The sequence below is a fragment of the Camelus bactrianus genome, chromosome 1, assembly GCF_048773025.1.
Source record: "Camelus bactrianus isolate YW-2024 breed Bactrian camel chromosome 1, ASM4877302v1, whole genome shotgun sequence".
NCBI classification, from domain to species: Eukaryota; Metazoa; Chordata; class Mammalia; order Artiodactyla; family Camelidae; genus Camelus; species Camelus bactrianus.
In genome coordinates, this window is record NC_133539.1 from 149,329,703 (window position 1) to 149,618,060 (window position 288,358).

The window sequence follows — 288,358 nt, forward strand, 5'->3', positions numbered from 1 at the left end:
CTTGGAGCGAGTTCTACCCAATAGACATTTAATTTACATAGATGTGCTCATCATGACATTTTGTGATCTGAACACATTTCATGTATCTCGGTTTCGACAAATATTCACTACACAGATGTTAGCATTTGGATTACCAATCTTACATCCACCATACAAGGCATATTTACACCTACAAGTATTTACTCTCATTTCAAAGTTTTGTCCAAACGTCAAATTCGAAAATCATGCAATTTGTTCAGAAAAATTCTATTCAAGCTAGTTCTACCCAATAGAATTTTAATTTACGTAGTTTCATTACCGTAAACTTCCATGTTTCAAACACGCTAAATAAGTCACGGATTCGAAAAGTATTCCCTTCATAGTTGGTTACGTGGATTACCAGACTTAAATTCCCCGTTCAAGGCATATTCACACTTAGAAGCATTTTCTCAGATTTCTCAGGCTTTTCCTAAAGCCAGTTTGGAAAATGAGGCTGATTTCACAGAAAATGTTCTTGGAGCCAGTTCTACCCAAAAGATATGTAATTTAACTAGTTCACTCACCGTGACATTCCGTGTTCTGAACATGTTACATGCATCAAGGATTCGACAATCATCCTTTAATGAGTGTGAGCATGTGGATTATCAAATTTTCATCCACCTTACAAGACATGTTTTCACCTAGAAACATTTACTCACATTTCGCAGAATTTTCCTAACGTCAGTTTCGAAAATCAGGCAGTTTTCGCAGAAAAATCCTCTTGTTGCATGTTCCATCCAATAGACATCTCATTTTCATAGATACCATCACCGTAACATTCCGTGTTCCTAAAAAACGGTTCATGCACCAAGGATTCAACAAATATTCACTGCTGAGTTGTTAGCATGTGAATTACCAATCTTTAATAAACCATTGAAGACATATTGTCACCTTAAAGCATTTACTCTGATTTCACAGCGTTTTCATAACACCAGTTTCGAAACTGAGGCAGATTTTTCAGTAAAACTCTCCTGGAGAGGGTTCTAACCAATAGATATGTAATTTGCATAGCTTCCCTCACCGAGAAAGACCGTGTTCCGAACAGGCTACATACATCAAGGATTTGAGAAACATTTTTAATGAGTTATGTACATGTGTATTACAGATCTTTCATCCACCATACAAGGCATATTGACACATAGAAACATTAACTCTGAGTTCGCAGCTTTTTCCTAATAGCAGTTTCGAAAATCAGGCAGTTTTCAAAGGAAAAAACTGTTGGAGCGTGTTCTACCCAATAGGTACGTAAATTACATAGATTCCCCCACTGTGAAATTACATGTTTCGAACACATTACATGCAAAAAAGATTGGACAAAAATAAACTATAGAGTTGTTTGCATGAGGATGACGACTTTCATCACAATACAAGGCATATTGATGCTTAGAAGCATTTTCTCTGATTTCACAGAGCTTTCCAAACGCCAGTTTCGAAAATGAGGCAGATTTCACGGCAAAAACCTCTTGGAGCAGGTTCTAACCTATAGACATGTAATTAACATGGATTCGCTCTCCGTGAAATTCCGTGTTCTGAACACGATACGTGCATCTCGGACTCGACAAATATTCACTACAATGTGGTTAGCATGTGGATTACAGCACTTTCATCCACCATACAAAGCTTACTGACACTTTGAAGAATTTTCTCAGATTTCACAGGTTAGTTTTAATGCCAGATAAGAAAATGAGGCAGATTTGGCAAAAAAAAAAAATGCTCTTGGAGCGAGTTATACACAAAAGATATGTAATTTACCTAGTTTTACTCACCGTGACTTTCCGTGTTCTGAACACGTTACATGCATCACGGATTCGACAAACATTCACTACAGAGTTGGTAGCATAAGGATTACCGAACATTCACCCACCATAAATGCCATATTGACATTTTGAAGCACTTTCCCATATTTCAAAATGTTTTCCTCATGTCAGGTTTGAAAATGAGGCAGATTAACAAAAAATTCTCTTGGAGCAAGTACTTCCCATAGAAATGTAATTTACATAGCTTCCCTCACAGTGACATTCCAATTTCCGAACACTCTACATACTTCACGGATTTGACAAACATTATTAATGTGTATGTACATGTGTATTACAGAACTTTCATCCACCATACAAGGCATATTTAAACCTAGAAACATTAACTCTGAATTTGCAGCCTTTTCCTAATGCCAGTTTCGAAAATCAGGCCGTTTTCTCCAGAAAAAATTTTTGGAGCGATTTCTTCCCAATAGACATGAAATTTACATAGATTCCATCTCCGGAAATTTCCGTCATAAGATCACGCTACATGCATAGGCTTTCTACAATTATTCACATCAGGTTTGTTTGCATGTGGCTTTATGAACTTCCATCACAATACAATGCATATTGACACTTTGAAGCATTTTCTCTGATTTTGAAGGAATTTCCAAATGCCAGTTTCGAAAATGAGGCAGATTTCGCAGAAAAAACTCTTGGAGTGAGTTCTACCCAAGAGACATGTATTTTACCGAGATACGCTCACCGTGATATTCTATGTTCTGAACACTCTCCATGTATCTCGGATTCGACAAATATTCTCTACAGAGTTGTTAGTATGCGGATTGCCGAACTTTCATCCACCATACAAGGCATATTTACACCTACAAATGATTAATCTGAGTTCGCAGCTTATTCCCAATGCCAGTTTCAAAAATCAGGCTGTTATCTCAGGAAAAAACTCTTGGAGCGATTTCTAACCTAGGGAAATGTAATTTACATAAATTGCCTCGCCGTGACATTCCGTGTTCCAAACGTTCTACATGCATAACGGATTCGAAAAATATTCACTACAGATTTGTTAGCATGTGGATTACCGAACTTTCATCACAAAACATTGAATATTGATACTTAGAAGTATTTCCTCAGATTTTGCAGCGTTTTCCAAGCGCCAGTTTCACAATTGAAGCAGTTTTCACAGAAAAATTCTATTGAAGTGAGTTCTACCAAATAGACAAGTAGTTTACATTGTTTCAATCACCGTGAAATTGCACGTTCCGAACATGGTACATGCATCACGGATTAGAAAAAAGATTCTTTAATATGTTGTTAAAAAAGTGGATTACCAAACTTTCTTCCTACATAAAGGCATCTTTACACCTACAAATATTTTCTCACATTTTGCAGCTTTATCCAAATATCACATTTGAGTATCAAGCAATTTTCGCCGAAAAATTCTATTCTAGCTAGTTGTACGCAATAGAATTCTAATTTACATGGTTTATTTACCGTGAAAATCTGTCTTCCGAACGCACTACAAGAATCACAGTTTGAAAAATATTACTACACACTTGTTAACATATGGATTACCGGACTTTCATCCACCAATCAAGTCATATTGGCACTTAGAAGCATTTTCTCATATTTTGAAGATTTTTCCTAACACCAGATTTGAAAATGAGGCAGATTTTGCAGAAAAATTCCCTTGGAGCGAGTTCTACCCAATAGACATTTAATTTACATAGATGTGCTCATCATGACATTTTGTGATCTGAACACATTTCATGTATCTCGGTTTTGACCAATATTCACTACAGAGATGTTAGCATTTGGATTACCAATCTTACATCCACCATACAAGGCATATTTACACCTACAAGTATTTACTCTCATTTCAAAGTTTTGTCCAAACGTCAAATTCGAAAATCATGCAATTTGTTCAGAAAAATTCTATTCAAGCTAGTTCTACCCAATAGAATTTTAATTTACGTAGTTTCATTACCGTAAACTTCCATGTTCCAAACACGCTAAATAAGTCACGGATTCGAAAAGTATTCCCTTCATAGTTGGTTACGTGGATTACCAGACTTAAATTCCCCGTTCAAGGCATATTCACACTTAGAAGCATTTTCTCAGATTTCTCGGGTTTTTCCTAAAGCCAGTTTGGAAAATGAGGCTGATTTCACAGAAAATGTTCTTGGAGCCAGTTCTACCCAAAAGATATGTAATTTAAGTAGTTCACTCAACGTGACATTCCGTGTTCTGAACATGTTACATGCATCAAGCATTCGACAATCATCCTTTAATGAGTGTGAGCATGTGGATTATCAAATTTTCATCCACCTTACCAGACATGTTTCACCTAGAAACATTTACTCACATTTCGCAGAATTTTTCCTAACGTCAGTTTCGAAAATCAGGCAGTTTTCGCAGAAAAATCCTCTTGTTGCATGTTCCATCAAATAGACATCTCATTTTCATAGATACCATCACCGTAACATTCCGTGTTCCTAAATAACGGTTCATGCACCTAGGATTCAACAAATATGCACTGCTGAGTTGTTAGCATGTGAATTACCAATCTTTAATAAACCATTGAAGACATATTGTCACCTTAAAGCATTTACTCTGATTTCACAGCGTTTTCATAACACCAGTTTCGAAACTGAGGCAGATTTTTCAGTAAAACTCTCCTGGAGAGGGTTCTAACCAATAGATATGTAATTTGCATAGCTTCCCTCACCGAGAAAGACCGTGTTCCGAAAAGGCTACATACATCAAGGATTTGAGAAACATTTTTAATGAGTTATGTACATGTGTATTACAGATCTTTCATCCACCATACAAGGCATATTGACACATAGAAACATTAACTCTGAGTTCGCAGCTTTTTCCTAATAGCAGTTTCGAAAATCAGGCAGTTTTCAAAGGAAAAAACTGTTGGAGCGTGTTCTACCCAATAGGTACGTAAATTACATAGATTCCCCCACTGTGAAATTACATGTTTCGAACACATTACATGCAAAAAAGATTGGACAAAAATAAACTATAGAGTTGTTTGCATGAGGATGACAGGACTTTCATCACAATACAAGGCATATTGATGCTTAGAAGCATTTTCTCTGATTTCACAGAGCTTTCCAAACGCCAGTTTCGAAAATGAGGCAGATTTCACGGCAAAAACCTCTTGGAGCAGGTTCTAACCTATAGACATGTAATTAACATGGATTCGCTCTCCGTGAAATTCCGTGTTCTGAACACGATACGTGCATCTCGGACTCGACAAATATTCACTACAATGTGGTTAGCATGTGGATTACAGCACTTTCATCCACCATACAAATCTTACTGGCACTTTGAAGAATTTTCTCAGATTTCACAGGTTAGTTTTAATGCCAGATAAGAAAATGAGGCATATTTGGCAAAAAAAAAAATGCTCTTGGAGCGAGTTATACACAAAAGATATGTAATTTACCTAGTTTTACTCACCGTGACATTCCGTGTTCTGAACACGTTACATGCATCACGGATTCGACAAACATTCACTACAGAGTTGGTAGCATAAGGATTACCGAACATTCACCCGCCGTAAATGCCATATTGACATTTTGAAGCACTTTCCCATATTTCAAAATGTTTTCCTAATGCCAGGTTTGAAAATGAGGCAGATTAACAAAAAATTCTCTTGGAGCAAGTACTTCCCATAGAAATGTAATTTACATAGCTTCCCTCACAGTGACATTCCAATTTTCGAACACTCTACATACTTCACGGATTTGACAAACATTATTAATGAGTTATGTACATGTGTATTACAGAACTTTCATCCACCATACAAGGCATATTTAAACCTAGAAACATTAACTCTGAATTTGCAGCCTTTTCCTAATGCCAGTTTCGAAAATCAGGCCGTTTTCTCCAGAAAAAATTTTTGGAGCGATTTCTTCCCAATAGACATGAAATTTACATAGATTCCATCTCCGGAAATTTCCGTCATAAGATCACGCTACATACATAGGCTTTCTACAATTATTCACATCAGGTTTGTTTGCATGTGGCTTTATGAACTTCCATCACAATACAATGCATATTGACACTTTGAAGCATTTTCTCTGATTTTGAAGGAATTTCCAAATGCCAGTTTCGAAAATGAGGCAGATTTTGCAGAAAAAACTCTTGGAGTGAGTTCTACCCAAGAGACATGTATTTTACCGAGATACGCTCACCGTGATATTCTATGTTCTGAACACTCTCCATGTATCTCGGATTCGACAAATATTCTCTACAGAGTTGTTAGTATGCGGATTGCCGAACTTTCATCCACCATACAAGGCATATTTACACCTACAATTGATTAATCTGAGTTTGCAGCTTATTCCTAAAGCCAGTTTCAAAAATCAGGCTGTTATCTCAGGAAAAAACTCTTGGAGCGATTTCTAACCAAGAGAAATGTAATTTACATAAATTGCCTTGCCATGACATTCCGTGTTCCAAACGTTCTACATGCATAACGGATTCGAAAAATATTCACTACAGATTTGTTAGCATGTGGATTACCGAACTTTCATCACAAAACTTTGAATATGGATACTTAGAAGTATTTCCTCAGATTTTGCAGCGTTTTCCAAAAGCGAGTTTCAATAATGAAACATTTATTGCAGAAAAATCCTCTTGGAGCGAGTTCTACCCAATAGAGAAGTAATTTACATTGTTTCAGTCACCGTGAAATTCCACGTTCCAAGCACGGTATATGCATCACGGATTAGAAAAAGATTCTTTAATATGTTGTGAAAATGTGGATTACCGAACATTCTTCCAACATAAAGGCATATATACACCTAGAAATATTTAATCTCATTTTGAAGCTTTCTATAAACTTCAGATTCGATAATCATGCAATTTTCGCAGAAAAATTCTATTCTAGCTAGTTCTACCCAATAGAATTGTAATTTAAATTGTTTCATTACTGTGAAATTCCATTTTCCAAAAGCGCTACATGAATCAAGGTTTGAAAAATACTTACTACACTGTTATTAACATGTGGATTACCGGACTTTCATTCACCATTCAAGGCATATTTACACTTAGAAGCATTTTCTCAGAATTCACAGGGTTCTCCATATGTCAGTTTTGAAAATGAGGCACATTTCGCAGAAAAATTCTCTTCAAGCGAGTTCTACCCAATAGACATGTAATTTACATTGTTTCCTTCAATATGACACTCTGTATTCCGTACACATTACATGCATCACGAATTCGACAAACATTCTCTAATGAGTGTGAGCATGTGGATTACTAAAATTTCATCCACCATACAAGGCATATTTACACCTACTTGTAGTTATTCTGATTTCGCAGGTTTTTCCTAACATCCAGTTTTGAAAATCATGAAATTTTCGCAGAAAAATTCAATTCGAGCGAGTTCTATCCAGTAGAATTGTTATTTTCCGAGTTTCACTCAACGAGACCTTCCGTGTTCCAAAAATGTTACAATAATCACGGCTTCGACAAACATTATTTGATGACCATGAGCATGTGGATTACCAATGTTTCAACCACAATACAAGGCATATTTACACCTAGGAACATTTACTTAGAATTCACAGATTTTTCCTAATGTCAGTTATGACAATAAGGCAGTTTTCGCAGAAAAATTCTCTTGCTGCATGTTCTATCCAATAGACATCCCATTTTCATAGATACCTTCACCGTAACATTCCGTGTTCCGAAAAAGTCACATGCACCATGGATTCATCAAATATTCACTCCTGAGTTGTTAGAATGTGAATTAAACATCTTTATTAAACAATTGAAGACATATTGTCACCTTAAAGCTTTTGCTCAGGTTTTGCAGTGTTTTCATAACACCAGTTTACAAACAGAGGTAGATTTTACAGTAAAATGCTCCTGGAGCGGGTTCTCACCAATAGATATGTAATTTACATAGTTTCCTTCAACGTGACATTCCGTGTGCCGAACCCACTACATATATCACGGATTTGAGAAACATTTTTAATGAGTTGTGTACATGTGTATTACAGAACTTTCATGCACCATAGAAGGCATATTTACACCTAGAAACATTAACTCTGATTTTGCAGCTTTTTCCTAATAGCAGTTTCGAAAATCAGGCAGTTTCCTAAGGAAAAAACTGTTGGAGCGTGTTCTACCCAATAGATATGTAAATTAAATAGATTCTCCTGCTGTGAAATTCCGTGTTTCGCACACGCTACATGCAGATAGGATTCGACAAAAATACACTACATAGTTGTTTGCATGTGGATTACAGGGCTTTCATCACAATACAAGGCATATTGATACTTAAAAGCATTTTCTCTGATTTCACTGAGATTTCCAAACGCCAGTTTCGATACTGAGGCAGATATCACGGCAAAATTCTCTTGGAGTGGGTTCAAAACAATAGACATGTAATTTACATGGATTCGCTCACCGTGAAATTCCGTGTTCCGAACACGCTACATGCATCTCGGATTCGACAAATATTCACTACAGAGTTGTTAGCAAGTGGATTACAGCAGTTTCATCCACCATAGATGGCTTACTGACACTTTGAAGACTTTCCTCAGATTTCACAGGTTAGTTTAAATGCCAGGTTTGAAAATGAGGCAGATTTGGCAGGAAAATGCTCTTGGAGCGAGTTCTAACCAAAAGATATGTAATTTGCTTAGTTTCACTCACCGTGATTTTCCGTGATCTGAACACGTAACATGCATCACGGATTCGACAAACATCCTTTAATGAGTTGTGATCAAGTGTAGTACCTAACTTTCATCCACTTTACAATGCATATTTATACCTAGAAATTTTTTTCTGATTTAGTAGATTTCTCGTAATGTCAGTTTTTTAATCATGCAGTTTTCGCAGAAAAATCCTCATGGAGCGAGTTCTACACAATAGACTTGCAATTTACATAGAATCTGTCATCGTGAAATTCCGTGTTCCGAAAAAGCTACATGCATCACGGATTCGACAAATATTCACTACAGAGTTGTTAGCATAAGGATTACCGGACTTTCATCCACCATAAAAGCCATATTGGCACTTTGAAGCATTTTCTCATATTTCGAAAGTTTTTCCTAATGCCAGTTTTGAAAATGAGGCAGAATTTGCAGAAAAAGCTCTTGGAGCGAGTTCTACCCAAGTGATATGTATTTTACATACATTCGCTCACCGTGAAATTCTGTGTTCCGAACACGCTTTATGTATCTCGGATTCGACAAATATTCACTACAGAGTTGATAGCATGCGGATAACCGAACTTTCATCCACCCTACAAGGCATATTTACACCGAGAATCTATTCATCTTAGTTCGCAATATTTTCGTAATACCAGTCTCAAAAATCAGGCAGATTTCTCTGGGAAAAACTCTTGGAGTGATTTCTAACCAAGAGAAATGTAATTTACATCAACTCCCTGGCCATGAAATTCCGTGTTCCGAACATGCTACATGCATAATGGATTCGACAAATATTTACTACAGATTTGTTAGCATGTGGATTACCGAACTTCGATCACAATAGATTGAATATTGATACTTAGAAGTATTTTCTCAGATTTTGCAGTGTTTTCCAAACGCCAGTTTCAATAGTGAAGCATTTATCGCAGAAAAATACTCTTGGAGCGAGTTCTACCCAGTAGAGAAATAATTTACATTGTTTCAGTCACCGTGAAATTCCAAATTCTGAACACGGTATATGCATCACGGATTAGAAAAAGATTCTTTAATATGTTGTGAAAATGTGGATTACCGAACATTCTTCCAACATAAAGGCATATATACACCTAGAAATATTTACTCTCATTTTGAAGCTTTGTCCAAACTTCAGATTCGATAATCATGCAATTTTCGCAGAAAAATTCTATTCTAGCTAGTTCTACCCAATAGAATTGTAATTTACATTGTTTCATTACTGTGAAATTCCATTTTCCAAAAGCGCTACATGAATCAAGGTTTGAAAAATAATTACTACACTGTTATTAACATGTGGATTACCGGACTTTCATTCACCATTCAAGGCATATTGACACTTAGAAGCATTTTCTCAGAATTCACAGGGTTCTCCAAATGTCAGTTTTGAAAATGAGGCACATTTCGCAGAAAAATTCTCTTCAAGCGAGTTCTACCCAATAGACATGTAATTTACATTGTTTCCTTCAATATGACACTCTGTATTCCGTACACATTACATGCATCACGAATTCGACAAACATTCTCTAATGAGTGTGAGCATGTGGATTACTAAAATTTCATCCACCATACAAGGCATATTTACACCTACTTGTAGTTATTCTGATTTCGCAGGTTTTTCCTAACATCCAGTTTTGAAAATCATGAAATTTTCGCAGAAAAATTCAATTCGAGCGAGTTCTATCCAGTAGAATTGTTATTTTCCGAGTTTCACTCACCGAGACATTCCGTGTTCCGAAAACGTTACAATAATCACGGCTTCGACAAACATTATTTGATGACCATGAGCATGTGGATTACCAATGTTTCAACCACAATACAAGGCATATTTACACCTAGGAATATTTACTTAGATTTCGCAGATTTTTCCTAACGTCAGTTATGACAATCAGGCAGTTTTCGCAGAAAAATTCTCTTGCTGCATGTTCGATCCAATAGACATCCCATTTTCATAGATACCTTCACCGTAACATTCCGTGTTCCGAAAAAGGCACATGCACCATGGATTCATCAAATATTCACTCCTGAGTTGTTAGAATGTGAATTACACATCTTTATTAAACAATTGAAGACATATTGTCACCTTAAAGCTTTTGTTCAGGTTTTGCAGTGTTTTCATAACACCAGTTTACAAACAGAGGTAGATTTTACAGTAAAATGCTCCTGGAGCGGGTTCTCACCAATAGATATGTAATTTACATAGTTTCCTTCAACGTGACATTCCGTGTGCCGAACACACTACATATATCACGGATTTGAGAAACATTTTTAATGAGTTGTGTACATGTGTATTACAGAACTTTCATGCACCATACAAGGCATATTTACACCTAGAAACATTAACTCTGAGTTTGCAGCTTTTTCCTAATAGCAGTTTCGAAAATCAGGCAGTTTCCTAAGGAAAAAACTGTTGGAGCGTGTTCTACCCAATAGATATGTAAATTATATAGATTCTCCCGCTGTGAAATTCCGTGTTTCGCACACGCTACATGCAGATAGGATTCGACAAAAATACACTACATAGTTGTTTGCATGTGGATTACAGGACTTTCATCACAATACAAGGCATATTGATACTTAAGAGCATTTTCTCTGATTTCACAGAGATTTCCAAACGCCAGTTTCGAAACTGAGGCAGATTTCACGGCAAAATTCTCTTGGAGCGTGTTCAATACAATAGACATGTAATTTACATGGATTCGCTCACCATGAAATTCCGTGTTCCGAACACGCTACATGCATCTCGGATTCGACAAATATTCACTACAGAGTTGTTAGCAAGTGGATTACAGCAGTTTCATCCACCATACATGGCTTACTGACACTTTGAAGACTTTCCTCAGATTTCACAGGTTAGTTTTTATGCCAGGTTTGAAAATGAGGCAGATTTGGCAGGAAAATGCTCTTGGAGCGAGTTCTAACCAAAAGATATGTAATTTACTTAGTTTCACTCACCGTGACCTTCCGTGATCTGAACACGTAACATGCATCACGGATTCGACAAACATCCTTTAATGAGTTGTGAACATGTGTATTACCGAACTTTCATCCACCTTACAATGCATAATTATACATAGAAAGTTTTTTCTGATTTAGTAGATATCTCCTAATGTCAGTTTTTAAATCATGCAGTTTTCGCAGAAAAATCCTCATGGAGCGAGTTCTACACAATAGACTTGCAATTTACATAGAACCTGTCATCGTGAAATTCCGTGTTCCAAAAAAGCTACATGCATCACGGATTCGACAAATATTCACTACAGAGTTGTTAGCATAAGGATTACCGGACTTTCATCCACCATAAAAGCCATATTGACACTTTGAAGCATTTTCTCATATTTCGAAAGTTTTTCCTAATGCCAGTTTTGAAAATGAGGCAGAATTTGCAGAAAAAGCTCTTGGAGCGAGTTCTACCCAAGTGATATATATTTTACATACATTCGCTCACCGTGATATTCTGTGTTCCGAACACGCTTCATGTATCTCGGATTCGACAAATATTCACTACAGAGTTGTTAGCATGCGGATTACCGAACTTTCATTCACCCTACAAGGCATATTTACACCGAGAATCTATTCATCTGAGTTCGCAATATTTTCCTAACGCCAGTCTCAAAAATCAGGCAGATTTCTCTGGGAAAAACTCTTGGAGTGATTTCTAACCAAGAGAAATGTAATTTACATCAACTCCCTGGCCATGAAATTCCGTGTTCCGAACATGCTACATGCATAATGGATTCGACAAATATTCACTACAGATTTGTTAGCATGTGGATTACCGAACTTCGATCACAATAGATTGAATATTGATACTTAGAAGTATTTTCTCAGATTTTGCAGTGTTTTCCAAATGCCAGTTTCAATAATGATGCATTTATCGCAAAAAATTCTCTTGGAGCGAGTTCTACCCAATAGAGAAGTAATTTACATTGTTTCAGTCACCGTGAAATTCCAAATTCTGAACACGGTATATGCATCACGGATTAGAAAAAGATTCTTTAATATGTTGTGAAAATGTGGATTACAGAACATTCTTCCAACATAAAGGCATATATACACCTAGAAATATTTACTCTCAATTTGAAGCTTTGTCCAAAATTCAGATTCGATAATCATGCAATTTTCGCAGAAAAATCCTATTCTAGCGAGTTCTACCCAATAGAATTGTAATTTACATTGTTTCATTACTGTGAAATTCCGTTTTCCAAAAGCGCTACATGAATCAAGGTTTGAAAAATAATTACTACACTGTTATTAACATGTGGATTACCGGACTTTCATTCACCATTCAAGGCATATTGACACTTAGAAGCATTTTCTCAGAATTCACAGGGTTCTCCAAATGTCAGTTTTGAAAATGAGGCACATTTCGCAGAAAAATTCTCTTCAAGCGAGTTCTACCCAATAGACATGTAATTTACATTGTTTCCTTCAATATGACACTCTGTATTCCGTACACATTACATGCATCACGAATTCGACAAACATTCTCTAATGAGTGTGAGCATGTGGATTACTAAAATTTCATCCACCATACAAGGCATATTTACACCTACTTGTAGTTATTCTGATTTCGCAGGTTTTTCCTAACATCCAGTTTTGAAAATCATGAAATTTTCGCAGAAAAATTCAATTCGAGCAAGTTCTATCCAGGAGAATTGTTATTTTCCGAGTTTCACTCACCGAGACATTCCGTGTTCCGAAAACGTTACAATAATCACGGCTTCGACAATCATTATTTAATGACCATGAGCATGTGTATTACCAATGTTTCAACCACAATACAAGGCATATTTACACCTAGGAATATTTACTTAGATTTCGCAGATTTTTCCTAACGTCAGTTATGACAATCAGGCAGTTTTCGCAGAAAAATTCTCTTGCTGCATGTTCGATCCAATAGACATCCCATTTTCATAGATACCTTCACCGTAACATTCCGTGTTCCGAAAAAGGCACATGCACCATGGATTCATCAAATATTCACTCCTGAGTTGTTAGAATGTGAATTACACATCTTTATTAAACAATTGAAGACATATTGTCACCTTAAAGCTTTTGTTCAGGTTTCGCAGTGTTTTCATAACACCAGTTTACAAACAGAGGTAGATTTTACAGTAAAATGCTCCTGGAGCGGGTTCTCACCAATAGATATGTAATTTACATAGTTTCCTTCAACGTGACATTCCGTGTGCCGAACACACTACATATATCACGGATTTGAGAAACATTTTTAATGAGTTGTGTACATGTGTATTACAGAACTTTCATGCACCATACAAGGCATATTTACACCTAGAAACATTAACTCTGAGTTTGCAGCTTTTTCCTAATAGCAGTTTCGAAAATCAGGCAGTTTCCTAAGGAAAAAACTGTTGGAGCGTGTTCTACCCAATAGATATGTAAATTATATAGATTCTCCCGCTGTGAAATTCCGTGTTTCGCACACGCTACATGCAGATAGGATTCGACAAAAATACACTACATAGTTGTTTGCATGTGGATTACAGGACTTTCATCACAATACAAGGTATTTCGATACTTAAAAGCATTTTCTCTGATTTCACAGAGATTTCCAAACGCCAGTTTCGAAACTGAGGCAGATTTCATGGCAAAAATCTCTTGGAGCGGGTTCAAAACAATAGACATGTAATTTACATGGATTCGCTCACCGTGAAATTCCGTGTTCCGAACACGCTACATGCATCTCGGATTCGACAAATATTCACTACAGAGTTGTTAGCAAGTGGATTACAGCAGTTTCATCCACCATACATGGCTTACTGACACTTTGAAGACTTTCCTCAGATTTCACAGGTTAGTTTTTATGCCAGGTTTGAAAATGAGGCAGATTTGGCAGGAAAATGCTCTTGGAGCGAGTTCTAACCAAAAGATATGTAATTTACTTAGTTTCACTCACCGTGACCTTCCGTGATCTGAACACGTAACATGCATCACGGATTCGACAAACATCCTTTAATGAGTTGTGAACATGTGTATTACCGAACTTTCATCCACCTTACAATGCATATTTATACATAGAAAGTTTTTTCTGATTTAGTAGATTTCTCGTAATGTCAGTTTTTAAATCATGCAGTTTTCGCAGGAAATCCTCATGGAGCGAGTAATACACAATAGACTTGCAATTTACATAGAACCTGTCATCGTGAAATTCCGTGTTCCAAAAAAGCTACATGCATCACGGATTCAACAAATATTCACTACAGAGTTGTTAGCATAAGGATTACCGGACTTTCATCCACCATAAAAGCCATATTGACACTTTGAAGCATTTTCTCATATTTCGAAAGTTTTTCCTAATGCCAGTTTTGAAAATGAGGCAGAATTTGCAGAAAAAGCTCTTGGAGCGAGTTCTACCCAAGTGATATATATTTTACATACATTCGCTCACCGTGATATTCTGTGTTCCGAACATGCTTCATGTATCTCAGATTCGACAAATATTCACTACAGAGTTGTTAGCATGCGGATTACCGAACTTTCATCCACCCTACAAGGCATATTTACACCGAGAATCTATTCATCTGAGTTCGCAATATTTTCCTAACGCCAGTCTCAAAAATCAGGCAGATTTCTCTGGGAAAAACTCTTGGAGTGATTTCTAACCAAGAGAAATGTAATTTACATCAACTCCCTGGCCATGAAATTCCGTGTTCCGAACATGCTACATGCATAATGGATTCGACAAATATTCACTACAGATTTGTTAGCATGTGGATTAACGAACTTTCATCACAATAGTTTGAATATTGATTCTTAGAAGTATTTTCTCAGATTTTGCAGTGTTTTCCAAACGCCAGTTTCAAAAATGAAGCATTTATTGCAGAAAAACCCTCTTGGAGCGAGTTCTACCCAATAGAGAAGTAATTTACATTGTTTCAGTCACCGTGAAATTCCACGTTCCAAGCACGGTGTATGCATCACGGATTAGAAAAAGATTCTTTAATATGTTGTGAAAATGTGGATTACCGAACATTCTTCCAACATAAAGGCATATATACACCTAGAAATATTTACTCTCATTTTGAAGATTTGTCCAAACTTCAGATTCGATAATCATGCAATTTTCGCAGAAAAATTCTATTCTAGCTAGTTCTACCCAATAGAATTGTAATTTACATTGTTTCATTACTGTGAAATTCCGTTTTCCAAAAGCGCTACATAAATCAAGGTTTGAAAAATAAATACTACACTGTTATTAACATGTGGAATACCGGACTTTCATTCACCATTCAAGGCATATTGACACTTAGAAGCATTTTCTCAGAATTCACAGGGTTCTCCAAATGTCAGTTTTGAAAATGAGGCACATTTCGCAGAAAAATTCTCTTCAAGCTAGTTCTACCCAATAGACATGTAATTTACATTGTTTCCTTCAATATGACACTCTGTATTCCTTACACATTACATGCATCACGAATTCGACAAACATTCTCTAATGAGTGTGAGCATGTGGATTACTAAAATTTCATCCACCATACAAGGCATATTTACACCTACTTGTAGTTATTCTGATTTCGCAGGTTTTTCCTAACATCCAGTTATGAAAATCATGAAATTTTCACAGAAAAATTCAATTCGAGCGAGTTCTATCCAGTAGAATTGTTATTTTCCGAGTTTCACTCACCGAGACATTCCGTGTTCCGAAAACGTTACAATAATCACGGCTTCTACAAACATTATTTGATGACCATGAGCATGTGGATTACCAATGTTTCAACCACAATACAAGGCATATTTACACCTAGGAATATTTACTTAGATTTCGCAGAATTTTCCTAACGTCAGTTATGACAATCAGGCAGTTTTCGCAGAAAAATTCTCTTGCTGCATGTTCGATCCAATAGACATCCCATTTTCATAGATACCTTCACCGTAACATTCCGTGTTCCGAAAAAGGCACATGCACCATGGATTCATCAAATATTCACTCCTGAGTTGTTAGAATGTGAATTACATATCTTTAATAAACCATTGAAGACATATTGTCACCTTAAAGCTTTTGCTCAGGTTTCGCAGTGTTTTCATAACACCAGTTTACAAACAGAGGTAGATTTTACAGTAAAATGCTCCTGGAGCGGGTTCTCACCAATAGATATGTAATTTACATAGTTTCCTTCAACGTGACATTCCGTGTGCCGAACACACTACATATATCACGGATTTGAGAAACATTTTTAATGAGTTGTGTACATGTGTATTACAGAACTTTCATGCACCATACAAGGCATATTTACACCTAGAAACATTAACTCTGAGTTTGCAGCTTTTTCCTAATAGCAGTTTCGAAAATCAGGCAGTTTCCTAAGGAAAAAACTGTTGGAGCGTGTTCTACCCAATAGATATGTAAATTACATAGATTCTCCCGCTGTGAAATTCCGTGTTTCGCACACGCTACATGCAGATAGGATTCGAAAAAATACACTACATAGGTGTTTGCATGTGGATTAAAGGACTTTCAACACAATAGAAGGCATATTGATACTTAAATGCATTTTCTCTGATTTCACAGAGATTTCCAAACGCCAGTTTCGAAACTGAGGCAGATTTCACGGCAAAATACTCTTGGAGCGGGTTCAAAACAATAGACATGTAATTTACATGGATTCGCTCACCGTGAATTTCCGTGTTCCGAACACGCTACATACATCTCGGATTCGACAAATATTCACTACAGAGTTGTTAGCAAGTGGATTACAGCAGTTTCATCCACCATACATGGCTTACTGACACTTTGAAGACTTTCCTCAGATTTCACAGGTTAGTTTTAATGCCAGGTTTGAAAATGAGGCAGATTTGGCAAGAAAATGCTCTTGGAGCGAGTTCTAACCAAAAGATATGTAATTTACTTAGTTTCACTCACCGTGACCTTCCGTGATCTGAACACGTAACATGCATCACGGATTCGACAAACATCCTTTAATGAGTTGTGAACATGTGTATTACCGAACTTTCATCCACCTTACAATGCATATTTATACATAGAATTTTTTTTCTGGTTTAGTAGATTTCTCCTAATGTCAGTTTTTAAATCATGCAGTTTTCGCAGAAAAATCCTCATGGAGCGAGTTCTACACAATTGACTTGCAATTTACATAGAACCTGTCATCGTGAAATTCCGTGTTCCGAAAAAGTTACATGCATCACGGATTCGACAAATATTCACTACAGAGTTGTTAGCATAAGGATTACCGGACTTTCATCCACCATAAAAGCCATATTGACACTTTGAAGCATTTTCTCATATTTCGAAAGTTTTTCCTAATGCCAGTTTTGAAAATGAGGCAGAATTTGCAGAAAAAGCTCTTGGAGCGAGTTCTACCCAAGTGACATGTATTTTACATACATTCGCTCACCGTGATATTCTGTGTTCCGTACACACTTCATGTATCTCGGATTCGACAAATATTCACTACAGAGTTGTTAGCATGCGGATTACCGAACTTTCATCCACCCTACAAGGCATATTTACACCGAGAATCTATTCATCTGAGTTCGCAATTTTTTCCTAACGCCAGTCTCAAAAATCAGGCAGATTTCTCAGGGAAAATCTCTTGGAGTGATTTCTAACCAAGAGAAATGTAATTTACATAAACTCCCCAGCCATGAAATTCCGTGTTCCGAACATGCTACATGCATAATGGATTCGACAAATATTCACTACAGATTTGTTAGCATGTGGATTACCGAACTTTCATCACAATAGTTTGAATATTGATTCTTAGAAGTATTTTCTCAGATTTTGCAGTGTTTTCCAAACGCCAGTTTCAAAAATGAAGCATTTATTGCAGAAAAACCCTCTTGGAGCGAGTTCTACCCAATAGAGAAGTAATTTACATTGTTTCAGTCACCGTGAAATTCCACGTTCCAAGCACGGTGTATGCATCACGGATTAGAAAAAGATTCTTTAATATGTTGTGAAAATGTGGATTACCGAACATTCTTCCAACATAAAGGCATATATACACCTAGAAATATTTACTCTCATTTTGAAGATTTGTCCAAACTTCAGATTCGATAATCATGCAATTTTCGCAGAAAAATTCTATTCTAGCTAGTTCTACCCAATAGAATTGTAATTTACATTGTTTCATTACTGTGAAATTCCGTTTTCCAAAAGTGCTACATGAATCAATGTTTGAAAAATAAATACTACACTGTTATTAACATGTGGAATACCGGACTTTCATTCACCATTCAAGGCATATTGACACTTAGAAGCATTTTCTCAGAATTCACAGGGTTCTCCAAATGTCAGTTTTGAAAATGAGGCACATTTCGCAGAAAAATTCTCTTCAAGCTAGTTCTACCCAATAGACATGTAATTTACATTGTTTCCTTCAATATGACACTCTGTATTCCTTACACATTACATGCATCACGAATTCGACAAACATTCTCTAATGAGTGTGAGCATGTGGATTACTAAAATTTCATCCACCATACAAGGCATATTTACACCTACTTGTAGTTATTCTGATTTCGCAGGTTTTTCCTAACATCCAGTTATGAAAATCATGAAATTTTCACAGAAAAATTCAATTCGAGCGAGTTCTATCCAGTAGAATTGTTATTTTCCGAGTTTCACTCACCGAGACATTCCGTGTTCCGAAAACGTTACAATAATCACGGCTTCGACAAACATTATTTGATGACCATGAGCATGTGGATTACCAATGTTTCAACCACAATACAAGGCATATTTACACCTAGGAATATTTACTTAGATTTCGCAGAATTTTCCTAACGTCAGTTATGACAATCAGGCAGTTTTCGCAGAAAAATTCTCTTGCTGCATGTTCGATCCAATAGACATCCCATTTTCATAGATACCTTCACCGTAACATTCCGTGTTCCGAAAAAGGCACATGCACCATGGATTCATCAAATATTCACTCCTGAGTTGTTAGAATGTGAATTACATATCTTTAATAAACCATTGAAGACATATTGTCACCTTAAAGCTTTTGCTCAGGTTTCGCAGTGTTTTCATAACACCAGTTTACAAACAGAGGTAGATTTTACAGTAAAATGCTCCTGGAGCGGGTTCTCACCAATAGATATGTAATTTACATAGTTTCCTTCAACGTGACATTCCGTGTGCCGAACACACTACATATATCACGGATTTGAGAAACATTTTTAATGAGTTGTGTACATGTGTATTACAGAACTTTCATGCACCATACAAGGCATATTTACACCTAGAAACATTAACTCTGAGTTTGCAGCTTTTTCCTAATAGCAGTTTCGAAAATCAGGCAGTTTCCTAATGAAAAAACTGTTGGAGCGTGTTCTACCCAATAGATATGTAAATTACATAGATTCTCCCGCTGTGAAATTCCGTGTTTCGCACACGCTACATGCAGATAGGATTCGACAAAAATACACTACATAGGTGTTTGCATGTGGATTAAAGGACTTTCAACACAATAGAAGGCATATTGATACTTAAATGCATTTTCTCTGATTTCACAGAGATTTCCAAACGCCAGTTTCGAAACTGAGGCAGATTTCACGGCAAAATACTCTTGGAGCGGGTTCAAAACAATAGACATGTAATTTACATGGATTCGCTCACCGTGAATTTCCGTGTTCCGAACACGCTACATACATCTCGGATTCGACAAATATTCACTACAGAGTTGTTAGCAAGTGGATTACAGCAGTTTCATCCACCATACATGGCTTACTGACACTTTGAAGACTTTCCTCAGATTTCACAGGTTAGTTTTAATGCCAGGTTTGAAAATGAGGCAGATTTGGCAGGAAAATGCTCTTGGAGCGAGTTCTAACCAAAAGATATGTAATTTACTTAGTTTCACTCACCGTGACCTTCCGTGATCTGAACACGTAACATGCATCACGGATTCGACAAACATCCTTTAATGAGTTGTGAACATGTGTATTACCGAACTTTCATCCACCTTACAATGCATATTTATACATAGAATTTTTTTTCTGGTTTAGTAGATTTCTCCTAATGTCAGTTTTTAAATCATGCAGTTTTCGCAGAAAAATCCTCATGGAGCGAGTTCTACACAATTGACTTGCAATTTACATAGAACCTGTCATCGTGAAATTCCGTGTTCCGAAAAAGTTACATGCATCACGGATTCGACAAATATTCACTACAGAGTTGTTAGCATAAGGATTACCGGACTTTCATCCACCATAAAAGCCATATTGACACTTTGAAGCATTTTCTCATATTTCGAAAGTTTTTCCTAATGCCAGTTTTGAAAATGAGGCAGAATTTGCAGAAAAAGCTCTTGGAGCGAGTTCTACCCAAGTGACATGTATTTTACATACATTCGCTCACCGTGATATTCTGTGTTCCGAACACACTTCATGTATCTCGGATTCGACAAATATTCACTACAGAGTTGTTAGCATGCGGATTACCGAACTTTCATCCACCCTACAAGGCATATTTACACCGAGAATCTATTCATCTGAGTTCGCAATTTTTTCCTAACGCCAGTCTCAAAAATCAGGCAGATTTCTCAGGGAAAATCTCTTGGAGTGATTTCTAACCAAGAGAAATGTAATTTACATAAACTCCCCAGCCATGAAATTCCGTGTTCCGAACATGCTACATGCATAATGGATTCGACAAATATTCACTACAGATTTGTTAGCATGTGGATTAACGAACTTTCATCACAATAGTTTGAATATTGATTCTTAGAAGTATTTTCTCAGATTTTGCAGTGTTTTCCAAACGCCAGTTTCAAAAATGAAGCATTTATTGCAGAAAAACCCTCTTGGAGCGAGTTCTACCCAATAGAGAAGTAATTTACATTGTTTCAGTCACCGTGAAATTCCACGTTCCAAGCACGGTGTATGCATCACGGATTAGAAAAAGATTCTTTAATATGTTGTGAAAATGTGGATTACCGAACATTCTTCCAACATAAAGGCATATATACACCTAGAAATATTTACTCTCATTTTGAAGATTTGTCCAAACTTCAGATTCGATAATCATGCAATTTTCGCAGAAAAATTCTATTCTAGCTAGTTCTACCCAATAGAATTGTAATTTACATTGTTTCATTACTGTGAAATTCCGTTTTCCAAAAGTGCTACATGAATCAATGTTTGAAAAATAAATACTACACTGTTATTAACATGTGGAATACCGGACTTTCATTCACCATTCAAGGCATATTGACACTTAGAAGCATTTTCTCAGAATTCACAGGGTTCTCCAAATGTCAGTTTTGAAAATGAGGCACATTTCGCAGAAAAATTCTCTTCAAGCTAGTTCTACCCAATAGACATGTAATTTACATTGTTTCCTTCAATATGACACTCTGTATTCCTTACACATTACATGCATCACGAATTCGACAAACATTCTCTAATGAGTGTGAGCATGTGGATTACTAAAATTTCATCCACCATACAAGGCATATTTACACCTACTTGTAGTTATTCTGATTTCGCAGGTTTTTCCTAACATCCAGTTATGAAAATCATGAAATTTTCACAGAAAAATTCAATTCGAGCGAGTTCTATCCAGTAGAATTGTTATTTTCCGAGTTTCACTCACCGAGACATTCCGTGTTCCGAAAACGTTACAATAATCACGGCTTCGACAAACATTATTTGATGACCATGAGCATGTGGATTACCAATGTTTCAACCACAATACAAGGCATATTTACACCTAGGAATATTTACTTAGATTTCGCAGAATTTTCCTAACGTCAGTTATGACAATCAGGCAGTTTTCGCAGAAAAATTCTCTTGCTGCATGTTCGATCCAATAGACATCCCATTTTCATAGATACCTTCACCGTAACATTCCGTGTTCCGAAAAAGGCACATGCACCATGGATTCATCAAATATTCACTCCTGAGTTGTTAGAATGTGAATTACATATCTTTAATAAACCATTGAAGACATATTGTCACCTTAAAGCTTTTGCTCAGGTTTCGCAGTGTTTTCATAACACCAGTTTACAAACAGAGGTAGATTTTACAGTAAAATGCTCCTGGAGCGGGTTCTCACCAATAGATATGTAATTTACATAGTTTCCTTCAACGTGACATTCCGTGTGCCGAACACACTACATATATCACGGATTTGAGAAACATTTTTAATGAGTTGTGTACATGTGTATTACAGAACTTTCATGCACCATACAAGGCATATTTACACCTAGAAACATTAACTCTGAGTTTGCAGCTTTTTCCTAATAGCAGTTTCGAAAATCAGGCAGTTTCCTAATGAAAAAACTGTTGGAGCGTGTTCTACCCAATAGATATGTAAATTACATATATTCTCCCGCTGTGAAATTCCGTGTTTCGCACACGCTACATGCAGATAGGATTCGACAAAAATACACTACATAGGTGTTTGCATGTGGATTAAAGGACTTTCAACACAATAGAAGGCATATTGATACTTAAAAGCATTTTCTCTGATTTCACAGAGATTTCCAAACGCCAGTTTCGAAACTGAGGCAGATTTCACGGCAAAATTCTCTTGGAGCGGGTTCAAAACAATAGACATGTAATTTACATGGATTCGCTCACCGTGAAATTCCGTGTTCCGAACACGCTACATGCATCTCGGATTCGACAAATATTCACTACAGAGTTGTTAGCAAGTGGATTACAGCAGTTTCATCCACCATACATGGCTTACTGACACTTTGAAGACTTTCCTCAGATTTCACAGGTTAGTTTTAATGCCAGGTTTGAAAATGAGGCAGATTTGGCAGGAAAATGCTCTTGGAGCGAGTTCTAACCAAAAGATATGTAATTTACTTAGTTTCACTCACCGTGACCTTCCGTGATCTGAACACGTAACATGCATCACGGATTCGACAAACATCCTTTAATGAGTTGTGAACATGTGTATTACCGAACTTTCATCCACCTTACAATGCATATTTATACATAGAAAGTTTTTTCTGGTTTAGTAGATTTCTCCTAATGTCAGTTTTTAAATCATGCAGTTTTCGCAGAAAAATCCTCATGGAGCGAGTTCTACACAATAGACTTGCAATTTACATAGAACCTGTCATCGTGAAATTCCGTGTTCCGAAAAAGCTACATGCATCACGGATTCGACAAATATTCACTACAGAGTTGTTAGCATAAGGATTACCGGACTTTCATCCACCATAAAAGCCATATTGACACTTTGAAGCATTTTCTCATATTTCGAAAGTTTTTCCTAATGCCAGTTTTGAAAATGAGGCAGAATTTGCAGAAAAAGCTCTTGGAGCGAGTTCTACCCAAGTGACATGTATTTTACATACATTCGCTCACCGTGATATTCTGTGTTCCGAACACACTTCATGTATCTCGGATTCGACAAATATTCACTACAGAGTTGTTAGCATGCGGATTACCGAACTTTCATCCACCCTACAAGGCATATTTACACCGAGAATCTATTCATCTTTGTTCGCAATTTTTTCCTAACGCCAGTCTCAAAAATCAGGCAGATTTCTCAGGGAAAAACTCTTGGAGTGATTTCTAACCAAGAGAAATGTAATTTACATCAACTCCCTGGCCATGAAATTCCGTGTTCCGAACATGCTACATGCATAATGGATTCGACAAATATTCACTACAGATTTGTTAGCATGTGGATTACCGAACTTCGATCACAATAGATTGAATATTGATACTTAGAAGTATTTTCTCAGATTTTGCAGTGTTTTCCAAACGCCAGTTTCAATAATGAAGCATTTATCGCAGAAAAATTCTCTTGGAGCGAGTTCTACCCAATAGAGAAGTAATTTACATTGTTTCAGTCACCGTGAAATTCCAAATTCTGAACACGGTATATGCATCACGGATTAGAAAAAGATTCTTTAATATGTTGTGAAAATGTGGATTACAGAACATTCTTCCAACATAAAGGCATATATACACCTAGAAATATTTACTCTCATTTTGAAGCTTTGTCCAAACTTCAGATTCGATAATCATGCAATTTTCGCAGAAAAATTCTATTCTAGCTAGTTCTACCCAATAGAATTGTAATTTACATTGTTTCATTACTGTGAAATTCCATTTTCCAAAAGCGCTACATGAATCAAGGTTTGAAAAATAATTACTACACTGTTATTAACATGTGGAATACCGGACTTTCATTCACCATTCAAGGCATATTGACACTTAGAAGCATTTTCTCAGAATTCACAGGGTTCTCCAAATGTCAGTTTTGAAAATGAGGCACATTTCGCAGAAAAATTCTCTTCAAGCGAGTTCTACCCAATAGACATGTAATTTACATTGTTTCCTTCAATATGACACTCTGTATTCCTTACACATTACATGCATCACGAATTCGACAAACATTCTCTAATGAGTGTGAGCATGTGGATTACTAAAATTTCATCCACCATACAAGGCATATTTACACCTACTTGTAGTTATTCTGATTTCGCAGGTTTTTCCTAACATCCAGTTATGAAAATCATGAAATTTTCACAGAAAAATTCAATTCGAGCGAGTTCTATCCAGTAGAATTGTTATTTTCCGAGTTTCACTCACCGAGACATTCCGTGTTCCGAAAACGTTACAATAATCACGGCTTCGACAAACATTATTTGATGACCATGAGCATGTGGATTACCAATGTTTCAACCACAATACAAGGCATATTTACACCTAGGAATATTTACTTAGATTTCGCAGAATTTTCCTAACGTCAGTTATGACAATCAGGCAGTTTTCGCAGAAAAATTCTCTTGCTGCATGTTCGATCCAATAGACATCCCATTTTCATAGATACCTTCACCGTAACATTCCGTGTTCCGAAAAAGGCACATGCACCATGGATTCATCAAATATTCACTCCTGAGTTGTTAGAATGTGAATTACATATCTTTAATAAACCATTGAAGACATATTGTCACCTTAAAGCTTTTGCTCAGGTTTCGCAGTGTTTTCATAACACCAGTTTACAAACAGAGGTAGATTTTACAGTAAAATGCTCCTGGAGCGGGTTCTCACCAATAGATATGTAATTTACATAGTTTCCTTCAACGTGACATTCCGTGTGCCGAACACACTACATATATCACGGATTTGAGAAACATTTTTAATGAGTTGTGTACATGTGTATTACAGAACTTTCATGCACCATACAAGGCATATTTACACCTAGAAACATTAACTCTGAGTTTGCAGCTTTTTCCTAATAGCAGTTTCGAAAATCAGGCAGTTTCCTAATGAAAAAACTGTTGGAGCGTGTTCTACCCAATAGATATGTAAATTACATATATTCTCCCGCTGTGAAATTCCGTGTTTCGCACACGCTACATGCAGATAGGATTCGACAAAAATACACTACATAGGTGTTTGCATGTGGATTAAAGGACTTTCAACACAATAGAAGGCATATTGATACTTAAAAGCATTTTCTCTGATTTCACAGAGATTTCCAAACGCCAGTTTCGAAACTGAGGCAGATTTCACGGCAAAATTCTCTTGGAGCGGGTTCAAAACAATAGACATGTAATTTACATGGATTCGCTCACCGTGAAATTCCGTGTTCCGAACACGCTACATGCATCTCGGATTCGACAAATATTCACTACAGAGTTGTTAGCAAGTGGATTACAGCAGTTTCATCCACCATACATGGCTTACTGACACTTTGAAGACTTTCCTCAGATTTCACAGGTTAGTTTTAATGCCAGGTTTGAAAATGAGGCAGATTTGGCAGGAAAATGCTCTTGGAGCGAGTTCTAACCAAAAGATATGTAATTTACTTAGTTTCACTCACCGTGACCTTCCGTGATCTGAACACGTAACATGCATCACGGATTCGACAAACATCCTTTAATGAGTTGTGAACATGTGTATTACCGAACTTTCATCCACCTTACAATGCATATTTATACATAGAATTTTTTTTCTGGTTTAGTAGATTTCTCCTAATGTCAGTTTTTAAATCATGCAGTTTTCGCAGAAAAATCCTCATGGAGCGAGTTCTTCACAATTGACTTGCAATTTACATAGAACCTGTCATCGTGAAATTCCGTGTTCCGAAAAAGTTACATGCATCACGGATTCGACAAATATTCACTACAGAGTTGTTAGCATAAGGATTACCGGACTTTCATCCACCATAAAAGCCATATTGACACTTTGAAGCATTTTCTCATATTTCGAAAGTTTTTCCTAATGCCAGTTTTGAAAATGAGGCAGAATTTGCAGAAAAAGCTCTTGGAGCGAGTTCTACCCAAGTGACATGTATTTTACATACATTCGCTCACCGTGATATTCTGTGTTCCGAACACACTTCATGTATCTCGGATTCGACAAATATTCACTACAGAGTTGTTAGCATGCGGATTACCGAACTTTCATCCACCCTACAAGGCATATTTACACCGAGAATCTATTCATCTGAGTTCGCAATTTTTTCCTAACGCCAGTCTCAAAAATCAGGCAGATTTCTCAGGGAAAATCTCTTGGAGTGATTTCTAACCAAGAGAAATGTAATTTACATAAACTCCCCAGCCATGAAATTCCGTGTTCCGAACATGCTACATGCATAATGGATTCGACAAATATTCACTACAGATTTGTTAGCATGTGGATTACCGAACTTTCATCACAATAGTTTGAATATTGATTCTTAGAAGTATTTTCTCAGATTTTGCAGTGTTTTCCAAACGCCAGTTTCAAAAATGAAGCATTTATTGCAGAAAAACCCTCTTGGAGCGAGTTCTACCCAATAGAGAAGTAATTTACATTGTTTCAGTCACCGTGAAATTCCACGTTCCAAGCACGGTGTATGCATCACGGATTAGAAAAAGATTCTTTAATATGTTGTGAAAATGTGGATTACCGAACATTCTTCCAACATAAAGGCATATATACACCTAGAAATATTTACTCTCATTTTGAAGATTTGTCCAAACTTCAGATTCGATAATCATGCAATTTTCGCAGAAAAATTCTATTCTAGCTAGTTCTACCCAATAGAATTGTAATTTACATTGTTTCATTACTGTGAAATTCCGTTTTCCAAAAGTGCTACATGAATCAATGTTTGAAAAATAAATACTACACTGTTATTAACATGTGGAATACCGGACTTTCATTCACCATTCAAGGCATATTGACACTTAGAAGCATTTTCTCAGAATTCACAGGGTTCTCCAAATGTCAGTTTTGAAAATGAGGCACATTTCGCAGAAAAATTCTCTTCAAGCTAGTTCTACCCAATAGACATGTAATTTACATTGTTTCCTTCAATATGACACTCTGTATTCCTTACACATTACATGCATCACGAATTCGACAAACATTCTCTAATGAGTGTGAGCATGTGGATTACTAAAATTTCATCCACCATACAAGGCATATTTACACCTACTTGTAGTTATTCTGATTTCGCAGGTTTTTCCTAACATCCAGTTATGAAAATCATGAAATTTTCACAGAAAAATTCAATTCGAGCGAGTTCTATCCAGTAGAATTGTTATTTTCCGAGTTTCACTCACCGAGACATTCCGTGTTCCGAAAACGTTACAATAATCACGGCTTCGACAAACATTATTTGATGACCATGAGCATGTGGATTACCAATGTTTCAACCACAATACAAGGCATATTTACACCTAGGAATATTTACTTAGATTTCGCAGAATTTTCCTAACGTCAGTTATGACAATCAGGCAGTTTTCGCAGAAAAATTCTCTTGCTGCATGTTCGATCCAATAGACATCCCATTTTCATAGATACCTTCACCGTAACATTCCGTGTTCCGAAAAAGGCACATGCACCATGGATTCATCAAATATTCACTCCTGAGTTGTTAGAATGTGAATTACATATCTTTAATAAACCATTGAAGACATATTGTCACCTTAAAGCTTTTGCTCAGGTTTCGCAGTGTTTTCATAACACCAGTTTACAAACAGAGGTAGATTTTACAGTAAAATGCTCCTGGAGCGGGTTCTCACCAATAGATATGTAATTTACATAGTTTCCTTCAACGTGACATTCCGTGTGCCGAACACACTACATATATCACGGATTTGAGAAACATTTTTAATGAGTTGTGTACATGTGTATTACAGAACTTTCATGCACCATACAAGGCATATTTACACCTAGAAACATTAACTCTGAGTTTGCAGCTTTTTCCTAATAGCAGTTTCGAAAATCAGGCAGTTTCCTAATGAAAAAACTGTTGGAGCGTGTTCTACCCAATAGATATGTAAATTACATAGATTCTCCCGCTGTGAAATTCCGTGTTTCGCACACGCTACATGCAGATAGGATTCGACAAAAATACACTACATAGGTGTTTGCATGTGGATTAAAGGACTTTCAACACAATAGAAGGCATATTGATACTTAAATGCATTTTCTCTGATTTCACAGAGATTTCCAAACGCCAGTTTCGAAACTGAGGCAGATTTCACGGCAAAATTCTCTTGGAGCGGGTTCAAAACAATAGACATGTAATTTACATGGATTCGCTCACCGTGAAATTCCGTGTTCCGAACACGCTACATGCATCTCGGATTCGACAAATATTCACTACAGAGTTGTTAGCAAGTGGATTACAGCAGTTTCATCCACCATACATGGCTTACTGACACTTTGAAGACTTTCCTCAGATTTCACAGGTTAGTTTTAATGCCAGGTTTGAAAATGAGGCAGATTTGGCAGGAAAATGCTCTTGGAGCGAGTTCTAACCAAAAGATATGTAATTTACTTAGTTTCACTCACCGTGACCTTCCGTGATCTGAACACGTAACATGCATCACGGATTCGACAAACATCCTTTAATGAGTTGTGAACATGTGTATTACCGAACTTTCATCCACCTTACAATGCATATTTATACATAGAATTTTTTTTCTGGTTTAGTAGATTTCTCCTAATGTCAGTTTTTAAATCATGCAGTTTTCGCAGAAAAATCCTCATGGAGCGAGTTCTACACAATTGACTTGCAATTTACATAGAACCTGTCATCGTGAAATTCCGTGTTCCGAAAAAGTTACATGCATCACGGATTCGACAAATATTCACTACAGAGTTGTTAGCATAAGGATTACCGGACTTTCATCCACCATAAAAGCCATATTGACACTTTGAAGCATTTTCTCATATTTCGAAAGTTTTTCCTAATGCCAGTTTTGAAAATGAGGCAGAATTTGCAGAAAAAGCTCTTGGAGCGAGTTCTACCCAAGTGACATGTATTTTACATACATTCGCTCACCGTGATATTCTGTGTTCCGAACACACTTCATGTATCTCGGATTCGACAAATATTCACTACAGAGTTGTTAGCATGCGGATTACCGAACTTTCATCCACCCTACAAGGCATATTTACACCGAGAATCTATTCATCTGAGTTCGCAATTTTTTCCTAACGCCAGTCTCAAAAATCAGGCAGATTTCTCAGGGAAAATCTCTTGGAGTGATTTCTAACCAAGAGAAATGTAATTTACATAAACTCCCCAGCCATGAAATTCCGTGTTCCGAACATGCTACATGCATAATGGATTCGACAAATATTCACTACAGATTTGTTAGCATGTGGATTACCGAACTTTCATCACAATAGTTTGAATATTGATTCTTAGAAGTATTTTCTCAGATTTTGCAGTGTTTTCCAAACGCCAGTTTCAAAAATGAAGCATTTATTGCAGAAAAACCCTCTTGGAGCGAGTTCTACCCAATAGAGAAGTAATTTACATTGTTTCAGTCACCGTGAAATTCCACGTTCCAAGCACGGTGTATGCATCACGGATTAGAAAAAGATTCTTTAATATGTTGTGAAAATGTGGATTACCGAACATTCTTCCAACATAAAGGCATATATACACCTAGAAATATTTACTCTCATTTTGAAGATTTGTCCAAACTTCAGATTCGATAATCATGCAATTTTCGCAGAAAAATTCTATTCTAGCTAGTTCTACCCAATAGAATTGTAATTTACATTGTTTCATTACTGTGAAATTCCGTTTTCCAAAAGTGCTACATGAATCAATGTTTGAAAAATAAATACTACACTGTTATTAACATGTGGAATACCGGACTTTCATTCACCATTCAAGGCATATTGACACTTAGAAGCATTTTCTCAGAATTCACAGGGTTCTCCAAATGTCAGTTTTGAAAATGAGGCACATTTCGCAGAAAAATTCTCTTCAAGCTAGTTCTACCCAATAGACATGTAATTTACATTGTTTCCTTCAATATGACACTCTGTATTCCTTACACATTACATGCATCACGAATTCGACAAACATTCTCTAATGAGTGTGAGCATGTGGATTACTAAAATTTCATCCACCATACAAGGCATATTTACACCTACTTGTAGTTATTCTGATTTCGCAGGTTTTTCCTAACATCCAGTTATGAAAATCATGAAATTTTCACAGAAAAATTCAATTCGAGCGAGTTCTATCCAGTAGAATTGTTATTTTCCGAGTTTCACTCACCGAGACATTCCGTGTTCCGAAAACGTTACAATAATCACGGCTTCGACAAACATTATTTGATGACCATGAGCATGTGGATTACCAATGTTTCAACCACAATACAAGGCATATTTACACCTAGGAATATTTACTTAGATTTCGCAGAATTTTCCTAACGTCAGTTATGACAATCAGGCAGTTTTCGCAGAAAAATTCTCTTGCTGCATGTTCGATCCAATAGACATCCCATTTTCATAGATACCTTCACCGTAACATTCCGTGTTCCGAAAAAGGCACATGCACCATGGATTCATCAAATATTCACTCCTGAGTTGTTAGAATGTGAATTACATATCTTTAATAAACCATTGAAGACATATTGTCACCTTAAAGCTTTTGCTCAGGTTTCGCAGTGTTTTCATAACACCAGTTTACAAACAGAGGTAGATTTTACAGTAAAATGCTCCTGGAGCGGGTTCTCACCAATAGATATGTAATTTACATAGTTTCCTTCAACGTGACATTCCGTGTGCCGAACACACTACATATATCACGGATTTGAGAAACATTTTTAATGAGTTGTGTACATGTGTATTACAGAACTTTCATGCACCATACAAGGCATATTTACACCTAGAAACATTAACTCTGAGTTTGCAGCTTTTTCCTAATAGCAGTTTCGAAAATCAGGCAGTTTCCTAATGAAAAAACTGTTGGAGCGTGTTCTACCCAATAGATATGTAAATTACATAGATTCTCCCGCTGTGAAATTCCGTGTTTCGCACACGCTACATGCAGATAGGATTCGACAAAAATACACTACATAGGTGTTTGCATGTGGATTAAAGGACTTTCAACACAATAGAAGGCATATTGATACTTAAAAGCATTTTCTCTGATTTCACAGAGATTTCCAAACGCCAGTTTCGAAACTGAGGCAGATTTCACGGCAAAATTCTCTTGGAGCGGGTTCAAAACAATAGACATGTAATTTACATGGATTCGCTCACCGTGAAATTCCGTGTTCCGAACACGCTACATGCATCTCGGATTCGACAAATATTCACTACAGAGTTGTTAGCAAGTGGATTACAGCAGTTTCATCCACCATACATGGCTTACTGACACTTTGAAGACTTTCCTCAGATTTCACAGGTTAGTTTTAATGCCAGGTTTGAAAATGAGGCAGATTTGGCAGGAAAATGCTCTTGGAGCGAGTTCTAACCAAAAGATATGTAATTTACTTAGTTTCACTCACCGTGACCTTCCGTGATCTGAACACGTAACATGCATCACGGATTCGACAAACATCCTTTAATGAGTTGTGAACATGTGTATTACCGAACTTTCATCCACCTTACAATGCATATTTATACATAGAAAGATTTTTCTGATTTAGTAGATTTCTCCTAATGTCAGTTTTTAAATCATGCAGTTTTCGCAGAAAAATCCTCATGGAGCGAGTTCTACACAATAGACTTGCAATTTACATAGAACCTGTCATCGTGAAATTCCGTGTTCCGAAAAAGTTACATGCATCACGGATTCGACAAATATTCACTACAGAGTTGTTAGCATAAGGATTACCGGACTTTCATCCACCATAAAAGCCATATTGACACTTTGAAGCATTTTCTCATATTTCGAAAGTTTTTCCTAATGCCAGTTTTGAAAATGAGGCAGAATTTGCAGAAAAAGCTCTTGGAGCGAGTTCTACCCAAGTGACATGTATTTTACATACATTCGCTCACCGTGATATTCTGTGTTCCGAACACACTTCATGTATCTCGGATTCGACAAATATTCACTACAGAGTTGTTAGCATGCGGATTACCGAACTTTCATCCACCCTACAAGGCATATTTACAGCGAGAATCTATTCATCTTTGTTCGCAATTTTTTCCTAATGCCAGTCTCAAAAATCAGGCAGATTTCTCTGGGAAAAACTCTTGGAGTGATTTCTAACCAAGAGAAATGTAATTTACATCAACTCCCTGGCCATGAAATTCCGTGTTCCGAACATGCTACATGCATAATGGATTCGACAAATATTCACTACAGATTTGTTAGCATGTGGATTACCGAACTTCGATCACAATAGATTGAATATTGATACTTAGAAGTATTTTCTCAGATTTTGCACTGTTTTCCAAACGCCAGTTTCAATAATGAAGCATTTATCGCAGAAAAATTCTCTTGGAGCGAGTTCTACCCAATAGAGAAGTAATTTACATTGTTTCAGTCACCGTGAAATTCCAAATTCTGAACACGGTATATGCATCACGGATTAGAAAAAGATTCTTTAATATGTTGTGAAAATGTGGATTACAGAACATTCTTCCAACATAAAGGCATATATACACCTAGAAATATTTACTCTCATTTTGAAGCTTTGTCCAAACTTCAGATTCGATAATCATGCAATTTTCGCAGAAAAATTCTATTCTAGCTAGTTCTACCCAATAGAATTGTAATTTACATTGTTTCATTACTGTGAAATTCCATTTTCCAAAAGCGCTACATGAATCAAGGTTTGAAAAATAATTACTACACTGTTATTAACATGTGGATTACCGGACTTTCATTCACCATTCAAGGCATATTGACACTTAGAAGCATTTTCTCAGAATTCACAGGGTTCTCCAAATGTCAGTTTTGAAAATGAGGCACATTTCGCAGAAAAATTCTCTTCAAGCGAGTTCTACCCAATAGACATGTAATTTACATTGTTTCCTTCAATATGACACTCTGTATTCCTTACACATTACATGCATCACGAATTCGACAAACATTCTCTAATGAGTGTGAGCATGTGGATTACTAAAATTTCATCCACCATACAAGGCATATTTACACCTACTTGTAGTTATTCTGATTTCGCAGGTTTTTCCTAACATCCAGTTATGAAAATCATGAAATTTTCACAGAAAAATTCAATTCGAGCGAGTTCTATCCAGTAGAATTGTTATTTTCCGAGTTTCACTCACCGAGACATTCCGTGTTCCGAAAACGTTACAATAATCACGGCTTCGACAAACATTATTTGATGACCATGAGCATGTGGATTACCAATGTTTCAACCACAATACAAGGCATATTTACACCTAGGAATATTTACTTAGATTTCGCAGAATTTTCCTAACGTCAGTTATGACAATCAGGCAGTTTTCGCAGAAAAATTCTCTTGCTGCATGTTCGATCCAATAGACATCCCATTTTCATAGATACCTTCACCGTAACATTCCGTGTTCCGAAAAAGGCACATGCACCATGGATTCATCAAATATTCACTCCTGAGTTGTTAGAATGTGAATTACACATCTTTAATAAACCATTGAAGACATATTGTCACCTTAAAGCTTTTGCTCAGGTTTCGCAGTGTTTTCATAACACCAGTTTACAAACAGAGGTAGATTTTACAGTAAAATGCTCCTGGAGCGGGTTCTCACCAATAGATATGTAATTTACATAGTTTCCTTCAACGTGACATTCCGTGTGCCGAACACACTACATATATCACGGATTTGAGAAACATTTTTAATGAGTTGTGTACATGTGTATTACAGAACTTTCATGCACCATACAAGGCATATTTACACCTAGAAACATTAACTCTGAGTTTGCAGCTTTTTCCTAATAGCAGTTTCGAAAATCAGGCAGTTTCCTAATGAAAAAACTGTTGGAGCGTGTTCTACCCAATAGATATGTAAATTACATAGATTCTCCCGCTGTGAAAATCCGTGTTTCGCACACGCTACATGCAGATAGGTTTCGACAAAAATACACTACATAGGTGTTTGCATGTGGATTAAAGGACTTTCAACACAATAGAAGGCATATTGATACTTAAAAGCATTTTCTCTGATTTCACAGAGATTTCCAAACGCCAGTTTCGAAACTGAGGCAGATTTCACGGCAAAATTCTCTTGGAGCGGGTTCAAAACAATAGACATGTAATTTACATGGATTCGCTCACCGTGAAATTCCGTGTTCCGAACACGCTACATGCATCTCGGATTCGACAAATATTCACTACAGAGTTGTTAGCAAGTGGATTACAGCAGTTTCATCCACCATACATGGCTTACTGACACTTTGAAGACTTTCCTCAGATTTCACAGGTTAGTTTTAATGCCAGGTTTGAAAATGAGGCAGATTTGGCAGGAAAATGCTCTTGGAGCGAGTTCTAACCAAAAGATATGTAATTTACTTAGTTTCACTCACCGTGACCTTCCGTGATCTGAACACGTAACATGCATCACGGATTCGACAAACATCCTTTAATGAGTTGTGAACATGTGTATTACCGAACTTTCATCCACCTTACAATGCATATTTATACATAGAAAGATTTTTCTGATTTAGTAGATTTCTCCTAATGTCAGTTTTTAAATCATGCAGTTTTCGCAGAAAAATCCTCATGGAGCGAGTTCTACACAATAGACTTGCAATTTACATAGAACCTGTCATCGTGAAATTCCGTGTTCCGAAAAAGTTACATGCATCACGGATTCGACAAATATTCACTACAGAGTTGTTAGCATAAGGATTACCGGACTTTCATCCACCATAAAAGCCATATTGACACTTTGAAGCATTTTCTCATATTTCGAAAGTTTTTCCTAATGCCAGTTTTGAAAATGAGGCAGAATTTGCAGAAAAAGCTCTTGGAGCGAGTTCTACCCAAGTGACATGTATTTTACATACATTCGCTCACCGTGATATTCTGTGTTCCGAACACACTTCATGTATCTCGGATTCGACAAATATTCACTACAGAGTTGTTAGCAAGTGGATTACAGCAGTTTCATCCACCATACATGGCTTACTGACACTTTGAAGACTTTCCTCAGATTTCACAGGTTAGTTTTAATGCCAGGTTTGAAAATGAGGCAGATTTGGCAGGAAAATGCTCTTGGAGCGAGTTCTAACCAAAAGATATGTAATTTACTTAGTTTCACTCACCGTGACCTTCCGTGATCTGAACACGTAACATGCATCACGGATTCGACAAACATCCTTTAATGAGTTGTGAACATGTGTATTACCGAACTTTCATCCACCTTACAATGCATATTTATACATAGAAAGATTTTTCTGATTTAGTAGATTTCTCCTAATGTCAGTTTTTAAATCATGCAGTTTTCGCAGAAAAATCCTCATGGAGCGAGTTCTACACAATAGACTTGCAATTTACATAGAACCTGTCATCGTGAAATTCCGTGTTCCGAAAAAGTTACATGCATCACGGATTCGACAAATATTCACTACAGAGTTGTTAGCATAAGGATTACCGGACTTTCATCCACCATAAAAGCCATATTGACACTTTGAAGCATTTTCTCATATTTCGAAAGTTTTTCCTAATGCCAGTTTTGAAAATGAGGCAGAATTTGCAGAAAAAGCTCTTGGAGCGAGTTCTACCCAAGTGACATGTATTTTACATACATTCGCTCACCGTGATATTCTGTGTTCCGAACACACTTCATGTATCTCGGATTCGACAAATATTCACTACAGAGTTGTTAGCATGCGGATTACCGAACTTTCATCCACCCTACAAGGCATATTTACACCGAGAATCTATTCATCTGAGTTCGCAATTTTTTCCTAACGCCAGTCTCAAAAATCAGGCAGATTTCTCAGGGAAAATCTCTTGGAGTGATTTCTAACCAAGAGAAATGTAATTTACATAAACTCCCCAGCCATGAAATTCCGTGTTCCGAACATGCTACATGCATAATGGATTCGACAAATATTCACTACAGATTTGTTAGCATGTGGATTACCGAACTTTCATCACAATAGTTTGAATATTGATTCTTAGAAGTATTTTCTCAGATTTTGCAGTGTTTTCCAAACGCCAGTTTCAAAAATGAAGCATTTATTGCAGAAAAACCCTCTTGGAGCGAGTTCTACCCAATAGAGAAGTAATTTACATTGTTTCAGTCACCGTGAAATTCCACGTTCCAAGCACGGTGTATGCATCACGGATTAGAAAAAGATTCTTTAATATGTTGTGAAAATGTGGATTACCGAACATTCTTCCAACATAAAGGCATATATACACCTAGAAATATTTACTCTCATTTTGAAGATTTGTCCAAACTTCAGATTCGATAATCATGCAATTTTCGCAGAAAAATTCTATTCTAGCTAGTTCTACCCAATAGAATTGTAATTTACATTGTTTCATTACTGTGAAATTCCGTTTTCCAAAAGTGCTACATGAATCAATGTTTGAAAAATAAATACTACACTGTTATTAACATGTGGAATACCGGACTTTCATTCACCATTCAAGGCATATTGACACTTAGAAGCATTTTCTCAGAATTCACAGGGTTCTCCAAATGTCAGTTTTGAAAATGAGGCACATTTCGCAGAAAAATTCTCTTCAAGCTAGTTCTACCCAATAGACATGTAATTTACATTGTTTCCTTCAATATGACACTCTGTATTCCTTACACATTACATGCATCACGAATTCGACAAACATTCTCTAATGAGTGTGAGCATGTGGATTACTAAAATTTCATCCACCATACAAGGCATATTTACACCTACTTGTAGTTATTCTGATTTCGCAGGTTTTTCCTAACATCCAGTTATGAAAATCATGAAATTTTCACAGAAAAATTCAATTCGAGCGAGTTCTATCCAGTAGAATTGTTATTTTCCGAGTTTCACTCACCGAGACATTCCGTGTTCCGAAAACGTTACAATAATCACGGCTTCGACAAACATTATTTGATGACCATGAGCATGTGGATTACCAATGTTTCAACCACAATACAAGGCATATTTACACCTAGGAATATTTACTTAGATTTCGCAGAATTTTCCTAACGTCAGTTATGACAATCAGGCAGTTTTCACAGAAAAATTCTCTTGCTGCATGTTCGATCCAATAGACATCCCATTTTCATAGATACCTTCACCGTAACATTCTGTGTTCCGAAAAAGGCACATGCACCATGGATTCATCAAATATTCACTCCTGAGTTGTTAGAATGTGAATTACATATCTTTAATAAACCATTGAAGACATATTGTCACCTTAAAGCTTTTGCTCAGGTTTCGCAGTGTTTTCATAACACCAGTTTACAAACAGAGGTAGATTTTACAGTAAAATGCTCCTGGAGCGGGTTCTCACCAATAGATATGTAATTTACATAGTTTCCTTCAACGTGACATTCCGTGTGCCGAACACACTACATATATCACGGATTTGAGAAACATTTTTAATGAGTTGTGTACATGTGTATTACAGAACTTTCATGCACCATACAAGGCATATTTACACCTAGAAACATTAACTCTGAGTTTGCAGCTTTTTCCTAATAGCAGTTTCGAAAATCAGGCAGTTTCCTAAGGAAAAAACTGTTGGAGCGTGTTCTACCCAATAGATATGTAAATTACATAGATTCTCCCGCTGTGAAATTCCGTGTTTCGCACACGCTACATGCAGATAGGATTCGACAAAAATACACTACATAGGTGTTTGCATGTGGATTAAAGGACTTTCAACACAATAGAAGGCATATTGATACTTAAAAGCATTTTCTCTGATTTCACAGAGATTTCCAAACGCCAGTTTCGAAACTGAGGCAGATTTCACGGCAAAATTCTCTTGGAGCGGGTTCAAAACAATAGACATGTAATTTACATGGATTCGCTCACCGTGAAATTCCGTGTTCCGAACACGCTACATGCATCTCGGATTCGACAAATATTCACTACAGAGTTGTTAGCAAGTGGATTACAGCAGTTTCATCCACCATACATGGCTTACTGACACTTTGAAGACTTTCCTCAGATTTCACAGGTTAGTTTTTATGCCAGGTTTGAAAATGAGGCAGATTTGGCAGGAAAATGCTCTTGGAGCGAGTTCTAACCAAAAGATATGTAATTTACTTAGTTTCACTCACCGTGACCTTCCGTGATCTGAACACGTAACATGCATCACGGATTCGACAAACATCCTTTAATGAGTTGTGAACATGTGTATTACCGAACTTTCATCCACCTTACAATGCATATTTATAAATAGAAAGTTTTTTCTGGTTTAGTAGATTTCTCCTAATGTCAGTTTTTTAATCATGCAGTTTTCGCAGAATAATCCTCATGGAGCGAGTTCTACACAATAGACTTGCAATTTACATAGAACCTGTCATCGTGAAATTCCGTGTTCCGAAAAAGCTACATGCATCACGGATTCGACAAATATTCACTACAGAGTTGTTAGCATAAGGATTACCGGACTTTCATCCACCATAAAAGCCATATTGACACTTTGAAGCATTTTCTCATATTTCGAAAGTTTTTCCTAATGCCAGTTTTGAAAATGAGGCAGAATTTGCAGAAAAAGCTCTTGGAGCGAGTTCTACCCAAGTGACATGTATTTTACATACATTCGCTCACCGTGATATTCTGTGTTCCGAACACACTTCATGTATCTCGGATTCGACAAATATTCACTACAGAGTTGTTAGCATGCGGATTACCGAACTTTCATCCACCCTACAAGGCATATTTACACCGAGAATCTATTCATTTTTGTTCGCAATTTTTTCCTAACGCCAGTCTCAAAAATCAGGCAGATTTCTCAGGGAAAAACTCTTGGAGTGATTTCTAACCAAGAGAAATGTAATTTACATCAACTCCCTGGCCATGAAATTCCGTGTTCCGAACATGCTACATGCATAATGGATTCGACAAATATTCACTACAGATTTGTTAGCATGTGGATTACCGAACTTCGATCACAATAGATTGAATATTGATACTTAGAAGTATTTTCTCAGATTTTGCAGTGTTTTCCAAACGCCAGTTTCAATAATGAAGCATTTATCGCAGAAAAATTCTCTTGGAGCGAGTTCTACCCAATAGAGAAGTAATTTACATTGTTTCAGTCACCGTGAAATTCCAAATTCTGAACACGGTATATGCATCACGGATTAGAAAAAGATTCTTTAATATGTTGTGAAAATGTGGATTACAGAACATTCTTCCAACATAAAGGCATATATACACCTAGAAATATTTACTCTCATTTTGAAGCTTTGTCCAAACTTCAGATTCGATAATCATGCAATTTTCGCAGAAAAATTCTATTCTAGCTAGTTCTACCCAATAGAATTGTAATTTACATTGTTTCATTACTGTGAAATTCCGTTTTCCAAAAGCGCTACATGAATCAAGGTTTGAAAAATAATTACTACACTGTTATTAACATGTGGATTACCGGACTTTCATTCACCATTCAAGGCATATTGACACTTAGAAGCATTTTCTCAGAATTCACAGGGTTCTCCAAATGTCAGTTTTGAAAATGAGGCACATTTCGCAGAAAAATTCTCTTCAAGCTAGTTCTACCCAATAGACATGTAATTTACATTGTTTCCTTCAATATGACACTCTGTATTCCTTACACATTACATGCATCACGAATTCGACAAACATTCTCTAATGAGTGTGAGCATGTGGATTACTAAAATTTCATCCACCATACAAGGCATATTTACACCTACTTGTAGTTATTCTGATTTCGCAGGTTTTTCCTAACATCCAGTTATGAAAATCATGAAATTTTCACAGAAAAATTCAATTCGAGCGAGTTCTATCCAGTAGAATTGTTATTTTCCGAGTTTCACTCACCGAGACATTCCGTGTTCCGAAAACGTTACAATAATCACGGCTTCGACAAACATTATTTGATGACCATGAGCATGTGGATTACCAATGTTTCAACCACAATACAAGGCATATTTACACCTAGGAATATTTACTTAGATTTCGCAGAATTTTCCTAACGTCAGTTATGACAATCAGGCAGTTTTCGCAGAAAAATTCTCTTGCTGCATGTTCGATCCAATAGACATCCCATTTTCATAGATACCTTCACCGTAACATTCCGTGTTCCGAAAAAGGCACATGCACCATGGATTCATCAAATATTCACTCCTGAGTTGTTAGAATGTGAATTACATATCTTTAATAAACCATTGAAGACATATTGTCACCTTAAAGCTTTTGCTCAGGTTTCGCAGTGTTTTCATAACACCAGTTTACAAACAGAGGTAGATTTTACAGTAAAATGCTCCTGGAGCGGGTTCTCACCAATAGATATGTAATTTACATAGTTTCCTTCAACGTGACATTCCGTGTGCCGAACACACTACATATATCACGGATTTGAGAAACATTTTTAATGAGTTGTGTACATGTGTATTACAGAACTTTCATGCACCATACAAGGCATATTTACACCTAGAAACATTAACTCTGAGTTTGCAGCTTTTTCCTAATAGCAGTTTCGAAAATCAGGCAGTTTCCTAATGAAAAAACTGTTGGAGCGTGTTCTACCCAATAGATATGTAAATTACATAGATTCTCCCGCTGTGAAATTCCGTGTTTCGCACACGCTACATGCAGATAGGATTCGACAAAAATACACTACATAGGTGTTAGCATGTGGATTAAAGGACTTTCAACACAATAGAAGGCATATTGATACTTAAATGCATTTTCTCTGATTTCACAGAGATTTCCAAACGCCAGTTTCGAAACTGAGGCAGATTTCACGGCAAAATACTCTTGGAGCGGGTTCAAAACAATAGACATGTAATTTACATGGATTCGCTCACCGTGAATTTCCGTGTTCCGAACACGCTACATACATCTCGGATTCGACAAATATTCACTACAGAGTTGTTAGCAAGTGGATTACAGCAGTTTCATCCACCATACATGGCTTACTGACACTTTGAAGACTTTCCTCAGATTTCACAGGTTAGTTTTAATGCCAGGTTTGAAAATGAGGCAGATTTGGCAAGAAAATGCTCTTGGAGCGAGTTCTAACCAAAAGATATGTAATTTACTTAGTTTCACTCACCGTGACCTTCCGTGATCTGAACACGTAACATGCATCACGGATTCGACAAACATCCTTTAATGAGTTGTGAACATGTGTATTACCGAACTTTCATCCACCTTACAATGCATATTTATACATAGAATTTTTTTTCTGGTTTAGTAGATTTCTCCTAATGTCAGTTTTTAAATCATGCAGTTTTCGCAGAAAAATCCTCATGGAGCGAGTTCTACACAATTGACTTGCAATTTACATAGAACCTGTCATCGTGAAATTCCGTGTTCCGAAAAAGTTACATGCATCACGGATTCGACAAATATTCACTACAGAGTTGTTAGCATAAGGATTACCGGACTTTCATCCACCATAAAAGCCATATTGACACTTTGAAGCATTTTCTCATATTTCGAAAGTTTTTCCTAATGCCAGTTTTGAAAATGAGGCAGAATTTGCAGAAAAAGCTCTTGGAGCGAGTTCTACCCAAGTGACATGTATTTTACATACATTCGCTCACCGTGATATTCTGTGTTCCGAACACACTTCATGTATCTCGGATTCGACAAATATTCACTACAGAGTTGTTAGCATGCGGATTACCGAACTTTCATCCACCCTACAAGGCATATTTACACCGAGAATCTATTCATCTGAGTTCGCAATTTTTTCCTAACGCCAGTCTCAAAAATCAGGCAGATTTCTCAGGGAAAATCTCTTGGAGTGATTTCTAACCAAGAGAAATGTAATTTACATAAACTCCCCAGCCATGAAATTCCGTGTTCCGAACATGCTACATGCATAATGGATTCGACAAATATTCACTACAGATTTGTTAGCATGTGGATTACCGAACTTTCATCACAATAGTTTGAATATTGATTCTTAGAAGTATTTTCTCAGATTTTGCAGTGTTTTCCAAACGCCAGTTTCAAAAATGAAGCATTTATTGCAGAAAAACCCTCTTGGAGCGAGTTCTACCCAATAGAGAAGTAATTTACATTGTTTCAGTCACCGTGAAATTCCATGTTCCAAGCACGGTGTATGCATCACGGATTAGAAAAAGCTTCTTTAATATGTTGTGAAAATGTGGATTACCGAACATTCTTCCAACATAAAGGCATATATACACCTAGAAATATTTAATCTCATTTTGAAGATTTGTCCAAACTTCAGATTCGATAATCATGCAATTTTCGCAGAAAAATTCTATTCTAGCTAGTTCTACCCAATAGAATTGTAATTTACATTGTTTCATTACTGTGAAATTCCGTTTTCCAAAAGTGCTACATGAATCAATGTTTGAAAAATAAATACTACACTGTTATTAACATGTGGAATACCGGACTTTCATTCACCATTCAAGGCATATTGACACTTAGAAGCATTTTCTCAGAATTCACAGGGTTCTCCAAATGTCAGTTTTGAAAATGAGGCACATTTCGCAGAAAAATTCTCTTCAAGCTAGTTCTACCCAATAGACATGTAATTTACATTGTTTCCTTCAATATGACACTCTGTATTCCTTACACATTACATGCATCACGAATTCGACAAACATTCTCTAATGAGTGTGAGCATGTGGATTACTAAAATTTCATCCACCATACAAGGCATATTTACACCTACTTGTAGTTATTCTGATTTCGCAGGTTTTTCCTAACATCCAGTTTTGAAAATCATGAAATTTTCGCAGAAAAATTCAATTCGAGCGAGTTCTATCCAGTAGAATTGTTATTTTCCGAGTTTCACTCACCGAGACATTCCGTGTTCCGAAAACGTTACAATAATCACGGCTTCGACAAACATTATTTGATGACCATGAGCATGTGGATTACCAATGTTTCAACCACAATACAAGGCATATTTACACCTAGGAATATTTACTTAGATTTCGCAGATTTTTCCTCACGTCAGTTATGACAATCAGGCAGTTTTCGCAGAAAAATTCTCTTGCTGCATGTTCGATCCAATAGACATCCCATTTTCATAGATACCTTCACCGTAACATTCCGTGTTCCGAAAAAGGCACATGCACCATGGATTCATCAAATATTCACTCCTGAGTTGTTAGAATGTGAATTACACATCTTTAATAAACCATTGAAGACATATTGTCACCTTAAAGCTTTTGCTCAGGTTTCGCAGTGTTTTCATAACACCAGTTTACAAACACAGGTAGATTTTACAGTAAAATGCTCCTGGAGCGGGTTCTCACCAATAGATATGTAATTTACATAGTTTCCTTCAACGTGACATTCCGTGTGCCGAACACACTACATATATCACGGATTTGAGAAACATTTTTAATGAGTTGTGTACATGTGTATTACAGAACTTTCATGCACCATACAAGGCATATTTACACCTAGAAACATTAACTCTGAGTTTGCAGCTTTTTCCTAATAGCAGTTTCGAAAATCAGGCAGTTTCCTAAGGAAAAAACTGTTGGAGCGTGTTCTACCCAATAGATATGTAAATTACATAGATTCTCCCGCTGTGAAATTCCGTGTTTCGCACACGCTACATGCAGATAGGATTCGACAAAAATACACTACATAGGTGTTTGCATGTGGATTAAAGGACTTTCAACACAATAGAAGGCATATTGATACTTAAATGCATTTTCTCTGATTTCACAGAGATTTCCAAACGCCAGTTTCGAAACTGAGGCAGATTTCACGGCAAAATACTCTTGGAGCGGGTTCAAAACAATAGACATGTAATTTACATGGATTCGCTCACCGTGAATTTCCGTGTTCCGAACACGCTACATGCATCTCGGATTCGACAAATATTCACTACAGAGTTGTTAGCAAGTGGATTACAGCAGTTTCATCCACCATACATGGCTTACTGACACTTTGAAGACTTTCCTCAGATTTCACAGGTTAGTTTTAATGCCAGGTTTGAAAATGAGGCAGATTTGGCAAGAAAATGCTCTTGGAGCGAGTTCTAACCAAAAGATATGTAATTTACTTAGTTTCACTCACCGTGACCTTCCGTGATCTGAACACGTAACATGCATCACGGATTCGACAAACATCCTTTAATGAGTTGTGAACATGTGTATTACCGAACTTTCATCCACCTTACAATGCATATTTATACATAGAATTTTTTTTCTTATTTAGTAGATTTCTCCTAATGTCAGTTTTTAAATCATGCAGTTTTCGCAGAATAATCCTCATGGAGCGAGTTCTACACAATTGACTTGCAATTTACATAGAACCTGTCATCGTGAAATTCCGTGTTCCGAAAAAGTTACATGCATCACGGATTCGACAAATATTCACTACAGAGTTGTTAGCATAAGGATTACCGGACTTTCATCCACCATAAAAGCCATATTGACACTTTGAAGCATTTTCTCATATTTCGAAAGTTTTTCCTAATGCCAGTTTTGAAAATGAGGCAGAATTTGCAGAAAAAGCTCTTGGAGCGAGTTCTACCCAAGTGACATGTATTTTACATACATTCGCTCACCGTGATATTCTGTGTTCCGAACACACTTCATGTATCTCGGATTCGACAAATATTCACTACAGAGTTGTTAGCATGCGGATTACCGAACTTTCATCCACCCTACAAGGCATATTTACACCGAGAATCTATTCATCTGAGTTCGCAATTTTTTCCTAACGCCAGTCTCAAAAATCAGGCAGATTTCTCAGGGAAAATCTCTTGGAGTGATTTCTAACCAAGAGAAATGTAATTTACATAAACTCCCCAGCCATGAAATTCCGTGTTCCGAACATGCTACATGCATAATGGATTCGACAAATATTCACTACAGATTTGTTAGCATGTGGATTACCGAACTTTCATCACAATAGTTTGAATATTGATTCTTAGAAGTATTTTCTCAGATTTTGCAGTGTTTTCCAAACGCCAGTTTCAAAAATGAAGCATTTATTGCAGAAAAACCCTCTTGGAGCGAGTTCTACCCAATAGAGAAGTAATTTACATTGTTTCAGTCACCGTGAAATTCCACGTTCCAAGCACGGTGTATGCATCACGGATTAGAAAAAGATTCTTTAATATGTTGTGAAAATGTGGATTACCGAACATTCTTCCAACATAAAGGCATATATACACCTAGAAATATTTACTCTCATTTTGAAGATTTGTCCAAACTTCAGATTCGATAATCATGCAATTTTCGCAGAAAAATTCTATTCTAGCTAGTTCTACCCAATAGAATTGTAATTTACATTGTTTCATTACTGTGAAATTCCGTTTTCCAAAAGTGCTACATGAATCAATGTTTGAAAAATAAATACTACACTGTTATTAACATGTGGAATACCGGACTTTCATTCACCATTCAAGGCATATTGACACTTAGAAGCATTTTCTCAGAATTCACAGGGTTCTCCAAATGTCAGTTTTGAAAATGAGGCACATTTCGCAGAAAAATTCTCTTCAAGCTAGTTCTACCCAATAGACATGTAATTTACATTGTTTCCTTCAATATGACACTCTGTATTCCTTACACATTACATGCATCACGAATTCGACAAACATTCTCTAATGAGTGTGAGCATGTGGATTACTAAAATTTCATCCACCATACAAGGCATATTTACACCTACTTGTAGTTATTCTGATTTCGCAGGTTTTTCCTAACATCCAGTTATGAAAATCATGAAATTTTCACAGAAAAATTCAATTCGAGCGAGTTCTATCCAGTAGAATTGTTATTTTCCGAGTTTCACTCACCGAGACATTCCGTGTTCCGAAAACGTTACAATAATCACGGCTTCGACAAACATTATTTGATGACCATGAGCATGTGGATTACCAATGTTTCAACCACAATACAAGGCATATTTACACCTAGGAATATTTACTTAGATTTCGCAGAATTTTCCTAACGTCAGTTATGACAATCAGGCAGTTTTCGCAGAAAAATTCTCTTGCTGCATGTTCGATCCAATAGACATCCCATTTTCATAGATACCTTCACCGTAACATTCCGTGTTCCGAAAAAGGCACATGCACCATGGATTCATCAAATATTCACTCCTGAGTTGTTAGAATGTGAATTACATATCTTTAATAAACCATTGAAGACATATTGTCACCTTAAAGCTTTTGCTCAGGTTTCGCAGTGTTTTCATAACACCAGTTTACAAACAGAGGTAGATTTTACAGTAAAATGCTCCTGGAGCGGGTTCTCACCAATAGATATGTAATTTACATAGTTTCCTTCAACGTGACATTCCGTGTGCCGAACACACTACATATATCACGGATTTGAGAAACATTTTTAATGAGTTGTGTACATGTGTATTACAGAACTTTCATGCACCATACAAGGCATATTTACACCTAGAAACATTAACTCTGAGTTTGCAGCTTTTTCCTAATAGCAGTTTCGAAAATCAGGCAGTTTCCTAATGAAAAAACTGTTGGAGCGTGTTCTACCCAATAGATATGTAAATTACATAGATTCTCCCGCTGTGAAATTCCGTGTTTCGCACACGCTACATGCAGATAGGATTCGACAAAAATACACTACATAGGTGTTTGCATGTGGATTAAAGGACTTTCAACACAATAGAAGGCATATTGATACTTAAAAGCATTTTCTCTGATTTCACAGAGATTTCCAAACGCCAGTTTCGAAACTGAGGCAGATTTCACGGCAAAATTCTCTTGGAGCGGGTTCAAAACAATAGACATGTAATTTACATGGGTTCGCTCACCGTGAAATTCCGTGTTCCGAACACGCTACATGCATCTCGGATTCGACAAATATTCACTACAGAGTTGTTAGCAAGTGGATTACAGCAGTTTCATCCACCATACATGGCTTACTGACACTTTGAAGACTTTCCTCAGATTTCACAGGTTAGTTTTAATGCCAGGTTTGAAAATGAGGCAGATTTGGCAGGAAAATGCTCTTGGAGCGAGTTCTAACCAAAAGATATGTAATTTACTTAGTTTCATTCACCGTGACCTTCCGTGATCTGAACACGTAACATGCATCACGGATTCGACAAACATCCTTTAATGAGTTGTGAACATGTGTATTACCGAACTTTCATCCACCTTACAATGCATATTTATACATAGAAAGATTTTTCTGATTTAGTAGATTTCTCCTAATGTCAGTTTTTAAATCATGCAGTTTTCGCAGAAAAATCCTCATGGAGCGAGTTCTACACAATTGACTTGCAATTTACATAGAACCTGTCATCGTGAAATTCCGTGTTCCGAAAAAGTTACATGCATCACGGATTCGACAAATATTCACTACAGAGTTGTTAGCATAAGGATTACCGGACTTTCATCCACCATAAAAGCCATATTGACACTTTGAAGCATTTTCTCATATTTCGAAAGTTTTTCCTAATGCCAGTTTTGAAAATGAGGCAGAATTTGCAGAAAAAGCTCTTGGAGCGAGTTCTACCCAAGTGACATGTATTTTACATACATTCGCTCACCGTGATATTCTGTGTTCCGAACACACTTCATGTATCTCGGATTCGACAAATATTCACTACAGAGTTGTTAGCATGCGGATTACCGAACTTTCATCCACCCTACAAGGCATATTTACACCGAGAATCTATTCATCTGAGTTCGCAATTTTTTCCTAACGCCAGTCTCAAAAATCAGGCAGATTTCTCAGGGAAAATCTCTTGGAGTGATTTCTAACCAAGAGAAATGTAATTTACATAAACTCCCCAGCCATGAAATTCCGTGTTCCGAACATGCTACATGCATAATGGATTCGACAAATATTCACTACAGATTTGTTAGCATGTGGATTACCGAACTTTCATCACAATAGTTTGAATATTGATTCTTAGAAGTATTTTCTCAGATTTTGCAGTGTTTTCCAAACGCCAGTTTCAAAAATGAAGCATTTATTGCAGAAAAATCCTCTTGGAGCGAGTTCTAACCAATAGAGAAGTAATTTACATTGTTTCAGTCACCGTGAAATTCCACGTTCCAAGCACGGTATATGCATCACGGATTAGAAAAAGATTCTTTAATATGTTGTGAAAATGTGGATTACCGAACATTCTTCCAACATAAAGGCATATATACACCTAGAAATATTTACTCTCATTTTGAAGCTTTGTCCAAACTTCAGATTCGATAATCATGCAATTTTCGCAGAAAAATTCTATTCTAGCTAGTTCTACCCCATAGAATTGTAATTTACATTGTTTCATTACTGTGAAATTCCGTTTTCCAAAAGTGCTACATGAATCAATGTTTGAAAAATAAATACTACACTGTTATTAACATGTGGAATACCGGACTTTCATTCACCATTCAAGGCATATTGACACTTAGAAGCATTTTCTCAGAATTCACAGGGTTCTCCAAATGTCAGTTTTGAAAATGAGGCACATTTCGCAGAAAAATTCTCTTCAAGCTAGTTCTACCCAATAGACATGTAATTTACATTGTTTCCTTCAATATGACACTCTGTATTCCTTACACATTACATGCATCACGAATTCGACAAACATTCTCTAATGAGTGTGAGCATGTGGATTACTAAAATTTCATCCACCATACAAGGCATATTTACACCTACTTGTAGTTATTCTGATTTCGCAGGTTTTTCCTAACATCCAGTTTTGAAAATCATGAAATTTTCACAGAAAAATTCAATTCGAGCGAGTTCTATCCAGTAGAATTGTTATTTTCCGAGTTTCACTCACCGAGACATTCCGTGTTCCGAAAACGTTACAATAATCACGGCTTCGACAAACATTATTTGATGACCATGAGCATGTGGATTACCAATGTTTCAACCACAATACAAGGCATATTTACACCTAGGAATATTTACTTAGATTTCGCAGAATTTTCCTAACGTCAGTTATGACAATCAGGCAGTTTTCGCAGAAAAATTCTCTTGCTGCATGTTCGATCCAATAGACATCCCATTTTCATAGATACCTTCACCGTAACATTCCGTGTTCCGAAAAAGGCACATGCACCATGGATTCATCAAATATTCACTCCTGAGTTGTTAGAATGTGAATTACATATCTTTAATAAACCATTGAAGACATATTGTCACCTTAAAGCTTTTGCTCAGGTTTCGCAGTGTTTTCATAACACCAGTTTACAAACAGAGGTAGATTTTACAGTAAAATGCTCCTGGAGCGGGTTCTCACCAATAGATATGTAATTTACATAGTTTCCTTCAACGTGACATTCCGTGTGCCGAACACACTACATATATCACGGATTTGAGAAACATTTTTAATGAGTTGTGTACATGTGTATTACAGAACTTTCATGCACCATACAAGGCATATTTACACCTAGAAACATTAACTCTGAGTTTGCAGCTTTTTCCTAATAGCAGTTTCGAAAATCAGGCAGTTTCCTAAGGAAAAAACTGTTGGAGCGTGTTCTACCCAATAGATATGTAAATTACATAGATTCTCCCGCTGTGAAATTCCGTGTTTCGCACACGCTACATGCAGATAGGATTCGACAAAAATACACTACATAGGTGTTTGCATGTGGATTAAAGGACTTTCAACACAATAGAAGGCATATTGATACTTAAAAGCATTTTCTCTGATTTCACAGAGATTTCCAAACGCCAGTTTCGAAACTGAGGCTGATTTCACGGCAAAATTCTCTTGGAGCGGGTTCAAAACAATAGACATGTAATTTACATGGATTCGCTCACCGTGAAATTCCGTGTTCCGAACACGCTACATGCATCTCGGATTCGACAAATATTCACTACAGAGTTGTTAGCAAGTGGATTACAGCAGTTTCATCCACCATACATGGCTTACTGACACTTTGAAGACTTTCCTCAGATTTCACAGGTTAGTTTTAATGCCAGGTTTGAAAATGAGGCAGATTTGGCAGGAAAATGCTCTTGGAGCGAGTTCTAACCAAAAGATATGTAATTTACTTAGTTTCACTCACCGTGACCTTCCGTGATCTGAACACGTAACATGCATCACGGATTCGACAAACATCCTTTAATGAGTTGTGAACATGTGTATTACCGAACTTTCATCCACCTTACAATGCATATTTATACATAGAAAGATTTTTCTGATTTAGTAGATTTCTCCTAATGTCAGTTTTTAAATCATGCAGTTTTCGCAGAAAAATCCTCATGGAGCGAGTTCTACACAATAGACTTGCAATTTACATAGAACCTGTCATCGTGAAATTCCGTGTTCCGAAAAAGTTACATGCATCACGGATTCGACAAATATTCACTACAGAGTTGTTAGCATAAGGATTACCGGACTTTCATCCACCATAAAAGCCATATTGACACTTTGAAGCATTTTCTCATATTTCGAAAGTTTTTCCTAATGCCAGTTTTGAAAATGAGGCAGAATTTGCAGAAAAAGCTCTTGGAGCGAGTTCTACCCAAGTGACATGTATTTTACATACATTCGCTCACCGTGATATTCTGTGTTCCGAACACACTTCATGTATCTCGGATTCGACAAATATTCACTACAGAGTTGTTAGCATGCGGATTACCGAACTTTCATCCACCCTACAAGGCATATTTACACCGAGAATCTATTCATCTTTGTTCGCAATTTTTTCCTAACGCCAGTCTCAAAAATCAGGCAGATTTCTCTGGGAAAAACTCTTGGAGTGATTTCTAACCAAGAGAAATGTAATTTACATCAACTCCCTGGCCATGAAATTCCGTGTTCCGAACATGCTACATGCATAATGGATTCGACAAATATTCACTACAGATTTGTTAGCATGTGGATTACCGAACTTCGATCACAATAGATTGAATATTGATACTTAGAAGTATTTTCTCAGATTTTGCAGTGTTTTCCAAACGCCAGTTTCAATAATGAAGCATTTATCGCAGAAAAATTCTCTTGGAGCGAGTTCTACCCAATAGAGAAGTAATTTACATTGTTTCAGTCACCGTGAAATTCCAAATTCTGAACACGGTATATGCATCACGGATTAGAAAAAGATTCTTTAATATGTTGTGAAAATGTGGATTACAGAACATTCTTCCAACATAAAGGCATATATACACCTAGAAATATTTACTCTCATTTTGAAGCTTTGTCCAAACTTCAGATTCGATAATCATGCAATTTTCGCAGAAAAATTCTATTCTAGCTAGTTCTACCCAATAGAATTGTAATTTACATTGTTTCATTACTGTGAAATTCCGTTTTCCAAAAGCGCTACATGAATCAAGGTTTGAAAAATAATTACTACACTGTTATTAACATGTGGATTACCGGACTTTCATTCACCATTCAAGGCATATTGACACTTAGAAGCATTTTCTCAGAATTCACAGGGTTCTCCAAATGTCAGTTTTGAAAATGAGGCACATTTCGCAGAAAAATTCTCTTCAAGCGAGTTCTACCCAATAGACATGTAATTTACATTGTTTCCTTCAATATGACACTCTGTATTCCGTACACATTACATGCATCACGAATTCGACAAACATTCTCTAATGAGTGTGAGCATGTGGATTACTAAAATTTCATCCACCATACAAGGCATATTTACACCTACTTGTAGTTATTCTGATTTCGCAGGTTTTTCCTAACATCCAGTTTTGAAAATCATGAAATTTTCGCAGAAAAATTCAATTCGAGCGAGTTCTATCCAGTAGAATTGTTATTTTCCGAGTTTCACTCACCGAGACATTCCGTGTTCCGAAAACGTTACAATAATCACGGCTTCGACAAACATTATTTGATGACCATGAGCATGTGGATTACCAATGTTTCAACCACAATACAAGGCATATTTACACCTAGGAATATTTACTTAGATTTCGCAGATTTTTCCTCACGTCAGTTATGACAATCAGGCAGTTTTCGCAGAAAAATTCTCTTGCTGCATGTTCGATCCAATAGACATCCCATTTTCATAGATACCTTCACCGTAACATTCCGTGTTCCGAAAAAGGCACATGCACCATGGATTCATCAAATATTCACTCCTGAGTTGTTAGAATATGAATTACACATCTTTATTAAACAATTGAAGACATATTGTCACCTTAAAGCTTTTGTTCAGGTTTTGCAGTGTTTTCATAACACCAGTTTACAAACAGAGGTAGATTTTACAGTAAAATGCTCCTGGAGCGGGTTCTCACCAATAGATATGTAATTTACATAGTTTCCTTCAACGTGACATTCCGTGTGCCGAACACACTACATATATCATGGATTTGAGAAACATTTTTAATGAGTTGTGTACATGTGTATTACAGAACTTTCATGCACCATACAAGGCATATTTACACCTAGAAACATTAACTCTGAGTTTGCAGCTTTTTCCTAATAGCAGTTTCGAAAATCAGGCAGTTTCCTAAGGAAAAAACTGTTGGAGCGTGTTCTACCCAATAGATATGTAAATTATATAGATTCTCCCGCTGTGAAATTCCGTGTTTCGCACACGCTACATGCAGATAGGATTCGACAAAAATACACTACATAGTTGTTTGCATGTGGATTACAGGACTTTCATCACAATACAAGGCATTTCGTTACTTAAAAGCATTTTCTCTGATTTCACAGAGATTTCCAAACGCCAGTTTCGAAACTGAGGCAGATTTCATGGCAAAATTCTCTTGGAGCGGGTTCAAAACAATAGAAATGTAATTTACATGGATTCGCTCACCGTGAAATTCCGTGTTCCGAACACGCTACATGCATCTCGGATTCGACAAATATTCACTACAGAGTTGTTAGCAAGTGGATTACAGCAGTTTCATCCACCATACATGGCTTACTGACACTTTGAAGACTTTCCTCAGATTCCACAGGTTAGTTTTTATGCCAGGTTTGAAAATGAGGCAGATTTGGCAGGAAAATGCTCTTGGAGCGAGTTCTAACCAAAAGATATGTAATTTACTTAGTTTCACTCACCGTGACCTTCCGTGATCTGAACACGTAACATGCATCACGGATTCGACAAACATCCTTTAATGAGTTGTGAACATGTGTATTACCGAACTTTCATCCACCTTACAATGCATATTTATACATAGAAAGATTTTTCTGATTTAGTAGATTTCTCCTAATGTCAGTTTTTAAATCATGCAGTTTTCGCAGAAAAATCCTCATGGAGCGAGTTCTACACAATAGACTTGCAATTTACATAGAACCTGTCATCGTGAAATTCCGTGTTCCGAAAAAGTTACATGCATCACGGATTCGACAAATATTCACTACAGAGTTGTTAGCATAAGGATTACCGGACTTTCATCCACCATAAAAGCCATATTGACACTTTGAAGCATTTTCTCATATTTCGAAAGTTTTTCCTAATGCCAGTTTTGAAAATGAGGCAGAATTTGCAGAAAAAGCTCTTGGAGCGAGTTCTACCCAAGTGACATGTATTTTACATACATTCGCTCACCGTGATATTCTGTGTTCCGAACACACTTCATGTATCTCGGATTCGACAAATATTCACTACAGAGTTGTTAGCATGCGGATTACCGAACTTTCATCCACCCTACAAGGCATATTTACACCGAGAATCTATTCATCTTTGTTCGCAATTTTTTCCTAACGCCAGTCTCAAAAATCAGGCAGATTTCTCTGGGAAAAACTCTTGGAGTGATTTCTAACCAAGAGAAATGTAATTTACATCAACTCCCTGGCCATGAAATTCCGTGTTCCGAACATGCTACATGCATAATGGATTCGACAAATATTCACTACAGATTTGTTAGCATGTGGATTACCGAACTTCGATCACAATAGATTGAATATTGATACTTAGAAGTATTTTCTCAGATTTTGCAGTGTTTTCCAAACGCCAGTTTCAATAATGAAGCATTTATCGCAGAAAAATTCTCTTGGAGCGAGTTCTACCCAATAGAGAAGTAATTTACATTGTTTCAGTCACCGTGAAATTCCAAATTCTGAACACGGTATATGCATCACGGATTAGAAAAAGATTCTTTAATATGTTGTGAAAATGTGGATTACAGAACATTCTTCCAACATAAAGGCATATATACACCTAGAAATATTTACTCTCATTTTGAAGCTTTGTCCAAACTTCAGATTCGATAATCATGCAATTTTCGCAGAAAAATTCTATTCTAGCTAGTTCTACCCAATAGAATTGTAATTTACATTGTTTCATTACTGTGAAATTCCGTTTTCCAAAAGCGCTACATGAATCAAGGTTTGAAAAATAATTACTACACTGTTATTAACATGTGGATTACCGGACTTTCATTCACCATTCAAGGCATATTGACACTTAGAAGCATTTTCTCAGAATTCACAGGGTTCTCCAAATGTCAGTTTTGAAAATGAGGCACATTTCGCAGAAAAATTCTCTTCAAGCGAGTTCTACCCAATAGACATGTAATTTACATTGTTTCCTTCAATATGACACTCTGTATTCCGTACACATTACATGCATCACGAATTCGACAAACATTCTCTAATGAGTGTGAGCATGTGGATTACTAAAATTTCATCCACCATACAAGGCATATTTACACCTACTTGTAGTTATTCTGATTTCGCAGGTTTTTCCTAACATCCAGTTTTGAAAATCATGAAATTTTCGCAGAAAAATTCAATTCGAGCGAGTTCTATCCAGTAGAATTGTTATTTTCCGAGTTTCACTCACCGAGACATTCCGTGTTCCGAAAACGTTACAATAATCACGGCTTCGACAAACATTATTTGATGACCATGAGCATGTGGATTACCAATGTTTCAACCACAATACAAGGCATATTTACACCTAGGAATATTTACTTAGATTTCGCAGATTTTTCCTCACGTCAGTTATGACAATCAGGCAGTTTTCGCAGAAAAATTCTCTTGCTGCATGTTCGATCCAATAGACATCCCATTTTCATAGATACCTTCACCGTAACATTCCGTGTTCCGAAAAAGGCACATGCACCATGGATTCATCAAATATTCACTCCTGAGTTGTTAGAATGTGAATTACACATCTTTATTAAACAATTGAAGACATATTGTCACCTTAAAGCTTTTGTTCAGGTTTTGCAGTGTTTTCATAACACCAGTTTACAAACAGAGGTAGATTTTACAGTAAAATGCTCCTGGAGCGGGTTCTCACCAATAGATATGTAATTTACATAGTTTCCTTCAACGTGACATTCCGTGTGCCGAACACACTACATATATCACGGATTTGAGAAACATTTTTAATGAGTTGTGTACATGTGTATTACAGAACTTTCATGCACCATACAAGGCATATTTACACCTAGAAACATTAACTCTGAGTTTGCAGCTTTTTCCTAATAGCAGTTTCGAAAATCAGGCAGTTTCCTAAGGAAAAAACTGTTGGAGCGTGTTCTACCCAATAGATATGTAAATTATATAGATTCTCCCGCTGTGAAATTCCGTGTTTCGCACACGCTACATGCAGATAGGATTCGACAAAAATACACTACATAGTTGTTTGCATGTGGATTACAGGACTTTCATCACAATACAAGGCATATTGATACTTAAAAGCATTTTCTCTGATTTCACAGAGATTTCCAAACGCCAGTTTCGAAACTGAGGCAGATTTCACGGCAAAATTCTCTTGGAGCGGGTTCAAAACAATAGACATGTAATTTACATGGATTCGCTCACCATGAAATTCCGTGTTCCGAACACGCTACATGCATCTCGGATTCGACAAATATTCACTACAGAGTTGTTAGCAAGTGGATTACAGCAGTTTCATCCACCATACATGGCTTACTGACACTTTGAAGACTTTCCTCAGATTTCACAGGTTAGTTTTTATGCCAGGTTGGAAAATGAGGCAGATTTGGCAGGAAAATGCTCTTGGAGCGAGTTCTAACCAAAAGATATGTAATTTACTTAGTTTCACTCACCGTGACCTTCCGTGATCTGAACACGTAACATGCATCACGGATTCGACAAACATCCTTTAATGAGTTGTGAACATGTGTATTACCGAACTTTCATCCACCTTACAATGCATATTTATACATAGAAAGTTTTTTCTGATTTAGTAAATTTCTCCTAATGTCAGTTTTTAAATCATGCAGTTTTCGCAGAATAATCCTCATGGAGCGAGTTCTACACAATAGACTTGCAATTTACATAGAACCTGTCATCGTGAAATTCCGTGTTCCGAAAAAGCTACATGCATCACGGATTCGACAAATATTCACTACAAAGTTGTTAGCATAAGGATTACCGGACTTTCATGCACCATAAAATCCATATTGACACTTTGAAGCATTTTCTCATATTTCGAAAGTTTTTCCTAATGCCAGTTTTGAAAATGAGGCAGAATTTGCAGAAAAAGCTCTTGGAGCGAGTTCTACCCAAGTGATATATATTTTACATACATTCGCTCACCGTGATATTCTGTGTTCCGAACACGCTTCATGTATCTCGGATTCGACAAATATTCACTACAGAGTTGTTAGCATGCGGATTACCGAACTTTCATCCACCCTACAAGGCATATTTACACCGAGAATCTATTCATCTTTGTTCGCAATTTTTTCCTAACGCCAGTCTCAAAAATCAGGCAGATTTCTCTGGGAAAAACTCTTGGAGTGATTTCTAACCAAGAGAAATGTAATTTACATCAACTCCCTGGCCATGAAATTCCGTGTTCCGAACATGCTACATGCATAATGGATTCGACAAATATTCACTACAGATTTGTTAGCATGTGGATTACCGAACTTCGATCACAATAGATTGAATATTGATACTTAGAAGTATTTTCTCAGATTTTGCAGTGTTTTCCAAACGCCAGTTTCAATAATGAAGCATTTATCGCAGAAAAATTCTCTTGGAGCGAGTTCTACCCAATAGAGAAGTAATTTACATTGTTTCAGTCACCGTGAAATTCCAAATTCTGAACACGGTATATGCATCACGGATTAGAAAAAGATTCTTTAATATGTTGTGAAAATGTGGATTACAGAACATTCTTCCAACATAAAGGCATATATACACCTAGAAATATTTACTCTCATTTTGAAGCTTTGTCCAAACTTCAGATTCGATAATCATGCAATTTTCGCAGAAAAATTCTATTCTAGCTAGTTCTACCCAATAGAATTGTAATTTACATTGTTTCATTACTGTGAAATTCCATTTTCCAAAAGCGCTACATGAATCAAGGTTTGAAAAATAATTACTACACTGTTATTAACATGTGGATTACCGGACTTTCATTCACCATTCAAGGCATATTGACACTTAGAAGCATTTTCTCAGAATTCACAGGGTTCTCCAAATGTCAGTTTTGAAAATGAGGCACATTTCGCAGAAAAATTCTCTTCAAGCGAGTTCTACCCAATAGACATGTAATTTACATTGTTTCCTTCAATATGACACTCTGTATTCCGTACACATTACATGCATCACGAATTCGACAAACATTCTCTAATGAGTGTGAGCATGTGGATTACTAAAATTTCATCCACCATACAAGGCATATTTACACCTACTTGTAGTTATTCTGATTTCGCAGGTTTTTCCTAACATCCAGTTTTGAAAATCATGAAATTTTCACAGAAAAATTCAATTCGAGCGAGTTCTATCCAGTAGAATTGTTATTTTCCGAGTTTCACTCACCGAGACATTCCGTGTTCCGAAAACGTTACAATAATCACGGCTTCGACAAACATTATTTGATGACCATGAGCATGTGGATTACCAATGTTTCAACCACAATACAAGGCATATTTACACCTAGGAATATTTACTTAGATTTCGCAGATTTTTCCTCACGTCAGTTATGACAATCAGGCAGTTTTCGCAGAAAAATTCTCTTGCTGCATGTTCGATCCAATAGACATCCCATTTTCATAGATACCTTCACCGTAACATTCCGTGTTCCGAAAAAGGCACATGCACCATGGATTCATCAAATATTCACTCCTGAGTTGTTAGAATGTGAATTACACATCTTTAATAAACCATTGAAGACATATTGTCACCTTAAAGCTTTTGCTCAGGTTTCGCAGTGTTTTCATAACACCAGTTTACAAACAGAGGTAGATTTTACAGTAAAATGCTCCTGGAGCGGGTTCTCACCAATAGATATGTAATTTACATAGTTTCCTTCAACGTGACATTCCGTGTGCCGAACACACTACATATATCACGGATTTGAGAAACATTTTTAATGAGTTGTGTACATGTGTATTACAGAACTTTCATGCACCATACAAGGCATATTTACACCTAGAAACATTAACTCTGAGTTTGCAGCTTTTTCCTAATAGCAGTTTCGAAAATCAGGCAGTTTCCTAAGGAAAAAACTGTTGGAGCGTGTTCTACCCAATAGATATGTAAATTACATAGATTCTCCCGCTGTGAAATTCCGTGTTTCGCACACGCTACATGCAGATAGGATTCGAAAACATACACTACATAGGTGTTTGCATGTGGATTAAAGGACTTTCAACACAATAGAAGGCATATTGATACTTAAATGCATTTTCTCTGATTTCACAGAGATTTCCAAACGCCAGTTTCGAAACTGAGGCAGATTTCACGGCAAAATACTCTTGGAGCGGGTTCAAAACAATAGACATGTAATTTACATGGATTCGCTCACCGTGAATTTCCGTGTTCCGAACACGCTACATGCATCTCGGATTCGACAAATATTCACTACAGAGTTGTTAGCAAGTGGATTACAGCAGTTTCATCCACCATACATGGCTTACTGACACTTTGAAGACTTTCCTCAGATTTCACAGGTTAGTTTTAATGCCAGGTTTGAAAATGAGGCAGATTTGGCAAGAAAATGCTCTTGGAGCGAGTTCTAACCAAAAGATATGTAATTTACTTAGTTTCACTCACCATGACCTTCCGTGATCTGAACACGTAACATGCATCACGGATTCGACAAACATCCTTTAATGAGTTGTGAACATGTGTATTACCGAACTTTCATCCACCTTACAATGCATATTTATACATAGAATTTTTTTTCTTATTTAGTAGATTTCTCCTAATGTCAGTTTTTAAATCATGCAGTTTTCGCAGAATAATCCTCATGGAGCGAGTTCTACACAATTGACTTGCAATTTACATAGAACCTGTCATCGTGAAATTCCGTGTTCCGAAAAAGTTACATGCATCACGGATTCGACAAATATTCACTACAGAGTTGTTAGCATAAGGATTACCGGACTTTCATCCACCATAAAAGCCATATTGACACTTTGAAGCATTTTCTCATATTTCGAAAGTTTTTCCTAATGCCAGTTTTGAAAATGAGGCAGAATTTGCAGAAAAAGCTCTTGGAGCGAGTTCTACCCAAGTGACATGTATTTTACATACATTCGCTCACCGTGATATTCTGTGTTCCGAACACACTTCATGTATCTCAGATTCGACAAATATTCACTACAGAGTTGTTAGCATGCGGATTACCGAACTTTCATCCACCCTACAAGGCATATTTACACCGAGAATCTATTCATCTGAGTTCGCAATTTTTTCCTAACGCCAGTCTCAAAAATCAGGCAGATTTCTCAGGGAAAATCTCTTGGAGTGATTTCTAACCAAGAGAAATGTAATTTACATAAACTCCCCAGCCATGAAATTCCGTGTTCCGAACATGCTACATGCATAATGGATTCGACAAATATTCACTACAGATTTGTTAGCATGTGGATTACCGAACTTTCATCACAATAGTTTGAATATTGATTCTTAGAAGTATTTTCTCAGATTTTGCAGTGTTTTCCAAACGCCAGTTTCAAAAATGAAGCATTTATTGCAGAAAAACCCTCTTGGAGCGAGTTCTACCCAATAGAGAAGTAATTTACATTGTTTCAGTCACCGTGAAATTCCACGTTCCAAGCACGGTGTATGCATCACGGATTAGAAAAAGATTCTTTAATATGTTGTGAAAATGTGGATTACCGAACATTCTTCCAACATAAAGGCATATATACACCTAGAAATATTTACTCTCATTTTGAAGATTTGTCCAAACTTCAGATTCGATAATCATGCAATTTTCGCAGAAAAATTCTATTCTAGCTAGTTCTACCCAATAGAATTGTAATTTACATTGTTTCATTACTGTGAAATTACGTTTTCCAAAAGTGCTACATGAATCAATGTTTGAAAAATAAATACTACACTGTTATTAACATGTGGAATACCGGACTTTCATTCACCATTCAAGGCATATTGACACTTAGAAGCATTTTCTCAGAATTCACAGGGTTCTCCAAATGTCAGTTTTGAAAATGAGGCACATTTCGCAGAAAAATTCTCTTCAAGCTAGTTCTACCCAATAGACATGTAATTTACATTGTTTCCTTCAATATGACACTCTGTATTCCTTACACATTACATGCATCACGAATTCGACAAACATTCTCTAATGAGTGTGAGCATGTGGATTACTAAAATTTCATCCACCATACAAGGCATATTTACACCTACTTGTAGTTATTCTGATTTCGCAGGTTTTTCCTAACATCCAGTTATGAAAATCATGAAATTTTCACAGAAAAATTCAATTCGAGCGAGTTCTATCCAGTAGAATTGTTATTTTCCGAGTTTCACTCACCGAGACATTCCGTGTTCCGAAAACGTTACAATAATCACGGCTTCGACAAACATTATTTGATGACCATGAGCATGTGGATTACCAATGTTTCAACCACAATACAAGGCATATTTACACCTAGGAATATTTACTTAGATTTCGCAGAATTTTCCTAACGTCAGTTATGACAATCAGGCAGTTTTCGCAGAAAAATTCTCTTGCTGCATGTTCGATCCAATAGACATCCCATTTTCATAGATACCTTCACCGTAACATTCCGTGTTCCGAAAAAGGCACATGCACCATGGATTCATCAAATATTCACTCCTGAGTTGTTAGAATGTGAATTACATATCTTTAATAAACCATTGAAGACATATTGTCACCTTAAAGCTTTTGCTCAGGTTTCGCAGTGTTTTCATAACACCAGTTTACAAACAGAGGTAGATTTTACAGTAAAATGCTCCTGGAGCGGGTTCTCACCAATAGATATGTAATTTACATAGTTTCCTTCAACGTGACATTCCGTGTGCCGAACACACTACATATATCACGGATTTGAGAAACATTTTTAATGAGTTGTGTACATGTGTATTACAGAACTTTCATGCACCATACAAGGCATATTTACACCTAGAAACATTAACTCTGAGTTTGCAGCTTTTTCCTAATAGCAGTTTCGAAAATCAGGCAGTTTCCTAAGGAAAAAACTGTTGGAGCGTGTTCTACCCAATAGATATGTAAATTATATAGATTCTCCCGCTGTGAAATTCCGTGTTTCACACACGCTACATGCAGATAGGATTCGACAAAAATACACTACATAGGTGTTTGCATGTGGATTAAAGGACTTTCAACACAATAGAAGGCATATTGATACTTAAAAGCATTTTCTCTGATTTCACAGAGATTTCCAAACGCCAGTTTCGAAACTGAGGCAGATTTCACGGCAAAATTCTCTTGGAGCGGGTTCAAAACAATAGACATGTAATTTACATGGGTTCGCTCACCGTGAAATTCCGTGTTCCGAACACGCTACATGCATCTCGGATTCGACAAATATTCACTACAGAGTTGTTAGCAAGTGGATTACAGCAGTTTCATCCACCATACATGGCTTACTGACACTTTGAAGACTTTCCTCAGATTTCACAGGTTAGTTTTAATGCCAGGTTTGAAAATGAGGCAGATTTGGCAGGAAAATACTCTTGGAGCGAGTTCTAACCAAAAGATATGTAATTTACTTAGTTTCACTCACCGTGACCTTCCGTGATCTGAACACGTAACATGCATCACGGATTCGACAAACATCCTTTAATGAGTTGTGAACATGTGTATTACCGAACTTTCATCCACCTTACAATGCATATTTATACATAGAAAGATTTTTCTGATTTAGTAGATTTCTCCTAATGTCAGTTTTTAAATCATGCAGTTTTCGCAGAAAAATCCTCATGGAGCGAGTTCTACACAATTGACTTGCAATTTACATAGAACCTCTCATCGTGAAATTCCGTGTTCCGAAAAAGTTACATGCATCACGGATTCGACAAATATTCACTACAGAGTTGTTAGCATAAGGATTACCGGACTTTCATCCACCATAAAAGCCATATTGACACTTTGAAGCATTTTCTCATATTTCGAAAGTTTTTCCTAATGCCAGTTTTGAAAATGAGGCAGAATTTGCAGAAAAAGCTCTTGGAGCGAGTTCTACCCAAGTGACATGTATTTTACATACATTCGCTCACCGTGATATTCTGTGTTCCGAACACACTTCATGTATCTCGGATTCGACAAATATTCACTACAGAGTTGTTAGCATGCGGATTACCGAACTTTCATCCACCCTACAAGGCATATTTACACCGAGAATCTATTCATCTGAGTTCGCAATTTTTTCCTAACGCCAGTCTCAAAAATCAGGCAGATTTCTCAGGGAAAATCTCTTGGAGTGATTTCTAACCAAGAGAAATGTAATTTACATAAACTCCCCAGCCATGAAATTCCGTGTTCCGAACATGCTACATGCATAATGGATTCGACAAATATTCACTACAGATTTGTTAGCATGTGGATTACCGAACTTTCATCACAATAGTTTGAATATTGATTCTTAGAAGTATTTTCTCAGATTTTGCAGTGTTTTCCAAACGCCAGTTTCAAAAATGAAGCATTTATTGCAGAAAAATCCTCTTGGAGCGAGTTCTAACCAATAGAGAAGTAATTTACATTGTTTCAGTCACCGTGAAATTCCACGTTCCAAGCACGGTGTATGCATCACGGATTAGAAAAAGATTCTTTAATATGTTGTGAAAATGTGGATTACCGAACATTCTTCCAACATAAAGGCATATATACACCTAGAAATATTTACTCTCATTTTGAAGCTTTGTCCAAACTTCAGATTCGATAATCATGCAATTTTCGCAGAAAAATTCTATTCTAGCTAGTTCTACCCCATAGAATTGTAATTTACATTGTTTCATTACTGTGAAATTCCGTTTTCCAAAAGCGCTACATGAATCAATGTTTGAAAAATAATTACTACACTGTTATTAACATGTGGAATACCGGACTTTCATTCACCATTCAAGGCATATTGACACTTAGAAGCATTTTCTCAGAATTCACAGGGTTCTCCAAATGTCAGTTTTGAAAATGAGGCACATTTCGCAGAAAAATTCTCTTCAAGCGAGTTCTACCCAATAGACATGTAATTTACATTGTTTCCTTCAATATGACACTCTGTATTCCGTACACATTACATGCATCACGAATTCGACAAACATTCTCTAATGAGTGTGAGCATGTGGATTACTAAAATTTCATCCACCATACAAGGCATATTTACACCTACTTGTAGTTATTCTGATTTCGCAGGTTTTTCCTAACATCCAGTTTTGAAAATCATGAAATTTTCGCAGAAAAATTCAATTCGAGCGAGTTCTATCCAGTAGAATTGTTATTTTCCGAGTTTCACTCACCGAGACATTCCGTGTTCCGAAAACGTTACAATAATCACGGCTTCGACAAACATTATTTGATGACCATGAGCATGTGGATTACCAATGTTTCAACCACAATACAAGGCATATTTACACCTAGGAATATTTACTTAGATTTCGCAGATTTTTCCTCACGTCAGTTATGACAATAAGGCAGTTTTCGCAGAAAAATTCTCTTGCTGCATGTTCGATCCAATAGACATCCCATTTTCATAGATACCTTCACCGTAACATTCCGTGTTACGAAAAAGGCACATGCACCATGGATTCATCAAATATTCACTCCTGAGTTGTTAGAATGTGAATTACACATCTTTATTAAACAATTGAAGACATATTGTCACCTTAAATCTTTTGTTCAGGTTTTGCAGTGTTTTCATAACACCAGTTTACAAACAGAGGTAGATTTTACAGTAAAATGCTCCTGGAGCGGGTTCTCACCAATAGATATGTAATTTACATAGTTTCCTTCAACGTGACATTCCGTGTGCCGAACACACTACATATATCACGGATTTGAGAAACATTTTTAATGAGTTGTGTACATGTGTATTACAGAACTTTCATGCACCATACAAGGCATATTTACACCTAGAAACATTAACTCTGAGTTTGCAGCTTTTTCCTAATAGCAGTTTCGAAAATCAGGCAGTTTCCTAAGGAAAAAACTGTTGGAGCGTGTTCTACCCAATAGATATGTAAATTATATAGATTCTCCCGCTGTGAAATTCCGTGTTTCGCACACGCTACATGCAGATAGGATTCGACAAAAATACACTACATAGGTGTTTGCATGTGGATTACAGGACTTTCATCACAATACAAGGCATTTCGATACTTAAAAGCATTTTCTCTGATTTCACAGAGATTTCCAAACGCCAGTTTCGAAACTGAGGCAGATTTCATGGCAAAAATCTCTTGGAGCGGGTTCAAAACAATAGAAATGTAATTTACATGGATTCGCTCACCGTGAAATTCCGTGTTCCGAACACGCTACATGCATCTCGGATTCGACAAATATTCACTACAGAGTTGTTAGCAAGTGGATTACAGCAGTTTCATCCACCATACATGGCTTACTGACACTTTGAAGACTTTCCTCAGATTTCACAGGTTAGTTTTTATGCCAGGTTTGAAAATGAGGCAGATTTGGCAGGAAAATGCTCTTGGAGCGAGTTCTAACCAAAAGATATGTAATTTACTTAGTTTCACTCACCGTGACCTTCCGTGATCTGAACACGTAACATGCATCACGGATTCGACAAACATCCTTTAATGAGTTGTGAACATGTGTATTACCGAACTTTCATCCACCTTACAATGCATATTTATACATAGAAAGTTTTTTCTGATTTAGTAGATTTCTCCTAATGTCAGTTTTTAAATCATGCAGTTTTCGCAGAAAAATCCTCATGGAGCGAGTTCTACACAATAGACTTGCAATTTACATAGAACCTGTCATCGTGAAATTCCGTGTTCCGAAAAAGCTACATGCATCACGGATTCGACAAATATTCACTACAGAGTTGTTAGCATAAGGATTACCGGACTTTCATCCACCATAAAAGCCATATTGACACTTTGAAGCATTTTCTCATATTTCGAAAGTTTTTCCTAATGCCAGTTTTGAAAATGAGGCAGAATTTGCAGAAAAAGCTCTTGGAGCGAGTTCTACCCAAGTGATATATATTTTACATACATTCGCTCACCGTGATATTCTGTGTTCCGAACACGCTTCATGTATCTCGGATTCGACAAATATTCACTACAGAGTTGTTAGCATGCGGATTACCAAACTTTCATCCACCCTACAAGGCATATTTACACCGAGAATCTATTCATCTGAGTTCGCAATATTTTCCTAATGCCAGTCTCAAAAATCAGGCAGATTTCTCTGGGAAAAACTCTTGGAGTGATTTCTAACCAAGAGAAATGTAATTTACATCAACTCCCTGGCCATGAAATTCCGTGTTCCGAACATGCTACATGCATAATGGATTCGACAAATATTCACTACAGATTTGTTAGCATGTGGATTACCGAACTTCGATCACAATAGATTGAATATTGATACTTAGAAGTATTTTCTCAGATTTTGCAGTGTTTTCCAAACGCCAGTTTCAATAATGATGCATTTATCGCAGAAAAATTCTCTTGGAGCGAGTTCTACCCAATAGAGAAGTAATTTACATTGTTTCAGTCACCGTGAAATTCCAAATTCTGAACACGGTATATGCATCACGGATTAGAAAAAGATTCTTTAATATGTTGTGAAAATGTGGATTACAGAACATTCTTCCAACATAATGGCATATATACACCTAGAAATATTTACTCTCATTTTGAAGCTTTGTCCAAACTTCAGATTCGATAATCATGCAATTTTCGCAGAAAAATTCTATTCTAGCTAGTTCTACCCAATAGAATTGTAATTTACATTGTTTCATTACTGTGAAATTCCATTTTCCAAAAGCGCTACATGAATCAAGGTTTGAAAAATCATTACTACACTGTTATTAACATGTGGATTACCGGACTTTCATTCACCATTCAAGGCATATTGACACTTAGAAGCATTTTCTCAGAATTCACAGGGTTCTCCAAATGTCAGTTTTGAAAATGAGGCACATTTCGCAGAAAAATTCTCTTCAAGCGAGTTCTACCCAATAGACATGTAATTTACATTGTTTCCTTCAATATGACACTCTGTATTCCGTACACATTACATGCATCACGAATTCGACAAACATTCTCTAATGAGTGTGAGCATGTGGATTACTAAAATTTCATCCACCATACAAGGCATATTTACACCTACTTGTAGTTATTCTGATTTCGCAGGTTTTTCCTAACATCCAGTTTTGAAAATCATGAAATTTTCACAGAAAAATTCAATTCGAGCGAGTTCTATCCAGTAGAATTGTTATTTTCCGAGTTTCACTCACCGAGACATTCCGTGTTCCGAAAACGTTACAATAATCACGGCTTCGACAAACATTATTTGATGACCATGAGCATGTGGATTACCAATGTTTCAACCACAATACAAGGCATATTTACACCTAGGAATATTTACTTAGATTTCGCAGATTTTTCCTCACGTCAGTTATGACAATCAGGCAGTTTTCGCAGAAAAATTCTCTTGCTGCATGTTCGATCCAATAGACATCCCATTTTCATAGATACCTTCACCGTAACATTCCGTGTTCCGAAAAAGGCACATGCACCATGGATTCATCAAATATTCACTCCTGAGTTGTTAGAATGTGAATTACACATCTTTATTAAACAATTGAAGACATATTGTCACCTTAAAGCTTTTGTTCAGGTTTCGCAGTGTTTTCATAACACCAGTTTACAAACAGAGGTAGATTTTACAGTAAAATGCTCCTGGAGCGGGTTCTCACCAATAGATATGTAATTTACATAGTTTCCTTCAACGTGACATTCCGTGTGCCGAACACACTACATATATCACGGATTTGAGAAACATTTTTAATGAGTTGTGTACATGTGTATTACAGAACTTTCATGCACCATACAAGGCATATTTACACCTAGAAACATTAACTCTGAGTTTGCAGCTTTTTCCTAATAGCAGTTTCGAAAATCAGGCAGTTTCCTAAGGAAAAAACTGTTGGAGCGTGTTCTACCCAATAGATATGTAAATTATATAGATTCTCCCGCTGTGAAATTCCGTGTTTCGCACACGCTACATGCAGATAGGATTCGACAAAAATACACTACATAGTTGTTTGCATGTGGATTACAGGACTTTCATCACAATACAAGGCATATTGATACTTAAAAGCATTTTCTCTGATTTCACAGAGATTTCCAAACGCCAGTTTCGAAACTGAGGCAGATTTCACGGCAAAATTCTCTTGGAGCGTGTTCAAAACAATAGACATGTAATTTACATGGATTCGCTCACCATGAAATTCCGTGTTCCGAACACGCTACATGCATCTCGGATTCGACAAATATTCACTACAGAGTTGTTAGCAAGTGGATTACAGCAGTTTCATCCACCATACATGGCTTACTGACACTTTGAAGACTTTCCTCAGATTTCACAGGTTAGTTTTTATGCCAGGTTTGAAAATGAGGCAGATTTGGCAGGAAAATGCTCTTGGAGCGAGTTCTAACCAAAAGATATGTAATTTACTTAGTTTCACTCACCGTGACCTTCCGTGATCTGAACACGTAACATGCATCACGGATTCGAGAAACATCCTTTAATGAGTTGTGAACATGTGTATTACCGAACTTTCATCCACCTTACAATGCATATTTATACATAGAAAGTTTTTTTCTGATTTAGTAGATTTATCCTAATGTCAGTTTTTAAATCATGCAGTTTTCGCAGAAAAATCCTCATGGAGCGAGTTCTACACAATAGACTTGCAATTTACATAGAACCTGTCATCGTGAAATTCCGTGTTCCGAAAAAGCTACATGCATCACGGATTTGACAAATATTCACTACAGAGTTGTTAGCATAAGGATTACCGGACTTTCATCCACCATAAAAGCCATATTGACACTTTGAAGCATTTTCTCATATTTCGAAAGTTTTTCCTAATGCCAGTTTTGAAAATGAGGCAGAATTTGCAGAAAAAGCTCTTGGAGCGAGTTCTACCCAAGTGATATATATTTTACATACATTCGCTCACCGTGATATTCTGTGTTCCGAACACGCTTCATGTATCTCGGATTCGACAAATATTCACTACAGAGTTGTTAGCATGCGGATTACCGAACTTTCATCCACCCTACAAGGCATATTTACACCGAGAATCTATTCATCTGAGTTCGCAATATTTTCCTAATGCCAGTCTCAAAAATCAGGCAGATTTCTCTGGGAAAAACTCTTGGAGTGATTTCTAACCAAGAGAAATGTAATTTACATCAACTCCCTGGCCATGAAATTCCGTGTTCCGAACATGCTACATGCATAATGGATTCGACAAATATTCACTACAGATTTGTTAGCATGTGGATTACCGAACTTCGATCACAATAGATTGAATATTGATACTTAGAAGTATTTTCTCAGATTTTGCAGTGTTTTCCAAACGCCAGTTTCAATAATGATGCATTTATCGCAGAAAAATTCTCTTGGAGCGAGTTCTACCCAATAGAGAAGTAATTTACATTGTTTCAGTCACCGTGAAATTCCAAATTCTGAACACGGTGTATGCATCACGGATTAGAAAAAGATTCTTTAATATGTTGTGAAAATGTGGATTACAGAACATTCTTCCAACATAATGGCATATATACACCTAGAAATATTTACTCTCATTTTGAAGCTTTGTCCAAACTTCAGATTCGATAATCATGCAATTTTCGCAGAAAAATTCTATTCTAGCTAGTTCTACCCAATAGAATTGTAATTTACATTGTTTCATTACTGTGAAATTCCGTTTTCCAAAAGCGCTACATGAATCAAGGTTTGAAAAATAATTACTACACTGTTATTAACATGTGGATTACCGGACTTTCATTCACCATTCAAGGCATATTGACACTTAGAAGCATTTTCTCAGAATTCACAGGGTTCTCCAAATGTCAGTTTTGAAAATGAGGCACATTTCGCAGAAAAATTCTCTTCAAGCGAGTTCTACCCAATAGACATGTAATTTACATTGTTTCCTTCAATATGACACTCTGTATTCCGTACACATTACATGCATCACGAATTCGACAAACATTCTCTAATGAGTGTGAGCATGTGGATTACTAAAATTTCATCCACCATACAAGGCATATTTACACCTACTTGTAGTTATTCTGATTTCGCAGGTTTTTCCTAACATCCAGTTTTGAAAATCATGAAATTTTCACAGAAAAATTCAATTCGAGCGAGTTCTATCCAGTAGAATTGTTATTTTCCGAGTTTCACTCACCGAGACATTCCGTGTTCCGAAAACGTTACAATAATCACGGCTTCGACAAACATTATTTGATGACCATGAGCATGTGGATTACCAATGTTTCAACCACAATACAAGGCATATTTACACCTAGGAATATTTACTTAGATTTCGCAGATTTTTCCTCACGTCAGTTATGACAATCAGGCAGTTTTCGCAGAAAAATTCTCTTGCTGCATGTTCGATCCAATAGACATCCCATTTTCATAGATACCTTCACCGTAACATTCCGTGTTCCGAAAAAGGCACATGCACCATGGATTCATCAAATATTCACTCCTGAGTTGTTAGAATGTGAATTACACATCTTTATTAAACAATTGAAGACATATTGTCACCTTAAAGCTTTTGTTCAGGTTTCGCAGTGTTTTCATAACACCAGTTTACAAACAGAGGTAGATTTTACAGTAAAATGCTCCTGGAGCGGGTTCTCACCAATAGATATGTAATTTACATAGTTTCCTTCAACGTGACATTCCGTGTGCCGAACACACTACATATATCACGGATTTGAGAAACATTTTTAATGAGTTGTGTACATGTGTATTACAGAACTTTCATGCACCATACAAGGCATATTTACACCTAGAAACATTAACTCTGAGTTTGCAGCTTTTTCCTAATAGCAGTTTCGAAAATCAGGCAGTTTCCTAAGGAAAAAACTGTTGGAGCGTGTTCTACCCAATAGATATGTAAATTATATAGATTCTCCCGCTGTGAAATTCCGTGTTTCGCACACGCTACATGCAGATAGGATTCGACAAAAATACACTACATAGTTGTTTGCATGTGGATTACAGGACTTTCATCACAATACAAGGCATATTGATACTTAAAAGCATTTTCTCTGATTTCACAGAGATTTCCAAACGCCAGTTTCGAAACTGAGGCAGATTTCACGGCAAAATTCTCTTGGAGCGTGTTCAAAACAATAGACATGTAATTTACATGGATTCGCTCACCATGAAATTCCGTGTTCCGAACACGCTACATGCATCTCGGATTCGACAAATATTCACTACAGAGTTGTTAGCAAGTGGATTACAGCAGTTTCATCCACCATACATGGCTTACTGACACTTTGAAGACTTTCCTCAGATTTCACAGGTTAGTTTTTATGCCAGGTTTGAAAATGAGGCAGATTTGGCAGGAAAATGCTCTTGGAGCGAGTTCTAACCAAAAGATATGTAATTTACTTAGTTTCACTCACCGTGACCTTCCGTGATCTGAACACGTAACATGCATCACGGATTCGACAAACATCCTTTAATGAGTTGTGAACATGTGTATTACCGAACTTTCATCCACCTTACAATGCATATTTATACATAGAAAGTTTTTTCTGGTTTAGTAGATTTCTCCTAATGTCAGTTTTTAAATCATGCAGTTTTCGCAGAATAATCCTCATGGAGCGAGTTCTACACAATAGACTTGCAATTTACATAGAACCTGTCATCGTGAAATTCCGTGTTCCGAAAAAGCTACATGCATCACGGATTCGACAAATATTCACTACAGAGTTGTTAGCATAAGGATTACCGGACTTTCATCCACCATAAAAGCCATATTGACACTTTGAAGCATTTTCTCATATTTCGAAAGTTTTTCCTAATGCCAGTTCTGAAAATGAGGCAGAATTTGCAGAAAAAGCTCTTGGAGCGAGTTCTACCCAAGTGACATGTATTTTACATACATTCGCTCACCGTGATATTCTGTGTTCCGAACACGCTTCATGTATCTCGGATTCGACAAATATTCACTATAGAGTTGTTAGCATGCGGATTACCGAACTTTCATCCACCCTACAAGGCATATTTACACCGAGAATCTATTCATCTGAGTTCGCAATTTTTTCCTAACGCCAGTCTCAAAAATCAGGCAGATTTCTCAGGGAAAATCTCTTGGAGTGATTTCTAACCAAGAGAAATGTAATTTACATCAACTCCCTGGCCATGAAATTCCGTGTTCCGAACATGCTACATGCATAATGGATTCGACAAATATTCACTACAGATTTGTTAGCATGTGGATTACCGAACTTCGATCACAATAGATTGAATATTGATACTTAGAAGTATTTTCTCAGATTTTGCAGTGTTTTCCAAACGCCAGTTTCAATAATGATGCATTTATCGCAGAAAAATTCTCTTGGAGCGAGTTCTACCCAATAGAGAAGTAATTTACATTGTTTCAGTCACCGTGAAATTCCAAATTCTGAACACGGTGTATGCATCACGGATTAGAAAAAGATTCTTTAATATGTTGTGAAAATGTGGATTACAGAACATTCTTCCAACATAATGGCATATATACACCTAGAAATATTTACTCTCATTTTGAAGCTTTGTCCAAACTTCAGATTCGATAATCATGCAATTTTCGCAGAAAAATTCTATTCTAGCTAGTTCTACCCAATAGAATTGTAATTTACATTGTTTCATTACTGTGAAATTCCGTTTTCCAAAAGCGCTACATGAATCAAGGTTTGAAAAATAATTACTACACTGTTATTAACATGTGGATTACCGGACTTTCATTCACCATTCAAGGCATATTGACACTTAGAAGCATTTTCTCAGAATTCACAGGGTTCTCCAAATGTCAGTTTTGAAAATGAGGCACATTTCGCAGAAAAATTCTCTTCAAGCGAGTTCTACCCAATAGACATGTAATTTACATTGTTTCCTTCAATATGACACTCTGTATTCCGTACACATTACATGCATCACGAATTCGACAAACATTCTCTAATGAGTGTGAGCATGTGGATTACTAAAATTTCATCCACCATACAAGGCATATTTACACCTACTTGTAGTTATTCTGATTTCGCAGGTTTTTCCTAACATCCAGTTTTGAAAATCATGAAATTTTCGCAGAAAAATTCAATTCGAGCGAGTTCTATCCAGTAGAATTGTTATTTTCCGAGTTTCACTCACCGAGACATTCCGTGTTCCGAAAACGTTACAATAATCACGGCTTCGACAAACATTATTTGATGACCATGAGCATGTGGATTACCAATGTTTCAACCACAATACAAGGCATATTTACACCTAGGAATATTTACTTAGATTTCGCAGATTTTTCCTCACGTCAGTTATGACAATCAGGCAGTTTTCGCAGAAAAATTCTCTTGCTGCATGTTCGATCCAATAGACATCCCATTTTCATAGATACCTTCACCGTAACATTCCGTGTTCCGAAAAAGGCACATGCACCATGGATTCATCAAATATTCACTCCTGAGTTGTTAGAATGTGAATTACACATCTTTATTAAACAATTGAAGACATATTGTCACCTTAAAGCTTTTGTTCAGGTTTCGCAGTGTTTTCATAACACCAGTTTACAAACAGAGGTAGATTTTACAGTAAAATGCTCCTGGAGCGGGTTCTCACCAATAGATATGTAATTTACATAGTTTCCTTCAACGTGACATTCCGTGTGCCGAACACACTACATATATCACGGATTTGAGAAACATTTTTAATGAGTTGTGTACATGTGTATTACAGAACTTTCATGCACCATACAAGGCATATTTACACCTAGAAACATTAACTCTGAGTTTGCAGCTTTTTCCTAATAGCAGTTTCGAAAATCAGGCAGTTTCCTAAGGAAAAAACTGTTGGAGCGTGTTCTACCCAATAGATATGTAAATTATATAGATTCTCCCGCTGTGAAATTCCGTGTTTCGCACACGCTACATGCAGATAGGATTCGACAAAAATACACTACATAGTTGTTTGCATGTGGATTACAGGACTTTCATCACAATACAAGGCATATTGATACTTAAAAGCATTTTCTCTGATTTCACAGAGATTTCCAAACGCCAGTTTCGAAACTGAGGCAGATTTCACGGCAAAATTCTCTTGGAGCGTGTTCAAAACAATAGACATGTAATTTACATGGATTCGCTCACCATGAAATTCCGTGTTCCGAACACGCTACATGCATCTCGGATTCGACAAATATTCACTACAGAGTTGTTAGCAAGTGGATTACAGCAGTTTCATCCACCATACATGGCTTACTGACACTTTGAAGACTTTCCTCAGATTTCACAGGTTAGTTTTTATGCCAGGTTTGAAAATGAGGCAGATTTGGCAGGAAAATGCTCTTGGAGCGAGTTCTAACCAAAAGATATGTAATTTACTTAGTTTCACTCACCGTGACCTTCCGTGATCTGAACACGTAACATGCATCACGGATTCGACAAACATCCTTTAATGAGTTGTGAACATGTGTATTACCGAACTTTCATCCACCTTACAATGCATATTTATACATAGAAAGTTTTTTCTGGTTTAGTAGATTTCTCCTAATGTCAGTATTTAAATCATGCAGTTTTCGCAGAATAATCCTCATGGAGCGAGTTCTACACAATAGACTTGCAATTTACATAGAACCTGTCATCGTGAAATTCCGTGTTCCGAAAAAGCTACATGCATCACGGATTCGACAAATATTCACTACAGAGTTGTTAGCATAAGGATTACCGGACTTTCATCCACCATAAAAGCCATATTGACACTTTGAAGCATTTTCTCATATTTCGAAAGTTTTTCCTAATGCCAGTTCTGAAAATGAGGCAGAATTTGCAGAAAAAGCTCTTGGAGCGAGTTCTACCCAAGTGACATGTATTTTACATACATTCGCTCACCGTGATATTCTGTGTTCCGAACACGCTTCATGTATCTCGGATTCGACAAATATTCACTATAGAGTTGTTAGCATGCGGATTACCGAACTTTCATCCACCCTACAAGGCATATTTACACCGAGAATCTATTCATCTGAGTTCGCAATTTTTTCCTAACGCCAGTCTCAAAAATCAGGCAGATTTCTCAGGGAAAATCTCTTGGAGTGATTTCTAACCAAGAGAAATGTAATTTACATCAACTCCCTGGCCATGAAATTCCGTGTTCCGAACATGCTACATGCATAATGGATTCGACAAATATTCACTACAGATTTGTTAGCATGTGGATTACCGAACTTCGATCACAATAGATTGAATATTGATACTTAGAAGTATTTTCTCAGATTTTGCAGTGTTTTCCAAACGCCAGTTTCAATAATGATGCATTTATCGCAGAAAAATTCTCTTGGAGCGAGTTCTACCCAATAGAGAAGTAATTTACATTGTTTCAGTCACCGTGAAATTCCAAATTCTGAACACGGTGTATGCATCACGGATTAGAAAAAGATTCTTTAATATGTTGTGAAAATGTGGATTACAGAACATTCTTCCAACATAATGGCATATATACACCTAGAAATATTTACTCTCATTTTGAAGCTTTGTCCAAACTTCAGATTCGATAATCATGCAATTTTCGCAGAAAAATTCTATTCTAGCTAGTTCTACCCAATAGAATTGTAATTTACATTGTTTCATTACTGTGAAATTCCGTTTTCCAAAAGCGCTACATGAATCAAGGTTTGAAAAATAATTACTACACTGTTATTAACATGTGGATTACCGGACTTTCATTCACCATTCAAGGCATATTGACACTTAGAAGCATTTTCTCAGAATTCACAGGGTTCTCCAAATGTCAGTTTTGAAAATGAGGCACATTTCGCAGAAAAATTCTCTTCAAGCGAGTTCTACCCAATAGACATGTAATTTACATTGTTTCCTTCAATATGACACTCTGTATTCCGTACACATTACATGCATCACGAATTCGACAAACATTCTCTAATGAGTGTGAGCATGTGGATTACTAAAATTTCATCCACCATACAAGGCATATTTACACCTACTTGTAGTTATTCTGATTTCGCAGGTTTTTCCTAACATCCAGTTTTGAAAATCATGAAATTTTCGCAGAAAAATTCAATTCGAGCGAGTTCTATCCAGTAGAATTGTTATTTTCCGAGTTTCACTCACCGAGACATTCCGTGTTCCGAAAACGTTACAATAATCACGGCTTCGACAAACATTATTTGATGACCATGAGCATGTGGATTACCAATGTTTCAACCACAATACAAGGCATATTTACACCTAGGAATATTTACTTAGATTTCGCAGATTTTTCCTCACGTCAGTTATGACAATCAGGCAGTTTTCGCAGAAAAATTCTCTTGCTGCATGTTCGATCCAATAGACATCCCATTTTCATAGATACCTTCACCGTAACATTCCGTGTTCCGAAAAAGGCACATGCACCATGGATTCATCAAATATTCACTCCTGAGTTGTTAGAATGTGAATTACACATCTTTATTAAACAATTGAAGACATATTGTCACCTTAAAGCTTTTGTTCAGGTTTCGCAGTGTTTTCATAACACCAGTTTACAAACAGAGGTAGATTTTACAGTAAAATGCTCCTGGAGCGGGTTCTCACCAATAGATATGTAATTTACATAGTTTCCTTCAACGTGACATTCCGTGTGCCGAACACACTACATATATCACGGATTTGAGAAACATTTTTAATGAGTTGTGTACATGTGTATTACAGAACTTTCATGCACCATACAAGGCATATTTACACCTAGAAACATTAACTCTGAGTTTGCAGCTTTTTCCTAATAGCAGTTTCGAAAATCAGGCAGTTTCCTAAGGAAAAAACTGTTGGAGCGTGTTCTACCCAATAGATATGTAAATTATATAGATTCTCCCGCTGTGAAATTCCGTGTTTCGCACACGCTACATGCAGATAGGATTCGACAAAAATACACTACATAGTTGTTTGCATGTGGATTACAGGACTTTCATCACAATACAAGGCATATTGATACTTAAAAGCATTTTCTCTGATTTCACAGAGATTTCCAAACGCCAGTTTCGAAACTGAGGCAGATTTCACGGCAAAATTCTCTTGGAGCGTGTTCAAAACAATAGACATGTAATTTACATGGATTCGCTCACCATGAAATTCCGTGTTCCGAACACGCTACATGCATCTCGGATTCGACAAATATTCACTACAGAGTTGTTAGCAAGTGGATTACAGCAGTTTCATCCACCATACATGGCTTACTGACACTTTGAAGACTTTCCTCAGATTTCACAGGTTAGTTTTTATGCCAGGTTTGAAAATGAGGCAGATTTGGCAGGAAAATGCTCTTGGAGCGAGTTCTAACCAAAAGATATGTAATTTACTTAGTTTCACTCACCGTGACCTTCCGTGATCTGAACACGTAACATGCATCACGGATTCGACAAACATCCTTTAATGAGTTGTGAACATGTGTATTACCGAACTTTCATCCACCTTACAATGCATATTTATACATAGAAAGTTTTTTCTGGTTTAGTAGATTTCTCCTAATGTCAGTTTTTAAATCATGCAGTTTTCGCAGAATAATCCTCATGGAGCGAGTTCTACACAATAGACTTGCAATTTACATAGAACCTGTCATCGTGAAATTCCGTGTTCCGAAAAAGCTACATGCATCACGGATTCGACAAATATTCACTACAGAGTTGTTAGCATAAGGATTACCGGACTTTCATCCACCATAAAAGCCATATTGACACTTTGAAGCATTTTCTCATATTTCGAAAGTTTTTCCTAATGCCAGTTCTGAAAATGAGGCAGAATTTGCAGAAAAAGCTCTTGGAGCGAGTTCTACCCAAGTGACATGTATTTTACATACATTCGCTCACCGTGATATTCTGTGTTCCGAACACGCTTCATGTATCTCGGATTCGACAAATATTCACTATAGAGTTGTTAGCATGCGGATTACCGAACTTTCATCCACCCTACAAGGCATATTTACACCGAGAATCTATTCATCTGAGTTCGCAATTTTTTCCTAACGCCAGTCTCAAAAATCAGGCAGATTTCTCAGGGAAAATCTCTTGGAGTGATTTCTAACCAAGAGAAATGTAATTTACATCAACTCCCTGGCCATGAAATTCCGTGTTCCGAACATGCTACATGCATAATGGATTCGACAAATATTCACTACAGATTTGTTAGCATGTGGATTACCGAACTTCGATCACAATAGATTGAATATTGATACTTAGAAGTATTTTCTCAGATTTTGCAGTGTTTTCCAAACGCCAGTTTCAATAATGAAGCATTTATCGCAGAAAAATTCTCTTGGAGCGAGTTCTACCCAATAGAGAAGTAATTTACATTGTTTCAGTCACCGTGAAATTCCAAATTCTGAACACGGTATATGCATCACGGATTAGAAAAAGATTCTTTAATATGTTGTGAAAATGTGGATTACAGAACATTCTTCCAACATAAAGGCATATATACACCTAGAAATATTTACTCTCATTTTGAAGCTTTGTCCAAACTTCAGATTCGATAATCATGCAATTTTCGCAGAAAAATTCTATTCTAGCTAGTTCTACCCAATAGAATTGTAATTTACATTGTTTCATTACTGTGAAATTCCATTTTCCAAAAGCGCTACATGAATCAAGGTTTGAAAAATAATTACTACACTGTTATTAACATGTGGATTACCGGACTTTCATTCACCATTCAAGGCATATTGACACTTAGAAGCATTTTCTCAGAATTCACAGGGTTCTCCAAATGTCTAGTTTTGAAAATGAGGCACATTTCGCAGAAAAATTCTCTTCAAGCGAGTTCTACCCAATAGACATGTAATTTACATTGTTTCCTTCAATATGACACTCTGTATTCCGTACACATTACATGCATCACGAATTCGACAAACATTCTCTAATGAGTGTGAGCATGTGGATTACTAAAATTTCATCCACCATACAAGGCATATTTACACCTACTTGTAGTTATTCTGATTTCGCAGGTTTTTCCTAACATCCAGTTTTGAAAATCATGAAATTTTCGCAGAAAAATTCAATTCGAGCGAGTTCTATCCAGTAGAATTGTTATTTTCCGAGTTTCACTCACCGAGACATTCCGTGTTCCGAAAACGTTACAATAATCACGGCTTCGACAAACATTATTTGATGACCATGAGCATGTGGATTACCAATGTTTCAACCACAATACAAGGCATATTTACACCTAGGAATATTTACTTAGATTTCGCAGATTTTTCCTCACGTCAGTTATGACAATCAGGCAGTTTTCGCAGAAAAATTCTCTTGCTGCATGTTCGATCCAATAGACATCCCATTTTCATAGATACCTTCACCGTAACATTCCGTGTTCCGAAAAAGGCACATGCACCATGGATTCATCAAATATTCACTCCTGAGTTGTTAGAATGTGAATTACACATCTTTAATAAACCATTGAAGACATATTGTCACCTTAAAGCTTTTGCTCAGGTTTCGCAGTGTTTTCATAACACCAGTTTACAAACAGAGGTAGATTTTACAGTAAAATGCTCCTGGAGCGGGTTCTCACCAATAGATATGTAATTTACATAGTTTCCTTCAACGTGACATTCCGTGTGCCGAACACACTACATATATCACGGATTTGAGAAACATTTTTAATGAGTTGTGTACATGTGTATTACAGAACTTTCATGCACCATACAAGGCATATTTACACCTAGAAACATTAACTCTGAGTTTGCAGCTTTTTCCTAATAGCAGTTTCGAAAATCAGGCAGTTTCCTAAGGAAAAAACTGTTGGAGCGTGTTCTACCCAATAGATATGTAAATTACATAGATTCTCCCGCTGTGAAATTCCGTGTTTCGCTCACGCTACATGCAGATAGGATTCGACAAAAATACACTACATAGGTGTTTGCATGTGGATTAAAGGACTTTCAACACAATAGAAGGTATATTGATACTTAAAAGCATTTTCTCTGATTTCACAGAGATTTCCAAACGCCAGTTTCGAAACTGAGGCAGATTTCACGGCAAAATTCTCTTGGAGCGTGTTCAAAACAATAGACATGTAATTTACATGGATTCGCTCACCGTGAAATTCCGTGTTCCGAACACGCTACATGCATCTCGGATTCGACAAATATTCACTACAGAGTTGTTAGCAAGTGGATTAGAGCAGTTTCATCCACCATACATGGCTTACTGACACTTTGAAGACTTTCCTCAGATTTCACAGGTTAGTTTTAATGCCAGGTTTGAAAATGAGGCAGATTTGGCAAGAAAATGCTCTTGGAGCGAGTTCTAACCAAAAGATATGTAATTTACTTAGTTTCACTCACCGTGACCTTCCGTGATCTGAACACGTAACATGCATCACGGATTCGACAAACATCCTTTAATGAGTTGTGAACATGTGTATTACCGAACTTTCATCCACCTTACAATGCATATTTATACATAGAAAGTTTTTTCTGATTTAGTAGATTTATCCTAATGTCAGTTTTTAAATCATGCAGTTTTCGCAGAAAAATCCTCATGGAGCGAGTTCTACACAATTGACTTGCAATTTACATAGAACCTGTCATCGTGAAATTCCGTGTTCCGAAAAAGTTACATGCATCACGGATTCGACAAATATTCACTACAAAGTTGTTACCATAAGGATTACCGGACTTTCATCCACCATAAAAGCCATATTGACACTTTGAAGCATTTTCTCATATTTCGAAAGTTTTTCCTAATGCCAGTTTTGAAAATGAGGCAGAATTTGCAGAAAAAGCTCTTGGAGCGAGTTCTACCCAAGTGACATGTATTTTACATACATTCGCTCACCGTGATATTCTGTGTTCCGAACACACTTCATGTATCTCGGATTCGACAAATATTCACTACAGAGTTGTTAGCATGCGGATTACAGAACTTTCATCCACCCTACAAGGCATATTTACACCGAGAATCTATTCATCTGAGTTCGCAATTTTTTCCTAACGCCAGTCTCAAAAATCAGGCAGATTTCTCAGGGAAAATCTCTTGGAATGATTTCTAACCAAGAGAAATGTAATTTACATAAACTCCCCAGCCATGAAATTCCGTGTTCCGAACATGCTACATGCTTAATGGATTCGACAAATATTCACTACAGATTTGTTTGCATGTGGATTACCGAACTTTCATCACAATAGTTTGAATATTGATTCTTAGAAGTATTTTCTCAGATTTTGCAGTGTTTTCCAAACGCCTGTTTCAATAATGAAGCATTTATCGCAGAAAAATACTCTTGGAGCGAGTTCTACCCAATAGAGAAGTAATTTACATTGTTTCAGTCACCGTGAATTTCCACGTTCCAAGCACGGTATATGCATCACGGATTAGAAAAAGATTCTTTAATATGTTGTGAAAATATGGATAATCGAACATTCTTCCAACATAAAGGCATATATACACCTAGAAATATTTACTCTCATTTTGAAGCTTTGTCCAATATTCAGATTCGATAATCATGCAATTTTCGCAGAAAAATTCTATTCTAGCTAGTTCTACCCAATAGAATTGTAATTTACATTGTTTCATTACTGTGAAATTCCGTTTTCCAAAAGCGCTACATGAATCAAGGTTTGAAAAATCATTACTACACTGTTATTAACATGTGGATTACCAGACTTTCATTCACCATTCAAGGCATATTGACACTTAGAAGCATTTTCTCAGAATTCACAGGGTTCTCCAAATGTCAGTTTTGAAAATGAGGCACATTTCACAGAAAAATTCTCTTCAAGCGAGTTCTACCCAATAGACATGTAATTTACATTGTTTCCTTCAATATGACACTCTGTATTCCGTACAAATTACATGCATCACGAATTCGACAAACATTCTCTAATGAGTGTGAGCATGTGGATTACTAAAATTTCATCCACCATACAAGGCATATTTACACCTACTTGTAGTTATTCTGATTTCGCAGTTTTTTCCTAAAATCCAGTTTTGAAAATCATGAAATTTTCACAGAAAAATTCAATTCGAGCGAGTTCTATCCAGTAGAATTGTTATTTTCCGAGTTTCACTCACCGAGACATTCCGTGTTCCGAAAACGTTACAATAATCACGGCTTCGACAAACATTATTTGATGACCATGAGCATGTGGATTACCAATGTTTCAACCACAATACAAGGCATATTTACACCTAGGAATATTTACTTAGATTTCGCAGATTTTTCCTCACGTCAGTTATGACAATCAGGCAGTTTTCGCAGAAAAATTCTCTTGCTGCATGTTCGATCCAATAGACATCCCATTTTCATAGATACCTTCACCGTAACATTCCGTGTTCCGAAAAAGGCACATGCACCATGGATTCATCAAATATTCACTCCTGAGTTGTTAGAATGTGAATTACACATCTTTATTAAACAATTGAAGACATATTGTCACCTTAAAGCTTTTGTTCAGGTTTCGCAGTGTTTTCATAACACCAGTTTACAAACAGAGGTAGATTTTACAGTAAAATGCTCCTGGAGCGGGTTCTCACCAATAGATATGTAATTTACATAGTTTCCTTCAACGTGACATTCCGTGTGCCGAACACACTACATATATCACGGATTTGAGAAACATTTTTAATGAGTTGTGTACATGTGTATTACAGAACTTTCATGCACCATACAAGGCATATTTACACCTAGAAACATTAACTCTGAGTTTGCAGCTTTTTCCTAATAGCAGTTTCGAAAATCAGGCAGTTTCCTAAGGAAAAAACTGTTGGAGCGTGTTCTACCCAATAGATATGTAAATTATATAGATTCTCCCGCTGTGAAATTCCGTGTTTCGCACACGCTACATGCAGATAGGATTCGACAAAAATACACTACATAGGTGTTTGCATGTGGATTAAAGTACTTTCAACACAATACAAGGCATATTGATACTTAAAAGCATTTTCTCTGATTTTAATGTGATTTCCAAATGCCAGTTTCGAAACTGAGGCAGATTTCACGGCAAAATTCTCTTGGAGCGGGTTCAAAACAATAGACATGTAATTTACATGGATTCGCTCACCGTGAAATTCCGTGTTCCGAAAACGCTACATGCATCTCGGATTCGACAAATATTCACTACAGAGTTGTTAGCAAGTGGATTACAGTAGTTTCTTCCACCATACATGGCTTACTGACACTTTGAAGACTTTTCTCAGATTTCACAAGTTAGTTGTAATGCCAGTTTTGAAAATGAGGCAGATTTGGCAGGAAAATTCTCTTGGAGCATGTTCTAACCAAAAGATATGTAATTTACTGTTTCACTCACCGTGACATTCCGTGATCTGAACACGTAACATGCATCACGGATTCGACAAACATCTTTTAATGACTTGTGGTCATGTGTATTACCGGTTTCATCCACCTTTCAATGCATATTTATACATAGAAAGTTTTTTTGATTTAGTAGATTTCCCTAATGTCAGTTTTAAATCATGCAGTTTTCACAGAAAAATCCTCTTGGAGCGAGTTCTACCCAATAGACTTGCAATTTACATAGAATCTCTCATCGTGTAATTCCGTGTTCCGAAAAAGCTACATGCATCACGGTTCGACAAATATTCACTACAGAGTTGTTAGCATAAGAATTACCGGACTTTCATCCACCATAAAAGCCATATTGACACTTTGAAGCATTTTCTCCTATTTCAAAAGTTTTTCCTAATGCCAGTTTTGAAAATGAGGCCGAATTCGCAGAAAAAGCTCTTGGAGCGAGTTCTACCCAAGTGACATGTATTTTACGTACATTCGCTCACCGTGATATTCTGTGTTCCGAACACGCTTCATGTATCTCGGATTCGACAAATATTCACTACAGAGTTGTTAGCATGCGGATTATCGAACTTTCATCCACCCTACAAGGCATATTTACACCGAGAATCTATTCATCTGAGTTCGCAATTATTTCCTAACGCCAGTCTCAAAAATCAGGCAGATTTCTCAGGGAAAATCTCTTGGAGTGATTTCTAACCAAGAGAAATGTAATTTACATAAACCCCTCGGCCATGATATTCCATGTTACGAACATGCTACATGCATAATGGATTCGACAAATATTCACTACAGATTTGTTAGCATGTGGATTACCGAACTTTCATCACAATAGATTGAATATTGATACTTAGAAGTATTTTCTCAGATTTTGCAGAGTTTTCCAAACGCCAGTTTCAATAATGAAGCATTTATTGCAGAAAAATCCTCTTGGAGCGAGTTCTACCCAATAGAGAAGTAATTTACATTGTTTCAGTCACCGTGAATTTCCACGTTCCAAGCACGGTATATGCATCACGGATTAGAAAAAGATTCTTTAATATGTTGTGAAAATGTTGATTACCGAACTTTCTTCCAACATAAAGGCATATTTACACATAGAAATATTTACTCTCATTTTGAAGCATTCTCCAAAATTCAGATTCGATAATCATGCAATTTTCGCAGAAAAATTCTATTCTAGCGGGTTCTACCCAATAGAAATGTAATTTAAATTGTTTCATTATGGTGAAATTCCGTTTTCCAAAAGCGCTACATGAATCAAGGTTTGAAAAATAATTACTACACTGTTATTAACATGTGGATTACCGGACTTTCATTCACCATTCAAGGCAAATTGACACTTAGAAGCATTTTCTCAGACTTCACAGGGTTCTCCTAAAGGCAGTTTTGGAAATCAGGCACATTTCGCAGAAAAATTCTCTTCAAGCGAGTTCTACCCAATAGACATGTAATTTACATTGTATCCTTCAATATGACACTCTGTATTTCGTACACATTACATGCATCATGAATTCGAGAAACATTCTCTAATGAGTGTGAGCATGTGGATTACCAAAATTTCATCCACCATACAAGGCATATTTACAACTAGTTGTAGTTATTCTGATTTCGCAGGTTTTTCCTAACATCCAGTTTTGAAAATCATGAAATTTTCGCAGAAAATTTCAATTCAAGCGAGTTCTATCCTGTAGAATTGTTATTTTCCGAGTTTCACTCACCGAGACATTCCGTGTTCTGAAAAAGTTATGTTAATCACGGCTTAGACAAACATTATTTAATGACCGTGAGCATGTGGATTACCGATGTTCCAACCACAATACAAGGCATATTTACACCTAGAAATATTTACTTAGATTTCGCAGATTTTCCTAACGTCAGTTACGAAAATCAATCAGTTTATGCCGAAAAATACTCTTGCTGCATGTTCGAACCAATAGACATCCCATTTTCATAGATAACATCACCGTAACATTCCGTGTTCCGAAAAAGGTACATGCACCATGGATTCAACTAATATTCACTCCTGAGTTGTTAGAATGTGAATTACACATCTTTAATAAACAATTGAAGACATATTGTCATCTTAAAGCTTTTGCTCAGGTTTTGCAGTGTTTTCATAACACCAGTTTCCAAACAGAGGTAGATTTTACAGTAAAATGCTCCTGGAGCGGTTTCTCACCAATAGATATGTAATTTACATTGTTTCCTTCAACGTGACATTCCGTGTTCCGAACACACTACATACATAACGGATTTGAGAAACATTTTTAATGAGTTGTGTACATGTGTATTACAGAACTTTCATCCACCATACAAGACATATTTATACCTAGAAACATTAACACTTAGTTTGCAGCTTTTTCCTAATAGTTTGGAAAATCAGGCAGTTTCCTAAGGAAAAAACTGTTGGAGCGTGTTCTACCCAATACATATGTAAATTACATAGATTCTCCCGCTGTGAATTTCCGTGTTTCGCACAGGCTACATGCAGATGGGATTTGACAAAAATACACTACAGAGTTGTTTGCATGTGGATTACAGGACTTTCATTACAATACAAGGCATATTGTTGCTTAGAAGCATTTTCTCTGATTTCAAAGAGATTTCCTAACGCCAGTTTCGAAACTGAGGCAGTTTTCACGGCAAAAACCTCTTGGAGCGTGTTCAAAACAATAGACATGTAATTTACATGGATTCGCTCACCGTGAAATTCCGTGTTCCGAACACGCTTCATGCATCTCGGATTCAAATATTTTCACTACAGAGTTGTTAGCAAGTGGATTACTGCACTTTCATCCACCATACATGGCTTACTGACACTTTGAAGACTTTTCTCAGATTTCACAGAGTAGTTTTAATGTCAGGTTTGACAATGAGGCAGATTTGGCAGCAAAATGCTCTTGGAGCGAGTTCTAACCAAAAGATATGTAATTTACTTAGTTTCACTCACCGTGATATTCCGTGTTCTGAACACGTTACATGCATCACGGGTTCGACAAACATTCTTTAATGAGTTGTGAACATGTGTATTTCCGAACTTTCATCCACCTTACAATGCATATTTATACATAGAAATTATTTTCTGATTTAGTATATTTCTCGTATTGTCAGTTTTTAAATCATGCAGTTTTCACAGAAAAATCCTCTTGGAGCGAGTTCTACCCAATAGACATGCAATTTACGTAGAACCCGTCATCGTGAAATTCCGTGATCCGAAAAAAATACATGCATCATGGTTTCGAAAAATATTCACTTCTGAATTGTTAGCATAAAGATTACCAAACTTTCATCCACCATAAAAGCCATATTGACACTTTGAAGCATTTTCTCACTTTTCGAAAGGTTTTCCTAATGCCAGTTTCGAAAATGATGCAGAATTCGCAGAAAAAGTTCTTGGAACGAGTTCTACCCGAGAGATCTATTTTACATAGATTCGCTTACTGTGATATTCTGTGTTCCCAACACGCTTCATGTATCTCGGATTCGACAAATATTCACTACAGAGTTGTTAGCATGCGGATTAACGATCTTTCATCCACCATACAAGACATAAATACACCGAGAATCTATTCATCTGAGTTCGCAGTGTTTCCTAATTCCAGTTTCGAAAATCAGGCAGATTTCTCAGGAAAAATCTCTTGGAGTATTTTCTAACCAAGAGAAACGTAATTTAAATAAACTCTCTGGCCATGAAATTCCGTGTTCCGAACATGCTACTTGCATAATGAATTCGAAAAATATTCACAACAAATTTGTTAGCATGTGGATTACCGAACTTTCATCACAATAGTTTGAATATTGATACTTAGAAATATTTTCTCAGATTTTGCAGTGTTTTCCAAACGCCAGTTTCAAAAATGAAGCATTTATCGCAGAAAAATTCCCTTGGAGAGAGTTCTACCAAATAGAGAACTAATTTACATTGTTTCAGTCACCGTGAAATTCCATGTTAAAAACTCGGTATATGCATCACGGATTAGAAAAAGATTCTTTAATATGTTGTGAAAAATGGATTACCGAACTTTCTTCCAACATAAAGGCATATTTACACCTAGAAATATTTACTCTCATTTTGAAGCATTCTCCAAATTTCAGATACGATAATCATGCAATTTTCGCAGAAAAATTCTATTCTAGCTAGTTCTACCCAATAGAATTTTAATTTAAATTGTTTCATTACGGTGAAATTCCATTTCAAAAAACGCTACATGAATCACGGTTTGAAAAATAATTACTACACTGTTATTAACATGTGGATTACCGGACTTTCATTCACCATCCAAGGCATATTGACACTTAGAAGCATTTTCTCAGATTTCACAGGGTTCTCCTAATGGCAGTTTTGAAAATGAGGCACATTTCGCAAAAAAATTCTCTTCAAGCGAGTTCTACCCAATAGACATGTAATTTACATTGTTTATTTCAATATGACACTCTGTATTCCGTACACGTTTCATGCATCACGAATTCGACAAATATGTTCTAATGAGTGTGAACATCTGGATTTCCGAACTTTCATCCACCATACAAGGCATATTTACACCTAGATGTAGTTATTTTGATTTCGCAGTTTTTTCCTAACATCCAGTTTTGAAAATCATGAAATTTTCGCAGAAAAATTCAATTCAAGCGAGTTCTATCCAGTAGAATTTTTATTTTCCGAGTTTCACTCACCGAGACATTCCGTGTTCCGAAAACGTTACATTAATCACGGCTTCGACAAACATTATTTAATGACTGTGAGCATGTGGATTACCGATATTTCAACCACAATACAAGGCATATTCACACCTAGAAATATTTACTTACATTTCGCAGATTTTTCCTAACGTCAGTTACGAAAATCAGGCAGTTTTCGCAGAAAAATTCTCTTGCTGCATGTTCGATCCAATAGACATCCCATTTCCATAGATACCGTCACCGTAACATTCCGTGTTCCGAAAAATTTACATGCACCATGGATTCAACAAATATTCACTCCTGAGTTGTTAGAATGTGAATTACACATCTTTAATAAACCATTGAAGACATATTGTCACCTTAAAACTTTTGCTCAGGTTTTGCATTGTTTTCATAACACCAGTTTCCAAACAGAGGTAGATTTTACAGTAAAATGCTCCTGGAGCGGTTTCTCACCAATAGATATGTAATTTACATAGTTTCCATCAACGTGACATTCCGTGTACTGAATAAACTACATTCATCACGGATTTGAGAAACATTTTTAATGAGTTGTGTACATGTGTATTACAGAACTTTCATCCACCATACAAGGCATATTTACACCTAGAAACACTAACTCTGAATTTGCAGCTTTTTCCTAATAGCAGTTTCAAAATCAGGCAGTTTCCTAAGGAAAAATCTGTTGGAGCGTGTTCTACCCAATAGATATGTAAATTACATACATTCTCCCGCTGTGAAATTCCGTGTTTCGCACACGCTACATGCAGATAGGATTCGACAAAAATACACTACAGAGTTGTTTGCATGTGGATTACAGGTCTTTCATCACAATACAAGGCATATTGATGCTTAGAAGCATTTTCTCTGATTTCACAGAACTTTCCAAACGACAGTTTCGAAACTGAGGCAGATTTCAAGGCAAAAACCTCTTGGAGCGGGTTCAAAACAATAGACATTTAATTTACATGGATTCGCTCACCGTGAAATTCCATGTTCCAAACACGCTACATGCACCTCGGATTCAAAAATTTTCACTACAGATTTGTTAGCAAGTGGAATACATCACTTTCATTGACCATAGATTCCTTACTGACTCTTTGAATACTTTTCTCAGATTTCACAGATTAGTTTAAATGCCAGGTTGGAAAATAAGGCAGATTTGGCAGGAAAATGCTCTTGGAGCGAGTTCTAACCAAAAGATATGTAATATACCTAGTTTCACTCACCGTGACATTCCGTGTTCTGAACAAGTTACATGCATCACGGATTCAAAAAACATTCTTTAATGAGTTGTGAACATGTGTATTACCGAACTTTCATCCACCTTACAATGCATATTTATACATAGAATGTTTTTTCTGATTTAGTAGATTTCACCTAATGTCAGTTTTTAAATCATGCAGTTTTCTCAGAAAAATCCTCTTGGAGCGAGTTCTACCCAATAGACATTCAATTTACATAGAACCTGTCATCGTGAAATTCCGTGTTCCGAAAAAGCTACATGCATCACGGATTCGACAAATATTCACTACAGAGTTGTTAGCATAAGGATTAACGAACTTTCATCCACCATAAAAGCCATATTGACAATTTGAATCATTTTCTCATATTTCGAAAGTTTTTCCTAAAGCCAGTTTTGAAAATGAGGCAGAATTCGCAGAAAAAGCTCTTGGAGCGTGTTCTACCAAAGTGACATGCATTTTACATAGATTCGCTCACCGTGATATTCTGTGTCCCACACACGCTTCATGTATCTCGGATTCGACAAATATTCACTACAGAGTTGTTAGCATGTGGATTACCGAACTTTCATCACAATAGTTTGAATATTGATACTTAGAAGTATTTTCTCAGATTTTGATGCGTTTTCCAAACGCCAGTTTAAAAAATAATGCAGTTTTCAAAGAAAAATTCTCTTGGAGCGAGTTCTACCCAATAGAGAAGTAATTTACATTGTTTCAGTCACAGTGAAATTCCACGTTCCAAACACGGTATATGCATCACGGATTAGAAAAAGATTGTTTAATATGTTGTGAAAATATGGATTACTGATCTTTCTTCCACATAAAGTCATATTTACACCTAGAAATATTTACTCTCATTTTGAAGGTTTCTCAAAACTTTAGATTCGATAATCATGCAATTTTCGCAGAAAAATTCTATTCTAGCTAGTTCTACCCAATAGAATTTTAATTTAAATTGTTTCATTACGGTAAAATTCCATTTCAAAAAACGCTACATGAATCACGGTTTGAAAAATAATTACTTCACTGTTATTAACATGTGGATTACCGGACTTTCATTCCCCATTCAAGTCATATTCACACTTAGAAGCATTTTCTCAGATTTCACAGGGTTCTCCTAATGGAAGTTTTGAAAATGAGGCACATTTTGCAGAAAAATTCTCTTCAAGCGAGTTCTACCCAATAGACCTGTAATTTACATCGTTTCCTTCAATATGACACACTGTACCCCGTACACGTTTCATTCATCACGAATTCGACAAACATGCTCTAATGAGTGTGAGCATCTGGATTACCGAACTTTCATCCACCATACAAGGCATATTTACACCTACTTGTAGTTATTCTGATTTCGCAGGTTTTTCCTAAAATCCAGTTTTGAAAATCATGAAATTTTCACAGAAAAATTCAATTCAAGCGAGTTCTATCCAGTAGAATTGTTATTTTCCGAGTTTCACTCACCGAGACATTCCGTGTTCCGAAAACGTTACATTAATCACGGCTTCGACAAACATTATTTAATGACTGTGAGCATGTGGATTACCGATGTTTCAACCACAATACAAGGCATATACACACCTAGAAATATTTACTTAGATTTCACAGATTTTTCCTAACGTCAGTAACGAAAATCAGACAGTTTACGCAGAAAAATTCTCTTGCTGCATGTTCGATCCAATAGACATCCCATTTCCATAGATACCGTCACCGTAACATTCCGTGTTCCGAAAAATTTACATGCACCTTGGATTCAACAAATATTCACTCCTGAGTTGTTAGAATGTGAATTACACATCTTTAAAAAACCATTGAAGACATATTGTCACCTTAAAGCTTTTGCTCAGGTTTTGCAGTGTTTTCATAACACCAGTTTCCAAACAGAGGTAGATTTTACAGTAAAATGCTCCTGGAGCGGTTTCTCACTAATAGATGTGTAATTTACATATTTTACTTCAACGTGACATACCGTGTACCGAACACACTACAAACATCACGGATTTGAGAAACATTTTTAATGAGTTATGTACATGTGTATTACAGATCTTTCATCCACCATACAAGGCATATTTACACCTAGAAACATTAACTCTGAGTTTGCAGCTTTTTCCTAATAGCAGTTTCGAAAATCAGGCAGTTTCCTAAGGAAAAAACTGTTGGAGCGTGTTCTACCCAATAGATATGTAAATTATATGGATTCTCCCGCTGTGAAATTCCGTGTTTCGCACACGCTACATGCAGATAGGATACGAAACAAATACACTACAGTGTTGTTTGCATGTGGATTACAGGACTTTCATCACAATACAAGGCATATTGATGCTTAGAAGCATTTTCTCTGATTTCAAAGAGATTTCCTAACGCCAGTTTCGAAACTGAGGCAGTTTTCACGGCAAAAACTCTTGGAGCGTGTTCAAAACAATAGACATGTAATTTACATGGATTCGCTCACCGTGAAATTCCGTGTTCCGAACACGCTTCATGCATCTCGGATTCAAATATTTTCACTACAGAGTTGTTAGCAAGTGGATTACTGCACTTTCATCCACCATACATGGCTTACTGACACTTTGAAGACTTTTCTCAGATTTCACAGAGTAGTTTTAATGTCAGGTTTGAAAATGAGGCAGATTTGGCAGCAAAATGCTCTTGGAGCGAGTTCTAACCAAAAGATATGTAATTTACTTAGTTTCACTCACCGTGATATTCCGTGTTCTGAACACGTTACATGCATCACGGGTTCGACAAACATTCTTTAATGAGTTGTGAACATGTGTATTTCCGAACTTTCATCCACCTTACAATGCATATTTATACATAGAAATTATTTTCTGATTTAGTATATTTCTCGTATTGTCAGTTTTTAAATCATGCAGTTTTCACAGAAAAATCCTCTTGGAGCGAGTTCTACCCAATAGACATGCAATTTACGTAGAACCCGTCATCGTGAAATTCCGTGATCCGAAAAAAATACATGCATCACGGTTTCGAAAAATATTCACTTCTGACTTGTTAGCATAAAGATTACCAAACTTTCATCCACCATAAAAGCCATATTGACACTTTGAAGCATTTTCTCACTTTTCGAAAGGTTTTCCTAATGCCAGTTTCGAAAATGATGCAGAATTCGCAGAAAAAGTTCTTGGAACGAGTTCTACCCGAGAGATCTATTTTACATAGATTCGCTTACTGTGATATTCTGTGTTCCCAACACGCTTCATGTATCTCGGATTCGACAAATATTCACTACAGAGTTGTTAGCATGCGGATTAACGATCTTTCATCCACCATACAAGACATAAATACACCGAGAATCTATTCATCTGAGTTCGAAGTGTTTCCTAATTCCAGTTTCGAAAATCAGGCAGATTTCTCAGGAAAAATCTCTTGGAGTATTTTCTAACCAAGAGAAATGTAATTTAAATAAACTCTCTGGCCATGAAATTCCGTGTTCCGAACATGCTACTTGCATAATGAATTCGAAAAATATTCACAACAAATTTGTTAGCATGTGGATTACCGAACTTTCATCACAATAGTTTGAATATTGATACTTAGAAGTATTTTCTCAGATTTTGCAGTGTTTTCCAAACACCAGTTTCAAAAATGAAGCATTTATCGCAGAAAAATTCCCTTGGAGAGAGTTCTACCAAATAGAGAACTAATTTACATTGTTTCAGTCACCGTGAAATTCCATGTTAAAAACTCGGTATATGCATCACGGATTAGAAAAAGATTCTTTAATATGTTGTGAAAAATGGATTACCGAACTTTCTTCCAACATAAAGGCATATTTACACCTAGAAATATTTACACTCATTTTGAAGTATTCTCCAAATTTCAGATATGATAATCATGCAATTTTCGCAGAAAAATTCTATTCTAGCTAGTTCTACCCAATAGAATTTTAATTTAAATTGTGTCATTACGGTGAAATTCCATTTCAAAAAGCGCTACATGAATCACGGTTTGAAAAATCATTACTACACTGTTATTAACATGTGGATTACCGGACTTTCATTCACTATTCAATGCATAATGACACTTAGAAGCATTTTCTAAGATTTCACAGGGTTCTCCTAATGGCAGTTTTGAAAATGAGGCACATTTCGCAGAAAAATACTCTTCAAGCGAGTTCTACCCAATAGACATGTAATTTACATTGTTTCCTTCAATATGACACACTGTATTCCGTACACGTTACATGCATCACGAATTCGACATTCTCTAATGAGTGTGAGCAAGTGGATTACCAAAATTTCATTCACAATACAAGGCATATTTATCCCTAGATGTAGATATTCTGATTTCGCAGGTTTTCCCTAACATCCACTTCCGAAAATCATGAAATTTTCGCAGAAAAATTCAATTCAAGCGAGTTCTATCCAGTAGAATTGTTATTTTCCGAGATTCACTCACCGAGACATTCCGTGTTCAAAAAACGTTACATTAATCACGGCTTTGACAAACATTATTTAATGACCGTGACCATGTGGATTACCGATGTTTCAACCACAATACAAGTCATATTCACACCTAGAAATATTTACTTAAATTTCGCAGATTTTTCCTAAATTCAGTTACGAAAATCAGGCAGTTTTCGCAGAAAAATTCTCTCGCTGCATGTTCGATCCAATAGACATCCCATTTTCATAGATACCGTCACCGTAACATCCCGTGTTCCGAAATAGTTACATGCACCATGGATTCAACAAATATTCACTGCTGAGTTTTTAGAATATGAATTACACATCTTTAATAAACCATTGAAGACATATTGCCACCTTAAAATTTTGCTCAGATTTTGCAGTGTTTTCATAACACCAGTTTCCAAACAGAGGTAGATTTTACAGTAAAATGCTCCTGGAGCGGTTTCTCACCAATAGATATGTAATTTACATAGTTTCCATCAACGTGACATTCCGTGTACTGAATACACTACATTCATCACGGATTTGAGAAACATTTTTAATGAGTTGTGTACATGTGTATTACAGAACTTACATCCACCATACAAGGCATATTTACACCTAGAAACATTAACTCTGAGTTTGCAGCTTTTTCCTAAGAGCAGTTTCAAAATCAGGCAGTTTCCTAAGGAAAAAACTGTTGGAGCGTGTTCTACCCAATAGATATGTAAATTACATAAATTCTCCCGGGGTGAAACTCCATGTTTCACACACGCTACATGCAGATAGGATTCGACAAAATACACTACAGAGTTGTTTGCATGTGGATTACAGGGCTTTCATCACAATTCAAGGCATATTGATGCTTAGAAGCATTTTCTCTGATTTCACAGAGCTTTCCAAACGACAGTTTCGAAACTGAGGCAGATTTCAAGGCTTAATCCTCTTGGAGTGGGTTCAAAACAATAGACATTTAATTTACATGGAATCGCAAACCATGAAATTCCGTGTTCCGAACACGCTTCATGCATCTCGGATTCAAAAATTTTCACTACAGAGTTGTTAGCAAGTGGAATACATCACTTTCATTGACCATAGATTGCTTACTGACTCTTTGAATACTTTTCTCAGATTTCACAGATTAGTTTAAATGCCAGGTTTGAAAATGAGGCAGATTTGGCAGGAAAATGCTCTTGGAGCGAGTTCTAACCAAAAGATATGTAATATACCTAGTTTCACTCACCGTGACATTCCATGTTCTGAACAAGTTACATGCATCACGGATTCAAAAAACATTCTTTAATGAGTTGTGAACATGTGTATTACCGAACTTTCATCCACCTTACAATGCATATTTATACATAGAAGGTTTTTTCTGATTTAGTAGATTTCACCTAATGTCAGTATTTAAATCATGCAGTTTTCGCAGAAAAATCCTCTTGGAGTGAGTTCTACCCAATAGACATTCAATTTACATAGAACCTGTCATCGTGAAATTCCGTGTTCCGAAAAAAATACATGCATCACGGATTCGACAAATATTCACTACAGAGTTGTTAGCATAAGGATTAACGAACTTTCATCCACCATAAAAGCCATATTGACACTTTGAATCATTTTCTCATATTTCGAAAGTATTTCCTAAAGCCAGTTTTGAAAATGAGGCAGAATTCGCAGAAAAAGCTCTTGGAGCGTGTTCTACCCAAGTGACATGCATTTTACATAGATTCGCTCACCGTGATATTCTGTGTCCCAAACACGCTTCATGTATCTCGGATTCTACAACTATTAACTACAGAGTTGTTAGCATGTGGATTACCGAACTTTCATCACAATAGTTTGAATATTGATACTTAGAAGTATTTTCTCAGATTTTGCAGTGTTTTCCAAACGCCAGTTTCAAAAATGAAGCATTTATCGCAGAAAAATTCCCTTGGAGAGAGTTCTACCAAATAGAGAACTAATTTACATTGTTTCAGTCACCGTGAAATTCCATGTTAAAAACTCGGTATATGCATCACGGATTAGAAAAAGATTCTTTAATATGTTGTGAAAAATGGATTACCGAACTTTCTTCCAACATAAAGGCATATTTACACCTAGAAATATTTACACTCATTTTGAAGCATTCTCCAAATTTCAGATACGATAATCATGCAATTTTCGCAGAAAAATTCTATTCTAGCTAGTTCTACCCAATAGAATTTTAATTTAAATTGTGTCATTACGGTGAAATTCCATTTCAAAAAGCGCTACATGAATCACGGTTTGAAAAATCATTACTACACTGTTATTAACATGTGGATTACCGGACTTTCATTCACTATTCAATGCATATTGACACTTAGAAGCATTTTCTAAGATTTCACAGGGTTCTCCTAATGGCAGTTTTGAAAATGAGGCACATTTCGCAGAAAAATACTCTTCAAGCGAGTTCTACCCAATAGACATGTAATTTACATTGTTTCCTTCAATATGACACACTGTATTCCGTACACGTTACATGCATCACGAATTCGACATTCTCTAATGAGTGTGAGCAAGTGGATTACCAAAATTTCATTCACCATACAAGGCATATTTATCCCTAGATGTAGATATTCTGATTTCGCAGGTTTTCCCTAGCATCCACTTCCGAAAATCATGAAATTTTCGCAGAAAAATTCAATTCAAGCGAGTTCTATCCAGTAGAATTGTTATTTTCCGAGTTTCACTCACCGAGACATTCCGTGTTCAAAAAACGTTACATTAATCACGGCTTTGACAAACATTATTTAATGACCGTGACCATGTGGATTACCGATGTTTCAACCACAATACAAGGCATATTCACACCTAGAAATATTTACTTAAATTTCGCAGATTTTTCCTAAATTCAGTTACGAAAATCAGGCAGTTTTCGCAGAAAAATTCTCTCGCTGCATGTTCGATCCAATAGACATCCCATTTTCATAGATACCGTCACCGTAACATCCCGTGTTCCGAAATAGTTACATGCACCATGGATTCAACAAATATTCACTGCTGAGTTTTTAGAATATGAATTACACATCTTTAATAAACCATTGAAGACATATTGCCACCTTAAAATTTTGCTCAGATTTTGCAGTGTTTTCATAACACCAGTTTCCAAACAGAGGTAGATTTTACAGTAAAATGCTCCTGGAGCGGTTTCTCACCAATAGATATGTAATTTACATAGTTTCCATCAACGTGACATTCCGTGTACTGAATACAATACATTCATCACGGATTTGAGAAACATTTTTAATGAGTTGTGTACATGTGTATTACAGAACTTTCATCCACCATACAAGGCATATTTACACCTAGAAACATTAACTCTGAGTTTGCAGCTTTTTCCTAAGAGCAGTTTCAAAATCAGGCAGTTTCCTAAGGAAAAAACTGTTGGAGCGTGTTCTACCCAATAGATATGTAAATTACATAAATTCTCCCGGGGTGAAACTCCATGTTTCACACACGCTACATGCAGATAGGATTCGACAAAAATACACTACAGAGTTGTTTGCATGTGGATTACAGGACTTTCATCACATTACAAGGCATATTGATGCTTAGAAGCATTTTCTCTGATTTCACAGAGCTTTCCAAACGACAGTTTCGAAACTGAGGCAGATTTCAAGGCTTAATCCTCTTGGAGCGGGTTCAAAACAATAGACATTTAATTTACATGGAATCGCACACCATGAAATTCCGTGTTCCGAACACGCTTCATGCATCTCGGATTCAAAAATTTTCACTACAGAGTTGTTAGCAAGTGGAATACATCACTTTCATTGACCATAGATTGCTTACTGACTCTTTGAATACTTTTCTCAGATTTCACAGATTAGTTTAAATGCCAGGTTTGAAAATGAGGCAGATTTGGCAGGAAAATGCTCTTGGAGCGAGTTCTAACCAAAAGATATGTAATATACCTAGTTTCATTCACCGTGACATTCCGTGTTCTGAACAAGTTACATGCATCACGGATTCGAAAAACATTCTTTAATGAGTTGTGAACATGTGTATTACCGAACTTTCATCCACCTTACAATGCATATTTATACATAGAAGGTTTTTTCTGATTTAGTAGATTTCACCTAATGTCAGTATTTAAATCATGCAGTTTTCGCAGAAAAATCCTCTTGGAGTGAGTTCTACCCAATAGACATTCAATTTACATAGAACCTGTCATCGTGAAATTCCGTGTTCCGAAAAAGATACATGCATCACGGATTCGACAAATATTCACTACAGAGTTGTTAGCATAAGGATTAACGAACTTTCATCCACCATAAAAGCCATATTGACACTTTGAATCATTTTCTCATATTTCGAAAGTTTTTCCTAAAGCCAGTTTTGAAAATGAGGCAGAATTCGCAGAAAAAGCTCTTGGAGCGTGTTCTACCCAAGTGACATGCATTTTACATAGATTCGCTCACCGTGATATTCTGTGTCCCAAACACGCTTCATGTATCTCGGATTCGACAACTATTCACTACAGAGTTGTTAGCATGCGGATTACCGAACTTTCATCCACCCTACAAGGCATATTTACACCGAGAATCTATTCATCTGAGTTCGCAGTGTTTTCCTAACGACAGAATCGAAAATAAGGCAGATTTCTCAGGAAAAATCTCTTGGAGTGATTTCTAACCAAGAGAAATGTAATTTATATAAAATCCCTGGCCATGAAATTCGGTGTTCTGAACATGCTACACGCATAATGGATTCGAAAAATATTCTCTACAGATTTGTTAGCATGTGGATTACCGAACTTTCATCACAATAGTTTGAATATTGATACTTAGAAGTAATTTCTCAGATTTTCCTGTGTTTTCCAAACGCCAGTTTAAAAAATAATGCAGTTTTCAAAGAAAAATTCTCTTGGAGCGAGTTCTACCCAATAGAGAAGTAATTTACATTGTTTCAGTCACCGTGAATTCCACGTTCCAAACACGGTATATGCATCACGGATTAGAAAAAGATTCTTTAATATGTTGTGAAAATGTGGATTACAGAACTTTCTTCCACATAAAGTCATATTTACACCTAGAAATATTTACTCTCATTTTGAAGCTTTCTCCAAACTTCAGATTCGATAATCATGCAATTTTCGCAGAAAAATTCTATTCTAGCTAGTTCTACCCAATAGAATTTTAATTTAAATTGTTTCATTACGGTGAAATCCCATTTCAAATAACGCTACATGAATCACGGTTTGAAAAATAATTACTAAACTGTTATTAACATGTGGATTACCGGACTTTCATTCACCATTCAAGGCATATTGAGTCTTAGAAGCATTTTCTCAGATTTCACAGTGTTCTCCGAATGGCAGTTTTGAAAATGAGGCACATTTCGCAGAAAAATTCTCTTCAAGCGAGTTCTACCCAATAGATATGTAATTTACATTGTTTCCTTCAATATGACACTCTGTATTCCGTACACGTTTCATGCATCACGAATTCGACAAACATGCTCTAATGAGTGTGAGCATCTGGATTACCGAACTTTCATCCACCATAAAAGGCATATTTACACCTAGGTGTAGTTATTTTGATTTCGCAGTTTTTTCCTAACATCCAGTTTTGAAAATCATGAAATTTTCGCAGAAAAATTCAATTCAAGCGAGTTCTATCCAGTAGAATTGTTATTTCCCGAGTTTCACTCACCGAGACATTCCGTGTTCTGAAAACGTTACATTAATCACGGCTTCGACAAACATTATTTAATGACTGTGAGCATGTGGATTACCGATATTTCAAACACAGTACAAGGCATATTCACACCTAGAAATATTTACATAGATTTCACAGATTTTTCCTAACGTCAGTTACGAAAATCAGACAGTTTTCGCAGAAAAATTCTCTTGCTGCATGTTCGATCCAATAGACATCCCATTTCCATAGATACCGTCACCGTAACATTCCGTGTTCCGAAAAACTTACATGCACCATGGATTCAACAAATATTCACTGCTGAGTTGTTAGAATGTGAATTACACATCTTTAATAAACCATTGAAGACATATTGTCACCTTAAAGCTTTTGCTCAGGTTTTGCAGTGTTTTCATAACACCAGTTTCCAAACAGAGGTAGATTTTACAGTAAAATGCTCCTGGAGCTGTTTCTCACCAATAGTTGTGTAATTTACATATTTTCCTTCAACGTGATATTCCGTGTACCGAACACACTACAAACATCACGGATTTGAGAAACATTTTTAATGAGTTGTGTACATGTGTATTACAGATCTTTCATCCACCATACAAGGCATATTTACACCTAGAAACATTAACTCTGAGTTTGCAGCATTTTCCTAATAGCAGGTTCAAAAAACAGGCACTTTCCTAAGGAAAAATCTTTCTGAGCGTGTCTTACGCAATAAATATGTAAATTACATAGATTCACCCGCTGTGAAATTCCGTGTTTCGCACACGCTACATGCAGATAGGATTCGAAACAAATACACTACAGAGTTGTTTGCATGTGGATTACAGGACTTTCATCACAATACAAGGCATATTGATGCTTAGAAGCATTTTCTCTGATTTCACAGAGCTTTCCAAACGCCAGTTTCGAAACTGAGGCAGTTTTCACGGCAAAAACCTCTTGGAGCGGGTTCAAAACAATAGACATGTAATTTACATGGATTCGCTCACCGTGAAATTCCGTGTTCCGAACACGCTTCATACATCTCGGATTCAAAAATTTTCACTACAGAGTTGTTAGCAAGTGGATTACAGCACTTTTATCCACCATACATGGCTTACTGACACTTTGAAGACTTTTCTCAGATTTCACAGAGTAGTTTTAATGTCAGGTTTGAAAATGAGGCAGATTTGGCAGGAAAATGCTCTTGGAGCGAGTTCTAACCAAAAGATATGTAATTTACCTAGTTTCACTCACCGTGATATTCCGTGTTCTGAACACGTTACATGCATCACGGGTTCGAAAAACATTCTTTAATGAGTTGTGAACATGTGTATTTCCGAAATTTCATCCACCTTACAATGCAAATTTATACATAGAAATTATTTTCTGACTTATTATATTTCTCCTAGTGTCATGCTGTTTTTAAATCATGCAGTTTTCACAGAAAAATCCTCTTGGAGTGAGTTCTACCCAATAGACATGCAATTTACGTAGAACCCGTCATCGTGAAATTCCGTGATCCGAAAAAAATACATGCATCACGGTTTCGAAAAATATTCACTTCTGACTTGTTAGCATAAAGATTACCGAACTTTCATCCACCATAAAAGCCATATTGACACTTTGAAGCATTTTCTCATTTTTCGAAAGTTTTTCCTAATGCCAGTTTTGAAAATGAGGCAGAATTCGCAGAAAAAGTTCTTGGAATGAGTTCTACCCGAGAGATCTATTTTACATAGATTCGCTTACTGTGATATTCTGTGTTCCCAACACGCTTCATGTATCTCGGATTCGACAAATATTCACTACAGAGTTGTTAGCATGCGGATTAACGATCTTTCATCCACCATACAAGGCATAAATACAGCGAGAATATATTCATCTGAGTTCGCAGTGTTTCCTAATTCCAGTTTCGAAAATCAGGCAGATTTCTCAGGAAAAATCTCTTGGAGTATTTTCTAACCAAGAGAAACGTAATTTACATAAACTCTCTGGCCATGAAATTCGGTGTTCCAAACATGCTACTTGCATAATGAATTCGAAAAATATTCACGACACATATGTTAGCATGTGGATTACCGAACTTTCATCACAATAGATTGAAAATTGATACTTAGAAGTATTTTCTCAGATTTTGCAGTGTTTTCCAAACGCCAGTTTCAAAAATGAAGCATTTAATGCAGAAAAATTCTCTTGGAGCGAGTTCTACCCAATAGAGAAGTAATTTACATTGTTTCAGTCACCGTGAAATTCCATGTTAAAAACACAGTATATGCATCACGGATTAGAAAAAGCTTCTTTAATATGTTGTGAAAATGTGGATTACCGAACTTTCTTCCAACATAAAGGCATATTTACACCTAGAAATATTTACTCTCATTTTGAAGCATTCTCCAAATTTCAGATTCGATAATCATGCAATTTTCGCAGAAAAATTCTATTCTAGCTAGTTCTACCCAATAGAATTTTAATTTAAATTGTGTCATTATGGTGAAATTCCATTTCAAAAAGCGCTACATGAATCACGGTTTGAAAAATCATTACTACACTGTTATTAACATGTGGATTACCGGACTTTCATTCACCATTCAATGCATATTGACACTTAGAAGCATTTTCTAAGATTTCACAGGGTTCTCCTAATGGCAGTTTTGAAAATGAAGCACATTTCGCAGAGAAATACTCTTCAAGCGAGTTCTACCCAATAGACATGTAATTTACATTGTTTCCTTCAATATGACACACTGTATTCCGTACACATTACATGCATCACGAATTCGACAAACATGCTCTAATGAGTGTGAGCATGTGGATTACCAAAGTTTCATTCACCATAAAACGCATATTTATCCCTAGATGTATTTATTCTGATTTCGCAGGTTTTCCCTAACATCCACTTCCGAAAATCATGAAATTTTCGCAGAAAATTCAATTCAAGCGAGTTCTATCCAGTAGAATTGTTATTTTCCGTGATTCACTCACCGAGACATTCCGTGTTCTGAAAACGTTACATTAATCACGGCTTCGACAAAAATTATTTAATGACTGTGAGCATGTGGATTACCGATATTTCAAACACAGTACAAGGCATATTCACACCTAGAAATATTTACATAGATTTCACAGATTTTTCCTAACGTCAGTTACGAAAATCAGACAGTATTCGCAGAAAAATTCTCTTGCTGCATATTCGATCCAATCGACATCCCATTTCCATAGATACCGTCACCGTAACATTCCGTGTTCCGAAAAACTTACATGCACCATGGATTCAACAAATATTCACTGCTGAGTTGTTAGAATGTGAATTACACATCTTTAATAAACCATTGAAGACATATTGTCACCTTAAAGCTTTTGCTCAGGTTTTGCAGTGTTTTCATAACACCAGTTTCCAAACAGAGGTAGATTTTACAGTAAAATGCTCCTGGAGCAGTTTCTCACCAATAGTTGTGTAATTTACATATTTTCCTTCAACGTGATATTCCGTGTACCGAACACACTACAAACATCACGGATTTGAGAAACATTTTTAATGAGTTGTGTACATGTGTATTACAGATCTTTCATCCACCATACAAGGCATATTTACACCTAGAAACATTAACTCTGAGTTTGCAGCATTTTCCTAATAGCAGTTTCAAAAATCAGGCACTTTCCTTAGGAAAAAACTTTCTGAGCGTGTCTTACGCAATACATATATAAATTACATAGATTCACCCACTGTGAAATTCCGTGTTTCGCACACGCTACATGCAGATAGGATTCGAAACAAATACACTACAGAGTTGTTTGCATGTGAATTACAGGACTTTCATCACAATACAAGGCATATTGATGCTTAGAAGCATTTTCTCTGATTTCACAGAGCTTTCCAAACGCCAGTTTCGAAACTGAGGCAGTTTTCACGGCAAAAACCTCTTGGAGCGGGTTCAAAACAATAGACATGTAATTTACATGGATTCGCTCACCGTGAAATTCCGTGTTCCGAACACGCTTCATGCATCTCGGATTCAAAAATTTTCACTACAGAGTTGTTAGCAAGTGGATTACAGCACTTTCATCCACCATACATGGCTTACTGACACTTTGAAGACTTTTCTCAGATTTCACAGAGTAGTTTTAATGTCAGGTTTGAAAATGAGGCAGATTTGGCAGGAAAATGCTCTTGGAGCGAGTTCTAACCAAAAGATATGTAATTTACCTAGTTTCACTCACCGTGATATTCCGTGTTCTGAACACGTTACATGCATCACGGGTTCGAAAAACATTCTTTAATGAGTTGTGAACATGTGTATTTCCGAACTTTCATCCACCTTACAATGCATATTTATACATAGAAATTATTTTCTGATTTAGTATATTTCTCCTAGTGTCATGCTGTTTTTAAATCATGCAGTTTTCACAGAAAAATCCTCTTGGAGTGAGTTCTACCCAATAGATATGCAATTTACGTAGAACCCGTCATCGTGAAATTCCGTGATCCGAAAAAAATACATGCATCACGGTTTCGAAAAATATTCACTTCTGACTTGTTAGCATAAAGATTACCGAACTTTCATCCACCATAAAAGCCATATTGACACTTTGAAGCATTTTCTCATTTTTCGAAAGTTTTTCCTAATGCCAGTTTTGAAAATGAGGCAGAATTCGCAGAAAAAGTTCTTGGAACGAGTTCTACCCGAGAGATCTATTTTACATAGATTCGCTTACTGTGATATTCTGTGTTCCCAACACGCTTCATGTATCTCGGATTCGACAAATATTCACTACAGAGTTGTTAGCATGTGGATTAACGATCTTTCATCCACCATACAAGGCATAAAAACAGCGAGAATATATTCATCTGAGTTCGCAGTGTTTCCTAATTCCAGTTTCGAAAATCAGGCAGATTTCTCAGGAAAAATCTCTTGGAGTATTTTCTAACCAAGAGAAACGTAATTTACATAAACTCTCTGGCCATGAAATTCCGTGTTCCAAACATGCTACTTGCATAATGAAATCGAAAAATATTCACGACATATATGTTAGCATGTGGATTACCGAACTTTCATCACAATAGATTGAAAATTGATACTTAGAAGTATTTTCTCAGATTTTGCAGTGTTTTCCGAACGCCAGTTTCAAAAATGAAGCATTTACTGCAGAAAAATTCTCTTGGAGCGAGTTCTACCCAATAGAGAAGTAATTTACATTGTTTCAGTCACCGTGAAATTCCATGTTAAAAACACAGTATATGCATCACGGATTAGAAAAAGCTTCTTTAATATGTTGTGAAAATGTGGATTACCGAACTTTCTTCCAACATAAAGGCATATTTACACCTAGAAATATTTACTCTCATTTTGAAGCTTTCTCCAAATTTCAGATTCGATAATCATGCAATTTTCGCAGAAAAATTCTATTCTAGCTAGTTCTACCTAATAGAATTTTAATTTAAATTGTGTCATTATGGTGAAATTCCATTTCAAAAAGCGCTACATGAATCACGGTTTGAAAAATCATTACTACACTGTTATTAACATGTGGATTACCGGACTTTCATTCACCATTCAATGCATATTGACACTTAGAAGCATTTTCTAAGATTTCACAGGGTTCTCCTAATGGCAGTTTTGAAAATGAAGCACATTTCGCAGAGAAATACTCTTCAAGCGAGTTCTACCCAATAGACATGTAATTTACATTGTTTCCTTCAATATGACACAGTGTATTCCGTACACGTTACATGCATCACGAATTCGACAAACATTCTCTAATGAGTGTGAGCATGTGGATTACCAAAGTTTCATTCACCATAAAAGGCATATTTATCCCTAGATGTATTTATTCTGATTTCGCAGGTTTTCCCTAACATCCACTTCCGAAAATCATGAAATTTTCGCAGAAAATTCAATTCAAGCGAGTTCTATCCAGTAGAATTGTTATTTTCCGTGATTCACTCACCGAGACATTCCGTGTTCAAAAAACGTTACATTAATCACGGCTTTGACAAACATTATTTAATGACCGTGACCATGTGGATTACCGATGTTTCAACCACAATACAAGGCATATTCACACCTAGAAATATTTACTTAGATTTCGCAGATTTTTCCTAAATTCAGTTATGAAAATCAGGCAGTTTTCGCAGAAAAATTCTCTTGCTGCATGTTCGATCCAATAGACATCCCATTTTCATAGATACCGTCACCGTAACATCCCGTGTTCCGAAAAAGTTACATGCACCATGGATTCAACAAATATTCACTGCTGAGTTGTTAGAATGTGAATTACACATCTTTAATAAACCATTGAAGACATATTGTCACCTTAAAATTTTGCTCAGATTTTGCAGTGTTTTCATAACACCAGTTTCCAAACAGAGGTAGATTTTACAGTAAAATGCTCCTGGAGCGGTTTCTCACCAATAGATATGTAATTTACATGGTTTCCATCAATGTGACATTCCGTGTACTGAATACACTACATTCATCACGGATTTGAGAAACATTTTTAATGAGTTGTGTACATGTGTATTACAGAACTTTCATCCACCATACAAGGCATATTTACACCTAGAAACATTAACTCTGAGTTTGCAGCTTTTTCCTAATAGCAGTTTCAAAATCAGGCAGTTTCCTAAGGAAAAAACTGTTGGAGCGTGTTCTACCCAATAGATATGTAAATTACATAGATTCTCCCGCTGTGAATTTCCGTGATTCACACACGCTACATGCAGATAGGATTCGACAAAAATACACTACAGAGTTGTTTGCATGTGGATTACAGGACTTTCATCACAATACAAGGCATATTGATGCTTAGAAGCATTTTCTCTGATTTCACAGAGCTTTCCAAACGCCAGTTTCGAAACTGAGGCAGATTTCAAGGCAAAAACCTCTTGGAGCGGGTTCAAAACAATAGACATTTAATTTACATGGATTCGCACACCATGAAATTCCGTGTTCCGAACACGCTTCATGCATCTCGGATTCAAAAATTTTCACTACAGAGTTGTTAGCAAGTGGAATCCATCTTTCATTGACCATAGATTGCTTACTGACTCTTTGAATACTTTTCTCAGATTTCACAGATTAGTTTAAATGCCAGGTTTGAAAATGAGGCAGATTTGGCAGGAAAATGCTCTTGGAGCGAGTTCTAACCAAAAGATATGTAATATACCTAGTTTCACTCACCGTGATATTCCGTGTTCTGAACAAGTTACATGCATCACGGATTCGAAAAACATTCTTTAATGAGTTGTGAACATGTGTATTACCGAACTTTCATCCACCTTACAATGCATATTTATACATAGAATGTTTTTTCTGATTTAGTACATTTCACCTAATGTCAGTTTTTAAATCATGCAGTTTTCGCAGAAAAATCCTCTTGGAGCGAGTTCTACCCAATAGACATTCAATGTACATAGAACCTGTCATCGTGAAATTCCGTGTTCAGAAAAAAATACATGCATCACGGATTCGACAAATATTCCCTACAGAGTTGTTAGCATAAGGATTAACGAACTTTCATCCACCATAAAAGCCATATTGACACTTTGAAGCATTTTCTCATATTTGGAAAGTTTTTCCTAATGCCAATTTTGAAAATGAAGCAGAATTCGCAGAAAAAGCTCTTGGAGCATGTTCTACCCAAGTGACATGCACTTTACATAGATTCACTCACCGTGATATTCTGTGTCCCAAACACGCTTCATGTATCTCGGATTCGACAAATATTCACTACAGAGTTGTTAGCATGCAGATTACCGAACTTTCATCCACCCTACCAGGCATATTTACACCGAGAATCTATTCATCTGAGTTCGCAGTGTTTTCCTAACGACAGTTTCGAAAATCAGGCAGATTTCTCAGGAAAAATCTCTTGGAGTGATTTCTAACCAAGAGAAATGTAATTTACTTAAAATCCCTGGACATGAAATTCCGTGTTCCGAACATGCTACATGCATAATGGTTTCGAAAAATATTCTCTACGGATTTGTTAGCATGTGGATTACCGAACTTTCATCACAATAGTTTGAATATTGATACTTAGAAGTATTTTCTCAAATTTTGCAGTGTTTTCCAAACGCCAGTTTAAAAAATAATGCAGTTTTCACAGAAAAATTCTCTTGGAGCGAGTTCTACCCAATAGAGAAGTAATTTACATTGTTTCAGTCACCGTGAAATTCCACGTTCCAAACACGGTATATGCATCACGGATTAGAAAAAGATTCTTTAATATGTTGTGAAAATGTGGATTACTGAACTTTCTTCCACATAAGTCATATTTAAACCTAGAAATATTTACTCTCATTTTGAAGCTTTCTCCAAACTTCAGATTCGTTAATCATGCAATTTTCGCAGAAAAATTCTATTCTAGCTAGTTCTACCCAATAGAATTTTAATTTAAATTGTTTCATTACGGTAAAATTCCATTTCAAAAAACGCTACATGAATCACGGTTTGAAAAATAATTACTACACTGTTATTAACATGTGGATTACCGGACTTTCATTCACCATTCAAGGCATATTGACACTTAGAAGCATTTTCTCAGATTTCACAGGGTTCTCCTAATGGCAGTTTTGAAAATGAGGCACATTTCGCAGAAAAATTCTCTTCAAGCGAGTTCTACCCAATAGACATGTAATTTACATTGTTTCCTTCAATATGACACACTGTATTCCGTACACGTTTCATGCATCACGAATTCGACAAACATGCTCTAATGAGTGTGAGCATCCGGATTACCGAACTTTCATCCACCATACAAGGCATATTTACACCTAGATGTAGTTATTCTGATTTTGCAGTTTTTTCCTAAAATCCAGTTTTGAAAATCATGAAATTTTCGCAGAAAAATTCAATTCAAGCGAGTTCTATCCTGTAGAATTGTTATTTTCCGAGTTTCACTCACCGAGACATTCCATGTTCCGAAAATGTTACATTAATCACGGCTTCGACAAACATTATTTAATGACTGTGAACATGTGGATTACCGATGTTTCAACCACAATACAAGGCATATTCACACCTAGAAATATTTACTTAGATTTCACAGATTTTTCCTAACGTCAGTTATGAAAATCAGCCAGTTTTTGCAGAAAAATTCTCTTGCTGCATGTTCGATCCAATAGACATCCCATTTTCATAGATACCGTCACCGTAACATCCCGTGTTCCGAAAAAGTTACATGCACCATGGATTCAACAAATATTCACTGCTGAGTTGTTAGAATGTGAATTACACATGTTTAATAAACCATTGAAGACATATTGTCACCTTAAAATTTTGCTCAGATTTTGCAGTGTTTTCATAACACCAGTTTCCAAACAGAGGTAGATTTTACAGTAAAATGCTCCTGGAGCGGTTTCTCACCAATAGATATGTAATTTACATGGTTTCCATCAATGTGACATTCCGTGTACTGAATACACTACATTCATCACGGATTTGAGAAACATTTTTAATGAGTTGTGTACATGTGTATTACAGAACTTTCATCCACCATACAAGGCATATTTACACCTAGAAACATTAACTCTGAGTTTGCAGCTTTTTCCTAATAGCAGTTTCAAAATCAGGCAGTTTCCTAAGGAAAAAACTGTTGGAGCGTGTTCTACCCAATAGATATGTAAATTACATAGATTCTCCCGCTGTGAATTTCCGTGATTCACACACGCTACATGCAGATAGGATTCGACAAAAATACACTACAGAGTTGTTTGCATGTGGATTACAGGACTTTCATCACAATACAAGGCATATTGATGCTTAGAAGCATTTTCTCTGATTTCACAGAGCTTTCCAAACGCCAGTTTCGAAACTGAGGCAGATTTCAAGGCAAAAACCTCTTGGAGCGGGTTCAAAACAATAGACATTTAATTTACATGGATTCGCACACCATGAAATTCCGTGTTCCGAACACGCTTCATGCATCTCGGATTCAAAAATTTTCACTACAGAGTTGTTAGCAAGTGGAATCCATCTTTCATTGACCATAGATTGCTTACTGACTCTTTGAATACTTTTCTCAGATTTCACAGATTAGTTTAAATGCCAGGTTTGAAAATGAGGCAGATTTGGCAGGAAAATGCTCTTGGAGCGAGTTCTAACCAAAAGATATGTAATATACCTAGTTTCACTCACCGTGATATTCCGTGTTCTGAACAAGTTACATGCATCACGGATTCGAAAAACATTCTTTAATGAGTTGTGAACATGTGTATTACCGAACTTTCATCCACCTTACAATGCATATTTATACATAGAATGTTTTTTCTGATTTAGTACATTTCACCTAATGTCAGTTTTTAAATCATGCAGTTTTCGCAGAAAAATCCTCTTGGAGCGAGTTCTACCCAATAGACATTCAATGTACATAGAACCTGTCATCGTGAAATTCCGTGTTCAGAAAAAAATACATGCATCACGGATTCGACAAATATTCCCTACAGAGTTGTTAGCATAAGGATTAACGAACTTTCATCCACCATAAAAGCCATATTGACACTTTGAAGCATTTTCTCATATTTGGAAAGTTTTTCCTAATGCCAATTTTGAAAATGAAGCAGAATTCGCAGAAAAAGCTCTTGGAGCATGTTCTACCCAAGTGACATGCACTTTACATAGATTCACTCACCGTGATATTCTGTGTCCCAAACACGCTTCATGTATCTCGGATTCGACAAATATTCACTACAGAGTTGTTAGCATGCAGATTACCGAACTTTCATCCACCCTACCAGACATATTTACACCGAGAATCTATTCATCTGAGTTCGCAGTGTTTTCCTAACGACAGTTTCGAAAATCAGGCAGATTTCTCAGGAAAAATCTCTTGGAGTGATTTCTAACCAAGAGAAATGTAATTTACTTAAAATCCCTGGACATGAAATTCCGTGTTCCGAACATGCTACATGCATAATGGTTTCGAAAAATATTCTCTACGGATTTGTTAGCATGTGGATTACCGAACTTTCATCACAATAGTTTGAATATTGATACTTAGAAGTATTTTCTCAAATTTTGCAGTGTTTTCCAAACGCCAGTTTAAAAAATAATGCAGTTTTCACAGAAAAATTCTCTTGGAGCGAGTTCTACCCAATAGAGAAGTAATTTACATTGTTTCAGTCACCGTGAAATTCCACGTTCCAAACACGGTATATGCATCACGGATTAGAAAAAGATTCTTTAATATGTTGTGAAAATGTGGATTACTGAACTTTCTTCCACATAAGTCATATTTAAACCTAGAAATATTTACTCTCATTTTGAAGCTTTCTCCAAACTTCAGATTCGTTAATCATGCAATTTTCGCAGAAAAATTCTATTCTAGCTAGTTCTACCCAATAGAATTTTAATTTAAATTGTTTCATTACGGTAAAATTCCATTTCAAAAAACGCTACATGAATCACGGTTTGAAAAATAATTACTACACTGTTATTAACATGTGGATTACCGGACTTTCATTCACCATTCAAGGCATATTGACACTTAGAAGCATTTTCTCAGATTTCACAGGGTTCTCCTAATGGCAGTTTTGAAAATGAGGCACATTTCGCAGAAAAATTCTCTTCAAGCGAGTTCTACCCAATAGACATGTAATTTACATTGTTTCCTTCAATATGACACACTGTATTCCGTACACGTTTCATGCATCACGAATTCGACAAACATGCTCTAATGAGTGTGAGCATCCGGATTACCGAACTTTCATCCACCATACAAGGCATATTTACACCTAGATGTAGTTATTCTGATTTTGCAGTTTTTTCCTAAAATCCAGTTTTGAAAATCATGAAATTTTCGCAGAAAAATTCAATTCAAGCGAGTTCTATCCTGTAGAATTGTTATTTTCCGAGTTTCACTCACCGAGACATTCCATGTTCCGAAAACGTTACATTAATCACGGCTTCGACAAACATTATTTAATGACTGTGAACATGTGGATTACCGATGTTTCAACCACAATACAAGGCATATTCACACCTAGAAATATTTACTTAGATTTCACAGATTTTTCCTAACGTCAGTTATGAAAATCAGCCAGTTTTTGCAGAAAAATTCTCTTGCTGCATGTTCGATCCAATAGACATCCCATTTTCATAGATACCGTCACCGTAACATCCCGTGTTCCGAAAAAGTTACATGCACCATGGATTCAACAAATATTCACTGCTGAGTTGTTAGAATGTGAATTACACATCTTTAATAAACCATTGAAGACATATTGTCACCTTAAAATTTTGCTCAGATTTTGCAGTGTTTTCATAACACCAGTTTCCAAACAGAGGTAGATTTTACAGTAAAATGCTCCTGGAGCGGTTTCTCACCAATAGATATGTAATTTACATGGTTTCCATCAATGTGACATTCCGTGTACTGAATACACTACATTCATCACGGATTTGAGAAACATTTTTAATGAGTTGTGTACATGTGTATTACAGAACTTTCATCCACCATACAAGGCATATTTACACCTAGAAACATTAACTCTGAGTTTGCAGCTTTTTCCTAATAGCAGTTTCAAAATCAGGCAGTTTCCTAAGGAAAAAACTGTTGGAGCGTGTTCTACCCAATAGATATGTAAATTACATAGATTCTCCCGCTGTGAATTTCCGTGATTCACACACGCTACATGCAGATAGGATTCGACAAAAATACACTACAGAGTTGTTTGCATGTGGATTACAGGACTTTCATCACAATACAAGGCATATTGATGCTTAGAAGCATTTTCTCTGATTTCACAGAGCTTTCCAAACGCCAGTTTCGAAACTGAGGCAGATTTCAAGGCAAAAACCTCTTGGAGCGGGTTCAAAACAATAGACATTTAATTTACATGGATTCGCACACCATGAAATTCCGTGTTCCGAACACGCTTCATGCATCTCGGATTCAAAAATTTTCACTACAGAGTTGTTAGCAAGTGGAATCCATCTTTCATTGACCATAGATTGCTTACTGACTCTTTGAATACTTTTCTCAGATTTCACAGATTAGTTTAAATGCCAGGTTTGAAAATGAGGCAGATTTGGCAGGAAAATGCTCTTGGAGCGAGTTCTAACCAAAAGATATGTAATATACCTAGTTTCACTCACCGTGATATTCCGTGTTCTGAACAAGTTACATGCATCACGGATTCGAAAAACATTCTTTAATGAGTTGTGAACATGTGTATTACCGAACTTTCATCCACCTTACAATGCATATTTATACATAGAATGTTTTTTCTGATTTAGTACATTTCACCTAATGTCAGTTTTTAAATCATGCAGTTTTCGCAGAAAAATCCTCTTGGAGCGAGTTCTACCCAATAGACATTCAATGTACATAGAACCTGTCATCGTGAAATTCCGTGTTCAGAAAAAAATACATGCATCACGGATTCGACAAATATTCCCTACAGAGTTGTTAGCATAAGGATTAACGAACTTTCATCCACCATAAAAGCCATATTGACACTTTGAAGCATTTTCTCATATTTGGAAAGTTTTTCCTAATGCCAATTTTGAAAATGAAGCAGAATTCGCAGAAAAAGCTCTTGGAGCATGTTCTACCCAAGTGACATGCACTTTACATAGATTCACTCACCGTGATATTCTGTGTCCCAAACACGCTTCATGTATCTCGGATTCGACAAATATTCACTACAGAGTTGTTAGCATGCAGATTACCGAACTTTCATCCACCCTACCAGACATATTTACACCGAGAATCTATTCATCTGAGTTCGCAGTGTTTTCCTAACGACAGTTTCGAAAATCAGGCAGATTTCTCAGGAAAAATCTCTTGGAGTGATTTCTAACCAAGAGAAATGTAATTTACTTAAAATCCCTGGACATGAAATTCCGTGTTCCGAACATGCTACATGCATAATGGTTTCGAAAAATATTCTCTACGGATTTGTTAGCATGTGGATTACCGAACTTTCATCACAATAGTTTGAATATTGATACTTAGAAGTATTTTCTCAAATTTTGCAGTGTTTTCCAAACGCCAGTTTAAAAAATAATGCAGTTTTCACAGAAAAATTCTCTTGGAGCGAGTTCTACCCAATAGAGAAGTAATTTACATTGTTTCAGTCACCGTGAAATTCCACGTTCCAAACACGGTATATGCATCACGGATTAGAAAAAGATTCTTTAATATGTTGTGAAAATGTGGATTACTGAACTTTCTTCCACATAAGTCATATTTAAACCTAGAAATATTTACTCTCATTTTGAAGCTTTCTCCAAACTTCAGATTCGTTAATCATGCAATTTTCGCAGAAAAATTCTATTCTAGCTAGTTCTACCCAATAGAATTTTAATTTAAATTGTTTCATTACGGTAAAATTCCATTTCAAAAAACGCTACATGAATCACGGTTTGAAAAATAATTACTACACTGTTATTAACATGTGGATTACCGGACTTTCATTCACCATTCAAGGCATATTGACACTTAGAAGCATTTTCTCAGATTTCACAGGGTTCTCCTAATGGCAGTTTTGAAAATGAGGCACATTTCGCAGAAAAATTCTCTTCAAGCGAGTTCTACCCAATAGACATGTAATTTACATTGTTTCCTTCAATATGACACACTGTATTCCGTACACGTTTCATGCATCACGAATTCGACAAACATGCTCTAATGAGTGTGAGCATCCGGATTACCGAACTTTCATCCACCATACAAGGCATATTTACACCTAGATGTAGTTATTCTGATTTTGCAGTTTTTTCCTAAAATCCAGTTTTGAAAATCATGAAATTTTCGCAGAAAAATTCAATTCAAGCGAGTTCTATCCTGTAGAATTGTTATTTTCCGAGTTTCACTCACCGAGACATTCCATGTTCCGAAAACGTTACATTAATCACGGCTTCGACAAACATTATTTAATGACTGTGAACATGTGGATTACCGATGTTTCAACCACAATACAAGGCATATTCACACCTAGAAATATTTACTTAGATTTCACAGATTTTTCCTAACGTCAGTTATGAAAATCAGCCAGTTTTTGCAGAAAAATTCTCTTGCTGCATGTTCGATCCAATAGACATCCCATTTTCATAGATACCGTCACCGTAACATCCCGTGTTCCGAAAAAGTTACATGCACCATGGATTCAACAAATATTCACTGCTGAGTTGTTAGAATGTGAATTACACATCTTTAATAAACCATTGAAGACATATTGTCACCTTAAAATTTTGCTCAGATTTTGCAGTGTTTTCATAACACCAGTTTCCAAACAGAGGTAGATTTTACAGTAAAATGCTCCTGGAGCGGTTTCTCACCAATAGATATGTAATTTACATGGTTTCCATCAATGTGACATTCCGTGTACTGAATACACTACATTCATCACGGATTTGAGAAACATTTTTAATGAGTTGTGTACATGTGTATTACAGAACTTTCATCCACCATACAAGGCATATTTACACCTAGAAACATTAACTCTGAGTTTGCAGCTTTTTCCTAATAGCAGTTTCAAAATCAGGCAGTTTCCTAAGGAAAAAACTGTTGGAGCGTGTTCTACCCAATAGATATGTAAATTACATAGATTCTCCCGCTGTGAATTTCCGTGATTCACACACGCTACATGCAGATAGGATTCGACAAAAATACACTACAGAGTTGTTTGCATGTGGATTACAGGACTTTCATCACAATACAAGGCATATTGATGCTTAGAAGCATTTTCTCTGATTTCACAGAGCTTTCCAAACGCCAGTTTCGAAACTGAGGCAGATTTCAAGGCAAAAACCTCTTGGAGCGGGTTCAAAACAATAGACATTTAATTTACATGGATTCGCACACCATGAAATTCCGTGTTCCGAACACGCTTCATGCATCTCGGATTCAAAAATTTTCACTACAGAGTTGTTAGCAAGTGGAATCCATCTTTCATTGACCATAGATTGCTTACTGACTCTTTGAATACTTTTCTCAGATTTCACAGATTAGTTTAAATGCCAGGTTTGAAAATGAGGCAGATTTGGCAGGAAAATGCTCTTGGAGCGAGTTCTAACCAAAAGATATGTAATATACCTAGTTTCACTCACCGTGATATTCCGTGTTCTGAACAAGTTACATGCATCACGGATTCGAAAAACATTCTTTAATGAGTTGTGAACATGTGTATTACCGAACTTTCATCCACCTTACAATGCATATTTATACATAGAATGTTTTTTCTGATTTAGTACATTTCACCTAATGTCAGTTTTTAAATCATGCAGTTTTCGCAGAAAAATCCTCTTGGAGCGAGTTCTACCCAATAGACATTCAATGTACATAGAACCTGTCATCGTGAAATTCCGTGTTCAGAAAAAAATACATGCATCACGGATTCGACAAATATTCCCTACAGAGTTGTTAGCATAAGGATTAACGAACTTTCATCCACCATAAAAGCCATATTGACACTTTGAAGCATTTTCTCATATTTGGAAAGTTTTTCCTAATGCCAATTTTGAAAATGAAGCAGAATTCGCAGAAAAAGCTCTTGGAGCATGTTCTACCCAAGTGACATGCACTTTACATAGATTCACTCACCGTGATATTCTGTGTCCCAAACACGCTTCATGTATCTCGGATTCGACAAATATTCACTACAGAGTTGTTAGCATGCGGATTACCGAACTTTCATCCACCCTACCAGGCATATTTACACCGAGAATCTATTCATCTGAGTTCGCAGTGTTTTCCTAACGACAGTTTCGAAAATCAGGCAGATTTCTCAGGAAAAATCTCTTGGAGTGATTTCTAACCAAGAGAAATGTAATTTACTTAAAATCCCTGGACATGAAATTCCGTGTTCCGAACATGCTACATGCATAATGGTTTCGAAAAATATTCTCTACGGATTTGTTAGCATGTGGATTACCGAACTTTCATCACAATAGTTTGAATATTGATACTTAGAAGTATTTTCTCAAATTTTGCAGTGTTTTCCAAACGCCAGTTTAAAAAATAATGCAGTTTTCACAGAAAAATTCTCTTGGAGCGAGTTCTACCCAATAGAGAAGTAATTTACATTGTTTCAGTCACCGTGAAATTCCACGTTCCAAACACGGTATATGCATCACGGATTAGAAAAAGATTCTTTAATATGTTGTGAAAATGTGGATTACTGAACTTTCTTCCACATAAGTCATATTTAAACCTAGAAATATTTACTCTCATTTTGAAGCTTTCTCCAAACTTCAGATTCGTTAATCATGCAATTTTCGCAGAAAAATTCTATTCTAGCTAGTTCTACCCAATAGAATTTTAATTTAAATTGTTTCATTACGGTAAAATTCCATTTCAAAAAACGCTACATGAATCACGGTTTGAAAAATAATTACTACACTGTTATTAACATGTGGATTACCGGACTTTCATTCACCATTCAAGGCATATTGACACTTAGAAGCATTTTCTCAGATTTCACAGGGTTCTCCTAATGGCAGTTTTGAAAATGAGGCACATTTCGCAGAAAAATTCTCTTCAAGCGAGTTCTACCCAATAGACATGTAATTTACATTGTTTCCTTCAATATGACACACTGTATTCCGTACACGTTTCATGCATCACGAATTCGACAAACATGCTCTAATGAGTGTGAGCATCCGGATTACCGAACTTTCATCCACCATACAAGGCATATTTACACCTAGATGTAGTTATTCTGATTTTGCAGTTTTTTCCTAAAATCCAGTTTTGAAAATCATGAAATTTTCGCAGAAAAATTCAATTCAAGCGAGTTCTATCCTGTAGAATTGTTATTTTCCGAGTTTCACTCACCGAGACATTCCATGTTCCGAAAACGTTACATTAATCACGGCTTCGACAAACATTATTTAATGACTGTGAACATGTGGATTACCGATGTTTCAACCACAATACAAGGCATATTCACACCTAGAAATATTTACTTAGATTTCACAGATTTTTCCTAACGTCAGTTATGAAAATCAGCCAGTTTTTGCAGAAAAATTCTCTTGCTGCATGTTCGATCCAATAGACATCCCATTTCCATAGATACCGTCACCGTAACATTCCGTGTTCCGAAAAATTTACATGCACCATGGATTCAACAAATATTCACTCCTGAGTTGTTAGAATGTGAATTACACATCTTTAAAAAGCCATTGAAGACATATTGTCACCTTAAAGCATTTGCTCAGGTTTTGCAGTGTTTTCATAACACCAGTTTCCAAACAGAGGTAGATTTTACAGTAAAACTCTCCTGGAGCGGTTTCTCACTAATAGATGTGTAATTTACATATTTTCCTTCAACGTGACATTCCGTGTACCGAACACACTACAAACATCACGGATTTGAGAAACATTTTTAATGAGTTGTGTACATGTGTATTACAGATCTTTCATCCACCTTACAAGGCATATTTACACCTAGAAACATTAACTCTGAGTTTGCAGCTTTTTCCTAATAGCAGTTTCAAAAATCAGGCAGATTCCTAAGGAAATATCTTTCTGAGCGTGTCTTACGCAATACATATGTAAATTACATAGATTCTCCCGCTGTGAAATTCCGTGTTTCACACACGCTACATGCAGATAGGATTCGACAAAAATACACTACAGAGTTGTTAGCATGTGGATTACAGGACTTTCATCACAATACAAGGCATATTGATGCTTAGAAGCATTTTCTCTGATTTCAAAGTGCTTTCCAAACGCCAGTTTCGAAACTGAGGCAGGTTTCACGGCAAAAACCTCTTGGAGCGTGTTCAAAACAATAGACATGTAATTTACATGGATTCGCTCACCGTGAAATTCCGTGTTCCGAACACGCTTCATGCATCTCGGATTCAAAAATTTTCACTACAGAGTTGTTAGCAAGTGGATTACTGCACTTTCATCCACCATACATGGCTTACTGACTCTTTGAAGACTTTTCTCAGATTTCACAGAGTAGTTTTAAAGTCAGGTTTGAAAATGAGGCATATTTGGCAGGAAAATGCTCTTGGAGCGAGTTCTAACCAAAAGATATGTAATTTACTTAGTTTCACTCACCATGATATTCCATGTTCTGAACACGTTACATGCATCACGGGTTCGACAAACATTCTTTAATGAGTTGTGAACATGTGTATTTCCGAACTTTCATCCACCTTACAATGCATATTTATACATAGAAATTATTTTCTGATTTAGTATATTTCTCCTAGTGTCAGTTTTTAAATCATGCAGTTTTCACAGAAAAATCCTCTTGGAGCGAGTTCTACCCAATAGACATGCAATTTACGTAGAACCCGTCATCGTGAAATTCCGTGATCCGAAAAAAATACATGCATCACGGTTTCGAAAAATATTCACTTCTGACTTGTTAGCATAAAGATTACCGAACTTTCATCCACCATAAAAGCCATATTGACACTTTGAAGCATTTTCTCATTTTTCGAAAGTTTTTCCTAATGCCAGTTTTGAAAATGAGGCAGAATTCGCAGAAAAAGTTCTTGGAATGAGTTCTACCCGAGAGATCTATTTTACATAGATTCGCTTACTGTGATATTCTGTGTTCCCAACACGCTTCATGTATCTCGGATTCGACAAATATTCACTACAGGGTTGTTAGCATGCGGATTAACGATCTTTCATCCACCATACAAGGCATAAATACAGCGAGAATATATTCATCTGAGTTCGCAGTGTTTCCTAATTCCAGTTTCGAAAATCAGGCAGATTTCTCAGGAAAAATCTCTTGGAGTATTTTCTAACCAAGAGAAACGTAATTTACATAAACTCTCTGGCCATGAAATTCGGTGTTCCAAACATGCTACTTGCATAATGAATTCGAAAAATATTCACGACACATATGTTAGCATGTGGATTACCGAACTTTCATCACAATAGATTGAAAATTGATACTTAGAAGTATTTTCTCAGATTTTGCAGTGTTTTCCAAACGCCAGTTTCAAAAATGAAGCATTTACTGCAGAAAAATTCTCTTGGAGCGAGTTCTACCCAATAGAGAAGTAATTTACATTGTTTCAGTCACCGTGAAATTCCATGTTAAAAACACAGTATATGCATCACGGATTAGAAAAAGCTTCTTTAATATGTTGTGAAAATGTGGATTACCGAACTTTCTTCCAACATAAAGGCATATTTACACCTAGAAATATTTACTCTCATTTTGAAGCATTCTCCAAATTTCAGATTCGATAATCATGCAATTTTCGCAGAAAAATTCTATTCTAGCTAGTTCTACCTAATAGAATTTTAATTTAAATTGTGTCATTATGGTGAAATTCCATTTCAAAAAGCGCTACATGAATCACGGTTTGAAAAATCATTACTACACTGTTAATAACATGTGGATTACCGGACTTTCATTCACCATTCAATGCATATTGACACTTAGAAGCATTTTCTAAGATTTCACAGGGTTCTCCTAATGGCAGTTTTGAAAATGAAGCACATTTCGCAGAGAAATACTCTTCAAGCGAGTTCTACCCAATAGACATGTAATTTACATTGTTTCCTTCAATATGACACACTGTATTCCGTACACGTTACATGCATCACGAATTCGACAAACATTCTCTAATGAGTGTGAGCATGTGGATTACCAAAGTTTCATTCACCATAAAAGGCATATTTATCCCTAGATGTATTTATTCTGATTTCGCAGGTTTTCCCTAACATCCACTTCCGAAAATCATGAAATTTTCGCAGAAAATTCAATTCAAGCGAGTTCTATCCAGTAGAATTGTTATTTTCCGTGATTCACTCACCGAGACATTCCGTGTTCAAAAAACGTTACATTAATCACGGCTTTGACAAACATTATTTAAAGACCGTGACCATGTGGATTACCGATGTTTCAACCACAATACAAGGCATATTCACACCTAGAAATATTTACTTAAATTTCGCAGATTTTTCCTAAATTCAGTTACGAAAATCAGGCAGTTTTCGCAGAAAAATTCTCTTGCTGCATGTTCGATCCAATAGACATCCCATTTCCATAGATACCGTCACCGTAACATTCCGTGTTCCGAAAAATTTACATGCACCATGGATTCAACAAATATTCACTCCTGAGTTGTTAGAATGTGAATTACACATCTTTAAAATGCCATTGAAGACATATTGTCACCTTAAAGCATTTGCTCAGGTTTTGCAGTGTTTTCATAACACCAGTTTCCAAACAGAGGTAGATTTTACAGTAAAACTCTCCTGGAGCGGTTTCTCACTAATAGATGTGTAATTTACATATTTTCCTTCAACGTGACATTCCGTGTACCGAACACACTACAAACATCACGGATTTGAGAAACATTTTTAATGAGTTGTGTACATGTGTATTACAGATCTTTCATCCACCTTACAAGGCATATTTACACCTAGAAACATTAACTCTGAGTTTGCAGCTTTTTCCTAATAGCAGTTTCAAAAATCAGGCAGATTCCTAAGGAAATATCTTTCTGAGCGTGTCTTACGCAATACATATGTAAATTACATAGATTCTCCCGCTGTGAAATTCCGTGTTTCACACACGCTACATGCAGATAGGATTCGACAAAAATACACTACAGAGTTGTTAGCATGTGGATTACAGGACTTTCATCACAATACAAGGCATATTGATGCTTAGAAGCATTTTCTCTGATTTCAAAGTGCTTTCCAAACGCCAGTTTCGAAACTGAGGCAGGTTTCACGGCAAAAACCTCTTGGAGCGGGTTCAAAACAATAGACATGTAATTTACATGGATTCGCTCACCGTGAAATTCCGTGTTCCGAACACGCTTCATGCATCTCGGATTCAAAAATTTTCACTACAGAGTTGTTAGCAAGTGGATTACTGCACTTTCATCCACCATACATGGCTTACTGACTCTTTGAAGACTTTTCTCAGATTTCACAGAGTAGTTTTAAAGTCAGGTTTGAAAATGAGGCATATTTGGCAGGAAAATGCTCTTGGAGCGAGTTCTAACCAAAAGATATGTAATTTACTTAGTTTCACTCACCATGATATTCCATGTTCTGAACACGTTACATGCATCACGGGTTCGACAAACATTCTTTAATGAGTTGTGAACATGTGTATTTCCGAACTTTCATCCACCTTACAATGCATATTTATACATAGAAATTATTTTCTGATTTAGTATATTTCTCCTAGTGTCAGTTTTTAAATCATGCAGTTTTCACAGAAAAATCCTCTTGGAGCGAGTTCTACCCAATAGACATGCAATTTACGTAGAACCCGTCATCGTGAAATTCCGTGATCCGAAAAAAATACATGCATCACGGTTTCGAAAAATATTCACTTCTGACTTGTTAGCATAAAGATTACCGAACTTTCATCCACCATAAAAGCCATATTGACACTTTGAAGCATTTTCTCATTTTTCGAAAGTTTTTCCTAATGCCAGTTTTGAAAATGAGGCAGAATTCGCAGAAAAAGTTCTTGGAATGAGTTCTACCCGAGAGATCTATTTTACATAGATTCGCTTACTGTGATATTCTGTGTTCCCAACACGCTTCATGTATCTCGGATTCGACAAATATTCACTACAGGGTTGTTAGCATGCGGATTAACGATCTTTCATCCACCATACAAGGCATAAATACAGCGAGAATATATTCATCTGAGTTCGCAGTGTTTCCTAATTCCAGTTTCGAAAATCAGGCAGATTTCTCAGGAAAAATCTCTTGGAGTATTTTCTAACCAAGAGAAACGTAATTTACATAAACTCTCTGGCCATGAAATTCGGTGTTCCAAACATGCTACTTGCATAATGAATTCGAAAAATATTCACGACACATATGTTAGCATGTGGATTACCGAACTTTCATCACAATAGATTGAAAATTGATACTTAGAAGTATTTTCTCAGATTTTGCAGTGTTTTCCAAACGCCAGTTTCAAAAATGAAGCATTTACTGCAGAAAAATTCTCTTGGAGCGAGTTCTACCCAATAGAGAAGTAGTTTACATTGTTTCAGTCACCGTGAAATTCCATGTTAAAAACACGGTATATGCATCACGGATAAAAAAAGCTTCTTTAATATGTTGTGAAAATGTGGATTACCGAACTTTCTTCCAACATAAAGGCATATTTACACCTAGAAATATTTACTCTCATTTTGAAGCATTCTCCAAATTTCAGATTCGATAATCATGCAATTTTCGCAGAAAAATTCTATTCTAGCTAGTTCTACCCAATAGAATTTTAATTTAAATTGTGTCATTACGGTGAAATTCCATTTCAAAAAGCGCTACATGAATCACGGTTTGAAAAATCATTACTACACTGTTATTAACATGTGGATTACCGGACTTTCATTCACCATTCAATGCATATTGACACTTAGAAGCATTTTCTAAGATTTCACAGGGTTCTCCTAATGGCAGTTTTGAAAATGAGGCACATTTCGCAGAAAAATTCTCTTCAAGCGAGTTCTACCCAATAGACATGTAATTTGCATTGTTTCCTTCAATATGACACACTGTATTCCGTACACGTTACATGCATCACGAATTCGACAAACATTCTCTAATGAGTGTGAGCATGTGGATTACCAAAATTTCATTCACCATATAAGGCATATTTATCCCTAGATGTAGTTATTCTGATTTCGCAGGTTTTCCCTAACATCCAATTCCGAAAATCATGAAGTTTTCGCAGAAAAATTCAATTCAAGCGAGTTCTATCCAGTAGAATTGTTATTTTCCGAGTTTCACTCACCGAGACATTCTGTGTTCCGAAAACGTTACATTAATCACGGCTTCGACAAACATTATTTATTAACTGTGAGCATGTGGATAACCGATGTTTCAACCACAATACAAGGCATATTTACACCTAGAAATATTTACTTATATTTCGAAGATTTTTCCTAAATTCTGTTACGAAAATCAGGCAGTTTTCGCAGAAAAACTCTCTTGCTGCATGTTCGATCCAATAGACATCCCATTTTCATAGATACCGTCACCGTAACATCCCGTGTTCCGAAAAAGTTACATGCACCATGGATTCAACAAATATTCACTGCTGAGTTGTTAGAATGTGAATTACACATCTTTAATAAACCATTGAAGACATATTGTCACCTTAAAATTTTGCTCAGATTTTGCAGTGTTTTCATAACACCAGTTTCCAAACAGAGGTAGATTTTACAGTAAAATGCTCCTGGAGCGGTTTCTCACCAATAGATATGTAATTTACATAGTTTCCATCAACGTGACATTCCGTGTACTGAATACACTATATTCATCGCGGATTTGAGAAACATTTTTAATGAGTTGTGTACATGTGTATTACAGAACTTTCATCCACCATACAAGGCATATTTACACCTAGAAACATTAACTCTGAGTTTGCAGCTTTTTCCTAACAGCACTTTCAAAATCAGCAGTTTCCTAAGGAAAAAACTGTTGGAGCGTGTTCTACCCAATAGATATGTAAATTACATAAATTCTCCCGGGGTGAAATTCCATGTTTCACACACGCTACATGCAGATAGGATTCGACAAAAATACACTACAGAGTTGTTTGCATGTGGATTACAGGACTTTCATCACAATACAAGGCATATTGATGCTTAGAAGGATTTTCTCTGATTTCACAGAGCTTTCCAAACGACAGTTTCGAAACTGAGGCAGATTTCAAGGCTTAATCCTCTTGGAGCGGGTTCAAAACAATAGACATTTAATTTACATGGAATCGCACACCATGAAATTCCGTGTTCCGAACACGCTTCATGCATCTCGGATTCAAAAATTTTCACTACAGAGTTGTTAGCAAGTGGAATACATCACTTTCATTGACCATAGATTGCTTACTGACTCTTTGAATACTTTTCTCAGATTTCACAGATTAGTTTAAATGCCAGGTTTGAAAATGAGGCAGATTTGGCAGGAAAATGCTCTTGGAGCGAGTTCTAACCAAAAGATATGTAATATACCTAGTTTCACTCACCGTGACATTCCGTGTTCTGAACAAGTTACATGCATCACGGATTCGAAAAACATTCTTTAATGAGTTGTGAACATGTGTATTACCGAACTTTCATCCACCTTACAATGCATATTTATACATAGAATGTTTTTTCTGATTTAGTAGATTTCACCTAATGTCAGTTTTTAAATCATGCAGTTTTTGCAGAAAAATACTCTTGGAGCGAGTTCTACCCAATAGACATTCAATTTACATAGAACCTGTCATCGTGAAATTCCGTGTTCCGAAAAAAATACATGCATCACGGATTCGACAAATATTCACTACAGAGTTGTTAGCATAAGGATTAACGAACTTTCATCCACCATAAAAGCCATATTGACACTTTGAAGCATTTTCACATATTTCGAAAGTTTTTCCTAATGCCAGTTTTGAAAATGAGGCAGAATTCGCAGAAAAAGCTCTTGGAGCGTGTTCTACCCAAGTGACATGCATTTTACATAGATTCGCTCACCGTGATATTCTGTGTCCCAAACACGCTTCATGTATCTCGGTTTCGACAACTATTCACTACAGAGTTGTTAGCATGCGGATTACCGAACTTTCATCCACCCTACAAGGCATATTTACACCGAGAATCTATTCATCTGAGTTCGCAGTGTTTTCCTAACGACAGTATCGAAAATAAGGCAGATTTCTCAGGAAAAATCTCTTGGAGTGATTTCTAACCAAGAGAAATGTAATTTATATAAAATCCCTGGCCATGAATTTCGGTGTTCTGAACATGCTACACGCATAATGGATTCGAAAAATATTCTCTACAGATTTGTTAGCATGTGGATTACCGAACTTTCATCACAATAGTTTGAATATTGATACTTAGAAGTAATTTCTCAGATTTTCCTGTGTTTTCCAAACGCCAGTTTAAAAAATAATGCAGTTTTCACAGAAAAATTCTCTTGGAGCGAGTTCTACCCAATAGAGAAGTAATTTACATTGTTTCAGTCACCGTGAAATTCCATGTTCCAAACACGGTATATGCATCACGGATTAGAAAAAGATTCTTTAATATGTTGTGAAAATGTGGATTACAGATCTTTCTTCCACATAAAGTCATATTTACACCTAGAAATATTTACTCTCATTTTGAAGCTTTCTCCAAACTTCAGATTCGATAATCATGCAATTTTCGCAGAAAAATTCTATTCTAGCTAGTTCTACCCAATAGAATTTTAATTTAAATTGTTTCATTACGGTGAAATCCCATTTCAAATAACGCTACATGAATCACGGTTTGAAAAATAATTACTACACTGTTATTAACATGTGGATTACCGGACTTTCATTCACCATTCAAGGCATATTGACACTTAGAAGCATTTTCTCAGATTTCACAGTGTTCTCCTAATGGCAGTTTTGAAAATGAGGCACATTTCGCAGAAAAATTCTCTTCAAGCGAGTTCTACCCAATAGATATGTAATTTACATTGTTTCCTTCAATATGACACTCTGTATTCCGTACACGTTTCATGCATCACGAATTCGACAAACATGCTCTAATGAGTGTGAGCATCTGGATTACCGAACTTTCATCCACCATACAAGGCATATTTACACCTAGGTGTAGTTATTCTGATTTCGCAGTTTTTTCCTAACATCCAGTTTTGAAAATCATGAAATTTTCGCAGAAAAATTCAATTCAAGCGAGTTCTATCCAGTAGAATTGTTATTTCCCGAGTTTCACTCACCGAGACATTCCGTGTTCTGAAAACGTTACATTAATCACGGCTTCGACAAACATTATTTAATGACTGTGAGCATGTGGATTACCGATATTTCAAACACAGTACAAGGCATATTCACACCTAGAAATATTTACATAGATTTCACAGATTTTTCCTAACGTCAGTTACGAAAATCAGACAGTTTTCGCAGAAAAATTCTCTTGCTGCATATTCGATCCAATCGACATCCCATTTCCATAGATACCGTCACCGTAACATTCCGTGTTCCGAAAAACTTACATGCACCATGGATTGAACAAATATTCACTGCTGAGTTGTTAGAATGTGAATTACACATCTTTAATAAACCATTGAAGACATATTGTCACCTTAAAGCTTTTGCTCAGGTTTTGCAGTGTTTTCATAACACCAGTTTCCAAACAGAGGTAGATTTTACAGTAAAATGCTCCTGGAGCAGTTTCTCACCAATAGTTGTGTAATTTACATATTTTCCTTCAACGTGATATTCCGTGTACCGAACACACTACAAACATCACGGATTTGAGAAACATTTTTAATGAGTTGTGTACATGTGTATTACAGATCTTTCATCCACCATACAAGGCATATTTACACCTAGAAACATTAACTCTGAGTTTGCAGCATTTTCCTAACAGCAGTTTCAAAAATCAGGCACTTTCCTTAGGAAAAACTTTCTGAGCGTGTCTTACGCAATACATATGTAAATTACATAGATTCACCCACTGTGAAATTCCGTGATTCGCACACGCTACATGCAGATAGGATTCGAAACAAATACACTACAGAGTTGTTTGCATGTGAATTACAGGACTTTCATCACAATACAAGGCATATTGATGCTTAGAAGCATTTTCTCTGATTTCACAGAGCTTTCCAAACGCCAGTTTCGAAACTGAGGCAGTTTTCACGGCAAAAACCTCTTGGAGCGGGTTCAAAACAATAGACATGTAATTTACATGGATTCGCTCACCGTGAAATTCCGTGTTCCGAACACGCTTCATGCATCTCGGATTCAAAAATTTTCACTACAGAGTTGTTAGCAAGTGGATTACAGCACTTTCATCCACCATACATGGCTTACTGACACTTTGAAGACTTTTCTCAGATTTCACAGAGTAGTTTTAATGTCAGGTTTGAAAATGAGGCAGATTTGGCAGGAAAATGCTCTTGGAGCGAGTTCTAACCAAAAGATATGTAATTTACCTAGTTTCACTCACCGTGATATTCCGTGTTCTGAACACGTTACATGCATCACGGGTTCGAAAAACATTCTTTAATGAGTTGTGAACATGTGTATTTCCGAACTTTCATCCACCTTACAATGCATATTTATACATAGAAATTATTTTCTGATTTAGTATATTTCTCCTAGTGTCATGCTGTTTTTAAATCATGCAGTTTTCACAGAAAAATCCTCTTGGAGTGAGTTCTACCCAATAGATATGCAATTTACGTAGAACCCGTCATCGTGAAATTCCGTGATCCGAAAAAAATACATGCATCACGGTTTCGAAAAATATTCACTTCTGACTTGTTAGCATAAAGATTACCGAACTTTCATCCACCATAAAAGCCATATTGACACTTTGAAGCATTTTCTCATTTTTCGAAAGTTTTTCCTAATGCCAGTTTTGAAAATGAGGCAGAATTCGCAGAAAAAGTTCTTGGAACGAGTTCTACCCGAGAGATCTATTTTACATAGATTCGCTTACTGTGATATTCTGTGTTCCCAACATGCTTCATGTATCTCGGATTCGACAAATATTCACTACAGAGTTGTTAGCATGTGGATTAATGATCTTTCATCCACCATACAAGGCATAAATACAGCGAGAATATATTCATCGGAGTTCGCAGTGTTTCCTAATTCCAGTTTCGAAAATCAGGCAGATTTCTCAGGAAAAATCTCTTGGAGTATTTTCTAACCAAGAGAAACGTAATTTACATAAACTCTCTGGCCATGAAATTCCGTGTTCCAAACATGCTACTTGCATAATGAAATCGAAAAATATTCACGACATATATGTTAGCATGTGGATTACCGAACTTTCATCACAATAGATAGAAAATTGATACTTAGAAGTATTTTCTCAGATTTTGCAGTGTTTTCCGAACGCCAGTTTCAAAAATGAAGCATTTACTGCAGAAAAATTCTCTTGGAGCGAGTTCTACCCAATAGAGAAGTAATTTACATTGTTTCAGTCACCGTGAAATTCCATGTTAAAAAAACAGTATATGCATCACGGATTAGAAAAAGCTTCTTTAATATGTTGTGAAAATGTGGATTACCGAACTTTCTTCCAACATAAAGGCATATTTACACCTAGAAATATTTACTCTCATTTTGAAGCATTCTCCAAATTTCAGATTCGATAATCATGCAATTTTCGCAGAAAAATTCTATTCTAGCTAGTTCTACCTAATAGAATTTTAATTTAAATTGTGTCATTATGGTGAAATTCCATTTCAAAAAGCGCTACATGAATCACGGTTTGAAAAATCATTACTACACTGTTATTAACATGTGGATTACCGGACTTTCATTCACCATTCAATGCATATTGACACTTAGAAGCATTTTCTAAGATTTCACAGGGTTCTCCTAATGGCAGTTTTGAAAATGAAGCACATTTCGCAGAAAAATACTCTTCAAGCGAGTTCTACCCAATAGACATGTAATTTACATTGTTTCCTTCAATATGACACACTGTATTCCGTACACGTTACATGCATCACGAATTCGACAAACATTCTCTAATGAGTGTGAGCATGTGGATTACCAAAGTTTCATTCACCATACAAGGCATATTTATCCCTAGATGTATTTATTCTGATTTCGCAGGTTTTCCCTAACATCCACTTCCGAAAATCATGAAATTTTCGCAGAAAATTCAATTCAAGCGAGTTCTATCCAGTAGAATTGTTATTTTCCGTGATTCACTCACCGAGACATTCCGTGTTCAAAAAACGTTACATTAATCACGGCTTTGACAAACATTATTTAATGACCGTGACCATGTGGATTACCGATGTTTCAACCACAATACAAGGCATATTCACACCTAGAAATATTTACTTAGATTTCGCAGATTTTTCCTAAATTCAGTTATGAAAATCAGGCAGTTTTTGCAGAAAAATTCTCTTGCTGCATGTTCGATCCAATAGACATCCCATTTTCATAGATACCGTCACCGTAACATCCCGTGTTCCGAAAAAGTTACATGCACCATGGATTCAACAAATATTCACTGCTGAGTTGTTAGAATGTGAATTACACATCTTTAATAAAAAATTGAAGACATATTGTCACCTTAAAATTTTGCTCAGATTTTGCAGTGTTTTCATAACACCAGTTTCCAAACAGAGGTAGATTTTACAGTAAAATGCTCCTGGAGCGGTTTCTCACCAATAGATATGTAATTTACATGGTTTCCATCAATGTGACATTCCGTGTACTGAATACACTACATTCATCACGGATTTGAGAAACATTTTTAATGAGTTGTGTACATGTGTATTACAGAACTTTCATCCACCATACAAGGCATATTTACACCTAGAAACATTAACTCTGAGTTTGCAGCTTTTTCCTAATAGCAGTTTCAAAATCAGGCAGTTTCCTAAGGAAAAAACTGTTGGAGCGTGTTCTACCCAATAGATATGTAAATTACATAGATTCTCCCGCTGTGAATTTCCGTGATTCACACACGCTACATGCAGATAGGATTCGACAAAAATACACTACAGAGTTGTTTGCATGTGGATTACAGGACTTTCATCACAATACAAGGCATATTGATGCTTAGAAGCATTTTCTCTGATTTCACAGAGCTTTCCAAACGCCAGTTTCGAAACTGAGGCAGATTTCAAGGCAAAAACCTCTTGGAGCGGGTTCAAAACAATAGACATTTAATTTACATGGATTCGCACACCATGAAATTCCGTGTTCCGAACACGCTTCATGCATCTCGGATTCAAAAATTTTCACTACAGAGTTGTTAGCAAGTGGAATCCATCACTTTCATTGACCATAGATTGCTTACTGACTCTTTGAATACTTTTCTCAGATTTCACAGATTAGTTTAAATGCCAGGTTTGAAAATGAGGCAGATTTGGCAGGAAAATGCTCTTGGAGCGAGTTCTAACCAAAAGATATGTAATATACCTAGTTTCACTCACCGTGATATTCCGTGTTCTGAACAAGTTACATGCATCACGGATTCGAAAAACATTCTTTAATGAGTTGTGAACATGTGTATTACCGAACTTTCATCCACCTTACAATGCATATTTATACATAGAATGTTTTTTCTGATTTAGTACATTTCACCTAATGTCAGTTTTTAAATCATGCAGTTTTCTCAGAAAAATCCTCTTGGAGCGAGTTCTACCCAATAGACATTCAATGTACATAGAACCTGTCATCGTGAAATTCCGTGTTCCGAAAAAAATACATGCATCACGGATTCGACAAATATTCCCTACAGAGTTGTTAGCATAAGGATTAACGAACTTTCATCCACCATAAAAGCCATATTGACACTTTGAAGCATTTTCTCATATTTGGAAAGTTTTTCCTAATGCCAATTTTGAAAATGAAGCAGAATTCGCAGAAAAAGCTCTTGGAGCATGTTCTACCCAAGTGACATGCACTTTACATAGATTCACTCACCGTGATATTCTGTGTCCCAAACACGCTTCATGTATCTCGGATTCGACAAATATTCACTACAGAGTTGTTAGCATGCAGATTACCGAACTTTCATCCACCCTACCAGGCATATTTACACCGAGAATCTATTCATCTGAGTTCGCAGTGTTTTCCTAACGACAGTTTCGAAAATCAGGCAGATTTCTCAGGAAAAATCTCTTGGAGTGATTTCTAACCAAGAGAAATGTAATTTACTTAAAATCCCTGGACATGAAATTCCGTGTTCCGAACATGCTACATGCATAATGGTTTCGAAAAATATTCTCTACGGATTTGTTAGCATGTGGATTACCGAACTTTCATCACAATAGTTTGAATATTGATACTTAGAAGTATTTTCTCAAATTTTGCAGTGTTTTCCAAACGCCAGTTTAAAAAATAATGCAGTTTTCACAGAAAAATTCTCTTGGAGCGAGTTCTACCCAATAGAGAAGTAATTTACATTGTTTCAGTCACCGTGAAATTCCACGTTCCAAACACGGTATATGCATCACGGATTAGAAAAAGATTCTTTAATATGTTGTGAAAATGTGGATTACTGAACTTTCTTCCACATAAGTCATATTTAAACCTAGAAATATTTACTCTCATTTTGAAGCTTTCTCCAAACTTCAGATTCGTTAATCATGCAATTTTCGCAGAAAAATTCTATTCTAGCTAGTTCTACCCAATAGAATTTTAATTTAAATTGTTTCATTACGGTAAAATTCCATTTCAAAAAACGCTACATGAATCACGGTTTGAAAAATAATTACTACACTGTTATTAACATGTGGATTACCGGACTTTCATTCACCATTCAAGGCATATTGACACTTAGAAGCATTTTCTCAGATTTCACAGGGTTCTCCTAATGGCAGTTTTGAAAATGAGGCACATTTCGCAGAAAAATTCTCTTCAAGCGAGTTCTACCCAATAGACATGTAATTTACATTGTTTCCTTCAATATGACACACTGTATTCCGTACACGTTTCATGCATCACGAATTCGACAAACATGCTCTAATGAGTGTGAGCATCCGGATTACCGAACTTTCATCCACCATACAAGGCATATTTACACCTAGATGTAGTTATTCTGATTTTGCAGTTTTTTCCTAAAATCCAGTTTTGAAAATCATGAAATTTTCGCAGAAAAATTCAATTCAAGCGAGTTCTATCCTGTAGAATTGTTATTTTCCGAGTTTCACTCACCGAGACATTCCGTGTTCCGAAAACGTTACATTAATCACGGCTTCGACAATCATTATTTAATGACTGTGAACATGTGGATTACCGATGTTTCAACCACAATACAAGGCATATTCACACCTAGAAATATTTACTTAGATTTCACAGATTTTTCCTAACGTCAGTTATGAAAATCAGCCAGTTTTTGCAGAAAAATTCTCTTGCTGCATGTTCGATCCAATAGACATCCCATTTCCATAGATACCGTCACCGTAACATTCCGTGTTCCGAAAAATTTACATGCACCATGGATTCAACAAATATTCACTCCTGAGTTGTTAGAATGTGAATTACACATCTTTAAAAAGCCATTGAAGACATATTGTCACCTTAAAGCATTTGCTCAGGTTTTGCAGTGTTTTCATAACACCAGTTTCCAAACAGAGGTAGATTTTACAGTAAAACTCTCCTGGAGCGGTTTCTCACTAATAGATGTGTAATTTACATATTTTCCTTCAACGTGACATTCCGTGTACCGAACACACTACAAACATCACGGATTTGAGAAACATTTTTAATGAGTTGTGTACATGTGTATTACAGATCTTTCATCCACCTTACAAGGCATATTTACACCTAGAAACATTAACTCTGAGTTTGCAGCTTTTTCCTAATAGCAGTTTCAAAAATCAGGCAGATTCCTAAGGAAAAATCTTTCTGAGCGTGTCTTACGCAATACATATGTAAATTACATAGATTCTCCCGCTGTGAAATTCCGTGTTTCACACATGCTACATGCAGATAGGATTCGACAAAAATACACTACAGAGTTGTTTGCATGTGGATTACAGGACTTTCATCACAATACAAGGCATATTGATGCTTAGAAGCATTTTCTCTGATTTCACAGAGCTTTCCAAACGCCAGTTTCGAAACTGAGGCAGTTTTCACGGCAAAAACCTCTTGGAGCGGGTTCAAAACAATAGACATGTAATTTACATGGATTCGCTCACCGTGAAATTCCGTGTTCCGAACACGCTTCATGCATCTCGGATTCAAAAATTTTCACTACAGAGTTGTTAGCAAGTGGATTACTGCACTTTCATCCACCATACATGGCTTACTGACTCTTTGAAGACTTTTCTCAGATTTCACAGAGTAGTTTTAAAGTCAGGTTTGAAAATGAGGCAGATTTGGCAGGAAAATGCTCTTGGAGCGAGTTCTAACCAAAAGATATGTAATTTACTTAGTTTCACTCACCATGATATTCCATGTTCTGAACACGTTACATGCATCACGGGTTCAACAAACATTCTTTAATGAGTTGTGAACATGTGTATTTCCGAACTTTCATCCACCTTACAATGCATATTTATACATAGAAATTATTTTTTGATTTAGTATATTTCTCCTAGTGTCAGTTTTTAAATCATGCAGTTTTCACAGAAAAATCCTCTTGGAGCGAGTTCTACCCAATAGACATGCAATTTACGTAGAACCCGTCATCGTGAAATTCCGTGATCCGAAAAAAATACATGCATCACGGTTTCGAAAAATATTCACTTCTGACTTGTTAGCATAAAGATTACCGAACTTTCATCCACCATAAAAGCCATATTGACACTTTGAAGCATTTTCTCATTTTTCGAAAGTTTTTCCTAATGCCAGTTTTGAAAATGAGGCAGAATTCGCAGAAAAAGTTCTTGGAACGAGTTCTACCCGAGAGATCTATTTTACATAGATTCGCTTACTGTGATATTCTGTGTTCCTAACACGCTTCATGTATCTCGGATTCGACAAATATTCACTACAGAGTTGTTAGCATGCGGATTAACGATCTTTCATCCACCATACAAGGCATAAATACACCGAGAATCTATTCATCTGAGTTCGCAGTGTTTCCTAATTCCAGTTTCGAAAATCAGTCAATTTCTCAGGAAAAATCTCTTGGAGTATTTTCTAACCAAGAGAAACGTAATTTACATAAACTCTCTGGCCATGAAATTCCGTGTTCCGAACATGCTACTTGCATAATGAATTCGAAAAATATTCACTACAGATTTGTTAGCATGTTGATTACCGAACTTTCATCACAATAGATTGAAAATTGATACTTAGATGTATTTTCTCAGATTTTGCAGTGTTTTCCAAACGCCAGTTTCAAAAATGAAGCATTTACTGCAGAAAAATTCTCTTGGAGAGAGTTCTACCCAATAGAGAAGTAGTTTACATTGTTTCAGTCACCGTGAAATTCCAAGTTAAAAACACGGTATATGCATCACGGATAAAAAAAGCTTCTTTAATATGTTGTGAAAATGTGGATTACCGAACTTTCTTCCAACATAAAGGCATATTTACACCTAGAAATATTTACTCTCATTTTGAAGCATTCTCCAAATTTCAGATTCGATAATCATGCAATTTTCGCAGAAAAATTCTATTCTAGCTGGTTCTACCCAATAGAATTTTAATTTAAATTGTGTCATTACGGTGAAATTCCATTTCAAAAAGCGCTACATGAATCACGGTTTGAAAAATCATTACTACACTGTTATTAACATGTGGATTACCGGACTTTCATTCACCATTCAATGCATATTGACACTTAGAAGCATTTTCTAAGATTTCACAGGGTTCTCCTAATGGCAGTTTTGAAAATGAGGCACATTTCGCAAAAAAATTCTCTTCAAGCGAGTTCTACCCAATAGACATGTAATTTGCATTGTTTCCTTCAATATGACACACTGTATTCCGTACACGTTACATGCATCACGAATTCGACAAACATTCTCTAATGAGTGTGAGCATGTGGATTACCAAAATTTCATTCACCATACAAGGCATATTTATCCCTAGATGTAGTTATTCTGATTTCGCAGGTTTTCCCTAACATCCACTTCCGAAAATCATGAAGTTTTTGCAGAAAAATTCAATTCAAGCGAGTTCTATCCAGTAGAATTGTTATTTTCCGAGTTTCACTCACCGAGACATTCCGTGTTCCGAAAACGTTACATTAATCACGGCTTCGACAAACATTATTTATTAAATGTGAGCATGTGGATTACCGATGTTTCAACCACAATACAAGGCATATTTACACCTAGAAATATTTACTTATATTTCGAAGATTTTTCCTAAATTCTGTTACGAAAATCAGGCAGTTTTCACAGAAAAACTCTCTTGCTGCATGTTCAATCCAATAGACATCCCATTTTCATAGATACCGTCACCGTAACATCCCGTGTTCCGAAAAAGTTACATGCACCATGGATTCAACAAATATTCACTGCTGAGTTGTTAGAATGTGAATTACACATCTTTAATAAACCATTGAAGACATATTGTCACCTTAAAATTTTGCTCAGATTTTGCAGTGTTTTCATAACACCAGTTTCCAAACAGAGGTAGATTTTACAGTAAAATGCTCCTGGAGCAGTTTCTCACCAATAGATATGTAATTTACATAGTTTCCATCAACGAGACATTCCGTGTACTGAATACACTATATTCATCGCGGATTTGAGAAACATTTTTAATGAGTTGTGTACATGTGTATTACAGAACTTTCATCCACCATACAAGGCATATTTACACCTAGAAACATTAACTCTGAGTTTGCAGCTTTTTCCTAATAGCAGTTTCAAAATCAGGCAGTTTCCTAAGGAAAAAAACTGTTGGAGCGTGTTCTACCCAATAGATATGCAAATTACATAGATTCCCCGCTGTGAATTTCCGTGTTTCACACACGCTACATGCAGATAGGATTCGACAAAAATACACTACAGAGTTGTTTGCATGTGGATTACAGGACTTTCATCACAATACAAGGCATATTGATGCTTAGAAGCATTTTCTCTGATTTCACAGAGCTTTCCAAACGCCAGTTTCGAAACTGAGGCAGATTTCAAGGCAAAAACCTCTTGGAGCGGGTTCAAAACAATAGACATTTAATTTACATGGATTCGCACACCATGAAATTCCGTGTTCCGAACACGCTTCATGCATCTCGGATTCAAAAATTTTCACTACAGAGTTGTTAGCAAGTGGAATCCATCACTTTCATTGACCATAGATTGCTTACTGACTCTTTGAATACTTTTCTCAGATTTCACAGATTAGTTTAAATGCCAGGTTTGAAAATGAGGCAGATTTGGCAGGAAAATGCTCTTGGAGCGAGTTCTAACCAAAAGATATGTAATATACCTAGTTTCACTCACCGTGACATTCCGTGTTCTGAACAAGTTACATGCATCACGGATTCGAAAAACATTCTTTAATGAGTTGTGAACATGTGTATTACCGAACTTTCATACACCTTACAATGCATATTTATACATAGAATGTTTTTTCTGATTTAGTACATTTCACCTAATGTCAGTTTTTAAATCATGCAGTTTTCGCAGAAAAATCCTCTTGGAGCGAGTTCTACCCAATAGACATTCAATTTACATAGAACCTGTCATCGTGAAATTCCGTGTTCCGAAAAAAATACATGCATCACGGATTCGACAAATATTCCCTACAGAGTTGTTAGCATAAGGATTAACGAACTTTCATCCACCATAAAAGCCATATTGACACTTTGAAGCATTTTCTCATATTTGGAAAGTTTTTCCTAATGCCAATTTTGAAAATGAAGCAGAATTCGCAGAAAAAGCTCTTGGAGCATGTTCTACCCAAGTGACATGCATTTTACATAGATTCACTCACCGTGATATTCTGTGTCCCAAACACGCTTCATGTATCTCGGATTCGACAAATATTCACTACAGAGTTGTTAGCATGCAGATTACCGACCTTTCATCCACCCTACCAGGCATATTTACACCGAGAATCTATTCATCTGAGTTCGCAGTGTTTTCCTAACTACAGTTTCGAAAATCAGGCAGATTTCTCAGGAAAAATCTCTTGGAGTGATTTCTAACCAAGAGAAATGTAATTTACTTAAAATCCCTGGACATGAAATTCCGTGTTCCGAACATGCTACATGCATAATGGTTTCGAAAAATATTCTCTACGGATTTGTTAGCATGTGGATTACCGAACTTTCATCACAATAGTTTGAATATTGATACTTAGAAGTATTTTCTCAAATTTTGCAGTGTTTTCCAAACGCCAGTATAAAAAATAATGCAGTTTTCACAGAAAAATTCTCTTGGAGCGAGTTCTACCCAATAGAGAAGTAATTTACATTGTTTCAGTCACCGTGAAATTCCACGTTCCAAACACGGTATATGCATCACGGATTAGAAAAAGATTCTTTAATATGTTGTGAAAATGTGGATTACTGAACTTTCTTCCACATAAAGTCATATTTAAACCTAGAAATATTTACTCTCATTTTGAAGCTTTCTCCAAACTTCAGATTCGTTAATCATGCAATTTTCGCAGAAAAATTCTATTCTAGCTAGTTCTACCCAATAGAATTTTAATTTAAATTGTTTCATTACGGTAAAATTCCATTTCAAAAAACGCTACATGAATCACGGTTTGAAAAATAATTACTTCACTGTTATTAACATGTGGATTACCGGACTTTCATTCACCATTCAAGGCATATTGACACTTAGAAGCATTTTCTCAGATTTCACAGGGTTCTCCTAATGGCAGTTTTGAAAATGAGGCACATTTCGCAGAAAAATTCTCTTCAAGCGAGTTCTACCCAATAGACATGTAATTTACATTGTTTCCTTCAATATGACACTCTGTATTCCGTACACGTTTCATGCATCACGAATTCGACAAACATGCTCTAATGAGTGTGAGCATCTGGATTAACGAACTTTCATCCACCATACAAGGCATATTTACACCTAGATGTAGTTATTCTGATTTCGCAGTTTTTTCCTAAAATCCAGTTTTGAAAATTATGAAATTTTCGCAGAAAAATTCAATTCAAGCGAGTTCTATCCAGTAGAATTGTTATTTTCCGAGTTTCACTCACCGAGACATTCCGTGTTCCGAAAACGTTACATTAATCACGGCTTCAACAAACATTATTTAATGACTGTGAGCATGTGGATTACCGATGTCTCAACCACAATACAAGGCATATTCACACCTAGAAATATTTACTTAGATTTCACAGATTTTTCCTAACGTCAGTTATGAAAATCAGCCAGTTTTTGCAGAAAAATTCTCTTGCTGCATGTTCGATCCAATAGACATCCCATTTCCATAGATACCGTCACCGTAACATTCCGTGTTCCGAAAAATTTACATGCACCATGGATTCAACTAATATTCACTCCTGAGTTGTTAGAATGTGAATTACACATCTTTAAAAAACCATTGAAGACATATTGTCACCTTAAAGCTTTTGCTCAGGTTTTGCAGTGTTTTCATAACACCAGTTTCCAAACAGAGGTAGATTTTACAGTAAAATTCTCCTGGAGCGGTTTCTCTCTAATAGATGTGTAATTTACATATTTTTCTTCAACGTGACATTCCGTGTACCGAACACACTACAAACATCACGGATTTGAGAAACATTTTTAATGAGTTGTGTACATGTGTATTACAGATCTTTCATCCACCATACAAGGCATATTTACACCTAGAAACATTAACTCTGAGTTTGCAGCTTTTTCCTAATAGCAGTTTCAAAAATCAGGCAGATTCCTAAGGAAAAATCTTTCTGAGCGTGTCTTACGCAATACATATGTAAATTACATAGATTCTCCCGCTGTGAAATTCCGTGTTTCACACACGCTACATGCAGATAGGATTCGACAAAAATACACTACAGAGTTGTTTGCATGTGGATTACAGGACTTTCATCACAATACAAGGCATATTGATGCTTAGAAGCATTTTCTCTGATTCAAAGTGCTTTCCAAACGCCAGTTTCGAAACTGAGGCAGGTTTCACGGCAAAAACCTCTTGGAGCGTGTTCAAAACAATAGACATGTAATTTACATGGATTCGCTCACCGTGAAATTCCGTGTTCCGAACACGCTTCATGCATCTCGGATTCAAAAATTTTCACTACAGAGTTGTTAGCAAGTGGATTACTGCACTTTCATCCACCATACATGGCTTACTGACTCTTTGAAGACTTTTCTCAGATTTCACAGAGTAGTTTTAAAGTCAGGTTTGAAAATGAGGCAGATTTGGCAGGAAAATGCTCTTGGAGCGAGTTCTAACCAAAAGATATGTAATTTACTTAGTTTCACTCACCATGATATTCCATGTTCTGAACACGTTACATGCATCACGGGTTCAACAAACATTCTTTAATGAGTTGTGAACATGTGTATTTCCGAACTTTCATCCACCTTACAATGCATATTTATACATAGAAATTATTTTTTGATTTAGTATATTTCTCCTAGTGTCAGTTTTTAAATCATGCAGTTTTCACAGAAAAATCCTCTTGGAGCGAGTTCTACCCAATAGACATGCAATTTACGTAGAACCCGTCATCGTGAAATTCCGTGATCCGAAAAAAATACATGCATCACGGTTTCGAAAAATATTCACTTCTGACTTGTTAGCATAAAGATTACCGAACTTTCATCCACCATAAAAGCCATATTGACAATTTGAAGCATTTTCTCATTTTTCGAAAGTTTTTCCTAATGCCAGTTTTGAAAATGAGGCAGAATTCGCAGAAAAAGTTCTTGGAACGAGTTCTACCCGAGAGATCTATTTTACATAGATTCGCTTACTGTGATATTCTGTGTTCCTAACACGCTTCATGTATCTCGGATTCGACAAATATTCACTACAGAGTTGTTAGCATGCGGATTAACGATCTTTCATCCACCATACAAGGCATAAATACACCGAGAATCTATTCATCTGAGTTCGCAGTGTTTCCTAATTCCAGTTTCGAAAATCAGTCAATTTCTCAGGAAAAATCTCTTGGAGTATTTTCTAACCAAGAGAAACGTAATTTACATAAACTCTCTGGCCATGAAATTCCGTGTTCCGAACATGCTACTTGCATAATGAATTCGAAAAATATTCACTACAGATTTGTTAGCATGTTGATTACCGAACTTTCATCACAATAGATTGAAAATTGATACTTAGAAGTATTTTCTCAGATTTTGCAGTGTTTTCCAAACGCCAGTTTCAAAAATGAAGCATTTACTGCAGAAAAATTCTCTTGGAGCGAGTTCTACCCAATAGAGAAGTAGTTTACATTGTTTCAGTCACCGTGAAATTCCATGTTAAAAACACGGTATATGCATCACGGATAAAAAAAGCTTCTTTAATATGTTGTGAAAATGTGGATTAACGAACTTTCTTCCAACATAAAGGCATATTTACACCTAGAAATATTTACTCTCATTTTGAAGCATTCTCCAAATTTCAGATTCGATAATCATGCAATTTTCGCAGAAAAATTCTATTCTAGCTAGTTCTACCCAATAGAATTTTAATTTAAATTGTGTCATTACGGTGAAATTCCATTTCAAAAAGCGCTACATGAATCACGGTTTGAAAAATCATTACTACACTGTTATTAACATGTGGATTACCGGACTTTCATTCACCATTCAATGCATATTGACACTTAGAAGCATTTTCTAAGATTTCACAGGGTTCTCCTAATGGCAGTTTTGAAAATGAGGCACATTTCGCAGAAAAATTCTCTTCAAGCGAGTTCTACCCAATAGACATGTAATTTGCATTGTTTCCTTCAATATGACACACTGTATTCCGTACACGTTACATGCATCACGAATTCGACAAACATTCTCTAATGAGTGTGAGCATGTGGATTACCAAAATTTCATTCACCATATAAGGCATATTTATCCCTAGATGTAGTTATTCTGATTTCGCAGGTTTTCCCTAACATCCAATTCCGAAAATCATGAAGTTTTCGCAGAAAAATTCAATTCAAGCGAGTTCTATCCAGTAGAATTGTTATTTTCCGAGTTTCACTCACCGAGACATTCTGTGTTCCGAAAACGTTACATTAATCACGGCTTCGACAAACATTATTTATTAACTGTGAGCATGTGGATAACCGATGTTTCAACCACAATACAAGGCATATTTACACCTAGAAATATTTACTTATATTTCGAAGATTTTTCCTAAATTCTGTTACGAAAATCAGGCAGTTTTCGCAGAAAAACTCTCTTGCTGCATGTTCGATCCAATAGACATCCCATTTTCATAGATACCGTCACCGTAACATCCCGTGTTCCGAAAAAGTTACATGCACCATGGATTCAACAAATATTCACTGCTGAGTTGTTAGAATGTGAATTACACATCTTTAATAAACCATTGAAGACATATTGTCACCTTAAAATTTTGCTCAGATTTTGCAGTGTTTTCATAACACCAGTTTCCAAACAGAGGTAGATTTTACAGTAAAATGCTCCTGGAGCGGTTTCTCACCAATAGATATGTAATTTACATAGTTTCCATCAACGTGACATTCCGTGTACTGAATACACTATATTCATCGCGGATTTGAGAAACATTTTTAATGAGTTGTGTACATGTGTATTACAGAACTTTCATCCACCATACAAGGCATATTTACACCTAGAAACATTAACTCTGAGTTTGCAGCTTTTTCCTAACAGCACTTTCAAAATCAGCAGTTTCCTAAGGAAAAAACTGTTGGAGCGTGTTCTACCCAATAGATATGTAAATTACATAAATTCTCCCGGGGTGAAATTCCATGTTTCACACACGCTACATGCAGATAGGATTCGACAAAAATACACTACAGAGTTGTTTGCATGTGGATTACAGGACTTTCATCACAATACAAGGCATATTGATGCTTAGAAGGATTTTCTCTGATTTCACAGAGCTTTCCAAACGACAGTTTCGAAACTGAGGCAGATTTCAAGGCTTAATCCTCTTGGAGCGGGTTCAAAACAATAGACATTTAATTTACATGGAATCGCACACCATGAAATTCCGTGTTCCGAACACGCTTCATGCATCTCGGATTCAAAAATTTTCACTACAGAGTTGTTAGCAAGTGGAATACATCACTTTCATTGACCATAGATTGCTTACTGACTCTTTGAATACTTTTCTCAGATTTCACAGATTAGTTTAAATGCCAGGTTTGAAAATGAGGCAGATTTGGCAGGAAAATGCTCTTGGAGCGAGTTCTAACCAAAAGATATGTAATATACCTAGTTTCACTCACCGTGACATTCCGTGTTCTGAACAAGTTACATGCATCACGGATTCGAAAAACATTCTTTAATGAGTTGTGAACATGTGTATTACCGAACTTTCATCCACCTTACAATGCATATTTATACATAGAATGTTTTTTCTGATTTAGTAGATTTCACCTAATGTCAGTTTTTAAATCATGCAGTTTTTGCAGAAAAATACTCTTGGAGCGAGTTCTACCCAATAGACATTCAATTTACATAGAACCTGTCATCGTGAAATTCCGTGTTCCGAAAAAAATACATGCATCACGGATTCGACAAATATTCACTACAGAGTTGTTAGCATAAGGATTAACGAACTTTCATCCACCATAAAAGCCATATTGACACTTTGAAGCATTTTCACATATTTCGAAAGTTTTTCCTAATGCCAGTTTTGAAAATGAGGCAGAATTCGCAGAAAAAGCTCTTGGAGCGTGTTCTACCCAAGTGACATGCATTTTACATAGATTCGCTCACCGTGATATTCTGTGTCCCAAACACGCTTCATGTATCTCGGTTTCGACAACTATTCACTACAGAGTTGTTAGCATGCGGATTACCGAACTTTCATCCACCCTACAAGGCATATTTACACCGAGAATCTATTCATCTGAGTTCGCAGTGTTTTCCTAACGACAGTATCGAAAATAAGGCAGATTTCTCAGGAAAAATCTCTTGGAGTGATTTCTAACCAAGAGAAATGTAATTTATATAAAATCCCTGGCCATGAATTTCGGTGTTCTGAACATGCTACACGCATAATGGATTCGAAAAATATTCTCTACAGATTTGTTAGCATGTGGATTACCGAACTTTCATCACAATAGTTTGAATATTGATACTTAGAAGTAATTTCTCAGATTTTCCTGTGTTTTCCAAACGCCAGTTTAAAAAATAATGCAGTTTTCACAGAAAAATTCTCTTGGAGCGAGTTCTACCCAATAGAGAAGTAATTTACATTGTTTCAGTCACCGTGAAATTCCATGTTCCAAACACGGTATATGCATCACGGATTAGAAAAAGATTCTTTAATATGTTGTGAAAATGTGGATTACAGATCTTTCTTCCACATAAAGTCATATTTACACTTAGAAATATTTACTCTCATTTTGAAGCTTTCTCCAAACTTCAGATTCGATAATCATGCAATTTTCGCAGAAAAATTCTATTCTAGCTAGTTCTACCCAATAGAATTTTAATTTAAATTGTTTCATTACGGTGAAATCCCATTTCAAATAACGCTACATGAATCACGGTTTGAAAAATAATTACTACACTGTTATTAACATGTGGATTACCGGACTTTCATTCACCATTCAAGGCATATTGACACTTAGAAGCATTTTCTCAGATTTCACAGTGTTCTCCTAATGGCAGTTTTGAAAATGAGGCACATTTCGCAGAAAAATTCTCTTCAAGCGAGTTCTACCCAATAGATATGTAATTTACATTGTTTCCTTCAATATGACACTCTGTATTCCGTACACGTTTCATGCATCACGAATTCGACAAACATGCTCTAATGAGTGTGAGCATCTGGATTACCGAACTTTCATCCACCATACAAGGCATATTTACACCTAGGTGTAGTTATTCTGATTTCGCAGTTTTTTCCTAACATCCAGTTTAGAAAATCATGAAATTTTCGCAGAAAAATTCAATTCAAGCGAGTTCTATCCAGTAGAATTGTTATTTCCCGAGTTTCACTCACCGAGACATTCCGTGTTCTGAAAACGTTACATTAATCACGGCTTCGACAAACATTATTTAATGACTGTGAGCATGTGGATTACCGATATTTCAAACACAGTACAAGGCATATTCACACCTAGAAATATTTACATAGATTTCACAGATTTTTCCTAACGTCAGTTACGAAAATCAGACAGTTTTCGCAGAAAAATTCTCTTGCTGCATATTCGATCCAATCGACATCCCATTTCCATAGATACCGTCACCGTAACATTCCGTGTTCCGAAAAACTTACATGCACCATGGATTCAACAAATATTCACTGCTGAGTTGTTAGAATGTGAATTACACATCTTTAATAAACCATTGAAGACATATTGTCACCTTAAAGCTTTTGCTCAGGTTTTGCAGTGTTTTCATAACACCAGTTTCCAAACAGAGGTAGATTTTACAGTAAAATGCTCCTGGAGCAGTTTCTCACCAATAGTTGTGTAATTTACATATTTTCCTTCAACGTGATATTCCGTGTACCGAACACACTACAAACATCACGGATTTGAGAAACATTTTTAATGAGTTGTGTACATGTGTATTACAGATCTTTCATCCACCATACAAGGCATATTTACACCTAGAAACATTAACTCTGAGTTTGCAGCATTTTCCTAACAGCAGTTTCAAAAATCAGGCACTTTCCTTAGGAAAAACTTTCTGAGCGTGTCTTACGCAATACATATGTAAATTACATAGATTCACCCACTGTGAAATTCCGTGTTTCGCACACGCTACATGCAGATAGGATTCGAAACAAATACACTACAGAGTTGTTTGCATGTGAATTACAGGACTTTCATCACAATACAAGGCATATTGATGCTTAGAAGCATTTTCTCTGATTTCACAGAGCTTTCCAAACGCCAGTTTCGAAACTGAGGCAGTTTTCACGGCAAAAACCTCTTGGAGCGGGTTCAAAACAATAGACATGTAATTTACATGGATTCGCTCACCGTGAAATTCCGTGTTCCGAACACGCTTCATGCATCTCGGATTCAAAAATTTTCACTACAGAGTTGTTAGCAAGTGGATTACAGCACTTTCATCCACCATACATGGCTTACTGACACTTTGAAGACTTTTCTCAGATTTCACAGAGTAGTTTTAATGTCAGGTTTGAAAATGAGGCAGATTTGGCAGGAAAATGCTCTTGGAGCGAGTTCTAACCAAAAGATATGTAATTTACCTAGTTTCACTCACCGTGATATTCCGTGTTCTGAACACGTTACATGCATCACGGGTTCGAAAAACATTCTTTAATGAGTTGTGAACATGTGTATTTCCGAACTTTCATCCACCTTACAATGCATATTTATACATAGAAATTATTTTCTGATTTAGTATATTTCTCCTAGTGTCATGCTGTTTTTAAATCATGCAGTTTTCACAGAAAAATCCTCTTGGAGTGAGTTCTACCCAATAGATATGCAATTTACGTAGAACCCGTCATCGTGAAATTCCGTGATCCGAAAAAAATACATGCATCACGGTTTCGAAAAATATTCACTTCTGACTTGTTAGCATAAAGATTACCGAACTTTCATCCACCATAAAAGCCATATTGACACTTTGAAGCATTTTCTCATTTTTCGAAAGTTTTTCCTAATGCCAGTTTTGAAAATGAGGCAGAATTCGCAGAAAAAGTTCTTGGAACGAGTTCTACCCGAGAGATCTATTTTACATAGATTCGCTTACTGTGATATTCTGTGTTCCCAACATGCTTCATGTATCTCGGATTCGACAAATATTCACTACAGAGTTGTTAGCATGTGGATTAACGATCTTTCATCCACCATACAAGGCATAAATACAGCGAGAATATATTCATCGGAGTTCGCAGTGTTTCCTAATTCCAGTTTCGAAAATCAGGCAGATTTCTCAGGAAAAATCTCTTGGAGTATTTTCTAACCAAGAGAAACGTAATTTACATAAACTCTCTGGCCATGAAATTCCGTGTTCCAAACATGCTACTTGCATAATGAAATCGAAAAATATTCACGACATATATGTTAGCATGTGGATTACCGAACTTTCATCACAATAGATAGAAAATTGATACTTAGAAGTATTTTCTCAGATTTTGCAGTGTTTTCCGAACGCCAGTTTCAAAAATGAAGCATTTACTGCAGAAAAATTCTCTTGGAGCGAGTTCTACCCAATAGAGAAGTAATTTACATTGTTTCAGTCACCGTGAAATTCCATGTTAAAAAAACAGTATATGCATCACGGATTAGAAAAAGCTTCTTTAATATGTTGTGAAAATGTGGATTACCGAACTTTCTTCCAACATAAAGGCATATTTACACCTAGAAATATTTACTCTCATTTTGAAGCATTCTCCAAATTTCAGATTCGATAATCATGCAATTTTCGCAGAAAAATTCTATTCTAGCTAGTTCTACCCAATAGAATTTTAATTTAAATTGTGTCATTACGGTGAAATTCCATTTCAAAAAGCGCTACATGAATCACGGTTTGAAAAATCATTACTACACTGTTATTAACATGTGGATTACCGGACTTTCATTCACCATTCAATGCATATTGACACTTAGAAGCATTTTCTAAGATTTCACAGGGTTCTCCTAATGGCAGTTTTGAAAATGAAGCACATTTCGCAGAAAAATACTCTTCAAGCGAGTTCTACCCAATAGACATGTAATTTACATTGTTTCCTTCAATATGACACACTGTATTCCGTACACGTTACATGCATCACGAATTCGACAAACATTCTCTAATGAGTGTGAGCATGTGGATTACCAAAGTTTCATTCACCATACAAGGCATATTTATCCCTAGATGTATTTATTCTGATTTCGCAGGTTTTCCCTAACATCCACTTCCGAAAATCATGAAATTTTCGCAGAAAATTCAATTCAAGCGAGTTCTATCCAGTAGAATTGTTATTTTCCGTGATTCACTCACCGAGACATTCCGTGTTCAAAAAACGTTACATTAATCACGGCTTTGACAAACATTATTTAATGACCGTGACCATGTGGATTACCGATGTTTCAACCACAATACAAGGCATATTCACACCTAGAAATATTTACTTAGATTTCGCAGATTTTTCCTAAATTCAGTTATGAAAATCAGGCAGTTTTTGCAGAAAAATTCTCTTGCTGCATGTTCGATCCAATAGACATCCCATTTTCATAGATACCGTCACCGTAACATCCCGTGTTCCGAAAAAGTTACATGCACCATGGATTCAACAAATATTCACTGCTGAGTTGTTAGAATGTGAATTACACATCTTTAATAAAAAATTGAAGACATATTGTCACCTTAAAATTTTGCTCAGATTTTGCAGTGTTTTCATAACACCAGTTTCCAAACAGAGGTAGATTTTACAGTAAAATGCTCCTGGAGCGGTTTCTCACCAATAGATATGTAATTTACATGGTTTCCATCAATGTGACATTCCGTGTACTGAATACACTACATTCATCACGGATTTGAGAAACATTTTTAATGAGTTGTGTACATGTGTATTACAGAACTTTCATCCACCATACAAGGCATATTTACACCTAGAAACATTAACTCTGAGTTTGCAGCTTTTTCCTAATAGCAGTTTCAAAATCAGGCAGTTTCCTAAGGAAAAAACTGTTGGAGCGTGTTCTACCCAATAGATATGTAAATTACATAGATTCTCCCGCTGTGAATTTCCGTGATTCACACACGCTACATGCAGATAGGATTCGACAAAAATACACTACAGAGTTGTTTGCATGTGGATTACAGGACTTTCATCACAATACAAGGCATATTGATGCTTAGAAGCATTTTCTCTGATTTCACAGAGCTTTCCAAACGCCAGTTTCGAAACTGAGGCAGATTTCAAGGCAAAAACCTCTTGGAGCGGGTTCAAAACAATAGACATTTAATTTACATGGATTCGCACACCATGAAATTCCGTGTTCCGAACACGCTTCATGCATCTCGGATTCAAAAATTTTCACTACAGAGTTGTTAGCAAGTGGAATCCATCACTTTCATTGACCATAGATTGCTTATTGACTCTTTGAATACTTTTCTCAGATTTCACAGATTAGTTTAAATGCCAGGTTTGAAAATGAGGCAGATTTGGCAGGAAAATGCTCTTGGAGCGAGTTCTAACCAAAAGATATGTAATATACCTAGTATCACTCACCGTGACATTCCGTGTTCTGAACAAGTTACATGCATCACGGATTCGAAAAACATTCTTTAATGAGTTGTGAACATGTGTATTACCGAACTTTCATCCACCTTACAATGCATATTTATACATAGAATGTTTTTTCTGATTTAGTAGATTTCACCTAATGTCAGTTTTTAAATCATGCAGTTTTTGCAGAAAAATACTCTTGGAGCGAGTTCTACCCAATAGACATTCAATTTACATAGAACCTGTCATCGTGAAATTCCGTGTTCCGAAAAAAATACATGCATCACGGATTCGACAAATATTCACTACAGAGTTGTTAGCATAAGGATTAACGAACTTTCATCCACCATAAAAGCCATATTGACACTTTGAAGCATTTTCACATATTTCGAAAGTTTTTCCTAATGCCAGTTTTGAAAATGAGGCAGAATTCGCAGAAAAAGCTCTTGGAGCGTGTTCTACCCAAGTGACATGCATTTTACATAGATTCGCTCACCGTGATATTCTGTGTCCCAAACACGCTTCATGTATCTCGGTTTCGACAACTATTCACTACAGAGTTGTTAGCATGCGGATTACCGAACTTTCATCCACCCTACAAGGCATATTTACACCGAGAATCTATTCATCTGAGTTCGCAGTGTTTTCCTAACGACAGTATCGAAAATAAGGCAGATTTCTCAGGAAAAATCTCTTGGAGTGATTTCTAACCAAGAGAAATGTAATTTATATAAAATCCCTGGCCATGAATTTCGGTGTTCTGAACATGCTACACGCATAATGGATTCGAAAAATATTCTCTACAGATTTGTTAGCATGTGGATTACCGAACTTTCATCACAATAGTTTGAATATTGATACTTAGAAGTAATTTCTCAGATTTTCCTGTGTTTTCCAAACGCCAGTTTAAAAAATAATGCAGTTTTCACAGAAAAATTCTCTTGGAGCGAGTTCTACCCAATAGAGAAGTAATTTACATTGTTTCAGTCACCGTGAAATTCCATGTTCCAAACACGGTATATGCATCACGGATTAGAAAAAGATTCTTTAATATGTTGTGAAAATGTGGATTACAGATCTTTCTTCCACATAAAGTCATATTTACACCTAGAAATATTTACTCTCATTTTGAAGCTTTCTCCAAACTTCAGATTCGATAATCATGCAATTTTCGCAGAAAAATTCTATTCTAGCTAGTTCTACCCAATAGAATTTTAATTTAAATTGTTTCATTACGGTGAAATCCCATTTCAAATAACGCTACATGAATCACGGTTTGAAAAATAATTACTACACTGTTATTAACATGTGGATTACCGGACTTTCATTCACCATTCAAGGCATATTGACACTTAGAAGCATTTTCTCAGATTTCACAGTGTTCTCCTAATGGCAGTTTTGAAAATGAGGCACATTTCGCAGAAAAATTCTCTTCAAGCGAGTTCTACCCAATAGATATGTAATTTACATTGTTTCCTTCAATATGACACTCTGTATTCCGTACACGTTTCATGCATCACGAATTCGACAAACATGCTCTAATGAGTGTGAGCATCTGGATTACCGAACTTTCATCCACCATACAAGGCATATTTACACCTAGGTGTAGTTATTCTGATTTCGCAGTTTTTTCCTAACATCCAGTTTAGAAAATCATGAAATTTTCGCAGAAAAATTCAATTCAAGCGAGTTCTATCCAGTAGAATTGTTATTTCCCGAGTTTCACTCACCGAGACATTCCGTGTTCTGAAAACGTTACATTAATCACGGCTTCGACAAACATTATTTAATGACTGTGAGCATGTGGATTACCGATATTTCAAACACAGTACAAGGCATATTCACACCTAGAAATATTTACATAGATTTCACAGATTTTTCCTAACGTCAGTTACGAAAATCAGACAGTTTTCGCAGAAAAATTCTCTTGCTGCATATTCGATCCAATCGACATCCCATTTCCATAGATACCGTCACCGTAACATTCCGTGTTCCGAAAAACTTACATGCACCATGGATTCAACAAATATTCACTGCTGAGTTGTTAGAATGTGAATTACACATCTTTAATAAACCATTGAAGACATATTGTCACCTTAAAGCTTTTGCTCAGGTTTTGCAGTGTTTTCATAACACCAGTTTCCAAACAGAGGTAGATTTTACAGTAAAATGCTCCTGGAGCAGTTTCTCACCAATAGTTGTGTAATTTACATATTTTCCTTCAACGTGATATTCCGTGTACCGAACACACTACAAACATCACGGATTTGAGAAACATTTTTAATGAGTTGTGTACATGTGTATTACAGATCTTTCATCCACCATACAAGGCATATTTACACCTAGAAACATTAACTCTGAGTTTGCAGCATTTTCCTAACAGCAGTTTCAAAAATCAGGCACTTTCCTTAGGAAAAACTTTCTGAGCGTGTCTTACGCAATACATATGTAAATTACATAGATTCACCCACTGTGAAATTCCGTGTTTCGCACACGCTACATGCAGATAGGATTCGAAACAAATACACTACAGAGTTGTTTGCATGTGAATTACAGGACTTTCATCACAATACAAGGCATATTGATGCTTAGAAGCATTTTCTCTGATTTCACAGAGCTTTCCAAACGCCAGTTTCGAAACTGAGGCAGTTTTCACGGCAAAAACCTCTTGGAGCGGGTTCAAAACAATAGACATGTAATTTACATGGATTCGCTCACCGTGAAATTCCGTGTTCCGAACACGCTTCATGCATCTCGGATTCAAAAATTTTCACTACAGAGTTGTTAGCAAGTGGATTACAGCACTTTCATCCACCATACATGGCTTACTGACACTTTGAAGACTTTTCTCAGATTTCACAGAGTAGTTTTAATGTCAGGTTTGAAAATGAGGCAGATTTGGCAGGAAAATGCTCTTGGAGCGAGTTCTAACCAAAAGATATGTAATTTACCTAGTTTCACTCACCGTGATATTCCGTGTTCTGAACACGTTACATGCATCACGGGTTCGAAAAACATTCTTTAATGAGTTGTGAACATGTGTATTTCCGAACTTTCATCCACCTTACAATGCATATTTATACATAGAAATTATTTTCTGATTTAGTATATTTCTCCTAGTGTCATGCTGTTTTTAAATCATGCAGTTTTCACAGAAAAATCCTCTTGGAGTGAGTTCTACCCAATAGATATGCAATTTACGTAGAACCCGTCATCGTGAAATTCCGTGATCCGAAAAAAATACATGCATCACGGTTTCGAAAAATATTCACTTCTGACTTGTTAGCATAAAGATTACCGAACTTTCATCCACCATAAAAGCCATATTGACACTTTGAAGCATTTTCTCATTTTTCGAAAGTTTTTCCTAATGCCAGTTTTGAAAATGAGGCAGAATTCGCAGAAAAAGTTCTTGGAACGAGTTCTACCCGAGAGATCTATTTTACATAGATTCGCTTACTGTGATATTCTGTGTTCCCAACATGCTTCATGTATCTCGGATTCGACAAATATTCACTACAGAGTTGTTAGCATGTGGATTAACGATCTTTCATCCACCATACAAGGCATAAATACAGCGAGAATATATTCATCGGAGTTCGCAGTGTTTCCTAATTCCAGTTTCGAAAATCAGGCAGATTTCTCAGGAAAAATCTCTTGGAGTATTTTCTAACCAAGAGAAACGTAATTTACATAAACTCTCTGGCCATGAAATTCCGTGTTCCAAACATGCTACTTGCATAATGAAATCGAAAAATATTCACGACATATATGTTAGCATGTGGATTACCGAACTTTCATCACAATAGATAGAAAATTGATACTTAGAAGTATTTTCTCAGATTTTGCAGTGTTTTCCGAACGCCAGTTTCAAAAATGAAGCATTTACTGCAGAAAAATTCTCTTGGAGCGAGTTCTACCCAATAGAGAAGTAATTTACATTGTTTCAGTCACCGTGAAATTCCATGTTAAAAAAACAGTATATGCATCACGGATTAGAAAAAGCTTCTTTAATATGTTGTGAAAATGTGGATTACCGAACTTTCTTCCAACATAAAGGCATATTTACACCTAGAAATATTTACTCTCATTTTGAAGCATTCTCCAAATTTCAGATTCGATAATCATGCAATTTTCGCAGAAAAATTCTATTCTAGCTAGTTCTACCTAATAGAATTTTAATTTAAATTGTGTCATTATGGTGAAATTCCATTTCAAAAAGCGCTACATGAATCACGGTTTGAAAAATCATTACTACACTGTTATTAACATGTGGATTACCGGACTTTCATTCACCATTCAATGCATATTGACACTTAGAAGCATTTTCTAAGATTTCACAGGGTTCTCCTAATGGCAGTTTTGAAAATGAAGCACATTTCGCAGAAAAATACTCTTCAAGCGAGTTCTACCCAATAGACATGTAATTTACATTGTTTCCTTCAATATGACACACTGTATTCCGTACACGTTACATGCATCACGAATTCGACAAACATTCTCTAATGAGTGTGAGCATGTGGATTACCAAAGTTTCATTCACCATACAAGGCATATTTATCCCTAGATGTATTTATTCTGATTTCGCAGGTTTTCCCTAACATCCACTTCCGAAAATCATGAAATTTTCGCAGAAAATTCAATTCAAGCGAGTTCTATCCAGTAGAATTGTTATTTTCCGTGATTCACTCACCGAGACATTCCGTGTTCAAAAAACGTTACATTAATCACGGCTTTGACAAACATTATTTAATGACCGTGACCATGTGGATTACCGATGTTTCAACCACAATACAAGGCATATTCACACCTAGAAATATTTACTTAGATTTCGCAGATTTTTCCTAAATTCAGTTATGAAAATCAGGCAGTTTTCGCAGAAAAATTCTCTTGCTGCATGTTCGATCCAATAGACATCCCATTTTCATAGATACCGTCACCGTAACATCCCGTGTTCCGAAAAAGTTACATGCACCATGGATTCAACAAATATTCACTGCTGAGTTGTTAGAATGTGAATTACACATCTTTAATAAAAAATTGAAGACATATTGTCACCTTAAAATTTTGCTCAGATTTTGCAGTGTTTTCATAACACCAGTTTCCAAACAGAGGTAGATTTTACAGTAAAATGCTCCTGGAGCGGTTTCTCACCAATAGATATGTAATTTACATGGTTTCCATCAATGTGACATTCCGTGTACTGAATACACTACATTCATCACGGATTTGAGAAACATTTTTAATGAGTTGTGTACATGTGTATTACAGAACTTTCATCCACCATACAAGGCATATTTACACCTAGAAACATTAACTCTGAGTTTGCAGCTTTTTCCTAATAGCAGTTTCAAAATCAGGCAGTTTCCTAAGGAAAAAACTGTTGGAGCGTGTTCTACCCAATAGATATGTAAATTACATAGATTCTCCCGCTGTGAATTTCCGTGATTCACACACGCTACATGCAGATAGGATTCGACAAAAATACACTACAGAGTTGTTTGCATGTGGATTACAGGACTTTCATCACAATACAAGGCATATTGATGCTTAGAAGCATTTTCTCTGATTTCACAGAGCTTTCCAAACGCCAGTTTCGAAACTGAGGCAGATTTCAAGGCAAAAACCTCTTGGAGCGGGTTCAAAACAATAGACATTTAATTTACATGGATTCGCACACCATGAAATTCCGTGTTCCGAACACGCTTCATGCATCTCGGATTCAAAAATTTTCACTACAGAGTTGTTAGCAAGTGGAATCCATCACTTTCATTGACCATAGATTGCTTACTGACTCTTTGAATACTTTTCTCAGATTTCACAGATTAGTTTAAATGCCAGGTTTGAAAATGAGGCAGATTTGGCAGGAAAATGCTCTTGGAGCGAGTTCTAACCAAAAGATATGTAATATACCTAGTTTCACTCACCGTGATATTCCGTGTTCTGAACAAGTTACATGCATCACGGATTCGAAAAACATTCTTTAATGAGTTGTGAACATGTGTATTACCGAACTTTCATCCACCTTACAATGCATATTTATACATAGAATGTTTTTTCTGATTTAGTACATTTCACCTAATGTCAGTTTTTAAATCATGCAGTTTTCTCAGAAAAATCCTCTTGGAGCGAGTTCTACCCAATAGACATTCAATGTACATAGAACCTGTCATCGTGAAATTCCGTGTTCCGAAAAAAATACATGCATCACGGATTCGACAAATATTCCCTACAGAGTTGTTAGCATAAGGATTAACGAACTTTCATCCACCATAAAAGCCATATTGACACTTTGAAGCATTTTCTCATATTTGGAAAGTTTTTCCTAATGCCAATTTTGAAAATGAAGCAGAATTCGCAGAAAAAGCTCTTGGAGCATGTTCTACCCAAGTGACATGCACTTTACATAGATTCACTCACCGTGATATTCTGTGTCCCAAACACGCTTCATGTATCTCGGATTCGACAAATATTCACTACAGAGTTGTTAGCATGCAGATTACCGAACTTTCATCCACCCTACCAGGCATATTTACACCGAGAATCTATTCATCTGAGTTCGCAGTGTTTTCCTAACGACAGTTTCGAAAATCAGGCAGATTTCTCAGGAAAAATCTCTTGGAGTGATTTCTAACCAAGAGAAATGTAATTTACTTAAAATCCCTGGACATGAAATTCCGTGTTCCGAACATGCTACATGCATAATGGTTTCGAAAAATATTCTCTACGGATTTGTTAGCATGTGGATTACCGAACTTTCATCACAATAGTTTGAATATTGATACTTAGAAGTATTTTCTCAAATTTTGCAGTGTTTTCCAAACGCCAGTTTAAAAAATAATGCAGTTTTCACAGAAAAATTCTCTTGGAGCGAGTTCTACCCAATAGAGAAGTAATTTACATTGTTTCAGTCACCGTGAAATTCCACGTTCCAAACACGGTATATGCATCACGGATTAGAAAAAGATTCTTTAATATGTTGTGAAAATGTGGATTACTGAACTTTCTTCCACATAAGTCATATTTAAACCTAGAAATATTTACTCTCATTTTGAAGCTTTCTCCAAACTTCAGATTCGTTAATCATGCAATTTTCGCAGAAAAATTCTATTCTAGCTAGTTCTACCCAATAGAATTTTAATTTAAATTGTTTCATTACGGTAAAATTCCATTTCAAAAAACGCTACATGAATCACGGTTTGAAAAATAATTACTACACTGTTATTAACATGTGGATTACCGGACTTTCATTCACCATTCAAGGCATATTGACACTTAGAAGCATTTTCTCAGATTTCACAGGGTTCTCCTAATGGCAGTTTTGAAAATGAGGCACATTTCGCAGAAAAATTCTCTTCAAGCGAGTTCTACCCAATAGACATGTAATTTACATTGTTTCCTTCAATATGACACACTGTATTCCGTACACGTTTCATGCATCACGAATTCGACAAACATGCTCTAATGAGTGTGAGCATCCGGATTACCGAACTTTCATCCACCATACAAGGCATATTTACACCTAGATGTAGTTATTCTGATTTTGCAGTTTTTTCCTAAAATCCAGTTTTGAAAATCATGAAATTTTCGCAGAAAAATTCAATTCAAGCGAGTTCTATCCTGTAGAATTGTTATTTTCCGAGTTTCACTCACCGAGACATTCCGTGTTCCGAAAACGTTACATTAATCACGGCTTCGACAAACATTATTTAATGACTGTGAACATGTGGATTACCGATGTTTCAACCACAATACAAGGCATATTCACACCTAGAAATATTTACTTAGATTTCACAGATTTTTCCTAAAGTCAGTTATGAAAATCAGCCAGTTTTTGCAGAAAAATTCTCTTGCTGCATGTTCGATCCAATAGACATCCCATTTCCATAGATACCGTCACCGTAACATTCCGTGTTCCGAAAAATTTACATGCACCATGGATTCAACAAATATTCACTCCTGAGTTGTTAGAATGTGAATTACACATCTTTAAAAAGCCATTGAAGACATATTGTCACCTTAAAGCATTTGCTCAGGTTTTGCAGTGTTTTCATAACACCAGTTTCCAAACAGAGGTAGATTTTACAGTAAAACTCTCCTGGAGCGGTTTCTCACTAATAGATGTGTAATTTACATATTTTCCTTCAACGTGACATTCCGTGTACCGAACACACTACAAACATCACGGATTTGAGAAACATTTTTAATGAGTTGTGTACATGTGTATTACAGATCTTTCATCCACCTTACAAGGCATATTTACACCTAGAAACATTAACTCTGAGTTTGCAGCTTTTTCCTAATAGCAGTTTCAAAAATCAGGCAGATTCCTAAGGAAAAATCTTTCTGAGCGTGTCTTACGCAATACATATGTAAATTACATAGATTCTCCCGCTGTGAAATTCCGTGTTTCACACACGCTACATGCAGATAGGATTCGACAAAAATACACTACAGAGTTGTTAGCATGTGGATTACAGGACTTTCATCACAATACAAGGCATATTGATGCTTAGAAGCATTTTCTCTGATTTCAAAGTGCTTTCCAAACGCCAGTTTCGAAACTGAGGCAGGTTTCACGGCAAAAACCTCTTGGAGCGGGTTCAAAACAATAGACATGTAATTTATATGGATTCGCTCACCGTGAAATTCCGTGTTCCGAACACGCTTCATGCATCTCGGATTCAAAAATTTTCACTACAGAGTTGTTAGCAAGTGGATTACTGCACTTTCATCCACCATACATGGCTTACTGACTCTTTGAAGACTTTTCTCAGATTTCACAGAGTAGTTTTAAAGTCAGGTTTGAAAATGAGGCAGATTTGGCAGGAAAATGCTCTTGGAGCGAGTTCTAACCAAAAGATATGTAATTTACTTAGTTTCACTCACCATGATATTCCATGTTCTGAACACGTTACATGCATCACGGGTTCAAAAAACATTCTTTAATGAGTTGTGAACATGTGTATTTCCGAACTTTCATCCACCTTACAATGCATATTTATACATAGAAATTATTTTCTGATTTAGTATAATTCTCCTAGTGTCAGTTTTTAAATCATGCAGTTTTCACAGAAAAATCCTCTTGGAGCGAGTTCTACCCAATAGACATGCAATTTACGTAGAACCCGTCATCGTGAAATTCCGTGATCCGAAAAAAATACATGCATCACGGTTTCGAAAAATATTCACTTCTGACTTGTTAGCATAAAGATTACCGAACTTTCATCCACCATAAAAGCCATATTGACACTTTGAAGCATTTTCTCATTTTTCGAAAGTTTTTCCTAATGCCAGTTTTGAAAATGAGGCAGAATTCGCAGAAAAAGTTCTTGGAACGAGTTCTACCCGAGAGATCTATTTTACATAGATTCGCTTATTGTGATATTCTGTGTTCCTAACACGCTTCATGTATCTCGGATTCGACAAATATTCACTACAGAGTTGTTAGCATGCGGATTAACGATCTTTCATCCACCATACAAGGCATAAATACACCGAGAATCTATTCATCTGAGTTCGCAGTGTTTCCTAATTCCAGTTTCGAAAATCAGTCAATTTCTCAGGAAAAATCTCTTGGAGTATTTTCTAACCAAGAGAAACGTAATTTACATAAACTCTCTGGCCATGAAATTCCGTGTTCCGAACATGCTACTTGCATAATGAATTCGAAAAATATTCACTACAGATTTGTTAGCTTGTTGATTACCGAACTTTCATCACAATAGATTGAAAATTGATACTTAGAAGTATTTTCTCAGATTTTGCAGTGTTTTCCAAACGCCAGTTTCAAAAATGAAGCATTTACTGCAGAAAAATTCTCTTGGAGCGAGTTCTACCCAATAGAGAAGTAGTTTACATTGTTTCATTCACCGTGAAATTCCATGTTAAAAACACGGTATATGCATCACGGATAAAAAAAGCTTCTTTAATATGTTGTGAAAATGTGGATTACCGAACTTTCTTCCAACATAAAGGCATATTTACACCTAGAAATATTTACTCTCATTTTGAAGCATTCTCCAAATTTCAGATTCGATAATCATGCAATTTTCGCAGAAAAATTCTATTCTAGCTAGTTCTACCCAATAGAATTTTAATTTAAATTGTGTCATTACGGTGAAATTCCATTTCAAAAAGCGCTACATGAATCACGGTTTGAAAAATCATTACTACACTGTTATTAACATGTGGATTACCGGACTTTCATTCACCATTCAATGCATATTGACACTTAGAAGCATTTTCTAAGATTTCACAGGGTTCTCCTAATGGCAGTTTTGAAAATGAGGCACATTGCGCAGAAAAATTCTCTTCAAGCGAGTTCTACCCAATAGACATGTAATTTACATTGTTTCCTTCAATATGACACACTGTATTCCGTACACGTTACATGCATCACGAATTCGACAAACATTCTCTAATGAGTGTGAGCATGTGGATTACCAAAATTTCATTCACCATACAAGGCATATTTATCCCTAGATGTAGTTATTCTGATTTCGCAGGTTTTCCCTAACATCCACTTCCGAAAATCATGAAGTTTTTGCAGAAAAATTCAATTCAAGCGAGTTCTATCCAGTAGAATTGTTATTTTCCGAGTTTCACTCACCGAGACATTCCGTGTTCCGAAAACGTTACATTAATCACGGCTTCGACAAACATTATTTATTAAATGTGAGCATGTGGATTACCGATGTTTCAACCACAATACAAGGCATATTTACACCTAGAAATATTTACTAATATTTCGAAGATTTTTCCTAAATTCTGTTACGAAAATCAGGCAGTTTTCACAGAAAAACTCTCTTGCTGCATGTTCAATCCAATAGACATCCCATTTTCATAGATACCGTCACCGTAACATCCCGTGTTCCGAAAAAGTTACATGCACCATGGATTCAACAAATATTCACTGCTGAGTTGTTAGAATGTGAATTACACATCTTTAATAAACCATTGAAGACATATTGTCACCTTAAAATTTTGCTCAGATTTTGCAGTGTTTTCATAACACCAGTTTCCAAACAGAGGTAGATTTTACAGTAAAATGCTCCTGGAGCGGTTTCTCACCAATAGATATGTAATTTACATAGTTTCCATCAACGAGACATTCCGTGTACTGAATACACTATATTCATCGCGGATTTGAGAAACATTTTTAATGAGTTGTGTACATGTGTATTACAGAACTTTCATCCACCATACAAGGCATATTTACACCTAGAAACATTAACTCTGAGTTTGCAGCTTTTTCCTAATAGCAGTTTCAAAATCAGGCAGTTTCCTAAGGAAAAAAACTGTTGGAGCGTGTTCTACCCAATAGATATGCAAATTACATAGATTCCCCGCTGTGAATTTCCGTGTTTCACACACGCTACATGCAGATAGGATTCGACAAAAATACACTACAGAGTTGTTTGCATGTGGATTACAGGACTTTCATCACAATACAAGGCATATTGATGCTTAGAAGCATTTTCTCTGATTTCACAGAGCTTTCCAAACGCCAGTTTCGAAACTGAGGCAGATTTCAAGGCAAAAACCTCTTGGAGCGGGTTCAAAACAATAGACATTTAATTTACATGGATTCGCACACCATGAAATTCCGTGTTCCGAACACGCTTCATGCATCTCGGATTCAAAAATTTTCACTACAGAGTTGTTAGCAAGTGGAATCCATCACTTTCATTGACCATAGATTGCTTACTGACTCTTTGAATACTTTTCTCAGATTTCACAGATTAGTTTAAATGCCAGGTTTGAAAATGAGGCAGATTTGGCAGGAAAATGCTCTTGGAGCGAGTTCTAACCAAAAGATATGTAATATACCTAGTTTCACTCACCGTGATATTCCGTGTTCTGAACAAGTTACATGCATCACGGATTCGAAAAACATTCTTTAATGAGTTGTGAACATGTGTATTACCGAACTTTCATACACCTTACAATGCATATTTATACATAGAATGTTTTTTCTGATTTAGTACATTTCACCTAATGTCAGTTTTTAAATCATGCAGTTTTCGCAGAAAAATCCTCTTGGAGCGAGTTCTACCCAATAGACATTCAATGTACATAGAACCTGTCATCGTGAAATTCCGTGTTCCGAAAAAAATACATGCATCACGGATTCGACAAATATTCCCTACAGAGTTGTTAGCATAAGGATTAACGAACTTTCATCCACCATAAAAGCCATATTGACACTTTGAAGCATTTTCTCATATTTGGAAAGTTTTTCCTAATGCCAATTTTGAAAATGAAGCAGAATTCGCAGAAAAAGCTCTTGGAGCATGTTCTACCCAAGTGACATGCATTTTACATAGATTCACTCACCGTGATATTCTGTGTCCCAAACACGCTTCATGTATCTCGGATTCGACAAATATTCACTACAGAGTTGTTAGCATGCAGATTACCGACCTTTCATCCACCCTACCAGGCATATTTACACCGAGAATCTATTCATCTGAGTTCGCAGTGTTTTCCTAACTACAGTTTCGAAAATCAGGCAGATTTCTCAGGAAAAATCTCTTGGAGTGATTTCTAACCAAGAGAAATGTAATTTACTTAAAATCCCTGGACATGAAATTCCGTGTTCCGAACATGCTACATGCATAATGGTTTCGAAAAATATTCTCTACGGATTTGTTAGCATGTGGATTACCGAACTTTCATCACAATAGTTTGAATATTGATACTTAGAAGTATTTTCTCAAATTTTGCAGTGTTTTCCAAACGCCAGTATAAAAAATAATGCAGTTTTCACAGAAAAATTCTCTTGGAGCGAGTTCTACCCAATAGAGAAGTAATTTACATTGTTTCAGTCACCGTGAAATTCCACGTTCCAAACACGGTATATGCATCACGGATTAGAAAAAGATTCTTTAATATGTTGTGAAAATGTGGATTACTGAACTTTCTTCCACATAAAGTCATATTTAAACCTAGAAATATTTACTCTCATTTTGAAGCTTTCTCCAAACTTCAGATTCGTTAATCATGCAATTTTCGCAGAAAAATTCTATTCTAGCTAGTTCTACCCAATAGAATTTTAATTTAAATTGTTTCATTACGGTAAAATTCCATTTCAAAAAACGCTACATGAATCACGGTTTGAAAAATAATTACTTCACTGTTATTAACATGTGGATTACCAGACTTTCATTCACCATTCAAGGCATATTGACACTTAGAAGCATTTTCTCAGATTTCACAGGGTTCTCCTAATGGCAGTTTTGAAAATGAGGCACATTTCGCAGAAAAATTCTCTTCAAGCGAGTTCTACCCAATAGATATGTAATTTACATTGTTTCCTTCAATATGACACTCTGTATTCCGTACACGTTTCATGCATCACGAATTCGACAAACATGCTCTAATGAGTGTGAGCATCTGGATTAACGAACTTTCATCCACCATACAAGGCATATTTACACCTAGATGTAGTTATTCTGATTTCGCAGTTTTTTCCTGAAATCCAGTTTTAAAAATTATGAAATTTTCGCAGAAAAATTCAATTCAAGCGAGTTCTATCCAGTAGAATTGTTATTTTCCGAGTTTCACTCACCGAGACATTCCGTGTTCAAAAAACGTTACATTAATCACGGCTTCAACAAACATTATTTAATGACTGTGAGCATGTGGATTACCGATGTCTCAACCACAATACAAGGCATATTCACACCTAGAAATATTTACTTAGATTTCACAGATTTTTCCTAACGTCAGTTATGAAAATCAGCCAGTTTTTGCAGAAAAATTCTCTTGCTGCATGTTCGATCCAATAGACATCCCATTTCCATAGATACCGTCACCGTAACATTCCGTGTTCCGAAAAATTTACATGCACCATGGATTCAACTAATATTCACTCCTGAGTTGTTAGAATGTGAATTACACATCTTTAAAAAACCATTGAAGACATATTGTCACCTTAAAGCTTTTGCTCAGGTTTTGCAGTGTTTTCATAACACCAGTTTCCAAACAGAGGTAGATTTTACAGTAAAATTCTCCTGGAGCGGTTTCTCTCTAATAGATGTGTAATTTACATATTTTTCTTCAACGTGACATTCCGTGTACCGAACACACTACAAACATCACGGATTTGAGAAACATTTTTAATGAGTTGTGTACATGTGTATTACAGATCTTTCATCCACCATACAAGGCATATTTACACCTAGAAACATTAACTCTGAGTTTGCAGCTTTTTCCTAATAGCAGTTTCAAAAATCAGGCAGATTTCTAAGGAAAAATCTTTCTGAGCGTGTCTTACGCAATACATATGTAAATTACATAGATTCTCCCGCTGTGAAATTCCGTGTTTCACACACGCTACATGCAGATAGGATTCGACAAAAATACACTACAGAGTTGTTTGCATGTGGATTACAGGACTTTCATCACAATACAAGGCATATTGATGCTTAGAAGCATTTTCTCTGATTCAAAGTGCTTTCCAAACGCCAGTTTCGAAACTGAGGCAGGTTTCACGGCAAAAACCTCTTGGAGCGTGTTCAAAACAATAGACATGTAATTTACATGGATTCGCTCACCGTGAAATTCCGTGTTCCGAACACGCTTCATGCATCTCGGATTCAAAAATTTTCACTACAGAGTTGTTAGCAAGTGGATTACTGCACTTTCATCCACCATACATGGCTTACTGACTCTTTGAAGACTTTTCTCAGATTTCACAGAGTAGTTTTAAAGTCAGGTTTGAAAATGAGGCAGATTTGGCAGGAAAATGCTCTTGGAGCGAGTTCTAACCAAAAGATATGTAATTTACTTAGTTTCACTCACCATGATATTCCATGTTCTGAACACGTTACATGCATCACGGGTTCAACAAACATTCTTTAATGAGTTGTGAACATGTGTATTTCCGAACTTTCATCCACCTTACAATGCATATTTATACATAGAAATTATTTTTTGATTTAGTATATTTCTCCTAGTGTCAGTTTTTAAATCATGCAGTTTTCACAGAAAAATCCTCTTGGAGCGAGTTCTACCCAATAGACATGCAATTTACGTAGAACCCGTCATCGTGAAATTCCGTGATCCGAAAAAAATACATGCATCACGGTTTCGAAAAATATTCACTTCTGACTTGTTAGCATAAAGATTACCGAACTTTCATCCACCATAAAAGCCATATTGACACTTTGAAGCATTTTCTCATTTTTCGAAAGTTTTTCCTAATGCCAGTTTTGAAAATGAGGCAGAATTCGCAGAAAAAGTTCTTGGAACGAGTTCTACCCGAGAGATCTATTTTACATAGATTCGCTTACTGTGATATTCTGTGTTCCTAACACGCTTCATGTATCTCGGATTCGACAAATATTCACTACAGAGTTGTTAGCATGCGGATTAACGATCTTTCATCCACCATACAAGGCATAAATACACCGAGAATCTATTCATCTGAGTTCGCAGTGTTTCCTAATTCCAGTTTCGAAAATCAGTCAATTTCTCAGGAAAAATCTCTTGGAGTATTTTCTAACCAAGAGAAACGTAATTTACATAAACTCTCTGGCCATGAAATTCCGTGTTCCGAACATGCTACTTGCATAATGAATTCGAAAAATATTCACTACAGATTTGTTAGCATGTTGATTACCGAACTTTCATCACAATAGATTGAAAATTGATACTTAGAAGTATTTTCTCAGATTTTGCAGTGTTTTCCAAACGCCAGTTTCAAAAATGAAGCATTTACTGCAGAAAAATTCTCTTGGAGCGAGTTCTACCCAATAGAGAAGTAGTTTACATTGTTTCAGTCACCGTGAAATTCCATGTTAAAAACACGGTATATGCATCACGGATAAAAAAAGCTTCTTTAATATGTTGTGAAAATGTGGATTACCGAACTTTCTTCCAACATAAAGGCATATTTACACCTAGAAATATTTACTCTCATTTTGAAGCATTCTCCAAATTTCAGATTCGATAATCATGCAATTTTCGCAGAAAAATTCTATTCTAGCTAGTTCTACCCAATAGAATTTTAATTTAAATTGTGTCATTACGGTGAAATTCCATTTCAAAAAGCACTACATGAATCACGGTTTGAAAAATCATTACTACACTGTTATTAACATGTGGATTACCGGACTTTCATTCACCATTCAATGCATATTGACACTTAGAAGCATTTTCTAAGATTTCACAGGGTTCTCCTAATGGCAGTTTTGAAAATGAGGCACATTTCGCAGAAAAATTCTCTTCAAGCGAGTTCTACCCAATAGACATGTAATTTGCATTGTTTCCTTCAATATGACACACTGTATTCCGTACACGTTACATGCATCACGAATTCGACAAACATTCTCTAATGAGTGTGAGCATGTGGATTACCAAAATTTCATTCACCATATAAGGCATATTTATCCCTAGATGTAGTTATTCTGATTTCGCAGGTTTTCCCTAACATCCAATTCCGAAAATCATGAAGTTTTCGCAGAAAAATTCAATTCAAGCGAGTTCTATCCAGTAGAATTGTTATTTTCCGAGTTTCACTCACCGAGACATTCTGTGTTCCGAAAACGTTACATTAATCACGGCTTCGACAAACATTATTTATTAACTGTGAGCATGTGGATAACCGATGTTTCAACCACAATACAAGGCATATTTACACCTAGAAATATTTACTTATATTTCGAAGATTTTTCCTAAATTCTGTTACGAAAATCAGGCAGTTTTCGCAGAAAAACTCTCTTGCTGCATGTTCGATCCAATAGACATCCCATTTTCATAGATACCGTCACCGTAACATCCCGTGTTCCGAAAAAGTTACATGCACCATGGATTCAACAAATATTCACTGCTGAGTTGTTAGAATGTGAATTACACATCTTTAATAAACCATTGAAGACATATTGTCACCTTAAAATTTTGCTCAGATTTTGCAGTGTTTTCATAACACCAGTTTCCAAACAGAGGTAGATTTTACAGTAAAATGCTCCTGGAGCGGTTTCTCACCAATAGATATGTAATTTACATAGTTTCCATCAACGTGACATTCCGTGTACTGAATACACTATATTCATCGCGGATTTGAGAAACATTTTTAATGAGTTGTGTACATGTGTATTACAGAACTTTCATCCACCATACAAGGCATATTTACACCTAGAAACATTAACTCTGAGTTTGCAGCTTTTTCCTAATAGCAGTTTCAAAATCAGGCAGTTTCCTAAGGAAAAAAACTGTTGGAGCGTGTTCTACCCAATAGATATGCAAATTACATAGATTCCCCGCTGTGAAATTCCGTGTTTCACACACGCTACATGCAGATAGGATTCGACAAAAATACACTACCGAGTTGTTTGCATGTGGATTACAGGACTTTCATCACAATAAAAGGCATATTGATGCTTAGAAGCATTTTCTCTGATTTCACAGAGCTTTCCAAACGCCAGTTTCGAAACTGAGGCAGATTTCAAGGCAAAAACCTCTTGGAGCGGGTTCAAAACAATAGACATTTAATTTACATGGATTCGCACACCATGAAATTCCGTGTTCCGAACACGCTTCATGCATCTCGGATTCAAAAATTTTCACTACAGAGTTGTTAGCAAGTGGAATCCATCACTTTCATTGACCATAGATTGCTTACTGACTCTTTGAATACTTTTCTCAGATTTCACAGATTAGTTTAAATGCCAGGTTTGAAAATGAGGCAGATTTGGCAGGAAAATGCTCTTGGAGCGAGTTCTAACCAAAAGATATGTAATATACCTAGTTTCACTCACCGTGATATTCCGTGTTCTGAACAAGTTACATGCATCACGGATTCGAAAAACATTCTTTAATGAGTTGTGAACATGTGTATTACCGAACTTTCATCCACCTTACAATGCATATTTATACATAGAATGTTTTTTCTGATTTAGTACATTTCACCTAATGTCAGTTTTTAAATCATGCAGTTTTCTCAGAAAAATCCTCTTGGAGCGAGTTCTACCCAATAGACATTCAATGTACATAGAACCTGTCATCGTGAAATTCCGTGTTCCGGAAAAGATACATGCATCACGGATTCGACAAATATTCCCTACAGAGTTGTTAGCATAAGGATTAACGAACTTTCATCCACCATAAAAGCCATATTGACACTTTGAAGCATTTTCCCATATTTGGAAAGTTTTTCCTAATGCCAGTTTTGAAAATGAAGCAGAATTCGCAGAAAAAGCTCTTGGAGCATGTTGTACCAAAGTGACATGCATTTTACATAGATTCACTCACCGTGATATTCTGTGTCCCAAACACGCTTCATGTATCTCGGATTCGACAACTATTCACTACAGAGTTGTTAGCATGCAGATTACCGAACTTTCATCCACCCTACCAGGCATATTTACACCGAGAATCTATTCATCTGAGTTCGCAGTGTTTTCCTAACGACAGTTTCGAAAATCAGGCAGATTTCTCAGGAAAATCTCTTGGAGTGTTTTCTAACCAAGAGAAATGTAATTTACTTAATATCCCTGGCCATGAAATTCCGTGTTCCGAACATGCTACATGCATAATGGTTTCGAAAAATATTCTCTACGGATTTGTTAGCATGTGGATTACCGAACTTTCATCACAATAGATTGAATATTGATACTTAGAAGTATTTTCTCAAATTTTGCAGTGTTTTCCAAACGCCAGTTTCAAAAATGAAGCATTTACTGCAGAAAAATTCTCTTGGAGAAAATTCTACCCAATAGAGAAGTAATTTACATTGTTTCAGTCACCGTGAAATTCCATGTTAAAAACACGGTATATGCATCACGGATTAGAAAAAGATTCTTTAATATGTTGTGAAAATTTGGATTACCGAACTTTCTTTCAACATAAAGGCATATTTACACATAGAAATATTTACTCTCATTTTGAAGCATTCTCCAAATTTCAGATTCGATAATCATGCAATTTTCGCAGAAAAATTCTATTCTAGCTAGTTCTACCCAATAGAATTTTAATTTAAATTGTGTCATTACGGTGAAATTCCATTTCAAAAAGCGCTACATGAATCACGGTTTGAAAAATCATTACTACACTGTTATTAACATGTGGATTACCGGACTTTCATTCACCATTCAATGCATATTGACACTTAGAAGCATTTTCTAAGATTTCACAGGGTTCTCCTAATGGCAGTTTTGAAAATGAGGCACATTTCGCAGAAAAAACTCTTCAAGCGAGTTCTACCCAATAGACATGTAACTTACATTGTTTCCTTCAATATGACACTCTGTATTCCGTACACGTTACATGCATCATGAATTCAACAAACATTCTCTAATGAGTGTGAGCATGTGGATTACCAAAATTTCATTCACCATACAAGGCATATTTACACCTAGATGTAGTTATTCTGATTTCGCAGGTTTTCCCTAACATCCACTTCTGAAAATCATGAAATTTTCACAGAAAATTCAATTCAATCGAGTTCTATCCAGTAGAATTTTTATTTTCCGAGTTTCACTCACCGAGACATTTCGTGTTCAAAAAACGTTACATTAATCACGGCTTTGACAAACATTATTTAATGACTGTGACCATGTGGATTACCGATGTTTCAACCACAATACAAGGCATATTCACACCTAGAAACATTTACTTAAATTTCACAGATTTTTCCTAAATTCATTTATGAAAATCAGGCAATTTTCGCAGAAAAATTCTCTTGCTGCATGTTCGATCCAATAGACACCCCATTTTCATAGATACCGTCACCGTAACATCCCGTGTTCCGAAAAAGTTACATGCACCATGGATTCAACAAATATTCACTGCTGAGTTGTTAGAATGTGAATTACACATCTTTAATAAACCATTGAAGACATTGTCACCTTAAAATTTTGCTCAGATTTTGCAGTGTTTTCATAACACCAGTTTCCAAACAGAGGTAGATTTTACAGTAAAATGCTCCTGGAGCGGTTTCTCACCAATAGATATGTAATTTACATGGTTTCCATCAATGTGACATTCCGTGTACTGAATACACTACATTCATCACGGATTTGAGAAACATTTTTAATGAGTTGTGTACTTGTGTATTACAGAACTTTCATCCACCATACAAGGCATATTTACACCTAGAAACATTAACTCTGAGTTTGCAGCTTTTTCCTAATAGCAGTTTCAAAATCAGGCAGTTTCCTAAGGAAAAAACTGTTGGAGCGTGTTCTACCCAATAGATATGTAAATTACATAGATTCTCCCGCTGTGAAATTCCGTGTTTCGCACACGCTACATGCAGATAGGATTCGACAAAAATACACTACAGAGTTGTTTGCATGTGGATTACAGGACTTTCATCACAATACAAGGCATATTGATGCTTAGAAGCATTTTCTCTGATTTCACAGAGCTTTCCAAATGCCAGTTTCGAAACTGAGGCAGATTTCACGGCAAAAACCTCTTGGAGCGTGTTCAAAACAATAGACATTTAATTTACATGGATTCGCACACCATGATATTCCGTGTTCCGAACACGCTTCATGCATCTCGGATTCAAAAATTTTCACTACAGGGTTGTTAGCAAGTGGAATACATCACTTTCATTGACCATAGATTGCTTACTGACTCTTTGAATACTTTTATCAGATTTCACAGATTAGGTTAAATGCCGGGTTTGATAATGAGGCAGATTTGGCAGGAAAATGCTCTTGGAGCGAGTTCTAACCAAAAGATATGTAATATACCTAGTTTCACTCACCGTGACATTCCGTGTTCTGAACAAGTTACATGCATCATGGATTCGAAAAACATTCTTTAATGAGTTGTGAACATGTGTATTACCGAACTTTCATCCACCTTACACTGCATATTTATACATAGAATGTTTTTTCTGATTTAGTAGATTTCACCTAATGTCAGTTTTTAAATCATGCAGTTTTCTCAGAAAAATCCTCTTGGAGCGAGTTCTACCCAACAGACATTCAATTTACATAGAACCTGTCATCGTGAAGTTCCGTGTTCTGAAAAAGCTACATGCATCACGGATTTGACAAATATTCACTACAGAGTTGTTAGCATAAGGATTAACGAACTTTCATCCACCATAAAATCCATATTGACACTTTGAATCATTTTCTCATATTTGGAAAGTTTTTCCTAATGCCAGTTTTGAAAATGAGGCAGAATTCGCAGAAAAAGCTCTTGGAGCGTGTTCTACACAAGTGACATGCATTTTACATAGATTCACTCACCGTGATATTCTGTGTCCCAAACACGCTTCATGTATCACGGATTCGACAAATATTCACTACAGAGTTGTTAGCATGCAGATTACCGAACTTTCATCCACCCTACAAGGAATAATTACACCGAGAATCTATTCATGTGAGTTCGCAGTGATTTCCTAAAGACAGTTTCGAAAATCAGGCAGATTTCTCAGGAAAAATCTCTTAGAGTGTTTTCTAACCAAGAGAAATGTAATTTACATAAACTCTCTGGCCATGAAATTCCGTGTTCCGAACATGCTACTTGCATAATGAATTCGAAAAATATTCACTACAGATTTGTTAGCATGTGGATTACCGAACTTTCATCACAATAGATTGAAAATTGATACTTAGAAGTATTTTCTCAAATTTTGCAGTGTTTTCCAAACGCTAGTTTCAAAAATGAAGCATTTACTGCAGAAAAATTCTCTTGGAGAGAGTTCTACCCAATAGAGAAGTAATTTACATTGTTTCAGTCACCGTGAAATTCCATGTTAAAAACACGGTATATGCATCTCGGATTAGAAAAAGCTTCTTTAATATGTTGTGAAAATGTGGATTACCGAACTTTCTTCCAACATAAAGGCATATTTACACCTAGAAATATTTACTCTCATTTTGAAGCATTCTCCAAATTTCAAATTCGGTAATCATGCAATTTTCGCAGAAAAATTCTATTCTAGCTAGTTCTACCCAATAGAATTTTAATTTAAATTGTGTCATTACGGTGAAATTCCATTTCAAAAAGCGCTACATGAATCACGGTTTGAAAAATCATTACTACACTGTTATTAACATGTGGATTACCGGACTTTCATTCACCATTCAATGCATATTGACACTTAGAAGCATTTTCTAAGATTTCACAGGGTTCTCCTAATGGCAGTTTTGAAAATGAGGCACATTTCGCAGAAAAAACTCTTCAAGCGAGTTCTACCAAATAGACATGTAATTTACATTGTTTCCTTCAATATGACACACTGTATTCCGTACACGTTACATGCATCACGAATTTGACAAACATTCTCTAATGAGTGTGATCATGTGGATTACCAAAATTTCATTCACCATACAAGGCATATTTATCCCTAGATGTTGTTATTCTGATTTCGCAGGTTTTCCCTAACATCCACTTCCGAAAATCATGAAATTTTCGCAGAAAAATTCAATTCAAGCGAGTTCTATCCAGTAGAATTGTTATTTTCCGAGTTTCACTCACCGAGACATTCCGTGTTCAAAAAACGTTACATTAATCACGGCTTTGACAAACATTATTTAATGACCGTGACCATGTGGATTACCGATATTTTAAACACAATACAAGACATATTTACACCTAGAAATATTTAATTACATTTCGCAGATTTTTCCTAAATTCAGTTACGAAAATCAGGCAGTTTTCGCAGAAAAATTCTCTTGCTGCATGTTCGATCCAATACACATCCCATTTTCATAGATACCGTCACCGTAACATCCCGTGTTCCGAAAAAGTTACATGCACCATGGATTCAACAAATATTCACTGCTGAGTTGTTAGAATGTGAATTACACATCTTTAATAAACCATTGAAGACATATTGTCACCTTAAAGCTTTTGCTCAGGTTTTGCAGTGTTTTCATAACACCAGTTTCCAAACAGAGGTAGATTTTACAGTAAAATGCTCCTGGAGCGGGTTCTCACCAATAGATATTTAATTTACCTATTTTCCTTCAACGTGACATTCCGTGTACCGAACAAACTATATACATCACGGATTTGAGAAACATTTTTAATGAGTTGTGTACATGTGTATTACAGATCTTTCATCCACCATACAAGGCATATTTACACCTAGAAACATTAACTCTGAGTTTGCAGCTTTTTCCTAATAGCAGTTTCAAAATCAGGCAGTTTCCTAAGGAAAAAACTGTTGGAGCGTGTTCTACCCAATAGATATGTAAATTACATAGATTCTCCCGCTGTGAAATTCCGTGTTTCGCACACGCTACATGCAGATAGGATTCGACAAAAATACACTACAGAGTTGTTTGCATGTGGATTACAGGACTTTCATCACAATACAAGGCATATTGATGCTTAGAAGCATTTTCTCTGATTTCACAGAGCTTTCCAAATGCCAGTTTCGAAACTGAGGCAGATTTCACGGCAAAAACCTCTTGGAGCGTGTTCAAAACAATAGACATTTAATTTACATGGATTCGCACACCATGATATTCCGTGTTCCGAACACGCTTCATGCATCTCGGATTCAAAAATTTTCACTACAGGGTTGTTAGCAAGTGGAATACATCACTTTCATTGACCATAGATTGCTTACTGACTCTTTGAATACTTTTCTCAGATTTCACAGATTAGGTTAAATGCCAGGTTTGAAAATGAGGCAGATTTGGCAGGAAAATGCTCTTGGAGCGAGTTCTAACCAAAAGATATGTAATATACCTAGTTTCACTCACCGTGACATTCCGTGTTCTGAACAAGTTACATGCATCACGGATTCGAAAAACATTCTTTAATGAGTTGTGAACATGTGTATTACCGAACTTTCATCCACCTTACAATGCATATTTATACATAGAATGTTTTTTCTGATTTAGTACATTTCACCTAATGTCAGTTTTTAAATCATGCAGTTTTCTCAGAAAAATCCTCTTGGAGCGAGTTCTACCCAATAGACATTCAATGTACATAGAACCTGTCATCGTGAAATTCCGTGTTCCGGAAAAGATACATGCATCACGGATTCGACAAATATTCCCTACAGAGTTGTTAGCATAAGGATTAACGAACTTTCATCCACCATAAAAGCCATATTGACACTTTGAAGCATTTTCCCATATTTGGAAAGTTTTTCCTAATGCCAGTTTTGAAAATGAAGCAGAATTCGCAGAAAAAGCTCTTGGAGCATGTTGTACCAAAGTGATATGCATTTTACATAGATTCACTCACCGTGATATTCTGTGTCCCAAACACGCTTCATGTATCTCGGATTCGACAACTATTCACTACAGAGTTGTTAGCATGCAGATTACCGAACTTTCATCCACCCTACCAGGCATATTTACACCGAGAATCTATTCATCTGAGTTCGCAGTGTTTTCCTAACGACAGTTTCGAAAATCAGGCAGATTTCTCAGGAAAATCTCTTGGAGTGTTTTCTAACCAAGAGAAATGTAATTTACTTAATATCCCTGGCCATGAAATTCCGTGTTCCGAACATGCTACATGCATAATGGTTTCGAAAAATATTCTCTACGGATTTGTTAGCATGTGGATTACCGAACTTTCATCACAATAGATTGAAAATTGATACTTAGAAGTATTTTCTCAAATTTTGCAGTGTTTTCCAAACGCCAGTTTCAAAAATGAAGCATTTACTGTAGAAAAATTCTCTTGGAGAAAATTCTACCCAATAGAGAAGTAATTTACATTGTTTCAGTCACCATGAAATTCCATGTTAAAAACACGGTATATGCATCACGGATTAGAAAAAGATTCTTTAATATGTTGTGAAAATGTGGATTACCGAACTTTCTTTCAACATAAAGGCATATTTACACATAGAAATATTTACTCTCATTTTGAAGCATTCTCCAAATTTCAGATTCGATAATCATGCAATTTTCGCAGAAAAATTCTATTCTAGCTAGTTCTACCCAATAGAATTTTAATTTAAATTGTGTCATTACGGTGAAATTCCATTTCAAAAAGCGCTACATGAATCACGGTTTGAAAAATCATTACTACACTGTTATTAACATGTGGATTACCGGACTTTCATTCACCATTCAATGCATATTGACACTTAGAAGCATTTTCTAAGATTTCACAGGGTTCTCCTAATGGCAGTTTTGAAAATGAGGCACATTTCGCAGAAAAAACTCTTCAAGCGAGTTCTACCCAATAGACATGTAACTTACATTGTTTCCTTCAATATGACACTCTGTATTCCGTACACGTTACATGCATCATGAATTCAACAAACATTCTCTAATGAGTGTGAGCATGTGGATTACCAAAATTTCATTCACCATACAAGGCATATTTACACCTAGATGTAGTTATTCTGATTTCGCAGGTTTTCCCTAACATCCACTTCTGAAAATCATGAAATTTTCACAGAAAATTCAATTCAATCGAGTTCTATCCAGTAGAATTTTTATTTTCCGAGTTTCACTCACCGAGACATTTCGTGTTCAAAAAACGTTACATTAATCACGGCTTTGACAAACATTATTTAATGACTGTGACCATGTGGATTACCGATGTTTCAACCACAATACAAGGCATATTCACACCTAGAAACATTTACTTAAATTTCACAGATTTTTCCTAAATTCATTTATGAAAATCAGGCAATTTTCGCAGAAAAATTCTCTTGCTGCATGTTCGATCCAATAGACACCCCATTTTCATAGATACCGTCACCGTAACATCCCGTGTTCCGAAAAAGTTACATGCACCATGGATTCAACAAATATTCACTGCTGAGTTGTTAGAATGTGAATTACACATCTTTAATAAACCATTGAAGACATTGTCACCTTAAAATTTTGCTCAGATTTTGCAGTGTTTTCATAACACCAGTTTCCAAACAGAGGTAGATTTTACAGTAAAATGCTCCTGGAGCGGTTTCTCACCAATAGATATGTAATTTACATGGTTTCCATCAATGTGACATTCCGTGTACTGAATACACTACATTCATCACGGATTTGAGAAACATTTTTAATGAGTTGTGTACTTGTGTATTACAGAACTTTCATCCACCATACAAGGCATATTTACACCTAGAAACATTAACTCTGAGTTTGCAGCTTTTTCCTAATAGCAGTTTCAAAATCAGGCAGTTTCCTAAGGAAAAAACTGTTGGAGCGTGTTCTACCCAATAGATATGTAAATTACATAGATTCTCCCGCTGTGAAATTCCGTGTTTCGCACACGCTACATGCAGATAGGATTCGACAAAAATACACTACAGAGTTGTTTGCATGTGGATTACAGGACTTTCATCACAATACAAGGCATATTGATGCTTAGAAGCATTTTCTCTGATTTCACAGAGCTTTCCAAATGCCAGTTTCGAAACTGAGGCAGATTTCACGGCAAAAACCTCTTGGAGCGTGTTCAAAACAATAGACATTTAATTTACATGGATTCGCACACCATGATATTCCGTGTTCCGAACACGCTTCATGCATCTCGGATTCAAAAATTTTCACTACAGGGTTGTTAGCAAGTGGAATACATCACTTTCATTGACCATAGATTGCTTACTGACTCTTTGAATACTTTTCTCAAATTTCACAGATTAGTTTAAATGCCGGGTTTGATAATGAGGCAGATTTGGCAGGAAAATGCTCTTGGAGCGAGTTCTAACCAAAAGATATGTAATATACCTAGTTTCACTCACCGTGACATTCCGTGTTCTGAACAAGTTACATGCATCATGGATTCGAAAAACATTCTTTAATGATTTGTGAACATGTGTATTACCGAACTTTCATCCACCTTACACTGCATATTTATACATAGAATGTTTTTTCTGATTTAGTAGATTTCACCTAATGTCAGTTTTTAAATCATGCAGTTTTCTCAGAAAAATCCTCTTGGAGCGAGTTCTACCCAACAGACATTCAATTTACATAGAACCTGTCATCGTGAAGTTCCGTGTTCTGAAAAAGCTACATGCATCACGGATTCGACAAATATTCACTACAGAGTTGTTAGCATAAGGATTAACGAACTTTCATCCACCATAAAAGCCATATTGACACTTTGAATCATTTTCTCATATTTGGAAAGTTTTTCCTAATGCCAGTTTTGAAAATGAGGCAGAATTCGCAGAAAAAGCTCTTGGAGCGTGTTCTACACAAGTGACATGCATTTTACATAGATTCACTCACCGTGATATTCTGTGTCCCAAACACGCTTCATGTATCACGGATTCGACAAATATTCACTACAGAGTTGTTAGCATGCAGATTACCGAACTTTCATCCACCCTACAAGGAATAATTACACCGAGAATCTATTCATGTGAGTTCGCAGTGATTTCCTAAAGACAGTTTCGAAAATCAGGCAGATTTCTCAGGAAAAATCTCTTAGAGTGTTTTCTAACCAAGAGAAATGTAATTTACATAAACTCTCTGGCCATGAAATTCCGTGTTCCGAACATGCTACTTGCATAATGAATTCGAAAAATATTCACTACAGATTTGTTAGCATGTGGATTACCGAACTTTCATCACAATAGATTGAAAATTGATACTTAGAAGTATTTTCTCAAATTTTGCAGTGTTTTCCAAACGCTAGTTTCAAAAATGAAGCATTTACTGCAGAAAAATTCTCTTGGAGAGAGTTCTACCCAATAGAGAAGTAATTTACATTGTTTCAGTCACCGTGAAATTCCATGTTAAAAACACGGTATATGCATCTCGGATTAGAAAAAGCTTCTTTAATATGTTGTGAAAATGTGGATTACCGATCTTTCTTCCAACATAAAGGCATATTTACACCTAGAAATATTTACTCTCATTTTGAAGCATTCTCCAAATTTCAAATTCGATAATCATGCAATTTTCGCAGAAAAATTCTATTCTAGCTAGTTCTACCCAATAGAATTTTAATTTAAATTGTGTCATTACGGTGAAATTCCATTTCAAAAAGCGCTACATGAATCACGGTTTGAAAAATCATTACTACACTGTTATTAACATGTGGATTACCGGACTTTCATTCACCATTCAATGCATATTGACACTTAGAAGCATTTTCTAAGATTTCACAGGGTTCTCCTAATGGCAGTTTTGAAAATGAGGCACATTTCGCAGAAAAAACTCTTCAAGCGAGTTCTACCAAATAGACATGTAATTTACATTGTTTCCTTCAATATGACACACTGTATTCCGTACACGTTACATGCATCACGAATTTGACAAACATTCTCTAATGAGTGTGATCATGTGGATTACCAAAATTTCATTCACCATACAAGGCATATTTATCCCTAGATGTTGTTATTCTGATTTCGCAGGTTTTCCCTAACATCCACTTCCGAAAATCATGAAATTTTCGCAGAAAAATTCAATTCAAGCGAGTTCTATCCAGTAGAATTGTTATTTTCCGAGTTTCACTCACCGAGACATTCCGTGTTCAAAAAACGTTACATTAATCACGGCTTTGACAAACATTATTTAATGACCGTGACCATGTGGATTACCGATATTTTAAACACAATACAAGACATATTTACACCTAGAAATATTTAATTACATTTCGCAGATTTTTCCTAAATTCAGTTACGAAAATCAGGCAGTTTTCGCAGAAAAATTCTCTTGCTGCATGTTCGATCCAATACACATCCCATTTTCATAGATACCGTCACCGTAACATCCCGTGTTCCGAAAAAGTTACATGCACCATGGATTCAACAAATATTCACTAATGAGTTGTTAGAATGTGAATTACACATCTTTAATAAACCATTGAAGACATATTGTCACCTTAAAGCTTTTGCTCAGGTTTTGCAGTGTTTTCATAACACCAGTTTCCAAACAGAGGTAGATTTTACAGTAAAATGCTCCTGGAGCGGGTTCTCACCAATAGATATTTAATTTACCTATTTTCCTTCAACGTGACATTCCGTGTACCGAACAAACTATATACATCACGGATTTGAGAAACATTTTTAATGAGTTGTGTACATGTGTATTACAGATCTTTCATCCACCATACAAGGCATATTTACACCTAGAAACATTAACTCTGAGTTTGCAGCTTTTTCCTAATAGCAGTTTCAAAATCAGGCAGTTTCCTAAGGAAAAAACTGTTGGAGCGTGTTCTACCCAATAGATATGTAAATTACATAGATTCTCCCGCTGTGAAATTCCGTGTTTCGCACACGCTACATGCAGATAGGATTCGACAAAAATACACTACAGAGTTGTTTGCATGTGGATTACAGGACTTTCATCACAATACAAGGCATATTGATGCTTAGAAGCATTTTCTCTGATTTCACAGAGCTTTCCAAATGCCAGTTTCGAAACTGAGGCAGATTTCACGGCAAAAACCTCTTGGAGCGTGTTCAAAACAATAGACATTTAATTTACATGGATTCGCACACCATGATATTCCGTGTTCCGAACACGCTTCATGCATCTCGGATTCAAAAATTTTCACTACAGGGTTGTTAGCAAGTGGAATACATCACTTTCATTGACCATAGATTGCTTACTGACTCTTTGAATACTTTTCTCAGATTTCACAGATTAGGTTAAATGCCGGGTTTGATAATGAGGCAGATTTGGCAGGAAAATGCTCTTGGAGCGAGTTCTAACCAAAAGATATGTAATATACCTAGTTTCACTCACCGTGACATTCCGTGTTCTGAACAAGTTACATGCATCATGGATTCGAAAAACATTCTTTAATGAGTTGTGAACATGTGTATTACCGAACTTTCATCCACCTTACACTGCATATTTATACATAGAATGTTTTTTCTGATTTAGTAGATTTCACCTAATGTCAGTTTTTAAATCATGCAGTTTTCTCAGAAAAATCCTCTTGGAGCGAGTTCTACCCAACAGACATTCAATTTACATAGAACCTGTCATCGTGAAGTTCCGTGTTCTGAAAAAGCTACATGCATCACGGATTCGACAAATATTCACTACAGAGTTGTTAGCATAAGGATTAACGAACTTTCATCCACCATAAAAGCCATATTGACACTTTGAATCATTTTCTCATATTTGGAAAGTTTTTCCTAATGCCAGTTTTGAAAATGAGGCAGAATTCGCAGAAAAAGCTCTTGGAGCGTGTTCTACACAAGTGACATGCATTTTACATAGATTCACTCACCGTGATATTCTGTGTCCCAAACACGCTTCATGTATCACGGATTCGACAAATATTCACTACAGAGTTGTTAGCATGCAGATTACCGAACTTTCATCCACCCTACAAGGAATAATTACACCGAGAATCTATTCATGTGAGTTCGCAGTGATTTCCTAAAGACAGTTTCGAAAATCAGGCAGATTTCTCAGGAAAAATCTCTTAGAGTGTTTTCTAACCAAGAGAAATGTAATTTACATAAACTCTCTGGCCATGAAATTCCGTGTTCCGAACATGCTACTTGCATAATGAATTCGAAAAATATTCACTACAGATTTGTTAGCATGTGGATTACCGAACTTTCATCACAATAGATTGAAAATTGATACTTAGAAGTATTTTCTCAAATTTTGCAGTGTTTTCCAAACGCTAGTTTCAAAAATGAAGCATTTACTGCAGAAAAATTCTCTTGGAGAGAGTTCTACCCAATAGAGAAGTAATTTACATTGTTTCAGTCACCGTGAAATTCCATGTTAAAAACACGGTATATGCATCTCGGATTAGAAAAAGCTTCTTTAATATGTTGTGAAAATGTGGATTACCGAACTTTCTTCCAACATAAAGGCATATTTACACCTAGAAATATTTACTCTCATTTTGAAGCATTCTCCAAATTTCAGATTCGATAATCATGCAATTTTCGCAGAAAAATTCTATTCTAGCTAGTTCTACCCAATAGAATTTTAATTTAAATTGTGTCATTACGGTGAAATTCCATTTCAAAAAGCGCTACATGAATCACGGTTTGAAAAATCATTACTACACTGTTATTAACATGTGGATTACCGGACTTTCATTCACCATTCAATGCATATTGACACTTAGAAGCATTTTCTAAGATTTCACAGGGTTCTCCTAATGGCAGTTTTGAAAATGAGGCACATTTCGCAGAAAAAACTCTTCAAGCGAGTTCTACCAAATAGACATGTAATTTACATTGTTTCCTTCAATATGACACACTGTATTCCGTACACGTTACATGCATCACGAATTCGACAAACATTCTCTAATGAGTGTGAGCATGTGGATTACCAAAATTTCATTCACCATACAAGGCATATTTACACCTAGATGTAGTTATTCTGATTTCGCAGGTTTTCCCTAACATCCACTTCTGAAAATCATGAAATTTTCACAGAAAAATTCAATTCAATCGAGTTCTATCCAGTAGAATTGTTATTTTCCGAGTTTCACTCACCGAGACACTTCGTGTTCAAAAAACGTTACATTAATCACGGCTTTGACAAACATTATTTGATGACCATGAGCATGTGGATTACCGATGTTTCAACCACAATACAAGGCATATTCACACCTAGAAACATTTACTTAAATTTCACAGATTTTTCCTAATTTCAGTTATGAAAATCAGGCAGTTTTCGCAGAAAAATTCTCTTGCTGCATGTTCGATCCAATAGACACCCCATTTTCATAGATACCGTCACCGTAACATCCCGTGTTCCGAAAAAGTTACATGCACCATGGATTCAACAAATATTCACTGCTGAGTTGTTAGAATGTGAATTACACATCTTTAATAAACCATTGAAGACATTGTCACCTTAAAATTTTGCTCAGATTTTGCAGTGTTTTCATAACACCAGTTTCCAAACAGAGGTAGATTTTACAGTAAAATGCTCCTGGAGCGGTTTCTCACCAATAGATATGTAATTTACATGGTTTCCATCAATGTGACATTCCGTGTACTGAATACACTACATTCATCACGGATTTGAGAAACATTTTTAATGAGTTGTGTACATGTGTATTACAGAACTTTCATCCACCATACAAGGCATATTTACACCTAGAAACATTAACTCTGAGTTTGCAGCTTTTTCCTAATAGCAGTTTCAAAATCAGGCAGTTTCCTAAGGAAAAAACTGTTGGAGCGTGTTCTACCCAATAGATATGTAAATTACATAGATTCTCCCGCTGTGAAATTCCGTGTTTCGCACACGCTACATGCAGATAGGATTCGACAAAAATACACTACAGAGTTGTTTGCATGTGGATTACAGGACTTTCATCACAATACAAGGCATATTGATGCTTAGAAGCATTTTCTCTGATTTCACAGAGCTTTCCAAATGCCAGTTTCGAAACTGAGGCAGATTTCACGGCAAAAACCTCTTGGAGCGTGTTCAAAACAATAGACATTTAATTTACATGGATTCGCACACCATGAAATTCCGTGTTCCGAACACGCTTCATGCATCTCGGATTCAAAAAGTTTCACTACAGGGTTGTTAGCAAGTGGAATACATCACTTTCATTGACCATAGATTGCTTACTGACTCTTTGAATACTTTTCTCAGATTTCACAGATTAGTTTAAATGCCAGGTTTGATAATGAGGCAGATTTGGCAGGAAAATGCTCTTGGAGCGAGTTCTAACCAAAAGATATGTAATATACCTAGTTTCACTCACCGTGACATTCCGTGTTCTGAACAAGTTACATGCATCATGGATTCGAAAAACATTCTTTAATGAGTTGTGAACATGTGTATTACCGAACTTTCATCCACCTTACACTGCATATTTATACATAGAATGTTTTTTCTGATTTAGTAGATTTCACCTAATGTCAGTTTTTAAATCATGCAGTTTTCTCAGAATAATCCTCTTGGAGCGAGTTATACCCAACAGACATTCAATTTACATAGAACCTGTCATCGTGATGTTCCGTGTTCCGAAAAAGCTACATGCATCACGGATTCGACAAATATTCACTACAGAGTTGTTAGCATAAGGATTAACGAACTTTCATCCACCATAAAAGCCATATTGACACTTTGAATCATTTTCTCATATTTGGAAAGTTTTTCCTAATGCCAGTTTTGAAAATGAGGCAGAATTCGCAGAAAAAGCTCTTGGAGCGTGTTCTACACAAGTGACATGCATTTTACATAGATTCACTCACCGTGATATTCTGTGTCCCAAACACGCTTCATGTATCACGGATTCGACAAATATTCACTACAGAGTTGTTAGCATGCAGATTATCGAACTTTCATCCACCCTACAAGGAATAATTACACCAAGAATCTATTCATGTGAGTTCGCAGTGATTTCCTAAAGACAGTTTCGAAAATCAGGCAGATTTCTCAGGAAAAATCTCTTAGAGTGTTTTCTAACCAAGAGAAATGTAATTTACATAAAATCTCTGGCCATGAAATTCCGTGTTCCGAACATGCTACTTGCATAATGAATTCAAAAAATATTCACTACAGATTTGTTAGCATGTGGATTACCGAACTTTCATCACAATAGATTGAAAATTGATACTTAGAAGTATTTTCTCAAATTTTGCAGTGTTTTCCAAACGCTAGTTTCAAAAATGAAGCATTTACTGCAGAAAAATTCTCTTGGAGAGAGTTCTACCCAATAGAGAAGTAATTTACATTGTTTCAGTCACCGTGAAATTCCATGTTAAAAACACGGTATATGCATCACGGATTAGAAAAAGCTTCTTTAATATGTTGTGAAAATGTGGATTAACGAACTTTCTTCCAACATAAAGGCATATTTACACCTAGAAATATTTACTCTCATTTTGAAGCATTCTCCAAATTTCAGATTCGATAATCATGCAATTTTCGCAGAAAAATTCTATTCTAGCTAGTTCTACCCAATAGAATTTTAATTTAAATTGTGTCATTACGGTGAAATTCCATTTCAAAAAGCGCTACATGAATCACGGTTTGAAAAATCATTACTACACTGTTATTAACATGTGGATTACCGGACTTTCATTCACCATTCAATGCATATTGACACTTAGAAGCATTTTCTAAGATTTCACAGGGTTCTCCTAATGGCAGTTTTGAAAATGAGGCACATTTCGCAGAAAAAACTCTTCAAGCGAGTTCTACCAAATAGACATGTAATTTACATTGTTTCCTTCAATATGACACACTGTATTCCGTACACGTTACATGCATCACGAATTCGACAAACATTCTCTAATGAGTGTGATCATGTGGATTACCAAAATTTCATTCACCATACAAGGCATATTTATCCCTAGATGTTGTTATTCTGATTTCGCAGGTTTTCCCTAACATCCACTTCCGAAAATCATGAAATTTTCGCAGAAAAATTCAATTCAAGCGAGTTCTATCCAGTAGAATTGTTATTTTTCGAGTTTCACTCACCGAGACATTCCGTGTTCAAAAAACGTTACATTAATCACGGCTTTGACAAACATTATTTAATGACCGTGACCATGTGGATTACCGATATTTTAAACACAATACAAGACATATTTACACCTAGAAATATTTAATTACATTTCGCAGATTTTTCCTAAATTCAGTTACGAAAATCAGGCAGTTTTCGCAGAAAAATTCTCTTGCTGCATGTTCGATCCAATACACATCCCATTTTCATAGATACCGTCACCGTAACATCCCGTGTTCCGAAAAAGTTACATGCACCATGGATTCAACAAATATTCACTAATGAGTTGTTAGAATGTGAATTATACATCTTTAATAAACCATTGAAGACATATTGTCACCTTAAAGCTTTTGCTCAGGTTTTGCAGTGTTTTCATAACACCAGTTTCCAAACAGAGGTAGATTTTACAGTAAAATGCTCCTGGAGCGGGTTCTCACCAATAGATATTTAATTTACCTATTTTCCTTCAACGTGACATTCCGTGTACCGAACAAACTATATACATCACGGATTTGAGAAACATTTTTAATGAGTTGTGTACATGTGTATTACAGATCTTTCATCCACCATACAAGGCATATTTACACCTAGAAACATTAACTCTGAGTTTGCAGCTTTTTCCTAATAGCAGTTTCAAAATCAGGCAGTTTCCTAAGGAGAAAACTGTTGGAGCGTGTTCTACCCAATAGATATGTAAATTACATAAATTCTCCCGCTGTGAAATTCCGTGTTTCGCACACGCTACATGCAGATAGGATTCGACAAAAATACACTACAGAGTTGTTTGCATGTGGATTACAGGACTTTCATCACAATACAAGGCATATTGATGCTTAGAAGCATTTTCTCTGATTTCACAGAGATTTACAAATGACAGTTTCGAAACTGAGGCAGATTTCAAGGCAAAACCTCTTGGAGCGTGTTCAAAACAATAGACATTTAATTTACATGGATTCGCACACCATGAATTTCCGTGTTCCGAACACGCTTCATGCATCTCGGATTCAAAAATTTTCACTACAGAGTTGTTAGCAAGTGGAATACATCACTTTCATTGACCATAGATTGCTTACTGACTCTTTGAATACTTTTCTCAGATTTCACAGATTAGTTTAAATGCCAGGTTTGATAATGAGGCAGATTTGGCAGGAAAATGCTCTTGGAGCGAGTTCTAACCAAAAGATATGTAATATACCTAGTTTCACTCACCGTGACATTCCGTGTTCTGAACAAGTTACATGCATCACGGATTCGAAAAACATTCTTTAATGAGTTGTGAACATGTGTATTACCGAACTTTCATCCACCTTAAAATGCATAAATATACATAGAATGTTTTTTCTGATTTAGTAGATTTCACCTAATGTCAGTTTTTAAATCATGCATTTTTCGCAGAAAAATCCTCTTGGAGCGAGTTCTACCCAATAGACATTCAATTTACATAGAACCTGTCATCGTGAAATTCCGTGTTCCGAAAAAGATACATGCATCACGGATTCGACAAATATTCCCTACAGAGTTGTTAGCATAAGGATTAACGAACTTTCATCCACCATAAAAGCCATATTGACACTTTGAATCATTTTCTCATATTTCGAAAGTTTTTTCTAATGCCAGTTTTGAAAATGAGGCAGAATTCGCAGAAAAAGCTCTTGGAGCGTGTTCTACCCAAGTGACATGCATTTTACATAGATTCACTCACCGTGATATTCTGTGTCCCAAACACGCTTCATGTATCCCGGATTCGACAAATATTCACTACAGAGTTGTTAGTATGCAGATTACCGAACTTTCATCCACCATACCAGGCATATTTACACCGAGAATCTATTCATCTGAGTTCGCAGTGTTTTCCTAAAGACAGTTTCGAAAATCAGGCAGATTTCTCAGGAAAAATCTCTTGGAGTGATTTCTAACCAAGAGAAATGTAATTTATATAATCTCCCTGGCCATGAAATTCCGTGTTCCGAACATGCTACATGCATAATGGATTCGAAAAATATTCTCTACAGATTTTTTAGCATGTGGATTACCGAACTTTCATCACAATAGTTTGAATATTGATACTTAGAAGTATTTTCTCAGATTTTGCTGCGTTTTCCAAACGCCAGTTTAAAAAATAATGCAGTTTTCACAGAAAAATACTCTTGGAGCGAATTCTAACCAATAGAGGAGTAATTTACATTGTTTCAGTCACCGTGAAATTCCATGTTAAAAACACGGTATATGCATCACGGATTAGAAAAAGCTTTTTTAATAAGTTGTGAAAATGTGGATTACCGAACTTTCTTCCAACATAAAGGCATATTTACACCTAGAAATATTTACTCTCATTTTGAAGCATTCTCCAAATTTCAGATTCGATAATCATGCAATTTTCGCAGAAAAATTCTATTCTAGCTAGTTCTACCCAATAGAATTTTAATTTAAATTGTGTCATTACGGTGAAATTCCATTTCAAAAAGCGCTACATGAATCACGGTTTGAAAAATCATTACTACACTGTTATTAACATGTGGATTACCGGACTTTCATTCACCATTCAATGCATATTGACACTTAGAAGCATTTTCTAAGATTTCACAGGGTTCTCCTAATGGCAGTTTTGAAAATGAGGCACATTTCGCAGAAAAATTCTCTTCAAGCGAGTTCTACCAAATAGACATGTAATTTACATTGTTTCCTTCAATATGACACACTGTATTCCGTACACGTTACATGCATCACGAATTCAACAAACATTCTCTAATGAGTGTGAGCATGTGGATTACCAAAATTTCATTCACCATACAAGGCATATTTACACCTAGATGTAGTTATTCTGATTTCGCTGGTTTTCCCTAACAGCCACTTCTGAAAATCATGAAATTTTCACAGAAAAATTCAATTCAATCGAGTTCTATCCAGTAGAATTGTTATTTTCCGAGTTTCACTCACCGAGACACTTCGTGTTCAAAAAACGTTACATTAATCACGGCTTTGACAAACATTATTTGATGACCATGAGCATGTGGATTACCGATGTTTCAACCACAATACAAGGCATATTCACACCTAGAAACATTTACTTAAATTTCATAGATTTTTCCTAATTTCAGTTATGAAAATCAGGCAGTTTTCGCAGAAAAATTCTCTTGCTGCATGTTCGATCCAATAGACACCCCATTTTCATAGATACCGTCACCGTAACATCCCGTGTTCCGAAAAAGTTACATGCACCATGGATTCAACAAATATTCACTGCTGAGTTGTTAGAATGTGAATTACACATCTTTAATAAACCATTGAAGACATTGTCACCTTAAAATTTTGCTCAGATTTTGCAGTGTTTTCATAACACCAGTTTCCAAACAGAGGTAGATTTTACAGTAAAATGCTCCTGGAGCGGTTTCTCACCAATAGATATGTAATTTACATGGTTTCCATCAATGTGACATTCCGTGTACTGAATACACTACATTCATCACGGATTTGAGAAACATTTTTAATGAGTTGTGTACATGTGTATTACAGAACTTTCATCCACCATACAAGGCATATTTACACCTAGAAACATTAACTCTGAGTTTGCAGCTTTTTCCTAATAGCAGTTTCAAAATCAGGCAGTTTCCTAAGGAAAAAACTGTTGGAGCGTGTTCTACCCAATAGATATGTAAATTACATAGATTCTCCCGCTGTGAAATTCCGTGTTTCGCACACGCTACATGCAGATAGGATTCGACAAAAATACACTACAGAGTTGTTTGCATGTGGATTACAGGACTTTCATCACAATACAAGGCATATTGATGCTTAGAAGCATTTTCTCTGATTTCACAGAGCTTTCCAAACGCCAGTTTCTAAACTGAGGCAGATTTCACGGCAAAAACCTCTTGGAGCGTGTTCAAAACAATAGACATTTAATTTACATGGATTCGCACACCATGAAATTCCGTGTTCCGAACACGCTTCATGCATCTCGGATTCAAAAATTTTCACTACAGGGTTGTTAGCAAGTGGAATACATCACTTTCATTGACCATAGATTGCTTACTGACTCTTTGAATACTTTTCTCAGATTTCACAGATTAGTTTAAATGCCGGGTTTGATAATGAGGCAGATTTGGCAGGAAAATGCTCTTGGAGCGAGTTCTAACCAAAAGATATGTAATATACCTAGTTTCACTCACCGTGACATTCCGTGTTCTGAACAAGTTACATGCATCATGGATTCGAAAAACATTCTTTAATGATTTGTGAACATGTGTATTACCGAACTTTCATCCACCTTACACTGCATATTTATACATAGAATGTTTTTTCTGATTTAGTAGATTTCACCTAATGTCAGTTTTTAAATCATGCAGTTTTCTCAGAAAAATCCTCTTGGAGCGAGTTCTACCCAACAGACATTCAATTTACATAGAACCTGTCATCGTGAAGTTCCGTGTTCCCAAAAAGCTACATGCATCACGGATTCGACAAATATTCACTACAGAGTTGTTAGCATAAGGATTAACGAACTTTCATCCACCATAAAAGCCATATTGACACTTTGAATCATTTTCTCATATTTGGAAAGTTTTTCCTAATGCCAGTTTTGAAAATGAGGCTGAATTCGCAGAAAAAGCTCTTGGAGCGTGTTCTACACAAGTGACATGCATTTTACATAGATTCACTCACCGTGATATTCTGTGTCCCAAACACGCTTCATGTATCACGGATTCGACAAATATTCACTACAGAGTTGTTAGCATGCAGATTACCGAACTTTCATCCACCCTACAAGGCATAATTACACCGAGAATCTGTTCATGTGAGTTCGCAGTGATTTCCTAAAAACAGTTTCGAAAATCAGGCAGATTTCTCAGGAAAAATCTCTTGGAGTGATTTCTAACCAAGAGAAATGTAATTTACTTAAAATCCCTGGCCATGAAATTCCGTGTTCCGAACATGCTACATGCATAATGGATTCGAAAAATATTCTCTACGGATTTGTTAGCATGTGGATTACCGAACTTTCATCACAATAGATTGAAAATTGATACTTAGAATTATTTTCTCAAATTTTGCAGTGTTTTCCAAACGCCAGTTTCAAAAATGAAGCATTTATTGCAGAAAAATTCTCTTGGAGAGAATACTACCCAATAGAGAAGTAATTTACATTGTTTAAGTCACCGTGAAATTCCATGTTAAAAACACGGTATATGCATCACGGATTAGAAAAAGCTTCTTTAATATGTTGTGAAAATGTGGATTACCGAACTTTCTTTCAACATAAAGGCATATTTACACCTAGAAATATTTACTCTCATTTTGAAGCATTCTCCAAATTTCAGATTCGATAATCATGCAATTTTCGCAGAAAAATTCTATTCTAGCTAGTTCTACCCAATAGAATTTTAATTTAAATTGTGTCATTACGGTGAAATTCCATTTCAAAAAGCGCTACATGAATCACGGTTTGAAAAATCATTACTACACTGTTATTAACATGTGGATTACCGGACTTTCATTCACCATTCAATGCATATTGACACTTAGAAGCATTTTCTAAGATTTCACAGGGTTCTCCTAATGGCAGTTTTGAAAATGAGGCACATTTCGCAGAAAAAACTCTTCAAGCGAGTTCTACCCAATAGACATGTAACTTACATTGTTTCCTTCAATATGACACTCTGTATTCCGTACACGTTACATGCATCACGAATTGGACAAACATTCTCTAATGAGTGTGAGCATGTGGATTACCAAAATTTCATTCACCATACAAGGCATATTTACACCTAGATGTAGTTATTCTGATTTCGCAGGTTTTCCCTAACATCCACTTCTGAAAATCATGAAATTTTCACAGAAAAATTCAATTCAATCGAGTTCTATCCAGTAGAATTGTTATTTTCCGTGTTTCACTCACCGAGACACTTCGTGTTCAAAAAACGTTACATTAATCACGGCTTTGACAAACATTATTTGATGACCATGAGCATGTGGATTACCGATGTTTCAACCACAATACAAGGCATATTCACACCTAGAAACATTTACTTAAATTTCACAGATTTTTCCTAATTTCAGTTATGAAAATCAGGCAGTTTTCGCAGAAAAATTCTCTTGCTGCATGTTCGATCCAATAGACACCCCATTTTCATAGATACCGTCACCGTAACATCCCGTATTCCGAAAAAGTTACATGCACCATGGATTCAACAAATATTCACTGCTGAGTTGTTAGAATGTGAATTACACATCTTTAATAAACCATTGAAGACATTGTCACCTTAAAATTTTGCTCAGATTTTGCAGTGTTTTCATAACACCAGTTTCCAAACAGAGGTAGATTTTACAGTAAAATGCTCCTGGAGCGGTTTCTCACCAATAGATATGTAATTTACATAGTTTCCATCAATGTGACATTCCGTGTACTGAATACACTACATTTATCACGGATTTGAGAAACATTTTTAATGAGTTGTGTACATGTGTATTACAGAACTTTCATCCACCATACAAGGCATATTTACACCTAGAAACATTAACTCTGAGTTTGCAGCTTTTTCCTAATAGCAGTTTCAAAATCAGGCAGTTTCCTAAGGAAAAAACTGTTGGAGCGTGTTCTACCCAATAGATATGTAAATTACATAGATTCTCCCGCTGTGAAATTCCGTGTTTCGCACACGCTACATGCAGATAGGATTCGACAAAAATACACTACAGAGTTGTTTGCATGTGGATTACAGGACTTTCATCACAATACAAGGCATATTGATGCTTAGAAGCATTTTCTCTGATTTCACAGAGCTTTCCAAATGCCAGTTTCTAAACTGAGGCAGATTTCACGGCAAAAACCTCTTGGAGCGTGTTCAAAACAATAGACATTTAATTTACATGGATTCGCACACCATGAAATTCCGTGTTCTGAACACGCTTCATGCATCTCGGATTCAAAAATTTTCACTACAGGGTTGTTAGCAAGTGGAATACATCACTTTCATTGACCATAGATTGCTTACTGACTCTTTGAATACTTTTCTCAGATTTCACAGATTAGTTTAAATGCCGGGTTTGATAATGAGGCAGATTTGGCAGGAAAATGCTCTTGGAGCGAGTTCTAACCAAAAGATATGTAATATACCTAGTTTCACTCACCGTGACATTCCGTGTTCTGAACAAGTTACATGCATCATGGATTCGAAAAACATTCTTTAATGAGTTGTGAACATGTGTATTACCGAACTTTCATCCACCTTACACTGCATATTTATACATAGAATGTTTTTTCTGATTTAGTAGATTTCACCTAATGTCAGTTTTTAAATCATGCAGTTTTCTCAGAAAAATCCTCTTGGAGCGAGTTCTACCCAACAGACATTCAATTTACATAGAACCTGTCATCGTGAAGTTCCGTGTTCCCAAAAAGCTACATGCATCACGGATTCGACAAATATTCACTACAGAGTTGTTAGCATAAGGATTAACGAACTTTCATCCACCATAAAAGCCATATTGACACTTTGAATCATTTTCTCATATTTGGAAAGTTTTTCCTAATGCCAGTTTTGAAAATGAGGCAGAATTCGCAGAAAAAGCTCTTGGAGCGTGTTCTACACAAGTGACATGCATTTTACATAGATTCACTCACCGTGATATTCTGTGTCCCAAACACGCTTCATGTATCACAGATTCGACAAATATTCACTACAGAGTTGTTAGCATGCAGATTACCGAACTTTCATCCACCCTACAAGGAATAATTACACCGAGAATCTATTCATGTGAGTTCGCAGTGATTTCCTAAAGACAGTTTCGAAAATCAGGCAGATTTCTCAGGAAAAATCTCTTAGAGTGTTTTCTAACCAAGAGAAATGTAATTTACATAAACTCTCTGGCCATGAAATTCCGTGTTCCGAACATGCTACTTGCATAATGAATTCGAAAAATATTCACTACAGATTTGTTAGCATGTGGATTACCGAACTTTCATCACAATAGATTGAAAATTGATACTTAGAAGTATTTTCTCAAATTTTGCAGTGTTTTCCAAACGCTAGTTTCAAAAATGAAGCATTACTGCAGAAAAATTCTCTTGGAGAGAGTTCTACCCAATAGAGAAGTAATTTACATTGTTTCAGTCACCGTGAAATTCCATGTTAAAAACACGGTATATGCATCACGGATTAGAAAAAGCTTCTTTAATATGTTGTGAAAATGTGGATTACCGAACTTTCTTCCAACATAAAGGCATATTTACACCTAGAAATATTTACTCTCATTTTGAAGCATTCTCCAAATTTCAGATTCGATAATCATGCAATTTTCGCAGAAAAATTCTATTCTAGCTAGTTCTACCCAGTAGAATTTTAATTTAAATTGTGTCATTACGGTGAAATTCCATTTCAAAAAGCGCTACATGAATCACGGTTTGAAAAATCATTACTACACTGTTATTAACATGTGGATTACCGGACTTTCATTCACCATTCAATGCATATTGACACTTAGAAGCATTTTCTAAGATTTCACAGGGTTCTCCTAATGGCAGTTTTGAAAATGAAGCACATTTCGCAGAGAAATACTCTTCAAGCGAGTTCTACCCAACAGACATGTAATTTACATTGTTTCCTTCAATATGACACACTGTATTCCGTACACGTTACATGCATCACGAATTCGACAAACATTCTCTAACGAGTGTGATCATGTGGATTACCAAAATTTCATTCACCATACAAGGCATATTTATCCCTAGATGTTGTTATTCTGATTTCGCAGGTTTTCCCTAACATCCACTTCCGAAAATCATGAAATTTTCGCAGAAAAATTCAATTCAAGCGAGTTCTATCCAGTAGAATTGTTATTTTCCGAGTTTCACTCACCGAGACATTCCGTGTTCAAAAAACGTTACATTAATCACGGCTTTGACAAACATTATTTAATGACCGTGACCATGTGGATTACCGATATTTTAAACACAATACAAGACATATTTACACCTAGAAATATTTAATTACATTTCGCAGATTTTTCCTAAATTCAGTTACGAAAATCAGGCAGTTTTCGCAGAAAAATTCTCTTGCTGCATGTTCGATCCAATACACATCCCATTTTCATAGATACCGTCACCGTAACATCCCGTGTTCCGAAAAAGTTACATGCACCATGGATTCAACAAATATTCACTAATGAGTTGTTAGAATGTGAATTACACATCTTTAATAAACCATTGAATACATATTGTCACCTTAAAGCTTTTGCTCAGGTTTTGCAGTGTTTTCATAACACCAGTTTCCAAACAGAGGTAGATTTTACAGTAAAATGCTCCTGGAGCGGGTTCTCACCAATAGATATGTAATTTACCTATTTTCCTTCAACGTGACATTCCGTGTACCGAACAAACTCTATACATCACGGATTTGAGAAACATTTTTAATGAGTTGTGTACATGTGTATTACAGATCTTTCATCCACCATACAAGGCATATTTACACCTAGAAACATTAACTCTGAGTTTGCAGCTTTTTCCTAATAGCAGTTTCAAAATCAGGCAGTTTCCTAAGGAAAAAACTGTTGGAGCGTGTTCTACCCAATAGATATGTAAATTACATAAATTCTCCCGCTGTGAAATTCCGTGTTTCGCACACGCTACATGCAGATAGGATTCGACAAAAATACACTACAGAGTTGTTTGCATGTGGATTACAGGACTTTCATCACAATACAAGGCATATTGATGCTTAGAAGCATTTTCTCTGATTTCACAGAGATTTACAAATGACAGTTTCGAAACTGAGGCAGATTTCAAGGCAAAACCTCTTGGAGCGTGTTCAAAACAATAGACATTTAATTTACATGGATTCGCACACCATGAATTTCCGTGTTCCGAACACGCTTCATGCATCTCGGATTCAAAAATTTTCACTACAGGGTTGTTAGCAAGTGGAATACATCACTTTCATTGACCATAGATTGCTTACTGACTCTTTGAATACTTTTCTCAGATTTCACAGATTAGTTTAAATGCCAGGTTTGATAATGAGGCAGATTTGGCAGGAAAATGCTCTTGGAGCGAGTTCTAACCAAAAGATATGTAATATACCTAGTTTCACTCACCGTGACATTCCGTGTTCTGAACAAGTTACATGCATCACGGATTCGAAAAACATTCTTTAATGAGTTGTGAACATGTGTATTACCGAACTTTCATCCACCTTACAATGCATAAATATACATAGAATGTTTTTTCTGATTTAGTAGATTTCACCTAATGTCAGTTTTCAAATCATGCAGTTTTCGCAGAAAAATCCTCTTGGAGCGAGTTCTACCCAATAGACATTCAATTTACATAGAACCTGTCATCGTGAAATTCCGTGTTCCGAAAAAGATACATGCATCACGGATTCGACAAATATTCCCTACAGAGTTGTTAGCATAAGGATTAACGAACTTTCATCCACCATAAAAGCCATATTGACACTTTGAATCATTTTCTCATATTTCGAAAGTTTTTTCTAATGCCAGTTTTGAAAATGAGGCAGAATTCGCAGAAAAAGCTCTTGGAGCGTGTTCTACCCAAGTGACATGCATTTTACATAGATTCACTCACCGTGATATTCTGTGTCCCAAACACGCTTCATGTATCTCGGATTCGACAAATATTCACTACAGAGTTGTTAGCATGCAGATTACCGAACTTTCATCCACCATACCAGGCATATTTACACCGAGAATCTATTCATCTGAGTTCGCAGTGTTTTCCTAAAGACAGTTTCGAAAATCAGGCAGATTTCTCAGGAAAAATCTCTTGGAGTGATTTCTAACCAAGAGAAATGTAATTTATATAATCTCCCTGGCCATGAAATTCCGTGTTCCGAACATGCTACATGCATAATGGATTCGAAAAATATTCTCTACAGATTTTTTAGCATGTGGATTACCGAACTTTCATCACAATAGTTTGAATATTGATACTTAGAAGTATTTTCTCAGATTTTGCTGCGTTTTCCAAACGCCAGTTTAAAAATTAATGCAGTTTTCACAGAAAAATACTCTTGGAGCGAGTTCTAACCAATAGAGGAGTAATTTACATTGTTTCAGTCACCGTGAAATTCCATGTTAAAAACACGGTATATGCATCACGGATTAGAAAAAGCTTTTTTAATAAGTTGTGAAAATGTGGATTACCGAACTTTCTTCCAACATAAAGGCATATTTACACCTAGAAATATTTACTCTCATTTTGAAGCATTCTCCAAATTTCAGATTCGATAATCATGCAATTTTCGCAGAAAAATTCTATTCTAGCTAGTTCTACCCAATAGAATTTTAATTTAAATTGTGTCATTACGGTGAAATTCCATTTCAAAAAGCGCTACATGAATCACGGTTTGAAAAATCATTACTACACTGTTATTAACATGTGGATTACCGGACTTTCATTCACCATTCAATGCATATTGACACTTAGAAGCATTTTCTAAGATTTCACAGGGTTCTCCTAATGGCAGTTTTGAAAATGAGGCACATTTCGCAGAAAAATTCTCTTCAAGCGAGTTCTACCCAATAGACATGTAATTTACATTGTTTCCTTCAATATGACACACTGTATTCCGTACACGTTACATGCATCATGAATTCAACAAACATTCTCTAATGAGTGTGAGCATGTGGATTACCAAAATTTCATTCACCATACAAGGCATATTTACACCTAGATGTAGTTATTCTGATTTCGCAGGTTTTCCCTAACATCCACTTCTGAAAATCATGAAATTTTCGCAGAAAAATTCAATTCAATCGAGTTCTATCCAGTAGAATTGTTATTTTCCGAGTTTCACTCACCGAGACACTTCGTGTTCAAAAAACGTTACATTAATCACGGCATTGACAAACATTATTTGATGACCATGAGCATGTGGATTACCGATGTTTCAACCACAATACAAGGCATATTCACACCTAGAAACATTTACTTAAATTTCACAGATTTTTCCTAATTTCAGTTATGAAAATCAGGCAGTTTTCGCAGAAAATTTCTCTTGCTGCATGTTCGATCCAATAGACACCCCATTTTCATAGATACCGTCACCGTAACATCCCGTGTTCCGAAAAAGTTACATGCACCATGGATTCAACAAATATTCACTGCTGAGTTGTTAGAATGTGAATTACACATCTTTAATAAACCATTGAAGACATTGTCACCTTAAAATTTTGCTCAGATTTTGCAGTGTTTTCATAACACCAGTTTCCAAACAGAGGTAGATTTTACAGTAAAATGCTCCTGGAGCGGTTTCTCACCAATAGATATGTAATTTACATGGTTTCCATCAATGTGACATTCCGTGTACTGAATACACTACATTCATCACGGATTTGAGAAACATTTTTAATGAGTTGTGTACATGTGTATTACAGAACTTTCATCCACCATACAAGGCATATTTACACCTAGAAACATTAACTCTGAGTTTGCAGCTTTTTCCTAATAGCAGTTTCAAAATCAGGCAGTTTCCTAAGGAAAAAACTGTTGGAGCGTGTTCTACCCAATAGATATGTAAATTACATAGATTCTCCCGCTGTGAAATTCCGTGTTTCGCACACGCTACATGCAGATAGGATTCGACAAAAATACACTACAGAGTTGTTTGCATGTGGATTACAGGACTTTCATCACAATACAAGGCATATTGATGCTTAGAAGCATTTTCTCTGATTTCACAGAGCTTTCCAAACGCCAGTTTCTAAACTGAGGCAGATTTCACGGCAAAAACCTCTTGGAGCGTGTTCAAAACAATAGACATTTAATTTACATGGATTCGCACACCATGAAATTCCGTGTTCCGAACACGCTTCATGCATCTCGGATTCAAAAATTTTCACTACAGGGTTGTTAGCAAGTGGAATACATCACTTTCATTGACCATAGATTGCTTACTGACTCTTTGAATACTTTTCTCAGATTTCACAGATTAGTTTAAATGCCAGGTTTGATAATGAGGCAGATTTGGCAGGAAAATGCTCTTGGAGCGAGTTCTAACCAAAAGATATGTAATATACCTAGTTTCACTCACCGTGACATTCCGTGTTCTGAACAAGTTACATGCATCATGGATTCGAAAAACATTCTTTAATGAGTTGTGAACATGTGTATTACCGAACTTTCATCCACCTTACACTGCATATTTATACATAGAATGTTTTTTCTGATTTAGTAGATTTCACCTAATGTCAGTTTTTAAATCATGCAGTTTTCTCAGAAAAATCCTCTTGGAGCGAGTTCTACCCAACAGACATTCAATTTACATAGAACCTGTCATCGTGAAGTTCCGTGTTCCCAAAAAGCTACATGCATCACGGATTCGACAAATATTCACTACAGAGTTGTTAGCATAAGGATTAACGAACTTTCATCCACCATAAAAGCCATATTGACACTTTGAATCATTTTCTCATATTTGGAAAGTTTTTCCTAATGCCAGTTTTGAAAATGAGGCTGAATTCGCAGAAAAAGCTCTTGGAGCGTGTTCTACACAAGTGACATGCATTTTACATAGATTCACTCACCGTGATATTCTGTGTCCCAAACACGCTTCATGTATCACGGATTCGACAAATATTCACTACAGAGTTGTTAGCATGCAGATTACCGAACTTTCATCCACCCTACAAGGCATAATTACACCGAGAATCTGTTCATGTGAGTTCGCAGTGATTTACTAAAGACAGTTTTGAAAATCAGGCAGATTTCTCAGGAAAAATCTCTTGGAGTGATTTCTAACCAAGAGAAATGTAATTTACTTAAAATCCCTGGCCATGAAATTCCGTGTTCCGAACATGCTACATGCATAATGGATTCGAAAAATATTCTCTACGGATTTGTTAGCATGTGGATTACCGAACTTTCATCACAATAGATTGAAAATTGATACTTAGAATTATTTTCTCAAATTTTGCAGTGTTTTCCAAACGCCAGTTTCAAAAATGAAGCATTTACTGCAGAAAAATTCTCTTGGAGAGAGTTCTACCCAATAGAGAAGTAATTTACATTGTTTCAGTCACCGTGAAATTCCATGTTAAAAACACGGTATATGCATCACGGATTAGAAAAAGCTTCTTTAATATGTTGTGAAAATGTGGATTACCGAACTTTCTTTCAACATAAAGGCATATTTACACATAGAAATATTTACTCTCATTTTGAAGCATTCTCCAAATTTCAGATTCGATAATCATGCAATTTTCGCAGAAAAATTCTATTCTAGCTAGTTCTACCCAATAGAATTTTAATTTAAATTGTGTCATTACGGTGAAATTCCATTTCAAAAAGCGCTACATGAATCACGGTTTGAAAAATCATTACTACACTGTTATTAACATGTGGATTACCGGACTTTCATTCACCATTCAATGCATATTGACACTTAGAAGCATTTTCTAAGATTTCACAGGGTTCTCCTAATGGCAGTTTTGAAAATGAGGCACATTTCGCAGAAAAAACTCTTCAAGCGAGTTCTACCCAATAGACATGTAACTTAGATTGTTTCCTTCAATATGACACTCTGTATTCCGTACACGTTACATGCATCACGAATTCGACAAACATTATCTAATGAGTGTGAGCATGTGGATTACCAAAATTTCATTCACCATACAAGGCATATTTACACCTAGATGTAGTTATTCTGATTTCGCAAGTTTTCCCTAACATCCACTTCTGAAAATCATGAAATTTTCACAGAAAAATTCAATTCAAGCGAGTTCTATCCAGTAGAATTGTTATTTTCCGAGTTTCACTCACCGAGACACTTCGTGTTCAAAAAACGTTACATTAATCACGGCTTTGACAAACATTATTTGATGACCATGAGCATGTGGATTACCGATGTTTCAACCACAATACAAGGCATATTCACACCTAGAAACATTTACTTAAATTTCACAGATTTTTCCTAATTTCAGTTATGAAAATCAGGCAGTTTTCGCAGAAAAATTCTCTTGCTGCATGTTCGATCCAATAGACACCCCATTTTCATAGATACCGTCACCGTAACATCCCGTGTTCCGAAAAAGTTACATGCACCATGGATTCAACAAATATTCACTGCTGAGTTGTTAGAATGTGAATTACACATCTTTAATAAACCATTGAAGACATTGTCACCTTAAAACTTTGCTCAGATTTTGCAGTGTTTTCATAACACCAGTTTCCAAACAGAGGTAGATTTTACAGTAAAATGCTCCTGGAGCGGTTTCTCACCAATAGATATGTAATTTACATAGTTTCCATCAATGTGACATTCCGTGTACTGAATACACTACATTCATCACGGATTTGAGAAACATTTTTAATGAGTTGTGTACATGTGTATTACAGAACTTTCATCCACCATACAAGGCATATTTACACCTAGAAACATTAACTCTGAGTTTGCAGCTTTTTCCTAATAGCAGTTTCAAAATCAGGCAGTTTCCTAAGGAAAAAACTGTTGGAGCGTGTTCTACCCAATAGATATGTAAATTACATAGATTCTCCCGCTGTGAAATTCCGTGTTTCGCACACGCTACATGCAGATAGGATTCGACAAAAATACACTACAGAGTTGTTTGCATGTGGATTACAGGACTTTCATCACAATACAAGGCATATTGATGCTTAGAAGCATTTTCTCTGATTTCACAGAGCTTTCCAAACGCCAGTTTCTAAACTGAGGCAGATTTCACGGCAAAAACCTCTTGGAGCGTGTTCAAAACAATAGACATTTAATTTACATGGATTCGCACACCATGAAATTCCGTGTTCCGAACACGCTTCATGCATCTCGGATTCAAAAATTTTCACTACAGGGTTGTTAGCAAGTGGAATACATCACTTTCATTGACCATAGATTGCTTACTGACTCTTTGAATACTTTTCTCAGATTTCACAGATTAGTTTAAATGCCAGGTTTGATAATGAGGCAGATTTGGCAGGAAAATGCTCTTGGAGCGAGTTCTAACCAAAAGATATGTAATATACCTAGTTTCACTCACCGTGACATTCCGTGTTCTGAACAAGTTACATGCATCATGGATTCGAAAAACATTCTTTAATGAGTTGTGAACATGTGTATTACCGAACTTTCATCCACCTTACACTGCATATTTATACATAGAATGTTTTTTCTGATTTAGTAGATTTCACCTAATGTCAGTTTTTAAATCATGCAGTTTTCTCAGAAAAATCCTCTTGGAGCGAGTTCTACCCAACAGACATTCAATTTACATAGAACCTGTCATCGTGAAGTTCCGTGTTCCCAAAAAGCTACATGCATCACGGATTCGACAAATATTCACTACAGAGTTGTTAGCATAAGGATTAACGAACTTTCATCCACCATAAAAGCCATATTGACACTTTGAATCATTTTCTCATATTTGGAAAGTTTTTCCTAATGCCAGTTTTGAAAATGAGGCAGAATTCGCAGAAAAAGCTCTTGGAGCGTGTTCTACACAAGTGACATGCATTTTACATAGATTCACTCACCGTGATATTCTGTGTCCCAAACACGCTTCATGTATCACGGATTCGACAAATATTCACTACAGAGTTGTTAGCATGCAGATTACCGAACTTTCATCCACCCTACAAGGCATAATTACACCGAGAATCTGTTCATGTGAGTTCGCAGTGATTTCCTAAAGACAGTTTCGAAAATCAGGCAGATTTCTCAGGAAAAATCTCTTGGAGTGATTTCTAACCAAGAGAAATGTAATTTACTTAAAATCCCTGGCCATGAAATTCCGTGTTCCGAACATGCTACATGCATAATGGATTCGAAAAATATTCTCTACGGATTTGTTAGCATGTGGATTACCGAACTTTCATCACAATAGATTGAAAATTGATACTTAGAAGTATTTTCTCAAATTTTGCAGTGTTTTCCAAACGCCAGTTTCAAAAATGAAGCATTTACTGCAGAAAAATTCTCTTGGAGAGAATTCTACCCAATAGAGAAGTAATTTACATTGTTTCAGTCACCGTGAAATTCCATGTTAAAAACACGGTATATGCATCACGTATTAGAAAAAGATTCTTTAATATGTTGTGAAAATGTGGATTACCGAACTTTCTTTCAACATAAAGGCATATTTACACATAGAAATATTTACTCTCATTTTGAAGCATTCTCCAAATTTCAGATTCGATAATCATGCAATTTTCGCAGAAAAATTCTATTCTAGCTAGTTCTACCCAATAGAATTTTAATTTAAATTGTGTCATTACGGTGAAATTCCATTTCAAAAAGCGCTACATGAATCACGGTTTGAAAAATCATTACTACACTGTTATTAACATGTGGATTACCGGACTTTCATTCACCATTCAATGCATATTGACACTTAGAAGCATTTTCTAAGATTTCACAGGGTTCTCCTAATGGCAGTTTTGAAAATGAGGCACATTTCGCAGAAAAAACTCTTCAAGCGAGTTCTACCCAATAGACATGTAACTTACATTGTTTCCTTCAATATGACACTCTGTATTCCGTACACGTTACATGCATCACGAATTCGACAAACATTCTCTAATGAGTGTGAGCATGTGGATTACCAAAATTTCATTCACCATACAAGGCATATTTACACCTAGATGTAGTTATTCTGATTTCGCAGGTTTTCCCTAACATCCACTTCTGAAAATCATGAAATTTTCACAGAAAAATTCAATTCAATCGAGTTCTATCCAGTAGAATTGTTATTTTCCGAGTTTCACTCACCGAGACATTTCGTGTTCAAAAAACGTTACATTAATCACGGCGTTGACAAACATTATTTAATGACTGTGACCATGTGGATTACCGATGTTTCAACCACAATACAAGGCATATTCACACCTAGATACATTTACATAAATTTCACAGATTTTTCCTAAATTCAGTTATGAAAATCAGGCAATTTTCGCAGAAAAATTCTCTTGCTGCATGTTCGATCCAATAGACACCCCATTTTCATAGATACCGTCACCGTAACATCCCGTGTTCCGAAAAAGTTACATGCACCATGGATTCAACAAATATTCACTGCTGAGTTGTTAGAATGTGAATTACACATCTTTAATAAACCATTGAAGACATTGTCACCTTAAAACTTTGCTCAGATTTTGCAGTGTTTTCATAACACCAGTTTCCAAACAGAGGTAGATTTTACAGTAAAATGCTCCTGGAGCGGTTTCTCACCAATAGATATGTAATTTACATGGTTTCCATCAATGTGACATTCCGTGTACTGAATACACTACATTCATCACGGATTTGAGAAACATTTTTAATGAGTTGTGTACATGTGTATTACAGAACTTTCATCCACCATACAAGGCATATTTACACCTAGAAACATTAACTCTGAGTTTGCAGCTTTTTCCTAATAGCAGTTTCAAAATCAGGCAGTTTCCTAAGGAAAAAACTGTTGGAGCGTGTTCTACCCAATAGATATGTAAATTACATAGATTCTCCCGCTGTGAAATTCCGTGTTTCGCACACGCTACATGCAGATAGGATTCGACAAAAATACACTACAGAGTTGTTTGCATGTGGATTACAGGACTTTCATCACAATACAAGGCATATTGATGCTTAGAAGCATTTTCTCTGATTTCACAGAGCTTTCCAAATGCCAGTATCGAAACTGAGGCAGATTTCACGGCAAAAACCTCTTGGAGCGTGTTCAAAACAATAGACATTTAATTTACATGGATTCGCACACCATGAAATTCCGTGTTCCGAACACGCTTCATGCATCTCGGATTCAAAAATTTTCACTACAGGGTTGTTAGCAAGTGGAATACATCACTTTCATTGACCATAGATTGCTTACTGACTCTTTGAATACTTTTCTCAGATTTCACAGATTAGTTTAAATGCCGGGTTTGATAATGAGGCAGATTTGGCAGGAAAATGCTCTTGGAGCGAGTTCTAACCAAAAGATATGTAATATACCTAGTTTCACTCACCGTGACATTCCGTGTTCTGAACAAGTTACATGCATCATGGATTCGAAAAACATTCTTTAATGAGTTGTGAACATGTGTATTACCGAACTTTCATCCACCTTACACTGCATATTTATACATAGAATGTTTTTTCTGATTTAGTAGATTTCACCTAATGTCAGTTTTTAAATCATGCAGTTTTCTCAGAAAAATCCTCTTGGAGCGAGTTCTACCCAACAGACATTCAATTTACATAGAACCTGTCATCGTGAAGTTCCGTGTTCCCAAAAAGCTACATGCATCACGGATTCGACAAATATTCACTACAGAGTTGTTAGCATAAGGATTAACGAACTTTCATCCACCATAAAAGCCATATTGACACTTTGAATCATTTTCTCATATTTGGAAAGTTTTTCCTAATGCCAGTTTTGAAAATGAGGCAGAATTCGCAGAAAAAGCTCTTGGAGCGTGTTCTACACAAGTGACATGCATTTTACATAGATTCACTCACCGTGATATTCTGTGTCCCAAACACGCTTCATGTATCACGGATTCGACAAATATTCACTACAGAGTTGTTAGCATGCAGATTACCGAACTTTCATCCACCCTACAAGGCATAATTACACCGAGAATCTATTCATGTGAGTTCGCAGTGATTTACTAAAGACAGTTTCGAAAATCAGGCAGATTTCTCAGGAAAAATCTCTTAGAGTGTTTTCTAACCAAGAGAAATGTAATTTACATAAACTCTCTGACCATGAAATTCCGTGTTCCGAACATGCTACTTGCATAATGAATTCGAAAAATATTCACTACAGATTTGTTAGCATGTGGATTACCGAACTTTCATCACAATAGATTGAAAATTGATACTTAGAAGTATTTTCTCAAATTTTGCAGGGTTTTCCAAACGCCAGTTTCAAAAATGAAGCATTTACTGCAGAAAAATTCTCTTGGAGAGAGTTCTATCCAATAGAGAAGTAATTTACATTGTTTCAGTCACCGTGAAATTCCATGTTAAAAACACGGTATATGCATCACGGATTAGAAAAAGCTTCTTTAATATGTTGTGAAAATGTGGATTACCGAACTTTCTTCCAACATAAAGGCATATTTACACCTAGAAATATTTACTCTCATTTTGAAGCATTCTCCAAATTTCAGATTCGATAATCATGCAATTTTCGCAGAAAAATTCTATTCTAGCTAGTTCTACCCAATAGAATTTTAATTTAAATTGTGTCATTACGGTGAAATTCCATTTCAAAAAGCGCTACATGAATCACGGTTTGAAAAATCATTACTACACTGTTATTAACATGTGGATTACCGGACTTTCATTCACCATTCAATGCATATTGACACTTAGAAGCATTTTCTAAGATTTCACAGGGTTCTCCTAATGGCAGTTTTGAAAATGAGGCACATTTCACAGAAAAATTCTCTTCAAGCATGTTCTACCAAATAGACATGTAATTTACATTGTTTCCTTCAATATGACACACTGTATTCCGTACACGTTACATGCATCACGAATTCGACAAACATTCTCTAATGAGTGTGATCATGTGGATTACCAAAATTTCATTCACCATACAAGGCATATTTATCCCTAGATGTTGTTATTCTGATTTCGCAGGTTTTCCCTAACATCCACTTCCGAAAATCATGAAATTTTCGCAGAAAAATTCAATTCAAGCGAGTTCTATCCAGTAGAATTGTTATTTTCCGAGTTTCACTCACCGAGACATTCCGTGTTCAAAAAACGTTACATTAATCACGGCTTTGACAAACATTATTTAATGACCGTGACCATGTGGATTACCGATATTTTAAACACAATACAAGACATATTTACACCTAGAAATATTTAATTACATTTCGCAGATTTTTCCTAAATTCAGTTACGAAAATCAGGCAGTTTTCGCAGAAAAATTCTCTTGCTGCATGTTCGATCCAATACACATCCCATTTTCATAGATACCGTCACCGTAACATCCCGTGTTCCGAAAAAGTTACATGCACCATGGATTCAACAAATATTCACTAATGAGTTGTTAGAATGTGAATTACACATCTTTAATAAACCATTGAAGACATATTGTCACCTTAAAGCTTTTGCTCAGGTTTTGCAGTGTTTTCATAACACCAGTTTCCAAACAGAGGTAGATTTTACAGTAAAATGCTCCTGGAGCGGGTTCTCACCAATAGATATTTAATTTACCTATTTTCCTTCAACGTGACATTCCGTGTACCGAACAAACTACATACATCACGGATTTGAGAAACATTTTTAATGAGTTGTGTACATGTGTATTACAGATCTTTCATCCACCATACAAGGCATATTTACACCTAGAAACATTAACTCTGAGTTTGCAGCTTTTTCCTAATAGCAGTTTCAAAATCAGGCAGTTTCCTAAGGAAAAAACTGTTGGAGCGTGTTCTACCCAATAGATATGTAAATTACATAAATTCTCCCGCTGTGAAATTCCGTGTTTCGCACACGCTACATGCAGATAGGATTCGACAAAAATACACTACAGAGTTGTTTGCATGTGGATTAAAGGACTTTCATCACAATACAAGGCATATTGATGCTTAGAAGCATTTTCTCTGATTTCACAGAGATTTACAAATGACAGTTTCGAAACTGAGGCAGATTTCAAGGCAAAACCTCTTGGAGCGTGTTCAAAACAATAGACATTTAATTTACATGGATTCGCACACCATGAAATTCCGTGTTCCGAACACGCTTCATGCATCTCGGATTCAAAAATTTTCACTACAGAGTTGTTAGCAAGTGGAATACATCACTTTCATTGACCATAGATTGCTTACTGACTCTTTGAATACTTTTCTCAGATTTCACAGATTAGTTTAAATGCCAGGTTTGATAATGAGGCAGATTTGGCAGGAAAATGCTCTTGGAGCGAGTTCTAACCAAAAGATATGTAATATACCTAGTTTCACTCACCGTGACATTCCGTGTTCTGAACAAGTTACATGCATCACGGATTCGAAAAACATTCTTTAATGAGTTGTGAACATGTGTATTACCGAACTTTCATCCACCTTACAATGCATAAATATACATAGAATGTTTTTTCTGATTTAGTAGATTTCACCTAATGTCAGTTTTTAAATCATGCAGTTTTCGCAGAAAAATCCTCTTGGAGCGAGTTCTACCCAACAGACATTCAATTTACATAGAACCTGTCATCGTGAAATTCCGTGTTCCGAAAAAGATACATGCATCACGGATTCGACAAATATTCCCTACAGAGTTGTTAGCATAAGGATTAACGAACTTTCATCCACCATAAAAGCCATATTGACACTTTGAATCATTTTCTCATATTTCGAAAGTTTTTTCTAATGCCAGTTTTGAAAATGAGGCAGAATTCGCAGAAAAAGCTCTTGGAGCGTGTTCTACCCAAGTGACATGCATTTTACATAGATTCACTCACCGTGATATTCTGTGTCCCAAACACGCTTCATGTATCACGGATTCGACAAATATTCACTACAGAGTTGTTAGCATGCAGATTACCGAACTTTCATCCACCCTACCAGGCATATTTACACCGAGAATCTATTCATCTGAGTTCGCAGTGTTTTCCTAAAGACAGTTTCGAAAATCAGGCAGATTTCTCAGGAAAAATCTCATGGAGTGATTTCTAACCAAGAGAATTGTAATTTATATAATCTCCCTGGCCATGAAATTCCGTGTTCCGAACATGCTACATGCATAATGGATTCGAAAAATATTCTCTACAGAAATTTTAGCATGTGGATTACCGAACTTTCACCACAATAGTTTGAATATTGATACTTAGAAGTATTTTCTCAGATTTTGCTGCGTTTTCCGAACGCCAGTTTAAAAAATAATGCAGTTTTCACAGAAAAATACTCTTGGAGCGAGTTCTAACCAATAGAGGAGTAATTTACATTGTTTCAGTCACCGAGAAATTCCATGTTAAAAACACGGTATATGCATCACGGATTAGAAAAAGCTTTTTTAATAAGTTGTGAAAATGTTTATTACCGAACTTTCTTCCAACATAAAGGCATATTTACACCTAGAAATATTTACTCTCATTTTGAAGCATTCTCCAAATTTCAGATTCGATAATCATGCAATTTTCGCAGAAAAATTCTATTCTAGCTAGTTCTACCCAATAGAATTTTAATTTAAATTGTGTCATTACGGTGAAATTCCATTTCAAAAAGCGCTACATGAATCACGGTTTGAAAAATCATTACTACACTGTTATTAACATGTGGATTACCAGACTTTCATTCACCATTCAATGCATATTGACACTTAGAAGCATTTTCTAAGATTTCACAGGGTTCTCCTAATGGCAGTTTTGAAAATGAGGCACATTTCGCAGAAAAATTCTCTTCAAGCGAGTTCTACCCAATAGACATGTAATTTACATTGTTTCCTTCAATATGACACACTGTATTCCGTACACGTTACATGCATCATGAATTCGACAAACATTCTCTAATGAGTGTGAGCATGTGGATTACCAAAATTTCATCCACCATACAAGGCATATTTATACCTATATGTTGTTATTCTGATTTCGCAGGTTTTCCATAACATCCACTTCCGAAAATCATGAAATTTTCGCAGAAAAATTCAATTCAAGCGAGTTCTATCCAGTAGAATTGTTATTTTCCGAGTTTCACTCACTGAGACATTCCGTGTTCAAAAAACGTTACATTAATCACGGCTTCGACAAACATTATTTATTAACCGTGAGAATGTGGATTACCGATATTTTAACCACAATATAAGGCATATTTACACCTAGAAATATTTACTTAGATTTCACAGATTTTTCCTAAATTCAGTTACGAAAATCAGGCAGTTTTCGCAGAAAAATTCTCTTGCTGCATGTTCGATCCAATACACATCCCATTTCCATAGATATCGTCACCGTAACATTCCGTGTTCCGAAAAAGGTACATGCACCATGGATTCAACAAATATTCACTATTGAGTTGTTAGAATGTGAATTACACATCTTTAATAAACCATTGAAGACATACTGTCACCTTAAAGCTTTTGCTCAGGTTTTGCAGTGTTTTCATAACACCAGTTTCCAAACAGAGGTAGATTTTACAGTAAAATGCTCCTGGAGCGGGTTCTCACCAATAGATATTTAATTTACCTATTTTCCTTCAACGTGACATTCCGTGTACCGAACAAACTACATACATCACGGATTTGAGAAACATTTTTAATGAGTTGTGTACATGTTTATTACAGATCTTTCATCCACCATACAAGGCATATTTACACCTAGAAACATTAACTCGGAGTTTGCAGCTTTTTCCTAATAGCAGTTTCAAAAATCAGGCAGTTTACTAAGGAAAAATCTTTTTGAGTGTGTCTTATGCAATAGATATGAAAATTACATAGATTATCCCGCTGTGAAATTCCGTGTTTCGCCCACGCTACATGCAGATAGGATTCGACAAAAATACACTACAGAGTTGTTTGCATGTGGATTACAGGACTTTCATCACAATACAAGGCATATTGATGCTTAGAAACATTTTCTCTGATTTCACAGAGCTTTCCAAACGCCAGTTTCGAAACTGAGGCAGTTTTCACGGCAAAAAACTCTTGGAGCGTGTTCAAAACAATAGACATGTAATTTACATGGATTCGCTCACCGTGAAATTCCGTGTTCCGAACACGCTTCATGCATCTCGGATTCAAAAATTTTCACTACAGAGTTGTTAGCAAGTGGATTACTGCACTTTCATCCACCATACATGGCTTACTGACACTTTGAAGACTTTTCTCAGATTTCACAGAGTAGTTTTAAAGTCAGGTTTGAAAATGAGGCAGATTTGGCAGGAAAATGCTCTTGGAGCGAGTTCTAACCCAAAGATATGTAATTTACCTAGTTTCACTCACCGTGATATTCCGTGTTCTGAACACGTTACATGCATCACGGATTCGACAAACATTCTTTAATGAGTTGTGAACATGTGTATTATCGAACTTTCATCCAACTTACAATGCATATTTATACATAGAAATTATTTTCTGATTTATTATATTTCTCTTAGTGTCATTTTTTAAATCATGCAGTTTTCACAGAAAAATCCTCTTGGAGCGAGTTCTACCCAATAGACATGCAATTTACGTAGAACCCGTCATCGTGAAATTCCGTGATCCGAAAAAGATACATGCATCACGGTTTCGAAAAATATTCACTTCACACTTGATAGCATAAGGATTACCGAACTTTCATCCACCATAAAAGCCATATTGACACTTTGAAGCATTTTCTCATATTTCAAAAGATTTTCCTAATGCCAGTTTTGAAAATGAGGCAGAATTCGCAGAAAAAGTTCTTGGAACGAGTTCTACCCGAGAGAGCTATTTTACATAGATTTGCTTACTGTGATATTCTGTGTTCCGAACACGCTTCATGTGTCTCGGATTCGACAAATATTCACTACAGAGTTGTTAGCATGTGGATTAACGATCTTTCATCCACCATACAAGGCATAAATACACCGAGAATCTATTCATCTGAGTTCACAGTGTTTCCTAATTCCAGTTTCGAAAATCAGGCAGATTTCTCAGGAAAAATCTCTTGGAGTGTTTTCTAACCAAGAGAAATGTAATTTACATAAACTCTCTGGCCATGAAATTCCGTGTTCCGAACATGCTACTTGCATAATGAATTCGAAAAATATTCACTACAGATTTGTTAGCATGTGGATTACCGAACTTTCATCACAATAGATTGAAAATTGATACTTAGAAGTATTTTCTCAAATTTTGCAGTGTTTTCCAAACGCCAGTTTCAAAAATGAAGCATTTACTGCAGAAAAATTCTCTTGGAGAGAGTTCTACCCAATAGAGAAGTAATTTACATTGTTTCAGTCACCGTGAAATTCCATGTTAAAAACACGGTATATGCATCACGGATTAGAAAAAGCTTCTTTAATATGTTGTGAAAATGTGGATTACCGAACTTTCTTCCAACATAAAGGCATATTTACACCTAGAAATATTTACTCTCATTTTGAAGCATTCTCCAAATTTCAGATTCGATAATCATGCAATTTTCGCAGAAAAATTCTATTCTAGCTAGTTCTACCCAATAGAATTTTAATTTAAATTGTGTCATTACGGTGAAATTCCATTTCAAAAAGCGCTACATGAATCACGGTTTGAAAAATCATTACTACACTGTTATTAACATGTGGATTACCGGACTTTCATTCACCATTCAATGCATATTGACACTTAGAAGCATTTTCTAAGATTTCACAGGGTTCTCCTAATGGCAGTTGTGAAAATGAGGCACATTTCGCAGAAAAATTCTCTTCAAGCGAGTTCTACCCAATAGACATGTAATTTATATTGTTTCCTTCAATATGACACACTGTATTCCGTACACGTTACATGCATCACGAATATGACAAACATTCTCTAATGAGTGTGAGCATGTGGATTACCAAAGTTTCATTCACCATACAAAACATATTTATCCCTAGATGTAGTTATTCTGATTTCGCAGGTTTTAACTAACATCCACTTCCGAAAATCATGAAATTTTCACAGAAAAATTCAATTCAAGCGAGTTCTATCCAGTAGAATTGTTATTTTCTGAGTTTCACTCACTGAGACATTCCGTGTTCAAAAAACTTTACATTAATCACGGCTTTGACAAACATTATTTAATGACCGTGACCATGTGGATTACCGATATTTTAACCACAATACAAGACATATAGACTCCTAGAAATATTTACTTATATTTCGCAGATTTTTCCTAAATTCAGTTGTGAAAATCAGGCAGTTTTCGAAGAAAAATTCTCTTGCTGCATGTTCGATCCAATACACATCCCATTTTCATAGATACCATCACCGTAACATCCCGTGTACGGAAAAAGTTACATGCACCATGATTCAACAAATATTCACTGCTGAGTTGTTAGAATGTGAATTAAACATCTTTAATAAACCATTGAAGACATATTGTCACCTGAAAATTTTGCTCAGGTTTTGCAGTGTTTTCATAACACCAGTTTCCAAACAGAGGTAAATTTTACAGTAAAATGCTCCTGGAGCGGTTTCTCACCAATAGATATGTAATTTACATAGTTTCCATCAATGTGACATTCCGTGTACTGAATACACTACATTCATCACGGATTTGAGAAACATTTTTAATGAGTTGTGTACATGTGTATTACAGAACTTTCATCCACCATACAAGGCATATTTACACCTAGAAACATTAACTCTGAGTTTGCAGCTTTTTCCTAATAGCAGTTTCAAAATCAGGCAGTTTCCTAAGGAAAAAACTGTTGGAGCGTGTTCTACCCAATAGATATGTAAATTACATAGATTCTCCCGCTGTGAAATTCCGTGTTTCGCACACGCTACATGCAGATAGGATTCGACAAAAATACACTACAGAGTTGTTTGCATGTGGATTACAGGACTTTCATCACAATACAAGGCATATTGATGCTTAGAAGCATTTTCTCTGATTTCACAGAGCTTTCCAAACGCCAGTTTCTAAACTGAGGCAGATTTCACGGCAAAAACCTCTTGGAGCGTGTTCAAAACAATAGACATTTAATTTACATGGATTCGCACACCATGAAATTCCGTGTTCCGAACACGCTTCATGCATCTCGGATTCAAAAATTTTCACTACAGGGTTGTTAGCAAGTGGAATACATCACTTTCATTGACCATAGATTGCTTACTGACTCTTTGAATACTTTTCTCAGATTTCACAGATTAGTTTAAATGCCAGGTTTGATAATGAGGCAGATTTGGCAGGAAAATGCTCTTGGAGCGAGTTCTAACCAAAAGATATGTAATATACCTAGTTTCACTCACCGTGATATTCCGTGTTCTGAAAACGTTACATGCATCACGGATTCGGCAAACATTCTTTAATGAGTTGTGAACATGTGTATTACCGAACTTTCATCCACCTTACAATGCATATTTATACATAGAAATTATTTTGTGATTTAGTATATTTCTCCTAGTGTCAGTTTTTAAATCATGCAGTTTTCACAGAAAAATCCTCTTGGAGCGAGTTCTACCCAATAGACATGCAATTTACTTAGAACCCGTCATCGTGAAATTCCGTGATCTGAAAAAGATACATGCATCACGGTTTCGAAAAATATTCACTTCAGACTTGTTAGCATAAAGATTACCGAACTTTCATCCACCATAAAAGCCATATTGACACTTTGAAGCATTTTCTCATATTTCAAAAGATTTTCCTAATGCCAGTTTTGAAAATGAGGCAGAATTCGCAGAAAAAGTTCTTGGAACGAGTTCTACCCGAGAGATCTATTTTACATAGATTCGCTTACTGTGATATTCTGTGTTCCGAACACGCTTCATGTGTCTCGGATTCGACAAATATTCACTACAGAGTTGTTAGCATGTGGATTAGCGATCTTTCATCCACCATACAAGGCATAAATACACCGAGAATCTATTCACCTGAGTTCGCAGTGTTTCCTAATTCCAGTTTCGAAAATCAGGCAGATTTCTCAGGAAAAATCCCTTGGAGTGTTTTCTAACCAAGAGAAATGTAATTTACATAATATCCCTGGCCATGAAATTCCGTGTTCCGAACAAGCTACATGCATAATGGATTCGAAAAATATTCTCTACAGATTTGTTAGCATGTGGATTACCGAACTTTCATCACAATAGTTTGAATATTGATACTTAGAAGTATTTTCTCAGATTTTGCAGTGTTTTCCAAACGCCAGTATCAAAAATGAAGCAGTTTTCACAGAAAAATTCTCTTGGAGCGAGTTCTACCCAATAGAGAAGTAATTTACATTGTTTCAGTCACCGTGAAATTCCATGTTAAAAACACGGTATATGCATCACGGATTAGAAAAAGCTTCTTTAATATGTTGTGAAAATGTGGATTACCGAACTTTCTTCCAACATAAAGGCATATTTACACCTAGAAATATTTACTCTCATTTTGAAGCATTCTCCAAATTTCAGATTCGATAATCATGCAATTTTCGCAGAAAAATTCTATTCTAGCTAGTTCTACCCAATAGAATTTTAATTTAAATTGTGTCATTACGGTGAAATTCCATTTCAAAAAGCGCTACATGAATCACGGTTTGAAAAATCATTACTACACTGTTATTAACATGTGGATTACCGGACTTTCATTCACCATTCAATGCATATTGACACTTAGAAGCATTTTCTAAGATTTCACAGGGTTCTCCTAATGGCAGTTTTGAAAATGAGGCACATTGCGCAGAAAAATTCTCTTCAAGCGAGTTCTACCCAATAGACATGTAATTTACATTGTTTCCTTCAATATGACACACTGTATTCCGTACACGTTACATGCATCACGAATTCGACAAACATTCTCTAATGAGTGTGAGCATGTGGATTACCAAACTTTCATCCACCATACAAGGCATATTTATCCCTAGATGTTGTTATTCTGATTTTGCAGGTTTTCCCTAACATCCACTTCCGAAAATCATGAAATTTTCGCAGAAAAATTCAATTCAAGCGAGTTCTATCCAGTAGAATTGTTATTTTCCGAGTTTCACTCACTGAGACATTCCGTGTTCAAAAAACGTTACATTAATCACGGCTTCGACAAACATTATTTATTAACCGTGAGCATGTGGATTACCGATGTTTCAACCACAATACAAGGCATATTTACACCTAGAAATATTTACTTAGATTTCACAGATTTTTCCTAAATTCAGTTACGAATATCAGGCAGTTTTCGCAGAAAAATTCTCTTGCTGCATGTTCGATCCAATACACATCCCATTTCCATAGATACCGTCACCGTTACATTCCGTGTTCCGAAAAAGTTACATGCACCATGGATTCAACAAATATTCACTGCTGAGTTGTTAGAATGTGAATTACACATCTTTAATAAACCATTGAAGACATATTGTCACCTTAAAGCTTTTGCTCAGGTTTTGCAGTGTTTTCATAACACCAGTTTCCAAACAGAGGTAGATTTTACAGTAAAATGCTCCTGGATCGGGTTCTCACCAGTAGATATGTAATTTACCTATTTTCCTTCAACGTGACATTCCGTGTACCGAACAAACTACATACATCACGGATTTGAGAAACTTTTTTAATGAGTTGTGTACATGTGTATTACAGATCTTTCATCCACCATACAAGGCATATTTACACCTAGAAACATTAACTCTGAGTTTGCAGCTTTTTCCTAATAGCAGTTTCAAAAATCAGGCAGTTTACTAAGGAAAAATCTTTTTGAGCGTGTCTTACGCAATAGATATGTAAATTACATAGATTCTCCCGCTGTGAAATTCCGTGTTTCGCCCATGCTACATGCAGATAGGATTCGACAAAAATACACTACAGAGTTGTTTGCATGTGGTTTACAGGACTTTCATCACAATACAAGGCATATTGTTGCTTAGAAACATTTTCTCTGATTTCACAGAGCTTTCCAAACGCCAGTTTCGAAACTGAGGCAGTTTTCACGGCAAAAAACTCTTGGAGCGTGTTCAAAACAATAGACATGTAATTTACATGGATTCGCTCACCGTGAAATTCCGTGTTCCGAACACGCTTCATGCATCTCGGATTCAAAAATTTTCACTACAGAGTTGTTAGCAAGTGGATTACTGCACTTTCATCCACCATACATGGCTTACTGACACTTTGAAGACTTCTCTCAGATTTCACAGAGTAGTTTTAAAGTCAGGATTGAAAATGAGGCAGATTTGGCAGGAAAATGCTCTTGGAGCGAGTTCTAACCCAAAGATATGTAATTTACCTAGTTTCACTCACCGTGATATTCCGTGTTCTGAACACGTTACATGCATCACGGATTCGACAAACATTCTTTAATGAGTTGTGAACATGTGTATTACCGAACTTTCATCCACCTTACAATGCATATTTATACATAGAAATTATTTTCTGATTTATTATATTTCTCCTAGTGTCATTTTTTAAATCATGCAGTTTTCACAGAAAAATCCTCTTGGAGCGAGTTCTACCCAATAGACTTGCAATTTACGTAGAACCCGTCATCGTGAAATTCCGTGATCCGAAAAAGATACATGCATCACGGTTTCGAAAAATATTCACTTCAGACTTGTTAGCATAAAGATTACCGAACTTTCATCCACCATAAAAGCCATATTGACACTTTGAAGCATTTTCTCATATTTCAAAAGATTTTCCTAATGCCAGTTTTGAAAATGAGGCAGAATTCGCAGAAATAGTTCTTGGAACGAGTTCTCCCCGAGAGATCTATTTTACATAGATTCGCTTACTGTGATATTCTGTGTTCCGAACACGCTTCATGTGTCTCGGATTCGACAAATATTCACTACAGAGTTGTTAGCATGTGGATTAACGATCTTTCATCTACCATACAAGGCATAAATACACCGAGAATCTATTCATCTGAGTTCACAGTGTTTCCTAATTCCAGTTTCGAAAATCAGGCAGATTTCTCAGGAAAAATCTCTTGGAGTGTTTTCTAACCAAGAGAAATGTAATTTACATAAACTCTCTGGCCATGAAATTCCGTGTTCTGAACATGCTACTTGCATAATGAATTCGAAAAATATTCACTACAGATTTGTTAGCATGTGGATTACCGAACTTTCATCACAATAGATTGAAAATTGATACTTAGAAGTATTTTCTCAAATTTTGCAGTGTTTTCCAAACGCCAGTTTCAAAAATGAAGCATTTACTGCAGAAAAATTCTCTTGGAGAGAGTTCTACCCAATAGAGAAGTAATTTACATTGTTTCAGTCACCGTGAAATTCCATGTTAAAAACACGGTATATGCATCACGGATTAGAAAAAGCTTCTTTAATATGTTGTGAAAATGTGGATTACCGAACTTTCTTCCAACATAAAGGCATATTTACACCTAGAAATATTTACTCTCATTTTGAAGCATTCTCCAAATTTCAGATTCGATAATCATGCAATTTTCGCAGAAAAATTCTATTCTAGCTAGTTCTACCCAATAGAATTTTAATTTAAATTGTGTCATTACGGTGCAATTCCATTTCAAAAAGTGCTACATGAATCACGGTTTGAAAAATCATTACTACACTGTTATTAACATGTGGATTACCGGACTTTCATTCACTATTCAATGCATATTGACACTTAGAAGCATTTTCTAAGATTTCACAGGGTTCTCCTAATGGCAGTTTTGAAAATGAGGCACATTTCGCAGAAAAAAACTCATCAAGCGAGTTCTACCCAATAGACATGTAATTTACATTGTTTCCTTCAATATGACACACTGTATTCCGTACACGTTACATGCATCACGAATTCGACAAACATTCTCTAATGAGTGTGAGCATGTGGATTACCAAAATTTCATTCACCATACAAGGCATATTTATACCTAGATTTTGTTATTCTGATTTCGCAGGTTTTCCCTAACATCCACTTCCGAAAATCATGAAATTTTCGCAGAAAAATTCAATTCAAGCGAGTTCTATCCAGTAGAATTGTTATTTTCCGAGTTTCACTCACTGAGACATTCCGTGTTCAAAAAACGTTACATTAATCACGGCTTCGACAAACATTATTTATTAACCGTGAGCATGTGGATTACCGATGTTTCAACCACAATACAAGGCATATTTACACCTAGAAATATTTACTTAGATTTCACAGATTTTTCCTAAATTCAGTTACGAAAATCAGGCAGTTTTCGCAGAAAAATTCTCTTGCTGCATGTTCGATCCAATACACATCCCATTTCCATAGATACCGTCACCATAACATTCCGTGTTCCGAAAAAGGTACATGCACCATGGATTCAACAAATATTCACTCCTGAGTTGTTAGAATGTGAATTACACATCTTTAATAAACCATTGAAGACATATTGTCACCTTAAATCTTTTGCTCAGGTTTTGCAGTGTTTTCATAACACCAGTTTCCAAACAGAGGTAGATTTTACAGTAAAATACACCTGGAGCGGTTTCTCACCAATAGATATGTAATTTACCTATTTTCCTTCAACGTGACATTCCGTGTACCGAACAAACTACATACATCACGGATTTGAGAAACATTTTTAATGAGTTGTGTACATGTGTACTACAGATCTTTCATCCACCATACAAGGCATATTTACACCTAGAAACATTAACTCTGAGTTTGCAGCTTTTTCCTAATAGCAGTTTCTAAAATCAGGCAGTTTCCCAAGGAAAAAGCTTTTTGAGCGTGTCTTATGCAATTGATATGTAAATTATATAGATTCTCCCGCTGTGAAATTCCGTGTTTCGCCCACGCTACATGCAGATAGGATTCGACAAAAATACACTACAGAGTTGTTTGCATGTGGATTACAGGACTTTCATCACAATACAAGTCATATTGATGCTTAGAAACATTTTCTCTGATTTCACAGAACTTTCCAAACGCCAGTTTAGAAACTGAGGCAGTTTTCACGGCAAAAAACTCTTGGAGCGTGTTCAAAACAATAGACATGTAATTTACATGGATTCGCTCACCGTGAAATTCCGTGTTACGAACACGCTTCATGCATCTCGGATTCAAAAATTTTCACTACAGAGTTGTTAGCAAGTGGATTACTGCACTTTCATCCACCATACATGGCTTACTGACACTTTGAAGACTTTTCTCAGATTTCACAGAGTAGTTTTAATGTCAGGTTTGAAAATGAGGCAGATTTGGCAGGAAAATGCTCTTGGAGCGAGTTCTAACCAAAAGATATGTAATTTACCTAGTTTCACTCACCGTGATATTCCGTGTTCTGAACACGTTACATGCATCACGGATTCGACAAACATTCTTTAATGAGTTGTGAACATGTGTATTACGGAACTTTCATCCACCTTACAATGCATTTTTATACATAGAAATTATTTTCTGATTTAGTATATTTCTCCTAGTGTCAGATTTTAAATCATGCAGTTTTCACAGAAAAATCCTCTTGGAGCGAGTTCTACCCAATAGACATGCAATTTACGTAGAACCCGTCATCGTGAAATTCCATGATCCAAAAAAGATACATGCATCACGGTTTCGAAAAATATTCACTTCAGACTTGTTAGCATAAAGATTACCGAACTTTCATCCACCATAAAAGCCATATTGACACTTTGAAGCATTTTCTCATATTTCAAAAGATTTTCCTAATGCCAGTTTTGAAAATGAGGCAGAATTCGCAGAAAAAGTTCTTGGAACGAGTTCTACCCGAGAGATCTATTTTACATAGATTCACTTACTGTGATATTCTGTGTTCCGAACACGCTTCATGTGTCTCGGATTCGACAAATATTCACTACAGAGTTGTTAGCATGTGGATTAACGATCTTTCATCCACCATACAAGGCATAAATTCACCGAGAATCTATTCATCTGAGTTCGCAGTGTTTCCTAATTGCAGTTTCGAAAATCAGGCAGATTTCTCAGGAAAAATCTCTTGGAGTGTTTTCTAACCAAGAGAAATGTAATTTACATAAACTCTCTGGCCATGAAATTCCGTGTTCCGAACATGCTACTTGCATAATGAATTCGAAAAATATTCACTACAGATTTGTTAGCATGTGGATTACCGAACTTTCATCACAATAGATTGAAAATTGATACTTAGAAGTATTTTCTCAAATTTTGCAGTGTTTTCCAAACGCCAGTTTCAAAAATGAAGCATTTACTGCAGAAAAATTCTCTTGGAGAGAGTTCTACCCAATAGAGAAGTAATTTACATTGTTTCAGTCACCGTGAAATTCCATGTTTAAAACACGGTATATGCATCACGGATTAGAAAAAGATTCTTTAATATGTTGTGAAAATGTGGATTACCGAACTTTCTTCCAACATAAAGGCATATTTACACCTAGAAATATTTACTCTCATTTTGAAGCATTCTCCAAATTTCAGATTCGATAATCATGCAATTTTCGCAGAAAAATTCTATTCTAGCTAGTTCTACCCAATAGAATTTTAATTTAAATTGTGTCATTACGGTGAAATTCCATTTCAAAAAGCGCTACATGAATCACGGTTTGAAAAATCATTACTACACTGTTATTAACATGTGGATTACCGGACTTTCATTCACCATTCAATGCATATTGACACTTAGAAGCATTTTCTAAGATTTCACAGGGTTCTCCTAATGGCAGTTTTGAAAATGAGGCACATTTCACAGAAAAATTCTCTTCAAGCGTGTTCTACCCAATAGACATGTAATTTACATTGTTTCCTTCAATATGACACACTGTATTCCGTACACGTTACATGCATCACGAATTCGACAAACATTCTCTAATGAGTGTGAGCATGTGGATTACCAAGCTTTCATCCACCATACAAGGCATATTTATCCCTAGATTTTGTTATTCTGATTTCGCAGGTTTTCCCTAACATCCACTTCCGAAAATCATGAAATTTTCGCAGAAAAATTCAATTCAAGCGAGTTCTATCCAGTAGAATTGTTATTTTCCGAGTTTCACTCACTGAGACATTCCGTGTTCAAAAAACGTTACATTAATCACGGCTTCGACAAACATTATTTATTAACCGTGAGCATGTGGATTACCGATGTTTCAACCACAATACAAGGCATATTTACACGTAGAAATATTTACTTAGATTTCACAGATTTTTCCTAAATTCAGTTACGAATATCAGGCAGTTTTCGCAGAAAAATTCTCTTACTGCATGTTCGATCCAATACACATCCCATTTCCATAGATACCGTCACCATAACATTCCGTGATCCGAAAAAGATACATGCATCACGGTTTCGAAAAATATTCACTTCAGACTTGTTAGCATAAAGATTACCGAACTTTCATCCACCATAAAAGCCATATTGACACTTTGAAGCATTTTCTCATATTTCAAAAGATTTTCCTATTGCCAGTTTTGAAAATGAGGCAGAATACGCAGAAAAAGTTCTTGGAACGAGTTCTACCCGAGAGATCTATTTTACATAGATTCGCTTACTGTGATATTCTGTGTTCCGAACACGCTTCATGTGTCTCGGATTCGACAAATATTCACTACAGAGTTGTTAGCATGTGGATTAACGATCTTTCATCCACCATACAAGGCATAAATTCACCGAGAATCTATTCATCTGAGTTCGCAGTGTTTCCTAATTGCAGTTTCGAAAATCAGGCAGATTTCTCAGGAAAAATCTCTTGGAGTGTTTTCTAACCAAGAGAAATGTAATTTACATAAACTCTCTGGCCATGAAATTCCGTGTTCCGAACATGCTACTTGCATAATGAATTCGAAAAATATTCACTACAGATTTGTTAGCATGTGGATTACCGAACTTTCATCACAATAGATTGAAAATTGATACTTAGAAGTATTTTCTCAAATTTTGCAGGGTTTTCCAAACGCCAGTTTCAAAAATGAAGCATTTACTGCAGAAAAATTCTCTTGGAGAGAGTTCTACCCAATAGAGAAGTAATTTACATTGTTTCAGTCACCGTGAAATTCCATGTTTAAAACACGGTATATGCATCACGGATTAGAAAAAGATTCTTTAATATGTTGTGAAAATGTGGATTACCGAACTTTCTTCCAACATAAAGGCATATTTACACCTAGAAATATTTACTCTCATTTTGAAGCATTCTCCAAATTTCAGATTCGATAATCATGCAATTTTCGCAGAAAAATTCAATTCAAGCGAGTTCTATCCAGTAGAATTGTTATTTTCCGAGTTTCACTCACTGAGACATTCCGTGTTCAAAAAACGTTACATTAATCACGGCTTCGACAAACATTATTTATTAACCGTGAGCATGTGGATTACCGATGTTTCAACCACAATACAAGGCATATTTACACGTAGAAATATTTACTTAGATTTCAGAGATTTTTCCTAATTTCAGTTACGAATATCAGGCAGTTTACGCAGAAAAATTCTCTTGCTGCATGTTCGATCCAATACACATCCCATTTCCATAGATACCTTCACCGTAACATCCCGTGTTCCGAAAAAGGTACATGCACCATGGATTCAACAAATATTCACTCCTGAGTTGTTAGAATGTGAATTACACATCTTCAATAAACCATTGAAGACATATTGTCACCTTAAAACTTTTGCTCAGGTTTTGCAGTGTTTTCATAACACCAGTTTCCAAACAGAGGTAGATTTTACAGTAAAATGCTCCTGGAGCGGGTTCTCACCAATAGATATGTAATTTACCTATTTTCCTTCAACGTGACATTCCGTGTACCGAACAAACTCTATACATCACGGATTTGAGAAACATTTTTAATGAGTTGTGTACATGTGTACTACAGATCTTTCATCCACCATACAAGGCATATTTACACCTAGAAACATTAACTCTGAGTTTGCAGCTTTTTCCTAATAGCAGTTTCTAAAATCAGGCAGTTTCCCAAGGAAAAACCTTTTTGAGCGTGTCTTATGCAATTGATATGTAAATTATATAGATTCTCCCGCTGTGAAATTCCGTGTTTCGCCCACGCTACATGCAGATAGGATTCGACAAAAATACACTACAGAGTTGTTTGCATGTGGATTACAGGACTTTCATCACAATACAAGTCATATTGATGCTTAGAAACATTTTCTCTGATTTCACAGAACTTTCCAAACGCCAGTTTAGAAACTGAGGCAGTTTTCACGGCAAAAAACTCTTGGAGCGTGTTCAAAACAATAGACATGTAATTTACATGGATTCGCTCACCGTGAAATTCCGTGTTCCGAACACGCTTCATGCATCTCGGATTCAAAAATTTTCACTACAGAGTTGTTAGCAAGTGGATTACTGCACTTTCATCCACCATACATGGCTTACTGACACTTTGAAGACTTTTCTCAGATTTCACAGAGTAGTTTTAATGTCAGGTTTGAAAATGAGGCAGATTTGGCAGGAAAATGCTCTTGGAGCGAGTTCTAACCAAAAGATATGTAATTTACCTAGTTTCACTCACCGTGATATTCCATGTTCTGAACACGTTACATGCATCACGGATTCGACAAACATTCTTTAATGAGTTGTGAACATGTGTATTACCGAACTTTCATCCACCTTACAATGCATTTTTATACATAGAAATTATTTTCTGATTTAGTATATTTCTCCTAGTGTCAGATTTTAAATCATGCAGTTTTCACAGAAAAATCCTCTTGGAGCGAGTTCTACCCAATAGACATGCAATTTACGTAGAACCCGTCATCGTGAAATTCCATGATCCAAAAAAGATACATGCATCACGGTTTCGAAAAATATTCACTTCAGACTTGTTAGCATAAAGATTACCGAACTTTCATCCACCATAAAAGCCATATTGACACTTTGAAGCATTTTCTCATATTTCAAAAGATTTTCCTAATGCCAGTTTTGAAAATGAGGCAGAATTCGCAGAAAAAGTTCTTGGAACGAGTTCTACCCGAGAGATCTATTTTACATAGATTCGCTTACTGTGATATTCTGTGTTCCGAACACGCTTCATGTGTCTCGGATTCGACAAATATTCACTACAGAGTTGTTAGCATGTGGATTAACGATCTTTCATCCACCATACAAGGCATAAATTCACCGAGAATCTATTCATCTGAGTTCGCAGTGTTTCCTAATTGCAGTTTCGAAAATCAGGCAGATTTCTCAGGAAAAATCTCTTGGAGTGTTTTCTAACCAAGAGAAATGTAATTTACATAAACTCTCTGGCCATGAAATTCCGTGTTCCGAACATGCTACTTGCATAATGAATTCGAAAAATATTCACTACAGATTTGTTAGCATGTGGATTACCGAACTTTCATCACAATAGATTGAAAATTGATACTTAGAAGTATTTTCTCAAATTTTGCAGTGTTTTCCAAACGCCAGTTTCAAAAATGAAGCATTTACTGCAGAAAAATTCTCTTGGAGAGAGTTCTACCCAATAGAGAAGTAATTTACATTGTTTCAGTCACCGTGAAATTCCATGTTTAAAACACGGTATATGCATCACGGATTAGAAAAAGATTCTTTAATATGTTGTGAAAATGTGGATTACCGAACTTTCTTCCAACATAAAGGCATATTTACACCTAGAAATATTTACTCTCATTTTGAAGCATTCTCCAAATTTCAGATTCGATAATCATGCAATTTTCGCAGAAAAATTCTATTCTAGCTAGTTCTACCCAATAGAATTTTAATTTAAATTGTGTCATTACGGTGAAATTCCATTTCAAAAAGCGCTACATGAATCACGGTTTGAAAAATCATTACTACACTGTTATTAACATGTGGATTACCGGACTTTCATTCACCATTCAATGCATATTGACACTTAGAAGCATTTTCTAAGATTTCACAGGGTTCTCCTAATGGCAGTTTTGAAAATGAGGCACATTTCACAGAAAAATTCTCTTCAAGCGTGTTCTACCCAATAGACATGTAATTTACATTGTTTCCTTCAATATGACACACTGTATTCCGTACACGTTACATGCATCACGAATTCGACAAACATTCTCTAATGAGTGTGAGCATGTGGATTACCAAGCTTTCATCCACCATACAAGGCATATTTATCCCTAGATTTTGTTATTCTGATTTCGCAGGTTTTCCCTAACATCCACTTCCGAAAATCATGAAATTTTCGCAGAAAAATTCAATTCAAGCGAGTTCTATCCAGTAGAATTGTTATTTTCCGAGTTTCACTCACTGAGACATTCCGTGTTCAAAAAACGTTACATTAATCACGGCTTCGACAAACATTATTTATTAACCGTGAGCATGTGGATTACCGATGTTTCAACCACAATACAAGGCATATTTACACGTAGAAATATTTACTTAGATTTCACAGATTTTTCCTAAATTCAGTTACGAATATCAGGCAGTTTTCGCAGAAAAATTCTCTTACTGCATGTTCGATCCAATACACATCCCATTTCCATAGATACCGTCACCATAACATTCCGTGATCCGAAAAAGATACATGCATCACGGTTTCGAAAAATATTCACTTCAGACTTGTTAGCATAAAGATTACCGAACTTTCATCCACCATAAAAGCCATATTGACACTTTGAAGCATTTTCTCATATTTCAAAAGATTTTCCTATTGCCAGTTTTGAAAATGAGGCAGAATACGCAGAAAAAGTTCTTGGAACGAGTTCTACCCGAGAGATCTATTTTACATAGATTCGCTTACTGTGATATTCTGTGTTCCGAACACGCTTCATGTGTCTCGGATTCGACAAATATTCACTACAGAGTTGTTAGCATGTGGATTAACGATCTTTCATCCACCATACAAGGCATAAATTCACCGAGAATCTATTCATCTGAGTTCGCAGTGTTTCCTAATTGCAGTTTCGAAAATCAGGCAGATTTCTCAGGAAAAATCTCTTGGAGTGTTTTCTAACCAAGAGAAATGTAATTTACATAAACTCTCTGGCCATGAAATTCCGTGTTCCGAACATGCTACTTGCATAATGAATTCGAAAAATATTCACTACAGATTTGTTAGCATGTGGATTACCGAACTTTCATCACAATAGATTGAAAATTGATACTTAGAAGTATTTTCTCAAATTTTGCAGGGTTTTCCAAACGCCAGTTTCAAAAATGAAGCATTTACTGCAGAAAAATTCTCTTGGAGAGAGTTCTACCCAATAGAGAAGTAATTTACATTGTTTCAGTCACCGTGAAATTCCATGTTTAAAACACGGTATATGCATCACGGATTAGAAAAAGATTCTTTAATATGTTGTGAAAATGTGGATTACCGAACTTTCTTCCAACATAAAGGCATATTTACACCTAGAAATATTTACTCTCATTTTGAAGCATTCTCCAAATTTCAGATTCGATAATCATGCAATTTTCGCAGAAAAATTCAATTCAAGCGAGTTCTATCCAGTAGAATTGTTATTTTCCGAGTTTCACTCACTGAGACATTCCGTGTTCAAAAAACGTTACATTAATCACGGCTTCGACAAACATTATTTATTAACCGTGAGCATGTGGATTACCGATGTTTCAACCACAATACAAGGCATATTTACACGTAGAAATATTTACTTAGATTTCAGAGATTTTTCCTAATTTCAGTTACGAATATCAGGCAGTTTACGCAGAAAAATTCTCTTGCTGCATGTTCGATCCAATACACATCCCATTTCCATAGATACCTTCACCGTAACATCCCGTGTTCCGAAAAAGGTACATGCACCATGGATTCAACAAATATTCACTCCTGAGTTGTTAGAATGTGAATTACACATCTTCAATAAACCATTGAAGACATATTGTCACCTTAAAGCTTTTGCTCAGGTTTTGCAGTGTTTTCATAACACCAGTTTCCAAACAGAGGTAGATTTTACAGTAAAATGCTCCTGGAGCGGGTTCTCACCAATAGATATGTAATTTACCTATTTTCCTTCAACGTGACATTCCGTGTACCGAACAAACTCTATACATCACGGATTTGAGAAACATTTTTAATGAGTTGTGTACATGTGTACTACAGATCTTTCATCCACCATACAAGGCATATTTACACCTAGAAACATTAACTCTGAGTTTGCAGCTTTTTCCTAATAGCAGTTTCTAAAATCAGGCAGTTTCCCAAGGAAAAACCTTTTTGAGCGTGTCTTATGCAATTGATATGTAAATTATATAGATTCTCCCGCTGTGAAATTCCGTGTTTCGCCCACGCTACATGCAGATAGGATTCGACAAAAATACACTACAGAGTTGTTTGCATGTGGATTACAGGACTTTCATCACAATACAAGGCATATTGATGCTTAGAAACATTTTCTCTGATTTCACAGAACTTTCCAAACGCCAGTTTCAAAACTCAGGCAGTTTTCACGGCAAAAAACTCTTGGAGCGTGTTCAAAACAATAGACATGTAATTTACATGGATTCGCTCACCGTGAAATTCCGTGTTCCGAACACGCTTCATGCATCTCGGATTCAAAAATTTTCACTACAGTGTTGTTAGCAAGTGGATTACTTCAGTTTCATCCACCATACATGGCTTACTGACACTTTGAAGACTTTTCTCAGATTTCACAGAGTAGTTTTAATGTCAGGTTTGAAAATGAGGCAGATTTGGCAGGAAAATGCTCTTGGAGCGAGTTCTAACCAAAAGATATGTAATTTACCTAGTTTCACTCACCGTGATATTCCGTGTTCTGAACACGTTACATGCATCACGGATTCGACAAACATTCTTTAATGAGTTGTGAACATGTGTATTACCGAACTTTCATCCACCTTACAATGCATTTTTATACATAGAAATTATTTTCTGATTTAGTATATTTCTCCTAGTGTCAGTTTTTAAATCATGCAGTTTTCACAGAAAAAACCTCTTGGAGCGAGTTCTACCCAAAAGACATGCAATTTACGTAGAACCCGTCATCGTGAAATTCCGTGATCCAAAAAAGATACATGCATCACGGTTTCGAAAAATATTCACTTCAGACTTGTTAGCATAAAGATTACCGAACTTTCATCCATCATAAAAGCCATATTGACACTTTGAAGCATTTTCTCATATTTCAAAAGATTTTCCTAATGCCAGTTTTGAAAATGAGGCAGAATTCGCAGAAAAAGTTCTTGGAACGAGTTCTACCCGAGAGATCTATTTTACATAGATTCGCTTACTGTGATATTCTGTGTTCCGAACACGCTTCATGTGTCTCGGATTCGACAAATATTCACTACAGAGTTGTTAGCATGTGGATTAACGATCTTTCATCCACCATACAAGGCATAAATTCACCGAGAATCTATTCATCTGAGTTCGCAGTGTTTCCTAATTGCAGTTTCGAAAATCAGGCAGATTTCTCAGGAAAAATCTCTTGGAGTGTTTTCTAACCAAGAGAAATGTAATTTACATAAACTCTCTGGCCATGAAATTCCGTGTTCCGAACATGCTACTTGCATAATGAATTCGAAAAATATTCACTACAGATTTGTTAGCATGTGGATTACCGAACTTTCATCACAATAGATTGAAAATTGATACTTAGAAGTATTTTCTCAAATTTTGCAGTGTTTTCCAAACGCCAGTTTCAAAAATGAAGCATTTACTGCAGAAAAATTCTCTTGGAGAGAGTTCTACCCAATAGAGAAGTAATTTACATTGTTTCAGTCACCGTGAAATTCCATGTTTAAAACACGGTATATGCATCACGGATTAGAAAAAGATTCTTTAATATGTTGTGAAAATGTGGATTACCGAACTTTCTTCCAACATAAAGGCATATTTACACCTAGAAATATTTACTCTCATTTTGAAGCATTCTCCAAATTTCAGACTCGATAATCATGCAATTTTCGCAGAAAAATTCTATTCTAGCTAGTTCTACCCAATAGAATTTTAATTTAAATTGTGTCATTACGGTGAAATTCCATTTCAAAAAGCGCTACATGAATCACGGTTTGAAAAATCATTACTACACTGTTATTAACATGTGGATTACCGGACTTTCATTCACCATTCAATGCATATTGACACTTAGAAGCATTTTCTAAGATTTCACAGGGTTCTCCTAATGGCAGTTTTGAAAATGAGGCACATTTCACAGAAAAATTCTCTTCAAGCGTGTTCTACCCAATAGACATGTAATTTACATTGTTTCCTTCAATATGACACACTGTATTCCGTACACGTTACATGCATCACGAATTCAACAAACATTCTCTAATGAGTGTGAGCATGTGGATTACCAAGCTTTCATCCACCATACAAGGCATATTTATCCCTAGATTTTGTTATTCTGATTTCGCAGGTTTTCCCTAACATCCACTTCCGAAAATCATGAAATTTTCGCAGAAAAATTCAATTCAAGCGAGTTCTATCCAGTAGAATTGTTATTTTCCGAGTTTCACTCACTGAGACATTCCGTGTTCAAAAAACGTTACATTAATCACGGCTTCGACAAACATTATTTATTAACCGTGAGCATGTGGATTACCGATGTTTCAACCACAATACAAGGCATATTTACACGTAGAAATATTTACTTAGATTTCACAGATTTTTCCTAAATTCAGTTACGAATATCAGGCAGTTTTCGCAGAAAAATTCTCTTACTGCATGTTCGATCCAATACACATCCCATTTCCATAGATACCGTCACCATAACATTCCGTGATCCGAAAAAGATACATGCATCACGGTTTCGAAAAATATTCACTTCAGACTTGTTAGCATAAAGATTACCGAACTTTCATCCACCATAAAAGCCATATTGACACTTTGAAGCATTTTCTCATATTTCAAAAGATTTTCCTATTGCCAGTTTTGAAAATGAGGCAGAATACGCAGAAAAAGTTCTTGGAACGAGTTCTACCCGAGAGATCTATTTTACATAGATTCGCTTACTGTGATATTCTGTGTTCCGAACACGCTTCATGTGTCTCGGATTCGACAAATATTCACTACAGAGTTGTTAGCATGTGGATTAACGATCTTTCATCCACCATACAAGGCATAAATTCACCGAGAATCTATTCATCTGAGTTCGCAGAGTTTCCTAATTGCAGTTTCGAAAATCAGGCAGATTTCTCAGGAAAAATCTCTTGGAGTGTTTTCTAACCAAGAGAAATGTAATTTACATAAACTCTCTGGCCATGAAATTCCGTGTTCCGAACATGCTACTTGCATAATGAATTCGAAAAATATTCACTACAGATTTGTTAGCATGTGGATTACCGAACTTTCATCACAATAGATTGAAAATTGTTACTTAGAAGTATTTTCTCAAATTTTGCAGGGTTTTCCAAACGCCAGTTTCAAAAATGAAGCATTTACTGCAGAAAAATTCTCTTGGAGAGAGTTCTACCCAATAGAGAAGTAATTTACATTGTTTCAGTCACCGTGAAATTCCATGTTTAAAACACAGTATATGCATCACGGATTAGAAAAAGATTCTTTAATATGTTGTGAAAATGTGGATTACCGAACTTTCTTCCAACATAAAGGCATATTTACACCTAGAAATATTTACTCTCATTTTGAAGCATTCTCCAAATTTCAGATTCGATAATCATGCAATTTTCGCAGAAAAATTCAATTCAAGCGAGTTCTATCCAGTAGAATTGTTATTTTCCGAGTTTCACTCACTGAGACATTCCGTGTTCAAAAAACGTTACATTAATCACGGCTTCGACAAACATTATTTATTAACCGTGAGCATGTGGATTACCGATGTTTCAACCACAATACAAGGCATATTTACACGTAGAAATATTTACTTAGATTTCAGAGATTTTTCCTAATTTCAGTTACGAATATCAGGCAGTTTACGCAGAAAAATTCTCTTGCTGCATGTTCGATCCAATACACATCCCATTTCCATAGATACCTTCACCGTAACATCCCGTGTTCCGAAAAAGGTACATGCACCATGGATTCAACAAATATTCACTCCTGAGTTGTTAGAATGTGAATTACACATCTTCAATAAACCATTGAAGACATATTGTCACCTTAAAGCTTTTGCTCAGGTTTTGCAGTGTTTTCATAACACCAGTTTCCAAACAGAGGTAGATTTTACAGTAAAATGCTCCTGGAGCGGGTTCTCACCAATAGATATGTAATTTACCTATTTTCCTTCAACGTGACATTCCGTGTACCGAACAAACTCTATACATCACGGATTTGAGAAACATTTTTAATGAGTTGTGTACATGTGTACTACAGATCTTTCATCCACCATACAAGGCATATTTACACCTAGAAACATTAACTCTGAGTTTGCAGCTTTTTCCTAATAGCAGTTTCTAAAATCAGGCAGTTTCCCAAGGAAAAACCTTTTTGAGCGTGTCTTATGCAATTGATATGTAAATTATATAGATTCTCCCGCTGTGAAATTCCGTGTTTCGCCCACGCTACATGCAGATAGGATTCGACAAAAATACACTACAGAGTTGTTTGCATGTGGATTACAGGACTTTCATCACAATACAAGGCATATTGATGCTTAGAAACATTTTCTCTGATTTCACAGAACTTTCCAAACGCCAGTTTCAAAACTCAGGCAGTTTTCACGGCAAAAAACTCTTGGAGCGTGTTCAAAACAATAGACATGTAATTTACATGGATTCGCTCACCGTGAAATTCCGTGTTCCGAACACGCTTCATGCATCTCGGATTCAAAAATTTTCACTACAGAGTTGTTAGCAAGTGGATTACTTCAGTTTCATCCACCATACATGGCTTACTGACACTTTGAAGACTTTTCTCAGATTTCACAGAGTAGTTTTAATGTCAGGTTTGAAAATGAGGCAGATTTGGCAGGAAAATGCTCTTGGAGCGAGTTCTAACCAAAAGATATGTAATTTACCTAGTTTCACTCACCGTGATATTCCGTGTTCTGAACACGTTACATGCATCACGGATTCGACAAACATTCTTTAATGAGTTGTGAACATGTGTATTACCGAACTTTCATCCACCTTACAATGCATTTTTATACATAGAAATTATTTTCTGATTTAGTATATTTCTCCTTGTGTCAGTTTTTAAATCATGCAGTTTTCACAGAAAAATCCTCTTGGAGCGAGTTCTACCCAATAGACATGCAATTTACGTAGAACCCGTCATTGTGAAATTCCGTGATCCAAAAAAGATACATGCATCACGGTTTCGAAAAATATTCACTTCAGACTTGTTAGCATAAAGATTACCGAACTTTCATCCACCATAAAAGCCATATTGACACTTTGAAGCATTTTCTCATATTTCAAAAGATTTTCCTAATGCCAGTTTTGAAAATGAGGCAGAATTCGCAGAAAAAGTTCTTGGAATGAGTTCTACCCGAGAGATCTATTTTACATAGATTCGCTTACTGTGATATTCTGTGTTCCGAACACGCTTCATGTGTCTCGGATTCGACAAATATTCACTACAGAGTTGTTAGCATGTGGATTAACGATCTTTCATCCACCATACAAGGCATAAATTCACCGAGAATCTATTCATCTGAGTTCGCAGTGTTTCCTAATTGCAGTTTCGAAAATCAGGCAGATTTCTCAGGAAAAATCTCTTGGAGTGTTTTCTAACCAAGAGAAATGTAATTTACATAAACTCTCTGGCCATGAAATTCCGTGTTCCGAACATGCTACTTGCATAATGAATTCGAAAAATATTCACTACAGATTTGTTAGCATGTGGATTACCGAACTTTCATCACAATAGATTGAAAATTGATACTTAGAAGTATTTTCTCAAATTTTGCAGTGTTTTCCAAACGCCAGTTTCAAAAATGAAGCATTTACTGCAGAAAAATTCTCTTGGAGAGAGTTCTACCCAATAGAGAAGTAATTTACATTGTTTCAGTCACCGTGAAATTCCATGTTTAAAACACGGTATATGCATCACGGATTAGAAAAAGATTCTTTAATATGTTGTGAAAATGTGGATTACCGAACTTTCTTCCAACATAAAGGCATATTTACACCTAGAAATATTTACTCTCATTTTGAAGCATTCTCCAAATTTCAGATTCGATAATCATGCAATTTTCGCAGAAAAATTCTATTCTAGCTAGTTCTACCCAATAGAATTTTAATTTAAATTGTGTCATTACGGTGAAATTCCATTTCAAAAAGCGCTACATGAATCACGGTTTGAAAAATCATTACTACACTGTTATTAACATGTGGATTACCGGACTTTCATTCACCATTCAATGCATATTGACACTTAGAAGCATTTTCTAAGATTTCACAGGGTTCTCCTAATGGCAGTTTTGAAAATGAGGCACATTTCACAGAAAAATTCTCTTCAAGCGTGTTCTACCCAATAGACATGTAATTTACATTGTTTCCTTCAATATGACACACTGTATTCCGTACACGTTACATGCATCACGAATTCGACAAACATTCTCTAATGAGTGTGAGCATGTGGATTACCAAGCTTTCATCCACCATACAAGGCATATTTATCCCTAGATTTTGTTATTCTGATTTCGCAGGTTTTCCCTAACATCCACTTCCGAAAATCATGAAATTTTCGCAGAAAAATTCAATTCAAGCGAGTTCTATCCAGTAGAATTGTTATTTTCCGAGTTTCACTCACTGAGACATTCCGTGTTCAAAAAACGTTACATTAATCACGGCTTCGACAAACATTATTTATTAACCGTGAGCATGTGGATTACCGATGTTTCAACCACAATACAAGGCATATTTACACGTAGAAATATTTACTTAGATTTCACAGATTTTTCCTAAATTCAGTTACGAATATCAGGCAGTTTTCGCAGAAAAATTCTCTTACTGCATGTTCGATCCAATACACATCCCATTTCCATAGATACCGTCACCATAACATTCCGTGATCCGAAAAAGATACATGCATCATGGTTTCGAAAAATATTCACTTCAGACTTGTTAGCATAAAGATTACCGAACTTTCATCCACCATAAAAGCCATATTGACACTTTGAAGCATTTTCTCATATTTCAAAAGATTTTCCTATTGCCAGTTTTGAAAATGAGGCAGAATACGCAGAAAAAGTTCTTGGAACGAGTTCTACCCGAGAGATCTATTTTACATAGATTCGCTTACTGTGATATTCTGTGTTCCGAACACGCTTCATGTGTCTCGGATTCGACAAATATTCACTACAGAGTTGTTAGCATGTGGATTAACGATCTTTCATCCACCATACAAGGCATAAATTCACCGAGAATCTATTCATCTGAGTTCGCAGTGTTTCCTAATTGCAGTTTCGAAAATCAGGCAGATTTCTCAGGAAAAATCTCTTGGAGTGTTTTCTAACCAAGAGAAATGTAATTTACATAAACTCTCTGGCCATGAAATTCCGTGTTCCGAACATGCTACTTGCATAATGAATTCGAAAAATATTCACTACAGATTTGTTAGCATGTGGATTACCGAACTTTCATCACAATAGATTGAAAATTGTTACTTAGAAGTATTTTCTCAAATTTTGCAGGGTTTTCCAAACGCCAGTTTCAAAAATGAAGCATTTACTGCAGAAAAATTCTCTTGGAGAGAGTTCTACCCAATAGAGAAGTAATTTACATTGTTTCAGTCACCGTGAAATTCCATGTTTAAAACACGGTATATGCATCACGGATTAGAAAAAGATTCTTTAATATGTTGTGAAAATGTGGATTACCGAACTTTCTTCCAACATAAAGGCATATTTACACCTAGAAATATTTACTCTCATTTTGAAGCATTCTCCAAATTTCAGATTCGATAATCATGCAATTTTCGCAGAAAAATTCAATTCAAGCGAGTTCTATCCAGTAGAATTGTTATTTTCCGAGTTTCACTCACTGAGACATTCCGTGTTCAAAAAACGTTACATTAATCACGGCTTCGACAAACATTATTTATTAACCGTGAGCATGTGGATTACCGATGTTTCAACCACAATACAAGGCATATTTACACGTAGAAATATTTACTTAGATTTCAGAGATTTTTCCTAATTTCAGTTACGAATATCAGGCAGTTTACGCAGAAAAATTCTCTTGCTGCATGTTCGATCCAATACACATCCCATTTCCATAGATACCTTCACCGTAACATCCCGTGTTCCGAAAAAGGTACATGCACCATGGATTCAACAAATATTCACTCCTGAGTTGTTAGAATGTGAATTACACATCTTCAATAAACCATTGAAGACATATTGTCACCTTAAAGCTTTTGCTCAGGTTTTGCAGTGTTTTCATAACACCAGTTTCCAAACAGAGGTAGATTTTACAGTAAAATGCTCCTGGAGCGGGTTCTCACCAATAGATATGTAATTTACCTATTTTCCTTCAACGTGACATTCCGTGTACCGAACAAACTCTATACATCACGGATTTGAGAAACATTTTTAATGAGTTGTGTACATGTGTACTACAGATCTTTCATCCACCATACAAGGCATATTTACACCTAGAAACATTAACTCTGAGTTTGCAGCTTTTTCCTAATAGCAGTTTCTAAAATCAGGCAGTTTCCCAAGGAAAAACCTTTTTGAGCGTGTCTTATGCAATTGATATGTAAATTATATAGATTCTCCCGCTGTGAAATTCCGTGTTTCGCCCACGCTACATGCAGATAGGATTCGACAAAAATACACTACAGAGTTGTTTGCATGTGGATTACAGGACTTTCATCACAATACAAGGCATATTGATGCTTAGAAACATTTTCTCTGATTTCACAGAACTTTCCAAACGCCAGTTTCAAAACTCAGGCAGTTTTCACGGCAAAAAACTCTTGGAGCGTGTTCAAAACAATAGACATGTAATTTACATGGATTCGCTCACCGTGAAATTCCGTGTTCCGAACACGCTTCATGCATCTCGGATTCAAAAATTTTCACTACAGTGTTGTTAGCAAGTGGATTACTTCAGTTTCATCCACCATACATGGCTTACTGACACTTTGAAGACTTTTCTCAGATTTCACAGAGTAGTTTTAATGTCAGGTTTGAAAATGAGGCAGATTTGGCAGGAAAATGCTCTTGGAGCGAGTTCTAACCAAAAGATATGTAATTTACCTAGTTTCACTCACCGTGATATTCCGTGTTCTGAACACGTTACATGCATCACGGATTCGACAAACATTCTTTAATGAGTTGTGAACATGTGTATTACCGAACTTTCATCCACCTTACAATGCATTTTTATACATAGAAATTATTTTCTGATTTAGTATATTTCTCCTAGTGTCAGTTTTTAAATCATGCAGTTTTCACAGAAAAATCCTCTTGGAGCGAGTTCTACCCAATAGACATGCAATTTACGTAGAACCCGTCATCGTGAAATTCCATGATCCAAAAAAGATACATGCATCACGGTTTCGAAAAATATTCACTTCAGACTTGTTAGCATAAAGATTACCGAACTTTCATCCACCATAAAAGCCATATTGACACTTTGAAGCATTTTCTCATATTTCAAAAGATTTTCCTAATGCCAGTTTTGAAAATGAGGCAGAATTCGCAGAAAAAGTTCTTGGAACGAGTTCTACCCGAGAGATCTATTTTGCATAGATTCGCTTACTGTGATATTCTGTGTTCCTAACACGCTTCATGTGTCTCGGATTCGACAAATATTCACTACAGAGTTGTTAGCATGTGGATTAACGATCTTTCATCCACCATACAAGGCATAAATTCACCGAGAATCTATTCATCTGAGTTCGCAGTGTTTCCTAATTGCAGTTTCGAAAATCAGGCAGATTTCTCAGGAAAAATCTCTTGGAGTGTTTTCTAACCAAGAGAAATGTAATTTACATAAACTCTCTGGCCATGAAATTCCGTGTTCCGAACATGCTACTTGCATAATGAATTCGAAAAATATTCACTACAGATTTGTTAGCATGTGGATTACCGAACTTTCATCACAATAGATTGAAAATTGATACTTAGAAGTATTTTCTCAAATTTTGCAGTGTTTTCCAAACGCCAGTTTCAAAAATGAAGCATTTACTGCAGAAAAATTCTCTTGGAGAGAGTTCTACCCAATAGAGAAGTAATTTACATTGTTTCAGTCACCGTGAAATTCCATGTTTAAAACACGGTATATGCATCACGGATTAGAAAAAGATTCTTTAATATGTTGTGAAAATGTGGATTACCGAACTTTCTTCCAACATAAAGGCATATTTACACCTAGAAATATTTACTCTCATTTTGAAGCATTCTCCAAATTTCAGATTCGATAATCATGCAATTTTCGCAGAAAAATTCTATTCTAGCTAGTTCTACCCAATAGAATTTTAATTTAAATTGTGTCATTACGGTGAAATTCCATTTCAAAAAGCGCTACATGAATCACGGTTTGAAAAATCATTACTACACTGTTATTAACATGTGGATTACCGGACTTTCATTCACCATTCAATGCATATTGACACTTAGAAGCATTTTCTAAGATTTCACAGGGTTCTCCTAATGGCAGTTTTGAAAATGAGGCACATTTCACAGAAAAATTCTCTTCAAGCGTGTTCTACCCAATAGACATGTAATTTACATTGTTTCCTTCAATATGACACACTGTATTCCGTACACGTTACATGCATCACGAATTCGACAAACATTCTCTAATGAGTGTGAGCATGTGGATTACCAAGCTTTCATCCACCATACAAGGCATATTTATCCCTAGATTTTGTTATTCTGATTTCGCAGGTTTTCCCTAACATCCACTTCCGAAAATCATGAAATTTTCGCAGAAAAATTCAATTCAAGCGAGTTCTATCCAGTAGAATTGTTATTTTCCGAGTTTCACTCACTGAGACATTCCGTGTTCAAAAAACGTTACATTAATCACGGCTTCGACAAACATTATTTATTAACCGTGAGCATGTGGATTACCGATGTTTCAACCACAATACAAGGCATATTTACACGTAGAAATATTTACTTAGATTTCACAGATTTTTCCTAAATTCAGTTACGAATATCAGGCAGTTTTCGCAGAAAAATTCTCTTACTGCATGTTCGATCCAATACACATCCCATTTCCATAGATACCGTCACCATAACATTCCGTGATCCGAAAAAGATACATGCATCATGGTTTCGAAAAATATTCACTTCAGACTTGTTAGCATAAAGATTACCGAACTTTCATCCACCATAAAAGCCATATTGACACTTTGAAGCATTTTCTCATATTTCAAAAGATTTTCCTATTGCCAGTTTTGAAAATGAGGCAGAATACGCAGAAAAAGTTCTTGGAACGAGTTCTACCCGAGAGATCTATTTTACATAGATTCGCTTACTGTGATATTCTGTGTTCCGAACACGCTTCATGTGTCTCGGATTCGACAAATATTCACTACAGAGTTGTTAGCATGTGGATTAACGATCTTTCATCCACCATACAAGGCATAAATTCACCGAGAATCTATTCATCTGAGTTCGCAGTGTTTCCTAATTGCAGTTTCGAAAATCAGGCAGATTTCTCAGGAAAAATCTCTTGGAGTGTTTTCTAACCAAGAGAAATGTAATTTACATAAACTCTCTGGCCATGAAATTCCGTGTTCCGAACATGCTACTTGCATAATGAATTCGAAAAATATTCACTACAGATTTGTTAGCATGTGGATTACCGAACTTTCATCACAATAGATTGAAAATTGTTACTTAGAAGTATTTTCTCAAATTTTGCAGGGTTTTCCAAACGCCAGTTTCAAAAATGAAGCATTTACTGCAGAAAAATTCTCTTGGAGAGAGTTCTACCCAATAGAGAAGTAATTTACATTGTTTCAGTCACCGTGAAATTCCATGTTTAAAACACGGTATATGCATCACGGATTAGAAAAAGATTCTTTAATATGTTGTGAAAATGTGGATTACCGAACTTTCTTCCAACATAAAGGCATATTTACACCTAGAAATATTTACTCTCATTTTGAAGCATTCTCCAAATTTCAGATTCGATAATCATGCAATTTTCGCAGAAAAATTCAATTCAAGCGAGTTCTATCCAGTAGAATTGTTATTTTCCGAGTTTCACTCACTGAGACATTCCGTGTTCAAAAAACGTTACATTAATCACGGCTTCGACAAACATTATTTATTAACCGTGAGCATGTGGATTACCGATGTTTCAACCACAATACAAGGCATATTTACACGTAGAAATATTTACTTAGATTTCAGAGATTTTTCCTAATTTCAGTTACGAATATCAGGCAGTTTACGCAGAAAAATTCTCTTGCTGCATGTTCGATCCAATACACATCCCATTTCCATAGATACCTTCACCGTAACATCCCGTGTTCCGAAAAAGGTACATGCACCATGGATTCAACAAATATTCACTCCTGAGTTGTTAGAATGTGAATTACACATCTTCAATAAACCATTGAAGACATATTGTCACCTTAAAGCTTTTGCTCAGGTTTTGCAGTGTTTTCATAACACCAGTTTCCAAACAGAGGTAGATTTTACAGTAAAATGCTCCTGGAGCGGGTTCTCACCAATAGATATGTAATTTACCTATTTTCCTTCAACGTGACATTCCGTGTACCGAACAAACTCTATACATCACGGATTTGAGAAACATTTTTAATGAGTTGTGTACATGTGTACTACAGATCTTTCATCCACCATACAAGGCATATTTACACCTAGAAACATTAACTCTGAGTTTGCAGCTTTTTCCTAATAGCAGTTTCTAAAATCAGGCAGTTTCCCAAGGAAAAACCTTTTTGAGCGTGTCTTATGCAATTGATATGTAAATTATATAGATTCTCCCGCTGTGAAATTCCGTGTTTCGCCCACGCTACATGCAGATAGGATTCGACAAAAATACACTACAGAGTTGTTTGCATGTGGATTACAGGACTTTCATCACAATACAAGGCATATTGATGCTTAGAAACATTTTCTCTGATTTCACAGAACTTTCCAAACGCCAGTTTCAAAACTCAGGCAGTTTTCACGGCAAAAAACTCTTGGAGCGTGTTCAAAACAATAGACATGTAATTTACATGGATTCGCTCACCGTGAAATTCCGTGTTCCGAACACGCTTCATGCATCTCGGATTCAAAAATTTTCACTACAGTGTTGTTAGCAAGTGGATTACTTCAGTTTCATCCACCATACATGGCTTACTGACACTTTGAAGACTTTTCTCAGATTTCACAGAGTAGTTTTAATGTCAGGTTTGAAAATGAGGCAGATTTGGCAGGAAAATGCTCTTGGAGCGAGTTCTAACCAAAAGATATGTAATTTACCTAGTTTCACTCACCGTGATATTCCGTGTTCTGAACACGTTACATGCATCACGGATTCGACAAACATTCTTTAATGAGTTGTGAACATGTGTATTACCGAACTTTCATCCACCTTACAATGCATTTTTATACATAGAAATTATTTTCTGATTTAGTATATTTCTCCTAGTGTCAGTTTTTAAATCATGCAGTTTTCACAGAAAAATCCTCTTGGAGCGAGTTCTACCCAATAGACATGCAATTTACGTAGAACCCGTCATCGTGAAATTCCATGATCCAAAAAAGATACATGCATCACGGTTTCGAAAAATATTCACTTCAGACTTGTTAGCATAAAGATTACCGAACTTTCATCCACCATAAAAGCCATATTGACACTTTGAAGCATTTTCTCATATTTCAAAAGATTTTCCTAATGCCAGTTTTGAAAATGAGGCAGAATTCGCAGAAAAAGTTCTTGGAACGAGTTCTACCCGAGAGATCTATTTTGCATAGATTCGCTTACTGTGATATTCTGTGTTCCTAACACGCTTCATGTGTCTCGGATTCGACAAATATTCACTACAGAGTTGTTAGCATGTGGATTAACGATCTTTCATCCACCATACAAGGCATAAATTCACCGAGAATCTATTCATCTGAGTTCGCAGTGTTTCCTAATTGCAGTTTCGAAAATCAGGCAGATTTCTCAGGAAAAATCTCTTGGAGTGTTTTCTAACCAAGAGAAATGAAATTTACATAAACTCTCTGGCCATGAAATTCCGTGTTCCGAACATGCTACTTGCATAATGAATTCGAAAAATATTCACTACAGATTTGTTAGCATGTGGATTACCGAACTTTCATCACAATAGATTGAAAATTGATACTTAGAAGTATTTTCTCAAATTTTGCAGTGTTTTCCAAACGCCAGTTTCAAAAATGAAGCATTTACTGCAGAAAAATTCTCTTGGAGAGAGTTCTACCCAATAGAGAAGTAATTTACATTGTTTCAGTCACCGTGAAATTCCATGTTTAAAACACGGTATATGCATCACGGATTAGAAAAAGATTCTTTAATATGTTGTGAAAATGTGGATTACCGAACTTTCTTCCAACATAAAGGCATATTTACACCTAGAAATATTTACTCTCATTTTGAAGCATTCTCCAAATTTCAGATTCGATAATCATGCAATTTTCGCAGAAAAATTCTATTCTAGCTAGTTCTACCCAATAGAATTTTAATTTAAATTGTGTCATTACGGTGAAATTCCATTTCAAAAAGCGCTACATGAATCACGGTTTGAAAAATCATTACTACACTGTTATTAACATGTGGATTACCGGACTTTCATTCACCATTCAATGCATATTGACACTTAGAAGCATTTTCTAAGATTTCACAGGGTTCTCCTAATGGCAGTTTTGAAAATGAGGCACATTTCACAGAAAAATTCTCTTCAAGCGTGTTCTACCCAATAGACATGTAATTTACATTGTTTCCTTCAATATGACACACTGTATTCCGTACACGTTACATGCATCACGAATTCGACAAACATTCTCTAATGAGTGTGAGCATGTGGATTACCAAGCTTTCATCCACCATACAAGGCATATTTATCCCTAGATTTTGTTATTCTGATTTCGCAGGTTTTCCCTAACATCCACTTCCGAAAATCATGCAATTTTCGCAGAAAAATTCAATTCAAGCGAGTTCTATCCAGTAGAATTGTTATTTTCCGAGTTTCACTCACTGAGACATTCCGTGTTCAAAAAACGTTACATTAATCACGGCTTCGACAAACATTATTTATTAACCGTGAGCATGTGGATTACCGATGTTTCAACCACAATACAAGGCATATTTACACGTAGAAATATTTACTTAGATTTCACAGATTTTTCCTAAATTCAGTTACGAATATCAGGCAGTTTTCGCAGAAAAATTCTCTTACTGCATGTTCGATCCAATACACATCCCATTTCCATAGATACCGTCACCATAACATTCCGTGATCCGAAAAAGATACATGCATCACGGTTTCGAAAAATATTCACTTCAGACTTGTTAGCATAAAGATTACCGAACTTTCATCCACCATAAAAGCCATATTGACACTTTGAAGCATTTTCTCATATTTCAAAAGATTTTCCTATTGCCAGTTTTGAAAATGAGGCAGAATACGCAGAAAAAGTTCTTGGAACGAGTTCTACCCGAGAGATCTATTTTACATAGATTCGCTTACTGTGATATTCTGTGTTCCGAACACGCTTCATGTGTCTCGGATTCGACAAATATTCACTACAGAGTTGTTAGCATGTGGATTAACGATCTTTCATCCACCATACAAGGCATAAATTCACCGAGAATCTATTCATCTGAGTTCGCAGTGTTTCCTAATTGCAGTTTCGAAAATCAGGCAGATTTCTCAGGAAAAATCTCTTGGAGTGTTTTCTAACCAAGAGAAATGTAATTTACATAAACTCTCTGGCCATGAAATTCCGTGTTCCGAACATGCTACTTGCATAATGAATTCGAAAAATATTCACTACAGATTTGTTAGCATGTGGATTACCGAACTTTCATCACAATAGATTGAAAATTGTTACTTAGAAGTATTTTCTCAAATTTTGCAGGGTTTTCCAAACGCCAGTTTCAAAAATGAAGCATTTACTGCAGAAAAATTCTCTTGGAGAGAGTTCTACCCAATAGAGAAGTAATTTACATTGTTTCAGTCACCGTGAAATTCCATGTTTAAAACACGGTATATGCATCACGGATTAGAAAAAGATTCTTTAATATGTTGTGAAAATGTGGATTACCGAACTTTCTTCCAACATAAAGGCATATTTACACCTAGAAATATTTACTCTCATTTTGAAGCATTCTCCAAATTTCAGATTCGATAATCATGCAATTTTCGCAGAAAAATTCAATTCAAGCGAGTTCTATCCAGTAGAATTGTTATTTTCCGAGTTTCACTCACTGAGACATTCCGTGTTCAAAAAACGTTACATTAATCACGGCTTCGACAAACATTATTTATTAACCGTGAGCATGTGGATTACCGATGTTTCAACCACAATACAAGGCATATTTACACGTAGAAATATTTACTTAGATTTCAGAGATTTTTCCTAATTTCAGTTACGAATATCAGGCAGTTTACGCAGAAAAATTCTCTTGCTGCATGTTCGATCCAATACACATCCCATTTCCATAGATACCTTCACCGTAACATCCCGTGTTCCGAAAAAGGTACATGCACCATGGATTCAACAAATATTCACTCCTGAGTTGTTAGAATGTGAATTACACATCTTCAATAAACCATTGAAGACATATTGTCACCTTAAAGCTTTTGCTCAGGTTTTGCAGTGTTTTCATAACACCAGTTTCCAAACAGAGGTAGATTTTACAGTAAAATGCTCCTGGAGCGGGTTCTCACCAATAGATATGTAATTTACCTATTTTCCTTCAACGTGACATTCCGTGTACCGAACAAACTCTATACATCACGGATTTGAGAAACATTTTTAATGAGTTGTGTACATGTGTACTACAGATCTTTCATCCACCATACAAGGCATATTTACACCTAGAAACATTAACTCTGAGTTTGCAGCTTTTTCCTAATAGCAGTTTCTAAAATCAGGCAGTTTCCCAAGGAAAAACCTTTTTGAGCGTGTCTTATGCAATTGATATGTAAATTATATAGATTCTCCCGCTGTGAAATTCCGTGTTTCGCCCACGCTACATGCAGATAGGATTCGACAAAAATACACTACAGAGTTGTTTGCATGTGGATTACAGGACTTTCATCACAATACAAGGCATATTGATGCTTAGAAACATTTTCTCTGATTTCACAGAACTTTCCAAACGCCAGTTTCAAAACTCAGGCAGTTTTCACGGCAAAAAACTCTTGGAGCGTGTTCAAAACAATAGACATGTAATTTACATGGATTCGCTCACCGTGAAATTCCGTGTTCCGAACACGCTTCATGCATCTCGGATTCAAAAATTTTCACTACAGTGTTGTTAGCAAGTGGATTACTTCAGTTTCATCCACCATACATGGCTTACTGACACTTTGAAGACTTTTCTCAGATTTCACAGAGTAGTTTTAATGTCAGGTTTGAAAATGAGGCAGATTTGGCAGGAAAATGCTCTTGGAGCGAGTTCTAACCAAAAGATATGTAATTTACCTAGTTTCACTCACCGTGATATTCCGTGTTCTGAACACGTTACATGCATCACGGATTCGACAAACATTCTTTAATGAGTTGTGAACATGTGTATTACCGAACTTTCATCCACCTTACAATGCATTTTTATACATAGAAATTATTTTCTGATTTAGTATATTTCTCCTAGTGTCAGTTTTTAAATCATGCAGTTTTCACAGAAAAATCCTCTTGGAGCGAGTTCTACCCAATAGACATGCAATTTACGTAGAACCCGTCATCGTGAAATTCCATGATCCAAAAAAGATACATGCATCACGGTTTCGAAAAATATTCACTTCAGACTTGTTAGCATAAAGATTACCGAACTTTCATCCACCATAAAAGCCATATTGACACTTTGAAGCATTTTCTCATATTTCAAAAGATTTTCCTAATGCCAGTTTTGAAAATGAGGCAGAATTCGCAGAAAAAGTTCTTGGAACGAGTTCTACCCGAGAGATCTATTTTGCATAGATTCGCTTACTGTGATATTCTGTGTTCCTAACACGCTTCATGTGTCTCGGATTCGACAAATATTCACTACAGAGTTGTTAGCATGTGGATTAACGATCTTTCATCCACCATACAAGGCATAAATTCACCGAGAATCTATTCATCTGAGTTCGCAGTGTTTCCTAATTGCAGTTTCGAAAATCAGGCAGATTTCTCAGGAAAAATCTCTTGGAGTGTTTTCTAACCAAGAGAAATGAAATTTACATAAACTCTCTGGCCATGAAATTCCGTGTTCCGAACATGCTACTTGCATAATGAATTCGAAAAATATTCACTACAGATTTGTTAGCATGTGGATTACCGAACTTTCATCACAATAGATTGAAAATTGATACTTAGAAGTATTTTCTCAAATTTTGCAGTGTTTTCCAAACGCCAGTTTCAAAAATGAAGCATTTACTGCAGAAAAATTCTCTTGGAGAGAGTTCTACCCAATAGAGAAGTAATTTACATTGTTTCAGTCACCGTGAAATTCCATGTTTAAAACACGGTATATGCATCACGGATTAGAAAAAGATTCTTTAATATGTTGTGAAAATGTGGATTACCGAACTTTCTTCCAACATAAAGGCATATTTACACCTAGAAATATTTACTCTCATTTTGAAGCATTCTCCAAATTTCAGATTCGATAATCATGCAATTTTCGCAGAAAAATTCTATTCTAGCTAGTTCTACCCAATAGAATTTTAATTTAAATTGTGTCATTACGGTGAAATTCCATTTCAAAAAGCGCTACATGAATCACGGTTTGAAAAATCATTACTACACTGTTATTAACATGTGGATTACCGGACTTTCATTCACCATTCAATGCATATTGACACTTAGAAGCATTTTCTAAGATTTCACAGGGTTCTCCTAATGGCAGTTTTGAAAATGAGGCACATTTCACAGAAAAATTCTCTTCAAGCGTGTTCTACCCAATAGACATGTAATTTACATTGTTTCCTTCAATATGACACACTGTATTCCGTACACGTTACATGCATCACGAATTCGACAAACATTCTCTAATGAGTGTGAGCATGTGGATTACCAAGCTTTCATCCACCATACAAGGCATATTTATCCCTAGATTTTGTTATTCTGATTTCGCAGGTTTTCCCTAACATCCACTTCCGAAAATCATGAAATTTTCGCAGAAAAATTCAATTCAAGCGAGTTCTATCCAGTAGAATTGTTATTTTCCGAGTTTCACTCACTGAGACATTCCGTGTTCAAAAAACGTTACATTAATCACGGCTTCGACAAACATTATTTATTAACCGTGAGCATGTGGATTACCGATGTTTCAACCACAATACAAGGCATATTTACACGTAGAAATATTTACTTAGATTTCACAGATTTTTCCTAAATTCAGTTACGAATATCAGGCAGTTTTCGCAGAAAAATTCTCTTACTGCATGTTCGATCCAATACACATCCCATTTCCATAGATACCGTCACCATAACATTCCGTGATCCGAAAAAGATACATGCATCACGGTTTCGAAAAATATTCACTTCAGACTTGTTAGCATAAAGATTACCGAACTTTCATCCACCATAAAAGCCATATTGACACTTTGAAGCATTTTCTCATATTTCAAAAGATTTTCCTATTGCCAGTTTTGAAAATGAGGCAGAATACGCAGAAAAAGTTCTTGGAACGAGTTCTACCCGAGAGATCTATTTTACATAGATTCGCTTACTGTGATATTCTGTGTTCCGAACACGCTTCATGTGTCTCGGATTCGACAAATATTCACTACAGAGTTGTTAGCATGTGGATTAACGATCTTTCATCCACCATACAAGGCATAAATTCACCGAGAATCTATTCATCTGAGTTCGCAGTGTTTCCTAATTGCAGTTTCGAAAATCAGGCAGATTTCTCAGGAAAAATCTCTTGGAGTGTTTTCTAACCAAGAGAAATGTAATTTACATAAACTCTCTGGCCATGAAATTCCGTGTTCCGAACATGCTACTTGCATAATGAATTCGAAAAATATTCACTACAGATTTGTTAGCATGTGGATTACCGAACTTTCATCACAATAGATTGAAAATTGATACTTAGAAGTATTTTCTCAAATTTTGCAGTGTTTTCCAAACGCCAGTTTCAAAAATGAAGCATTTACTGCAGAAAAATTCTCTTGGAGAGAGTTCTACCCAATAGAGAAGTAATTTACATTGTTTCAGTCACCGTGAAATTCCATGTTTAAAACACGGTATATGCATCACGGATTAGAAAAAGATTCTTTAATATGTTGTGAAAATGTGGATTACCGAACTTTCTTCCAACATAAAGGCATATTTACACCTAGAAATATTTACTCTCATTTTGAAGCATTCTCCAAATTTCAGATTCGATAATCATGCAATTTTCGCAGAAAAATTCAATTCAAGCGAGTTCTATCCAGTAGAATTGTTATTTTCCGAGTTTCACTCACTGAGACATTCCGTGTTCAAAAAACGTTACATTAATCACGGCTTCGACAAACATTATTTATTAACCGTGAGCATGTGGATTACCGATGTTTCAACCACAATACAAGGCATATTTACACGTAGAAATATTTACTTAGATTTCAGAGATTTTTCCTAATTTCAGTTATGAATATCAGGCAGTTTACGCAGAAAAATTCTCTTGCTGCATGTTCGATCCAATACACATCCCATTTCCATAGATACCTTCACCGTAACATCCCGTGTTCCGAAAAAGGTACATGCACCATGGATTCAACAAATATTCACTCCTGAGTTGTTAGAATGTGAATTACACATCTTCAATAAACCATTGAAGACATATTGTCACCTTAAAGCTTTTGCTCAGGTTTTGCAGTGTTTTCATAACACCAGTTTCCAAACAGAGGTAGATTTTACAGTAAAATGCTCCTGGAGCGGGTTCTCACCAATAGATATGTAATTTACCTATTTTCCTTCAACGTGCCATTCCGTGTACCGAACAAACTCTATACATCACGGATTTGAGAAACATTTTTAATGAGTTGTGTACATGTGTACTACAGATCTTTCATCCACCATACAAGGCATATTTACACCTAGAAACATTAACTCTGAGTTTGCAGCTTTTTCCTAATAGCAGTTTCTAAAATCAGGCAGTTTCCCAAGGAAAAACCTTTTTGAGCGTGTCTTATGCAATTGATATGTAAATTATATAGATTCTCCCGCTGTGAAATTCCGTGTTTCGCCCACGCTACATGCAGATAGGATTCGACAAAAATACACTACAGAGTTGTTTGCATGTGGATTACAGGACTTTCATCACAATACAAGTCATATTGATGCTTAGAAACATTTTCTCTGATTTCACAGAACTTTCCAAACGCCAGTTTAGAAACTGAGGCAGTTTTCACGGCAAAAAACTCTTGGAGCGTGTTCAAAACAATAGACATGTAATTTACATGGATTCGCTCACCGTGAAATTCCGTGTTCCGAACACGCTTCATGCATCTCGGATTCAAAAATTTTCACTACAGAGTTGTTAGCAAGTGGATTACTGCACTTTCATCCACCATACATGGCTTACTGACACTTTGAAGACTTTTCTCAGATTTCACAGAGTAGTTTTAATGTCAGGTTTGAAAATGAGGCAGATTTGGCAGGAAAATGCTCTTGGAGCGAGTTCTAACCAAAAGATATGTAATTTACCTAGTTTCACTCACCGTGATATTCCGTGTTCTGAACACGTTACATGCATCACGGATTCGACAAACATTCTTTAATGAGTTGTGAACATGTGTATTACCGAACTTTCATCCACATTACAATGCATTTTTATACATAGAAATTATTTTCTGATTTAGTATATTTCTCCTAGTGTCAGATTTTAAATCATGCAGTTTTCACAGAAAAATCCTCTTGGAGCGAGTTCTACCCAATAGACATGCAATTTACGTAGAACCCGTCATCGTGAAATTCCATGATCCAAAAAAGATACATGCATCACGGTTTCGAAAAATATTCACTTCAGACTTGTTAGCATAAAGATTACCGAACTTTCATCCACCATAAAAGCCATATTGACACTTTGAAGCATTTTCTCATATTTCAAAAGATTTTCCTAATGCCAGTTTTGAAAATGAGGCAGAATTCGCAGAAAAAGTTCTTGGAACGAGTTCTACCCGAGAGATCTATTTTACATAGATTCGCTTACTGTGATATTCTGTGTTCCGAACACGCTTCATGTGTCTCGGATTCGACAAATATTCACTACAGAGTTGTTAGCATGTGGATTAACGATCTTTCATCCACCATACAAGGCATAAATTCACCGAGAATCTATTCATCTGAGTTCGCAGTGTTTCCTAATTGCAGTTTCGAAAATCAGGCAGATTTCTCAGGAAAAATCTCTTGGAGTGTTTTCTAACCAAGAGAAATGTAATTTACATAAACTCTCTGGCCATGAAATTCCGTGTTCCGAACATGCTACTTGCATAATGAATTCGAAAAATATTCACTACAGATTTGTTAGCATGTGGATTACCGAACTTTCATCACAATAGATTGAAAATTGATACTTAGAAGTATTTTCTCAAATTTTGCAGTGTTTTCCAAACGCCAGTTTCAAAAATGAAGCATTTACTGCAGAAAAATTCTCTTGGAGAGAGTTCTACCCAATAGAGAAGTAATTTACATTGTTTCAGTCACCGTGAAATTCCATGTTTAAAACACGGTATATGCATCACGGATTAGAAAAAGATTCTTTAATATGTTGTGAAAATGTGGATTACCGAACTTTCTTCCAACATAAAGGCATATTTACACCTAGAAATATTTACTCTCATTTTGAAGCATTCTCCAAATTTCAGATTCGATAATCATGCAATTTTCGCAGAAAAATTCTATTCTAGCTAGTTCTACCCAATAGAATTTTAATTTAAATTGTGTCATTACGGTGAAATTCCATTTCAAAAAGCGCTACATGAATCACGGTTTGAAAAATCATTACTACACTGTTATTAACATGTGGATTACCGGACTTTCATTCACCATTCAATGCATATTGACACTTAGAAGCATTTTCTAAGATTTCACAGGGTTCTCCTAATGGCAGTTTTGAAAATGAGGCACATTTCACAGAAAAATTCTCTTCAAGCGTGTTCTACCCAATAGACATGTAATTTACATTGTTTCCTTCAATATGACACACTGTATTCCGTACACGTTACATGCATCACGAATTCGACAAACATTCTCTAATGAGTGTGAGCATGTGGATTACCAAGCTTTCATCCACCATACAAGGCATATTTATCCCTAGATTTTGTTATTCTGATTTCGCAGGTTTTCCCTATCATCCACTTCCGAAAATCATGAAATTTTCGCAGAAAAATTCAATTCAAGCGAGTTCTATCCAGTAGAATTGTTATTTTCCGAGTTTCACTCACTGAGACATTCCGTGTTCAAAAAACGTTACATTAATCACGGCTTCGACAAACATTATTTATTAACCGTGAGCATGTGGATTACCGATGTTTCAACCACAATACAAGGCATATTTACACGTAGAAATATTTACTTAGATTTCACAGATTTTTCCTAAATTCAGTTACGAATATCAGGCAGTTTTCGCAGAAAAATTCTCTTACTGCATGTTCGATCCAATACACATCCCATTTCCATAGATACCGTCACCATAACATTCCGTGATCCGAAAAAGATACATGCATCACGGTTTCGAAAAATATTCACTTCAGACTTGTTAGCATAAAGATTACCGAACTTTCATCCACCATAAAAGCCATATTGACACTTTGAAGCATTTTCTCATATTTCAAAAGATTTTCCTATTGCCAGTTTTGAAAATGAGGCAGAATACGCAGAAAAAGTTCTTGGAACGAGTTCTACCCGAGAGATCTATTTTACATAGATTCGCTTACTGTGATATTCTGTGTTCCGAACACGCTTCATGTGTCTCGGATTCGACAAATATTCACTACAGAGTTGTTAGCATGTGGATTAACGATCTTTCATCCACCATACAAGGCATAAATTCACCGAGAATCTATTCATCTGAGTTCGCAGTGTTTCCTAATTGCAGTTTCGAAAATCAGGCAGATTTCTCAGGAAAAATCTCTTGGAGTGTTTTCTAACCAAGAGAAATGTAATTTACATAAACTCTCTGGCCATGAAATTCCGTGTTCCGAACATGCTACTTGCATAATGAATTCGAAAAATATTCACTACAGATTTGTTAGCATGTGGATTACCGAACTTTCATCACAATAGATTGAAAATTGTTACTTAGAAGTATTTTCTCAAATTTTGCAGGGTTTTCCAAACGCCAGTTTCAAAAATGAAGCATTTACTGCAGAAAAATTCTCTTGGAGAGAGTTCTACCCAATAGAGAAGTAATTTACATTGTTTCAGTCACCGTGAAATTCCATGTTTAAAACACGGTATATGCATCACGGATTAGAAAAAGATTCTTTAATATGTTTTGAAAATGTGGATTACCGAACTTTCTTCCAACATAAAGGCATATTTACACCTAGAAATATTTACTCTCATTTTGAAGCATTCTCCAAATTTCAGATTCGATAATCATGCAATTTTCGCAGAAAAATTCAATTCAAGCGAGTTCTATCCAGTAGAATTGTTATTTTCCGAGTTTCACTCACTGAGACATTCCGTGTTCAAAAAACGTTACATTAATCACGGCTTCGACAAACATTATTTATTAACCGTGAGCATGTGGATTACCGATGTTTCAACCACAATACAAGGCATATTTACACGTAGAAATATTTACTTAGATTTCAGAGATTTTTCCTAATTTCAGTTACGAATATCAGGCAGTTTACGCAGAAAAATTCTCTTGCTGCATGTTCGATCCAATACACATCCCATTTCCATACATACCTTCACCGTAACATCCCGTGTTCCGAAAAAGGTACATGCACCATGGATTCAACAAATATTCACTCCTGAGTTGTTAGAATGTGAATTACACATCTTCAATAAACCATTGAAGACATATTGTCACCTTAAAGCTTTTGCTCAGGTTTTGCAGTGTTTTCATAACACCAGTTTCCAAACAGAGGTAGATTTTACAGTAAAATGCTCCTGGAGCAGGTTCTCACCAATAGATATGTAATTTACCTATTTTCCTTCAACGTGACATTCCGTGTACCGAACAAACTCTATACATCACGGATTTGAGAAACATTTTTAATGAGTTGTGTACATGTGTACTACAGATCTTTCATCCACCATACAAGGCATATTTACACCTAGAAACATTAACTCTGAGTTTGCAGCTTTTTCCTAATAGCAGTTTCTAAAATCAGGCAGTTTACTAAGGAAAAACCTTTTTGAGCGTGTCTTATGCAATTGATATGTAAATTATATAGATTCTCCCGCTGTGAAATTCCGTGTTTCGCCCACGCTACATGCAGATAGGATTCGACAAAAATACACTACAGAGTTGTTTGCATGTGGATTACAGGACTTTCATCACAATACAAGTCATATTGATGCTTAGAAACATTTTCTCTGATTTCACAGAACTTTCCAAACGCCAGTTTAGAAACTGAGGCAGTTTTCACGGCAAAAAACTCTTGGAGCGTGTTCAAAACAATAGACATGTAATTTACATGGATTCGCTCACCGTGAAATTCCGTGTTCCGAACACGCTTCATGCATCTCGGATTCAAAAATTTTCACTACAGAGTTGTTAGCAAGTGGATTACTGCACTTTCATCCACCATACATGGCTTACTGACACTTTGAAGACTTTTCTCAGATTTCACAGAGTAGTTTTAATGTCAGGTTTGAAAATGAGGCAGATTTGGCAGGAAAATGCTCTTGGAGCGAGTTCTAACCAAAAGATATGTAATTTACCTAGTTTCACTCACCGTGATATTCCGTGTTCTGAACACGTTACATGCATCACGGATTCGACAAACATTCTTTAATGAGTTGTGAACATGTGTATTACCGAACTTTCATCCACCTTACAATGCATTTTTATACATAGAAATTATTTTCTGATTTAGTATATTTCTCCTAGTGTCAGTTTTTAAATCATGCAGTTTTCACAGAAAAATCCTCTTGGAGCGAGTTCTACCCAATAGACATGCAATTTACGTAGAACCCGTCATCGTGAAATTCCATGATCCAAAAAAGATACATGCATCACGGTTTCGAAAAATATTCACTTCAGACTTGTTAGCATAAAGATTACCGAACTTTCATCCACCATAAAAGCCATATTGACACTTTGAAGCATTTTCTCATATTTCAAAAGATTTTCCTAATGCCAGTTTTGAAAATGAGGCAGAATTCGCAGAAAAAGTTCTTGGAACGAGTTCTACCCGAGAGATCTATTTTACATAGATTCGCTTACTGTGATATTCTGTGTTCCGAACACGCTTCATGTGTCTCGGATTCGACAAATATTCACTACAGAGTTGTTAGCATGTGGATTAACGATCTTTCATCCACCATACAAGGCATAAATTCACCGAGAATCTATTCATCTGAGTTCGCAGTGTTTCCTAATTGCAGTTTCGAAAATCAGGCAGATTTCTCAGGAAAAATCTCTTGGAGTGTTTTCTAACCAAGAGAAATGTAATTTACATAAACTCTCTGGCCATGAAATTCCGTGTTCCGAACATGCTACTTGCATAATGAATTCGAAAAATATTCACTACAGATTTGTTAGCATGTGGATTACCGAACTTTCATCACAATAGATTGAAAATTGATACTTAGAAGTATTTTCTCAAATTTTGCAGTGTTTTCCAAACGCCAGTTTCAAAAATGAAGCATTTACTGCAGAAAAATTCTCTTGGAGAGAGTTCTACCCAATAGAGAAGTAATTTACATTGTTTCAGTCACCGTGAAATTCCATGTTTAAAACACGGTATATGCATCACGGATTAGAAAAAGATTCTTTAATATGTTGTGAAAATGTGGATTACCGAACTTTCTTCCAACATAAAGGCATATTTACACCTAGAAATATTTACTCTCATTTTGAAGCATTCTCCAAATTTCAGATTCGATAATCATGCAATTTTCGCAGAAAAATTCTATTCTAGCTAGTTCTACCCAATAGAATTTTAATTTAAATTGTGTCATTACGGTGAAATTCCATTTCAAAAAGCGCTACATGAATCACGGTTTGAAAAATCATTACTACACTGTTATTAACATGTGGATTACCGGACTTTCATTCACCATTCAATGCATATTGACACTTAGAAGCATTTTCTAAGATTTCACAGGGTTCTCCTAATGGCAGTTTTGAAAATGAGGCACATTTCACAGAAAAATTCTCTTCAAGCATGTTCTACCCAATAGACATGTAATTTACATTGTTTCCTTCAATATGACACACTGTATTCCGTACACGTTACATGCATCACGAATTCGACAAACATTCTCTAATGAGTGTGAGCATGTGGATTACCAAGCTTTCATCCACCATACAAGGCATATTTATCCCTAGATTTTGTTATTCTGATTTCGCAGGTTTTCCCTAACATCCACTTCCGAAAATCATGAAATTTTCGCAGAAAAATTCAATTCAAGCGAGTTCTATCCAGTAGAATTGTTATTTTCCGAGTTTCACTCACTGAGACATTCCGTGTTCAAAAAACGTTACATTAATCACGGCTTCGACAAACATTATTTATTAACCGTGAGCATGTGGATTACCGATGTTTCAACCACAATACAAGGCATATTTACACGTAGAAATATTTACTTAGATTTCACAGATTTTTCCTAAATTCAGTTACGAATATCAGGCAGTTTTCGCAGAAAAATTCTCTTACTGCATGTTCGATCCAATACACATCCCATTTCCATAGATACCGTCACCATAACATTCCGTGATCCGAAAAAGATACATGCATCACGGTTTCGAAAAATATTCACTTCAGACTTGTTAGCATAAAGATTACCGAACTTTCATCCACCATAAAAGCCATATTGACACTTTGAAGCATTTTCTCATATTTCAAAAGATTTTCCTATTGCCAGTTTTGAAAATGAGGCAGAATATGCAGAAAAAGTTCTTGGAACGAGTTCTACCCGAGAGATCTATTTTACATAGATTCGCTTACTGTGATATTCTGTGTTCCGAACACGCTTCATGTGTCTCGGATTCGACAAATATTCACTACAGAGTTGTTAGCATGTGGATTAACGATCTTTCATCCACCATACAAGGCATAAATTCACCGAGAATCTATTCATCTGAGTTCGCAGTGTTTCCTAATTGCAGTTTCGAAAATCAGGCAGATTTCTCAGGAAAAATCTCTTGGAGTGTTTTCTAACCAAGAGAAATGTAATTTACATAAACTCTCTGGCCATGAAATTCCGTGTTCCGAACATGCTACTTGCATAATGAATTCGAAAAATATTCACTACAGATTTGTTAGCATGTGGATTACCGAACTTTCATCACAATAGATTGAAAATTGATACTTAGAAGTATTTTCTCAAATTTTGCAGGGTTTTCCAAACGCCAGTTTCAAAAATGAAGCATTTACTGCAGAAAAATTCTCTTGGAGAGAGTTCTACCCAATAGAGAAGTAATTTACATTGTTTCAGTCACCGTGAAATTCCATGTTTAAAACACGGTATATGCATCACGGATTAGAAAAAGATTCTTTAATATGTTGTGAAAATGTGGATTACCGAACTTTCTTCCAACATAAAGGCATATTTACACCTAGAAATATTTACTCTCTTTTTGAAGCATTCTCCAAATTTCAGATTCGATAATCATGCAATTTTCGCAGAAAAATTCAATTCAAGCGAGTTCTATCCAGTAGAATTGTTATTTTCCGAGTTTCACTCACTGAGACATTCCGTGTTCAAAAAACGTTACATTAATCACGGCTTCGACAAACATTATTTATTAACCGTGAGCATGTGGATTACCGATGTTTCAACCACAATACAAGGCATATTTACACGTAGAAATATTTACTTAGATTTCAGAGATTTTTCCTAATTTCAGTTACGAATATCAGGCAGTTTACGCAGAAAAATTCTCTTGCTGCATGTTCGATCCAATACACATCCCATTTCCATAGATACCTTCACCGTAACATCCCGTGTTCCGAAAAAGGTACATGCACCATGGATTCAACAAATATTCACTCCTGAGTTGTTAGAATGTGAATTACACATCTTCAATAAACCATTGAAGACATATTGTCACCTTAAAACTTTTGCTCAGGTTTTGCAGTGTTTTCATAACACCAGTTTCCAAACAGAGGTAGATTTTACAGTAAAATGCTCCTGGAGCGGGTTCTCACCAATAGATATGTAATTTACCTATTTTCCTTCAACGTGACATTCCGTGTACCGAACAAACTCTATACATCACGGATTTGAGAAACATTTTTAATGAGTTGTGTACATGTGTACTACAGATCTTTCATCCACCATACAAGGCATATTTACACCTAGAAACATTAACTCTGAGTTTGCAGCTTTTTCCTAATAGCAGTTTCTAAAATCAGGCAGTTTCCCAAGGAAAAACCTTTTTGAGCGTGTCTTATGCAATTGATATGTAAATTATATAGATTCTCCCGCTGTGAAATTCCGTGTTTCGCCCACGCTACATGCAGATAGGATTCGACAAAAATACACTACAGAGTTGTTTGCATGTGGATTACAGGACTTTCATCACAATACAAGTCATATTGATGCTTAGAAACATTTTCTCTGATTTCACAGAACTTTCCAAACGCCAGTTTAGAAACTGAGGCAGTTTTCACGGCAAAAAACTCTGGAGCGTGTTCAAAACAATAGACATGTAATTTACATGGATTCGCTCACCGTGAAATTCCGTGTTCCGAACACGCTTCATGCATCTCGGATTCAAAAATTTTCACTACAGAGTTGTTAGCAAGTGGATTACTGCACTTTCATCCACCATACATGGCTTACTGACACTTTGAAGACTTTTCTCAGATTTCACAGTGTAGTTTTAATGTCAGGTTTGAAAATGAGGCAGATTTGGCAGGAAAATGCTCTTGGAGCGAGTTCTAACCAAAAGATATGTAATTTACCTAGTTTCACTCACCGTGATATTCCGTGTTCTGAACACGTTACATGCATCACGGATTCGACAAACATTCTTTAATGAGTTGTGAACATGTGTATTACCAAACTTTCATCCACCTTACAATGCATTTTTATACATAGAAATTATTTTCTGATTTAGTATATTTCTCCTAGTGTCAGTTTTTAAATCATGCAGTTTTCACAGAAAAATCCTCTTGGAGCGAGTTCTACCCAGTAGACATGCAATATACGTATAACCCGTCACCATGAAATTCCGTGATCCGAAAAAGATACATGCATCACGGTTTCGAAAAATATTCACTTCAGACTTGTTAGCATAAAGATTACCGAACTTTCATCCACCATAAAAGCCATATTGACACTTTGAAGCATTTTCTCATATTTCAAAAGATTTTCCTAATGCCAGTTTTGAAAATGAGGCAGAATTCGCAGAAAAAGTTCTTGGAACGAGTTCTACCCGAGAGATCTATTTTACATAGATTCGCTTACTGTGATATTCTGTGTTCCGAACACGCTTCATGTGTCTCGGATTCGACAAATATTCACTACAGAGTTGTTAGCATGTGGATTAACGATCTTTCATCCACCATACAAGGCATAAATACACCGAGAATCTATTCATCTGAGTTCACAGTGTTTCCTAATTGCAGTTTCGAAAATCAGGCAGATTTCTCAGGAAAAATCTCTTGGAGTGTTTTCTAACCAAGAGAAATGTAATTTACATAAACTCTCTGGCCATGAAATTCCGTGTTCCGAACATGCTACTTGCATAATGAATTCGAAAAATATTCACTACAGATTTGTTAGCATGTGGATTACCGAACTTTCATCACAATAGATTGAAAATTGATACTTAGAAGTATTTTCTCAAATTTTGCAGTGTTTTCCAAACGCCAGTTTCAAAAATGAAGCATTTACTGCAGAAAAATTCTCTTGGAGAGAGTTCTACCCAATAGAGAAGTAATTTACATTGTTTCAGTCACCGTGAAATTCCATGTTAAAAACACGGTATATGCATCACGGATTAGAAAAAGATTCTTTAATATGTTGTGAAAATGTGGATTACCGAACTTTCTTCCAACATAAAGGCATATTTACACCTAGAAATATTTACTCTCATTTTGAAGCATTCTCCAAACTTCAGATTCGATAATCATGCAATTTTCGCAGAAAAATTCTATTCTAGCTAGTTCTACCCAATAGAATTTTAATTTAAATTGTGTCATTACGGTGAAATTCCATTTCAAAAAGCGCTACATGAATCACGGTTTGAAAAATCATTACTACACTGTTATTAACATGTGGATTACCGGACTTTCATTCACCATTCAATGCATATTGACACTTAGAAGCATTTTCTAAGATTTCACAGGGTTCTCCTAATGGCAGTTTTGAAAATGAGGCACATTGCGCAGAAAAATTCTCTTCAAGCGAGTTCTACCCAATAGACATGTAATTTACATTGTTTCCTTCAATATGACACACTGTATTCCGTACACGTTACATGCATCACGAATTCGACAAACATTCTCTAATGAGTGTGAGCATGTGGATTACCAAACTTTCATCCACCATACAAGGCATATTTATACCTAGATGTTGTTATTCTGATTTCGCAGGTTTTCCCTAACATCCACTTCCGAAAATCATGAAATTTTCACAGAAAAATTCAATTCAAGCGAGTTCTATTCAGTAGAATTGTTATTTTCCGAGTTTCACTCACTGAGACATTCCGTGTTCAAAAAACGTTACATTAATCACGGCTTCGACAAACATTATTTATTAACCGTGAGCATGTGGATTACCGATGTTTCAACCACAATACAAGGCATATTTACACGTAGAAATATTTACTTAGATTTCACAGATTTTTCCTAAATTCAGTTACGAATATCAGGCAGTTTTCGCAGAAAAATTCTCTTACTGCATGTTCGATCCAATACACATCCCATTTCCATAGATACCGTCACCATAATATTCCGTGATCCGAAAAAGATACATGCATCACGGTTTCGAAAAATATTCACTTCAGACTTGTTAGCATAAAGATTACCGAACTTTCATCCACCATAAAAGCCATATTGACACTTTGAAGCATTTTCTCATATTTCAAAAGATTTTCCTATTGCCAGTTTTGAAAATGAGGCAGAATACGCAGAAAAAGTTCTTGGAACGAGTTCTACCCGAGAGATCTATTTTACATAGATTCGCTTACTGTGATATTCTGTGTTCCGAACACGCTTCATGTGTCTCGGATTCGACAAATATTCACTACAGAGTTGTTAGCATGTGGATTAACGATCTTTCATCCACCATACAAGGCATAAATTCACCGAGAATCTATTCATCTGAGTTCGCAGTGTTTCCTAATTGCAGTTTCGAAAATCAGGCAGATTTCTCAGGAAAAATCTCTTGGAGTGTTTTCTAACCAAGAGAAATGTAATTTACATAAACTCTCTGGCCATGAAATTCCGTGTTCCGAACATGCTACTTGCATAATGAATTCGAAAAATATTCACTACAGATTTGTTAGCATGTGGATTACCGAACTTTCATCACAATAGATTGAAAATTGTTACTTAGAAGTATTTTCTCAAATTTTGCAGGGTTTTCCAAACGCCAGTTTCAAAAATGAAGCATTTACTGCAGAAAAATTCTCTTGGAGAGAGTTCTACCCAATAGAGAAGTAATTTACATTGTTTCAGTCACCGTGAAATTCCATGTTTAAAACACGGTATATGCATCACGGATTAGAAAAAGATTCTTTAATATGTTTTGAAAATGTGGATTACCGAACTTTCTTCCAACATAAAGGCATATTTACACCTAGAAATATTTACTCTCATTTTGAAGCATTCTCCAAATTTCAGATTCGATAATCATGCAATTTTCGCAGAAAAATTCAATTCAAGCGAGTTCTATCCAGTAGAATTGTTATTTTCCGAGTTTCACTCACTGAGACATTCCGTGTTCAAAAAACGTTACATTAATCACGGCTTCGACAAACATTATTTATTAACCGTGAGCATGTGGATTACCGATGTTTCAACCACAATACAAGGCATATTTACACGTAGAAATATTTACTTAGATTTCAGAGATTTTTCCTAATTTCAGTTACGAATATCAGGCAGTTTACGCAGAAAAATTCTCTTGCTGCATGTTCGATCCAATACACATCCCATTTCCATACATACCTTCACCGTAACATCCCGTGTTCCGAAAAAGGTACATGCACCATGGATTCAACAAATATTCACTCCTGAGTTGTTAGAATGTGAATTACACATCTTCAATAAACCATTGAAGACATATTGTCACCTTAAAGCTTTTGCTCAGGTTTTGCAGTGTTTTCATAACACCAGTTTCCAAACAGAGGTAGATTTTACAGTAAAATGCTCCTGGAGCGGGTTCTCACCAATAGATATGTAATTTACCTATTTTCCTTCAACGTGACATTCCGTGTACCGAACAAACTCTATACATCACGGATTTGAGAAACATTTTTAATGAGTTGTGTACATGTGTACTACAGATCTTTCATCCACCATACAAGGCATATTTACACCTAGAAACATTAACTCTGAGTTTGCAGCTTTTTCCTAATAGCAGTTTCTAAAATCAGGCAGTTTACTAAGGAAAAACCTTTTTGAGCGTGTCTTATGCAATTGATATGTAAATTATATAGATTCTCCCGCTGTGAAATTCCGTGTTTCGCCCACGCTACATGCAGATAGGATTCGACAAAAATACACTACAGAGTTGTTTGCATGTGGATTACAGGACTTTCATCACAATACAAGTCATATTGATGCTTAGAAACATTTTCTCTGATTTCACAGAACTTTCCAAACGCCAGTTTCGAAACTGAGGCAGTTTTCACGGCAAAAAACTCTTGGAGCGTGTTCAAAACAATAGACATGTAATTTACATGGATTCGCTCACCGTGAAATTCCGTGTTCCGAACACGCTTCATGCATCTCGGATTCAAAAATTTTCACTACAGAGTTGTTAGCAAGTGGATTACTGCACTTTCATCCACCATACATGGCTTACTGACACTTTGAAGACTTTTCTCAGATTTCACAGAGTAGTTTTAATGTCAGGTTTGAAAATGAGGCAGATTTGGCAGGAAAATGCTCTTGGAGCGAGTTCTAACCAAAAGATATGTAATTTACCTAGTTTCACTCACCGTGATATTCCGTGTTCTGAACACGTTACATGCATCACGGATTCGACAAACATTCTTTAATGAGTTGTGAACATGTGTATTACCGAACTTTCATCCACCTTACAATGCATTTTTATACATAGAAATTATTTTCTGATTTAGTATATTTCTCCTAGTGTCAGTTTTTAAATCATGCAGTTTTCACAGAAAAATCCTCTTGGAGCGAGTTCTACCCAATAGACATGCAATTTATGTAGAACCCTTCATCGTGAAATTCCGTGATCCAAAAAAGATACATGCATCACGGTTTCGAAAAATATTCACTTCAGACTTGTTAGCATAAAGATTACCGAACTTTCATCCACCATAAAAGCCATATTGACACTTTGAAGCATTTTCTCATATTTCAAAAGATTTTCCTAATGCCAGTTTTGAAAATGAGGCAGAATTCGCAGAAAAAGTTCTTGGAACGAGTTCTACCCGAGAGATCTATTTTACATAGATTCGCTTACTGTGATATTCTGTGTTCCGAACACGCTTCATGTGTCTCGGATTCGACAAATATTCACTACAGAGTTGTTAGCATGTGGATTAACGATCTTTCATCCACCATACAAGGCATAAATTCACCGAGAATCTATTCATCTGAGTTCGCAGTGTTTCCTAATTGCAGTTTCGAAAATCAGGCAGATTTCTCAGGAAAAATCTCTTGGAGTGTTTTCTAACCAAGAGAAATGTAATTTACATAAACTCTCTGGCCATGAAATTCCGTGTTCCGAACATGCTACTTGCATAATGAATTCGAAAAATATTCACTACAGATTTGTTAGCATGTGGATTACCGAACTTTCATCACAATAGATTGAAAATTGATACTTAGAAGTATTTTCTCAAATTTTGCAGTGTTTTCCAAACGCCAGTTTCAAAAATGAAGCATTTACTGCAGAAAAATTCTCTTGGAGAGAGTTCTACCCAATAGAGAAGTAATTTACATTGTTTCAGTCACCGTGAAATTCCATGTTAAAAACACGGTATATGCATCACGGATTAGAAAAAGATTCTTTAATATGTTGTGAAAATGTGGATTACCGAACTTTCTTCCAACATAAAGGCATATTTACACCTAGAAATATTTACTCTCATTTTGAAGCATTCTCCAAACTTCAGATTCGATAATCATGCAATTTTCGCAGAAAAATTCTATTCTAGCTAGTTCTACCCAATAGAATTTTAATTTAAATTGTGTCATTACGGTGAAATTCCATTTCAAAAAGCGCTACATGAATCACGGTTTGAAAAATCATTACTACACTGTTATTAACATGTGGATTACCGGACTTTCATTCACCATTCAATGCATATTGACACTTAGAAGCATTTTCTAAGATTTCACAGGGTTCTCCTAATGGCAGTTTTGAAAATGAGGCACATTGCGCAGAAAAATTCTCTTCAAGCGAGTTCTACCCAATAGACATGTAATTTACATTGTTTCCTTCAATATGACACACTGTATTCCGTACACGTTACATGCATCACGAATTCGACAAACATTCTCTAATGAGTGTGAGCATGTGGATTACCAAACTTTCATCCACCATACAAGGCATATTTATACCTAGATGTTGTTATTCTGATTTCGCAGGTTTTCCCTAACATCCACTTCCGAAAATCATGAAATTTTCACAGAAAAATTCAATTCAAGCGAGTTCTATTCAGTAGAATTGTTATTTTCCGAGTTTCACTCACTGAGACATTCCGTGTTCAAAAAACGTTACATTAATCACGGCTTCGACAAACATTATTTATTAACCGTGAGCATGTGGATTACCGATGTTTCAACCACAATACAAGGCATATTTACACGTAGAAATATTTACTTAGATTTCACAGATTTTTCCTAAATTCAGTTACGAATATCAGGCAGTTTTCGCAGAAAAATTCTCTTACTGCATGTTCGATCCAATACACATCCCATTTCCATAGATACCGTCACCATAATATTCCGTGATCCGAAAAAGATACATGCATCACGGTTTCGAAAAATATTCACTTCAGACTTGTTAGCATAAAGATTACCGAACTTTCATCCACCATAAAAGCCATATTGACACTTTGAAGCATTTTCTCATATTTCAAAAGATTTTCCTATTGCCAGTTTTGAAAATGAGGCAGAATACGCAGAAAAAGTTCTTGGAACGAGTTCTACCCGAGAGATCTATTTTACATAGATTCGCTTACTGTGATATTCTGTGTTCCGAACACGCTTCATGTGTCTCGGATTCGACAAATATTCACTACAGAGTTGTTAGCATGTGGATTAACGATCTTTCATCCACCATACAAGGCATAAATTCACCGAGAATCTATTCATCTGAGTTCGCAGTGTTTCCTAATTGCAGTTTCGAAAATCAGGCAGATTTCTCAGGAAAAATCTCTTGGAGTGTTTTCTAACCAAGAGAAATGTAATTTACATAAACTCTCTGGCCATGAAATTCCGTGTTCCGAACATGCTACTTGCATAATGAATTCGAAAAATATTCACTACAGATTTGTTAGCATGTGGATTACCGAACTTTCATCACAATAGATTGAAAATTGTTACTTAGAAGTATTTTCTCAAATTTTGCAGGGTTTTCCAAACGCCAGTTTCAAAAATGAAGCATTTACTGCAGAAAAATTCTCTTGGAGAGAGTTCTACCCAATAGAGAAGTAATTTACATTGTTTCAGTCACCGTGAAATTCCATGTTTAAAACACGGTATATGCATCACGGATTAGAAAAAGATTCTTTAATATGTTTTGAAAATGTGGATTACCGAACTTTCTTCCAACATAAAGGCATATTTACACCTAGAAATATTTACTCTCATTTTGAAGCATTCTCCAAATTTCAGATTCGATAATCATGCAATTTTCGCAGAAAAATTCAATTCAAGCGAGTTCTATCCAGTAGAATTGTTATTTTCCGAGTTTCACTCACTGAGACATTCCGTGTTCAAAAAACGTTACATTAATCACGGCTTCGACAAACATTATTTATTAACCGTGAGCATGTGGATTACCGATGTTTCAACCACAATACAAGGCATATTTACACGTAGAAATATTTACTTAGATTTCAGAGATTTTTCCTAATTTCAGTTACGAATATCAGGCAGTTTACGCAGAAAAATTCTCTTGCTGCATGTTCGATCCAATACACATCCCATTTCCATACATACCTTCACCGTAACATCCCGTGTTCCGAAAAAGGTACATGCACCATGGATTCAACAAATATTCACTCCTGAGTTGTTAGAATGTGAATTACACATCTTCAATAAACCATTGAAGACATATTGTCACCTTAAAGCTTTTGCTCAGGTTTTGCAGTGTTTTCATAACACCAGTTTCCAAACAGAGGTAGATTTTACAGTAAAATGCTCCTGGAGCGGGTTCTCACCAATAGATATGTAATTTACCTATTTTCCTTCAACGTGACATTCCGTGTACCGAACAAACTCTATACATCACGGATTTGAGAAACATTTTTAATGAGTTGTGTACATGTGTACTACAGATCTTTCATCCACCATACAAGGCATATTTACACCTAGAAACATTAACTCTGAGTTTGCAGCTTTTTCCTAATAGCAGTTTCTAAAATCAGGCAGTTTACTAAGGAAAAACCTTTTTGAGCGTGTCTTATGCAATTGATATGTAAATTATATAGATTCTCCCGCTGTGAAATTCCGTGTTTCGCCCACGCTACATGCAGATAGGATTCGACAAAAATACACTACAGAGTTGTTTGCATGTGGATTACAGGACTTTCATCACAATACAAGTCATATTGATGCTTAGAAACATTTTCTCTGATTTCACAGAACTTTCCAAACGCCAGTTTAGAAACTGAGGCAGTTTTCACGGCAAAAAACTCTTGGAGCGTGTTCAAAACAATAGACATGTAATTTACATGGATTCGCTCACCGTGAAATTCCGTGTTCCGAACACGCTTCATGCATCTCGGATTCAAAAATTTTCACTACAGAGTTGTTAGCAAGTTGATTACTGCACTTTCATCCACCATACATGGCTTACTGACACTTTGAAGACTTTTCTCAGATTTCACAGAGTAGTTTTAATGTCAGGTTTGAAAATGAGGCAGATTTGGCAGGAAAATGCTCTTGGAGCGAGTTCTAACCAAAAGATATGTAATTTACCTAGTTTCACTCACCGTGATATTCCGTGTTCTGAACACGTTACATGCATCACGGATTCGACAAACATTCTTTAATGAGTTGTGAACATGTGTATTACCGAACTTTCATCCACCTTACAATGCATTTTTATACATAGAAATTATTTTCTGATTTAGTATATTTCTCCTAGTGTCAGTTTTTAAATCATGCAGTTTTCACAGAAAAATCCTCTTGGAGCGAGTTCTACCCAATAGACATGCAATTTATGTAGAACCCTTCATCGTGAAATTCCGTGATCCAAAAAAGATACATGCATCACGGTTTCGAAAAATATTCACTTCAGACTTGTTAGCATAAAGATTACCGAACTTTCATCCACCATAAAAGCCATATTGACACTTTGAAGCATTTTCTCATATTTCAAAAGATTTTCCTAATGCCAGTTTTGAAAATGAGGCAGAATTCGCAGAAAAAGTTCTTGGAACGAGTTCTACCCGAGAGATCTATTTTACATAGATTCGCTTACTGTGATATTCTGTGTTCCGAACACGCTTCATGTGTCTCGGATTCGACAAATATTCACTACAGAGTTGTTAGCATGTGGATTAACGATCTTTCATCCACCATACAAGGCATAAATTCACCGAGAATCTATTCATCTGAGTTCGCAGTGTTTCCTAATTGCAGTTTCGAAAATCAGGCAGATTTCTCAGGAAAAATCTCTTGGAGTGTTTTCTAACCAAGAGAAATGTAATTTACATAAACTCTCTGGCCATGAAATTCCGTGTTCCGAACATGCTACTTGCATAATGAATTCGAAAAATATTCACTACAGATTTGTTAGCATGTGGATTACCGAACTTTCATCACAATAGATTGAAAATTGATACTTAGAAGTATTTTCTCAAATTTTGCAGTGTTTTCCAAACGCCAGTTTCAAAAATGAAGCATTTACTGCAGAAAAATTCTCTTGGAGAGAGTTCTACCCAATAGAGAAGTAATTTACATTGTTTCAGTCACCGTGAAATTCCATGTTTAAAACACGGTATATGCATCACGGATTAGAAAAAGCTTCTTTAATATGTTGTGAAAATGTGGATTACCGAACTTTCTTCCAACATAAAGGCATATTTACACCTAGAAATATTTACTCTCATTTTGAAGCATTCTCCAAATTTCAGATTCGATAATCATGCAATTTTCGCAGAAAAATTCAATTCAAGCGAGTTCTATCCAGTAGAATTGTTATTTTCCGAGTTTCACTCACTGAGACATTCCGTGTTCAAAAAACGTTACATTAATCACGGCTTCGACAAACATTATTTATTAACCGTGAGCATGTGGATTACCGATGTTTCAACCACAATACAAGGCATATTTACACGTAGAAATATTTACTTAGATTTCAGAGATTTTTCCTAATTTCAGTTACGAATATCAGGCAGTTTACGCAGAAAAATTCTCTTGCTGCATGTTCGATCCAATACACATCCCATTTCCATAGATACCTTCACCGTAACATCCCGTGTTCCGAAAAAGGTACATGCACCATGGATTCAACAAATATTCACTCCTGAGTTGTTAGAATGTGAATTACACATCTTCAATAAACCATTGAAGACATATTGTCACCTTAAAGCTTTTGCTCAGGTTTTGCAGTGTTTTCATAACACCAGTTTCCAAACAGAGGTAGATTTTACAGTAAAATGCTCCTGGAGCGGGTTCTCACCAATAGATATGTAATTTACCTATTTTCCTTCAACGTGACATTCCGTGTACCGAACAAACTCTATACATCACGGATTTGAGAAACATTTTTAATGAGTTGTGTACATGTGTACTACAGATCTTTCATCCACCATACAAGGCATATTTACACCTAGAAACATTAACTCTGAGTTTGCAGCTTTTTCCTAATAGCAGTTTCTAAAATCAGGCAGTTTACCAAGGAAAAACCTTTTTGAGCGTGTCTTATGCAATTGATATGTAAATTATATAGATTCTCCCGCTGTGAAATTCCGTGTTTCGCCCACGCTACATGCAGATAGGATTCGACAAAAATACACTACAGAGTTGTTTGCATGTGGATTACAGGACTTTCATCACAATACAAGTCATATTGATGCTTAGAAATATTTTCTCTGATTTCACAGAACTTTCCAAACGCCAGTTTAGAAACTGAGGCAGTTTTCACGGCAAAAAACTCTTGGAGCGTGTTCAAAACAATAGACATGTAATTTACATGGATTCGCTCACCGTGAAATTCCGTGTTCCGAACACGCTTCATGCATCTCGGATTCAAAAATTTTCACTACAGAGTTGTTAGCAAGTGGATTACTGCACTTTCATCCACCATACATGGCTTACTGACACTTTGAAGACTTTTCTCAGATTTCACAGAGTAGTTTTCATGTCAGGTTTGAAAATGAGGCAGATTTGGCAGGAAAATGCTCTTGGAGCGAGTTCTAACCAAAAGATATGTAATTTACCTAGTTTCACTCACCGTGATATTCCGTGTTCTGAACACGTTACATGCATCACGGATTCGACAAACATTCTTTAATGAGTTGTGAACATGTGTATTACCGAACTTTCATCCACCTTACAATGCATTTTTATACATAGAAATTATTTTCTGATTTAGTATATTTCTCCTAGTGTCAGTTTTTAAATCATGCAGTTTTCACAGAAAAATCCTCTTGGAGCGAGTTCTACCCAATAGACATGCAATTAATGTAGAACCCGTCATCGTGAAATTCATTGATCCAAAAAAGATACATGCATCACGGTTTCGAAAAATATTCACTTCAGACTTGTTAGCATAAAGATTACCGAACTTTCATCCACCATAAAAGCCATATTGACACTTTGAAGCATTTTCTCATATTTCAAAAGATTTTCCTAATGCCAGTTTTGAAAATGAGGCAGAATTCGCAGAAAAAGTTCTTGGAACGAGTTCTACCCGAGAGATCTATTTTACATAGATTCGCTTACTGTGATATTCTGTGTTCCGAACACGCTTCATGTGTCTCGGATTCGACAAATATTCACTACAGAGTTGTTAGCATGTGGATTAACGATCTTTCATCCACCATACAAGGCATAAATTCACCGAGAATCTATTCATCTGAGTTCGCAGTGTTTCCTAATTGCAGTTTCGAAAATCAGGCAGATTTCTCAGGAAAAATCTCTTGGAGTGTTTTCTAACCAAGAGAAATGTAATTTACATAAACTCTCTGGCCATGAAATTCCGTGTTCCGAACATGCTACTTGCATAATGAATTCGAAAAATATTCACTACAGATTTGTTAGCATGTGGATTACCGAACTTTCATCACAATAGATTGAAAATTGATACTTAGAAGTATTTTCTCAAATTTTGCAGTGTTTTCCAAACGCCAGTTTCAAAAATGAAGCATTTACTGCAGAAAAATTCTCTTGGAGAGAGTTCTACCCAATAGAGAAGTAATTTACATTGTTTCAGTCACCGTGAAATTCCATGTTTAAAACACGGTATATGCATCACGGATTAGAAAAAGATTCTTTAATATGTTGTGAAAATGTGGATTACCGAACTTTCTTCCAACATAAAGGCATATTTACACCTAGAAATATTAACTCTCATTTTGAAGCATTCTCCAAATTTCAGATTCGATAATCATGCAATTTTCGCAGAAAAATTCTATTCTAGCTAGTTCTACCCAATAGAATTTTAATTTAAATTGTGTCATTACGGTGAAATTCCATTTCAAAAAGCGCTACATGAATCACGGTTTGAAAAATCATTACTACACTGTTATTAACATGTGGATTACCGGACTTTCATTCACCATTCAATGCATATTGACACTTAGAAGCATTTTCTAAGATTTCACAGGGTTCTCCTAATGGCAGTTTTGAAAATGAGGCACATTTCACAGAAAAATTCTCTTCAAGCGTGTTCTACCCAATAGACATGTAATTTACATTGTTTCCTTCAATATGACACACTGTATTCCGTACACGTTACATGCATCACGAATTCGACAAACATTCTCTAATGAGTGTGAGCATGTGGATTACCAAGCTTTCATCCACCATACAAGGCATATTTATCCCTAGATTTTGTTATTCTGATTTCGCAGGTTTTCCCTATCATCCACTTCCGAAAATCATGAAATTTTCGCAGAAAAATTCAATTCAAGCGAGTTCTATCCAGTAGAATTGTTATTTTCCGAGTTTCACTCACTGAGACATTCCGTGTTCAAAAAACGTTACATTAATCACGGCTTCGACAAACATTATTTATTAACCGTGAGCATGTGGATTACCGATGTTTCAACCACAATACAAGGCATATTTACACGTAGAAATATTTACTTAGATTTCACAGATTTTTCCTAAATTCAGTTACGAATATCAGGCAGTTTTCGCAGAAAAATTCTCTTACTGCATGTTCGATCCAATACACATCCCATTTCCATAGATACCGTCACCATAACATTCCGTGATCCGAAAAAGATACATGCATCACGGTTTCGAAAAATATTCACTTCAGACTTGTTAACATAAAGATTACCGAACTTTCATCCACCATAAAAGCCATATTGACACTTTGAAGCATTTTCTCATATTTCAAAAGATTTTCCTATTGCCAGTTTTGAAAATGAGGCAGAATACGCAGAAAAAGTTCTTGGAACGAGTTCTACCCGAGAGATCTATTTTACATAGATTCGCTTACTGTGATATTCTGTGTTCCGAACATGCTTCATGTGTCTCGGATTCGACAAATATTCACTACAGAGTTGTTAGCATGTGGATTAACGATCTTTCATCCACCATACAAGGCATAAATTCACCGAGAATCTATTCATCTGAGTTCGCAGTGTTTCCTAATTGCAGTTTCGAAAATCAGGCAGATTTCTCAGGAAAAATCTCTTGGAGTGTTTTCTAACCAAGAGAAATGTAACTTACATAAACTCTCTGGCCATGAAATTCCGTGTTCCGAACATGCTACTTGCATAATGAATTCGAAAAATATTCACTACAGATTTGTTAGCATGTGGATTACCGAACTTTCATCACAATAGATTGAAAATTGATACTTAGAAGTATTTTCTCAAATTTTGCAGTGTTTTCCAAACGCCAGTTTCAAAAATGAAGCATTTACTGCAGAAAAATTCTCTTGGAGAGAGTTCTACCCAATAGAGAAGTAATTTACATTGTTTCAGTCACCGTGAAATTCCATGTTTAAAACACGGTATATGCATCACGGATTAGAAAAAGATTCTTTAATATGTTGTGAAAATGTGGATTACCGAACTTTCTTCCAACATAAAGGCATATTTACACCTAGAAATATTTACTCTCATTTTGAAGCATTCTCCAAATTTCAGATTCGATAATCATGCAATTTTCGCAGAAAAATTCAATTCAAGCGAGTTCTATCCAGTAGAATTGTTATTTTCTGAGTTTCACTCACTGAGACATTCCGTGTTCAAAAAACGTTACATTAATCACGGCTTCGACAAACATTATTTATTAACCGTGAGCATGTGGATTACCGATGTTTCAACCACAATACAAGGCATATTTACACGTAGAAATATTTACTTAGATTTCAGAGATTTTTCCTAATTTCAGTTACGAATATCAGGCAGTTTACGCAGAAAAATTCTCTTGCTGCATGTTCGATCCAATACACATCCCATTTCCATAGATACCTTCACCGTAACATCCCGTGTTCCGAAAAAGGTACATGCACCATGGATTCAACAAATATTCACTCCTGAGTTGTTAGAATGTGAATTACACATCTTCAATAAACCATTGAAGACATATTGTCACCTTAAAGCTTTTGCTCAGGTTTTGCAGTGTTTTCATAACACCAGTTTCCAAACAGAGGTAGATTTTACAGTAAAATGCTCCTGGAGCGGGTTCTCACCAATAGATATGTAATTTACCTATTTTCCTTCAACGTGCCATTCCGTGTACCGAACAAACTCTATACATCACGGATTTGAGAAACATTTTTAATGAGTTGTGTACATGTGTACTACAGATCTTTCATCCACCATACAAGGCATATTTACACCTAGAAACATTAACTCTGAGTTTGCAGCTTTTTCCTAATAGCAGTTTCTAAAATCAGGCAGTTTCCCAAGGAAAAACCTTTTTGAGCGTGTCTTATGCAATTGATATGTAAATTATATAGATTCTCCCGCTGTGAAATTCCGTGTTTCGCCCACGCTACATGCAGATAGGATTCGACAAAAATACACTACAGAGTTGTTTGCATGTGGATTACAGGACTTTCATCACAATACAAGTCATATGGATGCTTAGAAACATTTTCTCTGATTTCACAGAGCTTTCCAAACGCCAGTTTCGAAACTGAGGCAGTTTTCACGGCAAAAAACTCTTGGAGCGTGTTCAAAACAATAGACATGTAATTTACATGGATTCGCTCACCGTGAAATTCCGTGTTCCGAACACGCTTCATGCATCTCGGATTCAAAAATTTTCACTACAGAGTTGTTAGCAAGTGGATTACTGCACTTTCATCCACCATACATGGCTTACTGACACTTTGAAGACTTTTCTCAGATTTCACAGAGTAGTTTTAAAGTCAGGTTTGAAAATGAGGCAGATTTGGCAGGAAAATGCTCTTGGAGCGAGTTCTAACCAAAAGATATGTAATTTACCTAGTTTCACTCACCGTGATATTCCGTGTTCTGAACACGTTACATGCATCACGGATTCGACAAACATTCTTTAATGAGTTGTGAACATGTGTATTACCGAACTTTCATCCACCTTACAATGCATTTTTATACATAGAAATTATTTTCTGATTTAGTATATTTCTCCTAGTGTCAGTTTTTAAATCATGCAGTTTTCACAGAAAAATCCTCTTGGAGCGAGTTCTACCCAGTAGACATGCAATTTACGTAGAACCCGTCACCATGAAATTCCGTGATCCGAAAAAGATACATGCATCACGGTTTCGAAAAATATTCACTTCAGACTTGTTAGCATAAAGATTACCGAACTTTCATCCACCATAAAAGCCATATTGACACTTTGAAGCATTTTCTCATATTTCAAAAGATTTTCCTAATGCCAGTTTTGAAAATGAGGCAGAATTCGCAGAAAAAGTTCTTGGAACGAGTTCTACCCGAGAGATCTATTTTACATAGATTCGCTTACTGTGATATTCTGTGTTCCGAACACGCTTCATGTGTCTCGGATTCGACAAATATTCACTACAGAGTTGTTAGCATGTGGATTAACGATCTTTCATCCACCATACAAGGCATAAATACACCGAGAATCTATTCATCTGAGTTCGCAGTGTTTCCTAATTCCAGTTTCGAAAATCAGGCAGATTTCTCAGGAAAAATCTCTTGGAGTGTTTTCTAACCAAGAGAAATGTAATTTACATAAACTCTCTGGCCATGAAATTCCGTGTTCCGAACATGCTACTTGCATAATGAATTCGAAAAGTATTCACTACAGATTTGTTAGCATGTGGATTACCGAACTTTCATCACAATAGATTGAAAATTGATACTTAGAAGTATTTTCTCAGATTTTGCAGTGTTTTCCAAACGCCAGTTTCAAAAATGAAGCATTTACTGCAGAAAAATTCTCTTGGAGAGAGTTCTACCCAATAGAGAAGTAATTTACATTGTTTCAGTCACCGTGAAATTCCATGTTAAAAACACGGTATATGCATCACGGATTAGAAAAAGCTTCTTTAATATGTTGTGAAAATGTGGATTACCGAACTTTCTTCCAACATAAAGGCATATTTACACCTAGAAATATTTACTCTCATTTTGAAGCATTCTCCAAACTTCAGATTCGATAATCATGCAATTTTCGCAGAAAAATTCTATTCTAGCTAGTTCTACCCAATAGAATTTTAATTTAAATTGTGTCATTATGGTGAAATTCCATTTCAAAAAGCGCTACATGAATCACGGTTTGAAAAATCATTACTACACTGTTATTAACATGTGGATTACCGGACTTTCATTCACCATTCAATGCATATTGACACTTAGAAGCATTTTCTAAGATTTCACAGGGTTCTCCTAATGGCAGTTTTGAAAATGAGGCACATTGCGCAGAAAAATTCTCTTCAAGCGAGTTCTACCCAATAGACATGTAATTTACATTGTTTCCTTCAATATGACACACTGTATTCCGTACACGTTACATGCATCACGAATTCGACAAACATTCTCTAATGAGTGTGAGCATGTGGATTACCAAACTTTCATCCACCATACAAGGCATATTTATCCCTAGATGTTGTTATTCTGATTTCGCAGGTTTTCCCTAACATCCACTTCCGAAAATCATGAAATTTTCGCAGAAAAATTCAATTCAAGCGAGTTCTATTCAGTAGAATTGTTATTTTCCGAGTTTCACTCACTGAGACATTCCGTGTTCAAAAAACGTTACATTAATCACGGCTTCGACAAACATTATTTATTAACCGTGAGCATGTGGATTACCGATGTTTCAACCACAATACAAGGCATATTTACACGTAGAAATATTTACTTAGATTTCACAGATTTTTCCTAAATTCAGTTACGAATATCAGGCAGTTTTCGCAGAAAAATTCTCTTGCTGCATGTTCGATCCAATACACATCCCATTTCCATAGATACCGTCACCGTAACATTCCGTGTTCCGAAAAAGGTACATGCACCATGGATTCAACAAATATTCACTCCTGAGGTGTTAGAATGTGAATTACACATCTTCAATAAACCATTGAAGACATATTGTCACCTTAAAGCTTTTGCTCAGGTTTTGCAGTGTTTTCATAACACCAGTTTCCAAACAGAGGTAGATTTTACAGTAAAATGCTCCTGGAGCGGGTTCTCACCAATAGATATGTAATTTACCTATTTTCCTTCAACGTGACATTCCGTGTACCGAACAAACTACATACATCACGAATTTGAGAAACATTTTTAATGAGTTCTGTACATGTGTATTACAGATCTTTCATCCACCATACAAGGCATATTTACACCTAGAAACGTTAACTCTGAGTTTGCAGCTTTTTCCTAATAGCAGTTTCAAAAATCAGGCAGTTTCCTAAGGAAAAATCTTTTTGAGCGTGTCTTATGCAATAGATATCTAAATTATATAGATTCTCCCGCTGTGAAATTCCGTGTTTCGCCCACGCTACATGCAGATAGGATTCGACAAAAATACACTACAGAGTTGTTTGCATGTGGATTACAGGACTTTCATCACAATACAAGTCATATGGATGCTTAGAAACATTTTCTCTGATTTCACAGAGCTTTCCAAACGCCAGTTTCGAAACTGAGGCAGTTTTCACGGCAAAAAACTCTTGGAGCGTGTTCAAAACAATAGACATGTAATTTACATGGATTCGCTCACCGTGAAATTCCGTGTTCCGAACACGCTTCATGCATCTCGGATTCAAAAATTTTCACTACAGAGTTGTTAGCAAGTGGATTACTGCACTTTCATCCACCATACATGGCTTACTGACACTTTGAAGACTTTTCTCAGATTTCACAGAGTAGTTTTAATGTCAGGTTTGAAAATGAGGCAGATTTGGCAGGAAAATGCTCTTGGAGCGAGTTCTAACCAAAAGATATGTAATTTACCTAGTTCCACTCACCGTGATATTCCGTGTTCTGAACACGTTACATGCATCACGGATTCGACAAACATTCTTTAATGAGTTGTGAACATGTGTATTACCGAACTTTCATCCACCTTACAATGCATTTTTATACATAGAAATTATTTTCTGATTTAGTATATTTCTCCTAGTGTCAGTTTTTAAATCATGCAGTTTTCACAGAAAAATCCTCTTGAAGCGAGTTCTACCCAATAGACATGCAATTTACGTAGAACACGTCATCGTGAAATTCCGTGATCCGAAAAAGATACATGCATCACGGTTTCGAAAAATATTCACTACAGAGTTGTTAGCATAAAGATTACCGAACTTTCATCCACCATAAAAGCCATATTGACACTTTGAAGCATTTTCTCATATTTCAAAAGATTTTCCTAATGCCAGTTTTGAAAATGAGGCAGAATTCGCAGAAAAAGTTCTTGGAACGAGTTCTACCCGAGAGATCTATTTTACATAGATTCGCTTACTGTGATATTCTGTGTTCCGAACACGCTTCATGTGTCTCGGATTCGACAAATATTCACTACAGAGTTGTTAGCATGTGGATTAACGATCTTTCATCCACCATACAAGGCATAAATTCACCGAGAATCTATTCATCTGAGTTCGCAGTGTTTCCTAATTGCAGTTTCGAAAATCAGGCAGATTTCTCAGGAAAAATCTCTTGGAGTGTTTTCTAACCAAGAGAAATGTAATTTACATAAACTCTCTGGCCATGAAATTCCGTGTTCCGAACATGCTACTTGCATAATGAATTCGAAAAATATTCACTACAGATTTGTTAGCATGTGGATTACCGAACTTTCATCACAATAGATTGAAAATTGATACTTAGAAGTATTTTCTCAAATTTTGCAGTGTTTTCCAAACGCCAGTTTCAAAAATGAAGCATTTACTGCAGAAAAATTCTCTTGGAGAGAGTTCTACCCAATAGAGAAGTAATTTACATTGTTTCAGTCACCGTGAAATTCCATGTTAAAAACACGGTATATGCATCACGGATTAGAAAAAGATTCTTTAATATGTTGTGAAAATGTGGATTACCGAACTTTCTTCCAACATAAAGGCATATTTACACCTAGAAATATTTACTCTCATTTTGAAGCATTCTCCAAATTTCAGATTCGATAATCATGCAATTTTCGCAGAAAAATTCTATTCTAGCTAGTTCTACCCAATAGAATTTTAATTTAAATTGTGTCATTACGGTGAAATTCCATTTCAAAAGGCGCTACATGTATCACGGTTAGAAAAATCATTACTACACTGTTATTAACATGTGGATTACCGGACTTTCATTCACCATTCAATGCATATTGACACTTAGAAGCATTTTCTAAGATTTCACAGGGTTCTCCTAATGGCAGTTTTGAAAATGAGGCACATTGCGCAGAAAAATTCTCTTCAAGCGAGTTCTACCCAATAGACATGTAATTTACATTGTTTCCTTCAATATGACACACTGTATTCCGTACACGTTACATGCATCACGAACTCGACAAACATTCTCTAATGAGTGTGAGCATGTGGATTACCAAACTTTCATCCACCATACAAGGCATATTTATCCCTAGATGTTGTTATTCTGATTTCGCAGGTTTTCCCTAACATCCACTTCCGAAAATCATGAAATTTTCGCAGAAAAATTCAATTCAAGCGAGTTCTATCCAGTAGAATTGTTATTTTCCGAGTTTCACTCACTGAGACATTCCGTGTTCAAAAAAGTTACATTAATCACGGCTTCGACAAACATTATTTATTAACCGTGAGCATGTGGATTACCGATGTTTCAACCACAATACAAGGCATATTTACACCTAGAAATATTTACTTAGATTTCACAGATTTTTCCTAAATACAGTTACGAATATCAGGCAGTTTTCGCAGAAAAATTCTCTTGCTGCATGTTCAATCCAATACATATCCCATTTCCATAGATACCGTCACCGTTACATTCCGTGTTCCGAAAAAGGTACATGCACCATGGATTCAACAAATATTCACTGCTGAGTTGTTAGAATGTGAATTACACATCTTTAATAAACCATTGAAGACATATTGTCACCTTAAAGCTTTTGCTCAAGTTTTGCAGTGTTTTCATAACACCAGTTTCCAAACAGAGGTAGATTTTACAGTAAAATGCTCCTGGAGCGGGTTCTCACCAATAGATATGTAATTTACCTATTTTCCTTCAACGTGACATTCCGTGTACCGAACAAACTACATACATCACGGATTTGAGAAACTTTTTTAATGAGTTGTGTACATGTGTATTACAGATCTTTCATCCACCATACAAGGCATATTTACACCTAGAAACGTTAACTCTGAGTTTGCAGCTTTTTCCTATTAGCAGTTTCAAAAATCAGGCAGTTTACTAAGGAAAAATCTTTTTGAGCGTGTCTTATGCAATAGATATGAAAATTACATAGTTTATCCCGCTGTGAAATTCCGTGTTTCGCCCACGCTACATGCAGATAGGATTCGACAAAAATACACTACAGAGTTGTTTGCATGTGGATTACAGGACTTTCATCACAATACAAGGCATATTGATGTTAGAAACATTTTCTCTGATTTCACAGAGCTTTCCAAACGCCAGTTTCGAAACTGAGGCAGTTTTCACGGCAAAAAACTCTTGGAGCGTGTTCAAAACAATAGACATGTAATTTACATGGATTCGCTCACCGTGAAATTCCGTGTTCCGAACACGCTTCATGCATCTCGGATTCAAAAATTTTCACTACAGAGTTGTTAGCAAGTGGATTACTGCACTTTCATCCACCATACATGGCTTACTGACAGTTTGAAGACTTTTCTCAGATTTCACAGAGTAGTTTTAATGTCAGGTTTGAAAATGAGGCAGATTTGGCAGGAAAATGCTCTTGGAGCGAGTTCTAACCAAAAGATATGTAATTTACATAGATTCTCTCACCGTGATATTCCGTGTTCTGAACACGTTACATGCATCACGGATTCGACAAACTTTCTTTAATGAGTTGTGAACATGTGTATTACCGAACTTTCATCCACCTTACAATGCATTTTTATACATAGAAATTATTTTCTGATTTAGTATATTTCTCCTAGTGTCAGTTTTAAATCATGCAGTTTTCACAGAAAAATCCTCTTGGAGCGAGTTCTACCCAATAGACATGCAGTTTACGTAGAACCCGTCACCGTGAAATTCCGTGATCCGAAAAAGATACATGCATCACGGTTTCGAAAAATATTCACTTCAGTCTTGTTAGCATAAAGATTACCGAACTTTCATCCACCATAATAGCCATATTGACACTTTGAAGCATTTTCTCATATTTCAAAAGATTTTCCTAATGCCAGTTTTGAAAATGAGGCAGAATTCGCAGAAAAAGTTCTTGGAACGAGTTCTACCCGAGAGATCTATTTTACATAGATTCGCTTACTGTGATATTCTGTGTTCCCAACACGCTTCATGTGTCTCGGATTCGACAAATATTCACTACAGAGTTGTTAGCATGTGGGTTAACGATCTTTCATCCACCATACAAGGCATAAATTCACCGAGAATCTATTCATCTGAGTTCGCAGTGTTTCCTAATTCCAGTTTCGAAAATCAGGCAGATTTCTCAGGAAAAATCTCTTGGAGTGTTTTCTAACCAAGAGAAATGTAATTTACATAAACTCTCTGGCCATGAAATTCCGTGTTCCGAACATGCTACTTGCATAATGAATTCGAAAAATATTCACTACAGATTTGTTAGCATGTGGATTACCGAACTTTCATCACAATAGATTGAAAATTGATACTTAGAATTATTTTCTCAAATTTTGCAGTGTTTTCCAAACGCCAGTTTCAAAAATGAAGCATTTACTGCAGGAAAATTCTCTTGGAGAGAGTTCTACCCAATAGAGAAGTAATTTACATTGTTTCAGTCACCGTGAAATTCCATGTTAAAAACACGGTATATGCATCACGGATTAGAAAAAGATTCTTTAATATGTTGTGAAAATGAGGATTACCGAACTTTCTTCCAACATAAAGGCATATTTACACCTAGAAATATTTACTCTCATTTTGAAGCATTCTCCAAATTTCAGATTCGATAATCATGCAATTTTCGCAGAAAAATTCTATTCTAGCTAGTTCTACCCAATAGAATTTTAATTTAAATTGTGTCATTACGGTGAAATTCCATTTCAAAAAGCGCTACATGAATCACGGTTTGAAAAATCATTACTACACTGTTATTAACATGTGGATTACCGGACTTTCATTCACCATTCAATGCATATTGACACTTAGAAGCATTTTCTAAGATTTCACAGGGTTCTCCTAATGGCAGTTTTGAAAATGAGGCACATTGCGCAGAAAAATACTCTTCAAGCGAGTTCTACCCAATAGACATGTAATTTAAATTGTTTCCTTCAATATGACACACTGTATTCCGTACACGTTACATGCATCACGAATTCGACAAACATTCTCTAATGAGTGTGAGCATGTGGATTACCAAACTTTCATCCACCATACAAGGCATATTTATCCCTAGATGTTGTTATTCTGATTTCGCAGGTTTTCCCTAACATCCACTTCCGAAAATCATGAAATTTTCGCAGAAAAATTCAATTCAAGCGAGTTCTATCCAGTAGAATTGTTATTTTCCGAGTTTCACTCACTGAGACATTCTGTGTTCAAAAAACTTTACATTAATCACGGCTTCGACAAACATCATTTATTAACCGTGAGCATGTGGATTACTGATGTTTCAACCACAATACAAGGCATATTTACACGTAGAAATATTTACTTAGTTTTCACAGATTTTTCCTAAATTCAGTTACGAATATCAGGCAGTTTTCGCAGAAAAATTCTCTTGCTGCATGTTCGATCCAATACACATCCCATTTCCATAGATACCGTCACCGTAACATTCCGTGTTCCGAAAAAGGTACATGCACCATGGATTCAACAAATATTCACTGCTGAGTTGTTAGAATGTGAATTACACATCTTTAATAAACCATTGAAGACATATTGTCACCTTAAAGCTTTTGCTCAGGTTTTGCAGTGTTTTCATAACACCAGTTTCCAAACAGAGGTAGATTTTACAGTAAAATGCTCCTGGAGCGGGTTCTCACCAATAGATATGTAATTTACCTATTTTCCTTCAACGTGACATTCCGTGTACCGAACAAACTACATACATCACGGATTTGAGAAACTTTTTTAATGAGTTGTGTACATGTGTATTACAGATCTTTCATCCACCATACAAGGCATATTTACACCTAGAAACGTTAACTCTGAGTTTGCAGCTTTTTCCTATTAGCAGTTTCAAAAATCAGGCAGTTTACTAAGGAAAAATCTTTTTGAGCGTGTCTTATGCAATAGATATGAAAATTACATAGTTTATCCCGCTGTGAAATTCCGTGTTTCGCCCACGCTACATGCAGATAGGATTCGACAAATATACACTACAGAGTTGTTTGCATGTGGTTTACAGGACTTTCATCACAATACAAGGCATATTGATGTTAGAAACATTTTCTCTGATTTCACAGAGCTTTCCAAACGCCAGTTTCGAAACTGAGGCAGATTTCACGGCAAAAAACTCTTGGAGCGTGTTCAAAACAATAGACATGTAATTTACATGGATTCGCTCACCTTGAAATTCCGTGTTCCGAACACGCTTCATGCATCTCGGATTCAAAAATTTTCACTACAGAGTTGTTAGCAAGTGGATTACTGCACTTTGATCCACCATACATGGCTTACTGACACTTTGAAGACTTTTCTCAGATTTCACAGAGTAGTTTTAATGTCAGGTTTGAAAATGAGGCAGATTTGGCAGGAAAATGCTCTTGGAGCGAGTTCTAACCAAAAGATATGTAATTTACATAGATTCACTCACCGTGATATTCCGTGTTCTGAACATGTTACATGCATCACGGATTCGACAAACATTCTTTAATGAGTTGTGAACATGTGTATTACCGAACTTTCATCCACCTTACAATGCATTTTTATACATAGAAATTAATTTCTGATTTAGTATATTTCTCCTAGTGTCAGTTTTAAATCATGCAGTTTTCACAGAAAAATCCTCTTGGAGCGAGTTCTACCCAATAGACATGCAGTTTACGTAGAACCCGTCACCGTGAAATTCCGTGATCCGAAAAAGATACATGCATCACGGTTTCGAAAAATATTCACTTCAGACTTGTTAGCATAAAGATTACCGAACTTTCATCCACCATAAAAGCCATATTGACACTTTGAAGCATTTTCTCATATTTCAAAAGATTTTCCTAATGCCAGTTTTGAAAATGAGGCAGAATTCGCAGAAAAAGTTCTTGGAACGAGTTCTACCCGAGAGATCTATTTTACATAGATTCGCTTACTGTGATATTCTGTGTTCCGAACACGCTTCATGTGTCTCGGATTCGACAAATATTCACTACAGAGTTGTTAGCATGTGGGTTAACGATCTTTCATCCACCATACAAGGCATAAATTCACCGAGAATCTATTCATCTGAGTTCGCAGTGTTTCCTAATTCCAGTTTCGAAAATCAGGCAGATTTCTCAGGAAAAATCTCTTGGAGTGTTTTCTAACCAAGAGAAATGTAATTTACATAAACTCTCTGGCCATGAAATTCCGTGTTCCGAACATGCTACTTGCATAATGAATTCGAAAAATATTCACTACAGATTTGTTAGCATGTGGATTACCGTACTTTCATCACAATAGATTGAAAATTGATACTTAGAAGTATTTTCTCAAATTTTGCAGTGTTTTCCAAATGCCAGTTTCAAAAATGAAGCATTTACTGCAGGAAAATTCTCTTGGAGAGAGTTCTACCCAATAGAGAAGTAATTTACATTGTTTCAGTCACCGTGAAATTCCATGATAAAAACACGGTATATGCATCACGGATTAGAAAAAGCTTCTTTAATATGTTGTGAAAATGTGGATTACCGAACTTTCTTCCAACATAAAGGCATATTTACACCTAGAAATATTTACTCTCATTTTGAAGCATTCTCCAAATTTCAGATTCGATAATCATGCAATTTTCGCAGAAAAATTCTATTCTACCTAGTTCTACCCAATAGAATTTTAATTTAAATTGTGTCATTACGGTGAAATTCCATTTCAAAAAGCGCTACATGTATCACGGTTAGAAAAATCATTACTACACTGTTATTAACATGTGGATTACCGGACTTTCATTCACCATTCAATGCATATTGACACTTAGAAGCATTTTCTAAGATTTCACAGGGTTCTCCTAATGGCAGTTTTGAAAATGAGGCACATTGCGCAGAAAAATTCTCTTCAAGCGAGTTCTACCCAATAGACATGTAATTTACATTGTTTCCTTCAATATGACACACTGTATTCCGTACACGTTACATGCATCACGAATTCGACAAACATTCTCTAATGAGTGTGAGCATGTGGATTACCAAACTTTCATCCACCATACAAGGCATATTTATCCCTAGATGTTGTTATTCTGATTTCGCAGGTTTTCCCTAACATCCACTTCCGAAAATCATGAAATTTTCGCAGAAAAATTCAATTCAAGCGAGTTCTATCCAGTAGAATTGTTATTTTCCGAGTTTCACTCACTGAGACATTCCGTGTTCAAAAAACGTTACATTAATCACGGCTTCGACAAACATTATTTATTAACCGTGAGCATGTGGATTACTGATGTTTCAACCACAATACAAGGCATATTTACACCTAGAAATATTTACTTAGATTTCACAGATTTTTCCTAAATTCAGTTACGAATATCAGGCAGTTTTCGCAGAAAAATTCTCTTGCTGCATGTTCGATCCAATACACATCCCATTTCCATAGATACCGTCACCGTAACATTCCGTGTTCCGAAAAAGGTACATGCACCATGGATTCAACAAATATTCACTGCTGAGTTGATAGAATGTGAATTACACATCTTTAATAAACCATTGAAGACATATTGTCACCTTAAAGCTTTTGCTCAGGTTTTGCAGTGTTTTCATAACACCAGTTTCCAAACAGAGGTAGATTTTACAGTAAAATGCTCCTGGATCGGGTTCTCACCAATAGATATGTAATTTACCTATTTTCCTTCAACGTGACATTCCGTGTACCGAACAAACTACATACATCACGGATTTGAGAAACTTTTTTAATGAGTTGTGTACATGTGTATTACAGATCTTTCATCCACCATACAAGGCATATTTACACCTAGAAACGTTAACTCTGAGTTTGCAGCTTTTTCCTAATAGCAGTTTCAAAAATCAGGCAGTTTCCTAAGGAAAAATCTTTTTGAGCGTGTCTTATGCAAAAGATATGTAAATTATATAGATTCTCCCGCTGTGAAATTCCGTGTTTCGCCCACGCTACATGCAGATAGGATTCGACAAAAATACACTACAGAGTTGTTTGCATGTGGATTACAGGACTTTCATCACAATACAAGGCATATTGATTCTTAGAAACATTTTCTCTGATTTCACAGAGCTTTCCAAACGCCAGTTTCGAAACTGAGGCAGTTTTCACGGCAAAAAACTCTTGGAGCGTGTTCAAAACAATAGACATGTAATTTACATGGATTCGCTCACCGTGAAATTCCGTGTTCCGAACACGCTTCATGCATCTCGGATTCAAAAATTTTCACTACAGAGTTGTTAGCAAGTTGATTACTGCACTTTCATCCACCATACATGGCTTACTGACACTTTGAAGACTTTTCTCAGATTTCACAGTGTAGTTTTCATGTCAGGTTTGAAAATGAGGCAGATTTGGCAGGAAAATGCTCTTGGAGCGAGTTCTAACCAAAAGATATGTAATTTACCTAGTTTCACTCACCGTGATATTCCGTGTTCTGAACACGTTACATGCATCACGGATTCGACAAACATTCGTTAATGAGTTGTGAACATATGTATTACCGAACTTTCATCCACCTTACAATGCATATTTATACATAGAAATTATTTTCTGATTTAGTATATTTCTCCTAGTGTCAGTATTTAAATCATGCAGTTTTCACAGAAAAATCCTCTTGGAGCGAGTTCTACCCAATAGACATGCAATTTTCGTAGAACCCGCCATTGTGAAATTCCGTGATCCGAAAAAGATACATGCATCACGGTTTCGAAAAATATTCACTTCAGTCTTGTTAGCATAAAGATTACCGAACTTTCATCCACCATAAAAGCCATATTGACACTTTGAAGCATTTTCTCATATTTCAAAAGATTTTCCTAATGCCAGTTTTGAAAATGAGGCAGAATTCGCAGAAAAAGTTCTTGGAACGAGTTCTACCCGAGAGATCTATTTTACATAGATTCGCTTATTGTGATATTCTGTGTTCCCAACACGCTTCATGTGTCTCGGATTCGACAAATATTCACTACAGAGTTGTTAGCATGTGGATTAACAATCTTTCATCCACCATACAAGGCATAAATTCACCGAGAATCTATTCATCTGAGTTCGCAGTGTTTCCTAATTGCAGTTTCGAAAATCAGGCAGATTTCTCAGGAAAAATCTCTTGGAGTGTTTTCTAACCAAGAGAAATGTAATTTACATAAACTCTCTGGCCATGAAATTCCGTGTTCCGAACATGCTACTTGCATAATGAATTCGAAAAATATTCACTACAGATTTGTTAGCATGTGGATTACCGAACTTTCATCACAATAGATTGAAAATTGATACTTAGAAGTATTTTCTCAAATTTTGCAGTGTTTTCCAAACGCCAGTTTCAAAAATGAAGCATTTACTGCAGGAAAATTCTCTTGGAGAGAGTTCTACCCAATAGAGAAGTAATTTACATTGTTTCAGTCACCGTGAAATTCCATGTTAAAAACACGGTATATGCATCACGGATTAGAAAAAGATTCTTTAATATGTTGTGAAAATGTGGATTACCGAACTTTCTTTCAACATAAAGGCATATTTACACATAGAAATATTTACTCTCATTTTGAAGCATTCTCCAAATTTCAGATTCGATAATCATGCAATTTTCGCAGAAAAATTCTATTCTAGCTAGTTCTACCCAATAGAATTTTAATTTAAATTGTGTCATTACGGTGAAATTCCATTTCAAAAAGCGCTACATGTATCACGGTTTGAAAAATCATTACTACACTGTTATTAACATGTGGATTACCGGACTTTCATTCACCATTCAATGCATATTGACACTTAGAAGCATTTTCTAAGATTTCACAGGGTTCTCCTAATGGCAGTTTTGAAAATGAGGCACATTGCGCAGAAAAATTCTCTTCAAGCGAGTTCTACCCAATAGACATGTAATTTACATTGTTTCCTTCAATATGACACACTGTATTCCGTACACGTTACATGCATCATGAATTCGACAAACATTCTCTAATGAGTGTGAGCATGTGGATTACCAAACTTTCATCCACCATACAAGGCATATTTATCCCTAGATGTTGTTATTCTGATTTCGCAGGTTTTCCCTAACATCCACTTCCGAAAATCATGAAATTTTCGCAGAAAAATTCAATTCAAGCGAGTTCTATCCAGTAGAATTATTATTTTCCGAGTTTCACTCACTGAGACATTCCGTGTTCAAAAAACGTTACATTAATCACGGCTTCGACAAACATTATTTATTAACCGTGAGCATGTGGATTACCGATGTTTCAACCACAATACAAGGCATATTTACACCTAGAAATATTTACTTAGATTTCACAGATTTTTCCTAAATTCAGTTACGAATATCAGGCAGTTTTCGCAGAAAAATTCTCTTGCTGCATGTTCGATCCAATACACATCCCATTTCCATAGATACCGTCACCGTAACATTCCGTGTTCCGAAAAAGGTACATGCACCATGGATTCAACAAATATTCACTGCTGAGTTGATAGAATGTGAATTACACATCTTTAATAAACCATTGAAGACATATTGTCACCTTAAAGCTTTTGCTCAGGTTTTGCAGTGTTTTCATAACACCAGTTTCCAAACAGAGGTAGATTTTACAGTAAAATGCTCCTGGATCGGGTTCTCACCAATAGATATGTAATTTACCTATTTTCCTTCAACGTGACATTCTGTGTACCGAACAAACTACATACATCACGGATTTGAGAAACTTTTTTAATGAGTTGTGTACATGTGTATTACAGATCTTTCATCCACCATACAAGGCATATTTACACCTAGAAACGTTAACTCTGAGTTTGCAGCTTTTTCCTAATAGCAGTTTCAAAAATCAGGCAGTTTCCTAAGGAAAAATCTTTTTGAGCGTGTCTTATGCAAAAGATATGTAAATTATATAGATTCTCCCGCTGTGAAATTCCGTGTTTCGCCCACGCTACATGCAGATAGGATTCGACAAAAATACACTACAGAGTTGTTTGCATGTGGATTACAGGACTTTCATCACAATACAAGGCATATTGATTCTTAGAAACATTTTCTCTGATTTCACAGAGCTTTCCAAACGCCAGTTTCGAAACTGAGGCAGTTTTCACGGCAAAAAACTCTTGGAGCGTGTTCAAAACAATAGACATGTAATTTACATGGATTCGCTCACCGTGAAATTCCGTGTTCCGAACACGCTTCATGCATCTCGGATTCAAAAATTTTCACTACAGAGTTGTTAGCAAGTTGATTACTGCACTTTCATCCACCATACATGGCTTACTGACACTTTGAAGACTTTTCTCAGATTTCACAGTGTAGTTTTCATGTCAGGTTTGAAAATGAGGCAGATTTGGCAGGAAAATGCTCTTGGAGCGAGTTCTAACCAAAAGATATGTAATTTACCTAGTTTCACTCACCGTGATATTCCGTGTTCTGAACACGTTACATGCATCACGGATTCGACAAACATTCGTTAATGAGTTGTGAACATATGTATTACCGAACTTTCATCCACCTTACAATGCATATTTATACATAGAAATTATTTTCTGATTTAGTATATTTCTCCTAGTGTCAGTATTTAAATCATGCAGTTTTCACAGAAAAATCCTCTTGGAGCGAGTTCTACCCAATAGACATGCAATTTTCGTAGAACCCGCCATTGTGAAATTCCGTGATCCGAAAAAGATACATGCATCACGGTTTCGAAAAATATTCACTTCAGTCTTGTTAGCATAAAGATTACCGAACTTTCATCCACCATAAAAGCCATATTGACACTTTGAAGCATTTTCTCATATTTCAAAAGATTTTCCTAATGCCAGTTTTGAAAATGAGGCAGAATTCGCAGAAAAAGTTCTTGGAACGAGTTCTACCCGAGAGATCTATTTTACATAGATTCGCTTATTGTGATATTCTGTGTTCCCAACACGCTTCATGTGTCTCGGATTCGACAAATATTCACTACAGAGTTGTTAGCATGTGGATTAACAATCTTTCATCCACCATACAAGGCATAAATTCACCGAGAATCTATTCATCTGAGTTCGCAGTGTTTCCTAATTCCAGTTTCGAAAATCAGGCAGATTTCTCAGGAAAAATCTCTTGGAGTGTTTTCTAACCAAGAGAAATGTAATTTACATAAACTCTCTGGCCATGAAATTCCGTGTTCCGAACATGCTACTTGCATAATGAATTCGAAAAATATTCACTACAGATTTGTTAGCATGTGGATTACCGAACTTTCATCACAATAGATTGAAAATTGATACTTAGAAGTATTTTCTCAAATTTTGCAGTGTTTTCCAAACGCCAGTTTCAAAAATGAAGCATTTACTGCAGGAAAATTCTCTTGGAGAGAGTTCTACCCAATAGAGAAGTAATTTACATTGTTTCAGTCACCGTGAAATTCCATGTTAAAAACACGGTATATGCATCACGGATTAGAAAAAGATTCTTTAATATGTTGTGAAAATGTGGATTACCGAACTTTCTTCCAACATAAAGGCATATTTACACCTAGAAATATTTACTCTCATTTTGAAGCATTCTCCAAATTTCAGATTCGATAATCATGCAATTTTCGCAGAAAAATTCTATTCTAGCTAGTTCTACCCAATAGAATTTTAATTTAAATTGTGTCATTACGGTGAAATTCCATTTCAAAAAGCGCTACATGAATCACGGTTTGAAAAATCATTACTACACTGTTATTAACATGTGGATTACCGGACTTTCATTCACCATTCAATGCATATTGACACTTAGAAGCATTTTCTAAGATTTCACAGGGTTCTCCTAATGGCAGTTTTGAAAATGAGGCACATTGCGCAGAAAAATTCTCTTCAAGCGAGTTCTACCCAATAGACATGTAATTTACATTGTTTCCTTCAATATGACACACTGTATTCCGTACACGTTACATGCATCACGAATTCGACAAACATTCTCTAATGAGTGTGAGCATGTGGATTACCAAACTTTCATCCACCATACAAGGCATATTTATCCCTAGATGTTGTTATTCTGATTTCGCAGGTTTTCCCTAACATCCACTTCCGAAAATCATGAAATTTTCGCAGAAAAATTCAATTCAAGCGAGTTCTATCCAGTAGAATTGTTATTTTCCGAGTTTCACTCACTGAGACATTCCGTGTTCAAAAAACGTTACATTAATCACGGCTTCGACAAACATTATTTATTAACCGTGAGCATGTGGATTACCGATGTTTCAACCACAATACAAGGCATATTTACACCTAGAAATATTTACTTAGATTTCACAGATTTTTCCTAAATTCAGTTACGAATATCAGGCAGTTTTCGCAGAAAAATTCTCTTGCTGCATGTTCGATCCAATACACATCCCATTTCCATAGATACCGTCACCGTAACATTCCGTGTTCCGAAAAAGGTACATGCACCATGGATTCAACAAATATTCACTGCTGAGTTGATAGAATGTGAATTACACATCTTTAATAAACCATTGAAGACATATTGTCACCTTAAAGCTTTTGCTCAGGTTTTGCAGTGTTTTCATAACACCAGTTTCCAAACAGAGGTAGATTTTACAGTAAAATGCTCCTGGATCGGGTTCTCACCAATAGATATGTAATTTACCTATTTTCCTTCAACGTGACATTCCGTGTACCGAACAAACTACATACATCACGGATTTGAGAAACTTTTTTAATGAGTTGTGTACATGTGTATTACAGATCTTTCATCCACCATACAAGGCATATTTACACCTAGAAACGTTAACTCTGAGTTTGCAGCTTTTTCCTAATAGCAGTTTCAAAAATCAGGCAGTTTCCTAAGGAAAAATCTTTTTGAGCGTGTCTTATGCAAAAGATATGTAAATTATATAGATTCTCCCGCTGTGAAATTCCGTGTTTCGCCCACGCTACATGCAGATAGGATTCGACAAAAATACACTACAGAGTTGTTTGCATGTGGATTACAGGACTTTCATCACAATACAAGGCATATTGATTCTTAGAAACATTTTCTCTGATTTCACAGAGCTTTCCAAACGCCAGTTTCGAAACTGAGGCAGTTTTCACGGCAAAAAACTCTTGGAGCGTGTTCAAAACAATAGACATGTAATTTACATGGATTCGCTCACCGTGAAATTCCGTGTTCCGAACACGCTTCATGCATCTCGGATTCAAAAATTTTCACTACAGAGTTGTTAGCAAGTTGATTACTGCACTTTCATCCACCATACATGGCTTACTGACACTTTGAAGACTTTTCTCAGATTTCACAGTGTAGTTTTCATGTCAGGTTTGAAAATGAGGCAGATTTGGCAGGAAAATGCTCTTGGAGCGAGTTCTAACCAAAAGATATGTAATTTACCTAGTTTCACTCACCGTGATATTCCGTGTTCTGAACACGTTACATGCATCACGGATTCGACAAACATTCGTTAATGAGTTGTGAACATATGTATTACCGAACTTTCATCCACCTTACAATGCATATTTATACATAGAAATTATTTTCTGATTTAGTATATTTCTCCTAGTGTCAGTATTTAAATCATGCAGTTTTCACAGAAAAATCCTCTTGGAGCGAGTTCTACCCAATAGACATGCAATTTTCGTAGAACCCGCCATTGTGAAATTCCGTGATCCGAAAAAGATACATGCATCACGGTTTCGAAAAATATTCACTTCAGTCTTGTTAGCATAAAGATTACCGAACTTTCATCCACCATAAAAGCCATATTGACACTTTGAAGCATTTTCTCATATTTCAAAAGATTTTCCTAATGCCAGTTTTGAAAATGAGGCAGAATTCGCAGAAAAAGTTCTTGGAACGAGTTCTACCCGAGAGATCTATTTTACATAGATTCGCTTATTGTGATATTCTGTGTTCCCAACACGCTTCATGTGTCTCGGATTCGACAAATATTCACTACAGAGTTGTTAGCATGTGGATTAACAATCTTTCATCCACCATACAAGGCATAAATTCACCGAGAATCTATTCATCTGAGTTCGCAGTGTTTCCTAATTCCAGTTTCGAAAATCAGGCAGATTTCTCAGGAAAAATCTCTTGGAGTGTTTTCTAACCAAGAGAAATGTAATTTACATAAACTCTCTGGCCATGAAATTCCGTGTTCCGAACATGCTACTTGCATAATGAATTCGAAAAATATTCACTACAGATTTGTTAGCATGTGGATTACCGAACTTTCATCACAATAGATTGAAAATTGATACTTAGAAGTATTTTCTCAAATTTTGCAGTGTTTTCCAAACGCCAGTTTCAAAAATGAAGCATTTACTGCAGGAAAATTCTCTTGGAGAGAGTTCTACCCAATAGAGAAGTAATTTACATTGTTTCAGTCACCGTGAAATTCCATGTTAAAAACACGGTATATGCATCACGGATTAGAAAAAGATTCTTTAATATGTTGTGAAAATGTGGATTACCGAACTTTCTTCCAACATAAAGGCATATTTACACCTAGAAATATTTACTCTCATTTTGAAGCATTCTCCAAATTTCAGATTCGATAATCATGCAATTTTCGCAGAAAAATTCTATTCTAGCTAGTTCTACCCAATAGAATTTTAATTTAAATTGTGTCATTACGGTGAAATTCCATTTCAAAAAGCGCTACATGAATCACGGTTTGAAAAATCATTACTACACTGTTATTAACATGTGGATTACCGGACTTTCATTCACCATTCAATGCATATTGACACTTAGAAGCATTTTCTAAGATTTCACAGGGTTCTCCTAATGGCAGTTTTGAAAATGAGGCACATTGCGCAGAAAAATTCTCTTCAAGCGAGTTCTACCCAATAGACATGTAATTTACATTGTTTCCTTCAATATGACACACTGTATTCCGTACACGTTACATGCATCACGAATTCGACAAACATTCTCTAATGAGTGTGAGCATGTGGATTACCAAACTTTCATCCACCATACAAGGCATATTTATCCCTAGATGTTGTTATTCTGATTTCGCAGGTTTTCCCTAACATCCACTTCCGAAAATCATGAAATTTTCGCAGAAAAATTCAATTCAAGCGAGTTCTATCCAGTAGAATTGTTATTTTCCGAGTTTCACTCACTGAGACATTCCGTGTTCAAAAAACGTTACATTAATCACG